This window comes from Caloenas nicobarica, chromosome 14 (genome assembly GCF_036013445.1).
Source record: "Caloenas nicobarica isolate bCalNic1 chromosome 14, bCalNic1.hap1, whole genome shotgun sequence".
NCBI lineage: Eukaryota > Metazoa > Chordata > Aves > Columbiformes > Columbidae > Caloenas > Caloenas nicobarica.
Genome location: NC_088258.1, coordinates 14,323,734 through 14,612,091, shown reverse-complemented (window position 1 = coordinate 14,612,091; position 288,358 = coordinate 14,323,734). Strand labels below are relative to the sequence as shown.

General features: G+C 40.5%; 2 protein-coding genes across 2 annotated transcripts; both read left to right on the top strand.

Moving 5' to 3' along the window:
* The first annotated feature begins 14,310 nt into the window (after positions 1-14,310).
* On the top strand, positions 14,311-36,715 carry EMP2 (epithelial membrane protein 2). Its single transcript, XM_065644697.1, has 5 exons — positions 14,311-14,532; positions 29,574-29,685; positions 31,784-31,877; positions 33,176-33,322; positions 33,942-36,715. Exons 2-5 carry the CDS (start codon positions 29,608-29,610, stop codon positions 34,124-34,126), a joined length of 504 nt encoding a protein of 167 aa, XP_065500769.1. The 5' UTR covers positions 14,311-14,532; positions 29,574-29,607; the 3' UTR covers positions 34,127-36,715.
* Positions 36,716-97,152: 60,437 nt separating this feature from the next.
* On the top strand, positions 97,153-270,524 carry GRIN2A (glutamate ionotropic receptor NMDA type subunit 2A). The gene is made up of 13 exons (XM_065644678.1): positions 97,153-97,170; positions 99,637-100,059; positions 197,194-197,786; positions 209,372-209,486; positions 222,014-222,219; positions 223,634-223,802; positions 223,923-224,076; positions 228,336-228,461; positions 230,833-231,062; positions 237,271-237,431; positions 252,895-253,082; positions 266,850-267,088; positions 268,734-270,524. The coding sequence occupies exons 1-13, from the start codon at positions 97,153-97,155 to the stop codon at positions 270,522-270,524; spliced, it is 4,413 nt and encodes a 1,470-aa protein (XP_065500750.1).
* The last annotated feature ends 17,834 nt before the right edge of the window (positions 270,525-288,358 follow it).

The window sequence follows — 288,358 nt, the reverse complement described above, 5'->3', positions numbered from 1 at the left end:
CCTAATCAGAAGAAATAAAATACACACTTCTGAATCTACAAGCAAGCACACTTCACGCCTAATAGAAACCTACTCTCACATCCCTGCCTTCCCAGCATTCACCATACAAGACAGAAAAAAAAAACCTCAGATTTGCTTACTTCACCAGAATTCCTGTTTCTCCAGCCAACCCAGACCAAAGACATTGAAATCCTTCTCTAGCCAGCCCATAACCCACCTACAGCAGATATATTTATACTATGCAGCTGGGTACCCTGATGGCATATGAACAGCACCTGCCCAGATTTCAATCACCAAGTGCTCAATATCCCAGGTCCAGAGCCATCTTCAATGGCTCATCTTGTTTGTTATGGATTCTCCTGCTCTGTATCCCAAAGAACTGGTTCAGCTCCCCTACACACAATTATAGACATTACAGCTCCATCTTTGGCTGCAGAAGATTTGCCTTTTCAGACACCACTGACAAAAGATCTAGAAATTCTCACCTATGTTGAATTGCCACTTGTAGATGTTAATATTACACACTGAGCAAAAAAACAACCAGGAAGGCAGGTATTGCACCAGCCCAACAAAACTAACATTACAAACCAAAACAAAGTAGCTACCTAGTACTCTAGATGGACAAAGGTGTTTTACCACAGCTCTAATCTTTTGAAACTGTTACCGTGACCACTTCTAGCTCTTTCACAAAACAGCACTTGAAAGGCCTTCATCATTCCCAAGGAGGTGATAAAAGCTGGCTTATCCAGACCTTGATGATAAGATTAAATTTAAATTAATAAAGAAAGGGAAAGACATTATCACATTTCTGAATAGCCAGTGAAGACTGTGAATTTCAGGCTTCATTCACCCACCGTTTATACTCCTGAGAAGGAGTTTATACTACTGAGAAGTATGCTTGTAAACCAGAAAGGGAAGGCAGCAGGAAAAACTGAGATTCAGATTTGAAGAAAACCCAAGGATCTGCTAGGGACAGGGAGATAGTCTACAAGTGACAGAAAATCAGGAATCAAAGGATGTTGGCTCAAAGTGCCCCAAGATTTTTGACAAAGGTTAGTAAATTGTAGGTTTATTGTGAAGATGCAGATTCATCTGGTAGATGGAAGGAATAAACTGGTCATTACTGCACGGAGTTTCTAGGTAAAATATTTTTGTTTGTTTTAAGGAGGAAAGTAGAGGGAAGAGAATGGTTAAGCAAAAGGTTGAAGATTTAAAAAGAAAAAAATCCTATTTGAATTAAGTGCCTGTTTCTCAGCCAGATATACATTTATCTGCATGAAAATCTGCTGCTAGTGCAGATGAAGAAAGAAGGAAAAAACCCAGGTCAACTCTTTTTAAGGTTTTTTGGGTTTTTTTTAAACGTAAAGACACCATACAACCATTTGTTACATAATAAAAGCTCTTAGAAGAAATGTAGAGGTAGGTAACTGTCCTGGTTTCAGCTGGGATAGAGTTAATTTTCTTCCTGGTAGCTGGTCTAGTGCTGTGTTTTGTATTTAAAATGAGAATAATATTGATAATACACTGATGTCTTAGTTGTTGCTCACAACACAAGGACTTTCCAGCTTCTCACTCTGTGCCAGGAGCACAGAAGCTGGGAGGGGGCACAGCTGGGACAGCTGATACCCACTGACATTACACACCATACAGTGTCATGCTCAGAATGTATTTTGGGGGAAGAAGAAGGAATGGGGGCATGTTTGGAGTGATGGTGTTTGTCTTCCCAAGTCACTGTTACACATGATGGAGCCCGGCTGTCCTGGAGATGCTGAACACCTACCTGCCTGCGATGGGAAGTGGGGAATGAATTCCTTGGTTTGCTTTGCTTGTGCATGGCTTTTGCTTTACCTATTAAACTGTCTGTATCTCAGCCCACGAGTTTTCTCACTTTTACTCCTCCAAGTCTCTGTCCCATCGCAGCGGGGGTGAGTGAGCGGCTGCGTGGTCCTTAGCTGCCAGCTGAGGTAAAACCAGGACAGTCCCAAAAACCAAGGCTAGCGAAACATCTTGAATGAGGACACTTGAAAAGAATGAGTCTCTTTAGCTCATCAAAAAGATTAATAGACAGTGCAGAATAAAAGTAAACAAACTAATGAATTACATAACTAATGTACTTTGGAAACATTTCTTGCATTACGACTACTGCGTATTCACTTTAGAAGAGGTGACAAAATCAGAGCTGGAAAAAGTAACACCTTTCAGTAGTGCATAGCTGACTCACAGACACAAACCATCACTGATGTTTATTGCTTCACTATACTCAGAAATGGGTGAGATGATTCTATTAATAGCAATATCCACGGTTCTAAAATAAGTATTACAAATAGTCACAGCTTTGAAAGTGATATAACCTCTTCAGCTTTGGAATGGGAAGAACTTTGGCCTTTTGAAGGTTAAATGAGCTGTACTAGTAGCAGCTACTGTGGTATAACTGGTAGTACATTAATAGCATTGCTAAAATCAGGCATTTTACCATATGATATCTAAATATTTAAAATCTTTATTGCACTATTAATGACCAGACTGATTTTCCAGCAGTACTCTTCCTTTCAGTCTGCATATGCAGAGCAGCCTTGTTTCCTTGGGTGGAATAAAGGAGGAGATGGATAATGTGAGATGTCTAAAACATTCTCTATCTTCACGTGGAAAATACTGGGGGAAAAAAAAACAAAACAAAAACAAAACACAGAAGAAAAAAACTATTCCGTGTCTCACTGCAACTATCCGAAAGGAATTGGTGAAGATTTAAGAGCCAAACTCTGCTACGTTGAGCTAAACAATACAGCAGGGGCAATAACCACAAACTGCAGCTCTGAGGGTGCAGGTTGGACTTTAGGAAAACCTTTTTTTACCGGGAAGGTGGCGCAGCACTGAGACAGACTGACAGGCAGGTGCTGGGATTTCTGTCCTTGGAGATTTAAAAATTTAAGCTAGGCAAGCTTCTCTCCCTCTTCCTACCAACATTGTTCTGATGCTATCATTCTTCAGATGCAAGTGAATCCCAGATCACAGTGAAAGTAATGCAAAAGTACTGCAGTGAGTGCTGTATCAGATCTACAGAAATAATCATAACCACTGTCTTGAAAGGTCCATAGAATTCTTCCTGCATGGGCTGATTAAGCTTTGTAACAAGTCTGGATGGCAGGTAAGTATAAAGTCCATTTCGGAGGTAAGAAGTGAGGTCACCAGCTAAGCATTACGAAAAGAATAAAGCAAGGAAAGACTCTGCAGTCCTGAACTGGTGTTCTAGCCAAAAGAATAATTTAGCACAGAAGAGAGGCAATCGCCAAAACTCTGCAGTGTTCAATGAGATCCCCATCAGGCGGGGGTGGGTTGGTTACCTGCTCGATCTCAAAATATAATTGTGATAATAATCATCATCCCCATCATCACCATCTGATATTGAGGCTTCTAATCACTACTACAAGTGCCCTTTTACCTTGCTTTTTAACTTCAGGACAGGTTCAAGAGCTGCACTTGGTCCCTTTGGTTACTCTATAGGCTAAACAGATCAAGTGATTTACATAATCCATGTGGAAATAATTTGCGAAACCTCATGTGAACTTCTCTTAATCCTTCTCTTCTGAAATATTTCGTATTTAGTCTGCCATTAAATCTTTATGAATACACACCTACTTGTAGAGGAAAAAAACGAGATACAGATTCAATACTTAGTGCCCCTCCTTGAATTGTATATGTATATGTATATATATATAAAAACCAGCTTTTAGCCACTTAGTTTAAGTGAAAGCAGAAGAACTGCAAGGCTAGGTTTTATATAAGAATATGCTTTTCCACACGTAAGATTGTAAACAGCGTCCTACATGATGTTTTAACCACAGAGAAAAGAACACAAGACAGTTTAGATGGAATTCTCAAAAGGAAGGGAGCTGAAGCCGCTGTGGTTTTCCGAGAACAGGCCGGCCCGGGCACTCCAGCGCGGCTCGCTCCATCCGACAGCCCACATGCTGCCAGCGAGACATATGTTTCCTTAGAACCGCCAGGAATGCAAAGCAACGCTAGACAAGTCTAGACTGATTGCAGGATAAATGTAAGAGTCAAAGAAGTGGATCCAACTGTGCGTCGGCTGACATTGGCCTGGCAAGGGAACAGTTACGAGTGTTCCAGCCCTGGAATGGGGCGGGAGGGAGAAAGAAACAGTTTTCCCAGAAGTGCACTTGGGTCCCGAGGAGACTTCACCTCCCATCAGTGGTGAAATTCAGCTTAGCTGATTTGCTCTCCTGTTAGACACATAAATGTCCCTTTCTTAACACAAGTATGTGCAGATCAGGTTGAAAAGCCAAGTCCTGAACACAGCTACTGCACAAGTCATGCAAACCTTTCTGCTTCTGCTCAAAACACCAGATTATGCCCGTAACTGTTGCTCTCCCCATCTTCTGTACACACGTACCTGATGCCCCTCAGTTCTCTAAAACGTATTTGCACAGAGCCCATACTCTGTCTCACCTCACTTCCCGAACATCCTAATGACACCCTCTCTTATAAATTAAAAATAAAAATATAGCTTTAATAATTTCGACTTAAAAATTATAATGCTACTCCTACCTTCAACAAAGTCCTGCTTCTTGATCTAAATCAACTCCCGATTATGCTGTTCAAATTGCCCCACTAATTAACAGTCAACTCATTAACAGTCTTTTGTTTGAACTCATCAGTATCTCTTGTTCATTCCTTTTATATCACCCTGATTTTTACAGTCTGCTGCAATGCTGCAACATTTACTTCCTTCCCAAAGTTTACTTAGAATACATATACAGGTCCCAGCTATTACAACATTGCTTCACCCACTTTGTGGAATTATTAATGTGAGGTTTTTTCAGACAAAGACATGTATGATAACATATTAGTATTGGCAAGTACCTGCATTTAAAAAACGTGAGTCAGGTTTCAGTACATTTTATGACTGACTTAAAAAGTAACAGGTTTCAAAAAATGAATGCTAGAATTCCTATAGATGACAAATATATTTTCTTCCTTTTTTTTTTTTTAAATATGAGGGTAAAAGGCCATCTCATGTTCCTTAGACTGCCTTTGAGAAAACTCTAAATGTCCTGAGACTTCCAATAATGTTGCAAGAGTTACAACACACTCCTGTTTCCTGATACCCTTATGCACTGTTCATGTAGTAGGAGTTAAGACGTAAAATTTGTAAGATCGGTTAATAATTCTAATTTATGTTTTTTATTAAAATTGTCTGTAATTCACTAAAAACGTAGCTATTATTAATGATAGGGCTCATGCTGTGCCCGTTTACTATTAACACTTGGAATTCACGATGAAAACTGTTCCTACTTCAAGAGTATGCAGGTCCAAGTCCTGCCTGTGGCAACACCCACTGAAGTCGCTGCGATTCAATATTGTGCATCTGCAGGCAGGATCTCATTCACTGCCATGTCTCTGCCTCACGCAGCACCCCAATGCTCCCCCGAAGAGTTAAATGCTTATTCCACTGACTTCAGCAAGTGTTAAAACCTGTAGAGACTGGATTTTCTCCCTTTTCTGTAATGCTTTTCCTGTGAGATTTAGCTAAGTGATCACTAAAATGCTTAAACTTACGTAAGAATTCTGTAGGAACAACACTATTGTGTTCTTCTAACAGCCAGCCTTTGAAGGAGCTAACACTTACACCCATGGAGACATATAATAACAATAAACCAAGCTGATGAATTTCCAAGTGGTGTACAGCATAAGAGCCTTCATAGTGTGTGCTAGTCCTCAGAAAACATCTGAATACTAAAATTCTTTTCAGATGACCCGGTTCCCGGATTGGACTTTTTCTGTGCACATATTTGGAAGTGTCCATGTGGACATGGGCACCGGTTTCTATGGGGAGCAGAGTATCTGCACAGCTTTCAGTGATGACGCTGCTCCACGTTTGCTCCAGTTCGCTCCATGGGGAGGGCAGCAGAACCAGCGCAGGGATGGGGCAGAGTCCCCAGTTGGTTATTGAGGTGTGTTTTGCAGAACAGATCCCTACAGACAGACAGTGTCCTCACTGGTGGAGCTGTCTGTCACTCACCTTCTGCTGCAAATGGGTGAGTTTCCTTGCATGCTTGGAAACTATTAAGAAATAAAAATGCTAAGTAGCTTATTTTACTTTACAGATCAGATGAAAATGTGACTTATTCATTCCTTACATCCTAAATGTTTGATGTTATTTGAAACATGCTGAAAGTGAGCAGTTCTCTTGGGGGAACGAACAGGCATATTTTCTAATTAACTCTTAATGATTTGTGAGGGATTAACGATTTGTGCTTTTTTGGATGACAAAGGACAAAACATATTATTCCTCTAAGCAGTACAAGTGGCTGCTTTTCTTCTTGCAGGGCACTTTGACCTTGTTTTGGATTTTGTTTGTACAATGAAATCCTAGTCCTGTCATTTTAACCACACACTCCTGCAGATTTCAAACAATGGCAAGTTTTCTGCGGCCAAGTCCTTATTACTCCTCTTTAATAACAAGATTTATTCTCCTGTGTTCATATCTCTAGCAGAGTGACCAGTTAGAAGCTGTTTTCTTATGTATTTGACTTGCAAAGCTATATGGTTAGAGAGTCAGGTTGCTGCTGCAATTGTTTTGGCAGGATGGTGAGCAACATACAGGTTTGTTTGTAAAGTATTAAGTCCTTGACATACTGTACTGTACTTCAGAGGCTCCACAATTTATTTTTTTGTTACAGCTTGCCTTTAGTCCTTGCCAATTCATTTCCTTCCCTTTTCCAAACAAAGCTATGGTTGTCAAATCCTAACATTAAAGAATTTTAATAGCTAGATCCAGTTACAGAGCTAATTTTTAATTCAGCATTGTCCGTACAACTTTTGACTAAATAGAAAACCTCTGCGAATGGGCTGAAGAAGCATGACCCACTAACCAACGGCATCAAAATACCCTCCTGACCTAAAGGCCTCTGGGATCAATGCTTTTGCTACCAACATCCATAACTATTTTCTGAAATACTACTTTAAAGGAGTTCTCATAATGAGATCACTGCACTGGAAAACAGCTTTGTCTGATCCAGTAATAACATTTCCAGGGGCAGCACTACAGTCTGTCTTGGCAAGTTTTTGCCAGAAATTTTTATTGGTTTTCTTAAAGTAATTTCAACATTAGTATGAAAAAAAAAGGCATATTCCAAGTGAACACACAACAGTGGGGAAGACACAGAGTGGGGAAGAAAGGAAGGGTAAGCTCTTCCTTTTCATTTCTTCTCATCTCTACAGATCTGTGGGTCCTGCAGATCAGTATGGTAAACAAAAAATTTCATTAATATATTGTATATATGTTTGCTGTATGAACCATGGAACACAGCTCCCTGACACATGATGTTTATACACAGCAAAGCCTTACTGCAGCCAACTAAAGGCATCCATTTTCAGGAATATTTTTTGACTCGTGCATCTTTTGGTTTGGAGGATGACGGCAGGAGAAGAGGCAGTGGCGAAGTACGCTGAGATGGAAGTGGGGAATGAGGAAAAGGAAATACCTTTGGGTCCCTCAAGGTTGCCAAAGTTTGTCAGAACTCCTTCCAATCTCCTTGTTCAGGCTCAGCAAGCCCAAACAAAGCGCTCAGTTGTGAAGGAGTTAAGGGTTGTTGGGAAGCTGCTGCTCTTACTTAATCTCTTCATGTTCCTTTGAGGGGGAGGAGGAAATGTCCCCAAGGCTGGAGTGGGAAGGGGTATGTGAATAAGGTGGTTCACCAAGGACACACGAAGGCTTGTAAAGACCTGAGACACTTTTTGTGAGTATACCAGGGCTCTCGGGGATGAAAACAAAGAACCTTCTGACACCTGCAGAAAGGAAGGAGAAGGGGGAAAAAGCTGAGAGAACCTTGGTGTGCCTCAGCGGTTTTTAAGGTGACTAAGAAAATGATGTCCTACGTTGGGCATGGCAGCTCCCTTTGTATGGACTTTTAAAGAACTGTGAGAGAGAAAAAGTCCTTTTCACTCTTTACTTTCTCATTGTTTTCTCCACTCTTCCCTTCACACGGCTGCCCAACAGTGGAACTGTTCTACAGCATGCTTCCTAAGGTCTGCAGTGGGGAAGAAATCATATTCAGCTGGATTTTGAGCATTAGCAGAGTGTGATATTTGCTCTGAAAGACATAACACATATTTATGGTAAACTGAATGGTAATCCTGTGTCTCTGTTCCTAACACTGTATGCATCACACGATAAGGCACAGATGCTTCCCAAGGAAGCTGTTTAGGAATCTCAGCTCCAGACTTCCCAAATTTCCAATGCTGAGCATTTACTGTTGTGTTTCACATTACCTTTGAACTCTCCAGAACTTATTTTATAGGATTTCCTGTGAGAATTTTTAACTCTAAATAAACAAGATACAAGTCTCACTTCAGTATTTCTGCAAAGCTTTTTTTGCTTGTCAGACCTTATGTTAAGCGAAGGTGACAAACAGTGGACGGATAAAAGCTGCAGCACAGCAGGCTTGGTGGATGACAGCTCTGTGAATTGCAGGGAACGTTTTACTGTTCACAGGAACTGCTAGACAAAGTATTACAGACAACTGTTTATTTAAATTCATAAGTTGGATACAAATGTATAAGTGGTTTTTACATTTATAAGCTGACCTTTCAGTTACCCAAAGCTGCATGCTCATTTTCCCCATGCTACCGCACCTTGTAGGTACTGATGGAAGAAACACATGAGGGTTCTTCCCTCAGTGCTCTTTTAAGAATGCTTTGAAGTCCATTTACTCCTCCTTAAGTATCTGGCAACTACAGCCTCTTCATGTGAAAAACCAATACGGAAAAACCACAACTCAAACAGGAGTACGTTCACTCTCAAATAGTGGGTTTTTTTGCAGCCAGAGGAAGCAATGACTGGGGTAATTCAGCATCCATCCTGCTGGAAGATGGAAACTAAGAGAAATCAAACAACCTACAATCTACTATTTGGATAACCACTTCAAAACAAATATAACGGGCAAATTGCGATGGAAGGGTTATTATCTCACTCATCCATACACAACAATCACCAGGAAAAAAGTCCTAAGGAAAATATCAGATGTTTCAAACGGGTCTAATTTTTGACATTCACTGGACTTTAACTCACCTCACATCTTAAGGAATATATAAGCCATCTGCTGGTACTGAAAAAAACAGGTCTAAGCTTGCTAAATAAAGCCACATTCAGACTTCCATTCTTCCAATTTAGATGCAAAACCAAAAGTGTCTTACTAAAAACTTTGTAATATAAAAACAACCCGAAAAGAGACGGAGTTTGCTCAGTCAGCTTATACAAACCCTTTATATAAACCCATGTGCTGCTGTTTACAGTTATAATGCATAAGTCACCGGGTCTAACAGTGGTAACCATCGTATATTTAAACACAAGAAATGGAGTAAATAGGAAGTAAAATAAAACTGACCAGGAAGGAAAGAAACAACTCTTGGAAGAGAAAGGCTCCTTCATCACCAGAGCCCCCAAAATACTTTGTCCAAATGGTCTGATGATGTCTTTAATAATATTATCACCACAGTGGTGAGATATAGACGGGAAAAGCGGACACAACAGTGACTGGAAAATTGACTCAACTGCCAGGCTTAAAGGTTTGTGACCTGTGCTTCCAGGTCCAGTTGGTGACTGGTGGCAACTTTCAGGGGACAATATTGAGACCAATGCTGTTTAATGTCTTTATTAATGACCTGGATGACAGCATGGAGTGCACACACAGAAGTTCACAGACTACACCTAACTGAGAAGCATGGGTGATAAGCGAAGTGGCAGGGCTACTAATCAGAACACTTCTTAGCCCACCTAGGGAATACTGTGTCCAGTTTGGGTCCTCCCAGTTCAAGAAAAACATTGAAAAATCAGAGAGGGTCAAGCAGAGAGCCACTAAGATGATCAGAGGGCTGAAGAACTTGACTTCTGAAGAAAACTTGAAAGAATTGGGTTTGTTTAGCCTCAGGAAGAAGAACTTTCAGGGAGGATCTAATCATGGTCTTCTAATACCTAAGAGATAGTTACAGAGAAGACAGAGGTGCTCCCTTCACAAGGATACACAGTGACAGGACAAGCAGCGACAGACACGAGTTGTTTCATGGGAAGTTCTGTCTGGATATAAAAAGTCTTTACTGTGAGAAAAAACTGTGAGGTTGCCTAAAGAAGTGGTGGAATCTACCTTACTGGTAATACTCAGGACAGGCTCTTGGATAACCTAACCTGCTTTCAATAGAAAGTTGGCCCAGGTGATCTCCAGAGGCATCTCCCAACCTAGACTTTTCTATCATTCTGTAGGTGCAAACACCTAATAAACCCCTAATGGGTGAAAATGAAAAAGATTCACAATACTGTTCATACATATCATGGAAAGGATATTATTTGTCCCTTCACACTGCCCTTACATCATTAAGGAAACTTTTCTACAAACCAATGAAAAAATACAAACTATTTTTAAAGCAAAAATAACATTGTTATTTTACTACACTGGAAGACTGAGCGATTTAAACTTCTAGTCTCATTTATTTTACTAATTATACATTACGTCTGAAAGGCCTTATGGAATTTAAGAGTCTTCAGCTTCCTATCTGAATGCTAAATTAAGGCTTCTATACCCTTGTTCAGATCTCTAGATTAAAATCAGTTGTGCCTGCAAGCAGCCCTGTGTGGGTTTTTTTTTTATAAGTACATAGTTTACGGGCTTTCGGCTTCCAAGTCTCATTTCCCGATCGGTAGCAATGAGTAAAATCAAGGCTCCAACTTTCAGTCTTGCTTACACAAAGTATACATTCATATCTCTCTTCCTGGCATATTAAGAACAATTTATCATACAGTAAAAATGGCAGCACAACCATACAAGCCTACATTTGAACTCAGTGTCATTGATGAAACCTCTTACCGTTCAGCATGAGCTTTCTTGGAGTCACTGGCAATCATGAAGTTCCTTTCTTGCAGATTCCCTCCTACTCCTGTTCAGATAAATGCAAAGATCTTGTAAGTCTGTGTTTTTACTTACAACCTCTTATTGCACAGTACAAAGCATGCCCTGATCCCTTCTAGCTACATAAATACTGAACTTGTTTGCTAATTTTGATAGATACATGATAAGGCATAAACTGTAGCTATGTAACCACTGAATGTAAAAAAAATAACTTATTATTCCATTACTTATGTTACAAATTAATGAGACCAACACTTACACCACTGCCCGATTTTACATATCCGTAAATTGTAAGCTGTTTCACATTGAACTTCCAACATTCGGTGCACACACATACACCAGTAAGATCAACTTTTGTGCCTGTATTTCCTTTATACGGTCTCTCTTGGTCACGATGGCTACTCAGCCTGCACTTTCAGACCCTGCTCTGAAAGCTCCTCAGGTAGAAAAGGGAATTATAACCACTGGGAAAACAATTTATCTCAAATATACAGGCAACTTGTGTCCACTGTATAATAGCTGGTAGTGGGAAGTGGGAGAGACACATCTATTAATTTATGAATTCTGCCTGGTTTCAACGACACAGTCTAGCATATGCAAAACAAGCAGGAAGAGCTGGCATGGAACGGTTGTCTTGTGTTTGCCCACTATGAATTCTGTAGTCAGTAACTTGGTAACTTTGCTTATCTCTCAAGATAAGCTTGCCAAGGTAGAAGGAGGTACTTGGATACACCACCTTTTCCTTTACAATTTCTTCCTTCACGCAAATGAGTGAAGGAGGAGGCAGGAAAAAAGGCAACACCACTTTCAGACACACATAGCACTGCATTAAAAACACCACCACCACCACCAAAACCTCACTCAAAGCACATCAGTCCAACACAAGTCTGAAAAGCAGAACCTGGATTTGTTTCCAGGAAAAGCCTGAAGTCATCTGGCAGCCTGTTGGTATTGCTTTAAAAATATTTATTCTTAGCTTCTAGCTAAGATAAAATATGGATGACAACTGTACAACAATTAAAAACACAAGTAAGAGAAATTGAGTGAGAAGAAAGGAGGCTATTTTTACCAGTAAATGTTTTCTTATAGTGACACTATTATATACTTACTAGCAAGCAGTGCCTTTAATGCAGTGCGTGATGAAGTAGAACGGTCAATTTTCCTCTTTCTAGTCACTTAAGTTATAAGCAACATCATCTTTTGTTTAAAAACCAAGTGATCTGTTTCATAGCACAATTCCACTGGCAACCCCAGCTCTGCGTGAGGGGAATGCTTCAAGTGGCTCCAGCTCCAATGCTCCAGCGCAGTGCAAGGGGCCGGCTCAGCCTGAGGCATTGCTTTCTTTCTTGGAATCCCTGGGAATCCACAAGCAGGGCTGCCTCCTCCACCGGTATTCCAAGATTCTGGCTTCTTCTCCTTCAGCCCCAAAGCTGCGAGCATCTCCTGAGAGCCACTTGTAATTCCTATTCCAGTCTAAGCACAAGGCGATCACCAGAAAACAGGTGATGGACAAAAGAAGCAGCCAGTAGAGGTCTGTGCCGGTCCCTCCTGCCCAAAAACGTGGAATATATATGACCGCATAGAAACCTGAAGTTTTAGTGAAAGGTGGGGACTGTTCATGGCACTGGATATTCTCATGTATGACTTCAAAGTGATTAATGAACACAAGATATTTTTGATGTTTGGTAGTTCTAACAGAGCTAAAGCTGATATCCAACAGAGAGAAAATGACACTGTAAGAGGGATTACAATGCCACCAAATGCCATTTACTCTGATTGAATCGCATGTAGTGTTTGGTGGAGTTGGTGGCACTTGGACTGCTAGAAACAACTCTTCCAGTGTTTCTTTAATTTTTAGCAACACATGAGATTCCTAAAAGCTGCACATGGCCACTAACGCTGCACTTCTGAAGGGGTGAAGGTGCAACGAAGCGAGTTTTGGAGTAGTAACCAACACAGTGTTTTGCTCAACGTAATTGTTGCTATTTGTGTAAAGACTTCAGGAATACGGATGGTGTTGCTGGAATTCACTACAGTTCTTATAGAACTGGTAATCTCTGGATGCAGGAAACGCTGCCCATAAACTTGCATGTACTGTCTGAATCTAGAGTCATGGTCTAGTTGATTTTTAGGTAACATCCGAAACAAATGTTAACAGCAACCTGTGCAGAACTGTAACAGAAGGTAAGACACCAAGGGAAACAAACATAAACCAGCTTGACAGTCATGTCGGAGCTGCCAGATTCCTCACCAACTTCACGCAGCGGTAGGAGCTGATCCTGAGCAGCAGGTGAGACCTTTCGGCCCCCTGAGCAAACAGAGGCTGTACCAACACCAAAACCTGCCAGGCTGGCAAGGAGCCGAATTACAGCCCTCGTTCTTCTTGTGAGTAAGAGTAAACAGCATCACCCAGCTGGTGATGGTCACTATTTCAACTGTTTTTGTCACGTATTTTGTGAAAATCAAGCTGAAAACGGGCACAGCTTATTACTGATGGCTTGCCAGCAGCTATGGCGCTTCCCAAACCTCTTCAGGAGAGAGGGTTCCTGGGGTGCGAGCAGTTTCCCCAAGGGCTCACCTGAGCTGCCCGCAGAGGCTTTATAAACTCCGATTTCCTCAGCTCTCCACACACAAGTTTTTCTCCCCTCGAGGCTCCAGCCGGCCCCGGCTCGTCCCTCAGCGGCGCGGCGGCTCCCGGACCCGCTCACACCGCCCCAGAGAACCCGGCGCTGAGGGGCGGCGGGCGGCGCGCAGCCCGCGGTTGCCCAACCTCCGGCGGCGGGAGCGCAGCGGGACGGCTCCGCCGCCGCGAAATGGCGCCTTCCCGCCGGCCCCGTCCTCACACCCGGCCGCTCCGGGCCGCCGGTGCCGGGACAGGCACCCCGCCGGGCTCAGCCGGCGGCCCGGGGGCCGCGGCTTCCTTCCCCACAGACGGCTCCTGTGGGGGCTCCGCCCTGGGTCTCCCCGCGTCGCGCCCGGGGAAGGCCCTCGCCCCGCGGCCGGGCGGGCACCGTGCCTCCCGCCCCTTCCCCTGCCCTCGCTGACAGGAGCCTGGCGGGCAGCGCCGTGCGCAGCTCTCCGGGATGGGTGTGCCGAGGCGGGACGGGCCCCCGCTGCCGGGCACGGAGCGGCCACTCCTGACCCGGCCAGCGCCCGGCCCGCTCCCGCCTCAGCCGCCCAGACGGAGCGCGGGGGCCGCCCGGGGACAAGCGGCCGCCCGGTGGCCTCGCGTGCGGCCGGGGCGCAGCCCGCCCTGCCCAGGGGCCGCCACACGGGGCCGCCGCCACGGCAGCGCTCACAGGACCCGCCGTGCGCCCCCGGGGCGGGCCGAGAGCCCCCGGGCGGGGCCGGGCGGCGCGATGCCCGCCCGCCGCGGAGTGGGAACGGGCGGGGAAAAGCTGCGCCCGCGCTCGCCCCGTCCCTCCCTCCCCACTCGCACTCACACACACACACACCTCTGCCCTGGCAGGCGGCTGAGGGGCACTTTGGGGAATTATTTTCTTTCCACACCCAGTTCGCTTCTGACATCATTTCTGCAGGAGGGCGGGCAGCAGGCAGCCGCCGCCAGACGGTCGCAGCCCGCGGAGCTCTGCCCGCCGGCCCCGCGCCCGTGAGTAGCCGCGGCGGGGCGGGGGGGTGCCAGCGAGGGGAGGAACGAACCGAAAAAAACGGGGCGGGGGGGGGGGGAATAAACCCCAGGATTTTGTTTAGTACAAAACAAACTTTATCTCGGCACGTCGGCGGCCGCGGTGCTGAGCCGGCCCCCGGGGCTGGCGGGCTGGGCCCCCCCGGCCCCGCTCCCTCCCGGGGCTCCGGCCGCGGGACCCGCGCGGCCGCTCGGCATCGGGCATCGGCGGCGGGACGGGGCGGGACGCGGCTGCTCCCGGCGGCCCGACAGGCCGGGCCGGACCGGCGGACAGTTCGCTCTCTCCACAGGATACTTATGTGGTGGGGTTTTTTTTTAATGTGAGTGGGGTTTGCGTATGCTACAGTAACGTGGGATTGGTTTTGGCAGTTGACACCCCCCCTAGCGGAAAGAAAAAATAAATAATTCATCGCGGATTTCGGTTGACGAAGTTTTTGCCAGCGTTGAAAAAGTTTTTCAACTTGGGTCGAACTACACTTTTGATAAGCCAGTCTGTCTTACTGCTGGTTTTATTCCTGTCTGTGATGTCCAGAGGAGGTTGTCTGCCAGGTACCAGACAGGCAGCTTTCAGTAACGTGGGTTGCTTGTAATACATTGAATTGAAGAGGTCAGCTCCTTGTTTGGACATCTCCAGCCGAACAGAGCACCGCGGTCCTTTCCCCAGCACACAGACCCAGGGTTTGCTCCTGCCCAGAATTCTGCCATCGTGAAACCTGCAGTTTGGCCTGCCTGTGAATTTCTTGGCAGAAATACTTTGTTCACATGCTGCAGGAATGTCTTTTTTTCCTCCCCCAACACGTGGCAGTAATATGTAAATGATCAGTAATTATTGCAGTTGAGCATCTTAGGAGCATCTTCTGGCTTGAAACAGGGCTGTGAAGAAACCCACTGAATAACTGCAAAATACGCGCTTGATTTTCTTAGAGTTTTCTTTAGGAACTTTGGAAGCAAACAGCTATGGTTAGTTAATCTTCTTCAAAAAAGAAAAGGTAGCACTTTCTTTTCATTTTCAGACCCCGTACGTACAGTGCTGGTATGTTAGCTATGTAAAATAAGCATTCTTGCCTGCTGGAGCAGATGGTTTTTCTATCAAGTAAAGCAGTCTGTAATGACTCTGCCATCCAGACGTGCTCTGTGCTGTTGATTTTGAAGGCTTTGCTGGCCGGGCAGGGTTGGGTGGTTTGAGAACAGAGCGACACGGCTGGGACGGGGGTGGCAGGTGCCTGGGGACATGGACAGGCAGGAACCCGCACGGATTGGGGGGGAGAGCTGGGCAGGAGTTTCGGTGAGCGGAGAAACGTGAGTTGCAGTTTACTGGAGAGTCCAGCTACTTTTTGGTAAGAGATTGTGTGACAAATGCCATGCTAAGGAATGCAGCTGGGGTGTAGGTGCTTAGCACAGCTGGTAAAATCAAAGTGGGAGTGGAAAGAAAGATATGTGGAAAACATGCTCAACAGAAGCTGACGTGAGTTTATTCAGCATGAGATTTAAAGCCTTGACCTGTTACCTTTCTTCAAAGACACTGAATGAAAGAACTGTTGCTGTCATCTGCGTCCCTTTGTGAACTTGCAGAATAAAGGATGGATTGTTGGGATACCTGAAGGAAGGTTCGTCCTCCATGCTGAATAGAAGTGTGTACACATTTTATTATGTCAGCTGCATGGCTGACATGGATGTTACCAGGTCAGCTGTCTGCCCAGCCAGGGAACCAGGGATTATTCTGCTGATAGCCATCAGCTCAAGGTGAAGTGCAGTAATACCGTGAACACTGGTAGGAGGCGATCAGTTTATTAGTATGCTCGTTTGGGAAGGAAAACAGTCTGTTAATATCAGTTAAAATAAAAACATACTATCAGTAGACAAGATCCTACTGGTGTTGTATGTATTTGTGGTCTCTGGAAAGACTTATAAGCACCTAAATAGTGTTGATTATGCTGTGGATCGGCCAGTGAGGAAAAACAATGTATTCTGTTTGCTTACACAGGTTTTAAACCTTGTTAGTAAAGGAAGTTGTTGAACAGACTGAGCAGGTCAAGACTGAAGGCTGCTGCACCATCGTTCTCCTAGACAGGGGTTCTGTCTCAGTTCTTAGATGCGGTAGTTATTGTTTCTGGCCAACGTTGCTTAAAGTAATTTACCATCTCTACCTTCGACTTATACCTACTTTCAGTTAATGCACTCTTCGCCTCTTGATTGATGAGCATCTCTTGCTTAACGGTTGCCTTTATCTTTCTCTTACTTCCATTGTCATGGCTTTTCCTTTGATGTCTTGTTTGGCTCAAGGTTGTTTCCCATTTTGAGTTTGACGTTCCTACAATGAGTAGAAGAATGTTGTACTGATGAATCCTATGTGCATATGTAGAGGAGCAAGACCTTCCTCCGCTTTTGCTAAGTATATTAGTCGTAGTCTGGCTCCTTTCATGATGCTGTTTCCCTGTCCATTTAAAAATAAGTTGGATGGCAGCACAAGGAGACTTTTCCCTTTTCACCTCAGTGGTTTGTGTATATTTTGGTTTTCCACTTACACTTCATGTTCTATTTGTGTCTTGAGCATCATTTAAGACATGACACCACTACATAAGACAAGAATGTCTTTAATGAAAGAGATAAGTAGGTCTCTGGGGACAAGACCTTTTATATTGCTAGCTGGCAGAAGATCTGCTTTCCAAGTCCCACTGCCATGTTCCCGTTGGAAGAAGACCCACCAGAATGAGGCACCGTGTTATACAGGAACTAATAAGAAAGAGATTTACTCTGAAGTGTACCAAACACTTTATACAAAATCCATGGAATACTTCAGCCCAGCCAAATTTGAAAGTAGAAAGGAATGCACAGCTTTTATTGACATCAGATTGGTCTCAGAGGGGAAGCAAGGGAAACATAAGCACAGCACTAAGGAATTCCATTCATGGAGCTGTTGAACGTTTGTGAGGGTTGGCTTGTTTTTCAGATGCTGAAAACAAACAAGTGATCTTTGTGGTGGGGTCTCAGTCTTTGCAATTTTTGTTGAAAGCTTTACTATTTTAGAGGGAAGATGATTTTGTAAAATGTATCACAGTATGTCAGGTGATGCTCATGACTTCATCAGGAAGATAAGCATCTTACTTTTTAGAAAACAGATCTTGCTGGGTGGGATTCAAGAGAAAGCCTGATGGCCTAAATTCATCCATCAAAGGAATTATTATTTCTTCACTGAATGGAGAAAATGTAATTACGCCTTTTTATTTTGCCTATGAAGTTTCATGGGTAGGTTTAATGATGGTATGTGCACGCCAGGTGAGGCCTCATAATTTGGGTGTGACCTTAAAATACAACCCTCTGGCTGTGTGGAGATGTTCACATGAGTCTGTAGGTGGGGCAGAAAGTGGACTGACTCAAACACCCCTCAGAGATGGCTATAGGATACGTATTTATGGTTTACTTTACTGATTCTGAAACACTGCACTGATTACAAATCAGAATGTAAAAATGACGTTCCGAAGGTAGGCTGAGTATGAAATCCCGTCATATGCTGCAGTATTGCTGTGAAACAATAGTAGTTGTGGAAGAGTTTGCTCTTTTTATTTTATAGCCAACTGTCGTACTGTCAATAGAGAAGTATTTTCACACTCTTTGTAGATGATGTGTAAACTCTGAAAGAACCAAACCCAAAATTTCTCAAGACAGAGCTGGGCAAAGCCAAATCAAAACAAGCAGTTTAAAAATTTTACAGCAGCGAATCTAACACATGTAATTGCTGGCAATTTCCATAGAGCATCTGCCAAAGCTAAAACAATATCAGCTTTCATTCCTACTGAATTAAACGCGTTGCTTTCAATCTGGAAAGACAGACTTTTTCTGCTTTTGTTTGTTGGTTAATTAGGTGGAACAACATAAATCACTCGAGCTGTTGTGTTGTATCTGGAATAATCTCTGGATAAGCAGCAGTCTGTAGTCAGTGGAGCTCAGAGGCTGAGATTTGCTCTCAGAACTATATTAGAGTCTAGAGTTAATGCTGCAGGTATGCTTTCAGTTTGCTTTTCATGGGATCAGACTGAGGACACATTTAATCTGTTGACCTGATGAAAAGGTCGGGTATTATACTTGCTCTGTCCCTCCCTGCGCTGCCTAGGTGTTGAGCGGGGACAATCCTGACAGCGAAGCATGGCCGTGGAGCGCTGGGCAGGGGTGAGGCCGGGCCACACCTCAGCTCAGTTATTTCCTTCAGCAGCAGGTTCCCAGGAGGCTGCTCATGGCTGGAAAAGCTCATTGTACGCCCCGTGTCATTGTCCCTGCTCTGTGAATGGAGCCAGAGGCTGCAAAGAGCTCTGCGGTTCCCCACTGCTGCTCGGGAGGGGCCGTAGGTCACCCTCAGAAAAGGGGACAGGCCTCGCTTGCCTTCGTAGCTTTACCGCTCACCTGAGAAGTGAATCCTCCCTTAAGGCCGCCGGTGGGTCGTCAGTCCCATCCTCACTGTCTGTCTTGCTCCGCCGTACAGATCAACAGTCGGCTTTGCTCCCAGCATCACCTGAGGTCTTTGGAAGACAGGAGAGGATTCAGCAGAGTGCCAAGGGCGTGTGTGTCATGCGAAAGCACGTTGAAAAACATAGAGACCTAAAAGAAACTGCTGAGGTCACCATCAGAGGGGTGCAGAGCCGGAGGGACCTCTTGGAGCTGCACCATCACTGGGTCGCATCATCCTTTTTTGTGGAGACAGGTCTTTTTTTCCCCTGCTGTGGTGATTGTAAGATTGTTCCAGAACCTGACAGCTCTAAGAGTTACAATTTCCATCCTAAATGTGCTCACAGCTGATTTATAGCCATTTATTTTGATCTTTAGGTTAAACAGTTCTTTTCTCCTCCGTGTGTTTGTCCTGACCTGCAAGCAAAGTGTATCCCTAGTCTGTCTTCATCTCTGAGGGCGAACAAGTCAGAACTAGAAGTTCTTGTCTTGTTTAGCTTAGGAAAACAAGCTTTTACTGCTTTTAGACTAGCTTGATTGTTGAGAGGGTTATAATGTATACCACAGTTTTGTTTATACTGAAGTGGTATCTGGTACACAGTTTTCTTTAGAAAACTGGCTGTATGGAAAGGGTGTGCTCAATGCCTGAAATGATGCGTGCTTTTTTTTTTATTTCTAAGTGTACAATTAAGCTCTACCCATACATACTTCAAGATACAAACATTTTATAACATGTTTTGCAGATGTGAAAGCTGAGAGAGTACATTCATGCTCTGTAAGAAACCAGAAATTGCAGTATACAAGCTGTTCCTTCTTTCGAATTACTGTTGAGTCTTCCCAAGCAGTACGTGCCCTTTGAGAACTAATCTCTTGAGCAGATTGCTTCCATGGGGTATCTTTCACTAAAGACCAGTTTTTGTTAGCATTTTTGCAAAGGCACGTGACTCTCGGCATAAACTGAAGGTGGATGAGCAGATGGTGGAAGGCACAAGCAACAGCTGTGATGTGAATTAGAGATGAATTGTGACCATGTCAGGTGTTATTTAGCAATAAGGCAGCCCGCTTTACACCGCTGTCTGTTGTGTTGGGGTTTAGAAGCAGACACAGAACAGAGTAAATCAGAGATTATGATTATCTAGCGTGAAAGTGCAGTTAGAAGAAAAAGTGCTTTAGGGAAAAAGAAGACTATATAAAAGATTTACTTCTGAGGAAGATGCTGGTTTGTGCTGCTAGAGGAGGATAAACATGGTCTTTCTGCTGAACACACAAAAATCTCCAAAGAGCAGTTTTGAAAAGATGAAGGCTTAAAGACTATTATTCAAATATTGCGTGTAGTCGAGGGTCCGTTGGTAGAGGTAGCTGCCTTTTGTACCTGCTAACGTGTCTTCTCAGCATATACTGACTGTTAGGCTTCTCTTCCAGGTTTTGCTGGAGTATTTGGATACACCTATTTCAAATCTTTTAAGCTTGAGGCTGTTTTTTAGGATTTTCAGGTAGAGGTCACAAGGCTCGTTTTCCCTAAGTGCCACTTCCCCACCCCGCGACAGGGCATCGTGCTGGTGTTTTCCCGCAGGTCCTGCCTGTTCTCTTTGCCCCGTGTGCCCACAAAGGCTCACGGCACAGTGACCTCCCTCCCGGCGCACACGGTGGGGCCGCAGTGGAAGGAGTGGCAGGGCAGGTCTAAACCCAGCCCCAGCTTGTCTGCAAATAAATGACTGAGAGAGTTACAAAAGTGGCAGCAATGCTGGCATCCCTAGGTCAAAACTTCACTAAAAGCATCCCTAAGAAGTTAGACAGTTCATCTTCTTTGGGTCTGAGTACTCAAAGCTAGCACTTTACGTTTTTGCTGCAATTTTTTCCTTGTTTTTGTTTGGAAACGTATGAGATAGCAGTGTTATAATTGCCTAAACTTTGGAGTTCTGGCTTAGTAGCATAGATCTAATAAGGAAAACAGGGTGAGGAAGAGCGGAGGAAGTCCAGGGAAGATTTGCCAGGCCCACCTGGAGACACGGTCTGTTCTACTTTGGGTAACCAGATAGGAGCGAAGGTTTAGTGTTGATGAAGCAGATTCAGAAAGAGCTGCCAGGGTGCTTCAGTATCCCTGACACATGGGCAACAGGTAAAACCTGAGCTTATTCCCTGTAAGATTGCTGTTGTTCAAGCAATCCCACTCAGTACCAGTGGGATGGACAAACACCCAACTGCTGTAATAACAAAAGGCTTTATTAAGCTATAGAGGCACATTTGCATTAATCTCGATGAACACAAAAAGCAGACCTCAGGGCTTTGCTTGCAAGGCGAGATTTCCTGAAAGAAGCTGGATAAAAACTAGGCTATACCACATCTTGCCAGTTTGTCTCCCAGCCCCTATATTTCACTATCAAAATACATTGGGCCAGCAGCTTTAATTGTGCGGGAGCATGCTGGGTTTTAACAGAGCCTGCTGCAAGGGCACCAACAAACTGAGACCTGGCAGAATCATCGTACTTCCATTTTCTGCGGTTGGGTTGAAAAAGCATGAATGTTGTGATTCAAATAGAGCTCTAGAAGATACTGTGAATTAATTTTTGCTATATTGAATTTATTTTTGCCTACATACGGCGAGTGTATGCAGGGAACATTGTTTCATTTCCTTCTGATTTCCTTGCTTTGTGGTGAAGGCCTTTGAGAAGTAGCTGGAAGTGCAAGTGAGAAGCTCTTTTCCTTCCACAGAAAACAGGCAGCACAAAGAGCCACGGCCTTGAGTGTGTTCTCTGCTCTTAAGCAAAAAGAGCTGATGGTGTCTGTGCCATCTGGGGGCTGAGGGGACATTTAGCACTCTTGATTCCAAGTTCAGCATCAAGGGACTTATTTCTTGAAGAGCGTACATTGTTCTTCATGCTCAGCTTCATACCAGGGAAAAAATCGGGTGGGAGCCTGGCTGCCGTGTAGACTGTTAATCTTATTTTGCACTTCTCTCCTGTGTTCCCATCCAATATTGTAGAGGTCTAGTCTGAACTAACCAGCACTTCTTCAAGGTTTGGAGCTGGCTAAAGAGATGGCTGGTTGAAAGAGGACACGCTGTTTCTGTATTGACTGTTAGCTCTGTAATATCTGAGCATGAAAACAGGTCAGAATTGGAATCTACACCTGAACATGAAGAATAGGTCAGTGAGGGTCCAGTTCTACAACATATTTGATTTACTGAAAGCAGACAATATGTGAGCATAAATACCAGAGTTCCCCATCTGTTGGTAGACCTATATTTTTAATTGCTGAATCACACTTATAAATAAGACTTCAATAGAAGAGAAAACTCCATTTCTGTGTAGTAAACCTGTGAGCTCTAACAGTAGCAGCTCACTTCATGCACCAAAGAACTATTGATGTGTTTTTCAATGATTACGGGCAGCAAAACCTTTGCATGCAGTTTATACATGTAGATGCAATGTTAGCTTCAAGATCAGCACTCCTCTCCTGAAATGTTTCAAGGCTGCTTCCTTAAAGTAAGGCTCCCAGGTCACCATCTAACACAGAACTAGATTGCTTTTGTTGTATTTCCTTTTCCAACATGCATTGATGATACAGGAGAAAAATAAGAAAGAAAAGTACAGGGATGTGCTTCTCCTTTCTAGACTTCTCCTTGCACAGAAGAAGGATTCTTCCGTAGGTGACACGGAGAGGATCCAGATGTGGCACAGCTGGGGCACGTGCACAGCAGCACATGCGAGGACAGCGAGGAGGAGCCGCTCGCTGGGCAGCGCGGCCGGCCGGCCCTGCAGCCACAGACGGGACACATGGGATCCAGGGGACGCTCCTCAAAGGACGGGTTAATGTACAGATACCGCAGACTGGGAATAGGGTCAGAGCAACAGTCAGCTTGGAGAACACTGAAAGGGCAAGGTGAAGAAAGAACGTAGAAGAGTTTGGATATTATCTGCCTCGTTATAAGGAATATCACTCAGTAAATTATATCTTGTGATGTTGGTGTTCCCAACTGTTAAATTAACTCAGAAGGAATAATGAAATTGGAGAAAGTTGTTTCAACTGGTATAATTATTCCCTTGGTGTTAAATTTCCTGATTTTCTTGTCCTTTGTGTTGTTTGATATTTAGGCATTAGAGGATTGCTGAAATCCTCAAAGCTAGTTTGGGAGAAACTCTGCTGCCTGAACTTACTTCACTTTTTGTTCCAGTTCTGAGAAGCACACAAGAAAAAACAGAACCCTTTATATTTGGTAAAAGAAAAAAAGAAAAGTTAATAGCATCACTCTGTTCCTTATAAACTGTGGAATTTTATACAAGTTTAGAGACAATGGTCCAAGCAAAACATGAGCCAACTCCTGAGTTCTCTGTCATGAGGTCCCATGCGATGTGGCACAAGAGCACTGAACAAAACAAAGTGGTTATCACGTAAATCCAAACATCTTGTGATGTGTCACAAGATGACAGACTTCTCATGCCACCAGCAGACAGGCTTTTTCTTCTGACTTCACATATGCAGACTTAATTACAGCACCGAGGGGCAGAAGAATTGATAATGAAGGCAGCTTGCTTTGATTCAGTTTTACACCGATGACCTCAAGACGGTTCGGCTGAATTGAATCCGCACTGATGGCCCCAAGACCTGCTGTTCTGGTTGCAGTGGAAAGCTGCAGGGACGGGAACTCGTTCAGCAGGATCCTCTCCCCTTCCTTGGGTGTGTGCTCAGTGTGGGTGAGGATCCTGCTCATCTCCAGCCCTGCTCTGTGCACAACAGGACCCATTTCGCGGGGTTTGCACCATGTTTCTAGGTGTGTAAACCAAGATTGTCCATGGGGGAATTTTCTTCCTGTGTGGATGCAGATGGAGATGATACAAAAAACTGACTTGGTCTTTGGAAGTGAGGGCAGCAGAAAATGTTGTGGGAGAAGCTTCAGCCTTCTCGATGCAAATGAGCACAGGATAAACACAGTGTGCTACGTACGTGTTCCTCTGGTTGCAAAAATCAAATATGCACAAACATGGGAAATAGCCTGGCAGCAGAACTGAACTACATGGGAAGAAATGAAAGTGTGGGCTGTGGAACTGACATCTGGACTGGAAAGTGGTGATAAACCTTCTGCTAACAACTGTCAGAGACAGAGCTCTCCTTTCTGCTCGTGTGCTGTGCTAAATAGCAGAAAAATTTCAAATAGGCATGTTTCTTTGTACTGCTAACATTAAAGATAAACTTTATCTTAAAGATAAACTGAGGCTTTCTTTTTTTTTCAGGGGGTGTAGTTTGACATAGGGAGGCCATCCAGTTTTGTGACATTTGCTTTCTACAGTACAGAACTGTTGGAAATCCGGGGCTGGATACTTTTTTGTTTTACTGTGCAGTTCTGTGATTGTGTTGCTGTTTTATCTCGTAAAAACGTACTTGTCTCTGCACGTCTAGATTATAGCAGAGGCCTTTCTCAGCCACCTCTTGTGAAGCACATCAGGCTCCCAGAACAAAAGTGCAAATTACTGCTCCCAATAGTCTGTTTTACTGAAAAGGTGACAGATCGGTGTGACTGCTGCAGTCATCCTCCCTGGGCAAAATCAGGGAGTGTTACCCAGACACAGTTCTGCACTAATTGAAAAAATCTTTGTTGTTAATGTAGCTGGCCTTCTGTTTTCAATGTGGTTTGTGTCAGTGTCCTGCAACGTCACAGCGTTTGTGGGAAACCCTGTACCACAGCAAATGTGGATGTGTTCAGTGGGGTTCTCACACCTCGCTCCTTGGGGATTCAGTTGCACTCTGTGCTTGGAACTCAGCTGTACCTGTGCTTTTCTGCTTTGCAGCAGACTTTGCAAAGTGGTGTTAAATGCTGAGGCTTGCAGTTGAAGAATCCATGCAATGTCGTCCTTACTGTAACCCCAAAATCTGTTTTGAAGGTCACACGTGATGTCCAATGTGATGTTCTCTTTTGTCAGAGCTTTGCTGGAGATGAGTGCAGGGAGGTTCCTGAGCAGCCCCAGCCGGGCAGAGCTGGAGGGGCAGGTCTCTGCTCCACGCTCCTGCTCCAAGCAGGGACTTAGTTTGGGATGCTCTGGGCCTTGCTTCGGTCAAGTTCTGAAAATGTCCAAGAATGGGGATCCCACAGCCTCTTGGGCCCTGTGCCAGTGCTTAATCGTGCTCATTGAATATAATTAATACATTTTTCACAACTGGGATTTTCCTTCTTGTAACTTGTGACTGTTGCCTCTGGTCTTTTCATCGTGTGCTTCTGAGAAGAGTGGCTCCATTATTTCTACTAAAGATAACTATAGTGTGCCCAAAAAGCTTTTTTTGTGTGTATGTGTGTGTAAAAACTAGTAAAAGAATTCAGACTTCTTTGGGGAATGATGAACAATATCTGTTGCATCATCCCGGTCTTCCTCCATGCCTAAAGGCAGTGTACTTAAAAATCATAAACACTGTGACCTGAGAGCATAATGCATATTGCTTCAGATGATAGGAAGTAAAAAATGACTCTGCTCAGTAAGCTTTTTTTGATCAATACAAATATTCTTAACTATAATCAAGAGATTAATACAGAAGAGTTGAGCAATGGTTCGTTTAAGAGCAAGACTCCTGTAAGAGCGAGAAACCTTTTCATGGTGGTGTGTATCAGTGCTGGTAACAGGGCAGTGCTCCCGGAGCTGCAAAACAGCCATGGAAAAAATACAGCAGAATCCCCCATCACTTCACACATTGATGGCAGCGAAGTTCTACTTGAACAGTCTGATCACAAGTCTGATGAGGAGCAGCTGAGGGAGCTGGGGGTTCAGCTGGAGAACAGGAGCTCAGGGGAGACCTTCTGATCTCTGAACTGCCTGAAAGGAGCTTGGAGCCAGGGGGGGTCAGGCTCTGCTCCCCAGGAACAAGCGCGAGGACCAGAGGAAATGGCCTCAAGTTGCGCCAGGGGAGGTTTAGATTGGATATTAGGAAAAAATTCTTCCTGGAAAGGGCTGTCGGGCATTGGAACAGGCTGCCCAGGGCAGTGGTGGAGTCACCATCCCTGGAGGGGTTTCAGAGGTGTTTAGACGAGGTTCCTAGGGACACGGGGTAGTGCTGGAGTTGAGATAGGTTATGGTTGGACTCGATGATCCTGAGGGTCTCTTCCAACAGAAATGATTCTGTGATTCTATCATCATTCCTATGCACCTTCTTAATATAGTTGTTTGCAGATTCGTGTTCAGTGTAATAGCACCAAGTACTAGAGTCCCAAATTTATGTGATTTAAAAATGCATTTTCTATTCTTATTCACAGCCCCTTTTAAGCAATGTTTTCTCGTGGTGCATAAATTCAGTGTAAGAGATGATAGGATTTTAACGTAACGCAAATTGCTGGTTGTTCTGTTGAGCAGAACGAGTTCAGGCAGGTCAAACAGCAGTGCCAGCCTAGTTGTTCTTGCAGGTGCCCTCTGTTTGAGGCCAGAGCCGCTGCCCAGTGACACACTGGTGGTTTGGTGAGCTCCGGTGGGGGCTCCAGCTCCTGCTGCGACAACCAGGAACAACCTGAAGAGAACCCTTGAGAAACAGTTACTGGTGAATAACAAAGAAAGAGGCCAACAGCTAGTGTGCAGGATAGGATGTTACCACAGTGTTTGGTTAGTAATGACATATTAATGTAAGGATTCTAAATATGAACGCAGAGTGTTCTCAGAAATTCTGCATGTGACACCATGGCTGTGTCCTTCCCTTGCTCACGAAGAGCGACAGGAGCCGCCTGCTGCGGGGACGGGTCCCCAGGCAGCTGTGGTCAGAGGGAAGGGAGACGGAGAGGAAGGGTTTCCAGTCTCCAAAATAAACTTCTCAATTCCAGCATTGTCTTGAATGGAGGAGGACTGTTTGCGTAGAACCAAGTCCAGAATTTCTGCTTTGAGAGGGATGCAGGCGCTGGCGGCATTGCAGGAACAGCTCCAGGCTCCCTGTGCACAGGGTGGACACGGCGTTTAGCTGCAAAACCCTCCTCACTCCTCACTCCTTGGGCAGGTTGTGATGGACCAGAGACGCTCCTTGGGCTCCACGGGAAGAGCAAGGTGCTTGGAGTGGTTGAAATCCACAGATCTTTCTGTGCTCCTCTGGGATCCCTGCTCAGGCCTGACAGATTGGGTAACAAGTTCTCCTTGTCTTTTCCTGGTATTAATTACGTGGAGCTGATGTGGCTAATTCCTTCCCCCAGCGTGTTTCATTCCCGTATCTGTGTATAGTTGTTGTAGCACGGTGTGCACAGGAGTTGTAGCAGCTCATGGAAGGAGCCATTGCCAGCAAGTCAGGAGGAGGGATCCAGAACTGCCTGGTAGGAAGGGTCTTCAGAGCAGAAACATCCAACTATTGTTTCTGTCCTTTATTTTTTTTGTAAACACAAAAACACCCTTTGCTTTAATCTTGGCTTTATTTGGGTTAAACATGAGAAGTCTTCTCCTCATTACCCATCCATGTTTGTCCATCCTGTTAGAAACACTTCTGTTTCTGGCTGAAAGCAATAAAACACAAACATTCACTTGCCTGAAGATTAAGTGGATTTGTCTGTGCTGGCAAGTCTTGACTTTGCAAGATTGGTTTTAATTAGGTTACATTTTTCTGTCTCTCTTTATGATGCTTCATGTATAATGATGAAATTGTATTGTTATTCTTAAAATAATACTGAGTACAATTTGATTCTCTCTCCTTATAAGGCAGATGAGTGGTGCATTATTGTCTGCCTAGATACCATCTGTGCAACAAATGGAACTCAGAAAAACCCAACCGCAAGACAAGAGAGCGCTGTGTGAAGACCAGTACATTGCACAACGAAAATATTTTGATGTGGCATTATGCAAACCCACAAAATATCTTCTTTTCCTTCTTCCTTCCTTTCATTCAAGTAGGGCTCGATAGAGCCATGAATGACATTTCTAGAAGCAGAACTAGATTCAGAGGATCTTGAGTCATCTACAGAATCGACTCTTTGGAGGAAATTACCACTTTTGTTCTTTATTGTGGCTGAGAAAGCAAAGTTTAACAGTGAGAAAATGGGAAGGCATAAAAACTTGAGTAGCTACTTTCCTTATTTTAGGATTTGACTTGGCTTTCCTGTGCAGTTGTTCCAATTAGATGGGGATATAAGGTTATCTGGTCAATTTGCATCTTCTCAAAAGCACTTTAATCCTGTTAGGCTTAGTGCTCGTTACAACGCTGTACTGCGGTGTAGATGTAAAGGATCAGTTTGGAGCTTCTAGTTTCTAGTCAGCATGTTCATGTGCTGTCTGTTATCTTTTTGTTGAAGTTTTACTTGTATTTTGGCCTGTTAAAGCAGCCCTTTTATTTGGTTCAGTTCTCCAGGTCATTTGTGATTCCAGTAACTGGCAGTAGGGGAGAGGATTAGACATGAAAAAACCCACAGAAGTCCTAAAAAAAAAAATCATAATTACCTTTTCTTCTGGATATTTGCTGTGTTACATGAGTGGGATCATTTGACATAAGAAAATGTGTCAAAGGAAAGGAAGCGGAGAAACACGAGCTAATGTACTGATGAGTGATAAGGTGCAGGTGATGCTACAGAATGGTGCACATGAAATGCAAAGAAAATATCTGCAAGGCTGCAGATTCCTCATAGAATATAGCACATATTAATTGGTAAGCATTTTTACACAATAAGAAGAAAAAGATAACAGATATACCAAGCAATTGTACGTTTCTGTGTGTTGGTAACAGTAGTTTTCCCCAACCTATTTGTTATGTGCCCACAGATTTACTGGGTATTCCAGTTCAAATGAAGTTTGTGGTTCCTTTGTACATAAGAACATTTTGGTTTTCATTTGAGATGTGAAATGGTAATAAATGGGTTAGATAAGGTATGAAGATAATAGGGAGACTATCGAGAGTATTAAGTGACTGAACATAACGTAACTAACTGGATTATTACATGACTAACGGGTTTATTCAGCCTTACCAGTCAGAGTAATACATTTGAGCAAACGGTAGCCTTAAGGCATTCATCCATAGATAAAACTTGTAACTATATGAGCAAAGGGCAACCTAAATGAAACCTAAGGTACAACATAGCTGGTGCTAAATCTAGGAAGTCGTTCTTGATGTGCTTAATGTTGTTCTACAAGCATCCTCTGGAAACCTGCGTTTCTTCCTCCTTCGAAAGCACGGTTGAACCAAGACTTCCCCAAAGCCTGTGGCAATTCCAGCATCACGTGCGAATGAGGCTGGAATTTGAAAAGGGTTTCTCTAAAAGTCAACCCGAAGGAGTGTTTTCTATCCCGGCTGGAGAAGCACACGGAAAGACACTTGTGTGTGTGTCTCTGCCCACTGCAGCCGGCCCGCGGGCAGCTTGCAAAATGCGCCTCTTGGCTTCATGTCAAGTTGTGATTCATTTTAACACCAGCGATGCTAGTTACGTATCACACACCCTAAACAGAAAGCCGTTGTGCTGACGGAAAGTCTGATTATGTGGAGTCTTTTCTCTCTGGAGAAGGACCGTGTGCTGCAGACTCAGTGCATGCGGCTCTGAAATACCCTGGGCTGCTCAAGGCAGTGAAACTGCAGAATGACAGGTGGAGAAGCTTTTAAAGATTGATCAAATATTCTCTTGTTTTCAACAGATTTACCACAGACTAAAGCCTCCACTGATCGAGGATGTTGATTCTTCTGGCTTTCATTATTGTGTTTCACATAACCTCGGCAGCGCTGCTGTTCATCTCAACCATTGACAATGTGAGTGTCGTTTCTTCTCCGTTTCTCTCAAACACGTAAAAACGAAGTTATTCTCTAGTTGTGTTCAACTTGCATATTGAAAGCACGTAGCTTTGTTAGGCACACCGGTCTGCTCACACCTTTTTGTAACAAAAATGCCCTGAATACACGTGTTGCTGTACAGGGAGGAGACCATACACGTACACACCATACATTCATACGGCATCATGTTATAGCCCCACGCTATGCAGCTGATCTTCTCCCCTGGGAGGTATTAATAGTTGGCCAGGGAGTGTATTTACAAATCCTGCTGCACTTGCAGGCTGGAGGTGTGGGACTTGGTTCAACAGAGATTGAGGGAAAGGGGGGAAAAATGTGTCAAGCACATGAAGTCAAATAGCTCATGATCAATCCGTGGGGATAATTTCAGTCAAGGTATGTTTGCCTCACAAGTGGTTGTCCAAGATGCCCAATTAAGTCATGAAGCACACACCATGAATTTACCAGTTTCCATTCAGTTAAGCTGTTCCAGGACAGAATTTGCCTTCTGGTATTGACATCTAGCTCTTACCTGAATTTTCCTCTTTCCAAACCAGCCCACTATTCTGACAGGTACTCTTCACTGGGCACTGGAGTCTTTCTTTCCCTAGTAGGTTAAGTGTATGTACAGACTTTTAGAATTAAAAAAAAAAATCTGCTGAAAAAACTTTAGTGTACTCAGTGAAGCTGGTTTGAATTCCGTGGTCTCTTCCAGGACTGCTCCAAGTGAAATGATGTGTTAACCACAGCTTTTTATTGCAAAATTGTACAAACTCAGATGTTATCTTTCAGTCAGCTGGTTAATTTGTTCCACTGAAGCAGGTCATGGACTGAGCACTACAGCAGGTTGTCGTACCCTGCTCCTTTGAATATTTAGAAAGCTAGGACAGCGGACAAAGCAACTTATTCTAGTTCAGAACTGCTCCATACAAATCAAATTATTACAGAAATAAACCCCCATGCCCCCTGCTTTGTGTCATTAGCTGCTTTTAAGCAGTTAAAACTTAAACTGTGTAACCTTCTATTAGAATTCATCATCTTCCAAGGCTTTTTCTAGTCATGGAAATAACTCTGAAAGGGTTATATAGTGCTCAGAGCTGAAAAGAATATACTGAACTTGGACTTCAAAACCCACATAAATGGCATCCTGAGGAGGTAATGCTTTCTCTTAAAACACAGTGTTACCATTACACATATGCCTGCTATCATAAAATATTATCGTTTTTATTGCAGTATTGTTTGCAAAGCCGCACAGTAAGCTGTGAGGTTTCTGGGATGTCTATTTAAGCAGCAGATGCTACCAGGAGTAATATTTAAAAGTCGTATTTTTCCAGTTCCGGTCTCAAAACAAAGGCCTGGGTAGCGATCGGAATGGGAACGGGTTTCCTGAGGAAATGCCACTTGTGTGGGGCACTCAGCATTTCCCAGGCTACCGTAAAAATCTGTTCAGTCACCGTAGTACCATTTTGCATTGTGTTAAAATATCAAAGTAGAAATAGCACAGGAAGATCTTAACTTGTCACTAGCTGCTCCCAGTCAGATGCCCTCAGGTACAAACTGCATTTGCACATGGATGGCACAGCTACATCACGGTGAGATTAAGTCAGGTCAGTGTCAGAAACCAGAACATTTATAAAGGGTTTCTGTTTCGTAGCTTTATGCCCTGCTATTTCCTGTGAATTAAAAAATGCTGTGCCTTTAAAGAGCTGGGCATCCTCGACAGGGTCTGGAGGAACAAAGCTGATCTTGGCCAGGTATCTTACGGAGTGAGTAATCTCTGAGTAGCCAACATTTCTGCCCAAACAGCAGAAAATCCCGTGTGCTTTGGGGTGTTTAACATTGCCATCTGTTCCCTTTTCTACTGCACACAGCTTTAAAATGAAAATGACATGAATAATAATACACTGTTTATTCCCAAATGCCACTAGATCTCGAATTTAGTTTGAGTGGTTAATTATCAAACTGAACAGGAATTTGTTCTGGCCGATGTTTCTGGTCAGGAGACTGACAACTAAAGAGTGTGAGGGGGGGTTGTTTGTTTGTTTTGTGTCTGTAAGAGCCCTTTACTTTTATTTTGCAGGCCTGGTGGGTAGGAGATGCTTTTACTACAGATGTCTGGAGAGTGTGTGCCACAAATAACAGCACCTGTATGGCCATCAGTGATGATTTCAGCGGTGAGTGTCTCTCCAGGCCTCTGTCTCAACTCCTTTAGCAGGAGATCTGGGGGAATCGCTATGTAATTTGCAGGGGAAAAAATATATTTGTTCAAAAAGCTGCATGCTCTAACTACTCAGATCTTCTAAAAACTTTAATACTGGCTTTTCATTTTGAAAAAGCAAACTGTTCTAACAGTTTCTGTGAGAGGAAAGCAGAGGGAACTGTCAGGTGCACTTGAAAGCTCAGTGCAAGAGAGCAAACACAGACAACTAAAACGGAGTGTAAGGAGTTCTGAAAAAATGAGATCAGGTAAAAATAGTGAAGTCATCTGAAAGTGTGGCTGAAGTGGGAGAACTTGTCTCAGAACTGAACTTTAGCTTCCAAAGAAGGACCCCAAAGTACTGGCTGCACACAGGGATGGGGGAAAAAGTAGAAGAAAGAACACAAGCTGAGGTTTTAACAAAGAGGCCTTAATATACAGCACAGCCAAACGTCCTGCTTTACAAACCCCTCCAAATTTATCAGATGTTACATTTACTTTATTTCTATACTTTCAGTCTTTGTATATGTGAAAGAGGTAGATGATTTGAGGAGCCATGTATCCATATCACAACTTGGCTTTCCAAGCATCAGGTTGGTTCGGAGCAGATCTGTGCTGCACGAGATGATCCATTACGCACAGGCATATCTAAACTAACACCAGTGTAAGGAATTTGCATTTGATGTCTCTGTTACTGTGCGCTCATTGAAATCAGGTACCCGAACCAGCTCGGGTACGTCTGCTGTTCCCAGAGCTACTCACTGCAGCGCAGCTCTGCCAGAGGAGAGCTGCTGTGAGGAGTTAGTGCAGCAAAGTTACACACAGCAGCTACCTGTAGTAACAAATGGATTGGTCACTTCACCTCCCGGTTATAGAGGAGTAACTGGCAGGATGAAAACCCTTAAGCAAAGCGTGGAGGTCGTGGCTGGTTCCATCTCAGCGGGCAGAGCTCCCTCCAGGCCTGGCCGGGCGCTCGGGTTGGTGCTTGGAGCCCTTTGGGACACCTGGCAGTTCTCCGCTTTTAGTGCGTAAGTGGTGCAAAGGATGTGGTGTGGGAGAAATAGTCTCTGTAGTATTTTTATTCAGGGTAATGAAAAGCTTTGAAAAGTCCTTAAAGCTCCAGTGGTCTGAGTACCCAGGAAAGTGAGAAGAGCCACTCTGGGCAACGCGTGGCTGCTGAACTGCTGACAACACACAGCTCAGCTGCTGCTCACTGCTGGATGGGGCAAGAGGGAAGCTGTATTTTTAATCAAGGCTGCTTTTTTGTTTTTGCAGAATATCAATCAATTCAGGCTGTTCAGGCCACCATGGTCCTATCTACTATTTTCTGTTGTGTGGCATTTCTGGTTTTCATTCTTCAACTCTTCCGTCTAAAGCAAGGAGAAAGATTTGTGTTAACCTCTGTTATCCAGCTCCTGTCATGTGAGTGATTTTTCAACACTTGTGACTTTATGATGTTTACATGAAAGTAGGAAAGGGAAGGGGAAAAAGGTTTCAAAAAGAATGAGCTGCAAGGGGAAAATGGTTTCAAAAAGAATAAGCTGCATGAGAAATTCGTAGGGCTCTTGAGGTCATAGCTTATCCTTCAGATTTGTTTAAACAGTGAACTGGCTCCATTCTGTACTGTTTAGGCAGTTAAAACATGGGTGACATCGCTGCTCAGAATAAAGCCATTTAAGCCTTGAAGGGAAAGAATCTGAGATTCTGAACTGGTTGAACAAATTAAATAACCCTGAAATTGTTACGGGCAGGTACTTCCTTAATTGTTTGTTAGTCTTTAAAACTCTCCAGATGTTTCGAGTCATTTGGTGTTCATTGCAAATGACATAAATACACAACAGCACTTCACATTTAATCCATGCCAAAGAAACTGAAAACGTGTCCTGAAATGCTCCCACTTTAGTTTGAGGATGGAAAGTGAGTGTCTGCAAAAAAAAGGCCATTGGTGGAAGCAGCTGACAGAAGAAAGCCAGTGACTAGTTTTCATGCACATTGATAATACTTCAAGCTGCTGAACTTTGCAATTTGCTTCGTCCTCCAGGTCTGTGCGTTATGATTGCAGCTTCCATTTATACAGACAGGCACGAAGAGCTACACAAGAGCGCCGCATACTTCATTGACGTGTCCGAAGGCCGATACGGCTATTCCTTCGTCTTGGCCTGGATCGCGTTTACCTTCACTCTCATCAGCGGTGTGATGTACCTAGTACTAAGGAAGCGTAAATAAATGTCAGCAGCTAGTTATTTCTGTCACTCCAGTACAAAACCAAATTCCAGTAACCATTTTGTATATAATCATTTACATGGTTTTGTAGTAAAGGTATTGTTTCTCTACAAATGTACTGTGTTCTTGGTATGAAACAGAATTTTTTAAAAAGGCAGGTTTAATGGAACACCTGGCACCAGCAGGTCAGGGGACTGAGCAGGACAGAGCCGAGTAGTTTCTTTTACATATTTCATCATCATCCATGATTTTCCCTTTACTAGACATTAACAGTTTGTTCCTGGCCTCTAGTAGATTACAAATAAGGCCCATGCAAATTAATTTGTAATCAGTGTGCTAACTGTATTCCTGGACCAGATGTATCCCTTTGGGATGGGATAAATACAGGGGGAGTAAAAAATGAGGCCCAGATCACAGTGAAAAAGCGAACAATTCTAAGAGGCCAAAGCTGCCCACAGTGCATCTGTTCTGGCAGAGGCTGAGGGTTCTGCTGTTTATAATGTGCAGTAAGTGTCATCACGCTTTTATTAAAACCACTTGCTTTGCAAAAGTAAACAACTCCTTTTTGTACTCCGGCTAATTATTCTCTTGCTTCTCTTTCACATTTAATTTAAGCATAGGGAGCCTTTGGCGGAAGAATTCACCAGCAAATTCACTGGATAACTTGGGACCAGCGTAGTCCGAGCAGTAAGAAATACCCCACTCAAGTCCTATAGCCCTTTATTTTTGCATCGTGTATAGTCTTTCTGGAAGGAAGGAAAAAAAGGGGAAAAAAAGCATTACCTTGGAAATTTCTAAGCAAATTAGTGATCAAGCAGTGCCCAATTTAGGATTCTACGGCCAAACTCAACATGTTTATTACACTGGGCTTTTATTATATAGCGATTTCATGGCTAATGTATCATTTACAAAAGCATTCCCTGAGTCTGCCCATTAGGAAATTGGCCTTTCAAAAAGTCATTCTAAATTCCTTTGTGGATTTTACTTGAACTAAACACTCCTAGTAAATAAATCAGAGTGCAATTACTATGCTTAGGAATTCCGGGACAGTTTTTCAAGATGAAATGACTTGGTGATTTCTATTTTTCAATAATTTTGTGAGAGAAATCTGTACTGTAATACCAGGCTTAACTGCTCAGCAGTGTAATACTGGCTTTGGCTGATGGTGATGTTGGAGCTGGGAGCTCAGTGTGGAGAATGAATGAAGTGCCTTTTTCTGGTTAGTCACAGCTTTGATGCTTAAATACAGACTTGACTTTGTAAAAAAGCACTAACCATGTATTTATTTCAGTATATTTACTACAGCTGGCTCAATACACAGACAGTAAAAAAGTAAACAGGTTTGGAATGAGGTTTTACACTTAATGTAGAACAAATTTATTATTACAAAGTAGTGCAGCTCTACTAAAGTTGATACTCACTGCATTATACATCAGCCGACGGTCTGACCCATCCCTGCAGAGAATTCATCCTTGATTTGTCACAAAGTAAAAGTTCAGGTACAGAACTGTCCAGGAACTGTCTCCAACGTGAGTAGTAACTCATGTAGTTCCATCTCCATTCCCTGAACATCCTAAGATGATTTGGCACGTACTACTTGTCTTTTGGGAGCAAAGCAAGCCCAACGAGACTCTTCAGAAATTAGACCAGTAAGCAGCACAGCACATTATGAGTAATAATAATAGTAAAAAACCCCAATCAGTCTGAGCAAAATGCATTCTCACCAGTCTGCCATGATGCTGATATTTTTGTCAGGTTGGTTTGGTTTGTTTGGTTTTTTTTTCCTCCTAGTGGAAATGCTCTGAAGTTCAAGAATTACTACCCTACTTTTTTAAAAAGTGTTTCGACAGTTTGCTGAATACATTTCACCTGAATTTGCTAGCATGCAGAATTGGTCTTAAATAAGTAGGTACAGTTTAAGGTTGAAAGCAGACAGACTATTAACTGGGCATTTTGCTAGTTCTGTTTAAACATGGAATAGGGAAATTCTTAAGCAAATATGGATTAAAACTATCTTATATCTAGAGGACAGTCCTGTAAAATTGTAGATTAACCTGTTATGCCTCTGACTTGAAGAGATGCTTCTTCAGTTTCGTGCCTTAATAATGCTCGGGTCATTTATAGACCAAATATTTAAAATAAAGATGTATATATACATGAACACACAGCTTAATTCCACAGTAAAGATCTGTCCCTTTATTTAACAGTGAAAAGCCTGCACACCACGGTGAACAAACAGCAGCACACGCATGATGCCACATAGAACAGAACAGGTGGGAATGTTCTACGTACCAAGAAAAAAAATGCCCGAACAGCTTGAACTAGAGTTTGAATAGGACCATCATATTTTAGGATATTCTTTCTACCTGATATGCCTTTAAAATATACCATTTTCTATGCTCTCTTTATTCTGAAAGTGTACATGAAAATAAAGTTAAAACAAATTCTTGTCCTGCAAGCAAGCTCGATACATTTAGCAATCTGACCTTGTCTTTAAGCTTGGGATATATTTACACGATTTTGGAGAGAAATAGTGGAGTATTTGTGTGAACAGGTGAAATTAAATTCTTCCTGCCTGTACTCGAACCACAAGCTGATTATTTTTGTCCTTTGTTGAAGACCTTCCAGGGTAAGCAGGGAAAATATTAGTGCATTGAATATTTAAGTGTATGGTGTCAAAAGAACAGCTACTGAGTGATGCAAGATCCACAGATGCTCTGATAAGTAGTTGACTTGTAAGTTTATTTTTTTTGGTCATTTGCAGAAGCAGCTGTGAGTTGAAGATCAGGTTGAGGGCCTTGAACATGTGAGAAGATAATGTTAGAAACAGGCCAGTGACTTCTGTATCTGCTCCAGTCCAAGCTTCAGGTTTACACAGAGATGATAAAAATACAGACGGGTTTGTACAGATTGATCCATAACGACCCCTCCCAGCTTCCCAGAAACAATTTCCCCAACCCCATAAAACTTTTGCTTTCTGATCATAGTGAACACAAGGGAAAAGTCCAAACTATTAAAATATAACGTAGCAGCCGTGAATCTACCTGGACTCTTTTTTTACTTGGTAAGTAGGCATCTGAAAGGAAGTACAAGAAACAAATCTTGGAAAAGAACTCTAGAATATTTATATCAATGTATTTTCTTAGATGTATTTTTAATGTATTCCATCCAGGATGAAGGAAAATGAAGTTCTGCAGTACTTGGCTATGAGATATCTTTAAAAAAAATGCACTGTAGGTGATAGGAACTGTGCTGCTTAGGCATTAACTATTTTATTACCCCAGCTCCATCAACTGTTCTTTTTACACGGTTCTTAATGGCTTCAAAATAACGGAGGGAGTACAGCAACGTTGTCTTGTGCACTGGAAGCTAGTGCATTTAGCTAAACAGACAAAACAAAAAAATCCTTCCTATAGTTTCTAACAATAGGAGAAAGATGAACTGCTACCTTTCCAAACACTAAAGAGAGCAAAGATCCCTAAAATCATGGTTCATCAGTGCCACTGAAATAAAAGAATTAACGAAGCTGAAAATTTTATGAAGTTTTTTGTTTCTTTCATATGTGCAATAATCCCCTCTGAAGTAATAAGATGAAAGAAAGTGAAGTGTGGGAGTAAATTAGTTTTATAGAAAGGCTTCATTTTTAAGGCTGCAGAACCAAGCTTACAAAATTAACGGGATCAAGTTCATAACAGACTGTAACAAGTAGGAAACATATGGAAATTAATCCTGTCTGCAGCACAAATAATGCTTGGAATGGGAACTCACTGCGAGTTGATGTGACAATGCCATTCCCTTTGGATTTTGCACACAAGCCCCTTCTAGTTTCAGGGTTTTGAGGAGGGTCTGTGAATTCCACAGCGCTGGACAAAGCGGGATCCTTGGAGTGGAGGAGGATGTGAGAACTGCTTCAAAGTCTTGGCACCAAGACAAAACCTGTTGTTATTTAAACGATGACAATAACAAATAAGCCAGTTATGCTGCTTTTTATTCATACTAACTTAGCTTCATGTAAGTGTATAAATGTCTGAGTTGTCACTGTCTGTCCGGTTTCCAGACTGTCACGAGTGTCAGATTTCCTGATGTTCAGATATTAACACCCAGCACGTTGCTGACGTTTGGTTTCTGTCTGTCCAGGGAGCTTTTCCCCAGAGAGGAAGATACTCCATTCACATTTGTAATAACCACTCAGAACTACGACTTGTGTGCTGTCCAAAGGAGTGCTTAGTTACTTTGTTTTAAAGCAGGTGTACCTTGCATGGATGAGTAAAATTGCAGGTGCTGTCATGAAATTCAAGTACTAGAATAAATTTCAACAGCTATGAAACAATCCAGATGATATCCAAACTATATCACATGGTGCAGATTTTGGTCTATTTTTTACTCCTCGTTCTTGGAGAAGAACGCTCATGTTCTATTTCTCTTCAAAAAAACCTCAAAAAAGTTCAAGTGTGTTTCTAAAAAAGGGAGTTGTGTTGCTGTCAGAAATGCTAAAGTTCAGAAAACTTCATTTAAAGCCCACATTGCTACAAAGGAAAGGATAGGAATAAAACATGCTCTGCTTCACAGACTCAACCTTGTTACTGTATGATCAGCAAGATGTAAAAAAGGTGCCATATTACTTTCTTGAGGAGGTTTTTTTATATTTAGATACTTTTATTTACTTTTAGTAAAATATTTTTAGCAGAAAAATCTTCCTTATGCTTCGAGTATCTGTATTGAAGAACTAAAACTGGTTTGGAACCTAAAAGCTCATAGGGTAGAAGTGTAAATCCTGTTAGCAAATAATGTTTTCACGTATTTTTAGGCATGACAGCTTCGGAGGGGGAGGGAGGGAAAGGAAGGAAAAGACAAACTAGACCAAAAAGAAGATAAAGGGGGAAGGACGACTGGAAAGTTCTGGGGTTAGGGGTTTGCACATATTTATTTCTAAGGACAGGATCTCCTGGCATTACTTACTTGCTTCTGTAGAAAATTGTTTTACTGTTCCAATCCCGTTCCAATGGAGCCTCCTCGTGGCGAAAGAGAAGCCAACTCCTTTGAAGCCCAACTGTTCAAATTTGGTTCCTTTCTCATTTGAAAAGTCTAACAAATTCGAAACAAATTCTAAAATCCTGCAATATGCAGATCCCAAATATGAGAACTGATATTGTAGAAAAGTTGGGTAAAAGAGTCCTTCATCCGATGGAAGTGGAAGATTGCTTCAGTATAGTCCAGCTAGATTATCATTCAGTGAATTTTGGAATGAGTCTCTCTTGCATCCTCATAATCACTGATTTTCATCTTTCAGTCATGTAGACACTAGCAGGACACTAATCTGTCCCACACTGAATTAGCAGCAAAATTCTTCCACTGACAAAAGAGCTTTCAAATTTCTCTCAAAGCTCTTTATCTGTCATTAAAATTGTGAAACCAACTGAATGGCACAATACCGACGGGGCAGTTTGCAAAAATGATCATTAATTTTAAGTTATATAGTAATTACCAAATAAATTTAGTAACATATTTGTTCAAATCAGATTTGTCATGTCACTGGATTTAGAAGTTATTCTAATAAGAAATGTGACCAATAGTCATTGCAAAGGATCAGGAATCAATTTTAAGATTAGCACAAAGCACAAAACCACCAAAAACTAGGCCTACCTTTACCAAAAGTACTTATTTGCTACATGTTCGCAGCCAGAATGAGAATCTGCCTAAGTACCTGCAGAGGAAGATGCCAGATTTTCTCTTTTCCCTTGCATTTAGGTACAGCTTAGATAGCCAAGGAGTCTTTAAACAATTTTTATATCTTACTACTTGCAGATAACAGAAGTTCTTCAAACACGCTTGCAAAGCAGAGTAGTTCTAGAGATTGCGAGTGTTTCCTCTGAATCCTAAAGCTGTGCTTAATCCGTTTAACTATCGGGGGTTTAAATATCACAACCCACACATCTGCTGTTCCTAAAATGGTTTAGGATCCTGCCCCCTCTGGTTTGCACTTCTCTTTCAAGTGTTCTCCAGTCCAGACTGATCAGGAAAAACACCCTGTAAATGTAGTAAAGAACACATGAAATATAATCATTGCCTTATTTCATCATTACTGATCTGTTTCTTTAAATTGTCCCTGACAAAAATTAAAATGCATCATCGTCTTCAAGGAGAAAAGCTCATAGACAGAACGTCTAAATTATGCCAGCCCCAAAGGTAAAGCAAACAAAACAAAGGCAAATCAAAATAGAGACATAGTGGTATTTATGTAAAACCCAGTAAGCAAAAATCAAATTTAAAACTCGTCTGACAGACCTGACAAAGACTGTGGGTTTACAGTAATTCTAAAAGGTCCACCTAATATATGCATTTGTAAGATTATCACAGCATCTTCTTTTAGTTGACTTATCCTTAGTTGACTTTATCCTTTTGCAGGAATCAGTGTAAGGAAACTCACTGCCAGACCACACAGAAGGCAAAGGTGGTATTTTCTTTCTCTTCTACAGAAGCTGGCTGCCTGCTGGCACTCCGGTGAGCACACAGAACCACAGAATGTTAGGGACTGGAAGGGACAGCCACCGGGTGATGAATCCCAGATCCCAGGGATCACTTGTGAGCAACAACACCCGAGGGAACAGCAGCGACCGTGTCCCCAGCGCGTCCCCTGGGCTTCTCTGCCTGAGAACAGTGACCTGGGCTTTTTAGACCCATTTTAAAGTGGGAAGCCAATGGCATCTTTTGCTTCTTTCCCAAGGGGAAAAGCTGCGTGACATTTCATAATCTCTTTTCACATTGTTCTTTTCCCCTAAGTTCACCTTTAAGAGGGTGATAGAACAATAATAAAAGCAAGAAGTATGACAGTCCACGTACCTACATTCTGGGTTCATACGCCTGCCCCAAATCTAAGCACCTACAGTGGTAACTCTAACGCCAGGCTATTGAAGCAGCCTATGTACCATCGACTATTGGTTTTATTTGAAGAAAACATGAAAAATAAACTTAGTTTATTTTTTACCTGAACTCTTGCTGGCATTTCTGCTTGTGTAGACATTTGATTATTTGGAATAGCTGTAACACAATTTTCACAGAAGCTTAAAGTATGTAAGAGTGTTTTAGCTAAAAGTCTCCATTTACACTGTGACAAGAATACTTTGTAATCATTGCCAGAGCAGCAGAATATCACCAATCCCCCCTCCCAAAACACATGGGACAACAGTCTAACAGGAACGACAGACTCACCATGGATGCTCAGTATTGCCTCTGTCTGAAAAGCAACGATCTGTTACAGCAAGTGAGCTCAACTTGTGCAGAACTGTTCAAGAGGGGCTCTGAACAGCAGAGCCAGCTCCGTACAGCAGAGCCAGCTCCGTACGGAAGCAGCATGAGAACGTGTGCGTTGACATGCAATTCCAGATGGTGTGGGCTGGCTTTTCTTCAGAAGCTTTTTCCCCTGTAACTTAGTCCAGTTGCAATGAAGAAAATACACACAGGGAGGACAAACAGCCTGACTGTGTGTTACTTTTGATTAAAGGGTGATACTTACTGCTTTTACGCAGCAACTGCTATCAGAATGGGGAAAGATCTACTCAGAATGCTCTCTTGGTCACACATTATAGGACAGAATCAAGCTTGGTAAAAAATACAGTGTTTCTACTGTTTTAAAATATTTATTAAATTACAATAATTTGATTTTTTTTAAAATTAAATTAATCCTCTCCTGTTTCTATACTATTCCCTGAAAAGAATGTTATAATAATAAAACAGTGGGTTGGATGTATAAGTTTTCATTAGTGCACCTCATACTAGATTTTGGTTTAATTAATATGTTTTTAAAATAATGCGAGTCTACAGACAGAGATCTTCATAAAGTGAAAGCATGCTAATGTGTCAGTTAAAAAAACCAACAAGGATCTGGCACATCTGTAAGCATTTCAGAATCACAATTGGATTTTAATGACATTTTTAAAAAGACAAGACATGAGTAGCTGGCAATATTCTAGATAGACTTTGTATATATTCTGTAGTAAATTCATTAGCATGCATGGATTCAGCGATAAATTTCAATAACTGAATTATTTGCACTTGCTGACTTCTGGTTTTCCATGGAGACCAGTATGACTTCCATCAGAACTGATAAAACAAAAAATAGATAAAACTCGTTTGGAGATATACAAGAATTATTAAAAAAAAAAAAAAGCATTGAAAATAACTACACAAATACATCAACCATTAAAATTTGAACTCATCAATTAAGACATAATTCAAGCAAGAAACTAATGGCACAGTAAACAAACTTTATTAAATCACTTATTAAATTATGGCACTGAGAAAAAATTTTAAATCCATTGAACTTGCTCACTTGTGCATTGCTACATTTTTCTATTTAGCAGTGGAATATGCTATGCATCAGGAACATTCATATTGTAGACATTTCTTACAGAAATAAAGTCTACTTGCTTCCATCTTAGTAAAACAACAAAGTTATTCTGTTTGCTTTATGAAAAATGGGTTAGACATTAATTGTACAACATTCCTGTGCTCTCTAAACTGTAACCATCAATTACTCACGTTACCCAAAATCCGGAATTTCATGATCTCAGACTGCACAACAAATGGCACTACTGAGGAACATTTTGTTACCTCACATCCAGGCTCACTTAATACTCAAAAATATGAATAGATGCCACTAGGTGTTCTGAAACCTACACATGCTCATAGGTTGATTTTACAGTGTGGGTGGTAAATTAATTCCTGCAGACATTATCTATGTATTAATGGCCAAGATAATCCAGTCAATCTGAGGTGTAAAACATCTGTCCAAGATTAGAGAGACTGGAAACATTTGAAGTGAAATTGTACTTGGAGAAAAAGATAACATCAAGGAAGGAGGCGTTTGTCTGAGCCTTGCGTGGTCTGTCTTGTGGCACACTGCTCCAGGGTCTCAGCAGGATATTGTGTAAGCAGAGGAAATTTAATACTGGGGATGCAGCAGATCCGCTGCATCTGTTTTGATCAAAAGAACAGCAATTTAACACAGTAGACTCACTGTAGAAGATTTCCCAAAATGAAACAAGGGAATCCCAGCCACATTTTGTGACAGATGCAAGCACACAAATGCCAGCTTTTATTTTCTTTCCTCTGGATACCCTGTTGTTCATCACTGGTCATAATTAAGAAATTTATAACCAAAGTTCTTGAGCTGTGCCAAATTAGTGTTTGGATCTTATTCATATTAAGTAATAAACCAAGAAATTTTCTTTGCTGATTTCATTTTTGCCATAAGCAAAGATTAATTTGGATAGTCAGAAAGTGAAAACAAATTAATAAATTTCTCTGTAAAATAATAATTAAAAAACCCAACTTGAAGTGAACACACTGAAAAATAATGCTGATTACTACCTTTCAGAGCAAGCTAAGAAATCTTGTGCATTCTTTGAGCAATGTAAATTGGACTTTGCAATGAAACCCAAAGGCTGAAGATAGAAACCTGGTGTCAGCCATGCACATGCCAGCCACGTGTGTTCCTGTGCTAGAAGGAACTTCGCCCAACACCTGGACGTACAGACCATACCGTTATATTTTCCCAGTCCCTATCGCTCCGTTGCATATTCGTAAATCATTGCTTTTTGCAAAGAGCAGCCAAATAATTGGTAAGTTACATGCAATAATACATACAATCCCTTTTAATCGTGATTCCTCTCAATCTCTCCCATGCTTGTCAATCAATATAAGCGACACCTGTGAACAGGGCACGGTGACTGCAAACAGTCAACAAAACCCAAAACATTGCATAATCCAGAAGAAGAAAAATAAAAAGGTGGAGATCTGGTCTCCAACTTTCGCACTGCAGGGAGCTGGATCTAACACCGGAGGAGAACCCCGTGAGTATGGGATGAGGAGTATTGCTCCAGATGGGACACAAAAATGCAGCCAGTGCCAGAGGACGGGAGCAAACCTCAGGCTCAAGACAGAACTAAACCCATACTTTTTGCTAGCTCTGTGAGGGAGCATCTGAACATTTCTGCTTTTTTTCCTGACACACGTTCGTGGCTTCAAACTGACAGGGTGAGCTTTTGCAGGTCGCACACAACATACATACACGTGAAAAGTATTGTAACTGGTGGAGTGCAGACATGAACATCAAACTGAAGTACTTCAGGAAATTACTTATAAAAGTAAATGATGTTTAGAATTCTATTTAATCTTATTTAGTATACGCTGACTCTAAAATTTCATAATAAATAAAATCTATTATCTGGAATCTGGATTTCTCTCATTTTAGAAGTGTCCTAATAATAGAAATAGGATTTGTGATATTCATTTTTAAAAATATTTTCTATTAAGAAGTTACCTGGAAGATTTTTCCTTCCATGACCACTAAAATACCTTTGCAAGGATTTTTTTTTGCTGTCATTCAGTAAGAAATCGCTGCCCTCACAGGCCTTGAAGCACATTAAGAATTGATCATCTAGTTTCAGCTGCAATGGATAAGGTGAAGATCTTATACGAGCAAGAGCACTGAACACCTAATGACAGTTGAGTTTAAATCCAACTATTAGAATTTAACTGCCTATAAAAAAGTCGAGATAAAAAGTAATTTTTTTCATAAATCTTTAAATGCAATATAAGGACATTAACTTCATTTTACTATTCAATTCTAGATACATACCTTACATATTCCGAAACATGTGCTGAAGTGATACCAGTATAAGGTGATAGCAAAAGTATATTTGAGGAACTTGTTGGTGTATTTACGATATCAGGAGAGAAAGCAGAGGGTCCAAGCCCATTTAGTACTGTACTTGGATTGCCTGCACTTGGAAGCATTGTCTGACAAAGGAGGAAATAAATACTGCATTGTCATAAAACCTACAGTACAAACCCAGTCATATTTGCAAAAAGTGTTAAAGTAATCAAGGAGTACTTAAATACATCAACAGAAGAAAATCACATTAAATCCACAGTAATTCTAAAGCACCTTTTTTTTTTGTTTTCCTTGAAGTTTAACTTGTTTTTAAAAACCTCAATCACTTATCTAAATTTTCAGGCTTGTAAGCATCTTACTTGACCTTATTCTGTTTTATGCTTTGTCTGAAGTTTTTGGGAAAAGGCCATGAAGATATAAAACTGATTTTGTAAAACATGTGAAAGCCTTTAACAAAAAGACAAGATTGCATGTTTTAAACAAGTATAGCTCTGTAAGAGAAATTTTTTCATGAAATATACAGTCAGCATGAAACAGGAGGCTGACAGTTCACAGAACTCCTTCTCCCATAAGGTGGCCTAAAAGAATTTCATTACGACAAAATACGATCATCCTAAGGACATGAGAAATTCCTGTTCTTCGCAAGAATCGGTGTCCCCACGAAAAAAGGTTTTTTGTAATCTTATCATTTTAGTACTAATGCATCAATACCTCCATGAAAAATGCTCATCTATTAATAGCTATGTTACTAACATTTTCATTTACTCTGTCATATTTTCAATTTCATTGCCAAGGAAGCAGTTTTCAACTTGCAGTTCATGGCCCTGGCGGACTGTAGTGAAACGGCTGATGAAAGGTAACTCAGATATGCTGTAAGAAGCTTTAACTTTGTATTATAATAAAGAGGGCCAAGCCTTCACTAGAAAAATTCCAGTGGCTCTCCAATATGACAGCATCAAAGCAAAAGTTGTCAACACATGTAGTGCCCAAGCCCTGTTTTGAGCTTGTTTAATAATGATGACTGCAAAGAACCTTGTCGTAGTCTAAAACTGAAAACAAACGAATCCTCAAATGATCAACCAATTTAAGATGTCTACATAGGTTTCTTTCTGTTCTTAATGCAGCCAACAGCAACGTAGCTGTCGAAATCACCAGGTTTCAGCGTAAACATCCACAGCCATCTATTTGTTTACAACCAGGCATTAATGCCTATCTTAGCATATGCATCTGCATCATACCTGATGAACAGCCATTTTCGAGAACAATTCCTCCTGAAATGCAATCGCAGCATCAATACGTCTCTCCAGTTTTGATACTTTCTTCTGCAACAGAAAAGAAACACAGCATGGGTTAAGAAACACTGAAGAGTTCACCTGAAATCAGTATACAGTGAAAAGTATACAGTGAAACAACGGCAATGAACAAAGGCTAAAAATAGAACTATTTTTAACTGATCTTTCTGTTACACAAGATGAAAAGATTGGATACTTTTGGGGTCTTTCTCTAAGGTGGCATTATAGTCACATGTGATATGCATGCAAAATGTTCACTTGGTTATGCAAAGACACTTACTAGTAATGCTTTAGCTATTTCTTCGTGGTTATTTTTGCATTGTAATTGTTCAACTCTTCTGTTTAAACTTTCTAGTTTTTGATTAATGAAGTCACTGTTTAAAATATCCATCCGCTCACCAATCATACATTTGATCTATAACAAAGAAAAGCTGTTTCAAATGTAAAAATCTAAAAACATTGAAATGACTGTACAAACTCTGTGCTAAATTCAAAATTTAGCTAAGTTTCAGGAGAGTGGGGTCATTTTCTTTCTATTGTGTATATGGCATTTCTGGTAGGTACAAAACATGGAATTTTGTACCCTGACACTCTCCTTTGGACTTAACTAATTTTGCATACAGGAGGTGTCAAAACATAACTACCTTCTAAAATTTAAAGAGGTAAAATTAGTATTTTTTTATTAATCACTACCAGTGCACTAGTATAGCTTTAAACATTTTTAAAATGTTTATGATTTCTCTACATACAAAATTTAAGATTTTTCTTTCTACAGGACTGATGACCAAAAATTGCTGCAGACCTCTGCTTCCAAGCAGGGGTACCCATGAGCCAGTGAAGCTTGCTATCCTGAGGAATAAAACTATTCTTAATGACTATATGAACATGAATAATTAAATTTTTAATAAATTATAAATAATTTTCCTTATTTCTATGAAAATGATTTGCTGATTTTATGTATCAGGACAGGTCTCCTTGATGCCAACTACAAGGAAAAAATGTCTATATAAGCAGGACTGAGAGTGTATCTTAATGTCAGGAAGATAAAGATTTTATAATCAAGTAATGGATTTCCTAGGGGGAAAAAAATTCCATTAAGAATCATATAAATTCCTGATCACTATTCTCTACATGGAGTACTTGTTTTCTGCCTCTATGATAAAAAGGAATTGCCAAACTCACTCCTTTCATTCAAGTATTTACTGAATTGCTTCTGCTTTCTTGCAACAATACAATAATTCCCTCTTCTTTACAAAAAAGCAAAATGACAAAGAAAGTGTTCAGCTTCTTTAATTCTCTTAAATAAAACATCTACTTCTTATTATACCTGGTAATTGCTAAAATGTTGAGGCTTTTAAAATAGTATCAATCTGAATGCCTTGAATATGCTCCCGTTTGAAAGAGAAATCTCTGTCTCCAAGACAGATATTGATGAACAATATGTGCTACAATAGAGCTAAATATGAAAGACACTTATGTTGATGACACTCACAGGACCAGATTTTTCACTCTTGATGGTCATTCACTGCAGCCATAAGATGAGAACTAACTATAGTTTTCCTGTTCTTTCTCCCTCTTCCCTCTCCAGTCTTTCCTCTCCAGTTCCATTGCAGACAGGAGGAAGCTTTGTACTAGTACAAATTGCTGTCAAATGAAGGACTAACTATCTCTTAAATTCCCCTTCTCCAAGGACTTCTGAAACCTAATCAATGAATCCACTAGCACCTGCATTCTCAGGTGTGTGTACGAGTGTATAAACACTTCTTTCCAATCCTGCCGATTACCAGAACTTTGAATTTTTCATCCAAGTCTGGCTCCCCATCCCTTCATACTAGTACCAAACATTACCAAAGTTCTGTGTCGACAGCCCTTCAGTACTGTCCTCCCACCTGCCCACCCAAAAGTACCTCTGTGTCACCAGGGACTGATTATCACCAGACTGAAAGTTCGATTTAATTTTCTTGAAAAAAAGTGCTGGAATTCAAATGCTTTGATGACATACAGCAGTCATCACGATGATCTAAGCACTGTAACATAGTCAAACTACTGGAGTTGAAGTCACATGTGCTTTTTTACATATGACAATACATTTCATAAAAATTCCCTGAAAATAAAAAGATCATGCCTCTCACTGAACACAGTGGGAGTTATTACAGCAATTTCAAGACAGCTGATCAGAGTTTAACTACTAGTTCTTTGACTTAGAAATTCGTTCAGGACCAACGGAATATATGTTGCGGTTTTTCCGTTAACCGAAGCTGCATAAAGGATTTAGAGTTCTCCAATCCATCCTAGACACTATGCTCCTTATTGTAGGTCTCAAACAGTAGCAGCTGATGAAGAAATATTCCCTTAAAGTGGAAAGGAACTGAAGGAGAATTTTCAGGTATTCTCCACAAATGGAAATCATTGTCACTCTGAGTAATTCCTCCTGTTTCTATCTTCTGGAAGGAGCAGAAGTCCATATTGTCTAAAGTAAATTATCAAATGCAGGAGTAAACTTGTAGCCTGAGACGCTTTCAAAAAGTTATAGTCAGATCCACTCGCAAAGCAAATGTTACTTCACCTAAAATATGCAAGAATTGGATGCCTTCATATGTAAATTCTGTCTCACATAGCAATCAAAATATTTTAAATTTTCAATTAGTAGAGAATGCATTCAAAATAACTTCAGTATTTTCTCCCCTCCAAACATCCATTTGTTTTCTCCCTAGAAAGACAGTTACTGACATTGCTAATATAAATCTCCAGTGTTCCCCACAAATATAGCTTAAGTTATAAACAGGGTGATCCTATTTGTTTTAAAACACATATGAAACAACAATTCAAGCATTCTGCATGTTACCTTTCCCAAAAGACTTTCTTCCTTTTTTGACATTGTACAAATACTCTTTTTCTTGATTTCATCAGAAAGCTTAATACCTTTACACTGGGTATTTTCTTTGCTTACTGAACTTGCCCTCTTCCTTTGAGTGCTCACTGGAGGGAAAAAAAAAACCCACAAACACTGTCAACATTTCAAGCTTCTTTCTACATTACAGTACAAATAATTAGAACTGAGGCCAGTGGAGGGAGGAGTTGTATCACTCAAATCACTGATGTTCCTCCTTAAATATACCACAGCAGTTTGATCTAGATCTAGAGCTGGGACATAGTATTTTGTACAGAAACCAAAACCTCAAGCAAAAGTGTGGAGAGAAGGAAGAGGAGGACAGAAAAAAGATCAGGTTGGTCCTATTAATTTTCTCACCACTAAATTTTATTAGAGATACTTATGAAGAGCTATTTTACCCTCTTCTTCTTTTTTGTTAATTTTTTTTTTCAGTGACAACATGCTCTCTACCTTGAGACAAGCAAATAAAAGAAGACCATGCTTTTTCTGCTGAAGTAACACTGAGGCTTTTCCTACTCTGCTCTGGGCCAGTGCCTCTCATCTCTTTCAGCTATGAGCCTTTTGACATATCATACAAAGCCTCTTCCCAGGATTAGGGATTCTGTAAGCCTTATTACCTAAGAAGGCAGCCTCAGAGGCATGTCAGAAGCATCGTCATTTTACAAACACTCTTTCTTACTACCAGCAACTGAAATGTCTTTCCTCCTACCACTCTTTTTATTACAATGAAAAATGTCACAGACTAAATTATTCTCTAGGGGTTTTAATGAGGTAATACTTCATAGTCAAGGAAGAATCTTGCACCTGCAACATAAAGATTGTACTTATCTTGCCAAAAAGAACAGTATTCCTGACCATGCTGCTATATAAATTTAACAAGTATCTGATGACTGTACAAGAGGTGTTTTGCACCACAACCAAGCAGAACAGGGTGTTTCTGTTTCACTCTACTGATCATCACCCAGGCAGTGGCACCAGCAGCGGACGCAGTTACTGCAGTATCGAATAGGACTGGAACTAACTCCCCATCCCTGAGCAATGGAAAAGCCAATTAGCTGAAAGGAATACACTAGTAAGGACATCAGCCTCCAGGGAAGTTTGAATTTCTACTCATTTAGAAATGTAACTGAGCTACCATTACAATGTGAAAGGCGAAAAACTTAGTTATCTTTTTCTTTAACAGTATGTTAAGATACTGAGTACTATTAAACAATCAAACACAATCAAAACAAGGTAATTGGGACTGCATATAACAAATACCTTTCAAATGATAAACAATTGAGGTAGCTACCTATACTTTCATTTTCTTTAAACAGTAACTTTCAAAGCACTCAGCAATAGAACAGGGTAACTATGGAATTCAGTGACTCTTCCATCCTAGCAAGTTTCCCCTTAAAGCAAGCATACAGTTTTTCATATCCATGAAATACGAACTACTCAACACTATACAAAGTACTAAAAGATACTTCATGAGCATTTCAAAGATTCAAGGGAAAAAACTATTCTGAATTTATAAAACAGTAACTAAAATGTATGACAAAATAGCATTTATTTATTTCAACTCAAAATCCATGTGAGTTTGCAGGAAGCATACTTATTGCAATTCTTCTTGAAAGCTGTACTGTACTTTTGAAGCTATGAAATGCAATTTTTAAAAGACATTTCCAAATGAAACAAAGCAATGCTTAAGAATATCTTATCCTCTAGTCCATCAGAGGTTTGAAACCATTTCCTTGTTCCCCACTCCAAATTTGCAGACCAACAAAACCTCAGCCGTTCCACCTCTAACAGCTAGGCATGTATGTCTAGCTTTTACAGTAACACTTATGTTTTCATTGTCCATTATTTTAGGTAGTTTGCAGAAAGAAAACTCTCTTGCCTATATGAGATAGGAGTGTCTATACTTGTAAACCTGAAGAAGAAAAAGCAACAATCTTCTGCCTAACTGTAAATGTTCAAGAACTTGACAAATAAAGATGCTCCCACACATTCTACAAGTATACCATTATTTCAGTTAATTAAATTCTTGTTACTGGAGCAACAATTCCCCTGAAATGCTACTTGGTACATAGTTAAGCATAAATCATGGTTACTTTTTAAACATTTACCCTAGTTAGGAAATCCAGGTTTGTGTAAGCCAGCACATCTGCAGGAATCAGTTTTAACAAACATTTTTTTCCAGGGGAAGAGAAAGAATGGAGGAGTATTTAGGTGTTCTGGTCTTCACCACCTTCCTTTCCTCCCCACTCCCACCCCCGGTACTTGACTTTCATCTTAATGGTGAATGAAATAACTCTCCACAAGTAATTTCCTATTAATATGCATTTTAATGCCATGGTTCACAATGTTTTCAAAGGCTCTTGGAAGAATCAATACTATTTGTATGTGGACAAAAATACGGAACCAGTAATCATTCAAATTTAAAGTTATTATTAAATCTTTTAAAAAGTTAACTATTAAGCTTTTTGAAAGAGAACAAAGTAATCACTAGCATCTTTGAAAAGAGGTATTTTGCTTAGGTCTATTCCCTTATGCAAAACCACAATGAAACACAAATTAGAAACAAAGCCTACAGCCAGTTGCAATACAAAATAAAAGCAAAGTTGAGAAAACTGCTTTAGTTTTGCCTCATTTTATTTTATTAACCATTTTATTCACTCCTCAGTTGTTTCAGATTTGCTTTGATATATTTTATGCAAACAACTGAAGATGTGAAATACCTGTTAAAACCTGTCAGGGTTAATGTTCTATCCCAGATGTGAATAAAGGTACCAATTCAATACAGTTCTTATAACTGGAAGTCCCAAATCCAACAACTCCTTCTGCATAGGGAATGCTAAACCTGACTTGCTATGTTAGTTGCTGATGCTTGAACACAATTTATCCTGACCTATGCATTCAGAATAGGTCAAGGTATTTCATGATGTTAGGTAAAATGATGATTAAGAAAATGCTACAAATATTCCCATAGCACAGGTTGGTTAAAGGGCAGAGAATTTCAAATTATAAACTACAATAATTTGTTCAGCAGAGAAAAGAGTTCTCTTAAAGGGTATATTTTTGGAAAAGCGGACTTTCTAACCTCGTATATCTCTAGGGGAAAATAAAAAGTGAAAAATAATTATTCTGGAATTAAACCTGACAGTTTGCCCCACCTCCCTAGCAGTTTTTCTCTCGTGTAGTCTTTATGGGAGCAACTAAGCCAACAAAATCTTCTTTTTCCTTTTTTGAGGTATCTATTTACTGTATTTTTTTTTAACACTGGAATGAATTTTTCATTCCAGATTTTGTTCCACATTTTACGCTCACCTTTTGTAGGATGGTGATGGCATTGTTAGTTTTCTTACCCTCACTGTCACTATGAGCTGCAGCCTCCAGAGCAGCACCCTCTTGTGTGATCAGTGGGCAGCCACCTCAGACTTGACCATAAATGCACTCCAACTGATGCTGATGGTGGTGTTTACATCTTTATATCTTTTATGAAGTATGCAATTTAAACATCCAGCATTTAAAAGTTGGTTTGCATCTGAATTTTTGTTGCAAATTATCTCAGGCACAAGATTTTGACAGTCTTTTTGATCAACACTTACACCCAAGGAACATTCTGTGCTAGCCACTGTTCTGACTGTTGGTGAGAACACTGGTGGTGTTTTTCAGTTAGCACTGAAGGCACATTTGATTCAGAAAACACTTTTCTTTTGACGTAATCCTTACTTTTGCAGATTATATCCAAGGCACTTGACTGAAGAGAATGATCTTTCATTTGCAAGCCATATAAAATCTCCTCTGTTGAAATATTCTTTATTTTATTCAGCTTTTCTACTTGCTTTTGATCATTTAGAGCCACGGATTTTTTTGCTCTCAAACATTTACGCGAATATTCCATCCTTTGTGACCTACAACAAAGAACCAGATTTTAAAACCAAATACATGGAGTAACTCTTACCTAAAGTCTTTTTTTTTAATGGCTTTGCAAATGCACAATATTTTACAAACATTTATTATGGCAGTTTATTAAATCCTATTTTAAATATCTCTTCTTGTTTCAGAGCAGGAAAACCCTGTCATCAAGTTGTCATCCCTAACAAAGTAAGACTGTTTCCCACATTAGATTTAGAAATGACTATGGACAGAACACTAAAGAGAATGCCACTTCCTCTTGTCCTTCATTTCCTTTCTGCTGTGTAGCCAGCAAGGTTTTACTAACATTGTCTGAACAGTGCTTGTTCATTCTCTGATGCAAATACCACAGCTTCTGACAACGAAACAGAAAATAAATGGATTGCATGCTTTTCCCCTTGACAGCTCTTTCCCTACCCTGCTGTTAACATTTCACCAGTTTTCCAGCGGTCGAAGATTCTTGTCATCTCACCTGTATCTGAAAATCACATTTAGAGATGCTTATTTCAGCTACAGGTGCTTTATTTTTTATGAAAAATCACACTTAACACTTACACACCAGTACATTATTCACCTTCCATACACAAGCGGCTATGCTTCCTCACACTGATGGGACCACATCCACTTTGGGAGTTTGTTACAAGTCAGAACAAAACCTTTGGGTATTCACAAGAGCTTACTGATATAAATTAGACCCCACGCCATACTGGTTTTTGGCAGCATGGGCCATAGCCCAGCACAAAGCAGCAAACGCTGCTTCTGCTCCCTCCCCATCTCGCTGCCCTCACAGTCCCCTGGGTCTCGACTCTACGGCTTCCAAAATCCAGCCCCTCAGTTCTAGAAGGACAGGGAACTGCTGGAGAGAGTCCAGCGCAGCCACGAAGATGTTGAAGGGAGTGGAGCATCTCCCGTGTGAGGAAAGGCTGAGGAGCTGGGGCTCTGGAGCTGGAGGAGACTGAGGGGTGACCTCATTCGTGGGGATCAATATGGAAAGGGGGAGTGTCAGCAGGATGGAGCCAGGCTCTTCTGGGTGACAACCATGATAGGACAAGGGGCAATGGGTGCAAACTGGAACACAGGAGGTTCCCCTGAAAGATGAGAAGAAACTTCTTCCCAGTGAGGGTGCCAGAGCCTGGCCCAGGCTGCCCAGGGAGGCTGTGGAGTCTCCTTCTCTGCAGACATTCCAACCCGCCTGGACACCTTCCTGTGTAACCTCATCTGGGTGTTCCTGCTCCGGCGGGGGGATTGCACTGGATGAGCTTTCGAGGTCCCTTCCGATCCCTGACATTCTGGGATTCTATGAATCTGCCGCAGCCCGGGAAATGCTTCTCCTCTTCCCCGTCGACCAGGGGCAAAAGGCCACAGGCCAGGGGCGGGAGAACCGGGCCGGCCCCGGCGGAAAGGAGAGGCCGAGCCGCCTGCGAGCGCTGCTCCCCACCACTGGGGGCCGTGGGAGCTGACAGGAAACCACGGACGGGTCACCCTCCGCGGCCCTCCCCGCCCTAGGAAACCCCATGGGCCGGGCCGCCCCCACCACTCAACGGCGGGAGGGGCGGAGCTGCCCCCCGGCCCCGCGCCGCCCCGCCCGCCGCCCGCGGGACAACAGCGGCTCCGACCTGCCGCGCCCGTGGGCGCAGGAGGAGAGGAAAGGCGGCGAGGAGCGCGCCGCCAGCCGCAGGGCCCTGCCCGGCGCCTTCCCCTTCGCTAGCGGGGATGGACCCGCCGCTGCCGCGGGCAGCGCTGAGGCGGGAAAGCGGCCCCGGGCGACCGTTACAGCGCGAGGAGCCGCCGCGCTCGCGCTGCCCGCCGCCCCGTCAGCGCCGCGGCCCGACGTGTCGCGACTCCTCCGGTTTCCCCGGGCAGCCCCGGGGCCGGTTGGTCGCAGGTTCGAGCCTCACTGTAGCCATAGACATTACTGCCTACCCGTCAGAATTAATTCGTAAAATGCTGGTGCGTGCCGGGTGATGGGTGCTCGTGAGCCAGCTTCACCGCTGGAAGGTGAGCGCCTGCTCCCCTGGGTCACAAACGAAGCAAAATGCGGCCTCTTTGCACCCATTTTCTGTCATAGAATCATAGAATCGTTTCGGTTGGAAGAGACCCTCAGGATCATCGTGTCCAACCATAACCTCACCTAACTCTAGCACTAACCCATGTCCCCAAGAGCCTCGTCTAAACGCCTTTTAAAGCCCTCCAGGGACGGTGACTCCACCGCTGCCCTGGGCAGCCTGTGAGGCAGCGGGACACGGACGGGCCGCCCAGCAGCCGCCAGCCCCAGCGGAACGCAGGCCAGCGGGGCCCTCGCAGCAAGGGAGGTTTAGCCCGTGTTGGGCTCTGCCAGCAAGGATGTCGCCAGCAGATTGCAGGAAGTGATTTTTGTCTTCCGTTTGACACTTCTGCACTGCGCCCGGAGTGCCGTGTCCAGTTCGGGCTTTCCCGTGCAAGAAAGAGATTGACGTGGAGTCCTACAAAGGGCTGGAGCACATGATGTACGAAGAGATGCAGAGAAAAGGAGTTTGTTGGACACAGCCCGGGGCAGCCTGGCCTAGCTGGACCCGCTTCGAGTGGAGGGTCCCACTAGGGCGGGAGTTCCTCCCAACACGACTCATTTTGTGCCTCTTTGACTTAGTGCCTCCACTTTTTGGCGGATTGCAAGCCAGGCCATTTTAAAAGAGGGGCAGAGCAGGGGATTTTGGGGAGGGCTTGTTGAGGGACTTGAAAGATACTTGGAAATCACGGTGGGTACAGGGTGAAAAGATCTGCCAGTTGGCTTTCAGTGAAGAGAAGGTCCTGACAGTTTTCACAGGCTGTAGCTCCTTGCTGTCTGCTTGGGTGAGTACAAGTTTCGAGATCTCACACCCAGAGTGTTTCTCTAAGCAGAAGGTGAATAACAGGGGCAAAGCTCCAGCTGTTCTGAACTGGCTCCAGGCATGGAAAATTCCGCTGTGTGATATTCCAAGGTAAGAGCTCATCTCTACTACTACACTATTGCTATCTTCATTACATGAAGATGTATTCAAGAAGCAGAAAATACTCTAAGATATAGTTAAAAATATGAAAAGACAAACATTCTTTTTTTCATAAAACCTGAATTTTTAAAACAGAATATTGCTTTGTCGGTGTTTACAAATGTAAACCCATTGGTTTCCTCCTAGTATGGTTGGTATTTGTTTGTTGCAACGGATGTCAGGACATACAGAACTACTTGTTTCAGCAGCGGTGCCAGCATATGATGGTTTGGTGTTCTCAAAATACAGCCTCAGACTTTTCCCACTTGGGACACAGGAAAAATCAGAGACCTCCTGGTACAGGACAGAAAGACCGTGTGTGAAAGGAATCTAGAACTCAGGGGTTTTTTCTTACCTTTTTTTTTTTTCTGAGATAAAATCTAGTGAATGACAGAACTATGATTAATATTGTAGGCTAGCCTTGAAGAAATGGAAAAGTAGGGATCTCTTTCCTGTATTAGTCCCTGTCCACACAATTTTAAAACCATCAGTTTCTTGTAACAGTGAAGTTCAATTTTAGAACAGTTTTCCAGTGTCAAGGACAACAAATGTTTGAGATTGACCACGGACTTCTTCTTCAGCCTTTCCTTTGGGCTCCCTTTTCTAAAAGTCATCAGTCTTATGTGTTTCAAGTGTGATTAGTCTATCATACATCATCCTCTGCCACTTTTTTCTGTAACAATCATTTTAGCTTTTCCACTCTTAAAGTTCAATTTTAGCATTATCAATGCTGTATCACTGTTACTGTATCGCTGTGCACTGCAATATAGGAGTATTTAATTTAATAAATTAGGGTAATAATGGTGATTAATAGCTAAAGGATATCTAGTACTTGTAAGGATTTTGTTGCTCTGTTAAGCCCAGTGACCATTTTATGATTGTTTGCTTCTATTGAAGCATTTTGTATTGCAATAAGAACAGGCTCCTGAGATGCCTAGTTTTGGTAATTTGTTACTTGCATAACAGAGTAGTCTAATCCTGTAAACACTGACATATTTTATTAATGGTGTAGTAGTGCGTTAAAGCTTCTAATGCACTAATGTGTTAGTCTGATAACTGATTTGGAAACAAGAATATTTTGAGTGCATTTGTTATCTCTATGGCAATTTTTCCTCTCTGTGCAGTCTGAGTCTTCATAACAACTGAGCATGATGGCTGCATTTCAAATCTGCATTAAGAAAGGGCATTATTGTTTTTATCTATGTAGGAGAAAAGATCCTGCCTTGATTTTGTTCAGGCTTCAGAGGATGCCCCTTTGCATAACTGTGTGAGGAGCTGAGAGTAAGAGCATAAACCTCTTTAAAATGCTGGTTAAAGAGTCCCACCCAGTAATAGACAAGATCTAAAAGAAGAGCATTTTAACTCTAGTTGATAGTTAATATTTTTATGGCTGACAGTACATTTCTTTTTGATCACGATAGTGTTTAGCAGTGCAGAAAAACAAGAACTGAACACACTGAAGTTCACTTTGCAAACCTAAGCATTGGTTTGTTAAAAGTTGTTCATCCTGATCGTTCCGGTTCCAAGGATGAGGAAAAGCATGACAAAATGTAGAGGATTTTCTGCCAATGTTAAGCTCTTTTGATGCTAGTGTATTATCACTTCTAATTTAAATGTTTTTGTGTTGACTGTATTGTAGAGGGACTGGGAAAGCCAAGCTCTGCAGATCTGGCTCATTTTCCTTAGAACTCCAAGAGAAGCAGGACTTTGAGAAACTTTCTTACAGGCCAAGCTTTGCTGTTGTGTTTTTTTTTCAGGGAGAAGGACGGGTTAAATTTCAGAAGAACATAATGTCACTTGCTGCTCCCTTTTCAGTGTTAAAGAGGGTTTTTTTCTGGTTTAAAATTTTAAGAATGTTTTGTATTTTAAAACGATGCCACTCATTTTCAATAGCAACATTAATTTAATACATATTTTCATATATATATATCTATTAATGAACATTGGAACAGTAATGTAGAGACTATGTAAGTCTGAGGACGTATTTGTCTTCCATTCATAACTGTGCATAGTATTTTATTAGCTCACAAGCAGCTCGAGAGGCCTTTTTGGAAGGAAGATGATTTGAGATTCTCAAATGCAGTCTCCTCTGAGTAGTGTCAATGAACACAGTGTGGTGAAAGGCTGTTTGGACACTTAAAAATGTAATATTTTGCATTCAGAGTTTTTTTGTTGTTTTATCCTTAGGTGAAAAGTAGCAGCACAGAGGAATGATGAACAGCCTTTGTTAAGTTATAATCTTTTGTCTTGCTGCGTTTAGTGGCAAACTCACGGTTAGAAATACAGAGGAGTTTGGGGTTTATTTTTGTGTTTCTCTGAAGGGTCTATAACATACATGATTTTCAAAATGATTTATTATCTTTCCAGTTTCTCTAGTCGCTCCATCATTACTCAGACTACAATCTTATACGGCAACTCTCATTTCCCAGGGAAGTGTATTTAGACCGTAAAATATCATGTATTTTCCTCAGTGACTATTAAACAAAAGCCCCACATACAGAGAAACCCATGTGACTTTAGCTTGGCTATTCCTCTGTAAAAAATATCTGCAAAATAAAAATAACTACAAAACGTGCATTGTTTCTGCTCTGCTAGGTATAGCAGAGGCCTAGAAATTCCTTAGACAAATAGGTTATCAGTAGGCTGGATGAGCAAGCGATTAGAGGACTACGTATATCTGGGGTGGCCTGACATGTCCAGGTAATAAAAGAAAATATTTTCAGGCTGCCTGGATTTTAGCTTACCATATATTTAGTACACACCCCACAGTTGCCTTCTATTCCTGTAATCCCTCCCTTCTTCGTCAAATTGTTTGAATTTAGACACTAGTTTTTAACTGTCAGGCTGAATGTAAGAGAAATAAAATAATTAAATAGGCTTGTTCTTCTCACTCGTTGGCCATCCAGGTTGACTGGATTTTTCTTCAGCAGATGACTTTTGTTAGAAGCACATCTGGTTATAGAAACGTTGCTTAGAATCTATATTGCTATGTGATTAGCATTGCTGGAACCTACAGATAAAAGGAAAAAAGTAATATCAGTGAAAACTAAACCAATTCAGCCTGGCAATTGTTAATGTGATGTACAGCTTTTCTCTAGGAAAGGAAGCTGAGAGGATGGCATTCTTAGCAAACAGGGAATGAACTCTGGAACAGACCAGACAGAGGTGTTTTGACTCTACCTAAGAAGAAAATATCTTTAGAAAGGATTTTTAAGCAGCAGAAGAGTAACTCTTCTTGCTAAGCTGACGAGCCAGTATTTGGACTTGTTCAGTTTAGGAATACGATAGACTGACTGGTGAATGAAAGTCTCTAAGAAACAGGCTGGACTTTGAACACCTGCCAGTTTTCAATATTACTACTAGCTTTGCAAAAAACCTTTGTCTTGCTAAAATTTGTTTTGCAAGTCACAGTCTATCCTGTTTGCTTGTTTGTTTTTCTCCTGGATTGCACTGCAATACCCTTTTACTTGCTATTTTGATTTAAAAACTTAAATAGAACAGGGAAGAATATTTAAGTTGCTGCTTTCTGAACTTGTTTCTTTATAAGTATGCAAGCTTATATGCTAGCAACCTCGTATGCTATAGTACATTTGTGTTGTGCCCAATGCATGACAAAGTTGTGTAATTCACTGTATTACATGGAATACATTATTTGAGTGGCTGTTTTAAGGATTTTTAAAAAAATCAAATAGTTTTATAAGCTGAAGTTGGGTTGGCTTCTCATTCTGTTGTGCAGTCATTTCCTTTTCTCTCCTCTGAAGGGAGGTCAAAGCACTTGTGTCTCCTCAGTGCACCTACTTCAGGTCAGACTTTGGCTTCTCTCTGCTTTAGCGATCAAGTTCAGAGCAGTAGTGCAGTTTGGAAGGGAATCCCATGATTATTTCAATTTAGTTGGTGTCAGTTCAGTTCTTAAAGCGCTGTTTGCATGTATACATTAGATTCTTTTCAAAGGAAAGGAGACCAGAAGCTCTGCTCCAAATGTATTTTGGAGCCTGATGGGACCATTAGGTTCTGAATCTGCCTGCAGAAGCTCTGGAGAAGGGGACAGGAGTAGCTGGAGCTCTCACTGGAGATGCTTCATTACCCTCGAGAGTGATCGTGTCCCTGTGTCCGGGCAGCATTTGCTGGGGCAGCTGTAGGAAGAATCAGGAAAGAACATTTGGCCCAGCACTGCCCGCCACGCTGTGCCGGAGGCGTCTGGAAGGACAAGGTGTGACAGCTCGAGTGCTGCCACTTGCTCTTCTGTTCTCCCAGCACGCTGAGGTGTTTGTCCCATAGACCATATTCACTTCAGCAGAAGTGGAACAAAGATCTTTGGGACAATGTTACACTTTCTGAAGTTCACTTGTGCTTTTTGGTTTGTAATATTTTAGCATGATGCTCCATCTTCTGGAGAAGAAGTGACATTTAACAGGCTTAGAATGTCTTATTGGGTTCTGCTCTCGATCTAAAAATTATGACTCCTACTGAAGGTGTTCTTAGAGGGTTCCTATTGGGAAATTTGTCTACCAGCAGCCCACATTGTCTTGCCTCCTTTCCTATTATATGTGGTTTTTCATACTCATTAGCCAAACAATTTTTTTTGTTTGTTTGCTTGGTTTTTTTAGAGAGGTCTATAAAAATAGCAATGATTTTTTTTTTCCCTTTATATGAACTTTCTAGCCAAGTGTTTTAGTGATTGTAAGGTTTTTAAAAAGTGCCAGAGAGTTTTGAATTTGCATTTGTAAGAAAGCAGATGTTTGTCAGCTTCCAGTCAGCCACAAAATGTCAAAGAGAAAAAATGATATAAATAAAAAATAAGCATAACTGAAAACATAGGCATAGGCTATCAATTAATGAATCAGTGTTACCACTCTGTCCAGCTTCATGGACCAAATCCCAAAGTTTTTGCCATTTTTGTAGTGACAGTTTCAGCTCTGATCACCTGTCAAACGTAGGTCCTGAAGTCAGGGTTTAAAGCCATTTTTATGAATTTAATCTGATTCTCAGAGGCCCCAACACAAGCAGTTCATTCCAGCGTTGTGACACATTTATAATGGTCTGCCCTGCTCTATAGGGAAAAATATAATAGAAACAATAAAAAAGTCAATTCTCAGTACATGAATTTGATGGGAAGAACATTTTAAATAAAATTGAATGCAGTTTCTGAATGCTACTATAATTCACCTATGCTGAAAAAAAATCCCAGAGTAAAGAAAATTAATTTTACAATAGTAGTCACAGATATTTCTTAACATTTTCCAAATCAGTATTAAAAATATGAAGTAGTGCTCAGGGTTGTATTCCATTACTTTTCCTCCAGCAATGCACTTGCAGGTTGCCTGCAGAACAAACAGATTTAGGTAGAAGGAAAGAATCAGATCCTGGCTCCCAGTCTTTGACAGCTGAGGTGTCAGCCTGGGTGAATCTGAATGGCCGCTGATAACAGTAGCTTACAGAAGGTTCCTAAATGACTTGGGGAAAATAAAGTTTCCCGTGTAAATAATTTATTTGGATCGAATCTTGCCAATTTGGCTGTCCTGTCACATGCTGACTGATGCTGGCTCTGGTACTGTCACTTGCATTAAGTTCTTTACTCTTGTCAGAAAATGGGAATATTTATCTTCCCCCCTCCTCGCTCTTGGATTTTGATATAGGTTGCTTCAGATTCAGGAGGTTGCTGGCAACACTGCTGACATTGGATAGTTGATTTAATTCTTAGCTTGTGGTGAGATTACAGACTGAGAACCTAATTTAATTCTGCGTAATTTACTGGGGAAATAGATAAGCAAGATCTGTCTGATATGCTTGGGTCCATAATACTTCAAAATGTTAATGCTTTTTGAGCAGAACAGACCAGATAGCCAGGAGTGCTTGTCTGCTGTGGCTTCAGTTATATGGATTTTTGGTTTTTTGTCTTACACAGCAGCAAAAGACTTGGTTTGCACCAGAGGTGAGCAGATGAACATGGTATGGATAGACAGAGTAGTGCTGTGATATGGCATTTACACACAGAGCTGGAAGAATTGGCTTAAAATCACGTGAACCTTATATTCATAAATTAGGATATAGAGTTTGTGTTCTTGACTTTTTAAATGCATAGTATTTTCTTGTCTTGTGCATGCTTTAATACATAGAACTTCCATACTGCACCTTTTCATGTGGCAGAACACATGTGCTGTGCTTGAAATTCGTGTTAATTGATTGCCAACTGTAATGACAAACAGGACGTCAAGAATACAAGCAATATCTATTACATCCTATTCTGTACGTACACTTCAATTCTTAAACTGAGTTTAGCTCAAAACATTTCTGAAGCCATGTTTAGCAAGGCTGATAATTGGAGGTAAGTTCTGACTTGCTCTTGGGAAAAATCTGCAGGATAATTGGGATTCCACCAATAGCTCCATCAGGTGGTGCAATTGCTGCATGTGCTGGATACAAAATTTTTCTCCAAAGGCTGTGGGCAGGAAGTAGATGGAGTTGTCCTCTTATTTCACTGAAAAACAGCTCAAAAGAAATGCCACCCTGCAACAAGTAAAATAAATTTAATGTCTCCTATCAGGAGCTCTAGTTCTGAAACAATTACAGCAAAGCATGAACGAGCAGAATTGCCCAAAGATTAAAGGTACTGGTAAATACTCTGTATGAGGACTGAAGACAGCGTTCTGCATCCTCAGGGAAATACAATCACTCAGATGAACCTTTACGTCTAACTTTTCCCAGTTCTTGTGCTGAAATTAAAAGTATTGAGGTATGTTCTTGTGTGGGAAGAAAGGGATAAAAAAATAATGGAATAGTTTTGTATAGAAGTTATCATTTTATGTAGCTTTTGTTTTAAAAAGACACTCAAAAGGATATATGAGATAGCCTAATATAATGTGAGACTTTTTCCAAAATAATCCTTAAGAGGTTCTCAGAGTTACATTATGCTAAAGTTTGTCATTGTCCAAAAGATTTTAATAACCCATGGAGCTAAGGAAAATATTCCTAAGAGCTAGAGAAAAACTTGTTCCCACAGCACAGGGCAATAAACAACCAGGGGAAGATAAAAGCCTTTCATGCAGATGAAGAGCTGGCAGATACAGGACAGATAGATGAAGATTTATTTGGGAATATAGTCTTGTTCTACAATTAGGAGACATTTGAGTTATTACTAAAAAGAAAATATCCAGCTGTTCTCCCTAACTATAACAGATTGCACTAACTGCAAAGGTCCAGTGCGTGTAGTGTAGTATGAATCTTTGACAAGAAAATGTATTTGAATCTTTGATAAGAAAATGTATTTTATTTTCCCTTCTTATGGCTTGTGGGTCGGAAGATGGAGAAAGAAAGTAAACTTTAAATTGTACAGTAGCTCGGTACAGATCTTTTGGTTTTTAACAAGCAGTAAGTGTCATCTAGTAACCTGAGAGATGGGAAATGAAAGGAAAGTAAGTCAAGAGGTGGTGGCAGTGCTGATAAATAATTTAACTATCTACCAACTCTTTACATTTTTTGTCTAAATTCTTAATACATGTCTAGAATAGCACAAGTAGATATAAGGGAGAACTAATTGAAAAAACCTATCTTGATTAGCCAGATTAAAAAGTGAAAATAATTCTTTTTAATAATTAAATGTCCTACATAAATTTGCAGGGCATGGATATTTGTTTCAAAACTTTGGAAAACTTTCCTTCTGGAAATAATCTGGACATTCTCCAGTTTTTTCAAGAATGATTTAAAAAATGAAAATAAATAGTTCATGGAGCTTTCCAGCATACTCTGTAGGTGTTCTGTGGTGCATATTATCTGGTTTGGCACATTGAAGTCTTTAATAACTTGATATTTGTTATCCTTCCTGTCATGAATGTTAAGTTGCCATTACCATGCTAAAATATGAACTTCTTACATGAAATGTACTTCAAGAAGTATCAGTTCTCGTGCAAACTTGGATATACTCTGTAGCTGCTGTATTAATGTGCTTCCTTTCCTCCATGCTGGCTGCAGACAGCAGGCAGAGCAAACTAAAGAAACATCAGTAGGTATCACACTAAATATACACTTGAATTTTAAATGCAAACTGACTCTTGGCTCCCACTGCTATTAAAAAAAAAAACCAACACCAAAACCAACAAACAAAACAGCAAAAAACAAGACCAGTTCATTGATTAAATGTAGTGTGGAGTATTTGACCATTACCTTTATCTTCAGCAGAAAAAATCCCCAAACTTTCTTCATATAGGGACTCCCAAATTTGAAAGAGTTACAGCTCAAGTGTACATAAAAGGCAGGAAACAAGTTCAGCAAAATTTAATACAAATTGCAACCATTCTAGTTTACAGTTAAATGCACATAGGAGGCACACAGAAAATTCGTGTCCTCCCTAAAGGCTCGTGTTTTCTTGTGAAGTCAGTAACATCATTGTGCCATGTACAATCAGATTAATTGGCCATATTTTCCTGAACAAAAGGCATTATACTGGGTTGCTGCATTACAAGGTGCTGCAAACACACTTTAATTATTTTATACTTACGAGAGACAACCAAAAAACCTTTTTCTGACCTATTCCAGTAAAATCACGTTTGTTTGTTTTTAATGTCAGGAATCAAAATATTATGGAAGGTGGACTTTGAACTGTAATATTGTGTAGCTAGAATTAACCGTACCTTAAAATTAGCGCTGTCTGGATCCCAAACTTGCCATCTCCGTATAAAAATAACTGCAGGTTCGTTGTGCTGTATTTGTTGACCGCACGTCCTGCCTTGAACTGCAGTAACGAACTGTACTGTGCTGAGACTGGGCAACTACTGAGAATACTGATGGAAAATGAGAAGAGTACCTCATGATGCTACTATGTCAACTTAAAAAAAAGATATTATATTCTCTGTGTATAATTCTGGCTCCTATTTGGGTTCTCCTAGCCTATAATACAAAAAGTTATTTTCCTCATCCGTGTAAGTGTGCTTACATCACTTCTCTTACATCTTCCCAAATGGAAGCCCTGAGAGCTGTTGTTACACTGGTACTGGATGCTGGCATGCTGCAAGGTACATTTGTCTCTACAGATCTGTCATTCTTCTGGGGACCAGCTTCCAAGCTTTTCCATATGTTTCGCTCATTTGTTTTGTCTTCTTGCAACATCTGTTAGTGTTGTGATAGAAGAAAATGAGAATATGGTTGCCTTCGTTTTGCAAGTACCAGCAAACTGTGAGGAAGACAGGTGCATAAATATCAAAATAATTATACCTTTTCCATCTACATTAGAGTATAATCAGTAACAGCATTTTAAATTATGAAGTTTGAGATTTCTTTGGCCATCTTTATGCAGTAGAGATGAGAAATAACCACTGGGATGCTTTATTAAAGAGAGGCCTTGACACTGTTCCTCAAACCACCTGCCTGGTGTTTTGCTTAACCGTGTTCGTGAGGATGTTGGCAGATTGGGGAGAAGGCGCTACCTTTTGAGGTCCTGGCAAGTCTTCGAGTCGTTTTGGCTTATGTGGTCACAGTGAGAATTTGAGTCTCATGGTCTCTGCTTTAGGTTTTTATGGCTACCTTCCTTGGGGAAACCCAGCCACCATCCAATATACTCCAGGCCGAAGAACTTCTCCTGACACCCTCATCATTTTCTCAAGTTTTCATATCTTTGGTTTATTGCTGTAGCTGTTTTCTCTGGGTAGTCTAATCTTTCAGTCATTAACTTGCTTCCTCTGGCAATAGTATCTGATAGGCATTTAAAAATTGGGGCTTCTGGCTTGGGAAATAGCAGCGGATGGCATACTTCTCTTTAAAAGAAGGGTTTGAACTGAAAGACTCGTGTCTCATCTAGAAAGCACAGTGTAGCTTGTCCTTACTGCCATAACTTGGCTGTGTTCCCTCCCTGCTTTCATTGTCCATTCCGCAGTCAGTCTGGTGGTGTGATGTGCTGATGAATTTGCTAACACGGCAGAAAAATAACGTAAGATGTTAAGTGGTTTGCTCTGTGTTAGCAGGGTGATGTGGTTTACCATTCATTCAGCTTAACTCCGGAGGCAGTGCAAAAAGGGAGGAAGAAAAGGAGATAACAGAATCATACCTCTGAATGAGAGTGAACTAATAGGTAGAGTGTAGTTAAGATATGTATTAATATCTGAGCTTGAGTATGGCTGGTCAGATCAGTGACATTCAGCCTGTGGCTTTACAGAGGAGTTCAAAGGCTCCGAATAAGTGAAAAGATCTATTAAGCAACACGAGCAAAACCTGTGAGTTACTGTGAAGTCAAATGTCAAGGCAGCAGTGTCACACAGCATTATTAGATGGGACTACTTGCTGCTCCAAAAAAGCCACTCTACCCTTTGAAGGATAAATGTCGTTTAGGTCCCTGCTTTTTTCCTGTTTGCCTTATTTGCTTTGAACTTGTGCAATTTAGTAGCTAATGAATTTCTGGCATCTGAAGGCTGGGCCTTGCGTGGTAGAGAAAAGGCAATGCAAGATGCTTGCACAAATAACTTGGCAGTTCATACTGTGTGTTCAAATAGGTTCAGACTTGCATTCTGCCTGCTTATTATGTTTATGGTGTCCCATTGTTCATATCTTGGATCCTGCATGTTTTCCTCTTGGCTATACATTCATGCCAGAAGTTGCAGGGTGGAGAGGCCAGTCAGTCCCGCTGCTATAGGCTTCGATAGCCTATACAAGTGGAATCCTATGGAGTGGAATCACTTTTTGTGTGTGTGACCCATCTTAAGGTAAATGTTAATAAGGATACTGTTGTACTGTTGCAGTTGAGACATGCTTTTTGGCTCTGGGAAAGCAGGGAAGATGTTCTGGGCATGACTCCCAGGTCTTATGCTGATTTGCGTATTAGTTTGTACAGTGAAACAATGATCTTAATTGCTTTTTGATTTGTAGGTATTTCCCAATCCCTTCTAAGGACACTAAACAATACAAGTATTTTAGCTGCCTTTTTTTTTTCTTCTAAGTTTCATCTTCAAAAGTTGTGATGTCCTCCTTTGGCTGCACCAGTCCAAGGGGCTGTGCTGAGACCTTTCCTTGGAGGGACTCGGTGTCTCCCAGTCTTGTGGCCATCAAAGCACACACGCCTGTTGTGCATGGGGGCTAAACAAGCCACTTACACGTAGTGTCCAGTGTAAAGCTTTCTTGGGAGATACTGTGGAACAATCGAGAAAATGGATATGTGGGTGGGATCGTACGTGTCTTGATCTTCATTTGCAAAGCACTGTTTTGAGTTGAGGTTACTATATGCCTTTGGGTGTTACGTTGCAGTGTGTGTTCTTTCACTGTAAGTTGTCAAAATAAAGGCATGGAAACACACTGGCTAATGGGCTGAGAATAGAGGTCTTGACTTCAAATCCCTGACCTGTTTCTATGGCTCAGGGAGAAAAGGCTTTTTGATTGCCTTAAATAAATTACCACTGCACAGTTCAATTCGTTTTAATATTAGTGCTTTCTGCACTCAGTGCTTGAAATTCGATCACTCAGAAAGAAAATACAAAGGCTACTGTGTGTGACTGTCCGTATTTGTAAAGAAGACTCATGCTCTTAGGAAAACACTTGCTGTTGGTAGCAAAGCTCTGGAGTCTGCCTCAGGTATTATTTCAACCCATTCAAACTAGGATGTTATTATATGAGATAGTTACAAAATTATGTCTGTTGAATTAGATAGACTGAAATAGCATCAGAACTTTCGAAACTGCTTGAGCAGTAAGTTTAAGAAAAGGTGAAATATGAATTCGATCAGTTACTATTTAGCAACGTCTTTAATTTATTGAAATATAGCATAATGTATCTCAGACTAGGAAGTGGGAGAAACTAACTTGTGTTAACAATTGGTTATTTTAAATAGTGAGAAAAAAATCCACCCACTGCATCATTTAGCATCTGAATTGGTATTCAGAATTAAGAATCAGTGGTGCAGGTTGCTCTTAGGAGTATTATTAAGAGTGTCCCTGAAAAAGACTATTTTTAAGAAGAGTCAAAGCTGAAGTGTGTCTCACTCATGTATTTAGAAGTTCATCTTTCTATTCAGCAGATGTATTACTAGCGAGGATGGGGTAAGAAGAGAAAGATAATTCATGCAGGAAGCATTCAGGGCAGAAAGTGGTCGAGCACAGCTGTAGGCACCAACAGCAAGGGATGAAAATATACACATAGGGGAAGTTGGAAGCAGAAGATCAGAAAACGTTAATAGATTTTGATAGATGAAGAGTGCGTAAATTATAGGCAAATAAAGTGCAAAGTGGAGCAAGCAAACAGTATCCAGGGCAAACTGAAATGCAGCTGAGTCAAAACAAGCTGACATGCCACAGTGTGCCATAGCTGCAATATCAAAGGCAAAATGAGATTCCTGTCTTTGCCTTATTTTAGAAGGCAGGTAGTCTCTAAAGGGAAACAGGTAAACCAGTAGAAAGCACAGAGTTTAGAATTGCTGCTTTGACTGTTGTCAGGACCCTGAGGGCAATAATAGGCCTTGATGGCTCTGACCAGCTTCACCTGTGGCCTCCACCCACACCCATGGGCCCAGGCCCTATTTAAACTCAGCCTTCAGGCCATGGCCTAGTTTTGCTGTTGGCTGTGCTGGTCTTCAGCTTAGCTCTGGCTGTGGGTCCTGTAGAGCTGGAACCTGGGGGGTCTCGTTGTCACTGGGCCTGATCCTCATCCCTGGACCAACTTCTTGGTTTAATCTCAGACCTGTGTTGTCATCCTGTATTTGTCTGATGATCTGGCTCTTGTGTGATCCTGCCCTGTAAGGAGCAGCCAGCCCTTGCTGTGCCTGGGCAATTGCTTTATTGGCTGGAATATGGTAGGCTCAAAGAAAATACTCAGCTTCCATTTTATTTATTCTTTCAAAATATAAGGGTGGTAGAAGTGAATCTATCAATTTCTGGAAGTGAACTGCTTTAACAAATTTCTTTCTTTCCAATAATTCCTTAGATAATAAAATAGGGGAAAAAAATCATATTAGTGCATGGTGATTTTCCTGAATACTGATAATAAATTAATCACCCTTTCTAGGCCTACAGTTCTGGTAAAATGAGCTGGTTTTTAATGACAATAGATGTGACTTGGTATGTTGCTGTAATCACTGGAGGAATCTAATGGTAGATATCTGTAGAGCAGTAGGTAGCAGTGGTGCTGTAGCCCATAATCTCAGATCAAATTTTGAAAGTACTGAGCTTTATGACAGTTTATGTGGTATTTGAAACTGTATTCTTAATATCCTCAGAGATTTTAGCTGGAACTATGTAACAGATATTATTAACATGTTAACTCTTTTAGCACAAGTTGCACTAATTTGGAGTAACTTCAGATCTTGAGACATAGTTCATTCAACAGTGAAGTTATACAGAACTCTTCTTGCCAATGATTCATTTCTATAGTCTGTTCTAGTCTTCTAGTAATGTATCACATCTCGACAAGAAAAACTTCAGCTTTCGTAAATACTACTACCTTGCAAAAAGCTTATTGTATTCATTTGTTCTTTATTTTGTTAGAAGACGTAGCCTTGCTATTACATCCAGTTTCCTTCCCTCCATTTACAGTGTCTTTACTTTCTAAAGGAAATGTGCTGACTTTAAGTTAAATGCTTAATGAAATACTTCTTCCATTGATTAAGATATGTTCAGTGCCTTTTCTATTGCTTCTAATTGCACAATGCAAAAAAAGTTTCCATTCCCCAAAACAGATTTTTTTGGCTCAGCTGCTTCTGTCCAAATGATACATCAAACTGTCCTATTAACTGGCCTGCATTAAAGTGAAGATAAATGGTAAAGCAATAGCAGATGCAGCAGCTATGACCCAAGTCTTTTGCTGAGTGGGCAGGCTCTGCCTTACAAGTTCTCTATTTAGGAAATCAAGTTAGGGCATGGGATTATGAATATAATAGCTAATATGTGTTCTTAAGTATTTGTTTTATATGTAGGTACTGCTTAAATCGCTGCTGTTAGTTGCTACTGTGTCTATCACTTCTAGACTTCAGTTTGCTTTCTAGCTCAGTAGCTATTGTTTAGATTTAATGGTGGCTTTATCTGTAGTCTGATCTTGGCAGTTGGTCCTGCCCATCCTCCATTTTCAGAGGTGCAGTATGTGCTTCAGCTGTGTCATGAACACGCTGCAGAGATGAGCAATTTCTTAAATTATTTCTTGGTCTTAGCTATGTGCTTACTCATGGAACTAGATGCTTTACTCATCTTCCTCTGAGATATGGGAGGGTGGTCCTAGGAGTTACATGGAACTTCAGGTCTCTGATAGAGAATGTCAGAAAGTGAACTCACGTGACAAATGACTTAGTCTTGTGTTGGTTTGATACGCCCTTTGAAATAAGCCAGTAGAGGGGATCAAAAAAGCATTTCCATTTTCTGAACTTTTTTTCTCAGTTTGTCTGAATAATAAAGAAAAAAATTTGAATAAAATAATAATAAATTATAATCATTTACCAACAAGTATTACAGTGTAGGGGGTAAAAGGGTAGAGCAATAACAAGGTCATCAGCTGTAGCAGAAGAAAGAACTTGCCTTATGCAAATTAGAATCAGCTGGAAGTGGTGAATAAAGTACTTTATCAAACCACAGCTCAAAGAGTCAGAATGGAAACAAACTACCTGGGAACTGTGCTACTCCTTGGGCACTTTGGCCTTATGTCTTGGGGATTCTGCAGGAAGCAATAGTGAAGATAGTCTAGTTATTAAACGTTCGGGCTGCCTGCCTACAGGAAGAAAATCAGAGACTGACTAATACACCATCTTTTGTTGCCAGCTGAGTTTGGTATTCTTCTGGGCTTGCTGGCCTGGTACAGGACCTCAGGCTCAGATTGGCTTTCCTTATTTATGCTTTAGGTGTTTGAAATAGCTTGCAAACTTGTTCTTAGGCTTCCTGTGCTTCTTCCTTTTATTCACTGCCCTTCATGAAGTACAGTTGTTTCTTAAACCCTTAGATTAATAGTGGAGAGTTTGAACAAGTTTGCCCCCTTGCTCTCTTTTGTGCTGCTGAGGAACAGGGAGCCTTTTGTGTTACTCTCTACCTTTCTAGATTTTCAAGTAGTAGTGGGTCATGGTCTTCTGTGGGAAGTTACCACCTTAGAGTCTTTTTACAATGTATTGCTTTCACATTGCAGAAAATGGAAAGTCCTAAGCAGAGTTACATTAAATACAGTAATTTCAGTCACTCTAAAATAAATAGAACTTAAAGATGATCCATATGCAGTGAAGGGTTGAAAATGTTTTGAAAACTGGGCCTCTTGGTCAGTTGCAATGGAAGCATAACCACACTGAGATTACTGTCAAAAATTTACCATTGGTCTCCTCATGAGATGCAGCATAGGAAAGACTGAAAACCAGATCCCAGTTTTGCAGAAATGTCATAACATTGATAATGTAACTTAAAGACTTCAAGTGCTGGTTCATTACATATCATCTGCTGATAAATAAAAGCTACTTCAGATGTGATTGCAGGGATATAGTGACTTGCCACTGAATAGCTGACTGATTATAACCTCTCTAAAATACTTAAATTAACTTGTTCATGAATTATTGAAAGTATATGATAGTGAAACAGATATCTCAGTAATATTTTCGGTGTTCTTTCCTCCCCTCATTTAATCATGTCACCTTTTTTTCTGTGACTGTTTTCTGTAAAGGAATATTGCAATTTTGTCATTTTCTTGTAGATCTCAGAGAGTGAAGTATTCCGTTAGCACAACAGCTGATCTAAGAGCTCCATGTCCCTGACAAAAGGATGTTTCCCCTCCACCCAGCACCTCCTCCAGGTGTGCAGTTCCTTTTCCACCCTTGTGCTGTCAGACCCTTTGCTGAGCCAGTTCAGTGAACTGAGCTGCACAGCCAAGGAAGTGAAATATTTTTGCTGGGATAGGGAGTTGTAGCCATTCAGCAAAGGGTCTTAGGAGCAGGAACAGGAGCAAGTTGGACTGTTTGCTTTTGGCTGTGATGAGGTTGGTTTCATCCTCAGTCATTGCTCTCCAGAGTTCTTATGTTATTTGCTGTTCCAAATAATATCTGGCTCGCTTGCTTTTGTTGACTATTACAGTTTTGCTAGTTTTTAAAAAAGTCTTAAGATTGGTGTTGTGTTACTTGGAGTGAGAATCCAAAAAAGGGAGGCTGTCAGCTCCAAAGGCAATGAGCAAAACTGTATTTTTTGTCTTAAAAGCAGGGATTTAATTTTTTTGCTTATTCCTGAAGTCAATATGAGGCAAGAGCTTCTGCCTTGGCCAGCTGTGAGATGCTATGTTGCTGATCGGGTAGCAGCAGCATCATCTTGTGGGTAAGGGATGGTGCCTCCCAGTGCCTCTGTGAAGCCTGGAATTCAGGGAGAACAGGGAGGAAGAAAGATGTGGCTTCTGGTGCTGTTACATGTGTGTTATCCTCTAATTCTGTCCTGTTCCCTCAAGTTTTAGCAGCCATGATTTGAGGGCCTTTTGTTTGTACCTTTCTGTCCTTGGTAGTTTTTCACTGCTGTCCTTCCTGGCCTTTTCCTGTCAACAGTATTTTCATTTATTGCTTTCACTTTTAAACTTATAATTCCCCTTCCCAGAGCTTTGTTTGCAGCAGAACATTGTGTATAAGTGGTAATGTTAGTAAAAATACAGTTTGCCTCTCCCATGTAATGGCTGTAGCTTTTGGAGAATGTGCAGTGGTTTCCAGAGGTTCATGTGAAACTTAGCAGTTACTCTGTTAAATGCAAATTATAAAGAAGTTTAACAAATTCTTTACTACTGCATCTTATGTGGTTTAGTAGATGAAACATATTTGCAGAGAGTGAAGATTTTGGCTGTGCTAGGTAGACTTCCTTTATGATGACAGCTAAAATAAAAAGGGTTAATAAAATTCCATTAGTATGGATTTGTCACAGCCCTCCTTTCCATGAATATAAGATACAGCACAGAGTAATCTTGTTCTTTACATAAATAATGCAGTTGTCTCGAGCAAAGATTTATGAGTCCTTCTGTAATATACAACATATAAGATCAGCATGGCACTTTTCTGTCAGAATAGTTCAGCCTGTCCTAAATTTGGGTTTAATGGCTGTGGGGGAGAGGGCAGAACCCTCCTTCCCTTGTCCATATCTCAGGCTTGTGGCAGCTCCTGCATCATAAGGAGCTGTGCAGTCCAACATTGATCTCGGGGCTGTATTTGCACTTGTTTGCTGTGTTTTTCAGCAGGTTAAACTTGAATGTTAATCTGTGTCAGGATTATCATCCTACTTTCAGATGCTTACAGTTACATACACTTATTGTTCTAGGCAAAAAAATGCTTTTCTACATAGGAGAGTTAGAGAGCTACAGGATGTGTCATAATATTCTTAAGTCTTCAGGTGTGGTTTTGGCTTTTTTTGTTTTCCATTTCTAGACAAATTATTTCATAGCATCATGATGGTGAATACTTTTAAAGTGTATGGTCAAGTGTATTAGTGGTGCTAACTTGCCTGCAGTTGCTGTACCTTGAGTGTTTATCATCTATGCTGCAGTAGCACCAAACCAAAAAAATCCTTCTGTACTTATACTTGTAAGATTTACTTTTTTATTTCAGAATCAGTCTCTGGGTTTGATCAATTGTTATAAAGGACAGGATTTCCTGCAGTACAATTCGACTCAGTACCTTGCTTGGACAGTGTCCTACCTGCAGGTGATGAAGTTGTGAACCAGGATTGTGGCAGGTGAGCAAAAAATCAGTAAACAAAAATATAAGGAATAATTTGTGAGATAAGGAAACATCTTGGACACTGATTAGTAGAGCCTCTGCTATGCAGGGTATTCATTAACAGTGATATTTAAATTTTAGTACAATTCAGAGTTGGAAAAAAAAGCCCACAACAAAATAGATTAACATAATTTGAACTTTCTTTATATATCTTTTCTATCTTCCTCGGTTTTCACCCTCTTCCTTACCTCTTTTTGATCATATCTTGGATGGTAAGGTTTCTGGAAAAAGAATCGCTGAATTGCATAATGCTTGCATCTTAATTAGAGAGTAGGTAGGTTAAGGGATCTCTGCTGTCTCTGACCAGGAATTCTTCACTTCAGAGTTCCCACTGCAGACTATCCAGCCATGTTCTGTTCTGTGCTTTGCAGTGTCTGGGGAGGTTCAGGATGCCTTTGGATTTTGCAGAATCCCAATGTACTCTTGAAATCTCTGATCAAAAGGTAAAATGGTGATTTCTCAACTGCAGTGGGGCAGGGAGTGTGGTGAGGAGGGTATCTATATGCTGCATCTCACTGCTTTAGATGGTGACAATGGAATTAAGGAAATCTGATCTTTAGGATTTTGTCTGTTTTCAGCCCCACCTCCCATTTTCAGTTCACACCTAAGAATAGATTGACCAGGAGATGCAATTAAATTGGTCCAAAGTCAGGCTTTAATGATGCTGGCAGAGGGCAGGTACAGCAGGAGCTCAGCATTTACTGACTATTCAATGACTTTATGCAGGCAAGAGAACTTGAAATAGTTATACATAAATAGCCAATTCTTTAGCATCATGTGTAGATATTTTTAAAAATTGTATTGCCCTTTTTGGTAAGGGCAAGTTCAGTGAAATTTTTGTTTAGTATAATTATTTTCTTAGTGCTATTTAAACTAAAGTGCTGAACGCTAGAGATCTGCTATGGCCATCCAGTTCTTCTATCCAAAGTTCTAAATCTGAGTGATTTTGGGGTAGGGAGTAATGTGACTCTGCCAGCAGCTTCCATGGACTAAATCCTCCTTGCACCTGACAGTGGTTACTGTTGTAGTTAAATCTCTGTTTTTCTTGCCTGTTTTTCTCTGCTGTAGTCTTGCGAGTCTTTAAAATGAGATTAGAGCTTGTTTTTCTGGACAGTTTGAAGGGCTACATTGCACATAGGATGCCCCTTTGAAGTGTAAGATGCACTGAAGTGTCAACTTTGGGCACACTGAGGGTACACGGGAAGCAAAATATCATGTAAGTTGAGGGTTCACATCTGTAGTAGCGAAACTGCTTCATGCCACTTTCATCCAAACTGATACAAACAATTTGTGTGTGTGAAAGTTGTACTTTAAAAACACCTTAATTTTGGAAGTGGCTCCTGAAATTAAGTGAAACTGAATGTTTCACAAGATTATGCTTGTAAGTAAGTGGGTCCCAGCTTTTTGGTAGCCAGATGTTACAGATCCAGTGTTGATGGGTAACCAGGTCCCACTCTGAATGGGAACACTCAGAGAAAGAGCACAGTCTACCACAGATGTGCACGCATAGAAAAAGGCATATCAGCAAATGTAGTTTTCGGTGTTACTGTTCTAAATTTTCCAAACATAACTGCCTTTCTTAAGTTGGTCTCTGTACACATATAACTAATTTTTGTTTATGGTTTCATTATTGAAATACATTTGGAAGAACTATGTAGTGCCCATGTATGCTGCTTTTAAGTCATGTCTAAATTGCTGTGGAGCTAATGAAAGCACTGGTCTTACTGTCTCTGTTATACTGCCCTACTACCCATACTCTCTGCACATCTTAAAGTACCTTAGCTTCAAAATAATTGCCAGAAGTTACTTTCTGTATTCAGTGTTATTTGACCCGAAGGGATGTGTAAGTAGCTGAGTGAGTGGATAAAAAGAAACTGCAAGGTGCTTGAACAAAACTTGCAGAGAAAATGGATGTACCTGTGAAAACAGCAGCACGTTAGCTCTACCACTGTGGGGAAAAATCCACCAACCTGAAAACTATTTTGACTGATCTCTGTTATTCAGGTGGTGTTTGTTACTGATATTTGAATAGCATAAAGTAAACATAAAATAGTTGCTTATTCTTGTATTTCATTTTGTGTACTTGGTAGTATAAATGCTCATGTCAGCACAAACTCATGTATTGGCTAATCACTTCACTAATCTATCTCAAACAGTAGGAATGCCTGCTCAGAACAATTTTGCTAGATATTTCTGCAAAAGCCCCATGTATTGTTTCGAGGACGGTGTTTCTAGTTATTATCTACTTTTCAGATATCAATAAGTCACTCGTTTTCTGAGAACTTTTTTGGACGGTAAGAAAATCAAGAGATACTTAAGTGTATCTCCAAAATGAGTACTTTATAGGCACAGGGCTAGGGAAGTGTGTAAACTTCAGCTTTTTAATAAGTGTTTTCACTTCTTTGCTGCACAGCTGATATCAGATTTTCTTTTTCATTTAGAGATAAGTGTTAAGCCAGATTGATTTTCATAAAAAGCAGTTTGTGTACTTGTGCTTAAGTAATAAAAATATTTTTTATATTTTCACTGCTTTTAGATACCTCATTCATATGCAGAAAAACCTTGAAATTAAAACTTTTATTATCAGTGATACTACTGTTTACAAAGTTATTTCTTTTTTATTTACGACTGAGTATCTTAATCTATGGGCAGGCTTTGAAACAGGAGCTGGTGCTCAGTGTTTCGCCTTTTGAAATCATTTCGTCTGCTGTGCTCTCCCTCTGGCTGCATGAATTGTTGCACTGCAGCCTGTGGGCTGCAGAAACACTTCGCATGCAAAGGCAAAGCCAGGAGTTCATTGTTAGCCTAATTAAAGTCTTAATGGTCTAATAAAAGAGTTATTATTAGTCTAGGACTATTGCAGAGAAGCAGAGTACTGTTGTAGAAAAGGTCTCAGTCGTGATACAGTTAAATGTGTTGTTCCCATGCACCCTGGTATCTACCCCTCTTTTTCCCCTGGTGTTCTGTTCATCTGTTTGTTACCCCTCTGGGCCTTAAGGTCACCAGTCACAGCCTTTCTCAGCGAGGGATGGGGCAGTTACAGCCTGGCACCTTTTTGCAAGGAGGACATTGATGTTGATGATGCTGTGTGTGTGGTTTTTTGGGGGCTTTTTTTGTTTGTTTGTTTTCCTAGAGCCCACTTGGGGCTATTTTTGTTTTGTAATGCGTGCTTACACCTTACTCTTTCTTTGTATGTCTGGAATTCCACATTACGGCTGAATTTCACAAATAGAAAATATTCTATATACATATGTATATTGGATGTGTATTCTTTGTTCTCTGTTGTATCTGGTTTTACCCACCTCCCAAATTTGCATGCATTTAATGACCAGTAATCAACTATTCATGAGTTGAATGTAGCCGAGAGCTCTCTTACATTCCTGTTCTTGTACTTTCAAGCCCTTTTTTGTCATCGTGTGCCTGAAATACTCTATGCTACATTGTTATTCTAGGGTCATAAATAGTTTATTCTACACGGAATAACTACTTGTTATTCCACTACATTAATCACAGAAATATCTCACAATTACTGTTACAGTAGGTCTTACACCACACAATTGTGCATAGCTAAGCTAAAACTAAACCAAGATGAGCAGCAGCCACCTCCTGCTTAACTTCCAGAAAGACCAAGACAAGTCCAGACAAAGCCTGTTCCTACATTTTGCCAAGATGAGTTAGTACAGAGCCTGGGACTAGCACTGGCCACACTGTGCTCCTTTTGCTCTGGGCTTACAGAATCTTGCAGGATATTGGTTTGAGTTCAGCCCAGTGTGCAGCCTGACAGAGAGATGTTCCCGTGGCAGGCAGGAGATGTGGGCTTTGTCCTCAGCTCCAGTTTGCTGGCTGCTCTGGGGGTGCTCTTTACCTGTTTGGGGCCGGTCAAGGAGAAACTACCTAGGTTTAAAGAGAGGTTCATTTTTGGTTTTGGTGCATATGTCAATAAGAGGAAAAAACAAAAAACCAAAAAAACACGCAAAAAAAAGCGCAACCAAAACAAATGAACAAAACCCAAACCACAAAACAACAAAAAAACCCCATAGTGGCCCGCCTGCCCCCTGCCAAACAATCAAACCAACCAAACAAAACCGCCCCCCCCAAACAACAAAAACCAAAACAAAACCACCACCCAAACCTGAGACTCAATATGGAAAGTGCAAGGATAGTTACGTTCTCTAATGTGAGATACAGCAGACAGTAACAGTACCTTTTCCTCTCAAATTCTACAGGGAAAATAGAGTCCATAAATGTGTTTTTGCATCCTATTGTTCTTGCTTTTGGTTTTATTGACATCTCTGTTCTGAGCTCTCTGTTAATTTAATCTGGACATGCTAGGACCTTTCGAAAAGCAAGTTGTGATTCTTCAGTGTGTTCATTTCTTTAGAGCCTGTTTGGAGATGCACTAAGAGGGATCTCAATTTTAGGAAAAATCCTGAATATTTAGTTTTTCATATCTCATTACGAAAATGCTAAGTACTTTTCAAAATCTTGGCTGTGCTTTTGATCCAAAGTTAATTATAAGCTTTCTTAATATGCTGTGAGGCGAACAATGCTTTAATGTTTATGGAAGAAATGCAGATACTGTCTGGAAAAACTCGTAGCGAGGCAGTTTTCCAAAAATGTTCAATACTGCAGCTTGGTGTTTGTAATAGACTATTACAATAAAAGATAAACTTCTTTATAGGATTTAAAGCTGTAATTAGTAAGTGTGCTGTTGAGGATTGGGTCAGCTAAATGAGTAAAGTGGGTATTAAAATTCCTGTTGTGCTTATGGGCCAGTGAGCAGTTGACTGCCTGCCAACCTCCTTGACTCATCTGAACGCCGCACCGTTAACTTAAAGCTGTTCATTTATAGATTAACTTGCTCAAAGATTGAAGCTAAGGATGAGGTGAGTGATGGGAGATCAGACTGCAGTTTTGTGGTGTATCAGAAATAACAAGTTCATGTTTCCATGGTTCTGGAAGGAGACAGTGGGTGCTTGGACATGGGTGTGCTTAGGTGGGCATGACTGTTAGAGGTACTTCAGAGCATGGGAGTGACAGAGACGATTTATCAGTGAAATTTCCGTAGCAGCTTTCTCCCATCCATTTTATTTTCTGGGCAGAGGGGTTCAAAGCATTCAGACATGAATTTTTGGTGTTTTTTTCTACACTTGTGAATTGTTCAAACCATTGAGGGTTCAGCCTTTGGCCATTGCTTTTCTACTGTTCTGTCTTTTGCCTAAGTTCTGATTTTGCTATAAAATGTAAATATTATTGGCACTGGTCATGGAGTATTTTAATAGAAGCGCTTTTGAGATTAAATAAGCATTGAGATTTTACTGCTGCACACCTTGTGATGATTCTGCCGCAGATGCTGTACACCGGATTCCTGAAGCTGCTGTAGCGTGTCACGTGGATTCCGCTGAGGTTTTCTACCTCCGGCTACACTGCGTGGCATCAGCTGTTGGAAGCTTACTAGAAGCAGCTGGGTTTTTAAAGCATTTTTCCACTTTTTTTTTTTTAAAACTACAAAGTGCCAAGGAAATTTACCCTGTCCAAGTAAAGGAAATCTAATCCCCAAAATCTGTGCGCTGCACCTTTTTCCCTGGGTAAGAGCTGCTTTTGTGGTATTTACACAAGAGGCCAGAGAGCTCCTTGGAAGTGTGGGTTTGTGGGCACAGGGACAAGCCGTGGAGGTTTGTGAGAGGTGGCAATTGCTGCCCTTTAGTAAAGACAACTGGATTTCAGAGCAATTAGTTAAATATTTATTTTAATGTATCCTCAATTATGTCACTTTTCATACTAATATGAAGCATCTGATTAACTCTGGTGTACAGAAATTGTTGCTTTTACATCTCGTGTGAATCTCGTCTCATGAATGGTTTAGATGAGGCACTCATTTCTGACATGCTTCTTAAAGGTCTCTAGATACAGCATTTGGAAGAACGTCAATTTATAATTAATACTTAAATGTCGAAAATAGCTAAGCTGTAACTTGCAACAGAGTGGAGCATGTGGGAAAAAAGTAATACACAGTAGAATGAGGCAAATTACTAAATTTAGATCAGCCCTCAAATTGAGGGTCTAGCCATAAATATGAATTATTACTGAATTTTTTTACTTTGTGTGGGTATGTACTCAGGGTCTCTTGAATATTAGTTCTTTACTGATCATGAGTCCAAGCTTTGTTAATTCTTGAATATGGTGGTGAAAATCTTCACTGTTTATTGGAATAGGTTAATGTCAAAACTTCAAACCCAAACTGAATCCAACCCCCACCCCAGGGCAAAAATAATAATAATAAAAAAATCACAAATCTAATAATGAGCTGAGTAAGGTATGGGCTGAAAAATACATAAAATCCCATCTAGTGAAAATACAAGGTGTTTCCTGGAAAGGGTGTATAGAAATGCCAAGGTATCACATTTAAGTTGTTACTTCAGGTGACATTTATATTGAGTTTGAGAAGAAGCACTGATGTGAATGTTGAGTTCTACTGCCTCAAATTGTACACAGCAAAAATATAAATGTTCTGTTAAGTGCAATTCCCAATATATTTTTGTCTGCACAGGTATGGGGCTGAGATGCCTACTCGGGTGTCTCTTTGTCAGTTCCTGCAGAGCAGCTTGACTGTGGAAGCTGCAAAATTCATTAGCCTTTTTCAGTGAGCTTTCTTTATTGGTACCTCTCCATGTAGCTAACCATATTCAAGTGAGAGAGAGCATTAGCTAGGGAGTAAAATCCCTGGGCAATGCAAATTAATTCCCTTTGCTTTATTACTTCTCTTGCAAATAAAATAGAGAAACTGCCCATTCGTCAGTGGCAGTTTACTACATGTGTCCCCAGCACCTCCAGGCAGTCACGTAAATTCAGCCGGAGCATGGTCTGCAATGTGAATCATGCACAACTGCAGCGCTCAGCACCATCATTCATTGAAGGTCATTATCCATCTTTTATTTTAAAACATTATTTCAACTGTGACTGTAAGGACAGGATATTGAATGTAGGTTGGAAATTACCTTTTAAATGTCTTTAGAAAAGCTAAAGAAACTATTAAAAATGAACTCGTACAGAGCTGGAAAATAAACATTTGAAAATGCTTTATCTACCTTGTAGGGATGAATAAGTGTTAATTAAAATGGTTCACTGTGCCTGTTTCACAACTGCTGTAGTGGTAAATAAATGTTTTCTAGTGCTGCTGAATCAGTACCTGATCAGGAACATTTAAAGCAATGATGATTATCTGAACGGACTTCTAACCATGACATCCATGCTCTGCGGTTCTGAATATATCAGCATTTAAATTTTCAATATAATAATTAATTGTTGTGGAGAGACAAGATGATTTCTTTGATAACAGAACAGTAACCTCTTTCATTTCTTACATGAAACTGTTGAAGGTAAAGTACTTTACTCATTGCTCAAACAATTAAGCAGAAAACTCAAGCTCATGTTTTGCAGTACAGGGTATTACCATGGATCTCAGATCAAAATTCAGCCAAAATTGCTTGCTTGTTGAAGGGCATTAGTCTGTGACTCTGGGTTTATTGGTGTGATGCCATTGTTGGTGGTGTGAATGAATGTGTGCTGGCTATTTTTAAACTTGGTTAGACTTAAGGGGTTTAGTTGCCTGTCATTTAATTTTGCATGGAATTGGGCTGACAGCCCAAACGATGACAGTAATGACTTTGGTTCTAAGTGTGTGACAGATTTGTTAGAGGGCAGATTCTGATGCAAAATCCTGGAGTTGGGAAGCAAACATGGAAATTGCGGTCTGCAGTTTGTTTAATATATTTATACATACATTTATATATTAACTTCATAGATGTGTGTTAGAAAGTAAGTTTCTACTTAGGAAAATGCAGAAAACACACAGAACAAATAGATATAGTGCATAGAGCAATAGGAGAACAAAGTAGTCAGGAGTGGGATTATATATACTCATGACTCATTAGTGAAGACTAAATTCTTCATGGCTGCATTGGTTATGAAGAATGTAGATTTTGATTACATACACACACACCCCCCAGTCCTCCTTTTTTCTTTGCTTTTTGAATGACAGCTATTATTATAGCAAGACAGGAACCTTTTCTTAGTTTGCATAATTTGGTTTCAGACTTATTTTTTCCTCTTCTGCATTGAGATAAATCAACTTCTTCCAAAGCTGTTGGATGGGGAGCTGGTCTCTTCAGCATCATGTGAACTGTGACTTTGAGTCAGGGGTTTTGTATTCCAGGTTAGTGTCAGTAAACTGTTTTCTTTTTTGGGCAAGTCTCTGGTTCTGACTGGAAATTCGACCTTTTTTTTTTTTTTTAATTAGAGCTGGTACTCCCTATGTAAACATGTATTTTCTAGAAGAGCAACCTGCTGAGAAATTTCTGATATGTTCTCTCTTATGAAATATGAGGGATAGGTAGATACTGAGAATACCTAGGAGAGGAAAACAAACCAGAAGGGAAATGAAATTATGATTAACTCATAATGAAAACAAATAGAGGAAAGTGGTGTTAGGGAGTTTGAAATAAATGCATCTAAGGAAAATATAGCAAAAAGATGATGTTCAAGTGGCAGATGAAGTATTTGTAGAAGCCAGACTGATGAATTATGAGGCTGCAAATCTTGAGAGAGAGGAGTTATTTCATCCAGATCTGCAAAGAAGGTGCAAGTGGTTGAAATAAACGAAATATAAAAACATAGAAATGGCTCTTGGCAGGTAGGGCTGGCTGGTTTTCTGCATTGCGGAAGAATATTGCCTCTTGGCTTTTGGTTTTCGACAATGCAGCTGTGGGACCTGCACAGAAAAACAGTCTCTTCTTTAATTGCATCTGTGTCCAGTGGCAGGAATCTCTTCCTCTCCCCTGTTTGCCAGTGCTCAGTTGGGTTTCAGGTGCTCTTTTACTTAACGTTCATAACTTTAACAATGACATGAGTGAGTTGGCTGGAACTGAATAAATAGTGAAATCCTAATGACTCCTGAGAGAGCAGGTTGTGTTACCAGCTTGCTTGTGTCTACAACAGAAGGCCACAGTTGCCTTTGGCAGATCCACCAGGAATGATCCATCTTCTTGCCCTAGAGGAAGGCTCCTGTGGGGTTGTGTTGAGAAGGAATGAATGAATTGGTCAGAGTCACTCTCCACATTTTGGCAGCATGACATTTTCTGACTTAAACAGATTCAAAAAGCAAAACAAATAACATTAGTCGACTAAACATGAATACTTGAAGGATAAGTAGCAGATTCACAGTGATTTTGCTGCAATTCACAAGAGGCAAATCTGTAAAATTAAAATAAAATTTTAAAAAAATGAACAAGAATTCCCTCAGTGTGTTTAATTTGGGAGATGTTGAGTAGTTTTCAGTCAAGTGAATGGATGGCACCTGCTGTTTGACAGTTGTGCTGAGGCTGTAATGGCAGAATATGTGTTGACTTGGCAAGCGAAAAGTTTTATTGTTTAATTCTGTTTTATCCGTTTTTATCCGTATCCATAATGAAGATGAAAGTAGAAGAGAATAGTGGCATTTCTACTGTGTTGCCAAGAAGCAGGTGTCCTTACTCAGTTATTTATAGACCACAAGAATGCATATCATGGAAATGGGCTGTGAATGGCCAGTTACCCATCTGTTTTATCTGCTGGGTGTCGTAACTGGCTGTGTAGAAACTGAATTTTTTTTTTAGCTGATGAAAACTGGGGTGCTGAACAAACCAGTATATGGCTGACTTTTTGTTTCTACTATCCCGTGAACCATGGAAATTAGTCATATGTGATTTAGGCTTTGAAAACAAAAAAAAGGCTCTTGCTGTAGACCTCTTCTTGTTCCTGCTGAGCAAAAAGGTTTCTTCCATCTGGCCTGGAATGCAACATTCTACAACTGTAGCTGTTTAGTACAATTGGTTTACTAGCTGATTTCACCCATTTCTTCATTATGGGTCTAGTGGTTCCTGTGGTTACTTGTTGTCCCTTTCGATTTCTGACACTCAGCTGAAAGAAATGTCAATACCCACTTTCCAGTTCTTGCCCCACTTCCCGCATTAATCCAAGCAGTTGTCCCAGAATTGTGCCTGTCACTTAGAGTATGTAAGCTCTGAATTCTAGCTTGGAAATATCCTGTTTCTTAAGATCTAGGTCAGAAGCAGATTCAAACGTAATAATTTATAATAATGGAACTAGGGCAAAACAAAAAAAAAATGCAGCTTTTCATGTGTGGAGAGAGGGGAATAATCCATTACAAACAAAATAGCCAGCACCTCAGGAGCTGAGGGAACAAACGACTGCTCTTGACCAAATGGAGCTGTACAGACCCACTCCAGTTTTCTTTAGGAACCATTGTTAGTGCCTTGTTGTTTTGTCTTTCCCTTTTGTGCACAGCAGTGACATCTGCTAATATTGCTGTAGCTTTCAAAGAGCAGAAATGAACTTGGCAAAGAGAAAGTATTTGACCTCCTTTAATGCACAATGGTCTACACTATAAACAGTGAAAATCTGCTTGTTGCTAGATTAATTTCTTGTGATTAGGCATTAAAGCAGTTAAATGGTTTTAAATGTATTGCTAAGGTCAATGATAATGTCATAAACAAACCAATCATGTGCCCCATCTGTAATGAGATTATAACATCATGCAGTTGCTAATATAATCAGGTCTGTATTTAAAGTATTAATATAGCTATTCTGGGTAAAACAAAATGCTGAAAAAATTTTTACTTTGCCTACTTATTTAAAAGTCTGAACTTGTAACAGTGATGTTGCTGCTTTTGCTCTGAAGTTGTAAGGTAGAGCTTGTCTGCTGTTGAAATGTTGTACAAATGATGCATTCCTTCCTTGGGACATGGGCTCTGCCATCTTAATTTGAAATGAATTTATTGGGGAATGTAATTTTAAGTGTAAGTTCCTTCTACATCTAATACATTTCTATTCGCAATTTTGTTTCTTTATCCTCTTTCATACCAGAGGCAGTGTTCATAGCGTCTATGTTGGATTAACGTTCCCAAAATGCCCTGGTGGAGAAAGATATTTAATAATGCATTAAAAGGTTGCCCTCGCAGGGAGCAAGGCTGTCAGGTAGGTGCTGTGCTGTACTTGGAGAGGTGAACAACAATTAAACCTCTCTCTGGCCTGCCCAAAATACTTCCAGAGTGAGGCAGTGGGACCCCACAGGACCAGCAGTTCTTTGGAGGGCTTGGGACAGACAAAGGGACAGGGACAGATAAAGGGACACACAAAGTCTGAGACAAGTTTTTTAATGTGTTCTACTTATGAATAGAACTGGGCCATGTTTTTGTGGCCGCTTATTTATTCAGTAGAAAAATACGGATTTGGGTCAGCCAAAGGTATGATGTTGCTATGTAATACTATTGAATTTGTCCAGTTGTTACAGAAATAATTTCGACCTGGTGTTTTTGAAACAATGTTATCTTGCTTAGATATCTCTTTAAAAAGTTAATGTCCTAGCATTTCCTTCAAAGCAAAGCTTCGATTTAAAGTGAACAAAATTGTTTTCCTGTCTTGGATTAACCAGTGAACTGAAAATATCCTTCATTCACACAGCAATATTTGTGATGCATCTGTTGGAGAAAGCTACAAATAATTCAGAACTTCAAAGTAAATCTGCTTTAATGTGTTTAAAAAACATGCAAGATATTCCTTGATGGGAAACAGAACAGTTCTACATTATTATGTAATATTATGTGAAGATAAAGAAGCCGAGGAAAAAAGACACTAAATGACTCATCACCAAGAAAGCTGATGGAAAAACACTTGCCCCTTTCTGTATCACAAGAGTCCTGTGGATAACCATGTTAAGAGGCTGTGAGATGCTGAAATACAAGTGGGGCACGTATCTCTAGAGAAAATCCCACATAATGTATTTTCTCTTCCATCCTGATTTTTCACAGAGATCACTTAGCTCCTTTCAGCTGTAACTTTTTAAAAGTTTTTGCAAAGGCAGGATAGATTTGGCTCACAACGATTGCCCAGACAGAAATGCGGTTGTGCTGGGAGGAGAAGAATGTGATGTGGAGGAGTTAGGATCTGTAGGCAGGGGTGGTTCCTGGCTGTGCTGCAGCATCTCTTGCCCTTCCATTTAGTGCCTTTTCACCTCTTTAAAGTGATGGGAAGAGTCAGGACTGAGGTACAAACTCAGACCCCTTGAAGTAAATCCATGATCCCAGTGCTGGAGCAGTGGGAGGAATGTTGGGATGAAAGCGGGTGGTGAAGCTGTTCCTCTGTCCTGGTGTGCAGAGCAGAGCTGGTTCTTCACAAGTGATGGCACTAACACTGCACAGAAAGTTGTGAAATGTTGAAGGCTGTGCTTTGATGAGACCCAGCTTGCTTTGGCCATACCTTAGGTTCCCTTTCAAGTCTTTCTTCAAAAATCTTATAACAGAAAAAACCCACCTAAATTTAAAACTTATATAGCAGAATGAAAGTACAAACTCAGTTGTGACTTGGGAATGGGAACCAAATCTGAATAATCTGATCTGAGCTCTGTGTGTGTAGAGGAGGGAAAAAGGATACAAAGGGAGTGGTATTGGCTTTCTGTCCTTTGTTTTTTCCCCTCCGGGCAGGCTATGGCAGTGATGTAGCTGTAAACTTTTAAAAGCAGAGAAGCTACAGTTCCACTTATAGACTTGGCATACTCTTCAAGAGATGACCAGGGCCGGAGTACATGCCCACAGTGTCACAAACTGAGGAGAAGAGCATCAGGAGAAAGAAAGCAATCCCACTGCTGCATTTGACAAGCAAAACCCCTCAGATCTCCAGGCAGTGAACTGAAATGTTGGTCTCGATTCAGAAAGGTTTTGAGGCTTGTTTTTCACCAGGGTCATGAGAGAAGGGAAACATCATCTAATTTGTTTAGTATACACCGCTGAGTACTTGAAGGCACTTCACGTGCACACGTGCTGTGACTGCATGCTTGTTACACTTGGTGTTCCCGTGCCCCAGGCAGTTTAGTCTGGCGAAGACCTGCCTAAGGGGATTGCTTCGGTGCTAGCTATGCTCTGCCTAAGTTATGTTTGCTTTTGCTAGTTGTTGTGACCATCTCTGAAGAGCTAAAGGTGCTATTCTTAGCTCTGTTTCTTCGCCTGCTTGTTTCACCTCTGATGCAATGCAGTGCTGGAACTGCAATGCACTGTCAGTTTACATCACGTTACACCAGTAACAATTTTAAAATCAGCACGATGTTACATGGTTTGTTTTCCTTTCCTGTGTTTCGATGCTTACTAAGTAATCAGGGCTGCATGCTAATGACTCAAGAGTAGTTACAAATCATACCTTGACAAAGTAATTTGATGTGGACAGTATGCGGATAGCTTCTCAAACATTTTCTGTGTAAACAATATAAATATAGCTGTGCGCTGGAAATCTTCAACCCAGTTTTGAATGTAGTTTCCATGCAGAAACAAACTAAAATAACTTGCTTATGCTGAACATTAACTTTGGGCTGTGTCATGCAGGATAGACTTTATTTTGCAAAACAATGGAGTTGACTAGAATCAGCTGTTTTACTCAGTGTTCTGGCCAACTGATACTCTGCAAATATTAGTACAGACTGGGAGATTCCGTCTAAATAGTGGCTAGAGCTTTGCTCTGAGAGCATATCTGCCCCAATCATGAGTTTGGTGTCATTCTGGGCTTGACTTTTTGGACACTTGGACAAAACCACAGATAAATTTTTCCTTAGCTTGTGCAGCAGGAATTATAATGAAGTGTCCACCCTGGAAGGTCTATATGCTAGAGGCTTCTAGATCCAACTGAGCAAACTTCTGTGCAGTTGCAGGCCTGGATTTCAAACTTAGTCTGAGACAATTTTCAGCATTTAGTTTGAGCCCAATTTAAGCTTTCAATACATGATTCCACTGCTGCCTGCACAAGTGTAAGTAACTTGAAGACTGGCATTCGCACCACATAGGACCAGGGAAGTTCTTACTGGGTAGAACTGGTTCCAGTGACTGCAAGCAGCCCGAGCAGTACAGTTTCAACAAGCTTAGTCATTCTTCTGCTGCAGTTGGAAGGCATGGTAACTGCTGAAATAGCTCTTTTTATGTTCTAAGGTTACCTTTCCTATAGAACAACATTCAGGATGCGGTTGCTTTGTGCTTATGCAAGACTGCTGTACTCTGGTGACGTGCAGCGTTTGTTAGGTAATTGCCGTTCAAGACAATGGATGGAGTTGCTTTTTGTCCCCGTCAGTAGTTCTAATGTCCTTTGACTTTTTGACCATCTTTCCATCCATTTGAGGGAGTGGATTATGTCCTGCTGTTCCCTTTACCTTTCTCAGAGGGAGGTTCAACGCTGTTCAGCTTGATAAGAGTAGTCATAGTGGAATTTTGGGATTTAGCCAGAGCTTTAACTATTCAGAAGCCCTTGTGAATGAAGTGAATTATTCTGAGCATGTGACACTTCAAGAGGAGCATTTTTTACAGTGACATACTTGATACTAAAAATGGACATGATTTCAGTACTTAGATTAACAACTACATGTTCCAAAGGTGATACATATACAGTCTGTTTCAGTCTGCATGTGCTTGTTGAAGATGAGTTGTGGTGGGCTCTCAGCATTCTCTCTAGTCCCTAGAACGCACCTTTGTGTGACACTTATTAGTGTCTTCGTTTAGCTGCAGCAGGACATGCTTTGTTGAGATATGTCTATATAGGCTGCATCTTGGGACAAGTGAACAACTGTGAGGTTGGACCTTATTTTAAATGGTAAATCAGGTTATTATGGCCCACGGATCTTTTCTACAGGAACACACAAAAAATAACTTGAATATAAGAAATATAAGGGAAACAATTTATTTCCCCAGCAGTCCCCTTGGTGCAGTTTGTCAGTAAAATACCTACTGGGTTTACAGAGGATTAATCCTTTAGAGAAGAAATTATTTAGTCTTTTTAGACCTTTTTAGTCTGTCTTTTAGAAATCGAGTGCTCCATACTACAATGTTTATAAGTTCAGTTAGAATTTTGGCTTAATTTTCTCTCCTATCATAAGCTAGTGGTTTTTTATGGATCTATATATAAAATCAAAGGTTCTGGATCTGTGCTGATTTGTCAGATCAAACGTGTGTTTATTCTTCATGTGTATAAAATTAACTTACTCGGAAAACAGTCTGAATGAAAAAGTAATATTCACTTATCCTTAGAAACTGAGCTTTATTCCTGCCGATGCTCTTCTCTCTCAGTAGTCTAAGTGTCTTAATTGATCATCTTGAGATGAGGTTTAACTCAGCAGTTAATTGGACTTCAGGGAGCAAAATACACTTTTGTTTACACAAGTGCTGTTGTACCTGTGAAGTCATTGGACCTGCCACTGCTCCACTGCATTGACTTAACAATTTGCAGACAAAACATATGATTAAATCAAGGTATGAAGCAGATTATCTTAAAGCTTATAAGAAGAAATACAAAAACTTAACTTTGTGTTGAAGGTACCAAACCTTCATGGACATGTTGCTTGGAGAAAGAAAAATTGTGAAATTTATTCAGCAATCTTGCCTGATGTGATATATTTACAAAAGATACATTGTACTATGTGCATGAAAAGATGTATTTTGAAATAATGAATGTATAGCGGTTTTGTATATGGATTACTTAGGTGATTTCTTCAAGTCTCAGTCATTAAGAGGGTAGCTGAGTGGTATGGGTTCGTGTGGTGTTTTGTTGTTTTGTTTTGTTTTTTAGTTGGAATATGCCCCACTAAAATTCTTGGAGGACTTCTCTTTTGGGTCAAAATTCTTTGTTTTCAAAGGGGGAAAAAACATCAAAGCCCTCAGGATTGACAACATCAGGGGATTATGTCAACTGTGAGCATGTTTCAAATGCCATAATGTTAGCAAGGGCAAAGCAACTTGAGTAAGCGAAACAAGTGTTCTAGATGAGCTAAGATGAACATCTGTAAATCTGTGCCTATACATGTAGCTATGCTGATGGCTAGTGGACCTGATGAAGGTTTGAAGATGGTAAGACACCAAGTAAACCCTTATAAATAGTAGGAAGAGATTTTTCATAATAATGAAGGGTTAAAATTAATTACTTAAGCACCACTCCATGCCTCCTATTTAAAACCTGAGCCAACTCCTACTTCAGAGCATTAAGATATCCCTGTCCCATCCCCTAAATGGGGTTATTGAGGAAACCACCCCATGCCTCTGTCAACTTTATAATCCACTCCTGGAGTAAACAGCCAGTCTAAGAATCAGTGTTGTTTAAAAGATCATTTCGTTCAACTGTGGTAAAAACGAAGGCTGGAAAATCTGCAAAGACTAAACACAGAGTCTATTTTTCATTTGATTTTGAACTTTGAAGTGTTTATCTAGGATGAACAGCTCTTACACCTTCATTCAAGGATGAAAGTTGATAACCAGTGAAGATGAAAAGTCAATTGTTAAAAATTACGATGTTTAAAGCTTTTCAGACTTGCATCAAGGAGAACTTGGAACCATGAAATAAATCTGTGGTGGACTAGAACAGCAATGAGATTAGTGAGGTCAACCGGTTATTACTGTAATACTTGCAATGTGTTTCGAGATTTCTTAAATAATATAGCTCTTTTATATTAAGTATCTTTAACTTGGGATACTGTAGAAGCACAAGCTGTTTCTCCTGCAAATACTCACCTATTCTGTGAGTATTTATATGGGAGTATAATCAAGTAGGTAAAGATAGAGTAAATACAGATGGAGTAGCTCATGACCCCTTGCCTGGACTTGTGTACCTTGGAAGAGCGTATTGTTCTCCACTTAGCAAGGAAGTCTAAGAAGAAAGTCTTTTTGGTTATCATCTTCCAGCATTTTAGCTTTCTGGCTAAAATCAACAAAGCAAGAAATCTGTCTTTTTTTTTTTTCAGTGGGAAGATAAGAGCTGGCAGGCTTAAACTGGAAAAATATTTTTGTCCCTACATATATCACAGTTATTTTGGAAGCTATGTTATAGAAAGGACTGGTGGGAACAGAAATAGTTGTGTGAAAGTAGATAGCGTACATCTGTCTGCCAAGTGAGATTCCAGTTAATTGGCTTATAAAAATTGAGTGGATATTAATTCCAGAAAGCAGGTCTGGGACCAAATTTTTCAATAGGCTGGTGAAATACCTTCAGATGTTAATATTTGTCTAGATGATTCCACGTGTGTAATTGTTGCTTAAGAAGAAAACCTAACCCTGCACGTATTTTAACATGATTGAATGTGTGCACAATATATAGATGGTAAGACAAAACTCAGGATACTTACAGTTCAAAATATATACTTGAGCATATACTTGCTCCTATCTATTGAATTCAAAAAGAGATTTAATACTTGTGTTGATGTGTCAGTGCAATTGTTTAGCAGATGGTATTTCGAAGAGTAGTTGAGCTCAATTTAAAGAATGTCAGTAACATAAGCAAAGATTTCATTCACATCCCTTGAAGTTGCTGTAATGAGGTCATGATCATGAAGTCATTCCAGTAACTCATGGAAGGCTTCATTTTGGGAGAGACGTACTTTTGTTTTGCTTTCAGTTGTGTTTAAAGCGATAGTGTGACCTCTGAAGTTTAGAAGTCATGATGTATAAAAGCTAGAAATGAGCCTGTGCAGTCCTTTGGCTCTCTTTGTAGAATTCGTACAGGAATTCTTTTGTCTCCTTAGGGAGGGAGAGGAGGAAATAATAGGATTGTCAACAGTAACTTTTCTGGGAAAAGGTCTATTTAAACCTTGAGCTTTTGACAATACAGAAACCAGCACAAGCAAAAGAACTATAGGAATAATTGATTTGTGGTCATCTGGGTAAGCTAAGCCTGCATTTTAGGTAGGAGACAAATGTGTTTTAATATGTTACTTTGTTTAAAGCTCCTTTGTCTTATTTGCTGTTCCCACCAGTGAGATTAAGCTGTGCAAGGTTTGAAAATGCAATAGCATGAAACTAATTAGATCTACTAATAATCACGGTTGGTGCAGAGAGCAGGGCAGCCCGGAATTTTTCTTGGGCAGGGAAAAGCAGGAGGCTTTGTTTCTGTAGGAAGCAAGAAATGGAGATGCTCCGACTGGAGCAAGAGCAGACTAAATGCAAAACCTGGAACAACCATGACAATTGCACTTTAAAGAAAACTAATATTCAAGTGGCTCAACAGCGTTCCTGTATATGAACAAAAGCCACATAACATGTATGGCAGAAATAGATAACAGAAGGCTCTGACTCATCGTGTCGAACTGTAATTTAAGTCCAAGGGGGATTTTTCTATCTTGGATCTATTCCTACTGGCTCAGATGTCTCATAAGCCTTTAGCACCTAGTTTTAATAGAGCTGGTGCCTACAATCAAGAAATGGGTTGGATGCAAGGAGCAAAATACTACTCATCTTAAAAATATCTTCCAGCTAGAACTGAGGTAACTTTGTGTTGATAAGAAGCTTCCATTGACCTTTACTAAATTTAATTTTCTGGATTTAGAAAAGTCTCAACTCTCTAAGCAAGAATTTGCTTAGTGAAGCACTGAGAAGCAGATGCAGTGTAGGCATCTTGGTGCTTCCCACTCAGCACAGCTTTCTTTTAGCAAACAAGTACCACCGATGAACAACGTGTGAGAGGTCGCTGCTGTCTGTTACCACTCATAAATAGTAATTTTCTTTGTGTTGAATCAAATTTGAAGTGAAATAACTTCAGACTATTCCATGCAAGTTTGTTTTACAAGTAATACAAGACTAGTAGCTCACCTATCTTCAAGATTCATAAGGTATTCTATTTTTCTGATCATTATTTTCAAACCTGGCAAGTCTATCCAGCCCCTTGAATGCCTAATACATGTGTACTTATTCGAGGCACTGGGCTTTAAAACTATTTGTTGTTTCCTCAAAAGATCAGAATGATAGTAATCTCTGACTTGAAACAAATTTCTGGTAAAACTTTTGAAAATATACATCAGCTATATTTATAGGGGCTTTTTCAGGTGTATATAATCTGTATAAATGTAGACTGTCGCTAATGTGGAGGCACAGAATGTTCCATGTGAGGCAAGAGCAAAACTACTCCTGTCATTATACACTTCAAGAATCTGAGCAGCCTTTAGATGGACTAATACGAGCTGGTAACTACTTGGCTAGGAAACCTGTCATGCTGTCCAGAAATAGACTGAGAAGAGACAGATTGATATGGTTCAGGGGCTGAGTGAAAAGACTTAAAATAGCATTTTTAAAAATTCTGATTCATAAAGGCTTGTCGCTTTTACTGAGTTCAGTGAGGATTAAGAGATATTTGGCCTTAAATAAATAATGGCAAATTTTCACAGCTCCTCTACAGTTCTAGGTATTAACGAACAAGCTGTACTGGCTATGTAGTGGGTATGTGTTTTCTTACGTGTTCCTAGAAGGTTTTATTAGAAATATACTAATATTTCACAGTTTCTGACTGGGGGGAGAGCAGGGAGGGAAGAAGAGAGGCAGACTTAAATTAGGTATTTACACTTGATTCAATTCCCTGAAGCACAGACCTTGTGCAGGCAGTTGGATGTGTAATGGGACTGTTACTGACACAGTCTTCCCTGGACCGCATTGCTGTGACACAGATTTCTTGTTAATAGAGCAGCTTTAATTAAAAAGTACAGAGTTCATTATGAAATTCTGGCTTGACCCTCAGAGTTAGATTTGAATAACTTCCTAATTTCCCAAAGAAAGAGAATTCCTCTCGGGAACTGCATAGCAGAGTTGGGAAATAAAGCTAAAGATTAATTTGATATGGGAAATTGATTACAAAAGAAGCAGAGTCCTGGTGAGTCTCGAATAACTGATAACTGGGGGTGAGGTGGGAGAAAGAACTGGCTGAGCTGTCCCTGGATGTTCCTGCCCTGCCGGGGGTGCTTTGCAGAGGGGCTGAAGTGCTGTAACAGCCTCAGGCTCCTTTCAGTGATGTTGTCTCCTTTTTTTTTTTTTTTTCCGTGGCAGCCAGCTCATGTCCTTTGCAAAGCTGAGAGTAGCTCAAGGCCATCATTTCATGCATGACTTGGTAAATTGTGCAAGGAAGGACACTGCCAAATGAGGAGCTAAGCCAGTTTTCAATAAGCGGGCCATCTGTGACCAAATGTTTTAGTAAGTTTAAAAACAATTGAGTTCTTTCCCATTTCTACTTCGAGTTCATTTAGCACATATATAACTTTGCACCCCAAGACTCTGTTTGTTGCTGTATCCTGGTTTGCTATGCGTTAAGTTTGTGAATCAAGTGGTTTCATTTCAGACTCGATCCTGTGTGGTGCTAAAAATGACTTTGCATCAATGTTGCTTTCGATTTGTGCTGGAGAGTTTTCCCAACGTAGATGTAATTCAGATATTTGTGGAGATAAGATACATGTAAGTATCTTGTTACTGGTTACAGCAATATTCCCTAAATGTAAGAGGAGTTTATTGCTGGAACTAGAAACATTTTTAAAGTTGGAATGAATTCTAAGTAAGCCTCTCTCAACCTAGCCAGTTACCTGTTATCTCTCATTACCATCTTGTTTAACAAAACGTGTGAAGTCTTGTCTAAGTGTTCCCTTGTAGCAAGGGCTACTGAGGAGATATGCAAAGAGTTTTGGAGATCTCTTTTGCAAAGACTACCTCTATTGAAAATAGTGGCAATAATTTGACATCTAATGTGTTGAAGTGTTTTTTTCTTGGTGAACTCTGGAGTCGTTGGATGAGAACAAATTCTTTTTAAAAAGGTTGATTGTACTTAACACTGCTCTAATAGCAAAATGGTGCAGTTGTTTTCCTGAATCTGTGGGGTACATCTGGCTTTTAATTTAGCTGTCTAACATGGCTGAGGTAAGCATCTTATAGATGGTAAAGTGGATGGAGAGAAAGTACCAGGCACAGTGTCACTGATGAGTCGACAGGAGGGACAGACACTTGCCCTGTGTCAGAGCCTTCTGCTCTCTGGCCTCTTTCAGAAACGCTTCTGCTCCTCTGGCTGCTGTTTCTGTTCACAACTGTACTCTGCAATAGGTCGTTTTCAGAGAAGGGAAACCTTTCTGTATTTCAGTGCTGCTTTGGAAGGGGCTGAGTAAGAAGAAAGTTTCTGAGCTGCGAATATGGGTTTCTGTAGCAGGCAGGAGGGAGGGAAACCTCAGCTGGAAAACATCCTCAGAAGAGCAGGATTCCAAACTTCTTGAAGTCACGTTGTAGCTTTTAGACAAGTGCCCAGCTGTTTGTATGAAGAAGGCAATCATGTATCAATCCATCTGCCTTTCAGAATAAATGTTCTCCATGAAAATACTAAATTTGTCACTTAATCTCCCAAGTGCAGGGATGTTAGTGTTTGTTACACTGCTTTGGAAGTGAAGTGTTCCCTTTTTACACACAAATTACAAGGGTAAGTTAAAGACACTTAAATGCAAGTTTTGTTTTCTTGTTTCTGCTGAGTGAAGTTGATTTCTTACCATGTTTGCAGCTCTTCTCTTTAATTTTAAATTAGACTGTGCAAACACACCTAGAAATGGACTATGAATGTCTGTTAAAATAGTCTACTTTTTGCAGCATTTACTCAACTCTGTAGGTAGTGATCTGCTTGAATTTGGTGAGGTTTTTGGGAAGACTGCATATGTACTGCCAAGATTGGTCCAATTGTGTTTGGGCAAACTTTCAATGGTGTGTTTTATTTTCATTCTAATTTGTAAATTAATTTGGACTAAGTTTTTTATGTGATATTTCCCAATTTTTTTGTAAGAGTAATTGAGGAAAGATACTAGAAATAATGCTAAAGTATGTCTAAACTTAGATTAATGAAAAACACACAGTTCTGTTCAAGTTGGAAAAATTGGCTATTTCTTGTATTGGTCTTTCAAAGCATTAAATTCAGTAAATGTATTGTACACAGCATAGTGTGTACTAAGTATTTTCCAAAGACATTGTGTCACTTTTAATATTTTAAATATATGCTAATGTTAAAGCCACACTTTTTTTCACCATTGTGAATTTCCCTTGCATTTGAGGATCTTGTATCCCTGGTTTTGCTGCTGTTCCAATAAATCTACTGAATAACACTGAAATAACCCTTCCACAAGGATGGAGATACAACCTCACCTCCAGTAACTGCGACAAACATCACTGTAATATTTACAGGATAAAAGTGTGCATCAAGGGTGGAATGCAAAGATGCATTAAAACAACAGCAACAAAAAGGCACAGTTGTAGCTGCTTAATTGCTTCGCTTCAAAAGACTAATGCCATGTCTAAGGAAGTAATCTCTAAAGTTAGGAGATGAGGAAAGGAAAAAAAGACATAGAAATATTGGGGAATTTTATGAAGAGACTGTCAAGAGCAATAAAGCTGATATATTAAATGTCTTTGGGGGTGAGTTCTTGGTAATCGGTGTCTTAACGTGGTGAAAAGCGAACTCCAGTAAGTGGACACTTGGCATTGTCCTGTTTGAACCCAAAGTTTCCTCTGGCATAGGTGCCTTATTGAATGAATCTGTCAAAATGAGTGAATTGGCCTTGCTCTGAAGCATTTGGTGTAGAAATATGTATGATTGTAAAGGATTGAGGATGAAAGAGGGCATCACCTATGTGGTAGTTAACTGGTGCATATATTAATTCATGCAAAAACAAATGAGTTGTGGCAACTGGAGCAGGATGGTGGGAAGGGGAAAGCAGGAGAGCAGAGGAGGAGGAGGAGTGGTGGAGGAAGGTGCTGGGGAGTGGGCAGGGAGTGGGAGCTGCTGAGCAGCGCGGTGGGGCTGACCCCAGGGCTGTGCTGGATGAGCGCGACAGGGAGAAACGGGCAGAACGCTTCGAAACGGGCAGCAGCAGGGATGCCCAGACGGAGCCAACTTCTATAGAGCATTTTTGTGATATTTGGCTGCGGTCTGGAGCTTTTAGAGCTGCTTTTAGTGTGGAAGCTGCTGCTCCATATTCATTCCCCTGAGCCCACGGCAGGGATTTCTGCTCGACAGCCCCTGCATCAAGGGAAAGGAGAACGCTCTGGGGTTTCCCGGGCTACCAACCTTTCGCTGGGCCTGTTAATGTGGGAAGAGTGCTCAAGTTTGCCACTCTTCTGCCCCAAACCTGGGATTTTCACTGTTCCCCCAGATCTGACGCCCCCTCCCCCGATTGCCTGGGTCTGACTCATTGGCTAGTGCTTGTGGAAGCAGAACAGGGAGAGGAGGAGGGAGGGGGGGAGCCTTCAAAGTAGCCGCGATTGGCCCGGGTTGGACAAGGCGCCCGTGAGCTTCGCCCCTGCAAGGGCGGCGGAGCCGGGGGGAGCGGAGCGGAGCCCGCGGGGTGGATCCCGCCGCCCCTTCAGGAACCGGCGCTGCCATTCCCCGCCGCGTCCGAGCAGCTGAGAGAAGCGCGGGGGCTCCGAGGCTGGGGAACTGCTGCGGCAACATTGCAATTGCCCTTTAAACAACCCAAAAAAAAAAAGGGGGGGGAGAGGGGGAAAAAAAAAAAGGATGAAGACGCTTAAATGCCTCCTGCCCAAAGTAGAGAGCAAATCTCAATTGCAATGCCTCTGCTAAAACTTGATCATGCGGGATTTCAAGCGATAAAGAGCTGCCGGGCTTACTGCGGCGGGAACAAGTTGCAGGATGAAATCCAGGGATTAAAGGACCTGTTTTCCACTTCGTTGTTTGCAAAGGAATCTACTGAAATGACTTTGAGGATCTTTAAACTGGAACTATGTGGAGGGAGAATGCAGTAAGTATTGCCTGTGTGGCGAGCACTGGTGCTCGCCCGGTAGCCGGGCAGGGCTCGGAGGCCACGGGAGCCGCGCAGGGCTGGCGGCGGTACCGGCGGTACCGGCTCCGCGGTGCGATGCTCGGCTCTTAGTTTCTAGTCAGCACCGGGGAGCAGTTGGGGAATGCCGGCTGCCTTTGCCTGTCGCGCCGGCGTCCTGCGTTTGACTGAGGTTGCCTAGAGAAGCATCCTTATACATATTTACTGGGAATAGTGAATGAAAAATCAAAGCAATCCAAGCTTTTCGTGGAGGGATCAGCTAGAGTGTGACTCCTGCGGTTTGTTTATGATAAACTGAGAATGAATCTGTTCCGTTACAAGATCAAAAAGAGCTTTACCACACACCAATTTAGCCGCTTTCCAGATTATGCTTATTTTGAACCTGTCAAGAAAACTCCTGCCCTTGGTGGTGTGGGTTAGTTTGCTTCTAGCTGCTCTTCCCAGGTGGAATGTGCCTTCCCTTAGCGCTCAAAGCCGTGCGTGTCTGCTGGAAGCAAACGGGCGGTTGGGAGCCCAGGATTTTCCTGACCTGGATAGGATGAGGGACGTTTCCCGGGCGGCTGCGGGCTCACGGGCGCTGCTGTCGGGAAAGAGCTTCAATTTATTGCTCAGTGAAGTGGGGGAAGGGGCAAAAACTTTGGAGTCTCGTCACTGTATTTCGGTTCACACGCCGCATGAGGTTAAAATGTTGGTTTTTTTTTTTTCCTCCTTGTCTAATGTGCAGCCCGGCTAACGGCTTTTCACTGTCTCCTCTCCCCCCCTCCCCGCCCCGTGTCCAGCCCCCCTTTGCCTCTCTCCCTCTCCGCCTAGCTGCCCTCCCGGGATGCGATGTCGCTCGCAGGCTGCGGCGGGGATCACGCGTGCGGCCAGCGGCGCGGAGACCGGCCCTGAGCCCGGGCACCCAGGGGCGCGACATGCCCGGGGCCGCGGCATGCCCTGCACCACCTCCGGCAGCACCGGCACCTCCGGCAGCACCGGCACCTCCGGCACCTCCGGCTCCCGCCGCCGCTCCGTCTCCTGAGGCGCTGGGTACGTGGGACGGCGCTCCGCGGCCGCCAGGGGGCGCCATCGCGCCGCGGCGGGGCGGTCGGTGGCGGGGAGCGAACGGGGGATGTGTGGGGTGTTAATTGTTATAATTGTTGTTTCTGGGGCTCTGGAGGAAGCTGGAGCGGCTTCGTGTGTGCGGGCGTTTGGGTTGGTTTGTTTCTGCCGTTTTGCCCTGCTACCCCCGGTGCTGCGCCTGGTCCGCAGCGCGGTGACTTGGGGAGCTCAGTGGCACCAATTTGCGGCTAAATGCGCTCTCAAGTGCTCATCTCCTTGTCTGCCCCGAAAGGAGGTGGTGATACACCAAGCCTTTGTCTTGGTGTGTTTCAGCAGCAGATGATAGAGACGGGGCTGGCAGGATGAGAGGGGAGATGTGACAAATGCCACCCTGGTTGGACAGCAATGCTATAGTGTGACGCTCCGCAACAAGCTTGGCTTTGTGTGGCACAGGGACTCCCTTCTTGCAGCTCGCAGAGAGCCAGTTACGGAGGTGGAAATCCCCCAGGGCACAGAAACACAGGGAGATCTTGCAGAGTCAGACCTGCTCTCCCTCTTCTGCCTCCTTCAGATAGTTCAGATCACTCCTATGGCTCATCTCTCTCCCCATCCTACTCTGTCTATATTCAGCCCCCTACAGAGACTTGGTGAAGACATGAAGTAAACCAATGCGGTGTTTGTGGAACACCCTCCCCTTCAACACCAGTGACAACTTGGTGCCTGAGATCAGCAGTTCCGAGATGCTCAAGTGAATGCTGTGTTAAGAGGAGGGAGAAGAATTAAGATAGAATATTGTGCTTCTGAATGTGTTCCAGGAATGCGGTAGACTGTGCTTGAGCAGCAGCTGTCTAGGAGAGATCTTCAGAAATAAACCAGCATGGTTCTGGGATGCTGTGAGGTGTATGGAGTACAAGGACTGGGGTTTCCAGCAGACCTCTGGCTCACTGCTTTCATTCAGAGCTAAAGCACCTCTTCCTGTGACTGAATTTTAAATAGATGTTCTGGACAAAGGAAAATAGATTTCTGCGTTTTACCTGTTTTAGCATGGCAAGGTTAAGGAGAAGGATGATAATATACTTTTTAATGATGTCAGTCACTTTAATTTTGTTGGCTATACAGGAAGCATTTTAATGGATCTTTGCTCTGAACTTGTGCTACGTTTTTGCCTTCCTTGCAGGAGAGCAGTTATAATACCGTCATTGGCGAGCAAACTTTTCGAGTGGATATAAGAGGCTTGAATTGAAACGGAGACGAAGAATGCATTATAAAAAGCTGCTAAAATTTGCATTGTGTCAGGAAGCTTTCTCTTTAAAACTTTAGTTCAAGATACATGGTATATAATTTTTCCGCCTCTGTTTTTCTCATACAATGTGATCACTTTTACAGGGGATAAAGCTGGCAAAGATGAAGAAAATTGGCTGTGCTCTCCTGGTACTCCAAGCTCTTCTGGCTCCTTTGGATCTTGTTCGTGGAGGAGAGAAAAGTTACCCCATCCTGAACATTGCAGTGATTCTGGGAAGGACCAAGTATATCACAGAGAGAGATATCAAAGCTCTCTGGACCAGGGAAATGTCAGCAGACCTGACTGTTGATGTCAATGTAGTGACCCTTCTGGTGAACCAGACGGACCCTAAGAGCATCATAACGCATGTTTGTGACTTGATGTCAGGCACCAAGATCCATGGAGTGGTTTTTGGAGATGATACTGATCAGGAGGCAGTAGCTCAGATTTTGGATTTTATTTCATCTCAGACTTCTATTCCAATTCTTGGAATTCATGGCGGGGCCTCCATGATAATGGCGGATAAGGTAGGAAAATCTATTGAAAGCTTTTTTGCTAGTCTTATGTACTTCACTGTGTTGGTCTTTATTGTGAATAATCACTGCAAGCAGTTCAAAAACGATGCTTCTAATTGTCTCTCTGTACTTTAAAAAAGAAAAAAATATACGGAGCAGTGTCCTCATTGATCACTCATCAAATACTCTGAAATATTTTGGGGTTCATGCCTGAAAGTCAACTTTCTGTCCATTGTAAAAGCAGTCCTAATGAAATCTCACTCTCCAGCACGCTGGCCAGTTTAGAGATTTTACTAGCAAATATGACATGGCTGTAAGAACAATCTCAACATAGTATGTCCATAAAGTGATTTGGGGCATAAAATGTAAAATTATAAGCAAATATTCTGCGGTGCTTATAAGAAATAGCAAGCAATAGACCTGGAGGTATTAGAGGACAATAGTAGTAATAGGACTGTCATATTAAGATGGACTTCTGTGATCCACTACAGTCTACAAATTAAGTAGTCTTGCAAACTTGAACCAGTTCTTGTATTCACTATATTAAGTTATATTTTTGCTAACTGGATACCTCTGATTTTCTACTATAGTTCATGAAAACCCACAATGGGGTTGTCTGGACTCTGGAGATAATGACAGATTGTTTTGTTGGAAAACATCTCTTTATATAATCTGTCGTGAGACTGTGAAATGACGAAAGTGACTCATGTACCCAGCTCATCTTCCTTAACACTGTAACAATTTAAAAAAAAAACCCCTTGCTGGCACGGCAGCGTTGATCTTGTGAGGTGATCTCTGCCGTGTCTGAATGGGGTGCTCAGCGCCGTGCAGGACGGAGCTCTCTGGCATGGGGGCCGCTGGGCCTTGGAGTCCGTGAGCAGCTCCCACCCTGGTGTAACACAGGAGAGTCCAATTGGGGGAAGTCACTGTTTTTCCAGCACACAAGGCTTTTCAGTGTCAATTGTAGCTTATTTCCTGAGATTCGCATCCTTTAGGGCTTCTTATTTATTAAATATTGTTATTTCTTATAAGTGGCTTTTGAATAGTAGTTTAATAGGAAAGAACACTCTGAAGCCATCTGGAAATGAAGTGGTTCAGACATGTTGTTTCATAACTTGGCGGGGGAAGAAGCAGGACAGACACGATGATTAGTTACAATTGAGGAGTCAGCTTTGAACTTCTGAAACTTTTCACCTCTGGGAAAGACTTTTTCCAGTGGGATAAGAGATCTATCTCTCCTGGTATTTTGAATGGCCTTCCTTTAAATCTTGGGTCATACAAGGGGAGGACAGTAAGTGCTGAGTTATAGCAGGCATTCTATAACAATGGCTTTGGCATCTTGATTTATATGGAAAGAGCATTACAGTCAATGCTGCTGTCTTAAATGCAATTCCAGTGACCAAGTTATTTCACGTGCTTTCAAATTACTGTACAGATTTACCCATCTTTATAAAGCTGGCTTTATATATATATATATATATATATATATATATATATACGTATTTTATTTGATACATATTTTGCTCAACTTTCTATGCCAGTATAAGAACATTTGAAGATCCCAGCCAGTGCTGAGTGATGAAACACTGGCAGAAATCCTTACGGAATCGACTTCACGCTCGGTAGCAGATGCAGCATGTTACTGATACAGATCTATTTTTTACTTTTATGTAGGAGCTTCTAGAGAAAGAAATAGATTGTATTTTTCTTGTCTCAGTAAGTTAATACTGTTTTCATTGTATGGTAATATTGTCATTATTGTATTACTGTCCTTGATTTTAGGGGTTATCACAGTTTGCTAATAAAACATTTTTGGCTTCTAAGATTTCCACTTGAGAAATTAAAATTACTCTTTTGTGTGTTAAGAAAATCTAACAGAGTTGTCTTCAGCAGCTTCAATTGGCTGAAGGAATTGTTTGTTCGTGTAACTAAAATTGCCTTAATTTTTAACTTGGCTTTTGCAATGTGCAATGTTTTGCAACTGGTTTTGGAACGTCACAGTAATGGGACTTGCATGTGTTAGTCAATTAACCATTCATTTAGGAGTTAATTCCTGGGAGCTGAAAGTGAAATTCCCAGTGGTGTCATAAGGCAGAGGAGATGAAATCTGAGGGAGAACTGCAAGTGTAAAAGCTGTCTTCCAAATCAGTGTCAGGATTTTAGCTGAAACACATGGGTGTTGGCTAAATTGTGAAGCTGATCAGTGCTTTTGAAGTCTTCTGTTTTGTCTCGTACATTGAGATGGCTGGATATGCAAAAAAGATGCTTTGTCCCACTCCTGCTCCTTGATGTAGTTCTCTGGCACTTTAAGGCCATTTCATTTATGTCCTTGTCATGTGGTTCGAACAGATATTTTCCTCCTGTGTGGCATTATGCTGGTACTGTGGTTTAGGGGACTTTTACTTCAAAATGTGTCTGTGCGTAGTACCTGCTTGTTTGCAGCCTACCAAGTGCGGCTGACACGAGGGCAGCACAACAGTTCGGTGAATTCTGTGTCTGGTGGTGGTTATATGATGCTTAACTGTCCTAAACGTGAACTAAACTGAAGGCACAGAGGTGTGAAGTCATCTCTAATGCTCTATACTGCTAAAGACTTCACTGGAATGACTCAGAGTAGGTAAGCTTACCATATTCTCTATGGCTAATAAATACTATGTCAATGTGAATCTGGCATGAAGAGCAATCTCTTTAAAAAAGAAAACTTGTTCTAGGTTTATAAATCCGAGCTGTGCCCACATTTGGAGTGTGCAGTGATTAATGCAGGACGTACAGCTTCTGCAGCACCGAGCCCCGTGCGAACATCTGCTGCGAGGGGTGCGTGGCTGCGAGCGCCTCCTGCGCTGCCCAGCTGGCTGCTCTGCTTGCTGTGGTTCACGTTTGCACCAGCTGGGGAGAGATGTTGCTCGATACAGACTATGAAAATTGACAGGCATGTGAAGCCAACAAAACTGGAATGCATTCTGAACCTAGCTGCTCTGCCTTCAGCTGACGTCTGCTGTCAAGAGCCTCCCGATAAAGCAGTGTGACACTTAGGGCCGTGTGGTACCTACCTGATCGCACCTGAGCTGGAGATGCCCCTTGGACAGTGCCACATGCTCTGCCTCCAGCCGACTTTGTCACCTGCTGCCGGCAGCAACTCTCCTGCCAATGAACTGCTCTTTGGCTTTGGTCCCCAGTTCTGCCACAGACTCCAAACACGTTCAGATGTGGGACAGTCTGCTGAAATGAGATGAGAATTGTGTCTGGGGCATCTGTGCCAACCTGCTGTGCATCAGCATCCCTTGGAGGATGCTGGAACAGACTGGCTGTTTTTGTCTTGTGTCTGTTGACATTTGAGGGATCTCAAACATTACTTAGGAAGTCCTTCCTGACTTGAGTGTTTGGTTTTAAACTTAGTTATGTTTGTTTCACCACGTTATTATTATGTTGATAGTACTTGTGACAGTTTTCTCAAACAGAACATCATGGTTAGTTCTATGACAATAATAAAAGATTTGTTTCCTTCACAAGTGGGGAAAAGCCCCTATGTATTATAAATACATCCAGGAATACTTAGTGTCTTTGAGCCATACTGCTTTTATGTATGGCAAAATTAACTCTTTCTAACTTCTCATTAGAAATCTTTCTGAAAGACATAACTTGAAGCATTTTATTGTCGTGAAAGTACTGACTTTATAATGCATAGCCGATCAGCATTAAAGGTGAAGGTAATTTTCCAAAAGGGCTATTACAAAGTGATGCTTCTTGAAACAGCTTTGGAAATGTTATGCAAAATAAATATTTGCTTTTCGAAAAAGTTAGTACTATATGTGGTTCAATTATCATTCATTATTCTTTCTGCTGATAATATTGGCAATAAACACTTCTAATTGTTTAGTATAGAATCCTTTTTGCATGTATCATCACCTTCAACTTTCCCTTTTTACCCCATCCTCCTCCAAAGCAGTAAACATAGAACCAAACAGCAACTGAGGTTGGGAGGGATCACTGGACGTTGTCCAACCGAACCTCGGCTCAGTGCCGAGCTCACGTCAGAGTCACATCAGATCATCCAGTCAAGTTTCGAATAACCTTTCTCACCATGCAAATATTTTCCTTATATTGCATTAGAATTTCCTTCTCTACAGTGACCACAGGCTCTTGTTCTTGTGCTGTGAGCCTGAGTCCAGCTCTGTGTAGCTGTAGGCTGTGATTATACCTGTCCCTTTCTGGGCAAAAGAGTTCCCTCAGCCTTTTTGTGCACTTCATGGCTCCAGTCCTGTGGACTCACTCAGGTGTGTTGCTATCTGGTATGGGGGAACCCAGAACTGGGCGGGGGACTCCAGATGTGGCATCCCGAGGACCAAAGTGAAAAACCGCTCCGCTGGCAGGCGCCGTGCTGCCGCAGCCAGGCTGGGGCTCGGGAGTGTGCACTGCTGGCTTGGTTCTGCCCCTAGTGCCGCTGGGATGTTTGTTGAGACATCCAACTCTGAATAAGTAGTGACCGAAACTGTACTCTTAAATCCTCTTCATTCTTTTAGTGGATATTTTTTGGGGTGTTTTATTGAAATACTTGCAGATATTTGCATTACCTGTCATTTTCAGCTCATTATAGTCATAGTGGGAATTGCTCTGGTTTTCCTCATTCCTGAGATACAAAAGCCATATCGCACTTGTACACACCAGAACTCTAAGCCCAGCCTTGTAACTATGATCGGAGCACACCCAGACTCCAGGCTCTGGTACTGAGAATTTACATTCTCTTATCTGTATTTAACTTTATACACTGCTCTTAAGGTTTCTCAACACATCTTACAACTTCTTTGCCATGTGTCCTCATAGCACAAGGGTCATATTTAAAAAAAAAAAAAAAAAAAAGTTCAAAAGCCACACTTCACTTCTGCATTATGCATAAGCATGCTTGAATTCTTATGCTTTAAAAATTATTGTGATGAATGGGGGGATGTTTGGTTTGATTTTTATTGTAGAATCTTTACTCTGGAGATCATGCCTAATGGAGTGTGCTTATCAATTCGCATGTCTTCCATATATGCTATGTAGATTCCTGTCCAGCTTATCTAGTTTGCTTGTAGCAGCAGTCTTGTATTTTTACAGAAAATCTTAAATTTAAATTTTGTAACTTTTCATTCCTGCCCTTGCTGATAACTGGTGTTAGCATGTGCATGGCACTATACTCCTGGGCATGTTAACTTTGGCTTTGGTTGATAATGCAAAAGCCTGGAAGATTAATCTGTAGTTCAATATGTGCATTAGTGCAAAAGTGCTTGTATTTGTGTAACTGGTGTTTCAGGTCTAGATACAGTAGCTTGCACTATTCCATTACACACAATACTTCCAGCTTCTGCCCCTTTTAAACAAGTAGTTGAGTTTGATTTTCCTTCTAGCTGTACTAACGCTGCTATGGGAAGCACAACTTTCAGATATTCTCATTTTTATTTTGAACTGCAACAAAAATTTAGCATTGACCTCCTTTTGCAAATCTGTGTTTACTTGACCATTTCCATAAAAGTCAATCTATGTGTATTTTTTAAAAATAAAGTGGTCTTGCACACCCATGAAGATTTTTAGAACTGGGCTTGTAATCTGCAGTTGTACCTTTTACGCACACGTGCCAAAATCACTGCTATGAAGGGGTTAAAATCATGCCTGAAATCTGTCTTGCTGAGGTGAATGAAGTGAGTGGATCCGATATCTTGTGCTTTTCTTCGCCAGGAGCCAGCGCTGCGGGAGCGTGAGCGGGTGCTGGAGCTGCGCGCTGGTTCTCGAGGCTGCTCTTGTAGGGCTGCGGCCATAAGAAAGTAAAGCTTGATCAGCGAGAGCTGCAGCGTTCGCTGCTTTGAGCTGTGTCTCAGACCTCGGAGGAACATTGTGTTAATGATGTGAGCCTTGCTTTCTTGCTCTCCCACTCTCTTTTAATTTCTAAAGGATTTTCCTAGCTATTTCTGAGATGATTACATTATTCCTCATTCTCTTGTCCACACAAGTTTCCCCTCAATTTAGCAAAGGAAGGCATGGAGGATTCTCTGGAATACCATAGGAATACACTTGAACTCTTGTGGAGTTGAAGAGAGAGCTATATTGGGTTTAATTTTCCTAAGTAGAAGGAAGATAGTTTTGAAGAGATTGAAGGATTTCTGTAACTAATAAGCAGATTATAGGAAATTGAAATCTTCTAGAGTTTACTTGAGTTTTTGATGTAGCTCAGGTGTGGGTAAGTTACTATTTTATTAGCGTGAGTGGACATAGCTACAGCTGAGCCTGAGTGCAGGGTGGGATCCTATAAACCACTCTTATTTAGGAGAGAGGGGTGTTTGGCTTCACTTGGATCCAGTTATTTGCAGTAAGATTGATATATTTTCACCTCAAAGGTACTGTTTTCTTTCTCTTCAAACTGTCTGTTTTTGCAGTTTTCTTAAAAATAGAAATCTGTGTGTCTTTGAGGAACAACAGTTTAAAGCTTCTAGTAAGTTATTGTTGTAGATAATCCATGCAATGTCTCCAAACTATTGCCTGCCTGTAGGTAATTATAACACAGCAGACTCCTGAGCTGAAAAAGTAGGATACCAGACCTTTAGCATCATTTTCTGCTTGCAGATATTCCTGCTGGCACCTTTGGGATTTTTTTTCCTGGGGATATTCTCAAATATAAAATCCCAAATTGTTCCCTTTAAGCTACAAAATAATAAGATACTCTTATAAAGCACATAAGATATTTCTGGCAATCAGAATATATCCAGATAACATGCCTGAAAATATTCATCCTAATAAAAATACGCCGTGAACAGAAGGGCCTTGATATCATGTCAAATACGTTTTTCATGTTTCATCTATTAATTATTTTTTAGAGGATGCCTAGGTTATTTGAATAAGACAGTTTGATAGTATGTTTTGTATTTGTCACTTATTTGAACTAACAATTTAATTTGAAGAATTTCTGATTTTTTTTTTTTTTTTTTTTACTTGCTTGGAAGGTATCTGGGATAGATCTGCCTGCATCAGGGATGGTACATGAGCTTTGTAGAGATGAACAGAGAAACTTTGCGGTCCACAGCTGGGTTTATTTGTTAGAAATCTGTGGTCAGCTGGGCCAGCTTTGCATGTATCCCTTTCTTCCCCTCTGCCTCCCCTCTTTCCTGGAGCTATGAAGTTGTGCGAATTTTACCAAGGGAGCCCAGCCTGGATTGTCTCCACACCATCTGTCACCATATTGTTTGTTTAAATCCTTGAGATATTTTCTTCTGTACTTCACTGAAAGAGATGAATAAAACTGTAGCAGCATCATTGGCTATTTATATCAGATTTAGACTTAATATCCTTAGGAGAAAAACCCTGTGCTTGCAGTTGAGGTGCATAAGCTAGATGCAGTTTGTGAAAATGGACATGTGTAATTCTTTCAGTGCAGAGCTCTGGTTGTGTTGCACGTTCACCCTCCAAGCAAGGGCCTCTCTGGCTTCTTAAGACAGACCTGGTTGGGGAGGCTCATGGATTGTGTTCAGGTCTGCCCATTGTTTCTAGGGAAAGATTTTGCATCCTTGTGTAATTGCGTAGCAGCCAGCAAGTGTTTCTGTTTGTGTATTTGCACACCAAGAAGCTGTGCTAGAAGGCCCAAGGTGATGTATTTTCCTGTGTCCTGAGACCTGATATATCAAGGTCAGGGAAAAGCTGAGACTCACAGTTTGTGTGAAACCAGAACTACAAATAAGATTGGTTAGAAGGGGGAATATTTTGGAGAAACTGAAGTGTGTAGAAGAAATACAATATAAATGCTGGATGGCCAACAGGAAAACTCGTTTGTTTCTTGATTCCCAGATGTGATATTCCAGGCTGCAGATGGAGGTCACTTGGTGTCCAGCAGCTACTAAGTTCATGGAATGCAGTTAATGTCATCTTGCCTTCTCCAACAGCAATTTCCCCTGTACCTTCCATACACATGAAGCTTAAGTAATCAAAAAGCCTGAGTGTTTGAAAGAAGGAGGTCCCAGGTGTACAAGTTAGCTCTTATTTAGGGAAGAGCAAAATTCCTCTGGAGAATTCTGTGTGTGTTGGGACTCAGGGTCCTTTGCTGCCTACCAGGGTGGGCTGAGGAGGTCACAGGGTTCCCTGATCAACCTTTGTGATTGATTTAAACCCCCTGAAAAAACCAACAGCTTCTACTCCATGTTTCTAAGGTTTTGTTTGAATACGGACTCTCTAAGCTTGACATGCAGGTTAAAGAAATAATTCATAAATGTATCTATCTAGACAATTTGTGTAATCCATTCCTACTCCACTCATCTCAACAACCACAGAGACTGAACTAAAACTGACCGAGGAAATCCAGGAACATCTGAGATCATAAACTGCTCCTAAACTTTTAGAGCGTGGGCAACAATGAAACGTCGCCATTTGATTGTAGATTTATAGAACAGAGAGTGCTCAGCAAACATTAACCTGTATTTGGACAGGGGCAAAAAAGCAGAAGTACAGTCCCTTTGGCTGTAATATGCTAAGAAGCACTTGGGAGGACTGTAGATGAGATTTGATGAAAACACCGTAGTATTCTGCATACAGCTCCAAAATTACTTGCATTTTGTTTGTATTTAGGCATGATCAGGTCTGAGAGACCCGGGTCTTTTTCTGATGTATGTGCAGGTTCTTCTCGCTGCTTCCTTCCAGATTCCTTTGCTGAAGGCAGAGAGGAAGGGTGAAAGAATAAAAGGTTGTCGTCTTCATGCTTTTAGTATTTTTCTTCAAGTACATCGATTTACTTACTCCTCAGGATGGAGCCTACAAGTAGTAGTGGTTTGTTGTGTTGAACTGGCTGAAGATAGTGTGATTTCCCAGCAGGATCACATACACCTGCCTTTAAGTGTGTGTGACTTCTCAGCTGCCTTTTGTGCATCGCAGAGCAAGATATTTCTATAAACATGTTTCATTCAAGGGATTGCTGGGTGGGAAGCTGCTTTTCCTTTGTTTCCTTTTTTTTGCCTTTTTTTTTTTTTTTTTTTTTTACTTGTCCTAACTTTTGGTTCAAGATTTCTGCCTGTAGTTTTGTTGATACAAAGTTTTGGCTGTTTGTGCTGATGAACTTGCCTCTCCATGTGAGTAGAATTAACAATAGGACAGCTTTGTTTTCACTGCATTGATTTAGTGTCTGGTGGAAACACTCTACATGTATAGAACCACGAGGAAAGAGTGGGGATTTTATAGCCACCTTCCAGCTCAATGCAATTTACAAAACAATTAGGAATGACAGTTATAATTGGATAAACAGAAAATAGAATTAAGGTAATCTGTTCGAAGTGCACGACATTCCTGTAATGAGTTGCTTTTAGGAGTTAAAGAAACATATAATTACCAGGCAAATTACATGTTATTTTTTGTGTGTGAAGCTAATTAAGAGTTCTGGGTAAATTGTGCAGAGGCATCAGAGCTGTATGAAGTACCTCATTGGGACGAGATAAGGCTTGTGAATTCATCATAAGAATATAGATGCAAAAACTCTGGAAAGTGTGTGTATTCTAGTCAAGCACCATTTAGGATGGTCTGGTTTATTTTCAATATTCATGTTATTTTTGTAGTAATAAGCTAATGCTATCCCTTGTTTCATTTTGTTCCATTTGCCTTCCCGTCTTCTCTCCATCTGCATTTTAACTATTGTTATCTGCAAAAAGGCTCAAATTTCCTCTTGTGGAATCTGGTTCCTAGCGAAAAATGTGGAAGATTCCAGTGCTTACCATGCAAAACATTGAGTGCTATTGCTTAACCATGTAACAGCGAACTGGTACAGAAGTTGTAAAAAGAACGATTTGCTTCCTTTGCTTGCTCTTAGACAGCGTTTTTCTTACCCAGGCCATTCTGTATGCAAATCTCCTTCCACCAAACAGTTGCTTTCCAACACCCTCCTGTTACACTATTTTCATCTGCATCCCATCTACTTGCTATTTCTACTTTATACTTGGCTGACATCACAGTGTTAGTGTGTGGGGATTTTTTTCTCTCTTTTTTTTTTTTTCTTTCTTTCCATTTTTTGCCTTAGTTCACTTCTAGGAGAAGCAAGGTTGGCTGGGAGAGGCTATACCTGTCAGCCTAAAATTCTGGATCCCTTAATGTTAGCAGTACCAGGACTCTTTCAGTGCACATACAGTGCAGATGATAGTTATGACAAAATAAGATTAATTGGAGCAAATAAAAATCATTTGGAATCCCAAGAAGGAAGTAAAAACTGTAACGACACTAAGCCAAGCCTGTTTATATTTAATAAGCAGAAAATAGAAAAAGGATGAGAAACGAAACCAGGTGAGCTAGGGCAACTGGCATTTGAAAATATATTTGATTCCCTTTTATAATTTATTTTCAGTTCAATTAATCTGAATTTCAGGTCTTCCATTAGGGGCTTCAGAATACTTGGGGACAGGGCAGATGGACAGTTAAAATATATGAAAATAAATTGCTTTTGACAGTGTTAGGTGGCTTGCTGACTCGGCAGTCCCTGTGTAAGAATGTGTTTTGCTGTTGCTTTAAAATATTCTGAGGCTCATGTTTACTGGCACTTAGAACTTAAATTGTTATGTGCACAGAATGAAGTTATGGATTGTGAATTACATAAATGCTGATGTTGTCGAAATGGCTGGTTGAAAATGAGCAACGTCATCTTCGCAGAGTGAGCTTGCCTGCAGAAGGAAAGAGAGAATTCGGCATGTTTGTTTTTTTTTTTTTTTTACCCTCCAGGTTGGCTAAAGTCAACAGATGATCTCCATAGAAATTTCCAGATATTTTCCAGTCTTAACAATTAAAAAAGTTGTCACACACGTTTTCCTTCTTCTAACCTTTTCCACATCAGGACCCAGGCTTCTGGCTACAATCTCTTTTGCATTCATGTTGTTGTTATTTACTATCCACCACCATTTTATAGTGTAAGAGTTACTGTAATATGTCCAGTGGTCAGTGAATAAGTTAAATGACACTAAGTAGCTGACTTGGGCCATGTGTAAATAATAAAAACTCTTCATGTTTAAAATATCCTGCACAGTTGTTCAGTAGCTTCTCACTATATACAAGTATTTTCAGATTCCTCATTTCTCATAAAAATGTCCCATGGTCTGAATTAAAATTTAAATGCACACGTGGGCAGTTGATAGGTGAGCCAGGTGTCACCTGCAGCACATGTGCCTTTAATGGCCATTGAAGCCTCACCGATCTCTCTTTCTGGGCTTGCTTCAGTTGTTTTCTTTCTGTTTAAGTGTGGACTGGTTCTTCTTTTCCTTGTAGGAGGTGAGTGTTGGCTTGAGAAGAGCTGTTTTGTGGTTTACCCTTTTCACAGTACGAGGCAGAGATCTTAAAATAGTGAGTTATTTCATCCAATAATAAAATGTAATAGTCCAGCTCAGTAATCGTTATTCCAGTGTAAGTCCTGTTGGTTTGTTAAGCTGCAGTGGACAGTACCTGAAAGCACTAGAAAACTTAAGCCAAAATAAGAATGGATTTTGCTCATTTCTCACCCTCTACTGCCTTTTTTTTTTCCTTTACTGTCTGATAAGTAAGTTATAGGCATGCAAAACCTTTGTTTTAAATAACTTATGATGAAAACAATTGTCTAGGTCAGCAAAGGCATTTCTAAAAGCTGAGGAGTGCACTTGAGCATCCATGCTTACAGCATCCAGGTTGGGTACGAGTCCCGCCAGGAAGGCAGAAATCCTGCTTGTGGGATCCTGGCTGGGGCACGATGGATTTAATTGGGAAGTAAAGGACTAGGAGCAAGTGCAAAGCAAGCAAATACTTTAAATATTTAGTCCTTTAATGCCTACTTAAATACTTTTCCTGAAGATTTGAGTGCTGCAATATAAAGATGGAGCGTTTTTTGCCTTTCTAATAAGGGGCTTAGTATGTTCTTTATATAAAAGGCATAAAGATGCAGACATAGCCGCCAAATATCTGACGTGGAAAGTCCAAGCAACACATTAGACTAAAGGCATGTTCTGCTTAGAGGAGCAGTCTCTAGTTAAAGGAATGGCTTGGTACGTTAAGGCTGGCATGGTACTTGAACTGCTCTTTCAAATGACTTACCGGACTGCTGGGGAAATACCTTGTTGATATGCTGCCTGGTTTTACTTAAGTTAAACCTGATCTTCTATTTAAACTTCATTTTCGTAATTAGATTTTGCCTTATCAGGTCACTTTAAGGTTTCATTTGCATGTTTGACCCAGTTAAAAACCCTTGTGTTATTAAAACAGCTTTTCTGATTTAGCTCAGATGGTGGTATATTTTCCTTCTTAACAAGAATTCCAGTGTTGTATTAGAAAAAAAAAAACAACCCACACCCAAACCAAACAAAAACCCCAAACCAAACAAAAACCCCAAACCATTATCCCTCCCTTGGCTTCTTTTTAAATCAAGTATGTACAATAAGTCTACTCCCTATTGAACTGGTTTAATAATTTGTTTTTCCATCTGCAGAGAGCCAATTCCCAAAGTAACTTCAAAGAGCCTTGCCTGAGCACAAGCTTCCAGCTTTGGAGCAACAGAGATTACAGAAATATGCTTATGCAATAGCTCGCAACCTCTGGCTATCTTGGCGTGGAGGCTAAAGCCGAATAGCTGCCTCTATTACTATAACCCTCAACTGTTTGCAACTGAAAGTTTTACTGGCGCTTTGCTTTTGCCCCCTGTGGTAACTGTGCACAGTGGGATGTCACACGAACGCTCAGATGTGGCGTCGTGGGCTCAAGGGGGGAGCGATGACTTTTTGGGTCTAGACGCGATCTCATACGTATCTTCATCAAGAAGACAACCATAAACTTCAGGCTTAACATAAATTGTCTGCAGACAAGTCTGAAGACTTGCAGCAGCAAATACAGAATATTTGTAATATTTTAGATTTAATCCAGCCTGATCTGTGCAGGCTTTAATCAAATGAAGAAGCAGCTTCAAGTGAAATGGCTCCTGGGAGGGTGGTGTCTTCCCTTCTTCATTTTTAAAATTTTCCGTGTTGACATGTGCAATCTCTCAGCTTGCTAAAAATAAAACAATCCCCCGCCCAATACAGATAAATAGATATGAGATAAATATTTTATATCTAATGTGTATGTCGTGTTTTTGAGTACAGTGACAAATACAAACTAGTTAAAATTGCCGCTAGGGTGTTTGTGAGAATCTGCTTCATAAAATTGCAATGTAAGTAATTGTCTTTATTTGTCGTCTTTCCGACTGGAGGCTGTGCCTTATTCATGGCATTCCAGCCCAGCAGTTGTCATTATCATTTTGGGGAAATGCTGATTTTTTTTTTTTTTTTTTTTAAATTTTTTGAGAAAACTCCTGTCTGAAAATCAGCGTGTCTGGGATTTGTCCCAAATTAATTTCCTGTGGAGAGAAGGGCTCTGAGTTTGCTCTCAGTACAATGACTCTTCTAGATGATAATATCTGTCAGTAGAAATGTACCACTTTGATTTTAACTGAAGCTATTTCAGATCTTAATTTTTGGCTTAATGGAATCCTTACCACAAGCAAATCTAATTTGAGCATACTATATTTCAATTGCACCAACTTTCATTTCTGACTAAGGATTGCAAGGATTAACCCAGATTTTAGCAGTTCTCTCCATGACCGGGTGGATGGGATTAAAATCTCTCTGCTTCTCATTGTGACTGTTTATTCCAGTTTTTGAATATTAGTTACATCTGTTAACTGGGACTGGAAATGTTCTGAGAATAAGAGTACAGCTAAAAGAGACAGTATGTTGAATTCACTGGATTGCATTGTATTTCAATTAAAAAAAAAAAAAACCAACCAACCTCCTCACTTTGCCTGTTGACAGGAACACAATATATAGTTTATCATATTCTGGATTGATTTTGCAGTTTGCAGTATTAATAAACATATCAGTTTTGAGACATTCCAAAAATAGGTATATTGGAAAAAAAATGGAGGGGTAAAGCCAGAATAGCATTAAGTTTAATAGGATCAAATTGTAACATCTCGCTAAGGACTGGGCTGGAAGCTGGCATGGTGTTCCTGTATTTTCTTCTGGTAGTGTTGCTGTTAGGGACAGTTTCACCCCATTGTGCAGGAAATGGAGGAACTTGTGGAATATTTTCTGCAAACAGTGTCCCATGTTCTAAAGAGCCCTGGCTAATCTGGCAGTGGGTTTAGGAATTGGTTACTTCAGTGAGTGGGGAATGGAAAGTCCCAGCTGCAGGAGAGGAGCTGAGTTGGTTTTATTTAATTAGTAAAAATGAGTTTGTGTGAGGAGTATGGCACCTGGATACAGGATGAAGAAAAGCTGATTAAACAACATAAAATGATAGGAGGACTTAAACTAAGGTGGACATAATTTGGATGATAAATTGAAAGTAGTGAATAGTGTCTAGAAGGAAAATTAAGAATTTAGGAATGGCAAGAAGGCAGCTGGTATTGTGATGGAACCTGACCAGTGAATGATGGGGGATGAGGAGTTGCAGCATGAAGTTCTTGCTAAGCCTACGTTTTTCTTTACATTTATAAAAAGCTTGAGAAAATCTACAATACCATAATAAAATAGTCTTCACATCTAGCCAGGCTTATATAAATGCTGGATTTAGTGAAAGTGAAGTGGGATGAGTAGAATCCTCATGTGCAGCTGATCAGAAAGCGAAGGACCGTGCCTATCAGCCTTGGAAAGACGGAGTGGCCTTGGGATCCTTGTAGGAATGTAGAAAACCACCTTTCAAGAATTTCTAAAGACTGCTCCTAGAAAAGGATATTCTTTTTATTTCCTGGGGAAATGCTGATTTTACCTTTTTATTTTAAGTAGGAGAACTTATGATTGTTCTTTGGGTATTTCTACCTTTCTGTATTTTATTCTCTTGTGCCTCAGGCAGCAGCAGAATTCTCAAGAGATGTGATGAAGACACACTCTCGACTCGGACAAATCGCGCTGTTTGCCACATGTCATCCTGTTTTATTAGGGAAAAAGAGAACCTGTTAACAACCACGGAGCTGCATGGTTGGAAGGTTTCAGTGTTTAAAACAGTGAAAGCCTTGTGAGTTCTGTGGTCCCGTCTCGCTGGAATCTGCACGTGATCTTGGCTGCATGTTGGCCGTGCTCTGCAGTGGGTTACAGCACATATATTGCTGGGTAGCCTGGCTTACATTTGCAGGCTGACATCCAAAACAATACAGATTGGAATCTCTGTGCTGGACATTCACTGCCATTCTGTGGATTGAAGACAGAAGTGAAAGCATGAAAAAATACGATGTTTTGCTTAATGGCAACTTTCCTTGGAAAACTAAGCCACTACTACCCCGTTTACCTGATTATGTTCCACAGGATGCTTTTAATTTTGTTCTGTTTGGTTTCTGTGTAATGTAGGCATGTAGAAGCCAATCATAAACTGTTCATGTTTTTCATGCTCTTGCAGATTACCAGTTTTAACAAGTTCCTCACTCCTATCCAATTCCTTCTGCCTATTACCAGTTAGTGTGATGATTTCTTCCAAAGTTCTTAATTCTATGACCTCTAAATACCAGAAAGAAAGATTAGAAACCTCTTAATACTCAAGTAGGTGTTTCCAGGCTCAAGTCCGTAGTGGTGGTTTTGTCCCTAAATAATCAGGAGTTTGAGACCAAGCAGCTGCCTTTGGCACTGCAAATAGACTTGCTGGATATGTTGATTCTCCTTCAGAAGTTTGGTTCATAGAGCAAAATCCGCTAGTTATTTCTGTCCTCTGGAGAAAGGGTTTCTAGTGAGCGCCATGATACACAGGCCTTATATCACATGCCATGAGCTAATAAGTATATAGTGAATATAGAGAGGTAATGATAGTGTGATTATTGCAAGTAACCAGGTCAAGGAAGTAGAAATTGCTGTGTAAGTAAAGGCTTTTCTTAGTGAGAGAGAAGAGCTGTTGGAACAGTGTCTGTGAAGAGATGTAGAAGAACCGGGTTTCTTCATATCTGGGAAAGGATATACTTAAAAAAATAAATCTAGATAAGCATTTTTTCTGGATTTTAGGCACTTATTTCATTTCGGAGTCCTGGTCCCAGTCCCTTGTCTGGCCATATTGTTGGTGTTACTTCGCTCCTGAAATTGTATCTGGGGTAAACTAATTCACTCCAGGAGGAGACCCGAGCGTGAAAGGTGGGATGGGGGAGACCCGAGCGTGAAAGGTGGGACGGTGTCCCAGGAGTGCTCGGTGCAGGTGATGTGCGTGCAGCAGATCTGCTCCTGCAGCCCCGGGGGCCCAAGAGCAGCAGGAATGCGCTTCTGTCTGCTCTTGACACAACATGTGAGAAAGACTTTAAAAGACTTAGCGAGACAGAGAACGAGAGCTAGAGATATTGATAAATACCCTTTTAAACTTTGAAAATTCTCTCCTGGCTGTTTCCCCTGGGCTACTGTGCTTTTCTCCATAGCTGTCCCGAGGAATGGATGATTTCAGGTGCCTCCTCACAGAGTTTGTGCAGTTACCAGGTGTGAAGGGTTCCTGAGAGACAACACACTTCCAATTGCTCAGCAAGGCCAGATGAAGTGAGTGTTACTATTACTGAGAATTTGATATTATGGAATAGCTCTTAAGACTACAGAAGGTAATGCATTTCAGAATCTGTAATTTTTGTACAGATTTAAGCTGGGAAAGCCTTGAGAGAGGCTCTGTTCCAAGTACAGGACATGATATACATATACAGCAGAACATTAGCAAAGGGAGGCTGTAAAAACATTAGTTATGCTGCATTATTTGTTGGCCATTCTGTGTCTCTGTGTTTAAAGTGCTGAAATGATGTCCTTGCAGGAATGGAATATTCTTCCTAAAATATGTTAATGAAACGGCCAAAGTCTTCCCTGATAATTTACTGTGGCCGGAGAAGAAAGTTAAAAAGATGTGCTAATGAATGCTACATATGGTCTGCAACACATGGGTAGGACTGTTTATAAATAATTTTTTTCACCAAAAAAGGCTGAACAGCAAATCAGATAAAATTCTGTTTCAAAGTGACCAAGCCTATTTCTTCCTTGAAGCAATTCAGACTTCTTCCAGACTTCATTAATACTGGAATTATCATAAACTCTTACATCTTACAACTGTTTCTTTTTCGGGGACCTGCAGAAGCCAATTATTTTGTGATGAAGTGCTTATTAATGAAAATATGGGGTCATGTGGAAAGAAAAGGCCAGTACAGGAAAGTTTTAAGGCACTCCTAACTGTGCTTTTGGAAGAGAAGAAAAAAAGTCAGAGCAGCATCCTTGGTTTCAGTGTTGTTTGTGTGATGACTCTGGCTTTCTTTCACTGGGAGTGAGGTAAAAAGGAGGATACATCTCAGTTTGCAAAAGTAAACAGATGCATACTCTGTTTGTATTCGTGTCATTACATGAGGCACTGTGAAGTGCTGGAAAAAGTTTGTGTAGTTTTCCTTGTCCGGGTACAAGTTCATGGATTTCTTTTTGAAGTATGTGGATTAATCCCCGAGTTAGTGAGCACAATATCACTTAGCATTTCTGTTTTCACAGACTTACCTGACAGAAGAGACACGTGCAGGATCATGAAGCAAAGTTGCATTACTGGCACAACCAGAGCTTCCCAGGCGCCGCTGTGTCCCCAGCGGAGCCCCGGGCTGCGGTCCCTGGCTCTGCAGGGTGGTTGGTGTCTTCCTGCTTGGGGCATTTTTGTTATAATAGTTCTACCCTCCCACAAAAGCATCTGCTTCATGATCTTGAGCACACGTTGTTTTTCTCGTAAGTGTAGTTCTAATGGTGTGATAATAAGTATTTGTGTAATGTAATAGTTCTCCTGATTCTTATAACCATGCTCTTAGGAACACCTTCACCATTTTGGATTTTTTCTCCCCTTGTTTCCTTTATCGATTGAGGTTTACGTTTTTGAATTTGAGACGACCACCCTCTGCTTTCAGTTTGACGTTCTTCATATCAGTTGTGCCTTCATTTCCCTTTTCCTCCCCCATGTTACCACTGTCTTTGTGTTCTAGACCTACTTGTGCAGCTACACGGAGCACTTTGGGAAGGTATTTTGAGTTTAAGTTGTCTCTTACATTGCTTTGCTCCTTTGCTGCGGCTGATGCAGTGTGACTGGCACACAGGAGCCCTCGGGGCCTCGGCTGCGTTGCCGCTGGTCTGGCGGAGCCTCCTGCCCCCGTTCCATGGGCGATGCCGCGCGATGGCAGCTGTGCTTGGTGTGCTCTTTTGGACAGAAAATCGCAAGTTCACCACCTGCTTTTTCTAAAGATCAACATGCTGCAAAGAGAGGAAAACAGTAAGAAACATCTAGCAAGTCGGCAAATGAACAGGCTGGTCTCTTTTGTTCAATGGCACTTTTGGAAAAAAAAAAAAAAAAGAAGTTGTAGTTTCTCATTTCAGTCAAAGTAGAACATGCACTCAGAATCAGACCCTGATTTTCAAACTTGGCTATTGCCAGAGTAAGCATTTGAGTTTATAAGTACCTAAGTACTCAAACAGACATGCAGGAAAATTTGTAATCCTCAAAGTACAATACAAAGAGAGATACTAGTGTGTAAATTATTGTTCACTTAAGAACAACTGATACACGAGTTGCCTTTTGTGATGTCTTCTTCTATTGATGTATTTATTTTTTGTTGCTTTTCTCTAAGAGGTGATTACCTAGTCCTGGTAAGTGATAAATTTGCTCAAAAGTGGTGCTGCTAATGAAGGGCTATCTCTGTGAAGAGGAAGGATTTGAAAGGTTGCAGGCAGAACTCCCAGAGAAGGGCACATGGGTCAGGTTCCTTCGCTCATGTAGGTACCAAGAGCCCTGAAGCTCAGGCTGGCACCTTGTCCCAAGGAACGGTAAATCTGCTTTCCAAACTTCATCTGTGGTTTGGGAATAACAGCAATTTTTACTTCATTGGTATTTCAGACTTGGACTGTTGAACCATGCAGTATTAGCTTATTCCACATACTCTCTGCTCATAGACAAGTTTTGTATATGTTTGTAATATTTTAGGGCTGAAGCAGTAGACATTAGCAGGCACAGAGATTTGGAAGAAGTCACTAGCCAAAGCATTCTGACAGAATGAAGCGGAGGATCCTATTATTCATTCATACCTTTCTGCCAATTGTATGATCTTAGTCTTTTTTGGGGGGGAGGTGGGGTGGGCAGGGGTGGATCAGAAATCAACATCCCAATATACTTTCCCACTTGGGCACTTGCTGTTCTAACTTTTCCCTTTTTCTCCAAGTTAGGCCAGTGAGCACAGTCTCTTTTTGAGCCCACTGGGTATATGAAAATCTGTATTTTCCTCTGGCATTTAGAATACCTGCCATGTTGATTAAAATCCTGCTGATCTGTTTCTGTTTGGGAGCTGCCCTGGTGAAGTTTTGAGTGATGAACTGCTCGCTGCTGCAAAAAGAGCATCAGGTAAATAAGCTGGAAATCCCAACTGAGAACAAGTGCCCTAACTGGATACCGAGTCTGAATATTAATTTTGCATTACCAAATATTCCCACTAGGCATGTAATCCACTAGCTGCCCAAGTAACCTGATTTTCGTGTCTGAATAATCAGTATGGCAACAAGTACCTACAAAATAATGTATGGGTTGTGAAATGCTCTCCTCCTATAATGTTTGCTTGGGCCTTTCATTGTAGACAACATTGCTTTTGATTACTGGAAAAGACAAACAAAACAGCAAATGAAGCTACTGTTGATTTCTCCTTAACTTAGCATTTACATAGTTGCATGTGCACTGAGAAGAAACCTAGAAAACGTATTTTTTCCATGCAGGCACGCCTTACTAGGGTAGATCAGTTGAGCTAGAAATATATGCTGAAACGCATTGAAATGTGAGCCAAGTATATTGATACTGTAAGCTATTAAGCAAGTGTTAGTGTGCTCTTCTGTGAAGATGCTCCTGATGTGATGTGAGGCTGGATTGATCCAATGTGAGTCAAACTGTGGATGTGCATGTCATATAGGAAAAGCAGAATAGTACCTGGACTCTTGAATGATACTTTTCCATTTAAAGTATTTATACCCTTTGTATTTGTAGGAATATTTATCTCTGTGCCACTGGCCTATGAAACAGCAGAAATAAATCCTGTCCCTGATCTTCGATTATTATTATTCTTGCATAATACCAATAATTTACTTAATTCTTTAGAGCAAGTTCATAACATCATCTGTGGTGCTCGCTAACATTAATCAGGAGATTTTACAAGTATGTACCAAACAGACTCCAACACAGTTCCACAACAATCCAGTTCTATGTTATTTCATAGCACCTCTTTCTATTCGTCCCTGGTGGAGGAGGGTGAGCACAGCTCAGGAGAACCACTGGGCAAAACACAGCGTGAGGAAGATCCCTGTGCTTCGAAATCCAAACCAAAGCAAACAGCCTTGGGAGAAGGATTAACACACTGAGGTTGGCTGGTCCTAAATGGAAGAGCAAGCAGCGCTGTTTGTGTGGTGGCCATGCCTCTCAAGGAGGGGCAATTTGTGTTCCATCTCTGTATAATACCAGAGTATCTGTTGAAGACAGACAAAACTGAGAATTTTTGCAATGCGGCAGTGTGCAAAGTAAGTCCAGCGAGTAGTATGCCATTGAATGAAGTGGTTTCAGTCTAGAAAAAGGGATCCTTTTGCCTCTTTTTGTCTGTTACACTTTTCCCTTAAACTTGCTTGTTATTGTTAATGATAATTAAAATTAGCTCACTCTATCAAATCAAAGTTAAAATGGTAGCATTGGTAAGACTATGGGAAAATACTTGGTTATGGGGGAAAAATGAGTGTGCGAGGTACTGTTGGAGATGGAGAAAAAACACTGACATTTTTGTATGCACAAACACGTTTTTGAATTATCACATGAATAAGTTATAATTACTAAGAGAAATGTGTTTTGTATAGTTCATGCTATGAAATCCATTATTTAATCAAGCTGTGCAGTGTATGCAAATGCATTATAACATAAGCAGCACTTCCCATTTTAAAGGCGTTTTCCTTCATGTCATGTTAAAAGAAGGTGAAAATGGACTGTATCTACATAAAAGAGCAATCAACACCTACTTACCAAAGAAGTTTCTGAACAGGGATCTCAACTGATCCCTTGTGTTTATGTGTAGCTAATTTAGGGCTTTACAAAAAATTGTTCTTGTCTCAAATACCCTTGAAGATGTACTTACAATTAACTGTCCCTCTTTTAGAAAATGGAATAATTTTTTTTCTTAAGAGGAGCATGGCTCCATTGGAAGATAACTGATAGCTTGCTTCAAATTATGAATAATGTCACGATCCCCATCTTGGCGTGCACTGCTGAGCTATTTTGAGGGAAGTGCAAAGAAAAGCTCTGATTCCCCCTGGCACATGAGGGGTGCAATGGAGGTGTCTGGCAGCGTTTCAGGAAAGCAATTAGGTTTAGTGAAAAGGATTCCCTCTTGGCATCACTGTCAGTCAAAAAATAAATAGAGGGTGAGAACCTACCACCGGTCTTGGTAGCTGCGGACAGCAAGTTTGGAGCCCTTGCCAGCTAACACAGGTGATATATCAGTCTTATCACAACATTTTTGGATTTACAGTCCACGTATTGACAAGCAGAATTGAACATGCTTGAAAATTAGACAGCATGTGGAGTCTCTGAGGTGGGGCAGAGCCTCAGATGTTTAATTGTTCACAAGTTGTAACAAGGTATGTGTCAGGGGGAGGCAGCTGAGATGTGGCTAAATCTTTGGAAGGACTTCCAGAATGATTTAATAGAATTAAGTTTTAGGGAGAGAGCTGAAACAAACTGTTTGGCTTTGGCTTTGCATGTGCCTGATAGCAATGATGATTCATGTGCTTTGTATAGTTGAAAAAAGTAGAAGCACTTGACATTTGTCATTTGCACATCCATAGTTCATTGTAGGGAATATAACAAGTGTTAAAATGACACATAAACAGGTACATGAGTGCTTCCTTGAATTGTCATAGTGAGGAACAAAATAGCAACTGGGCAGTGGTTATTTGTTTTCAAAGGTTTTATGATCGTGTTCTTCTGCAAACATAGTGAAATTTGCTTTTTTTGATTTCTGGTGATTCAAATCAGTGGTATGTCAGAAGTGCAGTTACAGCGACATTGAGGGTGACAATCCCTTTGACATTGAGGGTGACAATCCCTTGGGCAGGGAGCACAGCGGGGCCGGTCCCAGGGACCTGCCTGAGGACACAGCCGGGCACGAGCTACTGCTTCATCCTTGGGGTGCATCTCTTGAAGTCTAATAACTTCCAGTGCTTCATTATTTAAAACATGTCCCAAAAAACTGAGGAGTATTACATTCCTAATTCAACTTGTAAAATACAATATATGAGACCATCCTCCTCTTATTTAGTGTGTGGGAGACAGCTTTTCAGCTGGGATGTATAGAACAGGGCATGAAAATGTGGGTTGACTTTTTCTCCTTTTCATATTAGCGTGACTTCCCTTAAAATACTTCTTTTGCATTTCTTATTGCAGCATGAGAAGTTTTTGTTTCCTCTGCACCATGGAGAGCCTCAGGGCTCTGTGCTTCACTAGATTCCTCTGCCAAGGCACTTCAAAGCAGTGAAAATTCATCTATTATTTCCTTGCGGTTAGATTCCACCTTTATCCTTGACTCCAGTGGTTTTGTTTGCCATCAGTTGTGGTTGTGCCCGACCTCCTAGTTACACCATAAGGCTGCATCAGAGGAGGTTTTTTGGGCAAGGGGTTCCACTTAATTATCTTCATTACCTCCTCATAGTCTCTTTCACCACATTGTGTTTTTACGCTCTTGCTCCCTCGTCCCCGCCGTTTGCAGTGCCAGCTCTCTCGGGTGTAGATCTTCTACAGCATCTCCAAAATTCAAGCTGATCTTCATGACTATGGAAATAATTGGTTTAAGCTTCAGGGTCCCAAATCCAGAACATGGTACACTGTTCGATTCTGGGCGGTCACCCATGGGTTGTAGGATATTTAACTGACGGCTTGAAGACAGATTTTGTGAAAAGCTCTTGATCCTTTAGATCACTGTAGAGATGACTGAACGAGGTGGCTTTAAGCATGTGATGTTGAAGAGTTTTACATAAAGGTGAGTAGAGGGAAGACATGCAGGCGTCAAAAAGTAAACCTTTTGGTCGTAGCTTTTTCTGGTTCCCATTTCTGGGAATTTCAACTGGTTTTAATTAGAGAAGCCCATTTTGGGGCGACTTGTCTGTGGTATATGGGACAGCCTCTCTGGGCTCTGTTTTTCTGTTAAGATATGTAAAAAAAAAAGTCTTGCCTTTTGCATATGCAGCTACCCCAAGATTAACCAGACTTATTCTGGGGGAAGTATAGTGTTTCACTTTTAATGTGAATTAAGAGCTCAGGTAAGCAAAAATAGAGAGCTGCTTTTTTTTTTTTTCCTTCCTTAGTTTACCCTGTAAATTTTCCCAGCTATGTTGTGGGGTAACAAGCCTGTTTTCTCCACTATTATCTATTTCCAAAGTTTGGTTAAGTGCTGGTATGAAGTAAGCATGTTACCATGTGCAAAGCTGGCTGAACAGACGGAGGTTTTTTATAAAGTTTCCCAATGCCTTTTATATCAGTGTTCAAGGTTTGGAGCAGTATATCAAGATGTGCTAAGGTTTACATCCAGGGGGAGAAAGTGGATTTCTGCAAGAAAGTACGACAACTAATCAGGTTTCTATTTATAATGCTTTAGTTCTGAGGAAGTACTTTTGATCTAATAAGCATCTTTCTTTTGTCACATTTAACGTATGTCCTGGATGCGTAAACAATTGAAATGGAAATTGAGGCTGTGGAAAACTAACATTAAGAATATGCATCAATTTTAGGTTTCTTTTAAAATAGGGATTTGAAAATTGAAAATGGATATGACTTTATACTTAATGTCATTACTTCACGCCTTACCTCATATAAACTGTTTTGGTGTGAATAAATCACATTTATTTGATGTTTTTCATAACTTTGTTTTTCTTTGTGCCATAATTATTTATGTTCATGCATAACTGCACCAGTGAGGGAATAACAAGGGAAACCGGAGTCTGCGGCAATCGTCTGGGAGATGACTTAAGCTGTGGGCTAAGCATAATAGTTGGGTATATTTGCTGGAACGATCAGTAGTGATTGGAAGTTACAATTTAGAAATGAGAACTGCACTTCCTAATGATCCCTCTGAGATGAGCAGTTTTGATTAACTGATTTTCTGAATATTCAGGAAGATATTGCTATATCATTCTACATCTGCTTGATGTATTTAAGGATGGCTCTGTGGATATGATGCTAGCCATAAAGCTCCTTACAAAAATTGACTTGGGTTCAGTGTTTTGCAGATGATGATGAATTTTTTGTGCAGACGGCTTCTCCTTGCACTGTCTGTTTTGCATCCTCTTGTACACTGGAGGTGAATCCCTTGGTTTATTACAGCAAGGACCTGTCTTACACATCATAAGTTAATTACTTCACAAACTGCTTGAGAGCTTGCAGGTGCCTGAACACAGGAGTGTCACATCTGTGGTTCCTGCCTCTAAAGATGATGACTTAGCAGCCATCACTACTTTGCTGTAGCTTCATTTGTTGCCTGTATGAAGCTTGCAGCTGCGAATTTCAGGGACTGTTAGAACTGCTTGTCTCATGGAAAAAATAAAGTCCTGTCCAGTAGGAACATCTGAATCAGTCTGTATGAAGTTGTTCCTGCTGCAAGAGCTGCTCTGTACACTTAGGAGTCACTGTTTCTTGTGCTGTTGGTCTGGTGTGTGGTTGTTACGTCCACGTGTATAAGTAACACCAGAACGGTCATCTCCAAGCGTGGGACCTGTACTGGGACTGGACACAGACACCAGGCTGTGGTGTCCCGTGGGCTGGTTCCACCATCAGAGTCTTAATGCAATAGCCTAAAAGTGGGTGTTGGGGTAGGAACTCTGTCCCTGACACAGAGTTAAAAGGGAAACTGTTGTTGCTTGGTGTTTGTACCAACTCTTGAGGATCTCCTGGTCTTATCTAAAACTGTGTGATTCATAAATGCATCGGCTCCATACCCACAGGATTAGGAGTTCTCTTGTGTGGGAGCGTACAGAATAACCTTGGGAGGAACTGCAGTGGGTTTTCACTTCTGTCTGTTAGGAGGAATGCAGTAAGAGAAAAAGGAGTTGTAATCATTATAGTAGTTATGACTGCAGGTTTTCTTTACAATTTTTACGGCCAGTAAAGTGCCCCTCTGTTACATAGGGCAGGCTATGGGTTGTGGAATGACAGTGCACTCCCTTGTAGCATTGGTTGTTCTAGGTCAGCATTGATGTGCATTGGATTTCAGCATCTATGGATGTCAGTCTGCCACATCATTAACATTTGAGTTTATTTTTAGTTTTTCTAGTTGAGTAAGCTTAGAGCTTGTGGAGGTGCTATAGACTTCGAATGCCCAGGAGACAGAATTTCAGCAGTGCCTTACTGAAGAAGTAAATCTTACTTGGCAGTGTTGTGACTGTATCCAATGTTTCTGTTCAGAATTTGTTACCGATAAATACCTTTTGTCCTAAGATCATGAACGCAGTTCCTGCAAACTCGTGCAGAGTACGTACGGACATCCCACTAACAGAGTTACTGAATAATAATGTTACTGAATGACACCTGAAGGGACAGGGGGTTTGTTGAGAAGGAGTTAATTACCTGAGGATGCATCCCTGCTTGTTCAGTTGCTGGGAAGCTTCCCTGTTGAGGGCATGGATCTAAAAAAAGAAAGGTCAGCTGTGTCCATCCTGGTGTAAATCACCAGTCCCATGAATCTAAGCTGGATTCTCTTTCCCTACTTAACCTGGGATGTATGTGATTCTCCAATATTATTTCAATGTTTTCTACCACGCATGCTTTGCTGCACAGTCCCTTCTTAAAAGCTCTCTGGCAACCATGCAAGGGGCATAACATTTTCTGTTGTGAAGGTGGGAGATAAGACAGCCTGAAGAGAGCTGCAGGGATTTTTCGGCTTGGGTTTATTCTGCAAGGTGTTTTGGTGCAGACTGCCAGGGACAGCCCCACATTCGCAGTGTTCCTCTGCCCTGGTAGCAGTGGGCTCGGGTGGGGAATGCACTGGGAGCCGCAGGGAACCTCCGGTGGAGGCTGCGACTGGGATGGGGGGGAGAAAACCTCACTGCAAGGCTTTGGGGAAGGTCGTGGGGGACTGGACAATGAAGAAGATGAAGGAAGCACCTGCTGATAGTTGGGACTGAGACTTGTTTTGGGGTGGGGGAGAGGCAGAGGAGATGGTTGGGGTTGCTGCGTGTGATGAGAGGAGAGCTGTTTGAGACATGGTGGAGCTCCATGTGCATGGATGATGAAGGGAATGGGATGGGTAAGGAGAAGAGGAATGAAATTGTTTAAGCAAAAACAAAAAAAGGAAGGCCCAGTCTAACAAGTTGATGAACGTCTGCACCACTGAACAAATGCTTTTCTCCTGTCCTGTCCTTTCTTCATTCAGCTCCCCGGCAGCTCGTACCGGGTGTCTTTTGTTCCCCAGCCCCACCAGTAGCTCTTCTCCTGGGTGCCCCTTTTCCCGCGGGAGGAGGCAGAGCAGTTGGCTGCTGTGGGAGGAGAGCGCCGGGGAATAACTCTGCTCGTTCCATTCTCGAAAATCAATACAGCTGGGACATCTCAATCTGAGGCAGTATGCTTGTTTTCATCCACAGCTCACGTAAAACCTAAAATTTATGTGCATATTGCCCACAGAAACTCCCATCTGTTACCTTAGAAGGAGTTTTTGTATGTATAAACGAACTTAATTTGCAGCTGAGAGAACATAAATAATTACCTATAGGCTCTGTGTAGGCACCTCACGATTTCCTTCTGCGTTAATGTGATGAAATGAAGACTGTCCAAGAATTAGTACTAATGTCAAAGAGTAACTTGTGATCAAGAATCAGCTTGAATTAAGCATTTCCCTTTAGAGGCACGTTTTCATTTTTCATAGAAAAGTTTGATTTGAATTCAGCCTCTTAAAATGGCTGAAAAAAAAACCTTGAAAAGCAAAACTTTTTCTAATAACTTTTTTGATACCTTAATACTATATATAAATACCCAAAGCTTCCAGAAGAGGAAAAATTGCAGCTTTATAGGCAGCTATATAAAAAAATAGGTTACACCTTGTTGTGAGTGTAAATTATTGGTGGTGTTTCCTAAGTACCCCACGGAAAGCTTCATTACTGTCGTATTTCTGGACCAGAAGGCAAACAGAGCAAGTCTGAATCAATTCAAATGCTCTGTTTATGAAATGGATCACTGGAGAGGTTTTATTTTGCAGCTTAATTTAAGAATGATATTTTCAAGAACGTCTTAGTAACTGTTGCTTTTGCTGAGAGATTGGGTTAGCGCAAACTCACCATCTTCCTTGTCTAGGACCCTAGTTCTTAAACTATCTGGCCACATAAATATATAGATATCTATTCCATGATTACAGTTGTGCTTTTCATGTATATTTTAGATTGCAGGTGAAGAGGATCCATAGCTGACTATGCAATTTCTCATGAAATTTTCAAATTTTACGAGCTCCAAACCAGTATCACATGTTGTGCATGAGAAGTCAGCTCCCTTCAGTTACCTTCCTCTTCCAAAGCTTTCCTCTTTTCCTAAAACATTCTCACAGTGTTCCTCTGTTAAATATCAGTGACTTATGCCCAATAACCTGTGATACTCACCTGGCATGTAGGAAAATGAATTGGGAACTAACTCTACTTGTGTTTCAGAAATGGGCATCAGCTCCAGGCTGTGGGCAGGGGTGCATGGGCTAGTCGAGATCTCTCCAGTGCTTTTCTGCTTTCCGTAAGTAAATACTCATGGACTAGAAAGTTGGAGCTTTCCTGGAGAGAAAAAGCCTTGAGTGGGAGATGGAAAACCTTGTTGAGGATCAAGTAGGAACTGGCTCCTGGTAGGACAGAGAAAACATGTCTAATTCCAGGGATTCCACCTGAGTTGAAGAAACAGCAAGAGAAAGGCTTCAGTAAATCCCTTTTTCTGGTAAGCTGTTTCACTGGGCTGTTTCTATAATCAAGTGTTCTCCTTGTTACTGAAAGGTTATGCAGTAATAGTCCTCAAAGCCTTTTCTGTTCCATTTGGATGGCTCAAAGTCTTGTCTATGAAAAAGACCCCGGTCTTCTCTGTTACTTTGAACAACAGTAGGTAGTATTTTCTCAAGTAATTTTATTGTAAAGAAGACACCCTGTTTTGCTTACTGCTCTGATTTTAGCTGTGCTTGACAGACAGCTATATAGCTGTATCAGCTATAATCGGGTAATATCCCAGCTGCTATGCTGCAAACACCCTCACCTGTCTGAACAAGAAACTAGTTCGTTTTGAAAACTTACTGAGATTGAGAAATACTGGCCCATTTTGCATGAGAGAACAAGTAATGAAAATTAATGTGCAGTGAATAAGTCAAAAAGCATTAATAGAGAAAGACCGTGTGTGGTGGGAAGCAATTATACCTGATCTGCTCAAGGAAGTTTGCTGTACTGTGAGGGAGATTATCTGCCAAATATGCTTATGCAAACAAAATGTACATTATAGAGAAACATTTCGTGTCATAGTCGTGGCCTAGAGTGATATTTTAAAAGAGCGTTGAACGATAAAACTCATTAATTTGTGCAAGTTACTTTTGAGGTTTATAAAAATGGTTGGCTTTGCGAGCTTTGAGAAATTAACAGAAAAGCAACACAACCAGGTTGGAAAGATCGCTTTCCAATGATATCACTGAATATGTAGAGTCCTGTTGTATAATGCGTGATCTAGATTAAAGTTGCTGACATGCAAATAAATGCACCCGGTGAGAAAATCCCAACAGTTCTCTTACTGGTTCCTCTCACACTTCTCTAATGTGTTTTACACCTTCTTGAACAGATGAGTTTGAGCTTTCTCATGGTGTTTTCTTTACTCCATAAAGAGCTGTGAAGCAGCCTTCTGCCGAGAAATAGGCCAAAGTCACTAGAGGTTCTTTGACACATTCTTACCATCTTCTACATTTTCCTGACTCTACAAGAACTCCCATCTGATGCCTATTTTAATAAACACAAGCCATGCGTTTTAATTTTAAGTAATGGTTGCTTGTAGATGAAAAACACAAGCAACTCCATAAATATAGTGAAGCGTTACTTAAGTGTTCATCAAAATTACCGCATGTTCCTGCCTGGTTTCTTAATGTGGGTAGGAAAAAAGTGAAGAGTGCCGACCTAGAGGCTGTTACAAGGGTTACTGAACCCATGGCTGTTCTCACCATTTGTTCCTCAAGTCTTTCCAGCCGTGTGTCAGATTCTGCTGTACAGACTGGATACTAGTTGGTGGAGAAAGAGTCAGGGACAAAAAGCTCTATCTATTATCTCAAGGGATGTTTTAAAGACAATCAGCTGGATAAGAAATAACTGTAAATATGTCATAAATATTTTTTTCTTAATTTCTAATGAGTAGCTTGAGTAGCTGTCTAAAAGTAGACAGGAAAGTAAGCCACATAATTTTTATTTGAACCCAATTTCCCCATGTTTTTGTTTTCAGTGCAAAATTTGAGGATGATCCTTTGAAGAGAGTGTTGGGCTACTATACTGGTGTAATGATGGAGGAAAAAGAATTGCTGACAAAGAAAGAAAGGCTCATATCTTTGTAGCAAAGGATCTTATGAAAGTCTATCTAGAAAATTAGTTTAGGTTTTGCCCATAAATAGAAACTGGATTTTTTCCAGTGAAGTTTTGTTCATTCCTGCGCTCTGCTCTCTAGTTTTGAATGAAACACAAGTCAACCATTAATCCACTTTTGCTTCTGTGTTCTGAGAAGAATGGGGGATAATTTGAGTGGTGCAAAGAAAAAGATTTATCTTCCTGCTGCTAAAGGTAGTTTATTTTATTAGATCACCTCAACCAGTGCACATAAAGATCTCATTCCTACCTACAAACCTCATCACTGATACTTAACTACTTAACATCTATGGAACATGGTTTCATCAGCTGAATAGACATGGGCTACATTCTGACTGAAATTTCCTGGATCCTGTGTGTAGATACACATATATACATAGATATTTGGGGAATGTGGTGAATAAGTCTGACTTGTCCCGTGCTATTCTAGGGAGCCTGGCTGTACCCAGAGAAACAGAATTGCCTAGTGTTTTGATGTTTGCAATATCAGCCATATTTTTGATAAATCCAGTATGAAGAAAGGATCATTTCAGAGTTCTCAGAAGCATTTATTTTCCTTCTGTCTTGCTGTGCATGCTTATGATCTCTTCTAGCCTTTATCCCCTAGACTGGCTTTGTACTTGCCAATTCATGTCTCTGCACAATGAAGGAAAGATCTTGAAATCAAGAAAGCCTTCAGTGCTATGAAATGAGGATCTAATTAATATACGGTATTTGCAGTTCCTTTGGTTATTTTGCTTGTGCTTAAGTTAAGAATTCATGTTCCCCAAAAAGATGTCGAAGAGCAGTAAGTCACTAGGTGGACCTAAGTCATGCTTTGTGCAGTGTCCATGTAGAAAAAGTAACTTTAAAAACTAGATATTTAAAATGATGGTGTAAATACCCTTCTGTCCTGACCCATTTTAAGAGCAAATGTGCATATCATTTCTACTTTGCATTATGAGTTTAGCTTTTAATTCTGTAACTGCATTTAAATGCAAACCCATTTCCTTTCAAATTTGAGTCCTTAAATGATGTTTTTCCAATTCAAATATCATGGTAAAATATATTCCCTCAGAGGCTTGGTACAGTGTGAAAATGTGCGAATAATGGATGCATGTGTATTGTACATCTTCCTACCAGATGGTACTGCTCAGATTTATAGTGTGTTGCATAATCACTTTAGAAGAGCCTGAACGAATTTGGTTAATTTTAAAATTTCCTTTTTTTCCCCCTCTGCAATGTCGGATGTTAGTTTCATCTCTAATTTTGCCACAACACTGATCTAGGTTGCAGAAACCTGAGTTAAAAGAAAAGTCAATATTGTATCTGCTACCAGTTGGAGGGCAGGGAGCTTTTGATTGTTGATGAACTAGTTCAGCTATTGATTTTGGCAGAGCAGCATAATAAGACTTTTTGCCTATAGAGCTACAATTCACATGAGGCAATGCATTAGCATGAGGAACGATTTTGGTTGATTTTTATCAGAAAGCCTGGTAAGCTGCTTTTGATTACTGCTTCCCTTCTCCCAAGCCTTACGTTGCTGTTCGGATTCATGTTGCGTGTCCAGGAGTGCAGTATTTAGCTACTTGTAGTGCATCTGTTTCCTAATGTGTCAGAAATGACTGTGGCAGCTGAGTGCTGGTAGTGGCTTGGCTCAGCGTGCTATCTTAATGAAACATATCCTCCTTCAAATGTGCTTAACAAATTCAGAAAAATTCTTATGTTTCTTAACATCGTGTTAAATGTAAAGAAAAGCAATAAAGCTGGCTGAGAAAAGATGCTTGCAAAAGGGCTGGGTGAGTCATTTTGTATAAGCAGATGTCTTCACTGCTTAAAATGAAGACTCTTTTTAAAATACAGATTTTTAGAGATGGGAATTGGCATGCTTCTGCCAAACTTGACCGTGGACTGAATTCTGTATACGACTACCAATCTATTTGCTAATACGTTTGTGCATGATTTAGCTTAAGAGCAGTTTACTTTGGGGGAGGAAGGAAGCAAACCTGAGAGGTGTCAGGTGCAAGCAAAGGTTTGTGTCTCTGCAGCCCGATCTGCTGTCCTCTAGCAGAGTAGAACAGAATAAGCTCTCATTTCACTACCTGTTTCTGTCCAGTTTATAACTCAGTTTTGGTTTTGACAAGAACTTTCCTAAACATCGTAAAAGGTTGTCTTTGGGTGAAAGTTCTCTGCCTTTTACTTGTGTTTCAGGTTACTGTGTGAAGTTTTTAAAATTTCAGCCTTGTGTTTAGTATGTCTTCCTTTCACTGAACTCGTAATCCATTTTGGTTTTGCTTTTCTGTAAATTCTAGTGTCACTGCCACTGCCTGTCTGAGACTGAGTCAGAGCTGAGATGATCTATTTAAAGTGCAAGTAGAAAATTCTAATATTTAAGTATTAGTGTCCATCTGGTTTGAAATCTAAATATAACAGCACAGCATAGTGCTAGACTAGTGGTCCTGTAGTTCTGCCTGCATCTGAATATTCGGAGAAGCTGACATCATCTTTTTAGTTTTCCTCTTCAGATGAGGAAGGAATGTTTTGGTGGGTCTGGAAAACCTTTGCACTATGATGGTGCACTCATGGTCAACTAGGAGCTTGTTTCCAAGCAGGCTGTGACTCACACTCTTTGCAAAATTACCTCTTTACGCTTCAGCCTTACTAGTTTTTATCAGGAGACTTCCTCTCCTGGTCAAAAACTCCATTTGGCTTCCATCTCAAGAACTGTGTAACAAAATCCTTCTCAACCTGTGCAAATATTGCATTAAAGACTGCTTTGTGCACACTATGTTTCTTTCAGAAGGATGATGTTTGGTAGCATCTCTGTTTTCATGGTTAGGCACCTTTCTTTATTTTTGAACCTAAATTTATCCAGGGTTACCTCATACACACTGTGACTGTATAAGCAGCATTCTTAAATTTAGACAGCGCTTACACTTTACTGATGCTCCTCTTTCATCCGTTCACACAGTAGACAGGAGTCTCTCTGTCAATCTTCACTTTGTCAGGCTAAACCAGCCTGTGCGATGGGTTCTGGATTTACCCCGTTATTCCTACAGCCCCTCTCTGGACTTGTGCAGTCTCGGGTATCCTTCCTGAATGGGTAACAAGAATTATACAAATTAATATTTCAGACGATTGTTGATCTGTGCTTTGTTAACTAGCACTAACATTTCTCCAGCTGTGCTGCAGACACAGGCTGATGCGTCCCGAGATGATGGGACCACATTACATCATGATCAGTGATTAATATAATTCATGCCAGGCTTTACGTTTCAGGGCTAAAATAGCTGGTGCTAAGAATGTGAGGTATCTTAGTATTGGTTACCTTGTCTACAAAGACAAATAGGCAATATTTATTTCTGCAATAAATGTTATTTACGAAGAGTAGTGCTTTATCACTTAAAGAGCATGATTTTTCAAGGTTAGATAGTGTTAAATGTACAGCTCTCCTCCAAATTCAACATATTCTACAGGAAAATGCTCGTTGTAAGAGGTGGTGAATTTTTTTATTTGCAGGGGGCAAAGTTAGAGCCTGGTTCTGTTTCAGATAGTCCTCCTTTTTCTTTATATTTACAATACAGTTCCCATCCTTAGGTTGAAAACCCAACAACACTTTTCAGTGTGTTTAGAGTGGGATCCAGAAGACTCAGAGTTTAAAGCAGAGGCAGCTGATTTTCTCCAATTAAAATTCACGGTACCTTCATGGGTGTAGCTGAACAGCTAAAATAAGATGGTGATTTAAAAGCACTAAATGGCTTAAGAGCAATGAAAGCTTTTAAAATCCATTTCTCATTATTACTTCTGAGAAATTTCTGGGACATATACGCTTTTTCCATAAGATCTGTGGGCTTGTGCAGGGGGGATTAGTCAGGGCTATAAAATTAGCAGTATTGTTTCTGTCTTCCCTTTTCTAGATGACGAGAGGTAAGTTCATATTATTAAAAAACTAGATGTATCAAAAAGAATAGACTGCTTTGTTCATTAGGGAAATAGTGAACTATTTTGAAGTGATTAAAAAAAGTTTAACTTTATCAGTTTTAGTGTGTGTTATGCTTATTAACAGAGTATGCGCTGAGGTAAAATGTAATTGGTTGAAAGGGAATCGTGCTGACCATTTTGGCTCTAAAATACTGACACAAAAATGATGGTAATGGCTACTGAAAAGGGCAAAATACGAATTTCATCAAAAGCACAGTGGTGACAACACTGATCACAACCACCACCTTGCTGCAACTCATTTTATGACTTTTTAATATAACAATTTCTTCTTTTGCAAGAATTCCTAGAGAAATTTTAAGATTTCAAGACAAAATCTCTAGAACAGTGTAAAGATTATGAGGAAGAAATAATAAAAAAATGATATCGCTGTTGTAATAAACTAGCATTCATTTTCTGGTACGGACAAGATCTGTGAAATTAAACAGTCATTAAAGCCAAATTAACCTTTATGTTAATAAGTGTCTCTTGGTCAAACTCGGTTCTTGGCAGTCAAAATAGTACTAATGACTGTTTTCCAAAAATGGGGCTCTCTATCTTGGCACAGTCCTGCAAGTGCCAAGACCAGCTTTCCGTGGTCTTTCCTGCACTCTGCCAGTTGTGTAACAACTGAAATTATACCTGTCATTCAATTTGTCTGTATTTTGGTAATTGCACAGCTTGCTGAACTTTGTTCTGAATCTGTAATTAGCTATTTCTAGCAGAAAAACTACTTGCTATTCTGGTCTACTCAAGATTTGTGATGGACTAAATTTGGATCTTCCGGGAGTCAGTCTGTCTGTACTTTAGCTTCATTTATAACTTCACAGAAGACTGATCTTTGCTTTGTACTTCATGGCCCATTGCGCTCCCATAAGGTTAAATGCAGCTCCTTTGTATCACTGTTTTATAGGTCTGAAATAAAACATTTGTTTTACTACTGGTTAACTTTCCAAAGTTTCAGACATGCTTGTTCCTGTACTTAAAGCGTATGGGTTTCTGACTAAAAGGTTCACATTTAATTGTATTGAATTTTATTAAATCTAGCAATCAAACCATACAAAGTATAATTGATGTGTTGGCAATGTAGCCAGACTGTCTAGAATACAAAGTGATTTAGAGAGAATAGCAGGACCTTGGGGTGGAAGACTGTGCAATAACTTTTAAGCTTTCAGACGCAAGATTTGTATTTTCACTTTTCAGTAGGGGGATAAAAGAATGATGTTTTGTTGGTAGAATAGGACATAATGGGTTTAGAGGAAATATTTTGCAGCTGCACAAGAGGAGTAGGTTACATGCATTAGTTCTAGTAGGAACAACACCAGGCTGGGTTTATATATGGTCCTGGATACTTGTGATATTTTATGTCCAAATTTCCTATCTGTAAAACAGACATTGGAAAGGATAACTTTTTTAATGGATTTTGTCTTTTGACAATGTATGATACTGTTAATTTTGTGTCTCCTGCTCAAGATTTTACATGGTGGATGGTTCTTCCGTATAACAGAACCCTCACCGAGTTTTATCCTTGAGAATATTACAAAATCCCCTTATTAGTACAGAAGTACTGTAGTCTAATTTAGCAGCAATAAACACTGAAGTCACAAGGAAAACCATGTCCTAAGAATGTGACAGTTTCCTGGAGAAATAAGTCACCAATTTAGTAACTTGAAGTTGCGCTGTTTTGATGAGCTCTTGTTCACAAGCTGAAGAATGTCTTGAAGCAGCAGAAGAAAGGGTTTGGCACCATTCGTTCTTTCTTCCAGACAGTCCCGGTGACAATATAGGTTACATCTGTTTGTATGGATGTGTGATGCTGACTAGTGATGACTTTTCAAAGTCTGGCATATCTGTCAAAACAAAGTGGTGAAGTACTGAACAAGGCCAAACCGTTTAAGGACTCTGGTGTAAGCTGGAACGAGTCCTGCAATAGTTTGCTTCTAGGCCTGTGATAGATCTGTTGGGCAGGTCTGCACCTCAGTCAGCGTCACCCAAGTGTGAGAGAGATCCAGGAATAAAAGAGTGAAGAACTGGTCTCTCTGAAAGGCTGTTTTGATGGAGAAGCATCTAGAAAGCTGTGCTGAAGCAGGAGTACAAGGTGTGCAGGGGGCAGGTGGCTGTGAAGAGCTTCTCTTCCTCTGCAGCAGGCAGGAGACTGTGTGTGTGTTTAAAAAAAAAAAAAGCATATATATATATGTGAATATATATAGACACACGCGCGCAAAGAAAGAAAAGCATGACTTTGATGTGACATCAAGAAATGTGACTGTTTCCTTTGGAACTTCCCACTATATCTCTGCCAGCTTTACAGAGGGAATATCCAAGTCAACCTGAGGCAGACAATTCAAGAGCAGTGAGTTTCTGGCTCAGTGGAGCATATTTCACCTCTTTCCCGAGGGGAAATGTAGAACATTTCCTTATAATTCAGGTGTGTAAATGAGAAGCACTCCAGGTGCATTACATTAGTCTTCTCTCATGGCTGTAGCTTGCTTACAGAATCATTTTTTTTCAATGGGGGTATTTATTCTGTGGTCACTCCTGTCAGAAAAATAATTTAGTCTAATTCATTTGAGGCTGACTTAGATGTCACGTAAGAAATCAAGGTTCTAGCTTGCTCATTTGTATAGCTTCACCCATTGCAGGAGCATGACCATCAGCATATATAAGATATTTTTGGAAAATAATATCCTATCTATGAATGTAGCAGCTTTTCTTCAAACCTCTGTGCTATTTAGTTAAATTAATGAAGATACTTAATTTATTAGATAACAAAATACTGTTGTTGCTTACATTTATAAAGAATCCTGCAAGGTATATAAAATGTGAGATTTGATCCAAGTTGAAACGACAGCACTGTCCTACCCTTTTATTCATTAGATACTTTGAGGAAATAGCCTCTGACATATGCACCTCAGAACAAATGTATTTTGCCATATTATTGACAGGCTAACAGCCCTGTATGAAGCAGTGTTTTCTGCAGTTCAGCTCTTATCCTAATTTGCCCTAATAATAAGTTGCCCATGGGCTGAGATGGCTGTAGAGAGGACTGATGATTCCTCATTCTGTTCTCTGAATGTGGCTTTCATCAGTCAGAGTTCCATTATTTCCGTACTGCTGCACCATTAGCCGTGGAGATACGCGCGGGTGTTTGAAGGATCTGCTGGATGGTGAAACAAAAGCACAGAATGGTTGAGGTTGGAAAGAAGCTCTGGAGGTCACCTTGTCCAACAGGTTGGGCAGGACCATGTCCAAACAGACTTGGAGTATCTCCAAGGATACTCCACAACCTCTCTGGGTGACGTGTGCCAGCACTTGGTCACCCTCGCAGGGAAGAAGTGTTTCCTGACATCCAGACGGAACCTCCCATGTTCCAGTTTGTGCCCATGGCCACTGGTACTTATATGCATTGATAAACAACTAGAAACATTGATAAGAAATGATTGGAAACAAAAGTAGAAGGACAGAGGCAGCTGGATGTGGCTGTCACACCACTTGCAGCTGATTTGGAATTGGTGTGGGGAGAAGTGTTCAGCCTTTCAAGTGATCTAAACATCGCCTGCCTTGAGGTCTACGTCTCGTTTTATCTCAGGATTTGGTATTTGATACATAGAGATGGCAAGACCTTCCTTAGATTTTAACATAAGGACTGAATGTATTATTATCTTTTCACTGTTCTGTTTATATTGAGATTATAATATGGGAATGATCCAGTGTTACAGTCGTCCTAGTTTTCTTGTCTGAGCATTTTCAAAGATGATGTGCTTTCAATGACAGGCAGCAAAACAAAGCAAGGGCTGAAATATGGTGAGTGCTACAAATCTATTTACAGAAAAGAAAAATGAGGCAACTGAATGCAATATTACCCAAGGAATGACTCCCCCATGCCCAAAATAAGGCATCTGCATTCACCTGGTACTGTTGCCTGAACTGAGTCTTTTCCTCCGTTTGTCTTTCAAGCAGAAGTTTTCTTTGAAAATGGTTTTATATAGAGCAGGAATGTAAACACAGTGGACTACAGGTGGCTTTGAATAAGAATTATGAGTCCTGGGCACGCTTGCATATTTATTTACTTTTTAAAGGGTTTTTTAATACACTTTTTGAATTCTAGAGAACCTTAAAATGGCTTTTCTTAAACTTGGTATCCAGGACTGAAAGTTAGATGTGTCTGGTTTAAACAACGTTATAGACTGGGTCTCATTTGTATTACCTGTGCCAGAAAGTGGAGAACTGCAGGGCCAGGGCTGAGCTCAGAGTTTCAAGGTTTAAGCTCTGGAGCATGAAATGAAAAAGGCTGGGAAAAAAAGAGCAAGACTATCCCCCAAATCTGATATTTTACTAATATCTTAGAGTATATTTTTAAATGGTAATCTTACAAGTGCTAGAAAATAAACATTTTGGGTGAAAATGATATAATCTCTAAGAAAAACTAATAACATCTTTTGAAAAGCAGATTGGATCATCAAATTCTACTCAGGTCATCTTGATATTCCAGCAGGCTTTGCAGGCTACTTCAAGTGAAGATGGTCTGCATGAATGTGAGTACTTGGTAACAGAAACATTAAATAAAATACTGCTTCCTTTGACTCCATGAAGACCTTAAAATACCTTTTAGTGTGGAAAAAAAAATGCTGCAATATAGTGTCTAAATGTTCCTCCTTTCTGTCTGTCCTCACGTACCAAATGACATAAAAGTTTTCGAAGCTGTAAAAATCCGCGTGTTCTGGATATACCTAATGTTTTCAATAATTTGGAATGTGTAAAGAGGTAAATGTATGAATAATCCAAATGCCAAACAGAACTCTAAATTATTTGGAAGAATTACTTTGTATAATGAGAACTCAGTGACTGAAATGTGTATGACTGTCCTTGATTACTGAAGCACAAAGAAAATCTAATAATCTACTAGAGTCTAATTCAGTGTTGTAAAATTTTATTATCTGCTAGTTTTAATATGATTTCAATTAAATCAATAGTGGAGGATTTATATTATCTTCATTTCTCTGCTTATCATATAAATGCTTTTTCTTCTCTTCATTGGTGAATACACCACTTGAAATAATTTTTTTTCTGGCTAGCCAGGATTTGTTTTTCTTGACAGAATGATGTGGTTTTTTGCAGCATCGATAATGATCAGGACATATTCAGAGCAGCTCCATTTGGGTCCGTAATGTAGTACATGAAGCACACTGCGATCTGAAAAGCAGTTAATCAAATTTTAGTTCCCCCTTAGCCTTTTTATTAACTACAGAAGTATAAATGTGTTTCTTTAATATATTCCTCCTAATTCAATCTCTTTAGCCATTTAAGTAATTTTCTATTCTTTAAGTGTCCTTCTTTTACCTGACGCTTCTACCACTGAGTTTTGAAGTGGCAGACAGTTTTATAGCTTGAATCTTAGCAGTGCCTCACAGAGATTTTCTTGATTTGTGCCACGTCTATAAAAGTGGCACAAAATGATAATGGCTTTCTCCTACCTTCGGTACATTTTTTTTATAGCTGGTTGAAAAAATAGAAAGATGTTTAAGTGAGAACTTCTCTCTGGCTGCCATTAATATTCAGATAATTCATTTTTTGACATATTCAGTGCTAGTTTTCTGATGGGCCACTGCTCAAAATGCCTCACAGCTTATTATGACAGTCCAAGTTCAGGGTCTTGTTTTCTGCCTCCTATTGAATTACTCCACGTTTTATGTTTTAATCTGACTGCTGTTGTTGGCATTTGGCTGGAGCTCTGGAGTTCTTGTCCAGCCTCTGCTGTTCTATTCTTGCCTCTTAGTGTTGGATCTCCAAGGTGCCCCGATTCATGCAAAGGCTGGAGACTATGCTGTTGACTCTGGGTCTGAAATATTCCCATGTTCAAAAAGCCAAAGTTGTTTAATCCTTATGTAGTACTGAGAAAGCAAGTGGTTCACTGCATAGCTGCTGGAATAATAATCAATATGAACACTCGAGTCCTAGAACTTAAACAAAAGGCACATCCATCTTCACTATGGAATTTCTTCACCTGTCTCCTTGCCCTGTAGGTTTGTCTCTGTCTTGTTGGCCAAAAAAATGTAACAAAGTCCATGGAGAAGTTTCAGTGGCATATCCCTGAACAACCTTTTGCTTAAAAAGGGCCACCTTCTATCCCAAGAGCTATTATATGTTGAAGCTTTTGTGACTGGAAATGCACCAGAAGGTCTTTGATCTGAGGTGAAGCTTGGGGGGAAAAAAAAAGCTCCATTCTTAAAAGTTCACCTTATAGTCCTTACAACACAAATGAATACTGAGATGCCTGACTCCACTCAACTCACTTTAAAAATCTGACTTTTTTTTGTTAAGGCTAGCATAAAGAAGTTTTTCTAGTACTGGCAAAACATTTTTGAGTGATCATTTTGGATGTGGTGTAGATTTGCTTTTGTCACCAACTGCAGAAACACCAGCTGATGTTAAAGCTAAGCTGGCAAATACCAGATCTCTAGATGGTCTTCTAGGACTTTGTCTAACATGAGAACTCAATAATCAGCTATCAAAAAACCTCCCAGTTCTAGTAATTCAAAAAGTTTGCAATTCATTTTAGAGAATTTATGTGAGTCTGTTTCCCAGTGCTGGTATTCTCATGATTCTGCAGTATTCTCATTTAACTGACAAGTTTGCAATCTGCCAAAGACCAATCTCTCTGCAACAAAGGTAACAATATCTGCCAATATCTACATTAAGAACCGGGGGAAAATTCTACATGTACAGATGTAATCATTTTTCTGTTAGAGAGGAAACCATCACACATCCACAAGCACACGTGTACGTGCATATGCAGCCAGTTACGCGGAAGCGTCGTCTCCGTTGATGAAGATGCCATTACCCAAAGAACTTCACAGTGCAGTTTTGCTTAATCTTTAAGCATTCTCTTAGAATTAAAATATTTAACCTCTAAAGCTACTTTCACGTGGGGCAATCTCAGAGATCTATGGGCTGTAGCCTGTGGGCTCTTTACAGCGCAGAGGAAACATGGTGAGATCGCCGTTGTCCATGGGGAGGTGGGCATGGGAAGCACCTCCTGATCCCTTCTAGTTGGGTGTGAACGTGCTTTCTGTTGGAGAATGCATCTTTTCAGACACATTGGTGGCTCTTAATAACCTTGTGTATAAACACGAGGTAATAGGATATATGTGGTCATTCATGTAAAAACTCTTAGGGCGGAAGGGCAGTTGCACAACCTTTGATCGCTGGTTGCGGAGAAGGGACCTCGGCAGCGAAAGGCTTCGCTCTGCTTCTGTCGTACGACGACCTTACGGCCCATGTGCTGGGCCCAGCGAGGCTGTGGGGCTGCTGAGGGTCTGGGGGAAATGTTCCGTGTCACAGGCTGTTACAGCAATATCTGCTGCACCATTCCTCTCTGAAAAACAAATGATGCCTCTGTGGAGTGGAAAGGAGGGAACAGGGTTTATTTTCTTCTTTCAAGTCACGTAAGACAGCCGGCAGCCATCACTGCATAGAGATAAGCCTTTGGAAGACCTTTGCTGCTTTCTGCTTTGGTTTTTCTTTTCCGTTGACACTGCTCCCTCCACCCTTGTCCCTCATGCCTTTGAGCATCCAGTATAGTTTGATTTCTAAGTAATCATCAATAAAAGGCTTAACATTTGACTAGCAGAGAAATAAAAGAGATGTTTAAGACTGAAGGGTTTTGCAGATTTTTAAACTGGTTGGGAATTCAGTGATGTAATTTTCATATTTTAAGACTGAACAGTGGGAACAGACATGTCTTCATATTATTCTGAACCTGTTGCCTGGCTGGGCAGTAGCGGTGGGTGATTCAGCCCAACGTGCGGCTCTGCCGCTGGGTTAATACGCAGGGCACGCTCTTGGTGGTTGAATATGAAAACATTTTGATGGTTCTCAGGAACAGGACACAGCCATCAAATTTGCTTTCCACTGTGGTTTACTGCTGTCTTCTCCTGAGCAGCATATGCCAGTGCTCTGCTTGTTTGCTTCATCACTGCCTGTGTTGTCAGGCAAACAGGTTGTCACAGGTAAATCTGCAGATGGTTTTCTTAGCTTTGATCCAATTTAGCTAATTTGTAGGTTCCCTGTGACTTCCTGCTTCTCCCTTAACTGTGAGACAAAGCAATATTAGAGCCACATGAAAACGCTGTGCAGCTCCCTTCCAACAAAATTACCTCGAGCATGTAATTATAGCTATTATTAGTAAAGTTCCCTCTGTCTTTCAGCATTCTCCAAAAAGCACTCTTCTCAGGCAAGTCAGGCAAAAAGCCCACAGAGGTTATAGATAGACAGACAAGTCAGTCATTTAAGAAATCTCTTGATGTTACCACAACAGAGTTTATTGTGTGCAATAAAATATCTTGGCTGGGCAAAAGATCTGTTCCATGATACGCTTGTTTGGAATTAACAGCTAGAAAGAAATGAACTCTTCATTTTACAGTTTTTATAGTTACCTCTTTGCAGTGTACTCATCCATTTCAATAATGGAGGAATTTATAAACACCATTGGAGAGCATTTGGGATGTTACAGAAAATATCTTTCCAGAAGATAGCCTCATTCCAGGAATATAGTTACTTTTCTAATTACGTCATGGTTTGGAATCTGAAGGTTGGGTGGTGTGGCTGTTATGGTGTGCCTGTGTTTTGTCCCTGTCCAGTTGTCCACGTCTCCCCTCAATTTCAAGTTTAATTAAATTTCTTTTAACTGCCAAAAGCAGGATACTTAAAAAGAATTAAATACGCAAACCACTGGAGTTTGAATTCTGTAAGGAAACAAGGCTTTAAAAGCAAAATGTATCTTTCTGGCTGGTTCTGTGCTGCATCGGAGTCCTTCTCTCCGCTGCCTTGGCTGCCTCCCCAGGGCTGTGTCTGAGCTCAGCGCTGCTGAGAACAGCTTTGGTGAAGCGCTTGGGGAAAAAGACCATTCTGTGCCCTGGGAAAAAATCTGCCTGGTACTGTGGAGAATGCTAAGAACAGCAAAAATGCAGTAATGGGAATGACTTCAGCATAAGATATTGGTGTTATTTTTACCATTGGCTTCACGCTGGCTTGATTTACCTGGCTTGCTGCTCTGAACTCTCTTCTTAGCTGTGGGGATTGCGGTGGACTTGGGAAGTGGGCGCTCTGCTTCTTGGGAATTCAAAGATTTGAAAGTGTTGCAGAGGTTATTGGATAAGTGGTGACTTTCTCTCATATTTGTATCTCTGCCCTCCCACCTACTTCAATAAGATTTCAAGCAGAATTTTGTACTGAAGCAGATTTTTTGCAAACTCCAGGCTTTCCTTGTGAGTCTTTGCATGAGATGATAGGGAGTGGGCAATTATCTTCTGAGGGCTATTTATATAGATAGTAGCTCTGCTGCTGCATGTACACTGGTATATATTAGTTCTTTCTTTTTATAGACTGGTGATCTGGAATAGAAGTGACTGGCAAAGAAAAATGTCTTAAGGGACCTGGGCATCTTAGCAGAACACAAGATGTTCCATGAGATATATTTACCTACCTAACCAACAAACATTCCACACGATTCCTCTCCTAAGTGGAATTGTTAACTGTTCACACTGGTCTTCTCTCCTGATTTTACTTTTCTAGTTATATTTGCTTATAAGTGTTCTCAAGACAATCGTTGCACAGCACAGTTTCTTTAGTTTATCCAGTATTTCAAGGGATGTTTATGTGATCTACCAAAAAGGCACATCATCCTGTGCATTTGGCCTGGTATTTGGTTATGGATCTCACCTTTTGAGCTCAAGGTCGTAGCAGCAGACGTGCTGGTCTCTGGAGGGGCAGAGGGATGGTCACTGCAGCACACTTGCTGCCCTGGGATGTTGTATGGAACAGGAGCATGTGACTTTTCTAGGAGGGGTTCTTTGTGTAGTTTATGAAGCAGGGAAGAATATAAAGCAGAAAATAGAAGCAACGACCCAGTTTTTTTTTAAAAAAGTTGCTTTTTAAGAATTATAAAAAAGTTGGCTGGCTTTGTCTAAGCAAATAACAATTGTGTGCAAGGAATTTGTTAAACCCAACCTCTGCAGAATAGTGAAATTAAGATTGTGTGAATATGGAACAAGCTTTTCTGCATCAGTGCACTTGCTCTATAGCTCTTTAGACATCCACAGTCTATTTAAAATTGCAAGCCTGAACCTGGGCTTTGTGTTTAGTTGACTACTTTCATGTGTGCTTGATTACTGGTCTTCTGAGCATCTTGTGTATCTATAAATATGGTTTCTATTCCTTGTGGTCTTTGCATAATTTGATGTACCTAGAGTCTTTCGCTGTAGACAAGTCCAGGACAGAACCATTTTATTACATCTGCAACTAGATACTACAATAATCTACCCCAAATTCAAGCCCTGATTACATAAAAAAATATATGAACACAATGAGTCTCTCCTCTGGAGACTTCATTGAATTCAAGGAACTGTTTTCCTCATGTCATGGTTTAGTGACTGGATTTATACTAGCCACAGGAGATTATTAACTATAGGGACATAGCTCTGTGTAGATGCTAACAACTAATAGAAAACCAAAGCAAAGCAGAGTTGTTTTACGTGGGAATATATTTGCAAGGGCAGGCTGCTCTGGGATGGAAGGGGAGCCAAGAGTGAGAGCAAGGCAGTGTCCTCACCAAGTGTGCTGTCCCACATCAGCCCACGAAGAGCAGAGCGGGTCTGGGACAGCCAGGTTGAGCCACAACTGTTTTGAGAGAAGTCCTTGGTGACCAGACAGGTTGGTGGTTGAGCTGGGAAGTCAATCTGCAGTCAACGTCAGGTCCAGGTCAGTGAGAAGGTGGCTTGCGCAGACATACTTGGAACACAGCTTGTGCAAAGGCCAAGAGCCTGAGCTTCAACACCACTCCAAGTGAAAGAGAAGTCGCCAAGAAGGCGTCTTTCAGCAATTTTTCACACTGGTCCTTTCCCACCAGCCTGACCCAACATTCCAGAGCCGCGCTGTATTGGCTGGCCTGGAGCGCAGGTAGCCAGACACACGGGAGAAGGGGAAGAGGTTGCAAAACCCTGAGGATGCATACACAGGCCTGACAGGTGGAGGATAAATTAATCCAAATTACTGAATTTGATATAGTTTGGAAACGTTCTTGTTCAGTTTCTGCTTCTGACAAAAGAACCTATTTCTACAATAATAGCATTTTTCATCTCCTTCTCCTCATTGCCCCTTCTCTGTGGTTTGCCATGGTTTCTCTTTCTCTTTTCTGCAAAGAGAAAGAACTCACAGATTTTAATAGTTTTCTCCTGACCTTTCCAGCTCAACTGTTGAGGAACTCCGTAGTTTCAAGTGCTTATTCAACCATGTCTCTGAACAGCCTTATGCCTTAGAAGAAATATATTGTCTAATTTATATCTGTGTGCCATAGGCAATTGAGGATATTTATTTGGGTGCATAATTGGCCAAAATATTTTTACAAGCATCCGTTATCTCTTTTGCTACCCTTCACTACAAGAAGAAAGAGAAGAAATCTAAATGTCATCAGTAAGTGAATAAGTCATTAAAGCAATAAAATCCCCTACATTTATAAAATAGATAACTCAAGTGTTTGCAGAACATGCCTTCCTGAACTACTTGTATCACGTGTACAAGCCGTATACAGTTTTCTTGCCACAAGAAGTGTGAACTAGGACTTTCCAAACTATCTTTTTTTTTTCTCTCCTCTAATCTTGCTCTTTGAGGTATCCGAATTCAACACAGTTGAAGTACATACACCCAAGTAATGCTGATATACTAGAATGCAGGAGTTATATAAAACGTTTTGAAATGTTAAAATAAGGAGCGTGTTTGAGCTGGAATTACCCAATTAATCCCATGAATGAATGATGGACAGCAGGAGAGCAATGAACTACCCTGAACAAACGGTCACAACATCTGGAACACCAGGTAACATGTATCAATAACCAGATCTGTTTCCTACCAGGTGCTCTGTAAATCTTACTTGTTGCAGCAAGTCCCCTTGTGAATCCTGTGGCTGGAAGGACAGTTAATATGAAAATCTTGTAATTACTTAGGAGGTGTAATTCTATTAAAATTACATATAAATAAGTCTGTTTCCATGCAGACTACGTAATTCCTTCTTTTGCTTAGGAAATAGTATATTCCTGCATTTCTCACAAGTACTGCTAAGCCTTCTGTGAGTGATCAGAGCCACATACAATGGCTTTTTTCATGGATCTTTTTCACTTTTGAAAACATTTCCTTCTGGTACAAAGAAAACGGACTTTATTTGGGGGGAAGGTAGAATGTGGAACTAATTTTTGACTCGTTACTTTGAATCCTGCCAAGAACAGTCCTCACCTGCCCGTTGACTGCCGTTGTGGGGTGGCTTGACATTTCCATTACAGTTTCTAGTCACGGGGGGAAGAATATCTTCCTGCAGTTCAGATGGAGGTAGAGTACTGCTTATTTTGTAACTCAGAGTTTCCACACTCAGATATAGGGCAAGAAATGGCATAAGTCCAGAAACTAGACTTCTGTGTGTGCTTTTTTTTTTGTCTGCTGCGTATGTGCATGTAGCACAAAACCCTGGAGCGTTGTATTGGTCAGGCTGTGCCAATTTTAGAACAGAATAGACTATTTTGGTTGGAAGGGACCCACAATGATGATCCAGTCCAACTGCCTGCTCAGTTCAGGGCCGACCAAGTCAAAGCATGTTGTTAAGGGCATTGCCCAAATGCCTCTTAACTGGGGTACTGACTACCTCTCTAGGAAGCGCGTTCCAGTGCTTGACCACCCATTTCAGTAAATAAATGCTTGTGTCCAGCCTTAACCTGTCCTGGTGCAGATTTGAACCATTTCCATGCCTCCTGTGGCTGGATCCCAGGGAGAAGAGCTCAGCACCTCTCTCTGCACATCCCCTCCTCGGGAAGCTGCAGAGCCATGAGGTTGTCTCTCAGCCTCCTTCTCCCCAAACTAGACAAGCCCAAAGTCCTCAGCTGCTCCTCATGGGACATTCCTTCCAGCCCTGTCACCAGTTTTGTTGCACCCCTCCTGCCAGCCATGTTCAGGGACCTTCACATCTTTCTGAAATTGCGGGGTGCAGACTGCACACAGCTCCCAGATGAGGCCACTCCAAGGCTGGACACAGCGGGACAGTGCCCTCTGTGACCAGCTGGTGCTGCTGTGTTTGATGCACCCCAGGGTTCGGTTTGCCCTCTGGGTGCCAGGGCACGCTCCTGGCTCCCCAAACCCGCTGTCGGCAGCACCCCCAGCCCTTCCCACAGGCCGCTTTTGCTTCTCTAGCTTCAGTGCAACCATGGGTTAACGTGGGACTGATCTGCTACGAACCGGCTTGTTTCCTTTGTCCGGCTGCGGCCGCTCACCCTGTCACTGCTTGCAGCTTTATTCACCTCTGGATTGTTTCCCGTTTCTTGACCTTGAATGAGAATTGTGCTTCTGCTGTCACCATAAATAGTTTTGAGGGGGCACACAAAACCTTTTCAGTGGCGTACTTGACCACAGGCAGATGCTTCTTCAGTGTAAACCTTAGTGACCTCACCAGGTCTCTGTCTTTTTGAATTCTGTTTACAGTTGGTTTGGTCTGTATTAATGTTCTCTGTACCAAAATAATAGTAGAATCGAATTATTCGGTAGCTGCAGTGTACTTGTCTTATACAAATAGCTAAGAACGGCACAGTGGGCTGTACAAAGTGTTGCACAAATAATACAAAAGACATGGAACAAGAATGAATCCTCTGGATGCCTCTTCCTCCGGATAAACCTGTAAGTACTTCACTAAAATACTGGTTCTTAATCTGCTAGTCACACACGTAGAATCCACTGTAAGAGTAATTATCAAGAGATTCCTGGTCCAAAGTCACCATGGTTATTATTTTGCATCATACTATCAGGAGTTAAGCTGTATGTATTTTAAAAGACTTGAATAGAGCTGAGCAGACGGAATCTTTAAAAAAATATGAATTTAATAGCAACATGAGGTAGTTTTTAATGTCACCACCTACTGTGCCCAGTCCTATGGCTTTGTTACACACATATCAACTGTTGCAAAAAACCTCATTTTCTTTAAATACAGAGTTATCCCAGGGCCATTTTTAGTCTGGCCAGAATCCACCTGTGATAAAATATAACGAAAAGATTTTATTCGATACAGAATTCTTTAAGTAGGTGATCATTTATATTGTTGCTTTCCTCTTGGAAAGAATTTCTGTCCTGAAATGTAGGTTTCCACTTAAGGCTGCAGCAAATTTTCCCGTTCAGGATAATGATATGATATCACCAGTGGAAATGATGCTGTTAGGTTTTTTGTTTTGTTTTGTTTTTTTAATATACTTTGCTGGTGTGAGCTCTGTTAGAAGACCAAAACTAGTCACACTGTGTTTGCTTCAGTGCAAATACAGTGACAGAGTTGAACTGTATGATGTCTTACTTTACAAAAAATGGGTTTCCATTGTATATATAATTATGACCATGTTTTGTATTGTGACTCCAGATCTTTAAAATCATATCTTCAGAGAAGACACTGAGGTTTGTGCTCAATCTTGTCACTTGACAGGGGAGAGACCTTTCTCCTGGTGTATCAGTTTGTGTCCAGGGGAAAACGAAGGCGACGAGCTGCAGGACAGCAGAGCGTTCATTGACTCCAGACCAGAGCTCTGTGATTGGAGTTGTCTTCCTACGTGAACATGAGCAAGGCACTTAGCTGTAGCGTCCAACCCCAGTTTAAATTTAAATTTAGAATTAATTTAATGATAAATTCTAAATTTAACTTGTCTTCCTACGTGAACATGAGCAAGTGGCTTAGCTGTAGTGTCAAGCTCAGGTGTAGGAGGCCAAGTTATTCCCATTTCTGCAGCAGATCATCACTTGCTGGATCTGTTGGTCGGGAATCATTTGGAGCCGGGGAGGCTGGAAGAATTCGGTGTCGTTTAGCGTCCGCTCTCGATGTTTAGTGTCCGCTCTCACCGCTCAGTGTTGTGGAGCATGAGGTTTCGCACCACCAGGTGCATTCTTCTGTTGGCTTGAAACACGGGTATAAAGCTGCAAATGCTTCACACAGATTTGTGGATTATTAGCTTGAAATTAGAAATGTGAATCTGATATAAAACAAAAAATGCCATTGCCAAAAATCAAAATACACTGAAATAATTAAAGTAGTAACACAATAGTGTTAAAGTAATAAGAAGAATTTACGGAGCTTCTCCCCCCAAAATCCACTGCACATTTGTAAAACAAACAGGTACATTTGTAACAGGAATAAATTAATGATTAAACATTTAACATTAGAAGAATTTCTTCCTTAATAGAGGTTCTTTTAAAAAGACCCATAATTAGGGCTACTGTACATACAGGTTTTCAATGTCTCTTTAAATCTGTAAATCTTATCTTGCTAGAATTGGAGCATCTGGGATGTTTGCCCAGGCCACCTGGAAATCCTTGGTATATCCACCGGATTGGGCAGATGACCCATTCCTATACAGTAAATGAATCATATTGTGATGTGTTAGATTTCCTGTCCAGATGGGTAACACATGTACAAGTTTGTCTGGGAAATTCTAGAAAACAGAATGGTCTCTATGTTGAAAAAATACTGTAAAAAGGTCAGTGGATATTATTATGCCTTTTTGCTAAACCGGGAGATGACAGTGCCTCTCATTTCAAAGCTAGGGTTGTAGCGGAATTGTTTTTCTGCCTGCTCTCAGTTCATTCTCACATTTTCTGAGATACATTTTAAGATCTGCATTTTTATCTGCACAGTTGTTTGAACAGAAGAGCTATTATACAAACTGCATCTGCTATGTAGCTGTATGGTGCATCACCATTATATAAAGATACCATTAAACCTTCTCAATGAATTCACACAAAGATGAAATGTTGGAAGTTACTTGGAAGTCAATACAAAAAATGAAGGTGAATTTTTATTAAGTAAGCAATTATTGGGGAAAATACCCATAGTTATTAATTATAAAGCACTTCTAATAACCTTGAAAGTTGGATTTTTTGTTTTGTTGTGTTTTCTTTCTTTCTTTTTTTTTTTCTTTCCTCCTTATGACAGAAAGATGGAGAACATGGTTATCTCAGAAAAAAGAAACGGTTAGACAGGCATGCTCAGAGATGAGGGAGCACCCAAGGGACAGCTTCACAAGCCTTTGCTCAGTCAACCCTGCACTGAAGTTCAACCTTGTAGAAGTAAAGACCCAAAGAGGCAGAGACGAGGCTCGTCCCAAACTCGAAAGGCCCTAAGACTTCTGTAGGTGCACCTTCCTGCTAAATGCCTAAGCATTACCGTAGATGCAAGCTGCGATTTGTTGCTGATCTTGCCAAAGCATATAAATTCCACATGAAAACAAATGCATTTTTATTATAGCACAAAGATGCAAATATATACGATTAAGATAATAGAGTTTCATTGCTCTGGCAAATGAAAGCAGGCAAGGACTGCTGACTAGCTGGAGCTTATATTAGCTCTAACAGCATACAGGGATCACTTTATAAGGTAAAAAATTAAAAGGTTGCTTATAGAAGATGTCACATGCTTGATTTGGCTATTTCCTTTGTCTCTTAAAATTAACTCTCACTAATATTTAAGGATTTGCAGACTAGACCAAATAGTCACTTTTTTGTTAAGGTTTCACATAAAACTCTTCAAACTATTTTCTGGTCAGAAAATCGGTTAATACTGCATCTATTTAAATAAATAAAAGGCTAGCGCATTGTTACCAGCTGACATTTGAAAAAGATTTGTTGCAACATGGCTGGGTGTTGGCAAGTGTATTTTTATATTCTTTGGGGAAGTGGGCAACGTGAATGTGCCAACGACTTGGAGATGTGACGGCTCAGTGATTGCTGGTGGGATAAGAGTGTGTGATGCAAGTGTTGCTTTGGTGGATCTTGAGGACGCAAAGGCTGGTTTGTGTCCCCGCAGTGACACAAATGGCTCTGCTGCTTTCGCTGGGGGCGCTGACCCCAAAGGGAGGCTTTGCTGGGTGCCTCTATGTGTGGAGACCTTGAAGGAGTTTACAAAAAAGTGAGAAGAATCTGGTTGTGCTGAGCAATCCCCCAGGCAGAAGGAGAACCGGGAGGTATCCAGCTCCCAGAAGTTCCAGCGAGGATCAGAAGTGAGAGGGAAAGCAGTCGTCATAATGCAGCGGCGTTGTTATCGATACTAGGTTATGACTGAGCAATTATAGACGTTTTACACTGGAATTCACGCTGAGGAGGTCGCCAGCTTCCCAGTGAAACAGCCGCGCTGTTACCCAGGGAGCTGCAGCGGCTGTTGTGCACCTGGCCCCGTGTGCTGGGCAGCGAGCGCCTCGTCCCGCTGGGTGCTCCCCTCAGCGTGCATCGCTGCGGCAGCTTCTCTGGAGACTTTATTTTTGCAGGCAGATGGTAATTCAGAGAACTCACTCATTACTTGGTACTGATGCTTAGTTTCCCCCCAAAAATAAGCATTTAAATTTATTTTCAAAAAGAATTACATGCGGGTTTTTGCTTGAGATGTAGTAGGCTGTTTGATGTTATGTATATTCCATGCAGGCGTGGGATTTTGGAAAAGCTTAATAATACATTTTAATTACATTTTATAATGTCTTCTGTTCCTGGATCCTGTATTGACTAGTGCACCCAAAATGTTTTTAGGAATAAAACTAATGCTCAGTGAATGGATCAGAAGTGACGCTCAGTCCAGACGTAATATCCCTAACAGTTGGGTGGCTCTTCTGTTCCAGACATTTAGCAGAAAGATCCACTTTTGCAGCTTCCTTCACAATTTATAGTATTCTGGCATACAGATGGAGCAAAATTATTTGCCTTTGTGTTGTAATGCTGTTAGTACTACTTAAATTCCTGTGCTCCAAGCCTTTTAAAGTTTAAGAAAGATTGCACGTGGACTTGCACGGAGGAGTTGTTGTTTGCTCTGAGGCAAGACCTGCCCAAGGGCCTCCTTTGCAGTAAAATTGAACAAATATGGTAAGAGCTGGTATACTTTTATCAGTGGTTCGTGTAGTTAGAGCTATCGTTTTATTGTCACATTGTAGTTGGAGAATATAAGGCAAGGGAAAAGTTGCTTCTCATTAGGCTGATGATATAAGATAGTGCCTGAATGGTTTTTCATTAGACATTCTTATTTTTAACACTTGTGCAGGGAGGCAGGTATTAAAAATATAGGAGAAGTTGAATGAAGGCAAATAAAAAAGGTGGAGTGTGTTTTTACCTAGAGGTTTTTTCTAGCAATGTCTGTTTCGTATGTAACCATGTTTGGTTACAGAATTAGCAGCAAACTTCATTATTTGTCATGACCTTTTTAAAACATTTGCCCCTTTCATCCATGTGATATCTGCATGTCTGTTGAAAAGTTTTGGCAGTTTTTCTTGTTACATCACACTTTTTTTTTTTTAAGGCAGGTAATTGCTGTCTACAAGAACCTGCTGGTGAAAATCTAATTAAAGTGTATCCTCTGTGCTGATAATTTCAGAGCTGGCCTAGCCAGTTTTGCTTTCAACAGATTTTGTATTTTCAGGCTTAAGACAGGCTGCCGAAATCTTTGGCTTCTAGATAACTGTCGTCTTAAAAATAAAACTAAGCATTTGAAATTCATATGAAGTCAGAATAGAAACAGCTCCTCTCCAAACTATGATTTGTAGAAAACTTTATATAAAAAATTAAAGCCATTGTGCGTTTGCTGGTCTGAGCTCGCTGCCATGTTTTCCGCATGGTGCCTGGTACCTGCTCAGGGGAGAACGTTTGCTCTGCTCCGCTGTTGCTCGTGTTGTTGCATCCTTGCATCGCGTGGTGTACCATGAATACAGGGCAATGAGCTAAAAACGGAGGTCGAAAGGGCCTTTAGTATCCTGGATTTCTTCCTGCAAGTTTTCTGTAAAACAGGCAAATTGTTAAAATCTGTGCAGTGTCATGGTAAAGTGGAAATAAATCCCTGGACGCCAGCTGGGGAGGTGTTTATTTGTACCTGCACCACGCTCCGCAGAAGCATCTTTGGCACAGCCTCGGGTGTGTGGTGCTGTAGCCAAATGGCAGGAAAAGTCACCTGGTAGTCATTGAAAGGAGTTTTTTTGCTAGAAACTGTGGGAAGATCTCGCTGCCCAGTGGCTCGGCATGCGGGACAGCAGCGTTATATTTTCGTGTGTGTGTGTACCTGGGGTCTCTGATCTCCACTAACATCTCATTGCTGTACAAACGTGACTGGAACATTATTGCCTAGTGGCTGAATTTTGTGAATTACTGAGCATGAGCTTTGAAAAGATACAGCTGTAAATACCACCCTTTCTATTGATAAGTTCTACTTTTGAACATCATTCACTGGAAACGCTGGCCACTGTGAGAGGGCGTGCATGCCTGTAAAACCCACCGCGGAGATCATGCACCTGCGTGCTGGGTTCATTTATATCATGTTTTGTAGATGCTTTGCTAACACTTTCATAAGCTTTTTTAGTTTCAGATACGTGTGCTCAGTGCAGCACCTTGCTGCCTCCTCTCCCAGAATGGATTGGTGCTCTGCATGGAAAACCAGGGGCTTTGCCACCTTCACCATCGATGCAATGAATCCTATAGGTCTGCTTACCAGTGATGACCCCTATCAGCTATCAGATCATTGTCTGCTTAAGATGCTTAAGAAGCAGGAGAGTATGAATTTGCTGGAATTAAATACAGTGCGGGTGAGGAGCAGGCACGGTGCCCAGGATTCAGCTGAAATTTTTGGCAGATCCTGTGAGCAGGCAGCAGGACGATCACGTTAGATCTTGAATACGAGTATCCCTCATGGTGGAAATGTGGCAAGAGGTTGGCGTGGGAAGGTCTATGGACAGGGGGAAGGCTTGGAAAAGGCAGGATGGTTTTTTGGAAGAGGTCCCGTGGGTGGGAGAGGATGGGGTTGGCTGTGCCGCAGGAGCAGCAGCTCTGGCAGCACCAAGCTCTTGCGGTTTTGCTCTCCCAGCAGCATTCCGAAATGCTTTATGGCAAAGGCTTTGTTTTCTTTCCTGGTTTTCAACCTGTTCTGGCAACATATGCAGCTTGAATAGCCAAATATGCTTTATCAGGAATCTCATGTGCAGAAGAAAATGAGTTTTTTTCTGCATTCAGTGACCGTGTCTGTAATGGAGCTGCAAAGGGTTGGACTGGGACCTGCTCCCTCTGCCAGAACAACCAATGTTTTTGGGGCGGTGGAGCTAACCTGGCGCTGTATATTGAGCTAAAGGTTCAGCACTGGACATGCAGGAACAATTCTGGCCTATTTTCCTAATGGGAGTGCACGGTGTGATTACAGGAGAGAGCACACCGAATGGGATTCAGTGCATTTGAGGCTGAAACGTGGGCTTACGCAGCGAGACCTGCTGCTCACAGAACAGCCAACTGAAGACAAGGCAAAGCAAAGTTTTCACCATAATTGTACCTTCTGTAGTGAGATTTATCTATATTAACGAAAGCTGCCTGAGTCTGTGGTAAATATAATTCAAAGCACCCTTTCACATTATATAGGTTATTGTCTCTATTGTAAGGCAAGACAAGATGTTGCTATAGACATAATTTTATCTACTTTCATTTGTATTTTTATGTTTTTTGTCATATTTTTCTTTTAGGTTTTTCTATGTAGAGATTTGCTTCTGCCTTCTGAAAGTTGGAACTTGTGACATGAAGCAGTTGCAGTGGTAGATAAAATAGGAAGTCTTGGATTTTGAGATAGAATGCATTTATCAGAATGAATTATTTATTTTACTCATAAATTTATTTACTCGTGTTTTTATTGTGGGGAAGCAAAAGAAAGGTGAAAATGTGCCTGGATACACTGAAGGTTTTTTTTTTTAGTTTTAGTTTAGCTACTTATGTGCAAATCTTTCACTGCTCTTCCTTGATGTTTATGTTCCCTGTAAGGTGCTGAAGCGAGTGCTGTGTTACTGCTGCAGGTGCCATCAGCCCCAGCAGCACGAGGGGATGTGACTGCCTCTGAAATTGTTTAGAAATCACTGTTATCCTGGGGCTCTTCTGCTTTTTCCCTCCGGAAAAAGGAAAAAAAAATAGGCATAGACTATAACTCTGGGACTGCTGCAAGTAGAAACTGAGGTGGTGTACATTTGGTTTCCAAGCAGTTTATTATCAGGCAACGCAAAATCTTAAGGTCTTGTATTTAAAGAAAAAAAAAAAAATCTTTTGATATGGAGGAGCGCTCTGTAGATGGCAGCATTGATGAGGCCTGTGTTGGTTTCACTCAAATGAAAAGCAGCAAAAGAGTGGTTAACCAAAGGCGTTTTCTTAGTAGCTTTTTTAATACAAATATAGAAGTAGCACTTGGCATTTTGCTTACATAATAAATTGAAGTTGCTTCATAGTCCAGTGACTTAAAGTTCATTTCAATGCTATAGCTAGTGTAGTTTTTTGATAATTTACAACTTCTACTTTTAGTGGGATGCTTTTTTTTTTCCCAAACTGCACATGACCATTTTTCTTTCTGAGACTGGAAGCAGGTATTAACCAAGTCAGTTATTGGTCCTCTTATTTGGTAAGATATATTATGAAAGATTTTCTGGCTTAAACTCTTTAAATAGCTCTGCATTTGGTATGATCACAGACATCATTATTGTTCTCCTGCTGAATTTTCGCACCTTGTTTTTTCAGGCATTCCCATGTCCTATTTTTTGGTGAGCAATAGTGGAAATCATTCTAAAAGCCGAGACCTTCAAGATGCTGTTCCCCTACCTTAAGACATTTTTATTACTAAGACTCAAATAAGCTTTATTAGGAAAAGAGAGAGTACTTATTTAGTAATGTAGCATACTAACTTAGAAGCCACTGATCTTGTACACTGAAATTATAGGTCCCTGCAGTACTTCCAGTTTTCTCACTCCTTGTTTGTCTGCATTGAACCTTGGCTTCTGCCTGTGCTGGTCTCTCATGAAGCAGCCACGTGATTTTCTAAGGGCACAAGGAAAAGAAGGTTTTAAAGGAAGTGATAGCTGTTGCTTAAAATATGGTGACTAATTAAATAGATATTTATTTAAAGAGGGCATGAACACTGTGAAATGTCGTATTTATATCAGTCATATTAACCTTTTCAAGCGTCTTAAAATCTGTACTCCTGACTCTGGCTGTAACATCGGTGGGGCATCCAGCATTGGGTGGTTAGTCCATTTTCCTGTCATCTGTTTGCCAGAAAGGGTTATATTGATATTATTCTTGCTTGGTGTCATCTCTTTCAGTCTCTAGCATAGGGAACCATGGTTTGATGTTTGGGATCATCTGAACACTACTGTGTTCTTAATATTATCCTAAACTTAGTGGGGTTCTCCAAAACTATAGCTGCTTCCGTTCTTCTGGATGCTTGGAGCTCTAAGAAGTGACACCCTTAAGTGTGTGTTGGAAAAAATACAAATACTGAAAGATTAAGCGAATTTTTATTTTTATTCCCCCCCGCCCCATTTCAAGCTTCAAAATTTGCAACAGCTTATATTTACACAGATTTATTTTCAAGGAAGAATCTCAATTATTGTGCTTTGGCAGTTATACTTGCTCTGAAGTGTTGAGTTGTGAATGCAGATGAAATAACACTTAATGGAGTTGGAGGCAGGAAAGTGGTCAGAGTTTTATGATTTAAAAAATTGTCACTTGGCTGTAAAATCTTATATGCGTTTGTAACTCATTTGGTGGTTTTCTTTGGTAATTTCTGATTTTCAGTTCATGAATTGAGAAATACAGGTCCTGATACTCTGAAGCGTGGACTGTTTGCAAAGCCTGAAGAGCAGCTGGAAGCTGAGGGCTGTGTCAGGTCTCTGGGACTGTCAGCCAGTTGGGGACACGACCGCATTATTGCTTTTGCCCCTTGAAAAACAAAGGTACTTCTCACCTTGCCGGGGTATTGAGAATTAATTTATTTGAATCTGTAAATAGCTTTGAAACCCTAGACAGAGGAGTCAGAAGACTGAAAAGTATTAATTGTTGTTGCAATATAAGCTTTAATACTCTAATCACTGATAAAAATGCTTAGAGCGTGAGACTCCCTGAGAATGCAGTAGGGATGTTCTTGGCTTCATGCATATTAACATGCTAAACAGTCTGCTTAGACCTTCATTTACAAGTGAGGCGGCCTAGATATTAGCTTCAAATAAGCATAAACTTGTTTTGATGACTTTTCAATCAATGAGACAAAATATAGATATGAAGGGAAAATCGATATAGTAGCAGCTGCTATGCTACAGCACCCCAGAATGGACTGAGTAGCGGTGATGTACAGAGATTAAACAAGAAAAGCCTCTTCAAGTATGTAGAAATCACTGTTACAAAAGGTGTTAACGAAGTTGTATTAATAATAAAACAGGACTTAGGATTTCATCCTAGTACTGCTTTGATGCCTACATGGACTTTCCAATTGTAATTTTGAGGAGAGATTTAACTTACAGTGACTTTTTTTTTTTTTTTTTGGCCAAATTAGATCTAACATAATTTGGTAAGTCATAATATCTTCCAGTTCAGAGCAGCTATTGGATGGATACCTCATTTGCTGTTCCATTTCTATCAACTGCAATGAAGTCATATTATAAACTCGACTTAGTTTCTGCTGTTAGTTTCTGCATTATGCAAACTACTAAAAAGCCATATGAATTAGGGAAGAACCTTTTATACACAGTTGAAGTGACACAAATGCACCATCCAAAAAGAAAGGAACTTCAGTTGCCTATTGTCATGTTAACTTTTTAATTTTTACATGCTAAAATCTAAAATGTTTTATTAATAAGCTCTATTTTTTGTTAGTCTGTGTTCATTTTAGTTTGCATCAGCCTTCCTGGCTGGATAGCAAAGGTTTTTTAGGTGATAGCGTGTACGTTGGAGCAGAACATTTGCACTCTTGGCCTTTTCCTCTGAGACTGCGTGTTACTCCCGTTAAGTTTTGAAGCATATGCTGGGAGCTGGATTTGTCAGCGTAAAAATGAGCCAGCATCACGTACTCTGCACAATGAAGTCTGAACCACAGGGCCCTTTTCTGAAATTTCTGACACGATAGTTCCTCTGGGGCCGTTTGATTTTAGACCTTGTATCTCCCAGCAAGAGGTGGGCAGCCCAAGGAATTAGGTGCTTGGAAGTGCATTGAGACTTCAGGTTTTTCCGGCGGAAAGTTCTGGTTTAACTGGTCGTAATGAAAAATGTTTTATTTTTCTGTCCAATGAGCTAGTGGTTGCCTTTTTCTAAGATGGTTTTTATAGTGCGGCTGGAGTATTTTAAATAAGGTCATAGGAGAGAAACAACAGGGAAGAGGAAGAGAATCTCGAAGCAACTGTAGAGAGAGCGCTGGTCCTGTCACGCTACGTGATGGTCCTTCTGCAGACCCTGCGTCATTTTAAGGCAAAAGAAGGACCCTTTAATATTAGTAGAACTTATTACTTGAATCAGTTGGAATGGGATTTCCTAAAATGGCAAATGATTTCAGTGTGATTAGTTCTGAGTTATTTAGGCACTAACAGCTTTCTGACATTGTTTCCTTGATGCTAGGTCAGTATTATGCACAAAACCACAAAGCTTTTCACCGGGCTGATGCTTGGTCTCTGTGACGTGAGGAGGGCGCAGCGGCCGTGGGTCACCCGTGTTCTGTGGGGCTTGCTGGCTTCCACGGTTTGCCTCGCCTGAGATGGATGTGCGTTATTTCTTTCTCCATATTTCCTTTCTAATCTTTCTACTCTGACCATGTTTTATGTCATATGCTTCCTTGTTACTTTAGATATTTTGCCGCCACAGTGATTTAATGGACTGCAGTACAGACCGGGACCAAGAGGCATTTCTCTAGGTGACAGAGCATTAGAATTTAAATCTAGATTTCTAGCTCAACACTCAGTCTTTTTAGTCACTGCTTCATCTCAATATATAGCTTAAAATAGCTATCAAATAGAGAACAAGAGAGTTGATGTAGATATTTAAGGCCCCTGTGGAATGATGGAGATGGAGGAAAAAAGAACTGGGGGCTCAGTGTGACACGTTTCCCTTGGGTGAGTGACAGCGAAGGGTTGCGGGTGCTCCAGAGCAGGGCTGGGCTGGCACCGGGCACCTGGACACCCTGACAGAGCCAAAGGGTTTGTCCGTCTGTTTGTTGCTGTCTCTGAAATAAATTGGGAAATTATGGACTTTTACACTTGATAGAGAAATAGGCAAAAGATGAAAGCTCTATTTTAATCTGTGACTCATATCACTCTTCTGTCACGGCACAGAGGACTTTAATGCCAGAAAGAGCTAGACATTGCCATTTCTCAGGCTACGCAGCTTCTCCCAAGATAAAATGATGCATGAAAATGCTATATCTTGATAATAGACTCTACTTAAATGTGAAATGTGTCCTTGGAGCTCATTTTTATCATGCTGTACTCTTTCTGTGCAAGAAATCCCTTTGTAAGATAGCTCAGGGTTCCATTAGTGCTTCTGGACCTTCTTGTCTGGAACAATTATTTTTATGTATTAAGCACCATTACTGAGGGATGAAAGAGGTGTGGGATAGCTTCACTTTTAAGTACAAGCCTTAACACACTGACTCTTGAATTTAGAAGCTGGTTTGGGTTTTAAGTTGGTTTAGATCCTGCTTAATATTTTTTTCTGAGCTCTTACCTATTGGCATCTGTGGGGGAAAAAAACCCCTAAAATACTCACTTTTCTGTTTGAAGGGCTAATTTAGGAAGGTAGGCATTGCCCTGGTTATATAATAGCAGAAAACAGTCAGTTGAAGGATTTTGTATGGGTTTATATGAAAGTCTCAGTCTTTCATCTGTCCTTTAGAACAAATGCTCTAAAAATTTTATTTGATAGCAAGGAAGGGATAATTTAATATGATATAATAAGCTGATCGCGGTGACCATTCTAAGTTGTTAGTTTTTATCATCCCTTTCTATTCTGGACAGCAGTGATGTGTAGAAAATACGCAGTAAGAAGTTCATTTGGTTTTAAAGGTCTCTCATTTTTCTTTGCTTATTTTGGCTACATCCTTGATGCCCACACTCAAGACAAAGACTCATCAGAATTTATCTTTAATGAGTCTGTCAAATTGATGAGGTTCTCACTACTCATAGCAGTGCAAAGACATAGGTCAGGGTTTGCATGACCTGACAAAGGCAAGCATTAATTATATCTTCATTAAAAGAAGTAAAATTCTGATGGGTATTACTCAGTAAGAAACGGACAGTCGAGTTGATTGTGTCTTGGACTGCATGAAGTGGAAAGAACGGAGGAATCCTGAGCCCTGAGGGCGCTGACGTTCTGCTCCTGTTCCGGACCCCGAGCGACACAGAGATGGTTTAACCAGCTGTGTAGTGCTGGCAACGGCACCTGCGAGGAAAGTAACACGAAGCAACCAGCAGCCTGGTGCCTGGATGGGCTCTTGCTGGGGACTCCAGCGCAAGGGGCAGCGGACAATTCCTGTCCAGCTTGCTTTGGGCTTTGCGAGCGAGACGCCAGCACGCTTCTTGGTGTCGGTCTTGGCCTCGCGCATCGCTGAGTCCTGAAAAGGCTCCTACTGCCAAGCTGAGACTGCTGAATCGCTTCCAATTAAAGCCAATCTGATGTTAATTAGCCTGATGTTGCTTGGTAAGCTGTTTAGCACTTCTGTCTCACCTGGAATATGTGCTAGGAAACTGTGACTTTTTTCTTTGAGCCAGATTTTTTTCTGATTACGTGAGGACTGATTTCAGACAGGCAAAATTTATCTTTGTTGGGTATTTTGCTCGTGAAGCCCTGTGATCCATTGCAAAACGGTCCATTGTTTATAATCTAAGTGAAAATTCTCTGTGAAATTGTCGCAAAATACTAATGTGCTTACATACATGTTTAATCTAGGAAAAGACTAATATGGAACCGTGTGTGCAAAGCAGCTGAATTAATGTGGTTTTCATTCCACGTTTCCTGTGCTTTTAGCTATGCGAGTTTACTCTAGCTTTAATTGCTATATATGCATTTTTTGCATATATTCTTTTATAGAGGTGGTGGATATCTTGGAGTTGACACTAGCGCTTATGATGTTCTTACCTATTGAAAAAATGTGAAGTGCCATAAATATTAATAGCACAAGAGAAGCCTAAACACTTCAACTGGTTGAGAACATGGTGCGGGGTTTTACGGCAAATAAATTACTAAGTGCTTGGATGGCTGTTCTGCCACCTCTAAGTGCTATTGTTTGGCCTGAGCAAAACGAGCACCTGCTCATTCACATATGATCACCTAGAATGAAGCTAGGAAAATAATATATGTATCACATAATGTGACCCTGCTGTCTGAAACTAGACTGATACATTGACACGCATCCCCTAACTGGCAAAAAGAAACTAACTGGAATTCCAGCAGTGTCTATTAAAAAGAAAAAAAAGTTCCCCTATCCTCATCTATAATATAATAAATATCTACTTTTATATTCTCTGTGTGTAATGGCCAATAGCTATTCCATACCCTTAATATGCACGATGTGTGTTAGGCTATTATATAAGTACTACTAACCAAGGCAGCTTCAGTAGTTACCTCTTCGATTTGTCTTCCTGGGAGAGTGTTTGATGGTACGGTCTTCTCGACCTTCTGAAATGATGCTGGAGTTTTGCTCAGAGGTTCAGATAAACTTAGAGCAGAAACCTCATATGACATGTCAGCCCTGGAATGGCGTTTTATATGATTTTCGGAAAGCTATGCTTGTCGGAGGACATGTGGTTTAAATATTCGAAAGCTTTTTCTGGTCATCAGCTAAATCAGTACTCTTGTATTTAATAGGCAGGTGTATAAAAACCAAGGAGTACTTGCTGATTTTATTTATTCATATCAGTTTGTATATTTGCATGTAATTTGAAAAAGTTGGGTAGCATGTAAATGGTAAAGGCTCGGTAACTGAGTGTGGAAACAGCATCCTCAGCTGAGCCCTGAGTACAGTGAAAGTGGTGGTTTCTAGTTAATTAGCTTTAAAATGTCCTTGCCTTGAGGGACCTATGTAAGATCCAATACAAATACACACTTGATAGATTAATAGAGCTCATGAATCTTGAATGAAAAGACATTGGTCCTAGGGTGCCTTTTTTCTTAAAAAGCTTCGTTAAATACCCAGGAATGGTTTTTGTAGCACTGACACAGTAATTTGGTCTGTTTATGCTCAGTAGGTATTTTTGTTTGGATTGACTGGTCTCCGAGTTCAGGCCTGTCACAGAATGACCTGGTGCAAATGAGAGCTGACATTTCACGGGACTGTACTGATAATAATTATATAATAAAACAAAGATTTTGGCATTGCCTCCTTTTGAGAAAAGAAATAATAATTTAAAAACCCACTCTAAAGGTATTAGAGGAGCATGTCCTGCTATTCAGCAGTCAAAGATTATAATTTACACAAGCATTGATGCTGGCGATCAAAACCCTTAAATTGCAGGAATCCCAGAGAAAAGGCAGCTGTCATCATTGCTTGTTGTGGTCTCGCTGTTCATTTCAAACCTTCTCCCCTGTGCATCTGAAAACGTCCAAACAGGATATCTGTTTCTGTTTGGCAAGAGCTAAATTGTGCACAATTTCATGAAGTCTCTTTGGTTTTGAGAACAGGACGTGCTCCAGGTGACGATGGCGCAGTCGAATCTTTTCCCTCAAGCTCTTGCTCAGGTACCCATTGCCCTTGGCAGCTGCCACGGCTGCTTGTTCTTGGGACTAAGTCATCACTCGCATCTGATGCATTTCTAGGTGGAGATCTCAGCAGAAAAGAATTGGGTAATCTGGCTCTTAGAAGTAGCTTATGTAGAAGCTGTTAATTTGAAGTTATTAATGTGAGGGGATGGGAAACTGGGAGAAGGAGATCTGCTGGGTCCCAGACCCACACAGCAGTCATTGGCCATCATCTTCTTTTCTTAGCATATGGCTCCATTTGTTTGAAATCCTCTTTCTAAATTATATTTTTCCTGGAGAGCAGGGATATGAGGAGAAAACTCATGAACTTAGAAAAACAACCCCCCGAGTTATTACAAATAATGTAAATATTGCAAAGTGGATGCTTTCTCAAAGGATCAGATCAGTTTGTGTAAGATCAGCAGTGCTGGGGTCCTGGCACTGTTTTAAGTATCAGGTTTCGTAAGGTCCTATTAGTTACTTGTGTAAACCCTCTGTTCTTCAGATTAATGCTCACTATTCCTTCCTGAGTTGTCTTTATTTCATTTGTGTTTTTATGTACAATGCTGAAAGAAATTCTCTTAAGCTCACTGCTTCCATTGTTTCATTCTCTGCTGAAAAATGCAGCAGAACCGTTTTATTAGAACAGTCTAAATGGCATTAGTCACGTTTCTGTGGAAGTCTTGAATATTTGGAAGTCTACAGATAAAACATAGATACCTATAAATAAACATAGTGATGTGGCAACAGCTGAATGTGCTGCAGGGCTGGAATACTGGTGTTGAGGATGGGCTCTCGAACTCCCAGATTTATTAGCAGGGAAGCCGGTGTCACAGGAGGATGCTGCCAGGTCTGATGGCGACAGCTGTGAAGAGCAATCCAGAATGGTAAAAAATGTGGCTCTTCAGGAAACTACCATTTTCAAACAGTTTTTGTTGTTGGCTGGGCAATTCTCTAGCTGGCATGGCAGTTTTTAGTAGCAGAGTAGAAAGTGAGATTTGTATAATATCAAGTCACATCAGACTCTTCAGCTCAGACGAAGTTGGGGAAGACTCCAGCATGGCAGGTGTTGCACAGATTTTATCAGGGTCTCAGTATAAATAAGCCGGCATTTGCTGGTGGGGAGAGACAAGCAATAAATAAGGACAGCGAACGCCCAGAAATATTCTTATCAGATTTAAATGAAGTGAGCAGTATTTGCTAACTGAAGATGCTGAGCGGCACGGAAGGAAATCTGTTTGAGTCGCCTGTTGTCCCCCAGGCGTGGTTCTGTTCCATCCCTGCTGGTGTGTGTCCAACATCCCAGCTGTGTCCTGCCCAGACCTGGGGCACCCGGAAAGCTCCTGTCCCTCCATCGGCTGCGGTCACAGGAGGGCTGGGGGCTCAGGGCACGTTATTAGTCTTGTTGTTGTTGTTAACATTATCTTCCTAAGAAATAATGTCAGATTTTCATCCCTATTTGTAGCTGGAGCAGGTGTCTTCTTAGAGCGTTGGGGTGTTCGGCATTTTTTGTGAGAGCTTGTTAATAGTTTACACATTAAGTAAAAGGTGTTTTAATTATTATTTTAGGCTTGAATGAGTTTGATCGTAATTTCTCTCTGTCCTATTCTTCTTTCGTATGTTAAGGAGTTTCAAAGTCAGTGTTTGATGGCTGGATGCTGGATGCTTGCCACTACGCAATCCTTTCAGCCTCTCCAAGACTCTTTAATCACAGTAACACTTTCATATCTTTTATTACAGTATGCGGCCATCTTTTTTTTCTTTGGGTGAAGAAATTAGTATTCTTTCTGGAGACAATTAAATGTGTAATTAGCAGAACTTGGCTTACGGGCCGCTGTACAAGAACTGTGCAGGACTCTGCACCACAATGACTTGTTAAGGTTAGGGGTTTTGGTGTATTTTCTTAATTAGGAAAAGAAAAATGCTGCTTTTTCTTGGGAGAATTCCAGCTGTAAGCGAGCAGCAGTAGCTGGGGATGGAAAAGCCAAACACCACAACAATGGGTTTATGTCGGTGCATTGCACAGTACAAGCAAGAATCCTCAAGGTCTGTCTGAAATCACGAAAGATTAAACACTCATGTACTGGATAAAGGCTTTATTAATGGACAAAGTGCTGAAAGGGCAGAAGGAAGAGAAACACCGGACTGAAATTCAAGACATTTTCTGAAGAAGCGGGAGATTTCCTCCTCCTAGTGCGGTACTGACTCAAAAATGAATATCAGGGCAAAATAAAGAAGTTATTTGTGCTTCTGTCTTCAAGATGATAAAGCTGTAGCAAATGAAGTATGGCGGGTGTAGGTAGAGACTGCAAAAGAACAGGTAAAGAAGGGAAGTGACAGCAGTTTGTCCTCACCTTCCATCCTCCAAGAATTGCACAGCAAATGGCAAAGCTGGTCCGTGTGATGGTGTGGAAATGCTGCGAGCTCGACGGCGCTTTGCTTCCGCAGATTTTCTGAGGCAGTTATGAAAGTTTCAGGAATACCCAGACAGACCATTTACGTACTTTCTACATGAATATTTTTCAGTTTAAATAACTTTTACTAATATTATGTGAAAACGTAAAAATGCAATGTGTAACAATTGTGTTTAAATGTGCTAATTTTTCAGTTGGGGTGCTCCAGAATATTGAGACTAGTTTTTCATCCCAATTTTCAATTGGGATTTTCCTTCCCCTCAAGTTTTTGATGGGATGTGAAAAGGGCTTCCCACTTATCTGCATATTTTCAGTATCTATTAGTCAAGGACCAGCTATTTTTGGAGTGTTTCATACAATGCAGTCCCATGAAGAGAGACCCCAACTAGTGTGAGTGTCAGGTGAGTGAAACTGCTTCAAAACTTTCCTGCCACTCAATAACGTCTTCTGGGCAGAGACTCTACTGTGTCTATTCCTCCTGTCTCACGTAGCTGATTTTCATTTACTCTTAAAATGGCTGTAGTCATTATGGTTAAGGCGGCACAAAATATTTTTAGAGTCTTCTATCATTAGGAATCAAGCACACGGTTTCCAACAGACATTTGTTCTCTTAGTGGCTACTTACAGTTGACATCTAATTTTGAAAAAAAGAGATAAGTTAAAACCAGAAGCTTTCATGGTATAAAGCTGTAGTAAGTCAGTACAATCAGAAAATTATCAATAGAGAGTAAAAAGCACTTCATGTAAATAATGCATTTTATGCCTGAGGGTGTAGAATAATTAAATAAGAGCATGAAGTTTGATAACTGAAAATGCTTTCACTGTCTGAATCCATCAAAGGTCCAATTAAATATAACTAGTACCTGAAGCAAAGCAGAGCAAGGAAGGTTTCCTGCCACTCGACAGTCCAAAAATCCTGTGCCATGTTCACCTTAATACAAGGTTATTTTTATGTAGTGAAATAGTTTACGTAGGACCCTAGTGATGAGGATGTTGTTAGTGTGTATGAAGTATCTGAGTTTTATAAGTGAAAAGTTTTCCAAGTTGGGGCATTTAAGCATTCCAGAAATGCAAATAAAAGTACAACACTTTGTATTTTAGGGTAAAGAGCAATTAATTTGTACTGAACTTTCTGCTGAGCTGATGTCTCTGTAGATTTTTTTTTTTTAATTTTTTTTTTTTTCCCTTAGCTTGTCTCTACAGGCAGGCTGGAGAAGTGGGCTGCGTTTCTTTGCTGCCCTCCAGAATACTTTTCCTCCCTTCTAGTCAGCGGTCTGTGTATTAGTAATGCTCAGTTTTAAGCCATACCTGATTAACAGTATATTTGCCATCATATGTACATACTTTTGAGGGAATGGACTATGTCAGCAATGTGTTTTGATGCTGGGAAAATCCCCAGCAGCTAAACCATTCCCCAAGGTGCTGCTGCACCCTGGGAACAGAGGCGTGTCGACAGCAAGGAGACAGATGCATTTCTATAGCTTTTATTCACAGAAACCTGCATTTGAGATGATGGTATGTTGTGGTTAGCCCTACATTTTGAGTAATTGCACCAAAGACTGATTAAAATGCTGCTCTGATATAAATCAATCTCAGTATAATCAAAAGCATTGAGTTACGAGTACAATTGTAGTATTTTAGGGGCACTCCTCTATCTGAAACGTGGGACTTTAATAAGAAAAGGCAGAAGTATTCAGAAATTCTCACTCTGATTTTGAAAAACAATTAGGTGAACTCATTCATATAATGATAGTGAAATACTTTCCAACAAGCTACATAACAATTGCTAAAAAGACATTTAGAAATCAGTAGCTCTACATATCTGACATCCAAGAAGTGGGGAAGGAGGTCTCTGTCGTGTTAAAGCTGAGGGATTTTTTAAAGTTTTGTTTTTTAAATAAATAAATTGTGGAGCACTACATATGTAACTAAAATATGTAATAAAAGAGAATGACCTGGGGACTTCCTTCCTCAGGCTTACATCAGTTCCAGGTAAAGTAGTGGAACAGCTGATATGTGACTTGATTAATAGAAAACTAGGAGAGTAACACAACTAGTGTCAATGAAAGTGAAAAATAAGCTACGTTTAATTTGTAATGAGATTAAAAGTAATAGTATTGATGAAACCTATTTCTGTAAGACCTTCAATTTGATTATGCTTGATGAGTTTTTGAGAAAAATTACACAGTGTCCAACAGTCATACATTCAGTTGACTAACACCATTGATATCCTGCAGATGTCCATGACAAAATATAATTCCAAGTGGAAACAAAATCTGTGTTCGGTAGATGTACCTCTGCCTGGCCTGGGACTAAATAGTAAGCTGCACACCTAGAACAAAATTATGGGCACATGTTCAGAATGGTGACTCTTTGACTCTTAAGAGAGTTTACATTTGCTGATTGTCTTCCAGAAACTCCAGTGTTATGGGTGAAAGAGCAAATGTCATCATTTCCCCAATGGGAGAGTTCTGAGTAGGAATAGCGAAGCTGTTCTTGGCCAAGGGGAACTGCTGTAAGAACTGACTGGCTGGTCCTGGTGGTAGCGATGAGCAGATCTGTTGGGGGATGAAGGCAACCAGCCCACACCTTTCTTTCCCACAAGAACCATGAGGAGACTTAGAAAAAATTGAAACATTGCTTCAGCAGGAACCTAAAAGATATTATTTTACTTGCCAAGATAAAGTGAGCTGATGTCTTGACCGCAGTATGTAATTAAATGGACAACAGAGCCTTTTTCAGTCGAGTAACAAAGATCTGGGATGAAAGGTATTTGAGCTCAAATTTATGGAAGACAGGCAAGTTTTTAACTTGGAGTGATTGGAAGATTTTACTAATGTGATGGATGGACTGAGATGGATACTCCTTCACTGATGATGTGAGAATCGAGGTTTGTCTCCTCCAAAAGTCACATAGTCCCAGTGGGAATAAATCCTGGGAAGGACTGTGGCTGTGAGACAGCTGCTGGGCACCAGTGGCCTTTGCTGGGCACAGATAGACACGTCTCTTACAAAACAAAAATAGCACGTTTTTGGTCCAATCCCAGGCCAGCAGGAACCCTGCTTGGTATCCGTGTTATATAATAGACTTGTGGTCAAATCACTTCTTGTGTGCAGTGTTGTCAAATTTTCTGGTATCAGGCCCAGGGCAGTGCTTTTCCTCTTGACTGTAATGGTAGGACAGCATTTGGATTTCTTTTTTTATACCTGGTAGTGTGACTTCTTTTCATTTAAGCTAATATTTGTTGCCAGTTTACTATCTTCGAACAGTAAAGATTTTACAGAAAATGAAAGATATTAGAGAACTTTCGATTTGCTTCTTTGTGTCTTTAGGGAGTTGTAAATTTTTCAAATGGCTTCATCTTGGACCTATTTGTATATTGTCTGTATATGGAGGCTATGGCTTCATGGTGAGTTGCTTTTGATAGCACTACAACATGAAGCATGCCTGTTTCCTCACCTTCCCCCAGACATCTGTTGTGCCAGCACAATGTTTGTGCGGCTGTGCCATGAACCAGATCAAAGAACTGATCTAGCTTTTAAAACAATCTTGTCAAGAGGATATGATATTTGGCCTCTTTCCAAAATGTGAATGAATTTCAAAAGGCGATGACTGTGGAAAAATGTGCCCGTATAGGTATTTCCTGTGTATGGCATGAACTTGGTTTGTGATCAAAATAGAAGCACAACTTCTCTTCCAGAAGTATTTCAGACCTCTGCCTTACCTTGCTGGGAGAGTTGGTTAATGTTGGATGGGGATGCAACTCTCAATGAATTAATTCACTTTTACAAGAAGAGGATAGATGGTTTTGAGGTGAGAACAGTCGGGATGACCCCATCGTTTTGAGAAAATTTACTTGAACGTTTTATGCTCACAAAAATACGTGTTCACAAAACCCTGCAATGCCCAAACCCACTGATGTCACAGGGTACTGCCCGTTGCTAAATTGTCTGGGCAGGAAATAGCTTAAGTTTAGATCTTTGAGTATATCAGTGGATTTTGAGCCTCCTCCTCAACCAATCTGAGTTCCGTAGCTGAAGATATTACAGACGGAATAGTTGCTGGAGGTTCTTGGTTTCAGTGCCCTTATGTGGGGTATGGAACAGGCATGGACTTGTGTGGATTTTTGTTATATATATATATATATATAGCTAATATGGGAATTGATCATAGACATAATGTAATCTTGTGAATATAGCCCTTAATTTATCAGTATATGCTGGAGGCTTTCCCTCACTTTCTCATCTATTTGATTAAATTTTCAGTCCATTTTCCACCATAATGGATATTTTCATTGTAAAAAACTTATTAAAGTCCTTAGGTATCTTCCCACACACCTAAAAACTCATTTGGCAGACTGTAAGCTCTTTGACAGCTGGCTTTTTGGGTCAATTAAAAATAATGCTGCATTGCTAATTGTAATTTTTTCTTTACCATGCCTGGTAGGACCCAGCAATCCTGAGGGACCTGATGTCTGGATGCTACATATGGTTTTTTGCTGTGGATTATAGAATCATAGAATCACTTGAGTTGGAAGAGACCCTCAGGATCAGCAAGTCCAACCATAACCTAACTCTAGGACTAAACCATGTCCCTAAGAATCTCGTCTAAATGCCTTTTAAACCCCTCCAGGGATGGTGACTCCACCACTGCCCTGGGCAGCCTGTTCCAATGCCTGACAACCCTTTCTGGGAATAATTTTTTCCTAATATCCGATTTAAACCTTCCCTGGTGCAACTTGAGGCCATTTCCTCTTGTCCTATCGCTTGTTGCTTGGGAGAAGAGACCAACCCCCTCCGTGCTCCAACCTCCTTTCAGGCAGTTGCAGAGAGTGAGAAGGTCTCCCCTCAACCTCCTTTTTTCCAGGCTGGACCCCCCAGATCCCTCAACTATGACTGATAGATACCATCACAAGTCAGATTTACTGTGTGTTTAACTCAGTCCGTATTTTACTTGGTTTAAAAATCCTGTTTTCCTACGGCTTCTTTGTCTACCGCTGACTCTCCTCAGTGCTGGTAAAGCATTGCTCCCTTGTAGCTCTTTACCGGAGACGTTCTGCTGCTGTACTCCAAAAAGACCTGCTTAGACTTCTAAAATGAGCCTGGCAATGCTTGCTGCTTGTCCACATCTGCTCTGCTCCGTGCTGGGAAGCAGCAGTTGGAGGTTTCTGTTCTCAAGTGCTGGTTCCCAGTTGACACCAGCCCAGGGCCCATGCTGAGCCCGGCCCTGAGCCCGTGCTCACTGGGCCCGAACGGTTTAAGCCTCTGAGCTGGAAGGGGTGAGCCTGAGTTTAAGGACCTGTCGCTGAAACGTCGTTCAGTCATGTGCAGCTCATGTGGGTAAAATCCTGAGAGAGAGGATCCCAAATGCATCTCTTTTTTTTTTTCTGCTTTCATCTATGCCTGTGTTTCTGTGTCTATACGAATATTTTAAGAAAAAGTAATTATTTTTGAGCATGATTGTTTGATTTCGATGCAATATATTCAATAGTTACAGGCTATCTTTGCACATCTAAGACCAGTATTTTGTTCTGTTTTGCTTTCTCAGCCAAGTTTTTTCTTTCTGTTTTGTCTTACGACACCCATCTCAGGTATATTTGTATTTTTCCTTCCAGTGATTTTTGGATGGCTGTTAAGCCGTTTATATAATTTGCTGATGGGTGGAATACTGTGGGCTCAATACAACTCAATAATTAGGAAGTATCTGTGCATTTCATTGCTGTCCTGGGGAGTTTAGCAACCATTTTTATTATAATTGCCAGACTTTGTAACTAACTCTCCTGATTGTGCCTCACATCTAAACAGGGACCAAGGCTGGAAGAATGAAGATATTTAGAACCCACAGAGGCACATAGCTGTAAAAACTACATGAAGAACTCTAGTATTTTTCAGCCAAATACAATAGCTTTAGTCTATAAGGACTAATCATCTTTGGGGCTTCATCCTGTGCTGGCATCACAGATAACTGGTGTATTGCTGGGACGTGGAGCTTCGTGTGCCACCTCAGTGACAGGAACGTTCTGCAGAGAGCTTGCACGCTGCTAAAATTTTAATTTAAATTCCCGTGCCCTGAAAAGGCTTCCACAAATTTAAGTTGACAAACTAGCTCAACTCCTAGGAGTTTCGAATAACGCATCACTTCTTGTTGATATACGCTCCCTTTGTTAAAAGAATTTGAAATTCTGATGTAACAGAATGACTGCTTAGGAAGTGTTTCTGAAGCTGATTAAGAACTGATTTTTCCTGTGCTGTCCTCTGAATGGTTCTGTGTAAGCACACTGCAATTAACTACCTGTCTTCAGTGATGTAAAACTGCAGCAGGTGTCAAAATACGGCCGTATTGTGATATTTTGAGACAGGGTACCGTGATAGCTCAAGGTGTTTCGATATCAGCCTGCAAGTTTAACAAAACTCTGTTAATCACAAAGGGTTCCTTAGTCATTGAGGATGTTAATATGTAGACTGAACAATCAAAGAAAAATTCAGCTTCAGAAGGACCTCTGGATGTCATCTGGTCCGATCACCCGCTCGAAGCAAGGCTGACTTGGAGCTCAGGTGGCTTTGCAGCCTGGCAGGGCTTTGCTGTTTTATCAGGTTCTCTTCGATCTTCTCCATCTAGACAGTTATCGAGGCTGCACTTCCCTTTAAAGATCCGATTCCCTGCAATCTATCCATTGCTCTGACTGCAGTGGTCTCAGTACTGTGACATCTTTCCTTCTTGCACAAACTAGAATGTCGGAGACTAAATTGTCCACTGAAGGTTTAGCAAGAAAAGCAGGATAAACGCTTCTGCTCTAAGCATCCCTCTGGTAGAAAGACAGACATTGGGCAAATGAGAGAGATTTTGTGAAACTTGTGAGATCAACTCTTTATTCCACTGCAAAATGGTCTATTTAAGACTATTTGTAATCACAAGTGCTCTCTTTATGCACAATTTATCTTACTGAGGGTAATTCAATTTAGCATCTTGAAATATATATGAAGAATAGAGGGAAAATTTATACCTTGTGCAGTCAGCAAACATTTGTACCCTGCATGACAGTAAATCAGATGCATCATACTGTTTCTCGTTCTCTGGCAAGTTATGAAGAAACAGGTCAAGAAGTGTTGGCAGCCAGCGTAGCCTCTTAGACCTAGGTAGCTGGTAATGTACTGCCTGACGTTGTCAGTTCTTGTCAGGCAAAAGAAATAAGATTTGGTACCGTATTTGATTTGTGCTGGTTTAAGTTCTCCAGTTTCTGCTGAGGGAGCAGAATCTCCTTATTGTACATGCTGCCACCCAAGGACCTGGAATGCTTGAGATTTTAATGTTTGGTCCTCCCATAAGTATCATGAAATATTAACCTCCTTGTGTGCTGCCTTGTGAAAATACAAATTATTTAGATTATACAAATTATTTAGATTAATGTAACCATATAACCTCAGACCTGTTGAATTTCAGCACTAATAAAAGTTAAGCAGAGATGAGGTGACTGTGCAGTTTATTCAGGTAACATTCTTCTGCCGTGTGCTCTCAAGCACTCCTGCGTCGGACTCTTTTCAGGCATATGTATATAAAAATATATTGTATTGTATTATATTATCCCCTGCTTGAAGCAGAAGTCCTTCAGTGACAGGTTCAAAGTCATTTCCCTCTCAACCATGTGCAACTTGAATGGTGACCTGTGGGAGTGAGGAAATATTCCTCTGCTGCAGAGTTACAAAATGCATTAGTTTTGCATGTTATGGACTCTTGTTTCAAAATGTGCTCAGCAAAAAGAATCAGAAAATACAAGAAACAGGGCACACAGATCGCTTTTCTCTTTAAGGCTTCAGGAAATTGCAACAAGATAATAAAAGCTTCAGGTTGTTTGCATAGTTTCCAGAGGAATTGTACATGGCTGAAAAGGATGTAATTTGAAGGTCTGATTTGTAGTCCTGGCTAATTAGTCAGTAATATGTGTTTTGTCTGTCTTTCAATGAGTCTTTGCACATGCTCAGATATGGCTGTATCCAGTGTCTTGGTTCCCTTTCAAATTGAAAGGTAACATTTCATCTTAAAATTTAGATTTTAGTTGATCTTTCAAGCATTTCCTTTTTTTGAACAGGAAAAAACTACTTTTTAAAAAAATTTAATTTCAAGAGAAATGTCTGGTTTTTATTGGGAATGATTTTTAGTAAGATTCTTAGTGAGAAATCAGTTTGTAACGTTTTTAAGCCCGTTTTCCTTTGCCTTGTCTTACAAAATGGTGTCTTTTATTCTCGAACCATTTCAGCATACCAAGGAACAGAATGTACTTAAATTGTCCCTTTAGTGGCAGTAACACTGAGGCCATCGGGCAGCGACAGGGGTGGATTTGGCCGAGGATGAGAAATGCCTTGTGTGCATAAATCAAACTTGAGTGACCTCCTGGTGCTGTAGTTATCGAGTTAGCCATTTCTGAATTTACATATGGAATTCTTTTTTTTTTCAGGTTTATTCCAGGTCTTCCCTGGGGTTTAGTCAGTGTAGGGGGGAGGAAGGAGGAGGAGGCTATAAATACAGATTTTTAAGGACTGATTGATGGGATGGACTGGGAAAGAGAGATCTCCATGTGTGTTTCAGATCCAGTTCTGTGACAGTGGTGGCTGGGGAGACCAAGCAACTGTTTCCCAGGAGCATGAACTGCTCTTAACGTTCAGAAGGTTGTGATTCCTGTTTGGTGGCAAAATTCCCAAATGTTTAGGTGCGTGCGGAGCTGTAGTTTACTCACAGAACTGCACTGAGTGAGAGCAGATCCTTCAGGTACGCTTGAAAACTCCATGTTCTGGTGTCCCTCCTTCCTCGTTTTCTTCTACTCCCCCACAAACTCCGGTGCTTTTTTGTCCATGTTGGTGATTATTTTTCTATACAACTTTTATGGTAATCTCTTGAATGTTGCTTGGCAACTACTAACTCTATCTGTGAGGAGTTAGCGTACACTAATCCTGGGCTTTAAATTGTTTAGAAAAATCTCAGAAGAGAGTCATGTCCCGGAAAGTATCCTGACTTTCATACTGGGATGCTTCTGTGCTGGTTAGAAAGGCTCTTCTGAGCTGGCTCCTGCTGACCAAGATAGGTCTTGCAAAGATGAAGGTACGTTTTCAGAGTTTAAAACAATAATTACAATGAACTCGGAGAAGTTGACGAGACTCCTTGCATAATATGAGGAATGCTGGATTTCTGGTCTCTCGCTCTTCGGTCCTGTGGCACAAGGAAATGATGGAGATCTGGCCAGCACAGCCATGACTCCGTCTTTCATTCAGGAGGAGCTTTGCTGACTGCTGGGGAGAGACGATGCCCTCCCCCTGGATTCATTCCAACCTTCTCCTGAAACATTTCTCCCTGTAAATGGTTCTTATGCTTACCGCATTCCCCCAAGAGCAACGAATGCTGTTTCCCGCTTGTTTTAATAGTGAAGGATTTAATATGAATTCAGTCTTGACATCAAAAGACCCAAGCTGAAGATGATCTGCCGTTTGGTGATCTTTGGAGATACCTGCACAACATACTAATGTTATTTGCTTTCTATACACACTGAGAAATTGTGCCAGCTTATAATTTCGGTAATTCTGAAGCTTCTGCTTCCTTATCTTGTAGCCTCACTCTGTCATATTAAAAACTGGTTTGAAAACTCCTTGAAGCAGTACAAAACCACCGGTAATTAATCACGTCAAGCATCTCGCATACGTCCAGTACAAGAGAAATGGCAATATGCGGTACCACTTGGCATTTACAGGGACGTCATGGTCTGTGAAGCTGCACTTATTGGAGGGTGACAGTAAAGAATAGAGGGGATTTCCAAAGCAAAGCCTATAGATCATGCTTTTACTTATACAAGTCCATCTTCAGAGGTTTCCAGGGACCTTAAGGCTCCACAGTTGCCATTTGGCAACTTTCAGAGATGCTCTCTCCAAAAGCAGCCGGGAGGGGATTCACCCAAGACTTGTAGCCTTTATACACTTAATTCCCTGGATGCTGCAATGTAATCCATAGGATGTACAAGCTTTCACAGTTACTGTGTTTTGTTTGCTCTATTGAAATCATAGATGTAGACGATGTTAGATAACTATGATATTATCTCAGCGGAATATTGACAATTATTAAACATAGAGCACTTTTTGAAAATACCACATGTGTTAAATATACCAAGGCCTGGATCTCAAAGGAGTTTTAGCTCTGGTACATCTTTGAATTTAAGTGAACTGGGCACCTACCTCAATATCTTCAAGAATTTGAACCTTGAGCTGATAGGACATTTTCCTCCTGCCATGTAGCCTTGGGAAACAGCATTTAGCTTTCAGAAGAACTTCTCTGCTGTAGAGTGAATGAAACCAAATGATGTTTTATTCTTGTAAGACACTCTTTTTTTCCTAAAGGAGAAAGAATTTAAAGCCTTTAGCAGCGCAAAGCACAGAGTTAGAAGTATCAAAGGAAAAAGATAAGGGTAGATGGTTTCTTTGACGGTTTTGTCTCCCTGCTGTGCCAAGTGACAGCCAACATCTTATTTTAGAGGAAAGCTTTCCATGCTGGAAATGGTGGCACAGAAATTCTTTCATCTGGCCTGATGCAAACCAGGGCTGATTGCGGTGACGCTTCATGTTCATGGCAATTTAAAATATCATGGATCCTAAGATAATAGGATTCATTCAAGGGCTGCCATAGCCAAGTGGGGTTCAATGTGACATTTTCCTTAATGCTTCAGTAATGCTTTAAGTTATTTATTTACTCGTTTATTATTTTGAATGGTATTTTGTGAAACAAAAAGTGAATGTGATCTGTTCCTGATTCTGATGGACAGTTTGGCTCTAACACCACTCTCTAAGATTACAAAGCAGTTTTAATGGCTACATTTATTCAGGGAAAAGTTAGAGTTACTTTTAGAAGAGCACAGCAAAAAGCACTCCAAATGAAATTAAATTGCTTGTCTTATCTGGCTGTGTATCTGGAAAAACTGCTAAATTCAGCATTTAGTCATGGGAGAGTAAATTATTCTAATTTTATTTATTGATCGGAGCAATGCTAGGTTAAACTCTTATCATATTAAATTCTTGCACTGTTCAGCATTGATGTAGTGTTTTGCAAAAGCACAGATAAACATGTAGGTGTCTTCTGAAATTCCGGGAGATCGATTTTAAGACTGTTTTACAGACCTTGCCAAATTAATCTATGCAGTCATAAAAAATGTTTGCAGAGGCACTATTCATTAGGACTATCATTGAAGGTTTTAGAGCTGTGAAAGGACACTTACTATCCTCTGTCATTAGGATTTTTTTCACAAACAATGCAATGCATGCAGGATGAGTGCTTTGAAGCAGGCAGTTTTTGCTGGTGGACTATTAGAAAAGTCCATGGTTGGGTATCCTGATTGAGACCCTGAGTGAGAAATTGAGAGAATGTTGTAGAATAGCTTTTTCCCACATGAGAAAATGTGGCAAATCAATAAGTCTCCCTGGGTTTGAATAAAGATATATCTCTATATTTTCTCATAATGAAAGCTTGATGCAACCTAATTGTTTTTGTGTGACTGTTTCTACTTTGTTTTTTTCAAGCTGATGTAAAGAATCTTGAATGTTAAAAAGAGAGACCAGTTTGGTCACAGTTTTGAAGACTTAGGTACATTCTTAAAATCATGTTTTCTTTGTTGAATATACTTTAAGTGGCAAGATTTGGTTATATACTTGGATAACCATATACAAATACATAGAAAATTGGGGGAAAAGACCCAAGTGCAAAACCAATCAGGAAGCCCTGAAACTTTTTTTTTTTTTTAAAATTCCTGCTTGCATCTTTTCCATTACGCTGGAAAGCAGCAGGGAACTAAAGAGGGCAATGACCGCAGGGTAGGAAGCCAGCAAGAGAACAGAATCACAAGCTTTTCTTAGCAAGAGCTCCCTCCTGTTCTGCCTGCAGACCTGGTGACTTCTGAAGCCTTGAGCTCCCTGTGTTTCTTTTGGTTTGACTTGTCAGCTTGAACTGTTGTTACATTGAATTATTGGGCAGCCAAATCAAAGGTGTGATGATACAGTAACGCCATAGTTAAAACTCAGTGCGTAGCAAAGGTAGTAAATCACAGCAATTGGTTCTATTAATAGTAGTAATTCTATAATAAATAATACAGTATTTCTTTCTATTTAATAGTATACTAAAATACTAAATAATATCATCTATAAAATAAATAGCAATAAATACATTTTAAAACTGCATATTCATGAAAAGAGCATATGTTTTCCTTGGTATACTAGTGGCAAATCTGACCGATGTTGAAGTTGCTGAGAACTTCTCCTTGAATTTAAGTAGAACCTGGAGTTGAAACCCAGCCACCTATTATTTAGTTCCTGTGAAAAAATGATAGTCGGGTTTTTCAGCATATGATTTAGATCTGCTAACATATTTATTATTAAATAATAATAATAAAAAAATCAAATAAAAAAATGGGCAGCAGTTCTGGGCATTGTCTCCCCTGGGGAACGCGGAGACGGGTGCTGCCCCAGCGCTGTGGTGGTCACCAGGACTGGGTGGTCTCTGAGGTTGAGCAGGGATGTGCCCATGGGGGGTCATGCTCTCCAGGGGAAGACGGGGCTGAGCAGCAGCTGCTGGGGTCCTGGGGGGGCTTCCCAGTCCCACCAGTACCCGCCTCGCTGTCAAAGGACTGCCTTCTGTAGCTCAGATATACGTGGTCTGAATTTAAATACCTGCTTAGTGAGGTGTGGGATGGGAGTGATGCAAGACTTCCCATCTTTAATTGTGAACTTGCTGTGTCCTTTTCTTGATCCATTAGACAGCTGGGCAAACCTGGGAATGTAATAAATTCTGAGATTGGAGAGTTTTCCACGTATCTGCGACAAACACTGCGTCTCTGGCTGAGCCACTTTACGATCACTGCCATCTAATCAGTGCTGCGTTTGAATCTAAAAATGAAGGTTTCTTGTTTGCTAAAAACTAGCAATTCCGGTTGGGCATTTTATCTTAAACTACCAGAAACAGATAACTTAGCACGTGCCATTTTTTGGTCAAGTGAAAGTGATGGCAGAAGTTTCCGTGGGATGTGGGTTCTGGTTCAAGCTGATAGTGGAGGTGCACGTTCCCTATGCAATGAACTTCCAGCCAAAACCTCAGATGGTTTTAAACTTAAGGCAAGGATTTATTGCGATAAAGAGGGTTTTTTAAAAATGCATTAAGTCACAAAAATTTGAAATAGAAGAGAGGACAGAAATAGGAAAGGTTTATAAGCTATTTTCCCAGGAATCACTTTTCTAAGATGTGATTACTCTGCTTTGCTTTCCTTCAACAGGATAATTACAGACAGACGTGTTGGGATAAACTCCTCTATGTTTAGGAATCATTCAAACACTCTAATGCTATGTTTATGGAAAGCCTGTAAATTAGCTGTGAGCACTGCAGAAATCATCATTATGGCTCAGCACACGTGGGGTTCAACACCCACAAACAGGCTTTTCTTGCTGCAAATGACGCTTTTGTTTGTCTCGAATGAGGATCCAGGCACTATGGCTCACTTGGGAGCTATGTCTCTCTCCCACTTCTAATTAAAACAACTCATTTAAAAGAGGAGGAATTTAATTTTCTCTTCATTATTTGTAAAAAGCCCAAAAGTGATTTCTATCATAGCCTTTTAATGACAGAGGAAAAAGCCATCCACAAAACAGCAAGGTTCTTCACCCAACAACGCATCAGGACAGGAGATTTTAAAGCAATCCCTCACAGATCTGGAAATTAAGGATTCGTCTTTTTTAAAGTGTTATGAAGAGGTTTGAACCCTTTTTGTTACAAAAAGACAGATACTTACTTTTCTTTAGCAAAAGTGAATGCTTTCTATTTCTGAGTATCAACCAGCCGAGCACTAAGGTATTGTGAGGCTTTAAATTAAAAATTTGGAGTGTCAGGTTTGTCTAATCTGAGATTTGTCATGTACAGAAAGCGGGGCATGCCAGACCTGCACAGATGAAGAAAAAGTGGTGGTTTTTTTCTGCATATTGTTTATATATACCAATTTGCAAGTTTTCATATGCACTTGTAAAATCTGAAAAACAAACAAACAAGGCTTGACTGTAGTTTTATTCAATAAATTAACCATAATATGGCATTTCCTGGGCAAGAAGCTTTAGAATGTGTTTGGGTTATGTTTGGAAGTTGTTATGAACATATGCCGGTTCTGCGATAATCCTCCCATTAAACTCCAGTAGTCCCCACTGCCACCCCTGCCACCTTCTCATGATGCTCTCTGGTCTTTTGGATCATTTTTTCCTCAGACAAATTTGGATAGTTGTACACCTCTGAGATCGTTAGTGGTGATGAATGTGAGATATTGATCATAAAAAAACCAAACCAAAACCAAACAAAAAACTACAAAAAACCAACCGAACAACAACCCTCTGTATTTTGGAGTAACATACTCCTAATGTGATAACCACTCCACCGGGCTCCCTCATAGACCTAGCATTTAAAAATAATTTGCATTAAAATATTATAGAAAAGGCTTGCATCATTTGTATCAGATAATAAGGTGGATATTTGCTTTCGCTTTGTTATTAGAAGTACAGGTTTTCCAGCCAAGGATGTGGACCAGCTGTAGAACTGAGTTTTGAGATCGGGCCTTGACTGATTTAGGATTTTGCTTCTGGGAAGCTGCTAAAAATGTTATTCTGAAAACTGATGAAGTCTTTAATTTCTAACCAGGTCTACAGGAAAGAACATCCCTGCAATCTCCTGTGTGTGTCCATGTGCTTGATCTGCACGATGTGTTATGAAATTTGCTGCTCCTTTCTGTGGCATTTCATCAGTCGGCCCACGTGCAAGTGTAGTAAAGCCGAGTTAAATTTCCGTCAGTACACAGAGTATTACTGATGGGAGAGACAGGGCTGAAAGCGCTATGGAAGAATTGTAGCCCGAAGAAAATTTCATCCAGTCCACTCTCATTAACTTTAAATGGCCTTAGCAACTCTGAGGTGTAATCTGGAAAGAAAGTCAGAAGGCAGCAGGATTGTGGAAGGGAATTGGGATGTGAAGAGGATTCGTGGCTTGTGTTGGAGAGGGAATACGTGCAGAGCTGCGAATGTAACCTGGGCTCTGAAAAAACAAGCAAGCAAGCAACAACATTCTTTTTCACTGCTTACCTTCACCACAGGGCTTCAAAACATCCATTTAGATTAGTATTGCAATGCTGGTGCTTAATTTGGCTGATATGTAAATTATAGGTAATGTTCTTTGGGTAGTAAGTGAACTAGAAATCACTGTTCTTGCCCTCTACTGGAAAATAACTGAAATAGTTTTGGTGTTTATAAAACTTGTTTGATTGAAATAAAGTCTGATACTTAAGCCTTTAATGACTAAAGTAGTACATGTCTTTAGTTCTGCAGTGGTTTTGTAGTTTCTTCAAATTACTCATCAACTACTAAGGCACCACTTAGTATGATGGAGTCAGTATGACAGGAAGAATATGTTGCTGCTTGTGTATATAAACATACAGGTATTTGGGGGTATATAAAGGGATTCTCTCTGAGCATTGTATATACTATGCATGTTATTGTTCTTATTTTTAATATGCAGTAGTAGTTATATTATGTAACAAATAGAGTCCAGAATTTTGTTCTGAAACATTTTATTACGTGGCCTCCAAATGCTGGATGTAGCTGTACCCGGATTTGTCTAATGATGTGACTTGGAAAAGATGTAGAGTATCCTGCAGGGAACTGAACAGCTGTATGACCATTTAGAAGGTAGAACTTGGTTGAGGAACAGATTATTCCAGAGGTTCCTTTAGCTGTAATCTTTACTTTTAATCCTGTATCTCCAGTCAGCTGGTGTCACTTACTCATAACACTCAAATTAATTGGATACTGGTGAGCGTTGTTATGCAAGAGGGCAGTATTCTAATCACGCCCGAGGAGCTGTCATGACCTCATGTCACAGCTGTCACCAGCGCTTGTTCGGGAGGTGTATTCATTCTGTGATCTGCTTTGATGGAAATGACATTTGTTATTCTCTTGGCTTATTCTCTTCATTTAGTTTACCCAGCATGTTCAGCTGGTTGCATTGATTAATTGGTTTAATCCTTGTTGGTTTTAAATGTCCAGGTTTTCATATCTTTCTGCAAAGAAGTTACACCCACCACCCAAAAAAACCCCGCACTTCTTGTGCTGGTCTGCATGGCCAAAATTAGAAATACCAAGGGTCAGGCAGAGACCTGTGTTGTCTTCTAGTGTAACAGCATTACTTGAACAATCTGTTCGGAATATGAAAAGACGATGTCGTATCTATATGCTGGGCAGGAAAGCCAAAGATGAAGTAGTTATTTCTTGAGTTTAATGTCTTAATAACAGTGCAAAGTTAGACAGCTGATGTGCAATACATTACCTGCTAAAACTGCATTAAATAAATGCAATGTCTGCTTAAATTTCAAGTGTTGGCATATGTTTAATATTTCTAAATAGCCCATTGATGCTACAGCTCAGAGATAGAAATGTAAATCCTAAATATAGATTTAAATAGGCGAACATGTGATTTTGAGAGAGTCTGCCTAATCATATTTTTTTGAATCGGAACGCGATATAATTTTGGTTTGCTTTGCAGTTAGTAATTTATATCATTACAAATCTCAGTAAGATTCTAATCACTGGTGAATTTTTTTAGCGTCAATACAATCGCTGAATCTAACCTAAACTTTAGAGGTATAATTAGTTTAATACATTTCAATAATAGGCGACTAAATCTGTGATCAGATAACAATTGCAGAAATAAGTTATTTCACTCCCGTCTGCATCCCTGGCTCTGGTCCCTGCAGGGGTCAGTACCAGCCTCTCCTTTGGGGTCACGGCTCTGCCAGCACTGACAATCACCGCACACCCTTCATCATCCTCAGAGCAGAGTTGGCCATTTTTCAGATGCAGGAGACACAAGAACGTGTTGAAGCCAACCGGACTGATTTTTGCGCCGAAGCGACCAAGGAGTGTTGACGTGGATCTTTCTTCTGGCTGCACCACGAGGGTGACAGCTGCCCATGGGAGGGAACAAATTAGTGGTCCATAAAAAGAGGGGAATGGGGCACATCGTTTAAATAATTTTAAACGCAACTGGCTTTAATATTGGTTAGCATTCGTTGGCCTGGGAAATCTGAGCAAAGTCTGCCAAACTGTCTGTCATCATGATTTACAGGATTTCCCAGTCTGTAGCTTTTGGAGTACAGAACTCGTGCAATGGCAAAGCACGTTAATGAGGAGAGGATGCCTGGGGGCAGTGTGCCCTCCCGAACTTTGATGAGAAGCTAAAATACTTGTTCTGAAGGTCTAGTGGTTGAATCACATACCTTGCCAAGAAAGTAATGGTAGTTCAAATAATAATACAAAGATGTAATTTGTAGGAAGTTCTGTTCAACTGAGATGTCCTACGGTTTGCTATAGCTTGGTAATGGTGTGACTGCTACACCTTCCCACGCAGTTATTTAAAGATCATGGCTTACTTGTAATGATTTAGTTTTGTCATTTGTCTGTGTCCATCCCGACCCTGCCCCAGCATTTTTTTATAGTACTCCAGGACATAGAAATTGGTCAACAGACCCTTTCAAAAAATGTACATTAAGCTCTTGGTGAGTATGGGGCCACATACCAGTCTGTGTAGAGACAGGGCTCTGAAAACTGGGCGATGAGCGTAAAGATGGTTGACTTGTCTGGTTTTTTGTGGTGAAGGGAATAAATGAAACTGTTTTATGAGTATGTAGCCAGCTGAGTCGGATTCACTAACTAAACTTTTGCCCCTCTTAGTCATCAAATACCCTGAGTCTGTCTGGAGATGCTGCCGAATTTGAGTGTCTGGGCCCCATCTGTCAGCGTTGGGCAGAGCCAAAGCCTGGCAGTAAATAAAAGTGCTCCCGGTTTCATAGAAACACATTCCTCAGCTGCTGCTTGTGGGGGGGCGGTCAGAAGAGGTCTGTGTTAAAGATGTTAAACTGTGAAAATGTTTAAATAGTTTGGGCGATTATCTCGTACTGGTGAGCAGGAAGGTACAGCTGGTGTGGGCTTCCCAGCGCACCCGTGTGCCTTTGGCTGCTGCTCTGAAAGGAGCCGGAGAGCCCACAAAGTCTGCTGCCATCGCCGTGGAGCAGGCAGGACCCATTCGTGTCTCTTCTGCTTGTTTGCTGAAGAAACTACAGTCATTTTTAGCATCGTCATCTTAAATTCTTCTGCTCATTGTCTACCAGTTGATATGAATGAGTTAACGAGAATATCTCTTATGCATCTGTTTAATTTCCAAATGCACCGCTGTATGCACATATACCATTGCTCAGTTGAGCTCTGATTTTGATTTAGTAGTCTCATTTTCAAGTAATGATTTGAGTCCTTTCTTATGAGCAGACAATACTTTTCCATAGACATTTCTGTCATAGCACCAGGTATCTGTACATTATTTTAACTTTTTAAAAAAAATTTATACTTAATTCTATGCTTTGTGTTGAATTTTGCTCATTAATACTCCATAAAATCTGCTCTTTCTTGGGGGTTTAGGCGAGGTTGTAAGAAAAACAAATTTTCGTCAAAAAACCAAATGGAATATTTTAACTGATCACCACAAGCTGTTTGATATTTTCATAGTAAGCAAGAAAATGTTAGTGTGTGTTGTGTCTATGGAATGACTATATAATAATTTAACTCCTTTATGAGATTGCTTGGACAAAAAAAAAGGATCAAAGAAAATGTGCTGTTTAAACTCCTGGAGAGGGATGAAGCCTCAATGTGCAGAAGTCTTTCAGTGTATGTAATTTTATACATAGTATATTTTACAGGTTTGAATTTTTATCAGACTACAATAGAAGTTAGAATTTTTTATCACTAAATTTTATTCCACTGTCAGATGATGTGTTATCATTTGATACGCTGAAATAAAATGAGAACAGTTTTGTCCTGTGTTATGGGTATGTATAACAACACATTACCATACATATTTAGTACTAAAACCACCTTTGGACCAGACTTACGGTCACTTGAAAGAGGAGAATAAAACTATTTCTGTATGGATGGTTTCAGGACATTTCATCAGGTGTGACGTTGTAATGTGACTTCTGCATATCACTGGGGATAAATAAATCTTCTGGGTGGGAAGATTTACAAGGAAATGCATTATACTTGCATATTCTAAGGCGGCACTCCTTATTACACAGGAAACCTGTTATTTCTTTGAAAATTGATAGCTGTTAAATTGCAGCTTTTGAGAAAATGCCTTTTTATGATATGGTCATTGTGCAAACAGTCTGAGATGACAGATTATTGCTGGCTAAGCTACAGTACTGAGCGTAATGGCTAATTACTGCTGTAATTTAGTGAGTTAAACTCTTGCTGACCCTCACCGATTTGATTTAAAATCATGTTATTTTTAGTATTTGTTTACTAATCAGGATGGTTAAGAAAATGGTGAGTTGTGATTTGTGTCCGGTCACCTGTCACATTGTATTACTTCTGCTCTATGCTTTTAAAAAATATTTTCTGAAAGACAGTACAAATTTAAGTGACAGAGGATTTCATGTTTGTGTTTACAAATGAGAGCGTTTAGTTTAAAATTATGTAGAACTTTCATAATTAATATTTTTATCAAGAACTAGTGCTTGTCCAAATATTTATTAATAATACATGATCCACAAATATGAAAGAAAATATCTGCTCCTACCCATGAGGGAGTTAATTTGTTTTGCACTATGCATTGATTTGTAATGGTGGCTCCAACACGCCGAATGTTTGCCTCGGGCTCTGTGCCAGCCCTGGGCAGCAGAACTGGTGCAGGATGGGTTGGACACAGCTGAGCTGTCACCACAAATGGCTTTCAGAGATGGTGTTGTAGGTGAAATTGTTTCTCGTGAGGTGCCCTACGAGGTGTCTGTGCGAAGCGGGGAGCTCAGCCCGTGGGTCAGCAGGTACCTGCACACCCAACCCTTCTGCCATGGTTTCCAATATCTCCCCTTCTTGTCCAGGCTTATGCCGAGGAACTGCTCGCTTTTCGGTGGAGGGGATTCTGCTCCTCTCCTCCACTCCTGTTATCCAAGGTCCTTTGCAGTAGCTCGGGGATTCTGAATTCCTTGCCAGGGAGTCTGCAGCCTGTGCCAGGCTGCCCTGTGCAAGGAGACCTGAGTAGGGAAAAAAAGATGCACCTTGTGGGATGTTGACCCATCCCCTGCAAGCGTGGGTTTGGTAACATAAGCATGGTCACTTATTCTTTGCATGTTTTATAGTGATACTTTTGTTCCTAGAACTCGCTCCTATGCTGGTCTTTAGCAGCCGAGTTACTCCCATAGAATCAGGGAGGATAAGAATAGAGCTTCTCTCTACGTGAGCTTGTTTCTGCTTATTTCTCTGAGGTTTCTAGTGAACTGACAGGCTCTTACAATTGGAACAACAAATGTCTGTCCACTGAGAAGAATCGCAGATCTCACATGAACTTCCAGCCAGTCAGGTACCCATGCCATGAAGAGCTTCATGTGGGGCAGCAATTCTACTTTGTGTGGAGTGGAGCATGTCAAACGATAAGGCAGAATTTGTACATTTCATTTTTCTTTCCCATTTTTCAATACACACCATGCAGGAAGACTGCCATATTTAGTAAAGATTTCAAAAATCCACACCTTTCTCCCTAAAATGAGCTGTATCTGCTTCTGAACACAGGACCATCCCTGCTTGCTCCATAGATCCGTCTTCCTTGCACAAAAGGGGGAGATTCAGTTCAGCTTCATTATTCATCTTCTTTTAATTATCTGTTAATGTAACATGAAATACCATCATCTGGCAAACTCAAAGTCACGTTGCTTTTCTATAGAGAATTATGATTCATGGAGAGGAGTGCCAGAAGTGCCTGGTGAGAGCTGTGTGGTGAAATCTTCTTCAGTTCTTCCACGTTTCACCCGTGTTCTGGAGTTTTGGGGGAGTACATTGCCAAGAATCAGGTCACAGCTTTTCATTTTCCTTTTTGGTATTGCATCCTGCCACAGTAAGCCATGGCAAGTTTGAGGATCAATCCTTATTTTAATAAGATGTTTAATCATAGTAAAATATTACACGTGCTCTGAATGGCAGGTATCAGATGGGAATGGCGAGGTTGCTGCTTTTAAGCCTCAGTATTTTTCCGACTGGATTTTGGACACCAGGAGGTCCATGCATTTTTTCTAAAGGACCTGCAAAAAGAACAATCCTGTAGTCTGTGAACTTAAAATTGCTATTCTAGGGTATGGCACTAGGGGATGCAAATGCAGGGTAATCAGGATACACTAGGTAAAGGCAAAGCACAATCCCTTGTGTCTATTACATTGAAATCTAAACTACAATTGTGACTTTCTTAACAAGCTTTGTTACCTAAGGTCCCTGACATCTAACGAATACTCATCTTTTATGTGTGGAACTGAAGGCACTTAACAACTGGTAAGAACAGGTGTTTCGTTTGTCAGCTGTCCTACACAAAAGGCTTTTTCCCAAAGGAACCCGAAGGGTTGGCATCTAAATAAATCCCTTTGACGCACAGTTCCATTAATGAAAATGAGCCAGTGTTCCCACTTTGCACTGGCAGACCATCGATTTCAGTTAACCGAGCACTTAAATGCTTTTCTGAGGACACCTGTGGTAGCACAAGTGAAAAGGGCATTGCCCAACTCTCACATCTGGGCAGATGTTCCTTTCTGCACCCACTTTTGGGGGCTGTTGAGCACCCTGAGCTCCCATTGAATTTAGATGTCAGGGTACTTACAATTTAATTGCATTATGGATACTTGAAGAAATCTATTAACTGTCGTAGTCTGCATTGAGATTAGTGAAAAATCCTTAATGTTTCCTACCCAGGTTAGAAAAACGATGAAGTTTATTTTTATATTTTCATAGGAATCTATAAAAGTCATCGATTTGTGTGGTGTTGTGCCTATCTAGGAAACAGCTATATGCGTAGTGTTGTCAAATGTAACTAATAAAAATTTCTGGCATTAAAAACATCAACTGAAATAATGTTTTCGTACTTATTTGTATTCAGTACAAGGGTTATTATGTCTCTTCAAAGTATAAAGTTATTGTGCAGGTTAAGGAAGATGGCTCCAGTCCTCTTCACGCTGCACTGAGCATTGTACAAACATGGTTTTTTATAGCTGGAAATGAGATACTCAATTTGCTATAGCAGTACAGTGTTTACTGTATCTACTGTGACTGTCAAATCTGCAATAATTTCTAGAAAAAATGTCTATGCCTTGTAAGGACCCAAACTTAGCGTTTTGAGCATGTCTTGAGTTATGTTTTCCATCTGATATTTACTGTAAAGCAGAATCATGCGTCAAGATATTTTGCCTCCACTTAACTAAGGAAAAGTAACTTGGGCTAAGCTATTTTATAGAAGAAATAGTTTTACTGCCCACATAAAATCTCAGTAATTTAAATATATGATGCTAAAGCTTTTCTGCCCAGAATATTACTTGCTCATGGGAACAATGCTCGGTGAATCTCTTGACGTGTTATTCTTGCAAGTAAATAAGTCGATGCATCCTTAAACAGAATGCCCCAAAGAAAATGTACATTTAAATTAAAGGTGCGGAACTACGTGGGTAGAGTCAGAAAAAGTAGGTGCAACAGTGTCTTTTGTCTGAATATCTGTTATGTTACCTTACCTACCATCTGTCCCCAAATGCAATGTTAAATGCTCGTGTCCTTCTCTAGTTGGCACACTGATATTGTAAAGCTGTTGATTCTGCCCACAGCTGAATTCTGCAACCTTCTGATGTTCCTTCTCCTTCGGATGTCATAACTCTGAGTGCTGGAGACTTTGCAGCTGCTTTAGGACAAATGTATTTTGTTTGGTGATTTCAGCTGTGATTACTCGAAGGCTCTGCAACAAATACCGGTGAAATATCATCCATGGGTAGTGGACTTTGGGCTACGTTCATATCAGTAGGATTCATTCTAAGATACGCAGTTGGCCACCCTCTTGCCTTAAGCTGGGGTGATATGTAAGTATTGATATACGTCATAGATATCAGAAATTTTGTAACTGAATTTGCTTCTGACCTGCTGCTCTTAAATGTACAATGGCAAAGGACATTCATTGCTAGACTGATGGGCTGACTACTCACTTTGAGAAAACCTGTAGTTTCTATTAGCATAACAGAAGAACTGCTGTAGCTTTGCCCAGAGGCCAAAGATAATGCCTAAAGAGGAGACTATAAAGGATAAACATAAATGGTATTTCCCTTGAGAATCCTCTCTTCTTCAGATCTGCTACTTGTATGTAAGAGCAGAGGAGCACACTGAGTATTTTGAAACACTCCTCTAGAAGAATTTAAAAGCATCATGCATGCTTTACCTGCTTCAGCAGGCGGGTTGGACTAGATGACCTCCAGAGGTCCCTTCCAACCCCAACCAGTCTGTGATTCTGCTTTGGATAAGTTACCATGAGTTACCATGGTTTTGTGATTTTTTCTTTCCTTTTCCCTCTTTTCCCTTCCAAGGCAGGTCAGTCAAGTTTCTACCTCTTGTTTAGCACCCAAACCACCTGGGGAACCAAAATGCATATTTCTTCTCGAAGAGATCAAGAATTCTGTATCTCTCATTTTATCATCATCTTCCTCTACTACTTGAATATATCCCACAAATCTCTGTTGCCATGGAAAGCTGCTGTGAATGGCTCCTTGAACTCTGTTTAACCTTTATCTTAAAAAATTTCCTTTCTGTCTGTCTGTCCTCCCCATCTATATCCCCTTGCTCTTGAGTCCAGCGCCACTGGAGCAGCTCAGGTACACAGGGGTGGCCAGTCCAAGAGTCCCAGGAAACACACACAGTTACAACCACGCAGTCAAAAATTAAATTGGCTTTATGTTTCTTTTATTTACTTAATATTTTATACTCACCATTTGGCAAAAGGGGGTGGAGGGGGAGGTTGTTTGTTGCCTTCATTTTTGCTTGTTAAGTGTAGATTTATGGAAATGACTTAGTTAATGGTTTTCTGGCTTCTCATCTCAACACAAGTGAGAAGTATTTTAGTCTTCAGTTGGGACCAAATGTTTTCAGATAAGGAGGTGATGTCTTAAGGCATTTTTATTGATATTTAATTATGCATATCTTTCTAGATACTGTATGGCATTTATGCACACATGCAATACATACTATAAGTAATCAGTCTCTTTGGCTTGATTCGGCTGCCTTTAAATGATAAATTATTACTGATTCTGGATCTAATGCTGGATTTCTGGCTGTAGCATATTGAAATGTTGTTGTGGGTAAGTTTTGATTCGGTTTACAGGATTAATAGTTTGGATGGTGTTGATTTTAAAGCTGTATGAAAATCCCTTTGCAAATTTTGTTGATGCCATGACCTGTAAGCAGGTTGTCATGCAGAATTTTCTTGTGCAATATTTGTACTAGATGAGATAGAAAATTTGAACAGAGAATCAGACTTGTCTTCAACCACTCTAAGTCCATGTTCTGAACCACTTTTCCTATAGGCTGAGGATATAAGATACGTATCTAAGTCACCCTGTGGCATCATCTTATAGTTAAATGGTTAGCGTGTTAGATACCAAATAGCTGGAATTAAAATTTATCATAGCATCGATTCTTGAAAATTTCCATAAGCTACTCAAACAACGTAAATTTTGATTCCACAGCAGAGCAATGTAAACACATGAAATTTTGCTTTGCTAAAATAGTACCATTAAACTGAAAAAATATTAGCAAATATACATGTTTTAGTTTAGTGAGTACCCAAAAACATGTCAACTAAATTTGATTCTAGTAGATTCTGCAGATGGTTCACAATAATTTGTGTGCGTGTTTAAACTTATGAGTAGGGTAGAGCAAAATTGATTTGGATGACTGCTTAAAAAAAAAAATAGACAATGTGGCTGTTGCAGTTTTTAAAGACTGATGACATAACCCTTTTGGGTAGTAGAATCTGTAAGATTAAACTATTAGAATGAAGCTTTGTTGAAAATTTTAAAAACAGGGATTAGCAAGCTACAGTTTTTCTTGAAAGAGGATGATATACCACTGCTTTTTCATTTGTTTCTCTTTTTGGACTTCCTTGGGAATTTTTGAATCTTCCTTTGTGTCGCAGATCCATCTGCCTGTACCAAAACCTGCTAGAAAGGTCTCATTTTGAAACAGGACAGTTAAACCCCATATACACAGTTGTTTTCAGTAAACAGGGCGATTAACAGCAGGATTGTTTTGAAGATACATCATTAGAACTAGCTGTCTGCTCCAAAAAATAATATGACTCACTGTTAACTAAGTGCTTTGATTTTTATATCCATTAAAATTCCCCCAATTGCCCATGAATCAAGAGAAGCTCATCTCTGATGGCCTTATGGGAGCAGATGTGGTTCAACTAAATTAACTAATTGATTTGATAGATGATTCTCTATAGTCATAGACTGAAACTTGAGGAAGGTGAGAAATTCCACACAGCCCAGCATGGTGCATTGGTAGTAAAATATGTAATATTTCAACACTGGTGTGAAACAATGTGAACACTGGTAAATAACAGGCCAGTGCAAATGTAAGAGAGTGGGACAGTGGGGATGGATATTCTGTATACCAAGAGTTTTATCTGTTTTCCAGAGAGCTATCATCTGGCTAATTTGGGTGGTATCCTTCATTCATCCCATGTCTTTGAGGTATTTTATTTCTAGAGGTAAATTATGTGAGTTCCAATTAAACTAGTGCTGGAAGAAGAAAGTTATCCAGACTTTTCCTTTGCATGGACCTCTGTGTCGATCCCAGCTGGATTTCCTGAGTCTTGGTCTTTCACCAGGCTGATTCACAAGCTCACTGATGCTCTTTTAATGTTTTTTTTAAAATTTCTGTTACCTGGTGAAAAGCTTCCTATGATTCTGAAAAATGATTTATTTTCTTTGTTTCTGAAAATAAGTCTAGGCTTTCCTCCTTCCAACAAATACACTTTGAAAGTCTTGCAGCAAAATAATGGTTTGGGCTTCTTTCTACCTCATTTTACAGCATTATTTCATTGATACCTTTTTTATCCAGGTGCATAACCTGTACAGAATAGATCATCATCAGTTTGTTCTAAACTTGCCGTGGGGAGAACAGGACCAGGACATCTAAATTTAAAAAACAGCAAAACATTCGTCTGCAGTCATGACTAGGAGACATGAGAGGAATTGTACTCAGCCATAATCTATGACCTAAAAATCTGTCCTCCTTGCTAACTAATTGATATATTAGGTCACACGCATTTTTCAATATTTATTTTTATGGTGAAAGAGCAAATGAGAAACTTTTGTACAAATCTTATCTTCTCCATAAAGAAAAATATTTTAGGATAATGATGGCACTTTACACGGATGTACAGCACCACACTCCTGTATGGGTTAAAAAGTGACTGATTTATATTCAAGAAATATTTGAACATACAAAGCAAATATTATTTGTATTCTCCCTTATCTTCCATGCAGGCATCAGTACTCTACTTGTTCTTACAGGCTGGATTCTCTTTCACCCCTAAAGATGTACAGTCACTGTTACTCATCCAAGTAGCTGTGGTACAGCCAGCTCCATGCTGCCTTTTTGTAGAACCACAATTTTGCCCTTCCTCATTGAAATATTCACAGTGTAAGGCACTTCTGTATCACTGGAAGTTGAAATTCATCTAGGAAGGAGGCATCTGGTGAATAAAACTTTCATCAAATGACCACATAAACTTCCCTGCTGGCTCACAGGAATCTTTTCAGGATTTTTATCAAGTTTGGTCACTAGGTTGTTGGTGTCAATTCAGCCTTTGAAAGCGTGTTCACTTGCCTATCCTGGTTGAACAGGAGCTCAGACCAATACACCACAATTTCCAATGCTGAACAACCCATGGATGAAAACCCGTCGAGCATGTTCCGGCCCAGGGAATAGCTCATGAGCTCTATGCAAAACTACTCATCTTCCATAATTAAGTTATGTTGTTTCACTCTGATGGCATGTCGAGTTATTTTAATTCATTAGATGTGAGAGTCTATTGTTTGAAGAATGTAAAATATCAAAAACCAGCGGACTCTGCAATGATCTGGAGAAACCCTGTTCTTGTTCCTTTGTATTTGTTTATTTGCTATTCTGGTATAGAAGAAATAGCGACCAACTTCAGCTCTGGTAGCAGGGCCAGATAAGCCAAGCAGGTAGTCTAAAATTAGATGGATATATTAAAGAAAAAAAACCAAACCAAACCAAACCCTACCTGTTCTCTAGCAAAATTCTTAAGATGAAACCATGACCTGAAAATACAGAAGCCTCTGCAAAACGAATTCTTGCAGGCTCCCGCTAGAAATGGGAAAGAGCATGCTTGATTAAGCCGATGCTAACCTTTCAAATTCGTGTTTCTCTGATATTTATTCCTTGAAATAATAAAAGGGGACATGTCAGATGTTGGAAAGCCATAATGTACTCCCTCGCCTGCTGCTGCCCTTTTCTAACTTGAGTATTCCTCTCCCAGAGCAAACTTAAAATAAAAAGTAAGGCCGTGGCTCGTCCTTTTTGTTGACCTTTATATATTTCTTGCCTCTGCATTTGCACCGGTTAAAGGACATAGAAAGAAACTTTTCATCCTTTTTCTAGCTCTGCTGGAAGGCCTTAGTCTTGTCCATGACAAATGGTGAAACACATTCACAGGTCCACATGGGGTTCGGCAGAGAACCCTGAGGGTGGGGGTCAGGCACGTTTTTGCCATGTGGGAGGCAGGAGAGGACAGGTCCTTGGGTAATAAGTCTTTTCTGCTGTTGGTAATAATTACTAAATTATTTCCACCCTCACACGTTGCTCGGCTTTGCCTGAAAGTACATAATTTTGTATAATTTCCCCCCAAATTGCTCCCATGGTGATAATGGGGGTGTTTTTTTTCCCTGGGCGCCTCAGTGAGATGTTTATGTTGGGAATTGCATGTTAGACACTGTTAGTGAATAGAGAGAGGAATTTAATAACTCAAGGGTTTAGCAATGTGCACGGTGTCTTGGGAGGAAAGGTTTTCTTTTCAGCTCCCCCACTTCAGTGTTTGCATTTACGGAAAGCTTTTCATGGGTCTGTACAGTACCACAAAGCAAGACCTTATGGCTGAACCAAAATATTAATGAGGGCTAAACACAATTCACTTCACATTTACCTGCGGAGCATTACATTATTTCAAGTAATCCAAGAAAAATGGTACCAAGTTAAGACACTGAAAGATCCATTATTTACCTACTTTGAGATCGGTACAAATAATTTCCTTCTGTATATTTTTGATGTGATGCAATAGTCAGCTTAAATTCATGACTAATCTCTAGCTTTCAGTTTTTCCAGTCTTCATTAAAATGCCAAATAACTACTATAATTCATTAAACAGGAATCAGCTTGCACTGTGTATGTAGACCTAGCACCACTTGCCTTAAATCTGTTATAAAAATGGAATATTGAATTTATAGTGGTGTAAAACAGGAGAAAAATCATTTTTGCTGGGTCTCTGTGGAAGATAAAAAGTGAGTAAGAATTAAGTAATTAAGATAACTTTGATGTCCTACTTGTAGTCCTGTTATAATCTTGTGTCTAGCTGAATATAATAATCCTCTAGATTGCTTTCTAAACTGTAGTTCATATTGGTTGTTGTTTCCTGTCATAATATTGTCTTACCAGCAAAACAACCGTCCTCGACAAGTCTGCCAAGTGGAAAATTGATGTGGTCTTATATTGACCCCTGTTTTGTTCTGGTTTAGCATTTCATTTTCACGTAGCAAAAGGTATAGTATTTTATAATGGATAACAAACGTTCTTTAACCAACTGCTGCAGGTTTTTCCCGAGTAGGAATAAAGTCTTGGCAGCGCTTTCCTCAGTGGCAGCTGATCCCATGGGAAAACTGGAACTGGGAAAATAAGATGTCATGGAAATAGCTGAGGATGATGTTTGGAGAGAAATATTCCTGTAATTTGTTGGAACTGAGGAAGTGAAATGTGCAATTCTGACAATAGTGATGGATTTATAGATGCAGTACACTAATTAAAAAGCAACTTGCTCTAATGTATTAATCTATGAAATGACAGCAGCAGGGAGAGCTGCTGTTTTGTGCGTGAGCATGGGAACTCTCAAGTGCCCTTCACTGGCAATGACAGAATTCTAGATTTTATACAAAATTGAACAATAATGGTAAGCAAGAAGCAATTGAAGGATTGCTTCCTTCTGGTGTGGAACATATGGGGAGATGTTTGGCTATAACCTGTATGTTCATGTGCAAGACGGAAGGAAACAAAACCTCTTCATTTGTTCTTTTTCTTCTCTTTTCATGGCTGTTTTTCTTTACGTGGCTGTGGTAGAATCCAGCTAAGAAGCTAGAACAGAAAAATCAAATAAAGCATTGCTTAATCATTTCCACAACTAGTTCGAACTAAATTTTTGCTCATGTCAGTGTAACATTCTTGGGATTTTCATGCTTTGAGATTTATGTGTGGAATTCCTTTGGATAAAAGTTTATCGTATGGGATAGAGGGTGCAGCTTCCCTGCATCCTCCACCAATAGTCTCAATAGTGGAGCTGCTTAAGAAAGAAAATAAACTTATTTCTGATGTGCATGTAAAGCACTTCTGGTATTACGTCTGTATTCCTACTTGAGCAATGACTTACGTGGACGTCTTGATAGATGACAAGATGACAGTTAAATGAAAATAACCGAATAATTTTGGTTTTTTTACAAACATCAATTTAGTTTGCTTTTGAATACAGAAAAGTACGACTTAAATGCTATGTGTGTAACAAAATACTAGGTCTATGTAAAGCAGAGGAATAATGATGCTTTTTGAGACAAATGTGAAGCTTTAAAAACCCCAAAACGAACAGTTCTGTAGATGTTTAAGGATACAATAGTTGAGTCCCTTATAGTTTTATTTAGTTATTTGCTGTTTTTTCACTAAACTTTTTATTTCCCCCCTAAACTTTAAATAGATAATGTCCTTGAATATTCTCCCTGTAGGCATTTAAATATCTGCTGCAATATCCTTTTAATCGTCCATCTGTTTCAAATTCATTGCAAACACATACAGTCAGATCTTCACCTCTGTAAAAGCATCACATGAAGTCAGTGGAGCTACATGAATTTCTTCAGATGAGAATCTCACTTGTGATATTTGTATCTCAACTTTTCCCCAACCCAAACTTGTGTTCACCATATAATTACAGGGTTTTTTTCACCATTCTGATCACAAATTCATTAGAATCACCTGATTTTGACTCAAGTTGATATTCACAACTATGCGGAAAGGATTCACGCAATATGGGTGGGCACTGTACAAAAATGTTGAATCAAAACTCCTTTTGCACAGTGTTTTTCTAAGAAAATGTTTATAAAAGGCAGGGTTTTAGTTTTAGTGCTCTTCTTGTGTTGTCAGGCTCCTGCAATATGCCACAGGCCATTGTGCACAAGACCTTTGTTCGTGGCCAGGACAGATGCCAAGGGCTGCCCTGGGTTAAAAACGCGATGGAGTGGTTGGGTGGCAGCTGGAAATGCCCACGTACGTTGGTCTCTGCCCCCGAACGCTTCAGCTGCAGGGACCTTCTGGGAGAAGTTCCTTCTGGTGCACAAAGGACCAAGGTTACGGATTGTTTGAAGGAATTATTCCACTGCATTAGTAACCATGAATCCCATAGAAATGGGGTGGAGTTGAAGGATGTGCTGGAAAAAATCTATTTAATTTATTGTGAATTACTTATTTTTACTGTTATTTAGCATAATCACAAGCCAAAAAATGGGATAAGATAAAAGCTGAAGTGATTGACTTTGCATTCCGATATTTTTTAATGTTCAGTTAGGAAGCTACAGCAAACTTGGATTCATGGCGTTATCTCCATATATCTAATTTACTTTTTAATAGTAAATCAGTAGTAAAACCATTAGATGCTGACTCTGAGCAGATTTTCTGTGTGCTGGGTTTCTTTAGCTGTGTCCTCAGATGAAAAGCTTGTTTGCTTGTTTATTTTTAAGTGTACAGGTCAGGTCACCAGAAAATAGCTCCTAGAAGCATTTGGCAATCAATCTTAATTCAATTTTTCTCCCAAATATGTTTTAGAACATCTGTAATTAACCCCAAACCACTGCAGATCTGGCACTGACATTCAGAAGACTGTTTTTGAGGTACCAAAGAAGCCGTGGCCGACGCATTCATTGCCACCAGTCGTGTGTATTTTGTACCTTTGATATCAGTCTTCGTGGTCTGACACAAGTCGTAAGACTTTTATTGCTGTCAAGCTATATAAAACCCTTTCTTAACACTTGGGAAGTAATAAGACCTCTCATCTTCTACTAAAAAAATATGTAGACACTCAATTTGCTCTGAATAGATTTCTGTAGATAGAACACAGAACTTGCACAGCTGATTTACCTTTCTTGCTAATAATTGTATGTTTAACATCACCTTGCCATGAAACCCAAGTCAATTAATCTGTTTCTGTTCCCTGCAAGTGTGAAATAGGATACCAGTTTGCAACCACATTCATAAAACTCTTCAAATTAAAATCACCATGTGTGTCTTTCCTGTAAAGGCTGCATAAGAAATCTTGAATGGATAATATCTTATTTTTAGACTATAAGCTTTTCTTTCATCAGGAGTTTGTGCTTTCTGTATCTGTAAATGATGCACGTAAGCTGCCACTACTGGTCAGCAATAAATACTGAAGTAAAATAAAAATAAAGAATTATATAGCTTCTTCTGTGTTGTTTTGGCACTCTAATAATTGTGATGTATATAAACCTAGAATGCAAAATTCAAAAATAAATTTAAATCTTACAGTAACTTTGTAAAAATAGACCAATGAAAATTTTCATAAATTTAGTGCCAAAAATATATATATTATTGTGTTGCCTATTTCTGATAGGTGTTATTAAAATAAGAGGCACCCGTCCTTATGCTGTATAAAATGTTATGATTACTGTAGAAGCCTAAGACAAATATTAGAAACAGGTTTCCTTGCAAACTGACAGCACAGCTGTGTCAGGCAGCCCTTGCTTGAATTTACCTCCACTAAGTCCTTTCCTGAGGACACAGGCACCTTGCTGCTTGTCTCTGGAGCCCCATCCTCTTCATCCTACATTGGGCATCAAAGGGTTGTCTGCTCCGAATGGAGCGTGGTCAGCACAGCCCACGATAAATCTGCTTGTGCGGGGTTTGACAGCTTCTACCAAGTCCGGTGAACCTGTGGGATTGAAGTATCCTTCTGACACGAGGGCTGGAAGTACCCCGCTTCTTCATGTACATACAGCATGTGCACTGCAATTTATTTCCATTGTAACTAAAACTTGGTATGAATTTATCGGGTTGCATTCCTAATGGGTTTGGTGAGTCTAAAGCTACCTGCTGGAGACGTTTGACAGTGGGTGGCTGTCTCTGGGGAGCTTTCTCAGTACATACTGATTTGAGCTCTTCAAGCGATCAAGCACTCAGAAATTTCCTATGTAAATATCTGTTTGTGACTTTTCGGCAAATATTTTAACGAGCTTACTTATGATCGGTGTTGCTTATTAACAATATAAATATGATAAGGCACAGGAAGCTGTTTGAATGCAATAAAGGTTTGGTAGCCATGGTGGATCAAACTGAGAAGAAGAATTAGAGATTCTGTTCCCTCCAGGCTTGTACAAAATTAGTAATCTCACAATGTGTTTGGTATTCTAGGATGTGATGTCCACGTTCTTCCAGTTTGGGGCGTCCATCCAGCAAGAAGCCATCGTCATGCTGAAGATCATGCAGGATTATGACTGGCACGTGTTCTCTCTGGTGACCACCACCTTCCCTGGATACCGGGACTTCATCAACATCATTAAGACCACAGTGGAAAACAGTTTTGTGGGCTGGGACATGCAGAATGTCATCATACTCGATACCGCCTTTGGAGATGCCAAGACCCAGATTCAGCTGAAGAAAATCCATTCATCCGTCATCCTGCTCTATTGTTCCAAGGATGAAGCTGTCTACATACTGGATGAGGCTCGTTCCCTGGGCCTCACTGGCTACGATTTCTTTTGGATAGTTCCCAGCCTGGTTAGTGGTAACACAGAAATCACTCCCAAGGAGTTCCCTTCAGGACTCATTTCAGCGTCTTACGATGAATGGGACTACAGTTTGGAAGCTCGGGTACGAGACGGCCTTGGCATTATTGCCACTGCTGCCTCAGCCATGCTGGAAAAGTATTCCTTCATTCCTGAAGCAAAAACGAGCTGCTACGGGCAACTGGAGAAAAATGACCGACCGTCTCACACCTTGCACAAGTAAGGCTTATTGCTTTGGGGCTCTTTTCCTACATAACTCTGGTAATTTTCCATTCTATTGCCATTAGATGTTCCTTGAAGGAGAATATTGTTTTTTGTTAATCCCTTTATGCCCTTTTTAAGGAATGATTTTCAGACGTTCCAAGGGAACGTGTGATAGGATTTGCTACACTGATAACTGCACATGGAAATGATGTTATGTGCTGTGGAGACCAAATACTACTCTGGATCTGACGTGGAAGATGACAGATGTTGGTCTTAGAGGGTATGAAGCTGAATGAATAAAATTGTGCTGTTGTCTACCTTAACTATGAGGTAAAATTGCCAACATGCTCTGGAGGCTGTGCCTGGATCACTTGCATCAGCAGGAACCTGGTAATATTTTAGAAGACAAGAGATGTGCAGCGTTAAACAGCTGTCCCTGGAAATTATAGAAGTATTAGATTAGTTAGGCAGCTTTTATCACCTAATGATTGAAATCGATCACTTCTGCTTGAGAGGATTTTCTTTTTGTCACCTGTGCTAGAATAACTAGTACTAGAATAACTGTAAAAATTAATCTGCATTAATCCAAGCTGATATGGACGTTTTCTCAAAATAGTTTGTTGTATGGGAAGTGCCGAGGTTTAAATCAGGATTTTTTGCTCTTTTTTTTTGCCTTTTAATTATCCCTTTTAGATGTGGTATTCCTGATTACTTCTATACAAAAGGCTGCATAATACATGCCACACAGTAATATATTTCTTAATCTGTTTTTTGAGAGGAAGTAAAGGGAATCTTGCATGTATTTTAATAGCTCTTTACAGTATCTCATTTGGAAGCTACTAGGCAGTATTGATGAAATTTGTTCTGACCAAATCTCACAGATGAAGTGCTTTCTACAGAAAAGCAGGATGGAATTGGCACAAGAAGGAAAGTCAGTGCTCATTTTATATAGGAGATTGTGGAACAATTTTTATCTTCTGAGATGTAGGTGCATATTATATTTAGATTAGGAGTGGATTGCCATATGATGTCCTGGAACAGTTGTTTTCCATGAAAATGGCGTCTTTGTGCACAGTATTCTTCAGAAGCTCCCTTAAAAGCCAGATAATTCCAGTGTGTGATCCTTGTGTGGGTCTTCTTGATGCATTTGCCAACAACACCAAATAAAAGCGAAAGCTGATGGCATCCCGTTAACCAAATTCTCTGCCTTAACAGTGGGATCTGCACAAAGAAAGAAATTCACTATTAATATTCAAACACCACTTTTTGTGAAGCGAAATTGTATTCTGTTGTCAGAAGCGCTGGTGTTTAAAATACTGTGGTTCAGTTGGACGGGCAACAAAATCTTAAATCTGTTTTGAAGAGGACGCCTTTGGTTTGATGATACACTGATGTACACTTGAATTAGGTATTCAGGGTTCAGCACAAGTTGTCTTTCTTCAAAAATAATTTTTTTTCTCAGTAAATCTGTACAACTACAAGGATAGGGCTTGTGCATGGTAGGGCAGTGAGATTAGAGTTCACCGAGATGTTCTGCAGTGTGCAGTGCATGGTGCACATGGAAATTATTAATAGGAGAAGTTGTAATGTAGCGCACTGTGGTTAATAAAGTCACCTCCCAATGCGAAACACTGAGCTATGAAGTTAGAATATATTTTCTGTATCAGAGATTCTTTGAGCTTCTCCACCACCAGAAGGAGCAGCAGCAGCTGGTTTGAATTTAGAAATGTCAGAATTACACTAAAATGAGTAAACTTTAAATAGTCCTTCTTATGTAATAACTCCCCAAGACTATTCTTGTCACATATAATCTGCAAGAAAAGCAAGTATATAGAAGCATTTAGCAGCACTAAGTAATCTCTGGGAGCTGACCAGTCTCTCCATGCCAAGGTGAATTACATAAATTCATTGTACTTTCTTATCCTTGGCGCTAAATTGTGGGTTTCTCCCTTACATGACAAATCAATGCCTAAGTTGGAGTTTTATTCTGAAATGCAATCTTCACAGTTTCAGGTCACAGATGTGTATTTTAAACTGTGCGATAAATGTATACGATGCTGTATTAAGGAGCTAACTTGACCAAAGGGTTTTGGAGCATCCTGGCGATGAAGAGGCCTCAAGGAGCTGTAAAGAGCTGATGGATGCGGGATCTGCGGTACCGTGTCCCCTGTTTGCGCTGGAGATCCCTGCTGGGGAATAGGGATGCTGCTTGTGAGCTGGGGAGCAGAGAACTCGCTGGAGAGCAGGGGAGAGGCTCTGGAAGGTGATGCTTGAGCAAAACTAAGCTCCAGAATGGAGCAAAAAAAAGATAATTTTTAGACTCCATCTATTACAGTGACAGTCTAATTCAGCTTTAAACCTACTACAGTGTTCTAAGGCTATGCCATAATAGCTAATTTGCTTGTAAATGGAGGTTGCTAATGCTTTGTGTATGACTTCCCCATCTAGATAATGACTTTCATCTCCATTTATGGAGAAATTCTATGTAAAGAAAGGCATGAAGTGAAAGCTCCTCCCCTCTCTTTCTCAAATTCTTTGAGTATTAAATTGGTTTGAAGATATATATGTTTTGAAGCACACGATTTATCCTCCCCCTGTCACTGCAATTTTGAAATGCTTTTATTGGCTTTCCAGGCCCAGAAAAAATCAGGTTTGCTTTAGTTTTTGGAATGATTTGATCAGTGTTCATTTCTGATACACATGGGAAAACTAGTTTTTCCCTGTGAATAAAGGATTTAAAATACAGGGATCCTTGTCAACACATTAAAAACACACACACACACAAACATATATATCTCTCTCTCTATATATATGTATTGATTCAGATCATCTTTTCTCATCTGTGTAAGACCCAGATTCTCCCAAGACAAAAATACTGGCACTAGCACAGCAGGATAGATAGAATTAGCAGCTCATTAATGCAATGTCAGTTGAACAAACGCTTGCTCGCTCTCAAAAAAGGAAAACATGTAAGCAGACAAACAGCAAAACAAAATCACCCTGCCAGTCGTCATGGAAAATGCTGCTGCTTTGTGAATAGAAATGCTCCTGCTTTGTCTAGAAGAGTCCTCATGATGTGCATAAAAGTCATAACCCCAGGAAATAAATTTCACATTTCTGACCACTCTGATCTGTGCAGGGAGGGATGGGGAGGACAAAGCTCTTGCTCTGTTGTTATCCTGAAAAGCAAAAAGACGTGTCTGTCCAGAGGTGGTCAGGTGTTTACCATGTGGTCTTTACATTTATTTAGTTACACTGAGTTTCCAGATACAACCAAATAATAGGCAGGATTTAGAGCCTCGTTTACTTTGGTAGCAGGGCTAGAAAGCTGCCCAGGCTGCTGTGAGCAGGGTGGTGCTCCACACCCTTCCCAAGCACCGGCAGGACTTGGACTCGATGATCCTTGTGGGTCCTTCCAACTCTGGACATCTGATGATTCTGTAGTTTCCTTTATTCGCCACCACCCAGCCGAGGAGCAGGAGCAATGTGAGGGCCAAAGGGCTGGCTACAAATTCATTAGCTGATCCTGCCCTGCATCGCCCCTTGATTCATTCATCAAGTTTAATATTTTGATTCAGCTTTTAGCATTGACAGATAAATCTTCTTCTTTTTCTTATGAGCGAAATTAGGTATTAAATGGATGCAACGGTTTGATGAATAATCCAGCAAATCTGTTTAATCTTTTCCTGCACACAGATCAGCAGCCAATTTACGGAGGATTTGTTCATTTAAGTTCTGTCAAAAGACTTGGGAAAGATAAATATCATCTGCTTTGTTGTATGATTGAAGATGTATCATTATTTAACTAATTATATATGAAGCAAAATGCTTTTTCACTAGTAGCATACTCACTCTGCAGAAAACCAAATGTTACTTACATTCACCTAAGGCTCTCCAGGATATTTTGTTTGTCTTTCCCATTTTGTGATCCCTCTGCGGCTTCACTGGAGCCCCGACGTGCTCCTAGGGGTGCATCGCACCCTGGGTGACGATCCGTGATGGTAACCCAGGTTTCAGTAGGCACACGTGTGTTTTGGAGGGAAACAACTTGTCTGAATGCGTTTTCACTTTAGCGCTTTGTTTTTGGTAACTTCAAAGCTTGAAGAAGTTTCAGTTTTTGCATGCTGCTGGATTTGCTTAATTTTCTCCTTCGCTACTGCAAGTGCTGCTCTGCAGACACAAACCCCAAGCTGGCTGATGCACCCAAACGGCCGGAGGCTCGAAGAAAGCAGCAGATTTCCAGGGATGACGGTGTATTTAGGCACGGTATGTTTAGGCAAGCATGTCCAAATGAGGACCAGGCCACCGGTCCTAGATGTAGTATTAACAACTAATTTCAGACGTTCTGGACTACAAGAAATTATTATTGTCAACGTGAAAAAAATGAATGAGAAAAGATACTGAAGACAAGGAAAGAAGTCAGTGGCAGGCTCCCACTTAGCCTCATTAATTTGTGTAGCGATGCTTTCTGTTCAGGAGACCCAGAAGAGTGTTGTAGCAGTTGAATTGGTACACGGGGACACGCAAAGTCTGACTGACTGCCGATGAGCAGGTTTTAAACATTAACAACTAGATATTTGCACTTCAAGAATTCATGTGCTGTAATTGCCCTCTTCTGTAGTATGAGGGCATTTTCCACATAGTTGCATTAAACAGCAGGAACTGAATTGATGAAACTGTTGGCATGTTCCTCTGAAAATAAAACTTCACAAAAGAGGGATTGCGGGGGAAAACACTCCACCCAAGAGATTCTGACGTGGTGCTGGTTTACTGAGGAGGTGATTCAAGAAATTGTAGATAATCTGTATCAAAATTTTTCCCAGGCTATGTCTGTTTAGGAAGCAGAAGGTGCCAAACAGTTACCAGATTAGGGACTTCCAGAACATTTCCCCCTTTTGGTGATAATTAAAAAAAAATTAAACTGAGAACAAGCATGGCCTCTGTTCTGGAGTTGAGCAGAGTCGGCCTTGAGGGCTGAAAGCAGGCCTGGAAATTCAAAATATACTTGAAGGTTCTTGGAGCTGCTGCAGACACCGGCTCCTTGCGGGAAGCCAGGCTGCCTCACGAGGAAGAGTTTGGGATGTTTCTGACGTGGTGGATCAAAATGTAACCGTATTAGTGCTTTTTATGAAATATTATTGCTAATAATAACATTAACTCACTAAACCTTCTCATGTTTCATGAGTTACACTAGTCTGTGGCACCCTCCCAGGCAGCTGGGCCCTTTCTAATTTTGCTCCCTCCCCTTGCCCCCCTTTCCGAAGGGCTCCCCAAGTGTTTTGCCTTTTGTCTGGCAGAATTGGGGCAAAATGACTTCTCCAGACCTAGTGGCAACTACTGCTGTAAGGAGCAGTTGGCAGGAGGTACAAGTAGTTGGCATGCCATTCCTTTTTCACAGTCACTGAGCATATTGTTCCCAAAATTTTATTCCTCTATGCTGGCTCAAGGCCTAGGGAGATACAGCTCCAAAGGAGGGAGGAGGAGGAGGACGGGGCTCAGAGGGGAAGAAGAGAAACTTTTGCATCACTGTGAAGGATTTGAATTTAGAGAAAAAAAAAAAAGCCTAAGATATTAAATTGTCTTTAAAAATAGGGTAACAGTCTGACAAATGCATTGCTACTTTGTTTAACAGTGATGTATTTCAGACCTATTTCTATATGTCCTTCAGACCACACATTATATATTCTACGTTCAGCACTGCTTGATTTAATTTTATAGATGTTTTTAGGAAATCTGTTTCTTAATGATAAATAATTTTTCTTGGGGTTTGTATTGATAAGTATCCTTCAGATTTCACAGTTGAACCATAGGAAGGAATTTCAGCATTTCAGAGCCTCAACAAGATAAAGAAGAACAAAATTTGGACTCACTCCTGCTCTTTTAGGTGTGATGCTGGGTGAATGCCAACCCCAGACAGGCTGGCTGTCTAGATTATTAAAACGGTTGGTTCATACTGTTGGGAGGAAAGAGAAATATCACCAGATCACACACTGGTGGTGAGGCATCTCATCTGCTTTAAATCCCAGTTTGGAAATTCCTTGTTTGGGAGAGTTGGGGGAGAGTTTCTTTTATGAAACCTGTATTTCCCCGAGTCTTTGCTGTTCCTCTTCATTGCCTGCGGTTGTCGTGGGTTCAAAACTCTGCCCCGTGGTGAAGATGACACTACATAAAACATGAGAATCCCCAGTGACAGCATCCGAGGAATTTATCAGGTTTGATTATCTGATCTGGCTGGCAGCAAAGACGGGTCTGAACTCATGGCAGTGAGGAATCCCACGGGCTTCCTGCTCCCTGCAGCTATCGGGCTCCAGGCTTTATTTTACAGGTCTGGTAACTGGGTTCTCTTCTTTGAACGTAGCTTAGGAGCGGTGTGTTCTCATCAATGCCCTTGCTGTACCCATTATGTTTTTCCCAGCCAGTGATGGGTTTGGGAGCTGAATGCTGGGTGTATTTCATGCTAATTATAAACCAGCCTGTTATTGCAGAGCTGGCTCTGTCCCTGAGCCTGATGAGTCCTGAATTTCTCTTTTAAAAAGTCTGAGTCTCTATCAAATTATCATTATAAAATAACGTGTCCCTGGTGCTTTGCCGGACTGGAGCTCGGAGCAGTTTCTCCCGTGATCAACCTCCCACCCACCAGAGTGAAGGTTTTAGAGGTAACACTGGGAATTCAACACGTCTCCCCCCTCACTACTCTAGCAATGTATTTATTGGTAGATGCTGTAATGTTGTGAAAAGAGATGAATGGAGAAGAAGGTTTCAACCTTGGCATCAGTTACTTGGTCCTAGCACAGACAGTTTCACATTTGTATTTCAGTGGATAGATTGAAAAAAACCAAACCAACAAACAAAAATAACCAACCAAACAAAAAGATATAGAGAAAAATGGAGAAAACATCAAAACTGTTTGGAAGGGAGAAGGGGAGAGTTTTTGTACTGCATTAGTTTTGGTGAGAGCATTTTTTGTCATATGTATAATAATTATCACAACTACATTGTATGCGTTTATTTTTAAGGGATCAATTAATTAAGAAGTTTTAATTTATTACATTGCTCCAAGGACTTCCTGGGTATGTGTATACACATGCACACAATTGCTAGCTTTTAACATCCATGCCTTTTCTAGATGCCCTAAATTCTTACACGTTTGTGGAAGTATTTTTGTACATATGACATCTTTTTAATGCTATGACCCTAGCACCTTTCTGGAAGAATGTTTTAGTTTTCTTCAAGCATAAGTAGCCCTGTCTGGCCTCAGCAGGCACAGAGTGCCACCGCCTCAATGCGAAGACGGGTTTTATGGTGTCTCTACAGCAGCGATTCCTCCCAGCTGTGCGGTGCTTTTGAGGGATGTTTCCAGGTTGTGTGCCATATTTTTTACTAATTTCTAGCCCCATGAATCTCAAAAATCTCCATTTCTCTTTCCCCTGGAGCAGCCAGTTGATTGAGCAACTTGTTCAGATGCTGTTGCCTATGGCCAAAGTTACCCTGAAAAGGCGAAACAAGGGACTGAGTCTCTTGGCTCCTGCTCTTAATGGGTGAGCAGGAGTAAGTGCAGCTGCTCTAAGAGAGAAATAATTTCTAAAGTGGTGCTGCAGGGTCTCTGGGAGACATGAGAGCGCCCGTTCTGAGGACAGGAATGTTTGGGGGGCGCTCCCTGTCTGGCACCCCGCAGATCCAGCAGGCAAGGGGTGCTGTGAGTGGGACATCCCCGATCTCCATCGCAGGGGAGGTTCCACGGACCCCATCGTGCCTGCTCGGTGCTGCACGATCGCTCTGCTCTGCGACGCTGAGCTTTCCTTTTCTCACTGCTTGTTTTCTCACAGAAGCTTATAAAGGCAGGGCTAGGACTGATCTTTCTGTGAGACACAGATCATTATGATTTATGTTGATGTGGTTTGTTTTCTTTTCTTTTCTTTTTCTCCTTAAAAATTGCCCACCACAGAATCCAGGAAACCTTCTTACTTTTGCATCCATTAGGGGAACATTTGTGGATCTTGCATATATGTGTATACATATATATGGCAAATATCAAAAGAAATCCCATAGCTTGCAAATACATTGGCAGTTGTAGAACGTAGCAGTAGAACGCCTCAGAGATTCGGCTGCAGGAGCGCTGGTGGCTTTGCTGCTATTTCAGCTGTTTATAGGAAATCCCTTATCAAATACCTTATGGCCAAAGAAGGTCCTTGCCTTCCATAAGAAGGCTGATTAGAAAGGTACTCCTGTTTCAGCAATATTGTAGCCTAGCAAATGGTCTTCTAAAAACCGAGATCTTCTAAAAATTGTGGTCTGATCCTTTTGGTAAAGTCTTCCCACATTTGTTACTGGAAATTAGAGTCAATGAAGTTGTGATACAATATTTACAGGGTAGGAAAGGCCACCTTATTCAAATGTGTTCTGTTTTTCTGGGTAGAGTTGGAATTTTCATTTCTTTGAGTCTATAAAAATTAAGTTGGAAATTTGGAGAGTAATTTGTAACCTTTGTGCTTCAAAGGCTTGCTGTAAATACAACGGGAACAGTGTTCTGCTGTGGTTTCAACACTCCTTTTTTCAGTTTTTTTGAGGAAGGCGACAACCAAAAATAATTGTTTGTTTAAAAATGCTTGAAATATATAGTACAGGCTTGGTTCATTGCATGATAAAAACGTGGTTTGGATTCAGGGTGATAATAGCTTAACTTCTGCCCCCCAAATCCCAATTTTCATACACATGTCACCTGGGTAATCCTACTCACAAACTTCAGTTTGCAAAAGTTAATTAAGATTTTAGTGTTATATCATCATCACAGGACCTCCTGCTATCATACCTTTGCAAAGGTTATAGCATTAATGAGATATGAAAGCAGATTAACTACTAATCCAAGGTGTATGCCGAGTTGCCCCCTTAAAATAATGAGCTCAAATTATCAGGCACCTCATTTACTTAAGAAGAAAAATATGCAATTCCAAAAGTAGTTCAGAAATATATTTGACCGATTTAGAAGACAAAGACATCATGCACAGAATTAATCTTAGGCTTAAAACTCTATAAAAATAGCATCATATAAATACCTTTTCTTCACTCTGCCAAACCCAGAACAGAGAAGCACATGGTTGTTTTTCACAGGGACAAGCAGTTTAGGATCTTGGCCAGTAAAAGCAGAGGAGGACTTCTGTCCTCTGTGGAGGAAAAAGGACAATTCAAAAAGGAACGTGTATTTGTAGGTGTTGGTTTCTGAAGAACACAGGCAGTTGATGAATTTTGTACAGAAGAATGTACTTGGGGAAACACTACTCTCTTTGAAGTTCTTTTTTGCTGCCGCAATTTGAGAAACTGGGGTAGCTCAGTCTGTGTCACTCCCTGGTACCTTTGTCCACAACTCAGACAATACCAGTTTAAGAGACTTTTGCACATTAGGGACTTTTTTTATTTTAACTTGCAAAATGTGTTTCACTACTAAATGGCTGGTGAATTCACACAGTTTAAAATTATTCGCTGAGTTCAGTTTTTCAGTTTAGATTTGTGGTTCATCTTGCTTTTTGGAGCACTCGAGCGTTAGTGCAGCTCCAGCCCTGCTCCTTGTGTGGCCCTTGACTTGCTTCTGGGCTGGGGCCTTTGCACATTAGTCCGAAAATATGCCAAGTGGTTGAAATCTGAGGTAGTGATTTTACCAAACTACATAAGAGAAGGGTACAACTCAAGTCCTGGGCATTTTATTCCTCGGGTCACCGTGCGTTTGATTTCCAGCAGTGAGCAAGCGTTGTGCTGTTTTCTTTCAAGTATGCGCAGGCAAATTCTGTCTGGTGGTTTGTCACTTGCTCTCACGGTGGCAAACAAGGTTTTTATTCCCAAGCAAGCTCTTTCAGTGCTGGATGAATGTAATATACGGGAAATTAGTTCAACTGAAAAGCAAAGTTCTGCCAAGGGGAAAATTTTCACGCCGAAAGTCTGTCACAAAATATGAGTTATTACGATGGGTGACTTTACAAACTGCTGTCACACCGGTGCTCAGTGATGTTAATATATCTGTTCAGGGTACTGCACATTTAATTATTAACTGTTATGATACAATGCCATTGTTTCTTTTGGGTGTGTATACTTTAGTGTGGTTCTGCTGTTGGGATTTTCAGGTGGCTTAGTCAGTGCGAAGCCTTCTCCTTTGAACGTGGAGCTAAAGAAGCACTACTACTATTGCTACAAAAACCAAAAAATGAAACAAAAATCACATGTAAACTGGTATTAGCTTCTCGTGGGTAAAATATCACAGAGCAATGTATGAAGAACAGTTAGAGTAACTTTAACACCCTTCAGAACACACCTGTCTGAGAGGTAAATGACATTGGTGTTGAGTTGAATTCCAGAAGGAGAGCACCTGGGTGAAAGCTTGAATTGAATTTCTTTCGATGAAATGCATGGAGAATTCAGTGCAATTCAATGCAATCCACTTCAGAACATGCAGATGGGGTGGAGAGCACATTATCTTCTGGAGGCACCATGAGATCTCCAAGATTCCGCATTGCAGTTTTCCCTCTCCTGTCAGGCCACGTTGACGGTCTGGAGTTGTGATTTTCTTCAGCATGCCCAAAGAACACCAATGCCAATACCAGCCCTTTGCTCTTTTCCCTTTCGTGCATGATTTTCTTTGGTGAGGCACTCTCAGATAATGTATAAAATGATAGATTTTTGCAATATCGCAGTCCGGGGATCTTGACCTGTGTGCCACGGTAGTTCACTCTTGGCAGTAAGTTCCCTGTATTTGTGCTTTAAATAAAAACTGCAATTTCTCATTGCTCTTTCTGACCCTGGAGCAGTGGAAGCAATCTGTTCTCACTAAGAAACACTGAAGCTATGTGGTACTGGAGCAAATATAAATATGGATTTATGTTATAAATCTGTGGAAAATTTTGAGAGAAAATGATTTTTGAGGAAAGTCAAGTTTGTTAGATGGCTGGAATCCCGGCCACTGAAATACTAGACATTGAAATTTCACAGAAATTTCAGGACATTGAAATACTGGAGAGAGTGCAGAGGAGGCGACGAGGCTGGTGAGGGGCTGGAGCACAAGTGTGATGGGAACGGCTGAGGGAGCTGGGGGTTCAGCTGGAGAACAGGAGCTGAGGGGAGACCTTCTGATCTCTGAACTGCCTGAAAGGAGCTTGGAGCCAGGGGGGTCGGGCTCTGCTCCCCAGGAACCCAAGGAACAAGCGACAGGACAAGAAGAAATGGCCTCAAGTTGCACCAGGGGAGGTTTAAATTGGATATCGGGAAAAAATTCTTCATGGAAAGGGCTGTCAGGCATTGGAACAGGCTGCCCAGGGTAGTGGTGGAGTCACCATCCCTGGAGAGGTTCAAAAGGCGTTTAGACGAGGTTCTTAGGGACATGGATTAGTGCTAGAGTTGGGTTATGGTTGGACTTGCTGATCCTGAGGGTCTCTTCCAACCAAAATGATTCTATGAAATGCTCAAGACTCCCCATGCTGCAAGCGTCGTCTTTTCACCATGTTCCCGGGATTTGGGGCATGTATTTCATCAGTGGTTCTGGTGACCGAGCCAGCTTGCTCATTAACTGCAGGGCAGCTCATTAATTTTTCACTGAACTTGTTATCCTTGCCTTCTAGGTTTATGATGAACGTGACTTGGGAAGGCAGAGATTTGTCCTTCACGGCAGATGGTTACCAGGCACATCCCAGGCTGGTGGTGATCGTGCTGAACAACGACCGCGAGTGGGAAAAGGTGAGCGGAGCCGCGGGGGCAGCGACGGGAGGAGCCGTGGGAGAGACTTGGTAGAACCCCGTTCATGACAAGTAGACAGATTAACGTCACAGGTGTCAGTGATGATATTCTGCTGTAGCAGATTTGTCACAACAGTTCAGAAAAGATAATTTTACCTTATTCTGAGTAAGTCTAAGGAGTTTTAACAGGGAAAGCAACGTATCAGGGAAGATATGCCACGTGGATTTCAGATTTCTGTGAAACGTGCCTTGCATTTCTTCTTACAATTTAGTAAAATAAAATGGATGAGTGAAAAATCTTCAGAAACTTATGTCTTAACTACTTAAATTTGGATGGATTTGTGTATATTGACAACTCCAGTCCTTTTATTTGCTTGTTTTATTGTTTTTTGACAGATTTTAAAGTACTTCTTTTAAAATGGTGAAATTATTGTTGAATTGGAGGATAATCCCTATAATGTTTGCCTCAGAACTTCAGAATCTTGACTTGTGTTCTCCCGGTAGTCTAATGATCACCATAAACCTCTACATAGACTAGAAGGAAAAGTTGCTGTGAAGAGTAAATAATATTATTTTCTTACATATGTAATAAAGAGGCAGTGTGCCGTGACCTAGAAATCTAAACATAGCTTGGTGCTGGTCCTCAAGATCTTACTGAGACTATGTTCTGCTATGCACTTTAAAAAAATCCTCTATGTCTTAATATCAAGGTTAATCATACATGCAAGTAATAATAGAAAAAGTTTATAATGAGCGATTTTTCTTTAAAACTCCCACCTTGGCCTGTGACTGTCCTGGCTCTGAGTTTTGCAGACTGTCTCTGATCCCATGTTTTAAAAACAGGACATTAGAAACTGTATTGAATATGAGACGGTAGGAAAAAATACATCTGTATCATCCACCAGTTTTATTTTAATATCCTAAGGCATGATCTTACATTATATAAATTGCTGCTGAAACCTATGAACTCTTTTTCTTGTAGTTTTAGGATCCCACAAAATCAACTTACAACTCCAGCTTGTAAGACTGCAAGGCTCTTGATGATGTTGAATAATAATGACAAAATAAGAATTACTGAAGGACATCTCAGTAAATATACTAGCCATGGAAAAACGTAGAGAGTAGTCCTAGATAATACTATGTACTTTGTGATGTTCATTTGATGCAAATTTAGTTCTCTGGTTAAATTTAATCCTATCTAAATGTGTCAATCTGAATCTTTAGAGGAATCTTTTGCTCAGTAACCATTATGAAAATTTCTTACCTTGTTTTAAAATTCCTCAACAGTCTGCATCTCATATATCATGTTCTGGAAAAAATATAATACATGGGGAATATTAGCATGAGACACCAAGGGGAGAAAATAGTTAGAGAGGCAGCCAACAATGCTTATGGTGTAATAATTTGCTACATTTTGTACCTTGAAAGAGATTGTTCAAAGGACCAGGGGAGATTGGTGTAATTTTTTGAAAAATAAGCTAACAGCAGCAAAGAAACGCTGGATACATGAACCAACATTGTTTCCAAGAAATAACAGTGTGTGCACAGCTTTCTGTCTGGTGAACACCCCCCCTGCTCATTGCTGTGTCTGAGGGGCTTCTAGGAGGAAAAAGAGTGACCGAAGGGAGGCTCCTGCCCCCCCCCAAAATGTTTATGCATCTGCTTGTAGCTTCCCATTTGCCTCAGAGCCCTTCTGGTAGGCGGCCAGAGGAGTTTGGTGGAGCCAGCCTGCACCAGCTCCAGCCTTGTGTCTGCTGCTCCATCACAGGGCTGTGGGAAAGGGGCCAGGTTTAATTATGTCAGAGGGGAGGAGGGAAAGGCGGCCAAGAATGGGCTGTCACCACCAGAATTGCTCTTCTGACCACAAGCTGATCCCTGCCTCTGTGGATAAAGACAAACTGAGTAATCAATTAGCCTGGCAAGCTGGATGTAGCTCTTGGCTATTTTGGAGCAGCCACGTTTATATCAGCAGAGAATCATTGTGCACTTCAGAAATAATCACAAATAGTTTGGGTTGAAGGGACCTCCAAAGCTCATCCAGTCCAACCCCTGCCATGAGCAGGGACATCTTCACCCAGCTCAGGTTGCTCAGAGCCCCATCCAGCCTGGCCTGGGATGTAATGATAATAATGATGATAATAATAATAATTATTATAATAATGATGATGATAGTAATAATACTAATAGGGCAGTTCATCTGGCTTAGGGACATGAGAAGAACCTTGCCCACCCCATGGTTTATTTTAACATCTCTCTAGTGCCGTCTCAACATTCTTTCCAAGTTACATTTCTCACCCCAAATCTCTTAGCCAATATCTTTCACTTTGGTACTTTCTCTCTGCACTGTTTTGCTCAGTTTCAGCACTGTCAAAGTTACTCATCTGACACTAACATTTCCTGCTTTGAGTTTCCAGACAGGCACCTGCTTTTACTTCCAATTACATTACTGGAACAAGTATCACGGAATTGTTTACCTAAAGTCTTATTAAATATCCTCAGTCATATATGGAAAATATCAAGTACTAGAATCTGAGTAATTTACTCGTGAAAAAGTGATGATGCAACAGCCTGCTAATCCTTGTAATGTAGCTAATGTACACAGATATCGCGAGTAGCTACTTTATTATTTATGTAAGAAAGAATAATTGTGTTTTATGTGAAGATTTTTTTTACCCAATATTCTGCTGAAAATACAAGATTTAATATTAAAACTCAATTTTCCTTGGGTTTAATATAATAATCTGCTTTTACAATTTTTCTTTGGTCTCAAAATTGATATACTTGACTTGAGGCTTGAGGTTACAGAAAATCCATTCAACCATAGTTGAAGAGCATTCATCTTACCCCTAGGAAAATAAGTTCATTTCCCTTTACAAATGGCTCAGGATCAAAACTTTGAAATGGTAACTTCACATAATGGGGTTGACTGAGGGATTTGTCCCGTATCAGATGCTGAAAGAAGCCAGTTGGGTGGTAATAGTTTGAAGACTGAAAATCACTTTTGGGCACATTCAGCAGGCATCCAGCAAGATATTTTGACAGATCCTGAAGCAGCTACTCAAACTTCTGGCACCAACATTCGTGTTCTTGCTGGTAATCTTGACAGGCAAAGGGGCTGCTCTTCTCTGATTTTAGGAAGACAAGCTTAATGTGCGTGTTTCAGTGAAACTTGATAAATTTGCCAGAGTTAATGGTGTTGCCCAAATATCACCAAAGCGCTGCAGGAGCACGGTGCTGGCGCTGAAAAACCTGCAGAGCTCCAGCAGAACCAGCTGCAACTTTTAATGTGGAAATAAACCCAATCGATCCAATATTAAAATCATATACTAGAATATAATTAGCAGTGGAAAATTAGGCGGTTTAATTAGCTGTGCCTATTGTGTGTGTTAAGTAAGGTAGGGAGGACAGTGTTGCATTTAAAGACAAGTGTATTCCATGTGTAAAGATGAGTTCCAGGGTAAAAAAAATCTTTTACTGGTGGTTCCAGATATGTACAGACAAAATTACCATGGTGGTCAGTATTCTGGGAGAATTTGTGAGATAGAAAAGTCCTACATTTTTGTAGTCAATGAATTTTACAAGAAGCAAGAGTAAGAGGTACTATGTGGCACAACTGGTGGTTAAATGCCACTGCAAGAACCGTTACTTACATCCAGGTTTATTCTAAATGCAACCAATCGTCTTTAACTTCCTATTAATGCAGGATTTAACATAGAACTTGATTTTGTGCTGATTAACTAGCATATGCCAGATTGACAAGCTCTGTGTTAGGTTGTACACATTTGTATGTAAGCAGGAACGAGTGAGCAGAGGGTGTGCGACTCCTGTCTGGAATAAATGAACCAAGGTCTGCACAGAGAGCTCCATCTGGCTACGAACATCCACCATCACGGAGCCCAGGAGGGGCAGCTGTCCTATCTAATGCTGTGGCTGAAAGTTCCCTGGACAAGAATTGAAAAACCTAACACTCAATCAGATTTCTGACAGAGCGTTTTGTAAGAGTATCGTGATAATAAAAGATCACTGAGATGGCACAGGGTAGTTTCTTGTGAAATCTCAATTGATTTCTGGGTGGGGGTCATGACAGCTGAAAGATCCTGGTGCCTATGATAGACATTCCCTAAAAGTTGTGAAGAAATGCATATATTTTAACTAGAACAGTATGAAATTGCATGATCTAATCATCCGTTTGCTGGTACGTCTTTTGTAAATAGCTCTGTGGCTTAATGTGATATGTTATCTTTGCCCATAGCGCAAACAAGATGCTCTTGCCATGTCTTAGGTTATCATGTTCTTTGTTCCATCCTTCTTGCTTAGTTGGTCTTCCTGTAAATATGTGCTTACTGTTGAGTGAAAATTGCATATTGGTTCTGTATCAGTGAGCTTTAACTCAGCCTGAAGGTCTTTCCTTTGACCTTTACTGTACTGAATTGTTTGAATTGCACCGATTATTATTCAGCATTTCTTAAATCCCTGATTCCCAAGGAGGATGGTTCCCTCCTCTCTGCTCCTGTGAAGGAATCGCAGCTCCCATGGGAACCGGCGGCGAGTTGTGCTCTGCTCCTGTTCTTTACAGCTAATATTAGAGAGGAATTAAAAAGCAGGAAGACTTTCAGGGCAGCTGTTCCTCTTTGGAGGTGAAGGTATGGCCGTCTGCACATTTCTAGAGGGCTGAAAGATCTTCACTGGTTGCAGAGGGTGATAAAACATTTTCCCTTACTAGGAGGTGGCGGAGGAGGCTGTCGATTTGTTGAGCTCTTCCTTTCTTATGACATAATCAACCTATAAAATGTCTTCTTAGGCGTGAGTCTGAACTCTTGTGCTACATAGAGTTATTTGGACCACTTCCCAGTGCCAAAACTCTACCATCCACCGAGGATCTGGTGAGTGCTAATTACTGATTCTATATTGAAAAATGAAGCTGCAGGAGGTGGCAGCTTTTTCTTCCTCCCCGGAGTGTTTGTGATCACCCCGGGTGCTGGTTTTCCTTTGGGCCCTGCTGCTTGCTGGTCCCTCCTGCCCGCAAGGGGGAGGCCACACATTTGCAAACCCCATCTGAGATTCTGCAGCGAATTTTGAAAACTTCAAAGTCTTTAAATGGACGCCTTCAAACCACCCAGGACTGTAAACCACCGCTCCCTATTAATAAGACATGAAAGTGCTCGCCTCGTGTTTTGTCATTTAAATTTAGACTGTCATTGTGGAGCGTGGACCTTCAGAACCATGCAGCAACACGAAGGGATGCAGCAGAAGGTGTGTGACAGATGCAGTTTTGGAGGAATGATTTTGCTCTTGTGCTTTGTTCTGCAGCTGCTTGTTATTGCTACCCCGACAAACTCAATTTATGCTTTCTAGTTATTGACTTAAAACTTGTCAGAGTGGTTCTTCCTTGTAAGTGGGAATAGAAGTAATAGAGAGTTTTTCTATAAAGCAAGATGAATTAGATTTAGCATTTGCTCAGCATTATTTTATTCACAAAACTGAGACAGCTGAAGAAGTATGTCTGCAATATGTGTATGTGTTTCACGTAGAAAGAACATCCCTGAAAATGTTTCTCTTTTCAAAGGTTTAGTCGGGTAGTCCTGGGAGTGCATTTAGTATCCCTGTTGTCATGTAACGTATTTTTTACAAAGGGATGATGACTGTGTATTGCGTACAGTTCCGATCTGCTGGGAAGAGGCCGATAGGCTGCAGTTATTTGTTTGTTTTCTGTGCGAGATGCTGGTGTGACAGACTTTCTGTTTGCGCCAGCATTGGCACACGAGGGAGAACATACTCTGCTCTTTTCTCTCTCTCCTCAGGAGCTGGCCTTGCTCTTTTTGCTGGTCTCCGTGAGGGTGTGTGATTAGGATTATGTCAGTCATCCTCGTATTATTTAGAGACTGCTCTAGGGTGCAGCGGGAGAGGTGACTGTGAGGTACAGCAATACATAACTTTGCAAGGTGCCTTTCTGTCTCAGGCTTCTTGTATTTACGTAGCTGTTACACAGAACCACACCAAATACTTCAAAAAATAAATAGCAATCTTCAAAAAATAAATAGCGATGCATGAGGCGGTCAAACCTGTGTGTAATCCAGAGAGTCTGTACGATGCGGGGGATGAGGTGAGGATGCTGTGATTGCTGATTCAGTCTGACATCAAACAAGCTCTTCCCTGCTCTCAGCCAGTTTTTACTTTTCTTCGTGTGTCCTGTAGAGATGAAACCAAAGGGACTGCAAATGAAGATGGAGAAAATAGGAAAGAATGTACAAGTCTGGAAGAAATACAATGGCATATGTACCATTGCGAGTCTGTGCTTGAAGCTGGTTTGCACCTATAATAGCGAATTAGGGGTTTGATTCACTATTGAAACTGTATTTTTTATGGGAGTCCCAGTCTTCTGGCCATAAATCATTTGGGCTGGGATCTTTCCCCAAAACGATTCTATTGCCCTTTTTCAAGTGAATGCCATCTTCTGTATTTCTCTGGGATCGAAGCCACATCATTATCAGTCTAACTAGGAATGACACAAATTTGTCATAAATCTCTGGATATTTTGTGGCATTTCCACACAAAGTAAAAGCATTAGCATGCTATTTTTGACAGTTCTGTAATGGAGCATGTCTGCATTTTTTGAGCATTATCCTCAGCTTGAATTTTATTTTTTTAAATGTTTGTTTTACAAATACACACTACTGTGCTTATTACTTCAAAATCTTTCTTAATGCAGTTGTATCTCCCCCCTTCACTTTCAAATCTAGCAACACAGATATTCCACTGTATCTACTGAGAATAAGATCATTATCACTTTTAATTTCTGTAGTAATATTAATTGGATTCTTAGGAGGTCTAAGCAGGAGAGCTCTCTTACTAGACACACTTTTGTGTTCTTTGCACTCTAAGCATGCTATTCTCTTCTCCATTGCTTGACTTGCTATAAACTATAACTAAATGCAGTTAAGTGGGTTTAAGATTGGAGCATAAATCACATTTTTAGACCTGTCTTTGAACTATTCAGTAGTTTCATCTTTCAGGTTGCACAGTCCAAAAGTCCAAACATTCCTGCTGTACTTCGTTTAAAGCTGTTAAATGGTAAACATCCTGAAAAAGTTGTGTTACCAAAATGAAAAACAGATTTTACAGAACACATTTTATAAGAATAGCTATATTTTTCCCATGTTCTACATGTGCCTTGAGGTCCTAATGAAATGATTCCTCAGCACGTGAGATTTGGAAACAGCAAATGGTTGCAGGTGAAGTTGACTTCATGTTACACCGAAATGGGGATTGATGGGGATCTTAAACAGTCTTCATCTCCCAGAAGAGAGGAAAGGAATAGGTGAGGAAAGGGATGCAGGTAAACCTGAGCAAACTGCCCTGATTCATCTACAGCTAAATTTCCTGTCATTAGGGACTGGCTACACCAAGTATAAGTGTTTTATTTTTTCAAATAGGTGAGGTTCTTGCTGCTGCAGTTGGAACATGTCTCCGGCTGCATCCTGTGAATGAGCTGTGCTTTCAGCCGAGCTCGCCGGGGCAGCAGTCGGGCTTCCAGGAGCCAGCAGAAATGATGATGCTGACCAACACAAAGTTCTGAAATATTAAAAATGTTTCCATTCTGTTTCTGAGAAAACAAGTTGAAACTTCGCATGCTATGAATCAGTAAACCAAACCAAATGCTAGATTGGAGTAGCTGAAATTCTTTCACCTCAAATCTATCTCTACACGTTCTGATAAATTAGCATGTATTTCTAAATAGCAAGTCCAGAACTATAAGTGCAGTGTCTTTATTAAAACATCTTTATTTCTGTTTACAAGCTATTTCAGATGGTCTTTTTATGTTTTGAACAGTAAAAATCCCACTTTTTGAACTGTCTTCTTTCAAGAAATTAGGACAATGGAAATTAGTGAGATGGCATCTGGAATATTGTGTCCAGTTCTGGGCCCCTCAGTTCCAGCAGGACAGGGAACTGCTGGAGAGAGTCCAGCGCAGCCACGAAGGTGCTGAAGGGAGCGGAGCATCTCCCGTGTGAGGAAAGGCTGAGGAGCTGGGGCTCTGGAGCTGGAGAAGAGGAGCCTGAGGGGTGACCTCATTCATGGGGATCAATATGGAAAGGGGGAGTGTCAGGAGGATGGAGCCAGGCTCTTCTGGGTGACAACCATGATAGGACAAGGGGCAATGGGTGCAAACTGGAACACAGGAGGTTCCACTTAAAGATGAGAAGAAACTTCTTCCCGGTGAGGGTGCCAGAGCCTGGCCCAGGCTGCCCAGGGAGGCTGTGGAGTCTCCTTCTCTGCAGACATTCCAACCCGCCTGGACACCTTCTGTGTAACCTCATCTGGGTGTTCCTGCTCCGGCAGGGGGGGTTGCACTGGATGAGCTTTTGACGTCCCCTCCAATCCCTGACACTCTGGGATTCTGTGAAAAGTTCTATTCTACCCATCTCCCACCCTATCAAAATATAATTTTGACAACCTGGCAGGCTGCAGTATTTTAACTCCCTGTTGTCCTCTGGCTACCCTTTTCCAATGTGATGGCTTGGAGACTGAGGAGATAAGAAAAAGCTGATGAATGGCAAAGAGTTCCCTTGAGATTGACCCAGGACAAGCAGCAAGGTTTAGGCTGTGAAGGGAAAGAGTAAGATGCTCGTTCTTCACTGCGGTGGTGACATTTCTGCAGTAAAGGCACTCCGTTTCTGTGCTACATGTGAGTTCACCACTATTTTATTTTTGTGGACCTGTTAGTCTGTGACAGACTGGCTGTGAAAATGTTTTCTGGTCTCTGCTAAGAGTATGTATAATTACTGTTCTGTACTGGAGGTTTGTAGTGCAAATTAATGTGTTCTAGTGGACAAATCATTTGTCATTAACTTAAAAATGTTCAATAAAGAATATCTGTATCAGGGATACTCATGTTAGCAGGTAAGCATGCTAATTTAAACATAGACCCCTTCTACCTCAAATCCAGATGCTTGGAGTTGGGCAGAGGATGCCACGTTTAGTTCATTTGATCATTAGCTGTAACGACCATGAAGCAGCACATTGCAAATGAGTGCTGCCAAACACTGGAGGCAAGTGAATTTTGAAAATGTTCAGGTGGTTAAACTATTTCACTGTAAAGTGGTTCATTCAAATATCACTGTTGTCTCCTACTGAGAGCAGCAACTGAACTTTTCATATTTGACTTTTTGTATTTTACATATGAACTTTTCCATATTCTGCAGCACTTCTAATGACCTTCACAGGTGAAAACAGGACTTGACGTGCTTTTTTTAAACTCGGATATCTATTTTGCTTTGTTGTCATAGGTGAGCCACTTTAACAGTTGGTGTTGAATGAGGACTTAACATTTGGGATTGCACACAAATTCTTACACTTTATAAGCAGACCTCTATATAGTGTTCAGAAATACGATGAGCATGTGTAGTTGTTATAACCTGTGGTTTGGTTTTCCCCTAAACCTTTGAAGGTTGTAAAGACATTCAAAACAGATATTGACTGGATCTAATACTAGATTTGACTTCCATAAGTGACATAAATGCTGATCCTGCAGGACACCTACATATGGATGCAATTTCATGAATTCTCTTTATTATGACAGGAACCTGCTCATGTTTTAGTTTTGCTTATTCTACAGCTTTTCTGTGTCATTTCAACCATCACTCTGTAAAAAAGGGAGACTATCAGTTGTACAATGATCTTGAAAGAACTAAATAATATATGAAGATGCAAAACATAGTATAAATAATTAATACCATTAATATTCTTAATAACAATTATATAAGTAGTTCTACACAAGCTAAAAGGCAAATACAAATATAAAAATTCTCCCATATTTTGACTATGTACTTTAATTGTATAAAACTAAATTCTTACCCTACACTTAAAATAAATGAAAATTTTAAAAGTGTTTTGACCATTCAAAACTCTAGCAGAATGATGGAAGTGTAACATGTAATCTTCAACAGTACAGCTACTTTAAAATCAAAATACCAAATAAACATGGAAACTGTTCACTTGTGAGTCCAGCATCAGCAACAGAGCAAATCCAATCCTGAGCTAAGCATTTATTAGATAGAACAAACAAATCAGACAGAAACACTTTCCCCAAAAACCAAGTTGACCTACAGGCTCTTGCTAATGACTGCCTTTCCTCATTTGCCGTTCTTACCCACTAGGGAGGATTTTCGGAGCTTTTCTGCCTTTTGCTTTCCCCCCATTCTTCGTGACATTGATACCTTTTTCTCGTACTTTTTTTTTCATTGCGCTTTCTGTCACTGTGGGTTACTCGTGACACCGATGGTAGCAGGGGTGACCTGCAGGGGAGATGTGATTTATGCACCACAGAAAGCCCAGGTGAAGTCCCCGTGACACCCTGGAACTGCAGTGGTAGACAGAGAAGTTGCGATGCCCCTAAGACCCATCGCGAGCAGATGTAATCCAGCACAGGCGCTGCTGTGGACGCGATCATATACCAGAATATCTGTCTCACACGGACTTAGATTTGTTTCCCTGTGCTTTTCTCACAAAGGCTTCACGTGTTGTGTTTTGGTTAAATTTCATACTAGGACTGTACATAGTATAAATCCTGTGCCAGATTCCCATCGATTTAGGTGTGAATTCCTAATTCCCTTGAGATATTTTGAATTTCCTAATTGAAATGTATAGAATCATTTTGGTTGGAAGAGACCCTTAAGATCGAGTCCAACCATAACCCAACTCTGGCACTAAACCATGTCCCTAAAAGCCTCATCTGTATGTCTTTTAAACACCTTCAGGGATGGTGAATCAAGCACTGCCCTGGGAATTGACATTTCTGTCTCTGTCATTGAAGTTCAGCAAAACATCTTGACTTACAAACAGTATGGAAAGGGAACTGCAAAGGGCATGTGCTCGTGTGCCTGCCTAGATAGGAATGGATATAAATAATGTTCTTTGGGAAATTTGTGATTAATTTTAAAGTCTTTAGAAGACAGAAGATAGCGGACAATTTTTTTTTTTTACAGTTTTATTCTTTTAGGACCTGAGTATCTCATTGTACTGTTCAGTCCCACCATTTTCCTTGCAAAACAAATATTTTAGCAGTTTCATGATTATGTTATAATTTGTTGAGCTTAAGCAACCAAAGAATTATTAAAAAGCATCAGGTTATAAAATTGTGGAGTGCTAGCTCATTTATACTATGCGTCATTGCTACTCAGATAAAACAGATTAAATTAAACAGTATTCCCTGAAATTAAAACAGTTTCAGAACAAATACGAGGCCTTGGTACTTATTTTTAAAATATTCTTTAAGCTCCAATGATTGTTTGCTGCTACCCTTATCTACAATCATGCTGAATAACGCTATAGCTAAATGGAAAGTTAAATGTATTCACGAGGTGTTAATGTCTACATCTTATTATTTGCAGTCTCTCAGAGAAAGCAAAAGTAACTACAAATAGCGCTATGCCAGAAACTGGTTTCTTGACCAACAATGTTGCTTCAGCATGCAATGAACTGGTTCATTCTAAAGTGGTCACAGTTGTTGACGACAAGAGGCTTTGTATTTGGATATGGCACATCTTTTGGTCCATGTGAAAACAAGTTTGAATGTTAAATATTTTCTGACACTTTGGAGTTACTGTTGCTCTTCCCATTTTCTTTAGGTCAACATATGGTTCATGGCAATACTGTCTAACTTTGCCGTTAGACTTATGGATACAAAGTAGTTCAAAACAACCTGAGGAAGAAAACGCTAGGGTTTTCAAAATATTCAAATCATGTGCCCCTTTCTGGTGTTCTGAAAGTGGAAAGAGGAGTAGGTTAATTTAGAAGGGATAATTTAGAACAGTAAATAAATGGACAATTTTAATGTAAAGTGGGATATTCTTGCTTAAACATCCCCACCAGTTGGCATTAACTAAAGTGGAATAAAATGCATTATTTCTAATAAGAACTAAATCATGCACAATTGAGCCTGTGTTTATTAGAAATGCGGCTTAGCCTGGTTCGGCTGAGATGGAACCCTGGGTAAAGGGTTTCACGATGACCATACAAACAATAAGAATAGAAGAGTCTTCTCTTTTGAAAAGATACAGAAATGATATTATGATACTTTGGTTATTGGTCTGATGTGTATTTGTATGGGTGGATTAGATTTTTTTTTTCTTTTTTTGAGAACTGGTTTCTTATTACTGCACATTGATCCTCATTACAAATGGAGTATCCGCTTGCTGTTCTGTCTCAAACGGACATGATACATGTCAAATTTCAGTGCAGCTATCGCCAGGTGATAGATAGTGTTAACTGATGTCACCTAGTCTTTGGAAAGCTCTTTTCTCTTAAAATAACGTGACTTTATTTGTTTTTACCACATTGCATCTTCTCACTTCGTGCAATTACTAAGAAGTTGTAAAGTAATTTTGATAACAAAAACCCGAGACAGCTGTCTTGCCAATGTAATTTCCTGTAGGTACATGGAATCCCAGCACATGTAATATTAGATCTTGTTTGTCAAAACCAGCAAGCGGCTATTATCTCAGCAGCCTGCGTGTCTTGGCGTTTCAGGTGGGGAAGTGGGAGAACAACTCCCTGAGCCTGAAGTACTCTGTCTGGCCGAGGTACAGCTCTTTTGCCGACAGCGACCCTGACGATAACCACCTGAGTATTGTCACCCTGGAGGAGGCTCCCTTTGTCATCGTTGAGGATGTGGACCCTTTGATGGAAAGCTGCCAAAAAAACACCGTGCCATGTCGTAAATTCGTCAGAATTAAGTAAGTAAATACACCGCTTTCCTCTTTTTTTTGAGTGCAAAATATATTCTATTTTCTCATTAAATCTTTCCCTTGCTTCTTATAATTGCTTTCCGATACTTTGCTGTTCTTTTTCTCTTGCTATCCATATTTCCTTTTCCCTATTTCAATTCCTCTTTCTCTTTCCCTGTCCCACTCAGTGTGCTCTTGTTTGCACATCTTCCTTTTTAATAAGTTGAAAGTTTCTGGTTATAAATGGTTCAGGTAAGTCACATTGAATTAACAAGACAGTAAGTTTATAGTAAATTGAAAGTCAACTAGAATTAGCCCTTCCAGTCACAAGAAAGAAGATTGTGTTCTAACGTTGGATTGTTTCAATGAGTCCTCTTTGAATTGTTTCTGGTTATGATGAAATATGCCCATTTTAATTGGTCTTTAACTATTTCAGAATGTTTCCTATTGAAAAAGTATGTTTAGGCTGAAGTTTGGTACAGGATAAACTACTCCAGTATACAATACCAACGTGACATATTGTCTAGAGAAAAGTCCCCTGCTTTGATTGCTCTATAACTTTGAAGTAGTCATTAGAAATCAGTGCAAAATTTCTCATTGTGCATTTATCAGCATTGTTTCACCTGTTCTGTGCTTCAGTCTACGTATTTATGAACTGAGTATAATAATAACAAATTTTTTTTACTGAGCAGATGTTAGGGGATATAATGCATGTTTCTGAAGATTTCCAGAGGCTGCTGAATGCTAGTGCACATACTTCATAAGTCCAGATAAACTGGGGTTTTTTTAACATAGCTGTACTTAGTCGAGTTCTAAACTATTTTTTGTTTGATTTCTAAGTCCTTCAAAGCCTATAAAATATTATACTGGAAAATTCTAGAGCTCATGAAATGAGCATTTCAGAAAAACATAAAGGGAAAGTCTTCGTCTTTGTACTCCAAGGTGACCTGGAATTCACCTTCTCTGAGTGCAGAAGAAGGTGCAGCATCCATTGTCATTACGGTGAACTGTTGCGCCTTTCCACAGCTTACATGTGGGAGCTCTCTAATTACTAAATGACATGTAGTCTTATGTCTTGAGAGTAAAAGTTATAAATGTTTTATCTAAGCCTAAGAGAGAGATTAGTACAAGTAGACTATGTCTTGATGGAGAAGTGCCGTGCACCAGGCTGGATACCGCAGCAGAAACACGTCAGACAAGGTCTGCGTTATCTTCTAGTTATGTCTCACCAAGTAACTGCGCTAGGCTTAGTAAGACCTGCAAACACCATGTAAAGCATCCTGTAAATTATTTTTCTATCATTCAGAAAAACATGGTCACTCACAAATATGACAAAATGCTGTTTCACAGTGTGGTTGATCTTGCTGTTGTGGTGATTTTGTTTTTCCCAGTAGAAATACTTGTCTCTCTTCTCTGTTGACAGCAACTCAACTAATGAGGGAATTAACGTAAAGAAGTGCTGCAAAGGATTCTGCATCGATATCTTGAAGAAGTTGTCTAAAACCGTCAAGTTCACATACGACCTGTATTTGGTGACTAATGGGAAACACGGCAAAAAAGTCAATAATGTGTGGAATGGAATGATTGGGGAAGTAAGTTCTGTTAGGTAAAAGAGCTCTTAAGTAAGAACTAAGCAATGTTTGTAATTCTTTTGGAGAAATTAGGTATTCTCTACTGAGTAATATTGGTGGTGTCTTCTTGTTGTGGTTCAGGTGGTTTATCATCGTGCGGTTATGGCTGTGGGGTCTCTCACTATTAACGAAGAGCGCTCGGAAGTGGTTGACTTTTCCGTGCCATTTGTGGAGACTGGGATTAGTGTCATGGTGTCACGGAGCAATGGCACAGTTTCACCATCTGCTTTTCTAGGTATGATTCTCCAACCCCTCCAGATCATTTAATTGCATTTTTGTAGAGCTGGGTAGGTTTCGTTGTTCGTTACGGTGTATAGTGCATTGGCCTGTTTCTGTTAAGTTTTGAATTTTACATTAGGAAGTTTCTATTGTGTTGACGTGCTGATTAATGTGATTATTATCACATGGAGACAGTACTGTTGGTTTCAGGTGCAGTAAGTGAAAACCAATGATTGTGAGTTCTATTTGAAAAAGCATCACCTGAAATCTTTAGTTGGGAAAATTGCTTCCTCAAAAACTGCTTCTTTACAAACTAATTTATGCTTGTTTAGCCCATTATAAACGGTTTCATATATTTTTAACATTCACATTTGCAAAATAATTTTAAAACCCCTTGTAGAATAGCTAAGAAAAAGAGCCTTCCTTATGATTAGGAGATATTTGACAGCTAATTTGGTAATTGTGGCTTCTGAACACCGTGCTGCTGCACTGGAGAGCTGCTGTTTGCTCCATTGGTGCAGCTGAACAGTAGAGATATAGCAAAGAAATGAAAGACTGGACAGAAAGCAGGGGGGACATAAAGAAACAAAGGCTTGGGTTGTCTTTCCTTATTTGCTTCGTCTCAGTTGTTCCTTTCTCCTTTCATTATTTCCCTCTCCTTCTCTTTTAGTGCTTATTGTTTAGTTCTGTATTTGGTGGTTAGCCTGAATTTACCCGGAGCTGAAAAGAGAATGAGCCATGAGATGGATCAAAAGTGCACAAAATGCTGTTATGTTCCTCATAGTGTATTTGGACCCAGTATTTTTGTAAGACATTTTGCACCGGAAGGTAGTGCTAGTAACACTAAAATGATTTAAGTGAAATTGGAAGGAAAAAAAAAAAATCAATATTAGGGAACAGTTTAGTATGTTCAAGTCCATTGGGTCAGCAGTGATGCCATTTTTGCATCACTGATTGTATGGTTAATTTTTAGGTTGCTAAAGTAAGTTCTTCACTTCCACTGAAATCGCGTGTAGCCCTCGAGGAGCCGATTGTTGGTGCAATATCAGCTACAAGTGGGCAAATAATTGGGTTTTCTTACACAAGAATCATCATTTAGCCACAGAGCTTATTTCTCATACCTGTTCCATAAAAGGCACTTGTCAGAGATGATGCAAATAAATATAACACAGGCAGCGAACAAATAACCTCCCAAACCTGGTGATACCCAAACAGTTTTTGTTGGCAGTTAATATTTCTGTTTAATGAATGAATTTTTAAATTAAACTATGAGAGGTTGTACTTTTAATGAAAATATTCAGATACTTTCTTTTCATTTCTGTAAGTCATGGACTTATAAAGTTAATTAATTTTTAAATTGCAGTTGCAACATGTTGAAATTATTGTTTGAAATCTAAGTACAGGGGTGTTTTCTAAATGTGCTGCAAGTGTGGTTGATTTTTACTATGGACACTACTTACATCTTAAAAACCTGCTTTACCACAACTATACAGAGGCTGCTTTTGCATTTTTCACAACAACAGAGTTATTAGATTTCTAAATGCGTTTAATGTTATTGGTTTAGTTGGACGTACATATAATTCAAAAAGTAAAAATAACCTCTTCTTATAAAGCTCTATAGAATAGCATTACTTTTGAAGAAATCTGATTTACTGCACCAATAAATCAAGACTGTTCTCTCAGAAGTATGTTCTGAGGTTTTCTTAGATGTAGATGAAATTGCCACTTTACTGGAATTGACTGTGTATTTCGATGAAGCGTGTGTAGTAGTAAAATGCTTTGGCAGAGAACTGAATTTATTCATGGACTGATTTTATTTCAATTAAGTGAATGGCTAAAAATAGTAATCTTACATAATTCTTTAATTTCTTTAAAAATCTGTGAAATGCTTTTTTTTTTTAATAGAATTTTGTTGCAGTTCATGAAAATGTCTGGTTTTGTGATTTGTTCCTACAACTGTAGGCAAGTACTGGATTTTGTCTGAATTAGATTTTCCATTTGCTGGTCGTGTCCAATAGGTGTGAGTAACTGGTGGCCTCGCAGCCTCTTCCTCATGACCTGCTGCGTTCTGTTTTTCATGTGGGTCTCATCTTCAAACCAGAATTTTATCCACATTAAAAAATTTTCATATCATACTAAAATTCATATATACTAGATCCACAAATAATTTTTTAAAGTTTCTGTGGAGATTTGATTCAACTTTATTTAAACAAGTGAACAAAATAAGGGAAACGTCAAATCCAAATTTTTATATAAGAGGGAGAGAGTTCATAGGTGAGGTCAGTTTTCTTTTTTCGGAGGCATGGATGGAATAGGAGATCTATGCCCATTTATTTTTTGTCTTGTTTTAAGTATTGTTTTTGGTGGTTTGAGGTAAAACTCAAAGTTACTGGAGTAAGACATTTTCTTCATCACCCAGTATTCTCCCTTGCCAATCATTTGAAATGTACACTGGCAAGTCATATATTAGTATTTTTCTGCCATATCATAGCTTTACTGAAGATTATTAGAAAACCTGCTGCTTGCCTCGGGGAAGTTCTCTTTCTGTCCTTTGAGAATCAAAGAACAGCCCTGGATGTGTCATTTGATCTCTAATGTGACAGGAAGATTGACTTTGTTACTCAATTGATTTTGTACTTGTTCAATCTTACCGCTTGCTATTCTAAATAGCTTTTTATTTTTCTATTGCTTCTTTTAATCCTCCACCTCATTACCAGACTGCTTAAATTATTAAAGAACATTCTGCTTAAACTTGTTTATAGCTCACTTTTCCACATCAGCTTGTTTTGCCCTTTGCCTTATTTAGATTTTGACAAATTACTGTTGCTGCTTTTGATAAGTTTTATCTGGTTTGCTTGATTCGATGAGAATGCTGTCAAAATTGTATGATAGTTTTACATGAATTCAAATTTGTTCCGGTTAATTTGTGAATTCATCGAATATTTGTATTCAATGTATTTGGCTACATAATGTCCTTTACCTGTCTGCATCTGAAGGGATCTTTCTCTGCCTTTTGAGAATTCTGTTACTCTGTTAATTTACTATTCTCTTCCAAGCAAATAATGTCATTTCCCGCAATGACAGAAGAATTCTCAGTGGTTCAGATCTTAATTTAAATTCAAAGAATGAAGAAGTTGGGATGGAGGAACCTCTTAGGCTTTCAAAACCAGGCAAAACATTGGAACAAACTAATTTTTTGTCATTTCAAGTGCTTCTTTGTTCTGTCCTAATTTGAAATAGTTTACTAAGATATTTTTTTCTCACACTTCAGAGCACACTCACACTTGCATTTTCTACCAAAATTAGGATACAAAATGCTCCCAGATAAGCTGACCTAATAAAAAGCTATTATTTTGCCATACAAAACCTTTCTTACATATATCCTTATACCATGACAGCTACCAGGGGACTCCTGAAATGATAGAATTTGTGACTGGGCAAAGGTGATATTTGAGAACTTTGTGTTATCACATACTATTACCATACATATCCAACCCTTTCAAAAAGTTGGTGCTTAGTCTCCTATTTGAAACTGCTTCTAATTATCCATTCCAACCTACTTCTTTTCCTTAAGCATGTTTTTTTCTGTCTTTCAAACTGATATTCCCATTTTCCATAAAAACATTTTGATTTCAGAAATATGCTCCTAGCTGAGAATCAGACTTTCAAAAGGATGTGTTTGCAGTTGGTAAAAACAACATCTTCATTGTAGGTACATGAAAGTGGACACAGAGAGAAAAAAATCTGAAACAAAAAAATTTACTTTGAATGCAAGTATTTAACTTTTTTTCCCTAACGTTGTTTTTTTTTTTTTTTAAAATAGAAAACAAGAGAGAAATCCACTGAATTAGCAAATGTATATAAACATATGCTTAATTGCTTTTGCTCTGCAGGAACAGAGTCATGATGGTTGGACCATTCTGTTGATAAATGCATATAGCGTAGGATAAATAGGAATGGGCTACCTGATTGTAAACTGAATAAACAGTGAGTCAAACCAATTATTTGCCCCTCAGTGTCAGTTTAGGCTTTGTCCAAGAAAAGTCTCCAGCTCTTGGTTTTGAATTGCAACTTAAATTTAAGATTTTGACTGTCTGAATTTTGTGTATAGTAACAGCAGGTCTTTGTATATTGCTATTATTTGCTAGCATTTTGGTTGGAAAAATTGAATTTAAAGAAAGCCGCTGGGCTTGCCTAGCCGAAGACATTAGGATTCCTGTGCTGCGACTGGTTTAATGAACTGTGTTTCTGTTTCTCTTGTCTGTTTTGCTGCAGAGCCTTTTAGTGCTTCTGTCTGGGTGATGATGTTTGTGATGCTTCTCATTGTGTCTGCCATGGCTGTCTTCATTTTTGAGTACTTTAGTCCTGTCGGATACAACAGGAACTTGGCACAGGGGAGAGGTAAGCGTTGCATTTTACGCAACCCTCGAGCTATAAAGAAAATCATGTGTTTCCCATCCCTTGCCCTCCATCTTTTAAAATAAACATAAAATAGGAATAAACAGCGAAAGCAGCTATGAAACTATGTTTGCTTTTCATTTAAAACATGATTTCTTGAGGGCTTATATGCCTATGTTTATATTCCAATTAATTAGAATAAAGACATATAGAAGGGTGATATCGGAGAGCTGCGTTCAGGCAGTGTTTGGTTAGTATTCTATATGGTACCAGTTGTTGAGTGGCAGCTTAAAAAAAGCATTGGAATGAGTTTTACAGACTCCTGATTCTCATGAATTAAGTTCAGAGATAATGATTTAAACTGGTGTGGTTTGGTGGGTAATCTGGAAAAACAGCGGTTACATGGTGTATAGTTTTATATAGTCCCTATAAAAATTCTGATGAGCTCAGCCTTGAAATGAGGCCAGTGGCAGAAGGGCTTGTTACCCTGTAGCATCCATGGTTATAGAAACTTCATTTTTAAAATATACCAGCACAACAGATTTAATACACAGCTTGCCTTTCTCAGTGAACGTTGCAGTTGTATATTATTAGCACTTTGACCTGAGAATGAGGTTTCCATGTGTTCTGGTGCCCTCACCCTTCCCTTTCTTTACTTACAGTTCAGAGTGCAGGCTGGTTTTAATTTCTAAATCATACTTGCCTCGTTTTATAACAAGAGATCTTCCACCTTGGTGAACACAGTTCTGGAGACTATTAAAAGCTAATGGGTTCTTCTAGATTATGATTGATTTGTTCCCTGAAAAAGGGGATTAGTGTGATGTTCAGATGATGTTATCCTTTCAATAAGATGGTAAATGTGTAGCCTCCGTCCAAAACAAACACTGTGTTTAGGAAGGGGAAAGCAAAGGTGCATACAGACACCAGGGATGCACAAGGCTGCTCTTTTCTGGGCCAACTCACATGCTAGAGTAGATTATTTAGCGTACTGGTGCCTACAAAGGCGTATTATGGCGCTAGACCGTCTCAACTTAGCTCTAGACCCACAAATCCAGCTGCTGTTCATTTGAAACATGGGAAGCTTAAAATTAATGGGAATCTTTATGTAGGTTGCTCCTTTCCCTGGGCATTTTTGGCAGCTCAATGGTAATACTGGTAGTACAGTCTCCAGTAGCATAAATGGAACTTTAACCTGCTTTCTTGTCATATGCTTTCCTTATCATTATTGCTCAGAAAATACATATTATCCCTGTATCAGCTTAATCTTAGATGGCTCTAGAAGGTGGTTTCATAAACCAAAAGTCAGCTCCATTGTGTTTATTTTACTGCACTCTATCTTCTGAGCACGGCTGCAGAATAGAGAGGATAATCTAAGATGTGCTTGATTGCATTAGGAAAAATTTGAACATTCACTGATTATACTCACTTTGGGTTTTATTGTTTTAATAATAATTAAATTAATAACTGAATCTGAGTTTGTAATGTGCGTCACCTTGGATAAAGGAGCAAGGTAGGGAAGGAGATTATATTACAGGTGTCTGCATCAGAGCTTATTGTCTGAATTGCTATTGAATTAAAAAATAGATACTTATAAAAAGGTCGCATGAGTCACATGCAGGGGAGGCTTGTTCCTCTCCACTGAGGATGAAGGGACCGTGGATGAGGAGCAGTGGCTGCGCTGCACTCACCTCCAGCTGGGGAGAACAAGCTCCCTTTATTCTCAGAGGCTCCACAAACGAGGCTGTTTCAGCAGATAATAGCGTCGCTCACCTACTCTGCCACAAACCGGGCATGAGGTGTCGTGCCGACCATTTCTTCCGGCTTTGGGGTGAATTAAAAGCTGACTGAATACAGGAATAACAAAAATTACAGAATGGATTAGCTGGGACAGGTTTTTCCCTGTAAAGCCAAGGCATTTGAAGGCAGGGACGTGACTGCATGTCTGAGGCAGCCGGAGTTACAAAATAATTTGGGTGAGAAACGTACTAGAATTGAATCATTCAGACTTAAAGCCACAGTTTTCCATTTTCCATGTCTGCTGGCACAGAAGACTGAGGGGCAATCCTGTAGCACACACATTAGTGCAAGAGACATCTCAGTTTGCTTCTCCAAACCTATGCTTTCCGTTTTCATTTAATAATTTTTGAAGTCAATGCCACATATAAAAATGTTGAAATATTTTTGACAAATATGGAAATACATGTCATTACAATAGAGAGTACCTATGGTAAATCCTGTGATTCCCCTGGGAGTACAGCAAATATGTATTGAAATATTTTTTAACTATACCTTTGTGAGTACTTGTTATTACATAGGTTATCTTGCCAAGGTTTAATGTAATTGCTGCAAAAATAACTGCTGTTTGCAATGACAGATCCCCACGGACCATCCTTCACGATCGGGAAGGCGGTGTGGTTGCTCTGGGGTTTGGTCTTCAACAACTCTGTGCCTGTGCAAAACCCCAAAGGGACAACCAGTAAAATCATGGTGTCTGTCTGGGCTTTCTTTGCTGTCATCTTCCTGGCGAGTTATACAGCCAACTTAGCTGCGTTTATGATTCAAGAGGAATTTGTTGACCAAGTGACCGGACTGAGTGATAAAAAGGTAGGTCTTCAGCTCACAAGAGGTCAGCGTCCGTTCTTCACAATCCTTTGACAAATTTGTGCTAAAAAATCTCTGAGCAAGAAAATAAACTAAGGGCGGATTATTTCCTTCTGAGTGTAACCCTTTACTAACAAACCTAAGACCCAAAGTATAAAAATATCAGACTGTTTTCAAAGCCTTTATGTTGCCTTTTCGAAAGTAACTGCATTAATTGAAAAGTACTCTGAATTTGTGATGGAAATCAATTCCTGTGTGATTAAAAGGAACGCCTCACCAATATACGACAGCGTGAAAAATGAAAAAGTCGGCTTGAATGCAGGGAAGGCATATTTGAAATTATTCAAACATCTCTGTGTGGAATATTAATAATCTATAAATTGAAAAAATATTCATAAAACCAGCAACTAGCCAGTAATTATCAGAAGCCAGGTAGTGCTCCTGGAAGAATGTCTTTTTGCTCTCTGTGTAGTGTGCGAGGAAGTTATAGAAAGAGTTCAGATTTAAATGGTGCCAGCACAAATAGGCAAAACAATGATATAAAGTGATACTTATTGTCTGTGGATGTTTGAATGTTTTCCTTGTATAAAATGACAAAAGTAACGAGGAAAAATAAACAGAGAAGAAAATTTGGGGGTTTGTGTGATCATATTAGAGTGAGATGTAAATACATAGGATAAGGCACAAAATTTTGATATATTTGTGGAAGACCCTTTCCTCATCGAAGAACTTTTGTATCAAATGCACTTTGAGAAGTAGGCACTGATGGTTTCCTTAAACTCTACTCAAGTTTTACACATTGACAAATAATGAATACGCTTATTTTTCGTATTATTCTAGCTTGACTGAACTTTCTTCTGCTGAAAGTATACATCCCAGTTCTTTGTACTTGTGAATTTTCTTTGATAGTCTTAGAAATGTAGCAATTACTTGTATTTTAATTTCATCTTTGTGACTGCTTTGCAATAGCAGTATTGCATGAAGCAACTGAAGTCCATTTGCAAAATTATCGTTGTGGTGGCTGTGCACAAAATACATCAAGGGCATGCTGTTTTCAAGTTTGTGCCCAGCTGTTTTAAAATTAAACTAAATATTGACATTAAGTAGTAATATTTAAATAGAGTATAGCACAGGGGAGAACTTCACAAGGGATTTATCCCAAAGGACAGAAAACGAAGGAAATTGTTATTCGAAAGAAGGCAACAGCTCAGATGGCCTTGTGTCTGTTTTTTGTTTTAACTGCTTTTTATGACCAGCCTTTGATTGATCTCCTGGAGTATCAAAGCACAAATTGCAAGCGCGGCCAGAGGAAAGCCAGATAAAAAGGAACAAAAAATGACAGTAGTTTTGTTTTCATTAAGTCGCGTTGTCGCAAAACCTTTGAAAGAGTATGAAGCCTGTTAAATATACCTCTTTTTTAAGATAATATTCTTAGTAAGAGGCAGATAAAAGGTATTCTTCTGTTGAGGATCAAAAGAAAGGATTTGAGCGATGCCTTTCCCCTGTTTGTGAGGAAGTACGGAGCGTTTTCCTGCGAAGTCTGGGTTTTGGCCGGGTTTGGCTTGTACCTGGCACAGCACTAACATTGGGCTCTGTCCCTGATTTTCCTCTCTCTGCTGGCCGTTTGCCACTCGCACCTATGGGCTGGGAAAATGTCAGGTTTTGTCCTGTAGCTTTTGACTAATAACTTCCTTATTTTTGTTATTTTTCTATTCGTTCTGCTAAGTAGGATTTTATCGCCACAGAAAGCAAAAATAGAAGAATACTCGAATCAGAAAATAGCATCTGCTTTTGTGTGGTCTTCTGATCATTTATTTGATCTGCCACCTTTGTTTTTATTTTACAGTTCTTCAAATATTGCCTGAAGCATACAGAGATAAATCAGGGGAGCAAAGCCTTTTCTGATTAAATAGAACAAGCCAGAAGTCCAGCAAAGCAAGGATGATCTATTTCAAAACATTCTTCTTGTCATACGCAGGTTTTGCCTCTTCTGCAATCCTGAGCTTTCTCGGATTTTAAACATTCAAATAATTAAGGCTCATTTATGGGAATATAACCTGATTCATGCAAAATTATTTTTCTCCCCTCTTTGCCTTGTTGCTGCAATGTTGTTAGTAGGACAGTTCAGGAATTTGCAAATATTTTACTGTTGTTTAGTAGAGAAATCTGACTCTTGCTGCAATCAAAGTGGTAATAGGCAAAAGCCAGTGAGAAGGGAGGGACAGAAGTATAGTATATACATTATATAGAATATATATGGTGTGTATATATGGTATATGTATTAATAAGTAATATATAGAAGTTCAATAAATTTTTAAACACTTGAAATGTCGCTAATCAATTTCTGAATGCCGTGTCATCTGAGTGTCACCCAGAAATACATGGCACAGCATGTACTGGAGTTCCTAGGGGTGGGTGTTCATAAACTCAAAATGATTCAGAAGATAGGAGGAAAATTATATTTTGACATCCTTGTATATGTAAAATATGTTTAAAAGCTTTGTGTTCATGAAAAGGTACAGAAAATTACTCCAAAGGTATCAAGCAAAGCTTCCATTTGTAGCACTGGTTACTTTTGAGACCGGTTATGCCTTTTTCACGTAGTGAGAGGCAAGACGAGTAAAGGAGAGTAGATGGCAGTGGACAGAATTGTCTTGCAAAGCATTTATCTGCTGTGATTCTTCCACACAGTCACATTTTAAGAAATGCCCCCCATGCATGTGGTCCGGAGGATTCTCTTCAACCTTAATAGGAAGCCTCAGTTATGCCACTTAAAAGTTCCTTATTTTTGCCAGATTCACAGTATTCTTGTAACGTTGGCTCTATATTTTTGTGCAATAGGGTGGCACAAGTTCTGCAGTTATTAGAGATAGGTCTGTGTCAAACCAGAGCAGACGGAGGTGAAAAGGCAGCGTGGGGATGACGGGGTAGTTGGGGTGACCCTCTTGGTGCAGTCTGTCTTTTCACTTCAATATTAGACCTTTGCAGTGCTTTTGAGAGTTGTCAGATATAGATATCGACTGCATTTCAGTAACTGATGATTAAAACAATAGTCTTGGAATTACTAAACACAGTAGCTGTATTTTTCAAAGATCGGAAGTCAGATTGTCAGTGTTTTCCATCTGGTAAAAGAAAGCAGAGAGTTCAAATATGGACATTTTTCTATCACTCCAAACCAGCCGTAATTCCCATAATAATCAGTGTGAGCAGAGGGAGAATATTTACTATTTTTTTACTATTTTAGTAATGTTTCCCACAGTTCTTTAAAGACCCCAGAACAATAACAAACAGCTGCTCTGAATACCGACCTTTTCAGGCAAGCACACAAATCTTCAGGTTCAGTCAATATTTAATGTTTGTGAAAGATCACTTTACTGAATTCAATGAAATTGTCGGCTTTGTTAAGGCATATAGGTAAAACAAAATTAAAAATAATAGGACTGTTTCCTCAGCTCAGCCATCCTGTTTGGGGTTCCTAGATCAGTAGGGCTGGAGTTTTGTTTCATGTGCCCCAGTTGTAGCAGAACATGGGGAAACAAGGATTAATTCATTGGTCTTCTGAATAATAGTAAATCTCTCCACAATTATCATTCAAGCAGGGGGCTTGTGCATTCAATTAAATTAGAAATTTAAATTAGAAATTTAAAAAAATTAACATATCAGAAAATGTCTGGGAAGAAAATTGCTTCCTCGCAGACATGCTGTATTTTATTTCCCATCGTGGGGCTTCAGGGAAAATGAGCACATGTAGAGACTTGATGCTTATTTCTCCGTGTCTCCTGCCTGCCACATAGATCTTTGCTGCGATGTCAGAGCCCGTGTGCTTGTCCAGGACACGTCAGCTCGCAGACCAGAAGTTTAAAATTATTGATGAGAACTTCATACGCTTTAGATATGAGTGCCCTGCTAGTAAAAAGATTTTAAAATTCTTTCTTTCTCCTGTGAGCAGGCAGGAGTAGCAGATAATCATTTCCAAAAAATTATCTCCTTGTGACTGTTAAAATTGGTTGGTTTGGTGTCTTGTGCCAAGAAATGCCAGTCAATGGATGGCATTTGGAACTATTTATCTCTCTGAATTTTTTGTATTTGAATTCCATGTATGAATTATTTCATCAGTTCAATTGCTTGTTATCTCCATGATCTTTGCATGGACCAGTACTTTTTATTAGTCGCTGCTCTCCTGCAGAAATATTTTTGTGTTCCATGAATGTTCAATTTGGGAGAGATACCTCAATTCCTTCAACCATTCCTATGGGAGGAAGACTCTCCCAACAACTTAAACTCATATGAATGTTCCTGAACAGTGAGAATATTTAGAACCAAACTCCATTTCTAAATTACCAGGATACTCCACCATAATCTTCCTGTTTCCTCAATTCCCCTGCCATACCCCAGTATTAGAAATTGGCAGAATACTCGCCACAATTGAATTTAAAAAAAAAAAAAAATATATGTGAGCTGTATGAGCAGTGGCAATGTTTACAGGTCTTGAAATCGGCATTGTTTCGTTATTTTTTTTCCAGTTCTATTGATTGCAAAACTTGATACAGACATTAGGAGATATTGAAAGCTCTCTTGCTACTTCAGAGATTAATTCTCTGTAGATTTAACTAAAGTTAAAAGCAAGCTACGTAGAATCCCTGGACATATATTTAAGTGCAGGGTTTGTCTCAGTGTGGCATAATAAACACAAAAAGGAGGCAGCAAATATAGACTAAGAAACATGACTAGTATACAGTGTAATTTTAGTGCATAGGTCAATTAGTATGTGTAAAGTAGCAGCAAAGTAATAATTTAAACAGTTAAGCTGTGAAAAGAGAAAATGAGAAAGGTAAGACATCTGTTAGCTAAATGAATAGAGAAAAATAGAGTTCATTCCTTTACGCTTTGTCAAAATATGCTTAATTAAAATGAAGCATTTAATTGTAGTACTGTAACATGAAAATATTGTTGCAGCAATAATTTCACAGTCAAGGTTTGATGGAATTGAAAAATTCTCCCAGTTCTTGTGTAAGCTTATTTGTATTTTTTTTTTTTTGCAAATTGGCACTGGGTCCTGGGAATTCTTGATACCCTGACACCAAACTTTAAAAAGAGAAGTATTGCATATGTAGCCCAAAGGAAGCAGCAGCTATATAAATATTAGCTGTCTCTTGCGGCACGGGGTATATAGATTGCTCTTCTAACTTCCACAGTAAAAACAGAGTATGTTTTGCTGTGGAATTCATGGGTGACTGCTTTTATCAATGCTCAATTGAATTTCCTCATTAGCCAACAGTTCCTCTGATTTAAGTGGCCTTTTTCGTGTATTTCTTAAAGAAACATTTTGACTTAATCCTAAAATGTCACTTGGCATTCAAAGGGAGATATCAAAAAGGCACATATGAAATTTTCAGGTCTCTTAGAAAAAGCTAATGTGAGATTATCTGAATGATTTCCAGATCTGAGAGCTGAGTGTGCTCTGAGCTGGTGCTGTTCCTTTGCAGATACTCCCTGGCTTGTTTGTCCGTGCTGAGGCAATAGTGACATAGAGTGGAAAATTGCAGAATAAACCTATATGCTATCGAGCAAATGATTGGTAATTTTAAACCGTAAGGATAAATAGGGACTAGGATTATACATGTGAGAGCTCCAGAAGCCCCTTTTCATAGCAAGTGCTGTAGCTGCTGAGCCCTTGGGGAAGAGGTGAGAACTTTTATTCTCCGTCAATCTGCTTCCTCCGGCCAGGGCGCTGGGTTCCCGTGGTGCGAATGGTCCTTCTGCCGTCTTGGTGTGGGGACCCGCCGTGTCGCACCCGCAGTGAAGGTGTGAAATGACTGTCAAAATGCTCTTTTCTTTTGGTTGCTCTTTACCAATGTGTCTGCTTGTAGTTTGGGTTCTCTAGGGAGATGCTGGCAGGTGAGGGACATCTTCCACATCTTCTAGTATCTCTCTGCTCCGTGTTCTGCTGTCCTGCTGTATTTCAATGCGTGGGAGAAAGTCACGTTAGAGTGGTGGAATTGAGCTGGTTTTACTTTGGATGTAAATGATTCTGTACGTTCAGCCAGTGTGAAGACACACTTTCTGGTATAATGGAGCTGAATTAACCCACGGCATTTGCCTAGAAGAAATTCCAGGCAGCTTATACAGCTTCTGGTTTTTTTCAACCTAAAATTGCCATTCTTCACATTTTGACCACCTAAAACACTTTGCTTTTCCCATTTGTCTCTAGTTTCAAAGGCCGCATGATTATTCACCTCCTTTTCGATTTGGAACAGTCCCAAATGGGAGCACCGAGAGGAATATCAGAAACAACTACCCTGATATGCACCTTTACATGACGAAGTATAATCAGAAAGGAGTTGAAGATGCCTTGGTCAGCTTGAAAACTGGGTAAGCTTTTTCCATTAGTTCTAAAGAATACTGTAGACCTTGCAGAAACTGAGAAACACTGATCTGTATTTACCGCGATACTGAACAGGCTGATGTCAGGCATGCTGTGTAGTACATGGCTTTTTTTTTTTTTTAAGCTGCACTGTGCAGATATCAGAAAGGAAAACAATTGCCTGTCATTTATGTGACTATTTTAAAATTGCATGGAAGCTTCGATGTCCTACGTAAAATAGATTAAAAGGGAAGAATTAGTATTTCTCAAATTGAAAAAGAGATGATAGACATGGACCTGGATTTGGGTGGAGGCTCAACACAGAACATGACGTTTTGTACAGTCCCTCGTTATCTTTGCAGAACTCTCTCTCACAGGAATGTGCTTTCGCAGGGTGAATTTCTGACTAAGCCTGTTTGTCTGGCCAGTGTGCAACTACTTGTTATTTCTTTACAACCTCCCGTCCCTTTGGTATGCTTTTAGGTCCACTCTTACATTTTTTTCTCTCCTCTAATTAGCATGGTCCTGTAATTTACTGTCACATCTGAAGTATTGACTTTGATCTTTGTAAAATCTGTTCAGATTGTCTCAAATGTACTATCCAATCCTCCTTCTGGCAATCTTGGTAAGTATTCTGGCAAATATTATTGTCCTTCTTCCTTAAGATCTGAGTTTTAGACTTGAGTGCCATCCATCCTTTTCTGTCTCTGAAGGAGCCTGTTCTGTCTGGTTGGACAAAGAGACTGAATTTTCATTCTCAGTCCTCAAAAAGCAGGAGAGTGACTCACTACTTGTATCAGTATTCACCTGGGTGACAGGAATGTGTTAGTTCTAGTTGCCTTTTCTAAACATATAGGCTTGATAATAGCATGTGCATTTTTGATGATAATACTGGATTACAATTATCATAATTTATCAATATAGTTTGTTTCATTTTGAAGTGAGAAGGCTAAGTTACCCATGGGGATTTAAGTACATCTACTTAAGGCACATCTCACCTGCAATTATTTATGGTGAACACAGGACACATTTCTTCCTGTACTAAATTAAGCTGTTACCTTTCTTCCCTTTTCAGGAACTGCTTGTCGTTTAAGTTTTTACACTCCTTCTCCCAAACATATAGGGGATTATAACATATTTCTTATGCAAAAACCCCTGAAGTCCCCAAATCTTTCCTTAGACCGCAGGTTCCCTTCTTTAAAAAGTTATCCTCCCTAGCATTTCCTTTGCTGTGGTCTCTGTGGTGCTGTCTGGTCTCTTTTTGTTGTCATGTTTTTCTTGCTGCGTTCTCAACTGGCATTTCTCAAGCATGGTCTGTCCCATCCTGAGTTGGACACGTAACACGTGAGATGGACCTTGCCCAAGGTCTGCCAAACTGGAGGAGGTGGAACTGCTCCAGCTGAGCCCGTGCAAGTTTTATTTCCTGGGTGACAGCTAAATTCTGCATTATTCTATAATGCATAATTCTATATTCTATAGTCCTGAACACTACCATTCCTGCTGTGAATTTTTACAGAAGCTACCCTTAATTTCAGCCATTGCTAGGGCTTGTTCAGTTGGATGGATAGTTTATTTGGGGAACATATGCTCCATGTACTTTTCACCAACCATATGTGCTACTGAAAGCCCTGAAAAGCTGCTATTACCTTTAAAATCAGGGCACCTGTCAGACACTTAAGCATGAAAATGGGGGGGCTACCTGGCTGCAGGGAAGTTCAGGACACTCACTAAAACTCAGGCTGGCTGCTCTTGTGCCAGCTGCCGCTCTTCCTCCAAAGCTTTAGTCCTTTTGACAGCACAAGCTATTCATTTTTTATATCTCTATATGTAATATTTTCCCCCTCTGGAGTTTCTTTCCTCTTCTAAGTGATTTCTCGGCGTGGACACCCCAGGTGTCTGCTTTGCTCACCTTGACTGACATTTCCATAGCAGATGGTGTAAATAAGCTGCCATGCGCGGTGTGTTTTGGATTGATCTAAGTAGCTGCTGTTGTAAATACAGCTGTGCTCCTTCGCGTTTGGTCTGATGGCACCTACAGAAGGATTAAGCAGCACGCCACCAACTGCTGAACCTGCCCACAATACAAGTGTCACTTTGTGTTTGCTTATGCCACGAGTTTGGACGCTCTGGCAGGAGAGCAGCGTCAAGCAGGTTACGTGTATTTTGCCTTCAGGTTCTGCATAGCAAGAGCTGTGCAAAGACCCGACCTGTGCACTGATTGTGCGCAGTAAACTCGGTGACGCGTCAGGCAGCGGTTGTACCTTCTTTTCGCCTCAGAGTGGTTTCTCTCTAGGAAGACGGTTTCATTTAGGTGACCAAACGGATCAGGCTTTGTCATCCTCACCTGTCACTTGCACCTTGACTGCACCCAGATTTTTCCTTTAATAAGTTGCATTCTCCGTAGGGAGGGGAACAGAAATCATAATAAGTATTTGGTAGTGTATTAACAATTCCTTACCTCCTCTTTTTCTCCAGATAAATATTCTGCATAATTTTTCTTCTACCCAATTTTCTTTTCTGTTGCACAGGATACGTAACTGTTCCCTCGTTTTGTATAAAGCTGTGCTGCATCTTCTGCCTTTCTCCCTCACGAATTATTTGACGAGGTGGTTTCTCACTGCCATGTAAAGTTTGTCTTTTCATCCTTACCTAGAGTTGATCAAGTTTTCACCTTCTCTACTTTGCTTGATCCCATGATTTTTAATACATCTTGCCCCATGGGGAGCCTATGTTGCTACTGCTCTTTTGAGGATGACCTGTCTCTCCTTCCTCAAATTGCATCTGCTTCTGAGCAAATATATAATTTCTATTTTCCTCTTCAGTGTGTACATGTTCTGTTTACCTTACTATACCTATTTTGTCTGTTTTCACATTTATCTCTTGTGAAAGGTTTTTCTATACTTCTATCTTTTATTTTTTCATCCCCATCACTGGAAGCATACAACAAGCAATTTTCTTACATATTGTGAAGCTTGCTACTTCTGCACAGCTTTTTGAAGATTAACTGCTTGGTAATTGTAGAGTCATAGACCACAGACCTGAGAAGGACTTGCAAAGATTGTCTGGCTGATACTGCTGCTGTGAGTCAAAATAAATAGTACCTGTGTTATTTCTGAGGAATGTTTGTATAACCTGTATCTATTAATATTTACAACTCACTTTCAAAACCACTTTTGCTTTGTTGAAGGCATAAGATTTTGTTCCCTTTAATTCTGTATATATAGTGTTTGATTCTTATTTTAAGGTGGAACAAAAAAGTATCAGCAATCAGGCAATACTTAATGACTGTATAATGCTACACATGTGGCATCCAATCTGAATAGAATCAAACTATCAAGTAGTCATTTGTCACAGTTCAGTCTGGTTTTGTGGTATCTCAAACTCTTAAGTCTTTAGGTCAGCTTTAATTAGTGTTAGCCTCTTGGAATGTATTTGGAATATCTCTCAAAGGAGACCATGTGTCTAATACATAATATTATTGAGTTGAACTGGAAGGAGAAAGTGGGAAGGAGACAAACATAAAGCTACAAAGGCACAGATTTCTTTTTTGTTTGAGACTCGCTCATGTCCCTTTTCTCATTCTGAAAACAAAAAACAAACTGGATTTTTTATCTTGCTTTCTCACAAGAAGTGAGAAATCGTCTGCCTGAGTCCAGTCACTAACATGGCCATGAAAAACCTCAAGGGCAGAAATGCGGATAGGAATGTGTATTAAATAAATGATGTTCCTGCCTTTATTTCCTGGCCTGCTGTAGGGGTTAGATAGGTCTTGTGCTGCAGTATTGCTGTGCATGCAGAGATCAGTGCGCACACATTTCTATCCAGGAAGCCTTGAACAAAATACCCAGTCCCTTTGTGTTTCATCTCTGAGAGGTGAAGTTTAGAGTGGTTCAAAAATTACCTTACAAAGAAAGCATGTGCTTTTTTTTTTTTAATTAGAACAAACAACTTCACTACATGGGCAATAGGCTTGGACCTATCTTGTTCAATTAGCATCAAAAATGTTTGATATCATTCTAGAAAGGAATCAACTGGGAAATGCTGCAAATCAAAATGGAAATGAGATTTTTGCTTTAGACTGACACTGACATTATTCCTATTCCTTCAAGCGAATCCGCATGGGGGGTTCATTGCAGCTTTCTCAGGAAGGGTTGTTGCTGTCAATGGTGAGGGCAAATTTATCAGCCATATTGACTTTTCCCCTTCAATAAGAAATCAACCTTTGTTTCCGAAAATATTTTAAAGTATCTGTAAAGTCTCAGTAATATCAGTAGCGTCGTATTTCTGAGAGTCACAGATGCAGCTCTCAGAAAGCTGCTGAAACACCATTTGAACAAGCAGCAGAACGATCTGTGCTCCCTTCGTTAATTAAAGGCATCAGTTTGCAACCAGGCCTGTTGAATGGGAGCAGAGTTCATGCATCTTGTCGTTGAAGTACTACTTAATATATTTCAAAATGGCAAAATGTTGTACCTGCTTCAATGCAATTTGGTACCGAAAGTAATGACAGTCTTACAAGCTTGTCAAAAAATGCGACCTGCAGAGCCTCAGGTTGCTCTTGAGGCAGCAGTGAGCAGCTCAGCAATTCTCCAGAGCTTTTTGTTCCTTAATGAAAACAGAAATGGCAGATATTTTCCTGAGCATTACTCAGAAGAGTAAAGTCTGTAAGACATTAGCTAATCTGTTCTTGGTGGGTGAAGTCCAACTCTGTTAGAGCCACGATGGGTTCTCTGTGCTCTTTAGATGTTTATTGATCAAATAAAGTTCTAAAAATGCATCGCAAGCTTTTCTGTCTATGCTGTGTTTAATTAATCTACATTTCTAGAATCATCTGTACCAGAGAGAGCGATCCTATTGATTTTCCTTCTTGACGAAAGAATAAGTCTTTGAATAGGAAGCAGCTAATTATTGTGTTGTGTTTACAGTGGCTGTTTGGATTTGTTTTCTTCTGTTTGCCTTGGTTGTAGTTAAAGGATACGAGCTTTTTGCGAGCAAACCAGCCTTACCTGTTGTAATTCGTTGGTGTGGGTTCTATCAGCTTGCAGCTGTTGAGTTTGCCTGTCGTGTTTCTCGGTGTGCGAGTGTTCTGCTGCTGTAAAACTGTCAGGAGGAGAAAATGCGATGGCAATAAACTGGAAATGTCGTTCATGTTCTCACCTTTGCCCCAGCACATCTACACTGGAATGTTGTCTGGGATTTTACTGCTGATGGCTGAAATCAGAACATTTAATTGGGAAAGAGAGTCTTTTCTTACTGTAGAGAAAAAATGAGAAACTTTCACTTGCCGAATGCCCATCACTGATGAATCCATCTAATTTTTTTCTTCACTTAATTTTCCTCGATGTGAGGACTGCAGCTGCGTATCACGCAGTGCATGTCTTGTTTCAAGAAAAGAAATGGTCTGACACTGCGTTATGGCAGCATATTGATGTGAGGACTTTATTTCAGTTTCATTGCAAAAAAGCTGAGAATAGAGCTTGTTTCAAGGCAACTGCGGTAATGAATCCCTTGTGTTCCCTGGGCAAGCAGCCCCTTGTTGTGCAGCTGCAGACCCTCTCGCTGGCCCGAGCGGTTTTCAGTTGTTATTTACAGCCGCAGCTGTGACTATATATTCAGGGATTTGATGCCGAAGTTTACTCGGGACTCCATCTGCCTTCCTGTTAAAGATTGCTGTGCTTGGTGCTTTATACGCATAGAGTTTAATACCTTATTCCCCAGTTGTCTGTGGCAAACTAGCGGCAATACAAAGCCTGGAAAGGCTGCCGTGGTGATGATGGCATTTCTGCGCTGCCGGAGCCTCGGCGGGTTCGGCCACAGGTGCTGTGGGTTATCACACCAGAGCCATCCCCGAGAAGATGTTCTGGGCCTGCAACGTGTCGCCAGCTGCTGGTGGCTTTGGTAGAACATGGGATGATTCTACTCCTCAGCATTTTTTAATGGCAAATAATAATGCAAGAAGAAACACCTGAAAGTATCTGGCTGAACAGTGTGGGTGGCAGAAGTTATTTCCTCCCCGCCAGCACACTCTCCCGTGGGAAAACAACAATATGATTCTGAATATTTTTTTAGAATGGGAGAAAACAATATGATTCTGCATATTTTTTTTAAATCCAATGGTACTAAGCAGAGAAAGTGCAAGAAAAGGCCCTAGAAGGCTCCGATGCCCTTTTAACCCTCAGTCTCTTGAGTTTATTGGCCCGAATTAGATTTTTGTTGTGCTTACAGTACTTATAAATTGTGTCCAGCTCACAGCTTCACACACGCTGGCGTTTGCTGAGCAGATCCGAACCGGTCAGAGGCTGTGCTGGCAGCTCCGCTCTGCCCGCTGGAACACAATGCAAATTGTGCCCAGCAGGTCCTGCTCTTAATTAGGTCTGTCAATTAAAGTGGTGGTGTGCCTGAAGTCAAAAACAAACCAAACTTGTCTTTTAGGCAGCCAGCTGACATCTCCATTTGGATGCACAAACCAGTTCGGTATTTTTTGCAGTATTCCCAATTTATTTTTTACAGAAAAATTGTCATCAAAATTTTCGTCAAAGGAAAAACTTTCTGGTTTTTGGTTTTGTTTTTGTTTTCTGTGATTCCTATCTTTTCACCTAAAAAGAGGAGGGAAAGCTATGAGAGAAATTACCTGTTTGAGAGAAAAATTATGTATTTTAATTTTTCATAAAAAGCACGAGTTCATCATTCTTGTGGGCAGATAATAACAGCTTGCAACTGGAACTCAAATGTTCAGCAGACAGACATTTTGAAACTTTTAATCTACTGGCTCTGGCTCAATATTTTTTGACTGTTTCTGACTGACAGCACCTTGCAGTATTTGTAACTGAGAATATCCTCCTTTTTCTTAGACTTCTGGTGTTCCAGTACATATAGCAATTATTTTACCAAATTTTTAAGAAATTGCCAAAGATGGTTGACTGAAGTTTGGCTGGGTGAGAAAGGGGAAGGTCACTGGGGCAGCGTGAGATGTCCATAGTCTATAATAATTCATTGCTTCCAACCCTCCTGGATGCCTGTCATGATACATGACGAGAGAAACTGCGCTGCAGACAGCTTTAGCACACACACTACTTTATGCAACTGAATTTTAAAATACTGTATCAAATCCTTGCTGTCCAGCTATCGTTCTAAGAACACGACATCTTCCTTCTTTCTCATGGCCTGCTCATCGAAGATCCCTATTGTGAGCCTGCTTGGGTGTTGCGTTTTTCACAAGCATCAAAAACAGGATTAAAACATCAAATACAGCAACTGAAATAACGAGTTTTTAGACGAGTGATCCTTGCCCCAGTCACACTTTGGAGATATCACTGGAACAGCAGCCTGGAGGTGAAGTATGTACTGATCTTAATGAAGAGGGAATGATGTTCTCCTCTTTCAAAGTGTGAAAGCCTTAGAGATCTTTTGGGATACTCAAAATTCACCAGTTTAAACTACTGAATCTGAAACTTGTTTATTCACGTGTGGTTGGAAAAATATTTTCCTGCGTCTGCATCTGCTGTTATTAGAACAAAACTTATTATAGGAATTAACCTTTTTCTTTAAAGGAAAGGACTGAGTGATAAATCCAATTTATATCTCTAAATGTTGTTTCATTAAGGAGAAAAGTTTAAGAAAATTACTGTCCATATATTTATCAGATCTATAGGATATTAATTGAAAAGATTTTTGTCAGACCCTGAAAGGGCAAATTATTGTGCCAGGGGATCATTCCTTTAAGTAGGTGATAAATCCAAAATGTGACTGTGTGACATAAGATGAGAAATTAATATTTCAGATAAGTCACTGTTGATGGTACTTATAACCACTGGGCAGGAATATAAAACATCTTAGAAGACTGATTTAACTAGCTCCTGGATTGCTCTACATCCATACAAAGGCACATGTAGACCATTTTTCTGGGTATAACTTTTGGACGTGTTCGGAGGCTGAGGCTTAGAAGCAGCCAGTTCTGCAGCTGGGCTGAAAGACAAAATAAAAAATTCCATAGAGCTGTGAGAGAGGACCATGGGATCTCCTTAGAAGAAAGCTGAACCGAACTTTAATTTGCTCAGTCAAATGAAATCTTAAACTGAGCTGGATCACAACTGAGGCATTGGTGAGTTCAGGCAACTTTTGCCATAAATCCTACATGGAGTATCATATTTTATGCCTGCGTGCATTCTGCCTCATATCTGGAGTGGAAATAGAGAATGCTTTGAAGAACGGGCAAATACTAATATTGGCATTTAGAAGGTTATTGGGATCTGAGGAGGTGCTCACTGAACTGTCTGGGGAAGCTCATACCGCTGTAATTTCAAGTTATCTATGAACAGAAGCAGACATCATCATGTCCTTTTAAGCTGGGTCACATCTTAAGGAATTTCTTCATGGCCATAAATGTGCTGCCTTTTTTTAAACAAACAAACAACAAAAACCAAAGCAAACCAAAGAAAGAAAACACTTGTCTTTCCTGTTCAGCTGATCCATATCAACTTGCTTCTAGAAAACAAACCAAAACAGATTGATTTCTAATTCCTTTCCTCAGTACATGAATGCTCTTCTGATTTTTTTGAGGAAAGGTTACCTCCTGTGTCTATTTTACCATTTTTTAGCTAATGCAGTTATCTATCTAATGTCTTTAAATATTACAAATTACCTGGAAATGAAATGAACAGGTGACAGTAGCTCTATCCCATCTAACCCCTCTTCTTTTGAGAAGAAGCTGTTCTAAGTTTTAGTATTCATTTGATTTGAGGATGAGATCAGGTGCTTGGTGAAATGTGCTGAATTTATCCTTCATTATGCTATTGTAACTGGGACAAAACCTTTAATCTAAAAATACATTCCCCCTACTCGACTTTTCAAATTTTGTGTTTTGATAAACTGAAGCTTTGCAAGTACTTCATTGCTTGGCTTCTGAGACTTGAAGTGGGACAGTATTCCATTGCATAAATTAATCATACAGGCACACTAAATTTTGCATTATTGTGGTTGCTAAGGGAAGTGTTGCAGGGGCGGGAAGGTGGGTGGTGAGCAGAGGCTCCTGTGTGTGGAAGTGCTGGTCCAGGTACTGCAGCCCCGGGATGGATGCAGGAGGGTTCACAGCGGCTTTTTGGGCAGGGCTAACAGGGGAGGTGAAGCCTCCATCACGTCCCGCGAGGGTGTTCATGTCTGTCAGAGCTCCCTCTTTCCAATTCTGTGTCTGCGTTTTCTGCATGAAGATTGAAGCGAGGACGGTTTGAGCTGGGAGAAAAGTCGAAAGCTCATTCCCTGCTCATGAGTTCATCATTTAACTGGGTTAAACTCTGCTAACCCGCGGCGTTGCAGTGGGGTGGTTGTTAAATTTCCCCCTAATGAATTGGCAATGTCAAGATGTCAAGAATCCATCCAGTGTATGTGAACTTCAGATCTGCAAGGAGCTATTTGAATATGTTCTGTAAGATTAAGTCCCTGTTGGCGATGAAGTGCCATCAGATAACCTGAAATGTTTTAGTCAAAACTGGGTAGAAGGAATCATCAGTCCCTCATGCTAAAGGTTAAATATCAGCTTTTCTTGCTCCAGCAATATCACAGTGTCACTTTAGAGAACTTTCCTTGAAGCCTCATCTTTAGAGCAGCCGTCCTGCCCTTGGTTGCCGTGTCATTCCTCAGTGACCTTGTGGCTTCACATCCTTTGGATGTAGCTTTAGAGATGCACGTATGACATTGTTTCACTGTGCACTCCTGACATACGTTCTTTTATCCCTTCTGTGCGTGAAGAAGGGATAAAATGTAAATTATCACATTTGTAATACATCTGTAAATCCATTGTGTTTTAAAGCCAGTATTTTTGCACTTACTGCCTTCCCAATAATGGTATTGATGATCTCTAAAATATATGCTTATGTTTAATCCAGCCTTAAGTAGATACCAGTTTTTTGCCTAATATCAAATTATAAACTCTACTTTACAGATCATCTATTCTGCAGACTATACAATTTCTTTCTAAAAGCAAAAAAGCTGAAAAGTAGTAGTTTTTGCAGAATGTTTTGAAAATGAATAGACAAAGCTTTAATAGGTAAAAGTGTTCTTGACGATGGGCTGGGAGTAAAGAGAGGAGGGTAAAGGTGCTGTTAGAAGCATCGTTTGAGGATTTACTGACTTGCAGTCTGGTAATAAGACAGTAATTTCAAATATTGTGCTTTCAAAAGACACGACTGGAGCCTCAGTAAACAGGTATGACACTTGCTACATAATAATCTTTGTAGTCGCTTTTGCATTTATTTACAACCAAATTTGAGGAATAACATCTCTTAGTTTTTTAAGTCACCTAGGCAAATTTCAAAAATAGATCTGGTTTAATTAACTATCTTTTCTCAGAATAAAATTTCTATCACTTATAATAATTATTCTTAAATACATAATTGACCTGTATTTTTTCAGAACAGCCCCCAGAAGGTGCGTATTTGGGTTCGAAGGTACTCTTAGTCCAAAATAATGTAAAAAGGTCATTATAATGCAGCTGTTTACAGCAAAATGCAGTGCAAGCAAATTACTATGATGGTGTATACATCCTACATTACACGCATTCTGGTTTTGTGTAAGTCAAATCTCTGTCAGTAATAATACACAGCTTTTGCTGGCTGCAAAAAGAACATATTTGGCGTGTTAGAAAACATAAAAAAATGAGCATGAGAAAAATGGATTCTGAAGTTAATGTACTGGATCTGACAGATGAACGCTGCCCTGAATGGTACCCACTTTGGCAAGAAATTAATTCTGCTATAGATATTGTATGTTTGGATTTACTGCAGTAGTTAAAAACTGGGAAGTGACTTGAGTCATGCTCCAGTTTCTCTGATCCACAATGGAAACACAATATTACTTGTTCCATAGACTCCAGTCCTTGACAGGGAAGTAGAAAAATGTGAATAAACAGGACTGCATTAAAGCATCCCTCTCACTTTTTGAATACTACAACACAACTCATAGCAGGACATAAAGTAATTGAAAGACATCGATTTCTAGTCTACTGAGCAGATGCTGGTTTAGATTTTTTTTCCCTTCTTGCTATCAAGAAAATTAAATTGCTGAAGGATCATGTAGTTGGTTAAGGCCGCAAAGTAACATTTTCCAGAGGAGCTATAATTCTTTTGTTGAGGAAGAAGCTGTGAGTAATAAAGGGGCTTTTTCCTAATCCTGCTTTTCAGTTTTCCTCATAGGAACTTGGTGGTATGTGCCAATAAAAAAGATGGGGAAAATTATAGGGAAGTGTTTTCGGCTTTTCTGAAATTACTTTTCTGTACCTTTTCCTTTAATTTTCTTTACACAGTCATTTTTGAATACGAATGGGAACAGATTGAAGAATGGGTTTCTGCAATAGCTATTCTGTTTTTTCAACTCTTATACTTCTTGGTTACTCATAAATATCTAGGTACAAGACTGTCCACATTTGTTTCCCACAGACCTCCCACTTCACATTGTTCCATTCAGTAACGTGTGGGTTTCTTTCTATTCCAGTGAATGATTTCATAACACCTGACGTTCTCCTCTGCTGTGTGCGCTAAAATTCTCCCTGCCCCCTTACTAGATAAGGAAGGACATTCGCCTTTGCAGTCTCTGTGATACAAATATTCCAAAATGTTTATTTTCTCTCCTACCCAGGACTATTGCGGTAGTTCTGTGGAAGTTTACAAACCTGCCGGTTGCTCAGATGAGTCACAGCACTGTGCTCTCCTCCTCTGCGGTCACTGAAGATGCCTGGTGTGTTTGGCTGGTTGGCGGCTCTTATAAATCTGGCTTCTTGCTGCATTCCAGTTTCTGTAGTTCTCTTTCATCTTTCCAATAATTCTTAGCCGTTTGTTTAAACCTACGCAATGTGACACAAAGCTTTTCGCCCCCTGAAGTGGCTGCGCTGAAACGACAAGTTAATTGGTTCATTTTTACATGATTCAGGTTTGCAGGAGGTTGAGCCTCTCTGGGTGTGTGTAAGGTGTGAATATGGTGAATATACAAGTTAAATAGCAGAGCGCTCGGCACTCGGACCAATCCAAAGCTTCTCAGCTCTGTAGCCCGGCTGAATTTTGCTGCCACGAGAACAAAGATCCCGGTGCTCACCAGTCCATCTGTAGAAAAAGAGAAAGAGGCACATGGTGAGCCGAGCCCAGGGCCGGGTTTGCCAGTCCAGCCTCCAGAAGGGCAGCCAAGGCCGGGCTCTGCGTCCAGCCCGTCCCAGCAAAGCTGGGGCTTTCCCCAGCCAGACGGGGCAGGAAGGAAAGTCCTCGCTGTTCCCCGCAGATTTCTGCTTCATCTTCTTCCGCAGCGGATGCTCCTGCCATCTTTGCAAACTGGGAAACGGCCTGATTATCAGACTTGCCTAGATTTTGCTCTCTGTTTTTTGGAAACTCTTACTGAGGAGTGTTTAAAGTTGTCTGAAAGCTCTTAAAAAGTCACGGTGTCTGGAAATTCACCTCTTAGTGATGGAAGAGTTGGTTGTCCTCACGTCTGAGAGCTTCACTCGTGGCTTGTGACTCCCTGCCCACGCTGCCAGGGGTACAGCACGTTCTGAAGCTTTGCTTTGCAAGGAATAGTACTTCTGTAATTAGCACATGGTGAAGAGATAATTAAGCCTTGAGAGGTTATAAGATTTATGTTGGAAATGGAGAAAATATATTCTGAACCTGAGTTTATATTTGTAGACAGCAAGACTTCTTCAGGGCAATCAGCTTTTTGATGTACCATTCAGGCACTGGGCAGCAGCTGATGGCAGGACCTTTCAGCACTCAGCATCTCTCAGTAAAGCACCTCATGGTTTTCAGTTGATTTGCGTAATGAGATTTATTGTGACCTTATAGAAATAGTAGAGAGAAAACCTTCAAGTAAAGCTCTCTGCATCTTCAGAACCTGCTTTCCTTGTGTGTGTGCACTGCAGCTGGTGCCAGACTCTGCAGGGGAGCTGGGGGGGAGGCACAGTGAGTGACTGACACTGGGGTTGTTCCTTCTCTTTCTTTCCCAAGGTTTTCCTAAACTGCTGAATAACTAAGGAGGCAACCTGCCTGATTTCTGAAGCACCACAAGGCTTTTGGCCTGGAGTCTTTAGCACAGATATCTCTTTCCTCTGTATTTCTGACCGAGTCTGTTTTGACAGAAGAAGAGCTGGCTCTGTGTTTACCAGCATGTGTTTTATGAGCTTACATTGCAAAAGTATAAATCCCAGAATAAACAGATGCCAAATTCCAGTGTGTGTTTTAACTTGGGTGGGTTTGTTGCAGCAGTATCCGTACCCACGAGTGGAGCGTTCCCTTCCAGCCCCTCGGGCCGCCAGAGGCATCGCCGAGAAGGGCAGTGTCCTTCCCACACATAACTGCGGGGGCTAAAACCATGAGGCTGGATTGTATTGGTTACGGTTGTCTGCTGGAGATCAGAATTGTCACAAGTACCTTGAGGGTATGGCAAACTGTTTTCTTCTTTTTTTTTTTTTTTTTTTTTTCCCCTTGTGTGCGTTCCCAAAGGATGCGGATTTTTGTTCTTTCTCTCTACACAAACCAGAGATTGTCTCAAAGTGCTGAACCAAAGCACATCATTTAGAAGACTGTCTGGCCTTGTGTTGGAGCCCGTGGGCTTGGGCAGTACCCCAGGATCTCCTCCCCAGCACCTCTTGCCCATTTCCAGTTTAGTCACCCTCAGTGGCAATTAGCCAGCTATATCTTGTTTCCAGATTGTATTTGTTACACATCACCTTGTAGTTTTCTCCATGTTCAGTTACCTATTGAAAGGCAGGAGAGAGACTTTTACCATGGATGGAGCTAAGCTGATTTTTAAGCAGAGGATTGCACTGACTGAGTGTTAGGAAAAAGTGGAAAAACAAAGAAAATTATGATCCAGCTATTTCTTTTGATGGTTGCATGAGCCACCTGTACTTGCTCTAAATCAACTACTTCATTAAATTCCAGTTCGAGGACTTGAATGGTGACTGTCGAGGTAAGTATCCTTGAACGGACGCAATAAAGTATAGAAAGCAGTGACAGGAACTTCACTCTTCACTTTTTCATGACAGCAGACAAAATTCAACCACCTCTGTCCTGGTGTTTCTCTTGGTTTGACGTGAGATGGACAGGGGTATTTTTTAGCGCCACATTTTTGCTATCTGATCTAGAGTTCTACAAAAATTAGGGTTCTGCATGAATCCGTTGATTGATTATTTAAGAAAAAACATTGAGTTATGTCAGGCATGAAAGTTTGTGGGTGGTTTGTTTTGTTTTGGGGGGGTTGTGTGTGGTTGTTTTGTGTTTCGTTTAGTTTTTTTCTGTTACTAGACAAAATCTGATATGCCTAGGTCTTGCTCTGTTCTGTGGATATAAATGAAAAAGCTTTATCAACGTAAACCAATTTAAGCTAGCGGCAAGCATGATTCCAAAACTTCAACAGCAACAGAATTCACAACTGCTACATACTGATATAGTGTAATTGAAGTTGATGCTCTTGTTTGTCTCACAATTAATTTATTTGTGTAATTCCCTTTCCATGAAGACAGGTCCCAGCTGTTTATGAACAGCGTTTTGCCAGCCTCAGTCATTTGCATCCCTACAGAGAATGTTCGCAGTGCTCCATGTCATGCACTGGGGCTCTTTTATTGGCATATAGTATATGCACTTTTATTTTGTGAAATATCCACACACCTGTCTCTTGTAACTCTTGCTTTACAGTGCTGCTTAAAAATTATCCCTGAAGGACATTGCCTGTTTTCCTTTCCTTGCTGATTTTGTTTTCCTCTATTTTGTTGTGTTCCCTGTATACTTCAGAGAATGGGATTATCCCATTTTTATATTTTTAGGTAGATGGGCTGATATGCTTGAAATTTTCCACAGTTCCTTTATTCCTGCTATTCTCCAAGTACAGAAATAATATGTTTGGAACTGTGAATCATAAAGAAATATTTTCTATAATTTTTAAGCAGCATTTAGGTAGCTGTATCAGATATGTTCCAATACCTTCCTCTGTCTTTGCAAGGACTCAACCTCCACCTGCATTGTTTATTTTTGGAAAGAAACATAGAATAAGAGTGTGTGTGGAAAACTGCTGAAGTCATGTTATCAGTCTATTTCAGTATTTAAAATAAGCTAATTGGTTATTGTTTCAATTCCTAAATCCTCTGTTATCATTCGTGTTGTTTCTGGAGATCATTTTGTATCTCAAGATATTTATTTTCCATTTTGAAAGCACAGATACAAAGATAACAGGGCAAGACATTTTGTAGTTTGATTTCTCCTGCTCAGTATTTTTTAACAGCATTCCTTAAAATAGAAATGCAAAACTATGTGTCCTACTTTCTCCTCGCTAAAATAGATGCCTTTTGTTAATTTTAGATACAGCAGAGCAGGATATGTAATTAATGATATCAAAGAATCCATCTGATATTCAACAGGGTCCTAATATCAAGGACAAAAGAAGTCTGGCAACAGCTGTCCCTCATGGTTTGGTTTGTAAAAATGTTTTCTTTTATTTCAGGAAGTTGGATGCTTTCATCTATGACGCGGCGGTGCTGAATTACAAGGCTGGCAGAGACGAAGGCTGCAAACTGGTCACCATAGGGAGCGGGTACATCTTTGCCACCACGGGCTATGGAATAGCGCTTCAGAAAGGGTCACCTTGGAAGAGACAGATCGATCTCGCCCTCCTTCAGTTTGTTGGAGATGGTAGGGACCAATCCTGTTTCCTTTCTTTTCTTTCTTAGGTATGCACAGTTAATTCAGCTTTCGTGGCTCTGAGCCCTTTATTACCGCTTTCTTACAGTCTTCAAAAAAACCAAACATGCAAAAATAAAGGGGAAAATGATTTCTTGATGCCGAGACAGGAATTCTCTTCCACTCTGTTCTAACTCACTTCACCACCCAGAACGTTTGCATCTATTTGCAGAAAGTGTTTTCACATACATCACAAAGTAATGGTAGCCTCAGTGTTAGAGAGCATTTCTTAATGTATTTTTTTATTTTGCCATTGAGCAATTACAGAGGGGTGATCCCTAATCTATTTATACTTCTGGTAAAAGAATGTTTATGGGATTGAAGTAAGGTGACTGGTTTTATTGGATTTCAAACAAGCTGTCTTTCATTCTAGCACAGAAGCAGAAGAATTCTAGGTCCTCTTGGCACTTCTGCCCTGCAGAAAACTTCCCGCACATCTTTGGTGTATTTGTAGACAGTACTAATGGCTTGTTCTCCACATGGCGCTTGAACTACATTTTGATTGTAGAAATCTTTCTTTGCCAAAGTGAAACTTCAAGCTTTTCATATGTGCATGCAAATAAAAATATGCTGGTTAAAAAAATTTGTAATGAATGGCTGAAATCCTGCAGCAGATTAGAATATGGTGTGTTACATAATCATTCTGGTAATATTTTTTTTTACAGAGATACTTGTGTTAGCTGTGCATTTCTCTGCCAGTGAAAAAGAGGGCTCAACTGAAAAATAAATATGCACTTAAAATCACTGATAGCATGTCATTGAGACTAAGAGTAGTAGATTTCTGTATAACAGGACAATTTAAGTGGCAAAGTGCAGGACCTTAGCATAATGGTCTCCTGTTCCGTAAAAAACCAAGACATTAATTTTCATACTGGAGATAGTGAGTGTGTTAGTCTTCCTGCACATGGATTTTGTTCTTGTTATAATCCTAAATGACTGGAAGAGATGTAATCATCATGACTGATGCGTTTTGTCTGGTGAGCATAGAGACATACTGGTGTCATCATTGCTGATGTGTTGGATTTAGAGAGGCTTGTGGAAGAAATGCTGCTCACCTTGCTGAGGAATTAATTGGTGACCCATAAGCTGGGTTTCACGCAATGACATATTCTTGTTTTAAACAGTTGCGATTAATTGGTTAAAATCTTTGCTTTATTTTTCTATTTGTGAATATGCGACTAGAATATTTTTCTGTTTGTGCAATACTATTAAGTGTTAGGTGCTGTAGTTCTGACCTGTTTTTAGATGAGGAAGTTGAATCAGGAAGGTTGAATTAGTTGTCCTGTACTAAAGAAGAAACTTTCTGTATCCTGAAGGAGGATCTGAGGTGTCTTAGTTGTGGACTAACCTCTCCAGATGTCAGAGCATCACCGAGGTTTTCATTCTTTTCACCTTGCATTTTCTTCATGCTTATTCTTTCATCATTTTTGATATTTCTTATGCAACAAAAAGAAATGGAATCACAGAGAAAGAAAACGATTGAAATAGAAGGGAAAGTATTTTAAGCTATTCATGAAAAAGCTCATCACAATACCAAAGATACTGCTTTTTTGTGCATCACTTTGTCTCTGACTGTCAGGGAGAAAATAAAATGGATGGGAGAGAAGAAGGAAAAATCTTATCATGTATTTACACTTTGGCCTGTGGATTTACATAGCATATGAATGCTTATATCTGTAATTCATTTTTAGTAGCTGAAGATAATACAAATGAATTGTCTACAAAACTCAGTATTAAAACTTCCATATGAATAATTTATAGAATTGCAATAGATACAGCTGGCACCCAGTTGAATGAAACCTTGTCATTAAATATCTGCTCCCACATTCATCTTGCGCAGATATTGCTTCAGAAGATAAACAGAAGTTTTGAGTGCACAAACCGTGGAGATTGCGGATGTGTTTATGACATTTTTTTCACTGGTATTTTTCAGCACCTTTAGAAAGTACTCTGAACAACCCATGAATGCTAAAATGTTCGCTTTCCCCTGTAAAAGATCCCTAAATTTGTTCAGAAAATGGTGTGGGCACTATTAAAAAGAACAGCAGTTGGACATATATGATGTGTGGGAAGTTCCATCTTATGAGGATACTCCTGGGAAAGCCTCAGTGGAGTATGAATGAGGTTGTTTAAGTAAATAGACATTCACAAATGAAGGCAGAAATACTTCTTTCACTTGCATAGCCTCTGCAGATTGTAGGATTCTTTAAGACTAAGCCTATAAAACAGAAAAGCACTTGGAAGCAGCACTGCATTATTATTCAGTATATGTAATAGAGCATTCATCACAGTATGGAATAATTTCAATGAATGAATATAAATCTAACGAGTTTCATAACTGTAAGAAAAAAATCCTAATGAGTTGAACAAACACAATTTATTGATATGAATGTTATGTTAATATAATGGGAGAACTTTTTGGATGATACTGTATATTTGAATAAGACTAAGTAATTTGTTTAAAAGTATATCTAACTGCACCTCCAAAAATCATGATCTCGTCTCTCTTTCACATTTGCACAGTGCTGAGATAGTATTTTGAAATGTGTTTTAGAGTTTTAGAGCTTTCCGTTTCCTCTACATGCGTCTTTCTCCTGTGATTTTTTCCTGGCTGATGTAAAACTCCCAACTGAAGTATTAATGACTTGTTCATGCAGGAGTGTTTTTTCGTACTTCTCAACGCACAATGCTTTTTCTGTGTTAACGTCAATGGCTTTCGACCCTCTTTTTTATTTTGTAGGCCCTAGAAAAAATAAGGTAAATACAGAGGGACGTAGGGTTGTTTTAGGGATAACTAAACTTAGGCTGGGTGGTTTATATATAGCTACATGTGTAGTGCTCTGATCCTGAGGATAGTTGTACTGCGTGGACAAATTACACTGACAATTAACAATCACACTGTGAAAGCAATGGCATCCTGGGGTGGATTACAAGGGGAGTGGTCAGTAGGTCAGAGAGGTTCTCCTGCCCCTCTGCTCTGCCCTGGTGAGACCACATCTGGAATATTGTGTCCAGTTGTGGGCCCCTCAGTTCCAGCAGGACAGGGAACTGCTGGAGAGAGTCCAGCGCAGCCACGAAGATGCTGAAGGGAGTGGAGCATCTCCCGTGTGAGGAAAGGCTGAGGAGCTGGGGCTCTGGAGCTGGAGAAGAGGAGACTGAGGGGTGACCTCATTCGTGGGGATCAATATGGAAAGGGGGAGTGTCAGGAGGATGGAGCCAGGCTCTTCTGGGTGACAACCATGATAGGACAAGGGGCAATGGGTACAAACTGGAACACAGGAGGTTCCACTTAAAGATGAGAAGAAACTTCTTCCCGGTGAGGGTGCCAGAGCCTGGCCCAGGCTGCCCAGGGAGGTTGTGGAGTCTCCTTCTCTGCAGACATTCCAACCCGCCTGGACACCTTCTGTGTAACCTCATCTGGGTGTTCCTGCTCTGGCAGGAGGATTGCACTGGATGAGCTTTTGAGGTCCCTTCCAACCCCTGACATTCTGGGATTCTGTCTCGCTGGAAGGAAACAGGCTACAAGGTGCCACGTTTGCTGCTCTGACAAGGAGGAGAAGTGACAGAGGGCAGGAGGATGGGCAGGAGTTGCTGAGGAATGTAAAGAATAGCTACTTAGTTGTGTCAGAAATAGAATTATCCCCAAAACGTTTCATCACTTGGTCTATGCAGGTTCATATACATAGAAGCTGAGATAAATATACATTTTTTAGTAGAAGAATAATTGCTTTGGAACACGGAATCTTCTTGGTATGAAGAGTTAGAAGTTGCTTTTTCTTCTTTAAAGAATACAAGTGAAGTGTATTACCAGCGAATTTCTGGTCTTGTACATCTTACTATCTGTACGTCACATCTCAATATCTGCAAAAACTTGCAGGTGACAATTAGCATCCACAGTTTTGTTTAAAATATTTGATCTTCAGGATAATTCTCTCAAGCACACTGGTGGTTGCGTGGTTTTTTTTGGCTTGCTGTGGTCACAAGATGAAACTTTCATTGATTTTTTTTTAGCAGAGCAATACAAATATTTCTACTGAGACACAGAAGACTGTTTCTCAATCTTCTGTTGAGAACTAGAAGCATCCAGGAGTGCAAAAGCAACTGGAATGATACGGCTGCAGAGAAGCAGCAACATCATCTTGTTCGGATCTTCCACCCACAGCCACAGGGATGTGAGAGAACAGAAATGTCGTGCATGAAAGAATCGTGTGATACGTGCTTTGGTTTCTTTCATAAAGCTCTGTAAGGAGCAGCCGGGCAGGCGGACGTACCCCAATCCAGCACGTTACCCGAGCAGCTGGCAACTGCTGTTTCGTGCCATCTTGCCCTGTGCTCAGTAAAGCTCAGGCACAAGCCCACGTAATGTGTAATTTAGCAAGTCTGTAACTGCTGGACTGCAAGGTCTGTGCAGGAACCGTGTTCCTCCAGCCTGCAACTCCGGGAACTTCTGGCCAGGTGTCTGAACGCCCAGGCGTTGCTGTTACTGCTCTGACTTGGGCTGCACGGTGCCATTTAGAGCAGAGCGGTACTTTTCTAGAAATATACTCCAAAGTAGTTTGAAAGGCGTTGCCTCTGAAGCCTATAGCATCATGTCTGTGGGATTTGGAGCAGAATCACTGGTGCCTAGTAGATGAGGAAAATTTATTTTTCTTTCTCTATGGCTTTTTTTTTTTCTTTTGCAAGCAAATGAGATTATTGAACTACAAACGACAAAGCTGCTTTGGGATTAAGAGACTGTGCATGGGATGGAGAGAAAGACAGCAAGGAGCCTTTAGCTATGGGGGATGCAGCAGAAATAGAGGGATAAAAGGCCCATGACAACAGAAAGGGATGGAAACAAGGAACAGATTAATGCTGGGTAAAGGGAGCAGGTTTGGAGAGGAGTGGGGGAGACGCTGACCAGGCCAAGCATCTGCTGTGTGAGGTGTTTGTAACCCATTGCGCTGCTGCAGGTTATGGGCTCCATTCAAGAAGGTCTGGGGACAGATCTCCAGGGCTGGAGGGACAGAGGGTGCAGCCGCGTTCAGCCCTTAACCGGGAGCGCTGCAACTTTTAAAGCAATTAGAGACACAGAGACGTAAAGAAGAAAACTGGCTTTGGTTTGAGTTTCCACAGAGAGTCTGTTATCCCTTTCCTAATAACTTTCAGTTCTGGTTAATCTTTATGTGCTTTTAGGGTGGCTTAATACACTCAGAATTATTTTCCTGGGTGGATAATTGCTTCCCACTCCTTAGGGGTAATAGGCAACTGTGGAAATGAGATTTGCCCCCTCACATCTGGAAGAGGAAAGCACTTTGCTATTTTTTTCATATTTTAGCATAAGCCTTCCAAATTGCTGTTTAGATTATACGGCAATGTGACTCACACTGGCTGTTAAGGACCGAGAAGGAAATACGTACGCAATTATAAGGACATATTTTCCGTGCGTGCTGCTCAGGCAGAATACACCCACAATCCCAGTGATTTTCTGTTTATATATTTAGTGTCCTCCTTAAGCAGTGGGTGGAACAAATGTGACTGGAGCGTGTGAGTGTGTAAGTGGAGGGTGTTTGTGTAGCTGAACAAGAGTTAGAGGGATTGTAATATTGAAAGTCGTGCTTAACGGTCCTGTTAATTCATCCGTAATTAACGGGGGCATGTAGAGTGCGGTCATTAGCTCACGAGAGGTTTATTGCTGTCAGTCATCTGTGTTCATCTTTCTATTTTTACAGGGGGAAATAACTCAGAAAACAAGAGTAAAGGACATTGTTTTGGGGGATCCAGACTGAATTTAAAAAGTCACTGTGCTCTTATGTAATCTCATCCAGAAGCTGCTGTATGGATCATATAATAGGTCAAACTGGCATTGATGAGCTTATTGAACCAAACACACATTGACCCATTTGGCTCCTGACTCCTCCGTTCAGGGTAAAGACCCTCTCAGGTTGGAGTCTCCAGGTGACGGGTGCTGCCTCCTCCATCGCTCGGTGGGAGCTGCCACCAGAGCATGCGTGAAACAGCCTGTCCCTACAGCCGAGAACTGCCGTTTGTCCGGTTGGGACAAGCAGGTGATTCTGCTAGTGCGGCCGCAGTCATTTGAAGGTGATGCCCTACATCTGACTGATGTGAAAGCATATATTTACCCCTTTCATTCAAGATCTATAATTGGTTTAGATCAGTTTTCCTTACTTGTGTGCTGGCGCCTCAGGTTAGAGCTTTGCTCAGGAGTCACCGCCCCTTTTACCCTTCACACCAGCCTGGTTGCTTTTGCACCTTCTGCTCCGTCACGTGCACCGTGATCTCCCGCTGGGCTGCCCTGCGCCTCGGACAAGCTGGGGGCCGTGCTGAGGCTGGAGCTCTGCTGGGCTCAACCAAAGAGCCGCAGAGACGCGGGGCTGCAGCCGCGCTGTCCCCTGGGCAGAGCATCCTCTCCTTCATGCCCTGCGCTCGTTCCTGCAGAATCCGCAGGCGACACTTCAATAGGGACGGTGTGTGAAACAACCCAGTGTAGGGGAGAATTAATTGTTCCAGGCAGCTCTCCTTCACGCAAATCCATGTTTTTTGGGGTCGGAGGAGGGTGGATTTGGTTCAGGCACATTGGCACCGGGGTTTCCAGAGCTCAGGCGATTGCAAGTGCCTTTGTGCAGTGGATCTCACTGTGTAAATCTGATCTCCCACCCACACTCACGAGAGCAGTAGCCCATTTGAGAAGTGCCGCTGTCAGAGAAACCCCCATTAGGTTGTTTTTTCTCAGTTTGTTTAAGGTTTGCTGTTCCTCAGTGCCAGGGTTTGGGTTGCAGTAAGCTGAAGGTACGTGCTGGCACTCTGAACCACCCTGGAATTGTCATTTCCAAACAGCACCTGAAGTGTTAAAAATCTTTTTCTGGATCCAGAAGGGACATATAAAATAGATTTCTTCTCTCTTCATGTGTGAGAATAATTAAATAGGTTAAAATTAAAGGAAGAACTTGATGAAAATTACCCCATTCAGAGTACCTAAGGAAGTAGTTGAGGCAGCCTGTGAACCATCAGTGATTATCTCCAGGAACCTATGGCTTTAACCTACATGGTTAAAGTAGGGCAGAAAGACACCTGTCTTTTAAAGAAGAAAAATAGGAACTCAGTGAATTATAGACGTTAGTGCTTATAGGAATATTAAAACAAATTCTTTAGCAGTTTACTTTGATCATTTGGAGGATAATAAGAGAATCAAATTTAAAAAGTCAATTTTCCAATTACAAATCTTATAAAATTAATGTAATTACTCATCTGATAGGATGACTGTTCTTGCAGAGAATGCAGATAAATGAAACAGAAATAAATAGTAAATTCTTCACAAGGACATTTTCTGTTTCCTTTTCCACGTAGTCAATACTTTGACTCTAATCACTGTTTATATGTTGCTGCCTTTTCTTCCATCCCGTAATTTTTATTTAATGGATTCTTGACAAGCATTTCTCTTGTGCAGAGCTAATGCCAAAGTCATATCTCTGTCCATTTTATTCCTTCAATTTCCCTGCATCACTCACTCTGTCCAAACTCCTGCTGGTGTTTTTTCACTGGGGGCTGGTAGGACGCAGCAGCTTTAAAATCCACCATGGTCCCACGCTTGGGACGGCTGGTTTGGACTGTCATGGGTCTGCGCTTAATCTGGCTGCATTCCCGTCACACTGAAACCAGGCCAAGGCTTGGCTTACTTCCCAAGACCGAAGATCAAAGGAGGTAAATCAGGGGCTTTCTTTGATTTTTGGGGGGTGTTTTTCTCCCAGGATGAAGCTCAACCTGCAGCGGTGCTGGCTGGGATGGTGCCCTTGGTGCTGGTCGGCAGCTGGGGGGAGGTGATGGATAAAACCCCTCTGGCTGTGGATTTGGAGAGGGGATGGAGGCACCACCAGCGATGCTGAAATTCTGGTGCTTGGGACTTGCTGACTGTCATCATATGCTCTTGGGTTTGCCATCAGGAGGATACAGGGTTAGATTCTCCATCTCGGACACTTTTGTATCCTGAGGGAGAACAGGAGGAGATGCTCAGGTGCCCCTCAAGCTTCAGAGGTCTCGCTTTCTTTCTTGGAATGGATTTTATTGTTTTCTTTTTAAATAAGCAGCAAAGAAGGTTATCCTAGTCTGTTTGTTCTCTTATTGGATGTAATTATAAAACTTTGGCCTTGTTTATTTCTGGCAAGTTTGTAACTAGGGACATATTCAGGTGATAAACAAAGATTGGGTTTTTTTTCTAATCGTGAGGAAGGCATCAGACAAGTATTGAAAAACTTATTCCCTCTTAAAAAAAAAAAAAATCTTACTCCAGACTGCTTTTCTATAAGTAGATATGGAGAATGATGGATTATATGCTTAGGGGATTTCTCTTTTTTATAAATAACATGTAATTTTCAGTATGTGTGCATCTTCCTGGAAGCACGTATAGATGCAGAGGAAAAAAACACTTGGAAACAAAATAACATGAAGGAAATGACCCATAAGGTAGATAGCTTTAACCATCAGTATCTTGTGGCTGGTCTATCACTTGGGAAGATGCTGCTTCTCTTGGGAAGGTGATTTAATGAGCAAAGCTGAGAACCAAGGGAGGATGCCAGGTCCGTACAAGATGCTGGGCCTGGGAAGCGAAGGGAATGTGGGGATGCCAGTGACCCCTCTTAAAGAGCCCCTGCGAGGTGACACTTCTCCAAGAGACGGTGACAGGGCCTGCGGAAGGGCAGCATGTCCCTCAGCTCCGGGGGTGACGCTTCCCACAGCCCGCAGAAAATACTGAGGGCTGCGACAAGCGAAAGTGTGTAATTCTACCCTTTGATCTCTCTCTTTTCTGTGTCCGGATAATGATGGTTTTTATTGAGAAAAAATGTTTCAGGGGGTGCACTGGACAGTTTGTCACTCCTTGCCAGAATGATGAAGTGTCAAATACTTTAGAGGTGTTGCACTAAAATGTAGGAAAAAAAGGTGTTCTGGGGTAGTCAGAGTCAGAATGGCCAAGTGGCCCGTTTCCGAGCAAATGGCACAGAGAAATACAAAGGGATTAAGCACCGTTCACGCTGTAACCTAAAACCGTTGTAAATAGTCTAGAATTACCACTGAGATAGTGAGAATTTTGCAATTTATTAGAGAAGACCATACTGTGTTTTGAGTGAATTGTGCAGATGCTCAACACTGCTTGAAATATAGATCCTTAAAATACTTATACTGATTCTTACACTATGAGGCAGACTTTTTGATACAGCACTATAGAAATTTTAAAAATATCTTAATGGAGGCACCATGCAGTTATTTGTGAATTTTGCAAGTCAAATATACTGTGAACATATTAAACAAAAAAGAAACACGATTTTTTAATCAAATATATTGGAACTCTTCGTTTTCTAATTTTGTGCTAGTGTCATGATGTACTTTGTTGCTGAAATCCGCCACTAGTCATTTAATTGTTAATCTAGTCCACACATGGATGGAGGTAGAAAATGATTGTGACGTTACATTACTTTTAGTAAGTGCCTGAAGTGAAAACCAAAAGCCTTAAAACAAGTCTGATTAATATTTAAAAGTAACTTGAGACCCCCCAATTAGCTGCAGACTTGAACTCCATTAGCACTTGGTTCTTTCAGGCCGGGCGTTTATATATATTGAGGTTGCTGACTTAGATTTCCAAGGTCTGTCTCATGGAAGGTTTCAGGCTCTTATTGCTGATGAGAATTATGCACATGTGGAGACAACTCCTCTCCAGTGCCTGGTAATCACTGATCCCTGGCCTTTCAATTGCCAGGACTAGTCTATTGCTATAGATGTCATCACCCTGTATTTGCCTCACAAGTCAGATCACCCAAAAGGGTTTGCAACACAACCATGTTCCTTCTGAAGGACTTGATTCTTTTCTATATTTTTTTCTGAGCCAAAGTTTAACCAGCCTCAAAGTTCACTGGTTTTCATTCCAGCTCCAGGGCAAGTTTGGAAGAGGCTGATTTTTTAAAGGGATGAATTGACACCCTAGTTAAAAAATTCCTCATACCTGAGGATTTTGTAATAAAAATGTTGTGCCTTCTGTAAATATCCTGGGTAAAGTGTAATGAGCAGGAAGAGCAATAAGCATTTTTGCCAGTTTTATAGGGTCAGCTATGCTGAAGGGTTATTACATTTAAATTAGTAACAGTTTTGTCTGTGTTTCTGTGTGTATGTATACACATATATGTATGTATATGTATACACATGTATGTACAAATATATACTGTAAATGGTAACTGATTTATATACATAGACCAGATTTACCAGCCTAATCTGTCCATTCCCAGATACTATAATTTAATAAAGATGACAGTCCAGTGATTCACAGTGCTTTGCAATCTATAAAATTGTGGATTGCTTTTGGATATTAATTAACAGTGATTTCTGTCAATGTCAGATATAATGGAAGGGATATTGCAGAGCAGGATCTGCGGGACTCGGGGATGCTTTGTTCTTCATAGCATGCCAAAGCACTGTCATTTATCTCCACTCAAAACAAGCTTGGTTGGTTTCTGTAGTGATGTTTTTGGAAAGGTTAGTGGATTATCAATAGTTACTTTAGGTGTACATGCCGAAGGGAAAGAAGCGCAGAGGAAACAGTAATAAAAAAGAGGTTTAAATTCCTTCATGAATTTTGTTATGAATTGTAAAAGGGCACAGCAGTCAAATCAAATTGATGTTTGACGGTCTTGGGAGATGTGAATTTTCCTGTGGGAAGTAATGAGGGCTGGTTGTCAGAGCTCCAGCTACTAATGCACAAACCAGAAATCCTGCTGTCTCTCTGGACTTGGGTTCTTCTCTCTTCTATGGCCTCTGTGAGTTTTATTCGTAGACTTTGGGGAGAACTTGAAAGAGAAATGAGGGGAACAGTCCACTGAGGTTTAGCAGAACAAAAGAAATCCAAATGTTCTAAGATATGGAAATGCAATAATGAACCCCAGTTATCTATGTAGTGACAGTGCAATATCTACACTGGTGCAATTAATAATTTATTGTGCCTATGTCCTGGATTAGAAGGCTTTAAAAGATTCATTAGGATTGAGTTTCTTCTTTGGGGATGCTCATAGGTATTTTGAAGACTGAGCACTGTAATCTGGGAGAAGATACGCTGCCTTTTTCAGATGTACACGCTCAGTTCGTGCTTCAAGCACAAAACTAAACTCAGAATTAACTAGGAACTAAATAATATGTCTTACAAATTTGTGAAATGCCTTTGCTAAAGTACCTCAGTACTTTTCCTTTCTACTTCAATTTTTCCTTCACATTCTGTGAGAGACAATTTCTCCCTCACAGTCTTGTGTCCCACTTGCAACTTGTACATCTGGATTATTTGTGGGCTGCAGCTTTCCTAGCGCCCTGGCGCTGTCCTGCAAAATGCTCCCGCGCAGCAGGTCATTGATCTGCTAGTCCAGCTTGAAGGTGGCTGAAATGTCAATACAGCTTCTAGCCGTTGTTTTTCTGATCTTTACTCCAATGATGTATGGATTATAATAGTGAAAACACATTTTCTTATCATTGGGTAAGGATTAGGGATATGTAGCGTGAGAATTCTTCCCGCAGATTGAAGCCGTATCCTAAACTGTGAAACACACCAAGCCAGCTCAGTACCGTACCCTCTGGCCCTCTGTATTGCCTGCTGTATCTTCTAGAAACAATGAAGTTAATGACCTAAAAAAATAATAATAGAATTCCTCAGCTGACTATATCCCCAAGAGAGTAAAAAGGCATGTATACACGCGCAATGCATCAGAACAACACTAAACACTTGAAAATTAATCATATCATGCAATATGAAAACCAGACTTGGCAGGAACAGTGACAGCTGCTCGCACACCTCTGTCTGTGTTGGCAGTAGCGAACACTGCTAAGGGACACCGTCCTCCATCTGAGGCCAAATCTCATGGGTGAAATACAGATTCTAAGAGTAAGGAACAGAGGCAGCGAGTGGATCTGCTTCCTTGGCTGGAAGCACATGAGGTGTTTCAGTGGCAGTGAGGATGTGGCACAGCCAGAACCAGACCCCAGGACCGCTCTGTTCCGGGCACGCGATGATGCCATTTATTTTTGTGCCGCTGTCTGAGAGTCAGTGGCGGCAGCAGAAGGCCTGAGGAGACTGTGAGATGAAAGGTGGGGGAGCCAGAGGGCCAGCAGGGAGCAGAGGGGGTGTCCAGGGCACCACGAGGGACGCGGCTGGGTGGGAGTACATGCCGTGGGAAGGGTGGGCAGTTACTGCATTCCCCACCTCTCGGGGGGAAACAGAAAATGAAAAGAGGCAGAAAGCCAGGAGAACTGTATTTGAGAGATACTGCTTATTACAATAAAATACTAATTTTTTTTTAAAAAAGGAAAAACTTAATCAGGAAAAGGCACATACTGTATTCATGCAAGCACCCAGGCATTAAGTGACAGTTATTTTCTATAGAAAAGCGGTGTGTGAAACACAATAGACTTTCTTCATACTGCGTCATGTATAACTATGTTTCCTCACTGGCTGCCTGTGCTGTACAAGTAAAGCTGGTCAAGCTTTTTCTTTCCAAAATGACATTACTGTGACCTGCAGCCATCATGCTTTGGGTGATTTTACATCCAGTGGTGGTGACTGTCATTGCTTTGCCAAGTACTACTGGGGAGAAAAAACAGAGAGTTTTGATAAATAATGTAATTTCTTTTTAAAGCGCTTGTAGATCAGAAAGTGGTTTAAAATTACGTCTCCAAATCAGTTACCTGTTACTGAAAGGCAGCCAAGTCTGGGAGGAGATGTGACGGATGGCACTGCAGAGCTGGCCCGGCGCGGCATCGCGAGGCTGCGGGACCTGGCGGCTGCTGCTCAGGCTGAATGCTTAAACTTGCGTTTAGTCTTTGTTGTCTGGGTGGACGGTCCTTCAACATTCAAAACCATCTTTTTTTTGGCTGGGAGGCTGGAGTAAAAATATGGTATGGAAGGGACGTGTGGATTCAAAGCACACATAGATAGCTGGATTGTAAGGTTTTTCATGAGGTTATCTGGTTAGTAGCTGTTCAACATCAAAAATAACACAAGAGACAAGAACACTAATAAATCAAATCCCCAGATACCCAAGCCCTAGGGAGCAAGAGATACCAGAGACAACAGAGAGATCACACATGTCAGGAGAGGTCCAGCCAGAACGTTGCAACTTGTATGAAAAGGGGAAACAAGATTATCATGGGACTAATAGGAAAGAAAAACTTCTTCTGCCGTGTTTTAAAGGGATGGTGAGAACATGTGAAATTTATTTTGCCACGTTTAAGGGAAAAGTCAGAGTGGATCGGGGAGGAACAAGTGCAGAAAATGGAGAGGAGGGAGCTGGTTGTGTGTCAGGACACGTGCCTGATCCCTGTGTCTGTCACTGCAGCCCGTCCTGTCTCTCTATTAAACTCCGTTCTTGGCTGGTTTTGGTGTGATCGTGCTTTCCACTGGGCAGCAAAGGCAGCTCTCCTGGGTGCACTGTTTATAGCAACCAGAAGAAAGTTTTACCCAAATCACAGATCCTGCTTTCTAGAGCACCCGGCTTCCCACGTTATTTATGAAATCTGAGGACATCTGAAACTAGGGTGCCGTGAGTGCAAATCTGCTATATTTGCAAATCCTTAGTAGATAAGACTAAAGTGCTCCACAAATGCAGCAGTAAATGGTGCTGTATTTTTAACTTGCAAAGGCTTTTGAATCCTGTGAGCAGTAACATTTGCATTCTGCTTTGACTCCTTGCTCTTTAGGGGAAATGGAAGAGCTGGAAACCCTGTGGCTGACGGGTATTTGCCACAACGAGAAGAACGAAGTCATGAGCAGCCAGCTGGACATCGACAATATGGCAGGAGTGTTTTACATGCTTGCAGCAGCCATGGCTCTCAGTTTAATCACCTTTGTCTGGGAGCACTTATTTTACTGGAAACTTAGATTCTGCTTCACTGGAGTCTGCTCAGATAGGCCGGGATTGTTGTTCTCAATCAGCAGGGTTAGTATGACTTTCATTTTCCCCCTTCGGGCAATAGACAGAATAAACCCTGCCTCCCAAAAACATGATTTTCCCTTTTATTCCTACTTGGGCGTTTGAAGTACATGTTAGAGCACCAGTGTGATGCTCTAGAATAGTCAATGGGCTTTGGATGCACTTGTACTCCATGGGAGGTCTTTTCTCCATTGGATTATTCTAGGGTATGAACTATCATCTGCCAGGATAATCAGTAATCAAATGCTGAAAACAAATACATTTAAGGGAAATTTTGATGAAGAAATGGTGGAGCTATTCGGATACAGGAAATGGATTGATTTCCGCCAAAAAATCCCCCCACAAACAACACCAAACCAAAACAAAACACCACAAACAAACAAAACAAAAAAACCCACCACCACCAACAAAAAGCACAACAAAATTGATGACAGGCATTAGCTCTCAGTTTTGTGTATTTCTTAAACAGGTGGATTTTAAGTGGTAAAAATATACTGGAATGTTTTTATAAGCTTTTCTTGATAGCAAACTTGAATAAACCATATGAGAAAAGGTCAAATACAAGTGTCATTATGTTTGGCTTGGACACTAAGACAGATTTCAATGATAACTTTGCGAACCCAAACTGGATTTACATATCCAAATAACTGATACTTGTTGTAAAATAAGGGAAGTATGAGCTTGTTCTTACATTTTTGACAAATGAGTTGGTTTTGGTCCTTTTTTTTTTTTTAACCAGTACTTTTATTAGTTAATTGACTTTGGTGGATCTTTTATATAGCTGAGGAGAATTGAAAATGATACTAAAATGCCTAATTGCTTTAAAATGTGCAGAAATTACTCTGTTGAGTAAATTGGACTGTATTGGAACTGCATTAAAAAGACTCTGCCTTACCCTGTTAGGGATTGTCTAGAGAAGCATATACACTTTAACCTTCTCGTTTTATATTTGAAATTTGTACTTTTGGCCTTTTACATGTGAAATTTTCCTTACCGATGCGAGGGGAGAAAAGAACTTATTTCAAAGGCAAATTTCTGAGAGTTGCAAGTTCACAGGGTCGGAAATGTCAATTGAGTTCACAGGAGGACTGAAGAGGTTGAAGTTAAAGGATGGATTTCAACCTTTTGCTCAAAATAAACTCAAATTCAGGCTTCAGAAAGAGCTGTGTCTTTTTCATATGTGCCAGGATAGGAAACAAAAGAGCTAAAATACCATGACGAGGAGCCTTTTTATTTCAGTGACAGTGAAGAGTACCTTAACTTCCAAGCAAATAGCCTGACTGCAGGTTTGTTTAGAGGGGTAACTTAATCCCTGGTTTAAAATAATAGTTTCCATTACTGAAGGTTAGTTACATGTTGTGATGAGACATGGGAACCTTTTAGGGTCCCTTCTAATCTTGTTTTCTGGAATAAGCAGGGGAGGCCAACATGGACCACTGGCAATTTTTCTTCTTTACAGTTCCAACAGATATGGTGGAAATTATTCTTCCATATCGATGCAAGGAAATAGTAACAAAAGGATAGATATGTACTTTTAGTCTTTCCAGTCATTAGATAAGCAATGTTTAAATTTTTTTTATTGCTAACTAAAAATAGAATGGAAGTATTTCAAATTTACACCTAGTGATTTAATTTGTTACTTCTGTTACAGGGTATTTACAGCTGCATTCATGGAGTACATATTGAAGAAAAAAAGAAGTCTCCTGACTTTTCTTTGACCAATTCCCAAAGCAATATGTTAAAACTACTGCGAACAGCGAAAAATATGACCAATATCAATCCTTCAAGAATTAACTCCCCCAAAAGAACAGCTGATTTTATTCAGAGGGGTTCCTTGATTATGGATATGGTCATGGATAAGGGAAACTTGATATTTTCTGATAACAGATCCTTTCAGACAAAGGACAACTTTTTTGGTGACAACATGAGTGAACTGCAGACACTTCCTGGCAATCGACACAAGGACAATCTTAACAACTATGTTTTCCAAGGTCAGCATCCTCTCACACTGAATGAGTCCAATCCAAATACAGTAGAGGTTGCAGTCACAACAGAAGCAAAAGTGAACTCCAGACCCAGGCAGCTCTGGAGGAAATCTGTTGAATCTTTACGTCAAGAATCTGTACGTCAGAGCCAAGGCTCCCAGAGAGAAAACGGGTCAGATGAAAACAGGCAGCTTTCCTTGAAAAGCCAAAGATACCTTCCCGAAGAGATTGTCCATTCAGATGTATCAGAGACGTCAAGCCGAGCTACTTGCCATATGGAACCTGAAAACAACAACAAGCACCACAAAACCAAGGACAATTTTAAAAAAAGGACAGTAGCATCAAAATACCCAAAAGACTGTAGTGAAGTGGAACTGACATATCTGAAAACCAAACAGAGCTCTCCACGGGATAAAATCTACACGATTGATGCTGACAAGGAGCCAGGATTCCGCTTGGACACCCCTCAGTACGTCGAAAACATCGTCCTTCCAGAACCTATAGAGTTTCCTGATGTTTATCAAGATCACAATGACAACTACAGGAAAGCAGAACATGCAAACAGGACTCCCTTGCACAACGAAGACAGTCTTCCAAATAATGAGCAGTATAAACTTTATGCAAAGCACTACACTTTAAAAGATAAGAATGCTTCCCCTGTTGACGTGAATGATAGGTACAGACAGAATTCCACCCACTGCAGGAGCTGTCTTTCCAACGTGCCCACGTACGCGGGACACTATTCGAGCAGATCTCCCTATAAATGCGACGCATGCTTGCGAATGGGGAACCTCTACGATATTGAAGAAGATCAGATGCTGCAGGACACAACGAACTTATCACTTCCTGAAGAAATATATGAGCATAGCTGGTCACAAAATAATGCTCTGCAATATCAAAAAAAAAATAAATTGAGGATTAGCAGGCAACATTCTTTCGATAATATCGCTGATAAGTCTAGGGAAATTGATATTGGAAGACCTTCTCGTAGTATAAGCTTGAAAGAAAGAGAGAAATTTCTACAAAGTAGTCCGTATGCAAGCATGTTTAGCGTGCCCTCAAGCAAACTGTTGGGCAACAAGGCCTCACTTTTCACTCACGCTCTGGAGGACAGTAAGCGGAGCAAGTCCCTGTATCCTGTTCACTCAGATGATAATCCCTTCCTGCACCCGTCTCGTGATGACCAGCACTTATCTCTTAGGCGAAGTCCAGCTGATCTTTATAAACATTCATTACCAACGAGAGGAAGACATGATAATTATTTAAGGTCATCTATAAAGTCTACAGCCTCATACTCTTCCAGGGATGGTCGGATCCATAATGACATGTACATTTCAGAGCATGTTTTGCCTTATGTTGCAAATAGGAATAGCTTGTACTCAACTCCAAGGGTTTTAAATTCCTGTAGCAATAGACGCGTGTATAAGAAAATGCCTAGCATTGAATCAGATGTTTAAATTTTCCATGAACACTTCATCTATAGGGAAAAAATAGTTGCCACCATCTTAGAGGGGAGAATTTATTCTTTAACAGTATCCTGCTATGGTAAATGATATGTAAACCTCTCCCTTTCCCAGTGTACTTTTGTACATGAATAGGTAAACTAGTATGCTCTTAACCATCCTTTTAAAATATGTCTTGATGAAAAGGATAAAAAAATAGCCATTTATGTATGCATTGTATATAAATGGCAAGCTGTACTGAAATAGCCCCAATATATGTTGGCAACTATGCTGTCTGTATCTAATTATTTTACTATTTTGGTTATTCTAATTTATGTTGCTAAGTATCATTCAATGTACGTTTGTCCTTAGAAATGTTTAATGATTTTCTAGCACTGGATAAGCAATATGGTATGCATGTAGTATGACACAGACAAAAAGAATTAGGAATGCATTTGCACAGTTACAAATGTGAGACTCTAAAAGAGAACAGAAAGCTAGGGTTTCAAAAATATATTTTAGCTTCATAATCATTTTCAAAGCCAAATAATAATTAAAAAACCCCAAACCCTGGGACCTCAATAAATAAAATAATAGTGTGTTAGCACAGAATTAGTATGTTCATTGGAGATTGACAGAAAATAAATGGGAAGGCTGCAGGCCCAGACATGTGAACTGCTGTGTACTAAAAGGCAGGCCCATGGATATTGGTTAACTTTAGTGTACAAATGCTTTTCTTATATTTCACATGGACTTACCATTAGAAATTAAGTTCATTGAAAAGTCTGCAGTCATCTTGTCAAAAATTTCACAGCTGCCTAGTCCAGAGTATATATTTTTAGATATCACTATATGGCACTTCCTATGGAGCTGTGGACTTTATTAGTAACCTTGAGGCCTAATGTGTACGTGAGTTTGCATTTGCCCCTTACTGGTGATTACTCAGGGCTGTATAGTATTTCTTTTATTCCTTCACTTCCCAAACCAAATCCCAACCCACTGTAGTTCTGTGTTGATAGTGTATTAGTGACATCTAATTAATTGTATGTTAATAGTATTAAAGCTGTTAAGACAGTATCAAACACCAACAGCCATACGTTCAGTGTAAGCAGTGAGGAGCGCAATACCGTTTATTTGCATACACAGTGACGGTTTAACACCTTTTGAGGGACTTCTTCCTCCCAGAATATTGTGCATATTTGTTCAACATCAGATCCCTTTTTTTAACCTCTCCAGTCATGTCTGTTATATAAATTGAATATATGCACACATAACTAGGGAACAGTATATTTATTATCACTGACCGGTGTCTGAAGATGTTCACGTAACAGGGGTGCATTGTTATATGACTTTTACTTCTAGAAAAGATCACCCAGATTATTTCACAAATAAAATGTCTACTACGCACCCCTCCTCACCCCCACTGGAAAAACAGACAAACCAATGCTAGATTTTAATCATAAGGGAGTGTGGAGGGGAAGAGAGGAAGGCTTTCATGAACAGAGTGTACAGCTGTAAATTTAATTTAAACTAAAGAAGTAAATATAATTGCTAATATATTTAAATACTGAAAAAGTTAAACAGGTGGTGCTCTCCCATTCTCCTGCTATTCTGAGAATTGCTTTAGGTTCTTTGTGTAGAGGAAGTTTAGATTATTCAAGTATTATTCCTCACATTTCACTGAGGAGAAGTCAGCAGGGAAGCCATTAGCACTGTGAACTGGAAAATGTGAATATTACCCTAACTTTTCCCTAAACTAAACCTCTTTTCTATAGAATCGTGCCTGTCACTGTAGTTGTGGTGTCTGCGTGCCAGAGGAACAGTATGCAGGTTGTTTGCTTTGGAACAGCGTACTGCAGAGGAGAGCTGCAAATGGGAGATAATATAAATGATATATAAGGATAGACAAAATATAGCTTCTTGAATTTTGTTTACAATTTTTTTATTCAACAGATTTAAGCTGACTTTAATTACCAAACAGTCCTGAATGAGTTCTTGATAGTTACAAATGTATTTTTATGATCACCATGATGGTGAAAGATGATATTTTTGAAGGAAGGAGATGTAACGAGATTCGGGCTTCTCAGTCCCTTTCCAGCTTCCAAAAATCTCAGTATACTTTATTATAAGTACGTTCAGAAAGCATTTCTATGGCTACCTGCATGCTGGCCAGAGCAAATATGTTTTGAGCATTCTTTATTCAAGATTTGGTCACAGTTATTGGCCCTGATACACGTTCTGTGCTTTCTGGTCCCTCACTGGATGCAGTTTTTATAAACAGAAGATCCCTTAGAGAGATTCACATTTCTTAGGAATAGTCGTATGAACTAAGCAGGACTAGGGTGTTTATGGTATGAATACAGCTTTTCTTGAACCAAAACCTTTTCCCAAAGACATAGATGTACTACTTGTCCTAGGTCTACAGGAAGGCAAATGCACTAAAGTCATAAATATTGTTGTGATGAGCTTAATAAAAATATTTCAGGCAAATTTTAATTTTCAAATCATAGTATATTAAGTAAAATCTTAATTCTTTTAATTCTTTTGAACTACCTGGTGTGTTTCAGCAGAATGTAGTATTTGCTGGTATCATACCAAGAACTGGCATGCAAGTCGCTGAGAATTTTACCAAGTGAATCATAAAAGTCAGTGGTGGCTCTTTCACACCATCTTAAAGCTCTCAAAATATTTGCTGATCACTCCAAGTCTTTTGCGTCATCATCTCTATCTAACTAGACACACATAATTCAATATATAGACAAATGAAGTTGTGGGAAAGAAAAGCTTCCATTTACAACATATTCTAGGTAAAGCCTTGAGATCCAAAGGTAAACATCCTAAATACAGGTGGACTTATCCTTCTGTAAAATGTACAAGTAAATTAGCTATAAGGGAATATCTTGCAGTGTTTGCTTCTTTCGATTTGAGCAGGTTTCTAGTGATCGTAGAGAATACAACCACCTCCCCTAAACCAAAAAAATGAAAGAGGCAGAAGGAAGACTTGATAATGTTGTGCAGCAGTTGTTCACATGGAAGGAAAAGATGCTACTTTAAAGGAGATAAAAACCCCCAAACCAACAGATACTGAAAGTAGAGGGAATAAGAATCTGCATGCATTGGTTGTTTTGATCTTGGCATATAATATGAGTGGATAAAGGGGGAAGAAAAAGCTAAAGCATAGGGATGTAGGTGAGTAGCTGGTGTGGTTGCAGATGTAGATGTATAAAGAAGCAGCAGCTGAGAAGTTGAAGAAAAATCTTCAACAGTAGAGCCACAAGCCACAGCTTGTGAAGCTCAGCCGTAGAGCGCGTGGAATTCTGAATATTGCCTGAGCTTTGTTGATATGTTTGCACTGACTTTGAATTAAACCGAGATCAAGACTTTCTGTATTTCCCTCTCTCTCACTCTAGCTGCTGCTATACTTGAAGAGGAGAAAAGAATCTTCCTGCCTAAGTGGCCATCCTTTCTGTACCTTTCTGGATGGTGCTGGGGACTTGTTACATTTTCCTGATTACAGCTCTAGCGGTTTGTTGCTCATTCCTATCACCAGGATTTGCCGTGACGCCAGCTGGAACTGAATCAGGCTGTAAATGATCGGGGCCGTTCTTGGTAGCATGTCCTGTAGTGGTACACTGCTCCTGGACGACAACTTTGGTGGAGGCAGGATATTGAATTGCTGAGGAGTGCAGTAGGTACATGGAGGTAAAACCAGCTACATAGACATACCTGCCTCTTGCTTTTTTTCCTCTTTTAAAGATATTGTAGAACTTCTTCATGTTTTTGTCTTTCCCTTTTCACTAAAGTAAATTTTCCTTTTTCCTTTCAAATGGATTTTGTGTTCTGCTTGTGTTGCTTAGGCAGTGTAGCCACCCACTATCTTAAACGCATGGAAATAAGATATTTTAATATATAAGATAAAATTAAAGAGGATTGAGAGTTCTTGTATTTCTGGAAAATTTCATTTAATGTTTTTGCAGCTTTTGCTCAGAATTCATTATTCTGCTATCTTAAGAAGCTAGGTTAGGAAAAAGAGCGCTGTGGCTAAACGGAAACCAGCTCACCACCAGCTCACCGTGTTTGGGCAGCATCTCATAATATGTCTGTCTTTCCCTGTGGTCATTCAGGAACACTTAGGAGGTGAAATAAGGGAAATTGAGAGTGTGGGGGGTTTTCCTGGTGAAAAGAAATAGTTTTACATACATTTAAAGCTAGCAAAAGCTGTGTAGTGCTGGGTTGCTGTGCTGGAAGGCTGAGCTCTTTCTGTTGCCCGTGGGGAGACAGAAGGAATTCTCCATCCGCATGGCAGCTCAGAGCATGGGAAGTTTGAAAGCGTTTATGTGTGTGATCTGTCCTGAAAATTTTACTTCCCTCCCTTAATCTTTTAGAAAATACAGGCTCCTAACTTAGACATCTCAGTTAGATGGGCTTGGGAAAGTAGTGGGCTCCTTATCCCTCCAAAATCCACTAGTTAAATCTGCAAGCGAGTACCAAGTTAAACCTCGCAGGTGTGTATAGGTGCATATAGGTTCCTGTCCTTATGCACGTAGCACCTATCAGGTTTGGGTTTTGCAGTAATCCCAGCCTAGTTGATGCCATCGTTTTCTTTATCCCATGTGACTATCCTGCATGAAATAAAAGTGTCAGAATCTGTTCCTTGTAGAACAACTTGCAATTTTAATATTTCTGCAGTGTAGCATATGTGTCTTAGTGATGGGGAAGATTTTGGCACTATTCCTTCTCTTGCTGGGTTCATTGACGTCGAGCAGGAATTGAGGTATGAATTGAAGGGTCTGAGAGTCAGCTTGGATTTAGGAAAAATTCAAGAGGTGAATAATTTTGTTGTTTTACATTGCATTTAAGATGTTTGATGTATAAAACCTAGTGAAAACAGATCTTTCATGACAAAATCCTCTCTTAGTATAGAGCAGTAACCATCCTGTGGCTTGGCTCGATTGTGTTCGGTGTTAATCATCGCATCGTGTGTTTCTTTCAAGATGGAGTGTCATCCATCCCCTTGCTAAATTCGCTTTCCCAGCTCTCGTCCTATCTTAGCTCAAGAGTCCTTTTAAAGTAGATATCTTTCCTGTATAAGGCAATCTGGTTTGCAGCATAAAAACTGTTTTCCAGTGATACACTTAAATGGTTTGTTTTACCAATGTTATCTTTTTAATCTAAACTTCCTTCCAATTGAGAGGTGAGCCTTCGAAGTATAATATAACAGTGCCGAAGGAACTTCTGAAAGAGCATAAAGGCCTTTTAAAGTGTGGCTTTTATGATATGAGCCATTTCCCAGCCAAACTTGCCTGTACTGTCTTACTTAAATGTATTAGCACCATGTTAGTATTTGCTGTCGTGAGGTGGGAGCACAGTTTAATTGCAGGTGTGTGTTTATTTGCGGATGTAGATGCAAGGTCAGACAGGTAGATGGTGTGACGGAGGAAAGGCTCTGGCTGGAGCCACCTGTGGGTCGGTTAAACAGGAGCAGCCTCAACACCGTCACGTCTTCCATCGCTCTGGTCGCGCAGACTTTTCTGTCCGATGTGCACATTTCGTACGTAGCGTAAAGTTCTCGTCGATGCTCGGCTTTCATTGTGGAGTTAAGCCCGTGTTCGCCTTCATTCCGGTGTAGCAGCCATGTGTGTGGGATGGAGAGGTGGTGGTTGATGTTCTCTGGTGTCTGTTGCCCTGTTAAATGGGAGCAGAAATCCTGCCTGGCTTCTCTCTGCTCCGCTGGGGAGGGTCCCTGCACCCCTTGTAAATAAGCTCCTCATTATGTCACCTCAGTTGAGCTTTTCCTTTTTTTTGCCCTGCTTCTCTCGCCCTGTGTACAGCCTGTGCTCTCTGAAATACGTGCTCTTCCAACGTCCTGCAGCTTTGGAAGGCAGGATTACAATGTGCATCGCCCCGCAATGCACCGAAAATGCACTTAGCTCTTCTCGCAGGTTCATGAGCTTTTTTGCTACATACTGCAGAATATATCTGCCATGGCTGAAGTTGTTTTTAAAATGAATGCCAGTCTAAACAGCTGTAAGAATCCACTGCTGATTTTGTGATGATTCTGTCATATCTATAATTTAAGAACCAGAAATGATATAAGTGACATTAAGTTACCTCACTATTTACCAGGTTTTTGTTGTTTTGCACTTAAATGACACTTTTTACTCCTCTTGCTTAATTCTTTACCTGTATTGAAAACAATGCTAAATTAGTAGAGAATATAACCATGCTGTAAACTTGTCATGCAATACCTTTATTAATAGATAACCACACTAAATATAGTACTACATATTTAAGAGAGATGGTTTTGACTCTCCAACTCTTAAAAAGTAGTCGTGATAAGCAGTTATACTCCTAGATGTTTTGTCCTTTCCCTTTTGTATTAGTATTTGTTTTCACTAATATATTTCAAAAATTATATTTCTATGTGCACGTTATAAAACTGTGAAAATAAATACCATAAATATTGTGATACTTATTCAGTGCACTGTAAAGTTCCAAGTGAGATGATACTTTGCTTGGGAATTGATGGAGGTTTCCTCACTTCTCATAAATGGTACTAAGCTTTAACGTGGGCAAATGGTAATATTTACAGTGACATGCAATTTTAATGGAAAATGTCTTGTTTTGCACTTCTAGTACTAATAGAGGAAATGATACGTTTATCTCAGCAAATGCATTATGAGAATACATTTTTTTAAAATTTGTTTTATGCATTGCAGTACATAAGAATAGCCATTCTGAAGAGATTTATGTTACATCATTAGTACAAGATTCTTTAGTCTGATAATTTTTACGGCGATCATGTAACGATGGCGTTTAATGGCAAAAACTTGTCGGAAATGTATTTTGGCTTCTGTTTCCCCTTGCAAAACGTGTATTTGGACTCCAGGTGACGCAGTGGAAGGTCCTCCTGAGGGTGCTGTGCCTCCCCGCGCTGCTGGGGAAGATCTTTCTTGTTCGCTCTTGGGACAAGATTAGAGGAGTTGAGAAAAAATTTTGGAGCATGCGTTGTGTAACATTTGAAGTGTAAATGTGTGCAAAAATTTAAACTGGAGGTTCACAGTTATCCACAGCAGCGGGTGGTCTGTGCAGGCTGCGGGGTGTGTGGTTTCTGGAGGAAACGATAATTTTTAACTAAAGTGATTTGAATTCTACTTCAGTTTCTGAAAGTCACAGGAAAAACAAAAAAAAAGGAATTTTTTTTTTTTTTAAAGCTGTTGTCATACGAGGTTTCACAGGAAAATGGGCCAAAGAATACAATTAAATATGCAAAAGGTTAATCCTATGAAAAAGGGTATCCTGTCATCGTGATATGCACAAGCATATTAATGGTAATGGGAACAACATGTGTAATTTTCCTGTATATTGCTATGTAGGTTGCACTATTTTGAATGATACAAACCTGATATTTTGATTACCAAATACCATAAGAAGCTGTTTATTAATAGTTTAGCGTTGTTAACCTAAATATATATACAGTATCCCCACACGTGCGTGCATACACTTTCCAACCCTGTCATGGCAGAGTCACTGCCCAGAGCCGTGGGACACATTTCAGCAGCGTTTGAGTGATTCCCATCTCTCCTTCCCAAAGCTCCCAGATCCACGAAGCCTCCAGCAGCATTTGTTGTGCTGTTCGAGACCTGTTGCAGAAGGGGCTGAAGGACTTGCTGGGATCGGGATTGTGTTTTACTAGGACATGTGAAAACACATCAGAGTTCCTTGGAATTGTTGGTTTCAAGTAATTCCCAGGCTTTTTTTTCAAGGGGAGAATTGGGTAGTTATTGATTTTTCCACCTTAATGCAGAAACAGAAAATTCTGTAGTGTCAGATTTTGTCTGCAGTTCATTGCAAGTGTGTCTTGGAGAGGAACTTGCTCCAAGCCCTTCATCTGCAAGGAGAAAATTTTTAGCTAACTCGTTTTTACCTGGCCTAGGTCTGGGTTCCAAACTTGGGCAAAACACCTTTTGACTTAAATAGGGGTGTGTGAGTGATGGGAGAGCAGATCCTCAGTGCAGTTCACGCTCAGAATTAAAACAGAACAAAACCAAACCTCATGTTGCAAAGGTATGGAAGGTGCATCGTGTAAAATTGTGTGCAGCGAGGGAGGAAGCTAGTGCAATTTTTAATAGGAGCTGTTTACGGTTTATACTTTCTATCAGCTATAATATTTTGAAATAGTCTCATTCATTCCAGAACGTCCATTTTGCACCGATGAAGAACAGCTTGATCTCTCCCACCGCATGCACAGTGTAGCGTGTGTCTTCCCCGTTGAAACCAGAAGGTACAAACAGAATTCATTAACGTGTTAGGCTGACTCCTACCTGATTCTTAACTAACTATGCTATTTTTATGCAAAATTTGCATCCATACAGTTCAGGTTCTCTCAGAAGCACTTCACCTGTCAGTTAATAATGTTAACTTCAATTCATCGGATTCAAATTTACACTAAACCTGAAGGGCATTTCGTGCATCCTTTCATCCTGTTTAATGATTTTTGTTGGCTTAGATGAAACACTGATGTTTCTGTGCTGCTAAACAAAAACCACCAGAAATATTTTAAAATCTCAGATTACACTTTGAAAAATGTTTTTACCTGTTTACTTGAATAATGTGAATTTCATGTGTTGTCCTGATTAGTCTTTGTATACATACATGTGTATATATATAAAAGCTATATATAAGCTTTATATATATGTATATGTATAACGTTTTTGGGGAGAATGAGGGGCAAGACAAAAAATCAGCATTGTGACAAAGATTTTGCAACCATTTATTAACAGTTTCAAGTAATGTATTGCTATTTGAATTTGATTAGAAGTCATTTTCAGTTGAACTCTGAAAGGTGAGATGTAACTAAAAATTAGTTTGGGGTCTTCAGTTGTCATCCTAAGACCGATTTAGTTACATTTGTTATCTTGAGAAAATAAGAATTCACAATATTAAGTTGGGATTTTCTTGAGAAAGAAAATTAGTTATTGGTACAGGTGGAAAAGTGTTCTTGTTCTGCTGGGGGAAAATACTCCAAGTGTACTACATTGTAGTGGTTACACGGAGCACTAATCTACGTCACAGCGGAAGAAATTGGCATTCCATAAATAACATCTTACCAGAAATCTTGGAACCATTTGATTCCACAGACAGTAAATTAAAAGGCCTATCACTTCTGTTATTTACGAGTGCAATTTACTGTAACGCTCTCAAGAGTGTAATATTTTAAACCAAAGAGTAAGTAATAAATTTCCACTTGCTAGCAAAGAATAGTAGGGATTTGAAGACCTCTTAACACCTGGGGAAATAAATCAGGATGTTAGAGTAGAAATAAAAGAGGATTGGTGAAGCAGAATCAAGCATAAAATAATTAATTTTTAAGAGAATCCAGAATTTCATTATAAAATTCACAGTCTAATGGATTCTTCAAAAGAAGAGGTTTGGGGGAAAAGAGAATAATTAAAAACTAGTGTTGACATTCCAATTGTTGCCTGTTTTATTAGGTAGGTTTAGCAAACTGAAATGAATTCTCACCCGCAAGCGCCTGTGCACGGACAGCTGTAGCTGTCGTGTCGCAGAGATGACGCGCGAACCCCCGGCTGCCCCTGCACCCACCTGCAAGTCCCGGGGGCCGGTGGGTCCACCCGGTGGTAACTTTGCAGCTCGAAGGAGCTGGGGGTCCCCGCTGCTCCCCCGCGTTCCGGCTCGCAGCAGCTCACCCGACCGTCTTTAACCCAGTGCATGACTGAGTGCTAATACTGTATAAATATTTTGAAACATATCTAAAAAACAACAACAAAAAAAAATCTGTTTGCTTCAAACTTTTTACGATAGAGAAATATAGAATTATTACGGTTGTCTTACAGATTGTATTGTGTTCTTCATTTTTGTTAAATATGTAGAAAAACATTAAGTGAATGGGGGACTCGAATGTCTGTGTGTACCGAAATGTATATAACTATTTGGAGAAAACACATGTGCCAAGTATAACATGATGTAAAAATTGTAAATATATGAAAAATTCATTTTTCTAATAAAGATAATTTCTGCCAATTGATATGAAAATGAACAATGGTATCATTCTTGTCTGTCTCCCTTGTTAAATGGTACAAGATGAAGCGTCATCTACGAATAAGGCTTACCTTTGTTTTTTCATTAGTAGTTGATTAGATTTGAAAGGTGTTAACAGCCACATGTTTTGAGCTATCCTCTGCTGTTAGAAGTTATCTAAAGGTGAAGATGCCTGAAGGTAAAGCTGACAGCGTATGCTTGATGTTCCCAGTTTAATTTAATTCATGAAAAGGACGGAGACAATTAACTTATGAAAAAATCAGATCAAGAAGTCTGCTCTGAGCGATACTCCTGCAGCAGAGGGAGCAGCAGGAGCTAAGTCAGAGGTGGCCGATGAACCTGGGGCACCATTTTCCCGTGTTCCAAAATACATCAGGTGCAGAAAACACGGTGGGTCTGCGTGAAGAGGTGATCTGGGCTGCAGAAATGCGATGGTGAAGCAGCATCTGCCGGAACGCCGCCAGCCCCGCGCAGGGCTGCAGAGCCGGGCTGCGGAGAGCTCCAGGCCACCAGGTGAGGATGGGGGCCAGCAAACCAGGGGGTGAGAACATGGCAGCGATGTTTCACCTCTGCTATGACTTTGAGAGCAGCGAACTTGTTTAATGTTCTGGTTAATCAAGACTTACATCAAAACAGAGGTTTTGAGATTTGCCCGTTTGCCTGGCATGGGGAGCTAAAGGAGCAAAATCCACACGGTGCTCCAGAGTGGTTCTGTAGGACCCCGTTTTCCAGGATGTCTAATTAGCGCTAATGAAAGTCTTCCTTTATTCCACAAAATGGGCATAAACAAACCCTTGCCAATTAGAATAATGTTCTTCGAGGCAATGGGATGAAAGTCATTATATAAATCCACAGCACTGTTTTGATAAATGTTCTTCATGTTGAGAATAAAAATAACAGACAGGAGGTGAAAGGTTGCTCACAGATGTCTCACAGCAGAACAGTCCCATTTACTTGTTCCCAAGATAAACATGACTGCACGGATAATATGAGAGACATAAAATTGGAATTGTGTCCTTAATGAGGTTTTTAATGAATAAAGACTGCTGGGCTTATTGTCTTCTGCTAGAAAGCTGTTTTAAAGGGACCCCACTCTATTTTCATCTAAACACCCCCATTTCATGAGATATAATGAAGTGTGCCCAGGTTAGTGAATCTTTGTCTGATCTCGAAAGTATTTTTATGCAGTGGACAGGCTAATCTTTTCTGCACAGTAGCGCATGGTGACCTGGGTGGCTTTGGTTCAGCTGGGTGATGGACAGCAAAGGCCCAGCTCAAGTCCTGCAGTCATGTAGAAGACCCAGGAGTCTCTGCAGGAAACGGCAGATGCAGGACAGAGCAGGTGAGGCTCCATCTGGGGCTGGTGTGTGTTCCCCGCTGCTCCCCCAGCTCCGCCGGCCCCCGGAGCTGGTTCCTCTCCGTGCGTCTGTGAGTCATCTCAGCTGCAGCTTTGATTCCCTTTGGGAATAGTCATATTCTCCCAGATCATTCTTTAGAGTCTTTGCTGATGTGTCTATGGCAACTATCAGTCCTCTAAGACTTTGCTCAGTAAAAAAAAAAAAAAGTCAGTGGTGGCTGGGAAAAGGAAGCTTTTTAAATCTGACGTATTGTGCATAGCAGTGCCAGCGGCATTAATAGCAAACTGAGAAATTCACCCGGTATGAACACAAGTGTCTTCCTGTAATTTGGACGCAAAGTCACCTGTTTTAAGGCCAAATGCTGAAGGCTGCTTGTCTCTACATATAGAAACACCATCCACCCTTCTGGTCCAGCTGAGTTTTTGCCATTGATCACACTCGCCGCTTGTCTCCCTGCTTCTTCCAACAGTTTACCAACAGCATTAGCTCCCCTTTGCAGGTTTGCTCCAGTACAAAACCCAAACCGTGGCTTTCGCAAATTGCATCGGATCTATCGTGGGATCCTCTGGCGCGGCTGCTGCTCTCCCACGTGGCAGTCTGCTCCAGCAGGCATCTCCCCACCCACAGCCCAGCTTCTCGCCGGGGCCTTCTTTCCACTGAACAAGTTCCACATGCTGAAGGTCTCTGCATTGATTTCCAGGTTTTCTTTCTAGAAGAGCCTCAAAAATTTTCTGTGGGGGTAATTTATTGACTGTTTATTTATTATTTATTTGCCACCTGTTAGCGTACAGAGAATGATCATTATAGAGATTGCATTCTTTTCAAATCAGTATTCTCAAATCCTACTTATTAAAAATAATCTGTGTTTATGATGTAAGCGATCATTGTTCCTTAACTATGGCAATAGTGATTCTCATGCAGTGAAGTTTCTTAGCATTGCAGTAGGCAACAGTAGTGGTAATACCGAATATAATAATTATTAACATTGTTTGCTCAAGGTTACTGTACAGTTAAAGACATTTTCTAGTGGTCTCCATGCAGCTCCAGATGGAATTTAACAGCCACAATCCTTAAAAACCCCGTTGTGCTGGAAAGCCCAAGGTCTGGTGTTTTCTTCCTCTCTTTTTAGAGTGTACCTTAGCCTGCTAGTTAGATGTGGCACGTCAAGGGAGGTCATTGAACCTTTTCAAGGCTCACGATTGCAGCGTTCCAGCAGTCAGGCTGGTAACACATCGCACTCTATGTAAAGACCTATCAAAGATACAAGGAGCAGAAAATCTGAGCACAGGATGCCAGGGAGATAAAATACAATATTAACCAGGTTTGAAAGTCTAAGATCCTCTCATTATGAAAGGGTGTAGTTCCACTAATTAGTTTGGGGACTGATGAAGTTTGGCTCTTCAGAGGCTTGGTTAAGAGCAGCTCTCTCCCTCTGTCCTGCTCAGGGAAAAACAAATTGAGTAGGAACCATAACAGGCATTTCTCTGAGCTCAAGGGAAAACAGAGACTCTGGATAGGTTTTACTCCCAATTTCCACAACAGTATAGTTTTATCTGTTGAGAGATTTGCCAAATGAAGAAAAAGCTTCTGCAGTTGTACCATGATGTCATGGTGCTGATTTTAGCCTCCTCTTTCCCAGCAAGAGAAAGATAGCAAATTGTATAATTCTTCTGGTAGCTGAGATGCCTCTCAGTTCCTTTACTGTGGTTATGAAAGAAGAACCATTCGTGGACCTTGGAGAGGATAAAAGTAGTAGGAATGAGGGTGACTAGAATAACTTTGATTTTCCTCTGAGAACAAAACTGCTGTTGCATTGATTTGGCCACAGTGAGTGTTTCCTAATCTGGGCTTTGGAAACTGCAGCGCATGTTAATTCCTGTTACCCTTTTTATTTTATACGTAACTGTGTGTGTGAAGAGCTTATGTTTAAAAACAGGGGTGGGGATGATGCTGAGGGTTTTTGCTGCGGCAGAAACTTTCAAATAGGACCAGACAACTTTAAGTATCCTGCAAAAAATGGTGCAGATCTCTGCACGTGCCTCTCACCTGCAAGAACAGCTCCCAGTAAGTCTTAATCAACCAAGAAAATAATTTATTAAACTCTTTAATGAAAAATCAGATCTCAAATTGTTACGCCATTTAGATTTTTCCCCTAAACAGAAATGCTGGCATGATTTCTGAAAGATAAGCAGGTCCTGTTTTGCTCAGCTTTAAATCCACGGCTGCTCTTTTGTACAGCTGCAGTATTAGCAAATGGGAGCCCCTAATGTGACCTTAACTATGTTTGTACTTCTATTTGATTTCAGGTATCTCTTTTCTGAACAAAACAACTTTGATATTATCACTTTCCTGCTAATTTCCCATTCTCTCTGTCTACTCCTAATAGTTTTCTCCATTTCTGTTCCTTCTAGAACATCATGGAAGTGTGAGGTGCACCTTGAACCAGACCTGCATGGTCAGCACATTTCCCTGTGTTAGTTAAAAGCATTGTAATCTCCATGTTCTTTTCTATTTCTGTCTCTATAAAAAATAACATTTCGTTTATTTCTGCACTGCCACTCTGCAATGAGATGATGATTTCAGTATTCAGAACATAACGACATCCATAACCTTTTTTTTTCAGCTGTTATTTTTGCACTCAAAACATTTGGATAGCTTAAATTATTTCCCCTTGTGTATATTTATTTGCTGGCATTTCTAAACACTAACATTTTTTCCCTAATGTTGGAGTCTAATAGGTCATTTGAGATCTCCTTCAAATCAGTCTGGCTTGGAATAGCGAAGAAATGACAAATCATCTACAGAGCAGTGCTAGGGCCAGAGCTGTGTGCTTTAAGGGATTTCTGTGGCCTGAATGCCTACGTGTTGCAGTATTGCGTTCCTTGTGCTGAAGGACTTTCTGAGTTAATGTTCAGCATTAAAAAAAAAAATTGATTCTGTAATGTGATGTACTGGGTTAGACCACTAAATGCTTTGAAGTCAGAGAATGAGGAACCCACAGTTTAGGTTATCAAGAAAGGTATTAAATATTGATGCCTTGAGAAAACAACACACGTCTTCAATTCTTTCACACTGCAGTCTGAAAAATCACAAGTTTATTCTCCGGGGAGCTGTGCACAGGTAGTAGAACTGGTCTGACACGGGAAAAAAAATGCGTCAATGGTGAAAGTAGCCCTGCTTGATCATGGTATTTCTCAGAGAGCGGGTGGGTAGATTGCAGGGTGTATAAACCAGAATTGCCAGCTCACCGCTCACATCGGCGTGTTCCGCAGCTGGTTCTGCACACTTCTGTGGAAACATTTCTTCTTCCCGAGGCTGACCGGGGCAGTCGGACCCGAGGTTATCTGCAGTGTGATACTTGAACCCTCCTGCTGTCTGTCTGATTGTAATGCTGTGCTGTATTTGCCTCAATGCTGTAACAACAAAATCCCATGATTTTAGATGGGGAGTTGAGATGTAGTTATTTACACGCAGGCAACCCATGACGAATTAAATACAAGTTAGCTCAGAGTGAACTGCAGCCCGTTGCCTCAGTGAGCACGCAGAGCAGCTCTGGCTCGGCAGCCCCGGCACGAGCAGCTGCGCTGATGCACACAGAGACTAATTATGTCCGGGGAACGCTTCGATCCTCCTAATTGTGAAGTGTTCCCACTGGTTTCATCATATTGGTGTTACCCGGGGAAAAGCTGGTCCTGGGTTTTTAGTCTTTACCAGGCATTGCAGAGCTTGAGGAGACAAGAAATGTGATGGTTACTGAGATTAAGTCAGGGCTGCTGGTATTTTACTGACTGGTTCTGTGTGTGCATGCATGAACATTTTAAAGAAACAGCCTCTTAAATCCTCTCTAATATGAAAGGACCCCTATTTGCTGATTTTAGCAGCAATCGTATTAGTGGTTTTTAGGGGGACAGATGGCTCAGTGGTCAGCAAGGCTGGAGGAACGTTGACTCTGTGTCGAACAGTACTCGACAGCGCCGGGTGCCAGGAGAGCTGCTCGGTTCATGTGTCCCTGGATGAAGATATAAAATTTTGCACTTCCCTGACAGTAGAATTTTACGAAAGTCCTGCTTTATTTTTGGTTGGGAGCAAACCAGATCACTGAACGGTGAGTCTGAAATACTGGTTTCTAACGCTGACCCTGGCACTACCGTGTGAGCCACCTCACCACTGTGGTTTCCTTCCAGCTCCTCTTCAGCTTGACGCTTTGTCATGTGGCGCAGACACGAAAGAAGCTCCCAGTCTTGGCAAAGGCCAGTTGGCTTTGCAGCAATAAAATAGTTAACAATACTCAATTACTGATTTTTCTTCTACCTGAAGACTGTTGGCATATCTTCACCATGTCTGACCATTTGTCAGCACAAGCCTGATGTACAGGGAGGTATAAGGAGCCGAGCACATTTCTGGAGCCACCAACATTTAGGATGAAATATAACAATGAAGATAAGCCTCCAAATTGGTCTCATTCCTTAACTACCTGCAAGACAAACTGCAAATCCTTGACAGGACTGACACCATGTTGCTCTTCATACTGGTGAGATGTCAGCATGCAGAGGAAGGACCATTTTTAAAGCCGTAGGCCTGAAACCAACAGCCACACATGGAGAACACTAGCCTTACTGAACTTTGTTGGCCTGTTTGTCCTGATCTTACACAGAAACTGCATTTTCTTTCAACCTTGTATAAGTTATTATAAGATCATTTTTGTTTAAAGGCTTTTCCACGAGATATTTTCAGCAGACCATGCTTGTGACATTTGCTGTGCATTAGACCCCTGTGAACTCAGTGAAGTGTCCTCAGGGACCCATGAATAAGAAAGTGTTTCCTTTTTTGTCTTCCTTTCCCCTGGTTTTACTGGCTGGTTGGTTGTGTACGGTGCAGAGTGGCTGTCCTGAATGTTTTTGCTCTGTTGTCCTTGCAAGGGGCATGAAGGAAAAGCCCTTTGGAAGAAAGAGCTTTGTTTCCTCTACAGAGCTTCAGCGTGAGAAAAATGACCATAAAAGAGGACTTAATGAGAGAACTTGAGCTAACTATAACAAGATCCAAATATTTTTTTAATGAGATAGGTTATAAAAAGAAAAGTCCTGTAATAATGGTTTCGGGTATTTAATCAGAAGAGTTGATTTGTGTTCCAAAAACGATCTTTGTGCTAGAGTTACATCTTCATTAAGGGTCTGCATTTTAATGGACCACCAATCAAACTAAAGATCTCTTTGTGGATGTAAGATGGTGACAGTCCTATTTTAATATTGTGATGTCTTCTAATTTCCTTCCCTGCGCAGCCTGTGCCAAAAACCCCAGTGCATGTTTCCAGGGAGTCCTTTGTCGAACTGGCAGGTGAGAGGGAGGACGAGGAGGAGGAACAAGCGTCACTGGGTAACGCAGCAGGTTGGTACAAGCTGTCCATCCGCTGACAGAAAATAAAGTATCAAATGGCTGTTTCAAAGGAAAAAAAATTCCCAGCAGAAACTCTGGTTCGGGAGTACTGAAGCTGTAAGAAGTTGTATTTGCTCCTGGGGCTTGTTTCCTGGTGCAGAAAGAGGAGCAGTCGGAACGTGACAGTGTTGGGGACGGGATGGAGCAGCTACAGGGTGACTGCTACCGGTGCAGAGTCTAACCTGGCAGCGCCCCGCTCAAATTTCTCCGTTAAATAAAGAAAATAGTCATTATTCAGCTCATCCAGTTAGCAGAAGCAAGTTCTCCTTACACTGATAAATACGTCCAACTGCTGAATTAAAATTATTGTATTTCTAATAAGAGATGCTGCAGAACATGTTGTACAATGACAATATCGATTTAGGGTCTGAACGCTGGGACGTGCGGTGCCATCCTGCTACCCACCAGCCAACAAAACCATGCTGAATCTCTCGTGTGACGGAGCCAGTTTTCTGTTCCCTGATGCGCTTGTGTAAGTGTAACTCTTCCCAAAGGTGATATAATGCCCTCAAATATTTGGATGAATTATTTGAATTCTTGTATTTATTTACATTTTGATTGCTACAGATGGAATAAATTGTCTACTTTGAAGTTTTGTTACATTAATGAAGCTAGTTTAGTGCAGCCTAACTTTGGAACTTCTCTTCAACCTTTCCAGCTCTGTGAAAGATAATATCAAGTAAAATATGATGCAGCCTGAGTAAGTTGTTTCAAACTCTGTTGTCCTCAGATCTGTAGAAGGGAAGAAAAAGACACGTGTGGCAGATTTCTTAGTCAGCAAGAAGTTTAGCTCTCAGCAAAATTAGATGTTTTTCTTTTGAAGAACCAAGTTTTGGAATAAAGAAAACGAATTTTTTCTTCTTTTTTTTTTTTTTTCTTTCCTTTTTCCACAGTTCCTTTTCTCTGGTGATACCTTATCTCCTCCTGGAAATATGCACTGTGATTTATCCTGGCAGACAGTGACAGCATTATAAGATTTTTAGGAGTGGCGAATAA

Coding starts and splice junctions, on each gene's coding strand:
- EMP2 (XM_065644697.1), top strand. CDS start 29,608: ATGTTGATTCTTCTGGCTTTCATTATTGTGTTTCACATAACCTCGGCA. Junction 31,878..33,175: donor CATCAGTGATGATTTCAGCG/GTGAGTGTCTCT, acceptor TTGTTTTTGCAG/AATATCAATCAATTCAGGCT. Junction 33,323..33,941: donor TGTTATCCAGCTCCTGTCAT/GTGAGTGATTTT, acceptor TTCGTCCTCCAG/GTCTGTGCGTTATGATTGCA.
- GRIN2A (XM_065644678.1), top strand. Junction 209,487..222,013: donor ACGACCGCGAGTGGGAAAAG/GTGAGCGGAGCC, acceptor TTGGCGTTTCAG/GTGGGGAAGTGGGAGAACAA. Junction 231,063..237,270: donor CCGGACTGAGTGATAAAAAG/GTAGGTCTTCAG, acceptor ATTTGTCTCTAG/TTTCAAAGGCCGCATGATTA.